At 35.8% G+C, this 288,358-nt stretch overlaps 1 protein-coding gene across 6 annotated transcripts; it reads left to right on the top strand.

Annotated features, from left to right (window-relative positions):
* The first annotated feature begins 72,916 nt into the window (after window positions 1-72,916).
* Window positions 72,917-287,048, top strand: TRPC4 (transient receptor potential cation channel subfamily C member 4). 6 transcript variants are annotated; one of them, XM_070578090.1, is made up of 12 exons: window positions 74,142-74,525; window positions 79,624-79,695; window positions 131,313-131,717; window positions 176,235-176,753; window positions 232,211-232,547; window positions 247,231-247,370; window positions 257,770-258,083; window positions 265,770-265,965; window positions 269,499-269,693; window positions 281,916-281,957; window positions 282,088-282,177; window positions 283,640-287,048. In XM_070578090.1, the coding sequence occupies exons 3-12, from the start codon at window positions 131,340-131,342 to the stop codon at window positions 284,360-284,362; spliced, it is 2,934 nt and encodes a 977-aa protein (XP_070434191.1). In that variant the 5' UTR covers window positions 74,142-74,525; window positions 79,624-79,695; window positions 131,313-131,339; the 3' UTR covers window positions 284,363-287,048. The 6 variants fall into 6 exon arrangements, with proteins under 6 accessions (XP_008524954.1, XP_070434190.1, XP_070434192.1 ...); XM_070578087.1 differs by having other exon boundaries at window positions 74,388-74,525; window positions 269,499-269,708; XM_008526732.2 differs by lacking the exons at window positions 74,142-74,525; window positions 79,624-79,695 and adding an exon at window positions 72,917-73,292.
* Window positions 287,049-288,358: the final 1,310 nt, after the last annotated feature.

Below are 288,358 nucleotides of genomic sequence, written 5' to 3'. Positions count from 1 at the left end.
CCCCTCTTAATTACTTTGTTGATAATTAAGTCAGTTGAACTGGTCCTGGAGGGCCCATGGTTACACATCCAGGAGACTTCTAGAATGACATCTTTATAAACAGAGTAAATTAATGCCTTAAACTAAAAGGAAGACACGGTAGCATGGAAGTAATTTTATGGGAAAATGCACAGGTTACTTCCCTCAGATCTTACGAGTGTCTTCTTTTGTAATAAATAATACAATATAATTAAATATAAATTTGAATTTTTAATTTACCTCCTTATGTATTTCCATATTTGGAAATAGAATTTAAGGAAAGATGGGTGAAAGTACCATCAGAGTTGGTAAAATAATTTATCCAGCATTCTAAAACAGCTGTTCAGAAAGAACCCTCCACCCACCACTTCTTTAACTTTCTCATTGGAACTTGCTTCATTGCTTTCATAAAGGGTTCAGATGACTGTTTTTAGAAATATTCCATTTTATTTGGCATAGTCTCACCATACATATGTCATATTATCCACCCTTATGAACAGTCAGCATATCCACTTTTCCTCTTCCTCAGCCTGATTTGCAATCAGGCTCAAGAGAGTAATAGGAACAGAGGAAGAGAAATCACAAACGTTTAAAATGCAGATTATATATTCAGGTTAAATGTTTTATACAGTTTAAATTCTCTGCTGCTGCATACCTCATGAAATAAAGTCATGTAAGGCGAAGTTTAGATGAAAGAAGGCTCCATATCATTCTCTTCTGTGCCCATTATTGTTCCCTGCGGGAATAGCCACTATTGATCGAGTACTTACAATGTGAAAAAGGTTCCGCTTAATGATCTTTACAACAAGCTTATTTAAACCTCACAATGTCCTTATGAGGCTGGTGTTCTTAAAATTACCCCTTCCCTAGATAAAGAAACAGGCTGACAGAATTTGTGACTTACCCACGTCAATATAAAATCTGTGACTTTAGGACAATGTTGTCACTCTAGTAGGTGCCTTTAACGTTCAATTCAGCAGCTCTGTCCCTCAGGTTTGATTATTTGCAAAATGATTCTCAACAATGGTTCAGTATTTGGGCCTTTTACCTGCCACGTATTCCCACCAACAACACTTCTCATAAATGGCGTGATTCCCTACTGGGGAAAATATCCTCCCAGGATGAGAGTGGGGAGTCTTGATGACATGAGAATCTATATGTGGGTGGAAGAATAAGAACGAGGTGAGAAGAATAAAATATATAATTTGAGAAAAGACTCAAGGAATATTCTGAACTGTCCCCCAGTGGAGATATTCCCCCACTTCAATACTCCTGCCCCCAGCAGATTTGAATCCTAACCACATCAAGAATGCATCCTCATTTATTTCTACTATTACCTTCTGTCACCATCTTACCTATTTCTTCACTTTCCAAATCTCTTCACTCCCAGAAGCAAAAAATACACCCATTTCTTTACCAGAATCTCTATTCAAATACAATGTGTTCAATGTATGACGAATTACCTTCACAATTATTATACAAACCTAATAATACTGTACTTTATGGTTTAAACTATAGGTGAAAAACTGATTGAGGTTTTCATTGTTCCTTTATTTTTTTGAGAGGATGCTGACAGGGGGTTTACTGTTAGTAAAGGTTGGACCAGTCAAACAATAGCAACTTAGGGGTGATATTAACTTCTTAGTGAGAATCCAACTGAGTTATTTTACAACTAAGTAGTTGTAGGTGTGTGCGAGGTAGCATATATAGAGGTAGCACACTTGCTTTGGAATCAGACACACCTGCCTCAAATCCAGATTCCATCATTAATAAGCCCTTGAATGAATTACTGAACCATTCAGAGCCTCAGATACTAAATTTTTAAAATGGGTTCTATAAGAATATGACATCATTGCATTTGTAAGACTGGGAAGCAACATATGAAAGGTGCTTAGCTTAGAATTTGGCATGTGATAAGAACTCAATAAACTCATACTATCATCATTAACTTGGGTAGCATATGTGACAAACAGCTGTGTGATCATACAGAAATAGTGCATCTCTTTTTTGCAATGTGGAAAGATTGGATTAATAGCTAACGGAAAGTTTCAAGGGCAATAAGCTGTTGTAAGCCATTCCATGCTCCTGGTTTCTTTTATTAGAAATTAAATAACTTAGGGACAGGAATAAAAAAATGTATCAAATGGCCCGAAAGCAGCAATAATTCAATAAAAAAAAGTGAGGCTGAATAGTTTATAATTATCAGTTACTAAATTAAAACTCATTACATTCAAGGGCCTCAGGGGAAATTATTTCAGATTAGGAAAGGACCATAAACTCTTGGAAAGAGAGAAAGAATAAAATTAAAGATAAGCATTCTTGTGCTTCTGGTCTATGTAATCATTTTGCATTATTGGATTTCCATTAATTCTATTCCCAAAGAAGTCACCCTGAGAAGCTTACTGAATTATTGCCATTGTTAAATGCATAGCGACTTTGAAGTTGTCTCGTCAAGAAAACCCTCTAATTTTCTTTTAAGTGTGACCTTCACAATTATTGATTCCTCCTTAAACACTGAACACTTAAATACTATAAATGAAAGGCAATAAAAATAGGCATATGACTTGAGGCCATCTTAAAATGATCCATAACCTGAAAGTGAACTAGAAACCTCACAGTGTTTGATTTAATTAAAAACAATGCAATGTGTCTATATTTTTTAAAATAAATGAGTAAGTTTAACCATACTATAAAAATTTACTTTCAATATGGAAGATTTCTATACCATCTGTGCTAATGATGGCAGTCTCTTTTAGTCAGAACACAGAACCCAGAATGTTCCCCTGCCAATAAGGAGTTTCAGAATAGAATTGAAACTGACAAGAATAAAACAAAGCCAGAAAATCTTGACTTATGTTGTAAATCTCAAGGCAGAATTGTCTAGCCATAATCAGATTAGATTTACACACTTCAAGTGTAATGCTGCCAAATGAAATTGAGAAAGCAGCCTATTGATCCTGAATGTCTACTCCATTGTATAACTTTTATTTTGTAAACACCTCATATTTTAAGACAGGATATTTGTACATGAACAATGATTTTTACTCATTTCATTAATTTTTTAAAATCTTTATTAGAACTAGAATCTCTTATCTAAATACCAAAATCTTATAATTTAAAAATAATTCTATTTCTCAGAAGTCTTTTAAATTCAAATTGCTATGAACATGACTTTTATTCTGAGAGTCTTTGGGAAATTCTAGAACAAGGACTTAGAGGTCAAATTAGGTTTAAATGTTGTCTTTTGTAAGTCCTTATCTTTTAAGACTGCCACACTTCGAATGCCTCAATGTAGATTGTAAAGATTAGGAAAGACTCAGAAAAAACGCATTGGATTATGTAACTCCTAATTTATTTTTAAGGTTGAGTGGTTAACAACTAAATTTCAATAGAGCAAAGATCTGCATGACTTGTTCGCTGGAGTAACTCCAGCCTTTGCCTAGAACAGTATCTAACACAGAGGAACACTTTCAGCACATGTCTGGTGTATGCAGGAATGTGCTTCTGCATGAACAACTTAAAATATGATTAATCTGATTTATTTAGTGCATAAATCATAAACAGCAAAAAAGTTTTAGTAAATCAGCATAATTACTATTATAAGAATCAGTATCCTTTTGTCTCTGTAGCCCTAGTTCCCAATACCTGAAGGTGAGTTGTCTATTTTACTGATGATGTCTAAGATACTTGCACCAAGATAACTCAGACACATCAACTCTTCTGTGGTATAGGGGTCCAGGAATATCCAGAGGGTCTCAGAACAGATTCTTGCACACCTGATTCTGCACTTATTTGTCCCTTATTTCTCTTCCTAGGGAAAGATTATTCACAGAAAAAACTTTAGTCTACCTAGTCTCTTACACATACTCTGCACTCCATGTATGTTTGATTGATTGATTGATAGGATAGCTCCCCTGTCCACAAACTTCTTCCTCCAGCTTCCTAAAATCTCAATTAGAGAGTCATTTCACTTAAAGAAAACTAACTTGTCCTAGAGGGTATAGAAGTGAAATAAGTATCCTTCATGAAATCTCCAACAATTCTGATTCACAAAAGTAGTCATAACAGAGATAAAGATTCTTTGTGGTAAGACCTCATTGGACTCTAAGCACATGTAGTTAATAGATAAACACACTTTTGAACTTGTCTATCTCCTATCCTCATCCTGAACCAAGACGACATGAGTCCAGAATTTATTGGTTTTCCTGTGCATTTTCAAAATATAACCTTTTAATCACAATATGAAGGTCAAAGCAGAGGGCAGTTTCTTGCAATACAAGTGCACTGTGGCTGTGATAGCAAGTCCTTTTGGTATTTGGGACTTACCAGCAAATTGAGCTTCTGGAAAAAAGCAAGAAGCTGCTGAAGAATTATCTTATTTATGAGAAGAAAAGAAAAGAATAATTATCTCCAGAAAGCTAAACTTAGGTTCCATTAGGAGATGGAGGTGACAGGGGCACCTCTGTACAGTACGACAGGACACAGGGCAAAGCCCCTGCAGGGGCTTTCCAACACTCTGAAGGTACAGGGAATAGAGAGGAGGCAGAGATGTGGCTGCAAAATCAGCTACATTTGCAACACCTATCAAAAGTAGCAATAAAATAACAAAATAAAACAAATAAAAAATTATAACACACAGCACTGTAATGAACTTTGGTAAATTATAGTCTGTCTGGGACGATGTGTACTTAAGATGCTTACAAACTAACAGAAATACCTATATTTACCTTTTCTAACACCTGCATTGAAGAAATGTATGCTGGGAGGAAAGAGAACGAGACTTTTTTGGGGAACTGCTTTATTCTGATTTTGGGTTTTGTTGTTGTTGCTTTGATTTGTTAGTTTAAATACTGAAAAGCTATTTGAGGTGAGAAAGACTAGGAATTAAGACATAGAAAAACACCCATGACAAACTACTCCAACTTTAAAATTATACCAGACAAGCTCTACCCCTCCTTTTCTAAGAGCCACTGGTATCTAAATTTTATGAGGTCTGACTTTTCTACTCCCTTTTGCTCAGTTACGTGTATTTGGGCGTTTTGGAAGTGAACTCTGAGATGAAGTTTAGTATACAGAACATCCACTAGTGCGTGCCCTTGCTATCTATCAACAATTGTGAAAGGGAAGGGAAGGAAAGGACCATGGAAACACTTGGTAGGAACTGATTTGTTTGTGAGCATATATGAGACACTCCTCTGGGGGCTCCAGAAATCCCAAAGCAGAAGAAGAAGTATTTTGTAAACTGGTATAGACAAGATCCTGGCATATTTGGGTTATTGTTTGACTTATTTGTACCCAAATTCTACAGGAATGAATGAAGAAAGATATGGTGTTGGCTTTATCTTCAAAATATATTTTTAATCTGACCAAGTCTTATCTTCACTACTACCATCTAATCTCAGCTGCTGATGGTCCAAACCCTAGAAATTACAATAGCCTACTAGCTCCTCTCATTGCATCCATTTCTGATCCTCTGGAGCCTATTATCCATATAGCAGCAGAATGATCCTTTTTAAAATATAAATCAGAAAATGTACTTCTCTACAGCCCAATGGCTCCCCAACAGACTTAAAATAAAATCCAAATCCATAACATCTTTCTAATCTCATTTTCCACTACCTTCCTCTCTTGTCACTGTGCTCCATTTCCACAAGTCTCTTCAACGATTGCAGCAGTTGGGATGGATTAGCACTCAGCATCCATTCCAACTTTGCATTGCTAAGCCTTAGCACCAGCTTCATGACTAAAAGCTCCACTACTTCATGTCTAGAAGTAATGGTGGTGGTGATGATCTCTGACTACCAGCAGGGTTTCTTCTATGACTACTCTTCATACCTCATTTATCAATGGGAATTGCTCATTTGTTGACATCCTGTTATTCCCCTACTTGTGTAAAATGCATATCACAGAGGCACACAAATTTATCTTTAAATCATAGGTTGCTTAACCATAACATAATCATGAGCTTTGAGCTGAATACAGCAACTGGATGAGATTTTGACTCATCTCCTTGGGGAGGGGCAAGAGTGTTCTCTGTGTGAGAAGGTTGTGGACAAAAAATTTGGTGAGCAAAGGGGTGGACTGTGGTGGGCACAGATAGGTAACCACCAGAAATTTGTATTTGCCCCTTCCATTGTGTAGAATTGTTGCTGATTATTGGCTGCCCAGCCAGGTACAGCGTTTCACAGATTTCGTCTAGTTGGGTTGAGCCAGTGACTTATTTTAAGCAAGAGAATACAAGAGAAATAGAAATTATGTAAAATCACAAGCCCAGGGCATACAAATCTCCATTTTGATACTCCTTCATGCTCTTTTTACTAGCTGGCTAACATGGTGATGACTTCCAGAAGATATGTGTTGAAGGGAATAGCTCCTCCATCTACCTAGGTCTCTAAAGAAATTCATGAAGTAGGACCACCTCTTCCCTCAACCCATAAACCTGCCTAGTATTGTTACATGTGCAAAAATTAAGCATCTATTTATTGGAGTCATTACACATTCTTGAATCAATTTGCCACTTTATCTACTATTACAATAACAAACTCTTAATAGTTCAACATCCCACAGATTGTCAGCACTGCTCCACGCTAATAAAACCCTTCCCCTGACAGGCTGGAGTCCGATTACCGTCACCCCTTCCAGAGGAGTTGCATTTGGAGCATAAACCCCTTTGAAAACTCCAGACACAGTGTTTGGTTATCTCAAAGTATATCAAGGAGTATCACAGAAAGTCAAAGCAAAGCATCTCAAACCTGATCTTCAGGTAATCCCATTGTCCAGATTTATTTCACAGGCTGTCTAAGATCAGCGAAAAGAGTAGCAGAGATTGTTGCGTGTTGTCTTATATACCATAAGGTGTTTATGGCCAACCTTGGTCCATAGCAAATTTAGTGAATGAATATTGTGCATATCATCTAACCAAAGGGTCCTTTTAGAAGCTTAGATTTGAGCGTTAGGTGGAATCTTAGTAACTATCTGGTTTATTTCACAATTAAACAAAACTAAAGCCCAAAGGTAAAATGACTTTTAAGGTCATTGAGCTAGAAATGACCACACTATCTAGCATTAGAAACAATGTTCTGGAAAATTCTGCCATAGGTGGTCTCCCCATATTATCACCCGTTTAGCAGAAAGAGTTATCAAGAACTCTAAATGGTTCTAATAACAATGGTGTGGCTGGATCCCAGACCTCAGTTCAGAGGATACCCTGGTCCATGTCACTCAGGAAGCTAGGCTTTGGACGTAGCAGCCCCATGTGAACTTCACTTCTGGTCCCTAGGACTCCTGATCTTCATGCTCTATGGGATGTGACTTATGAAGAAGAACTACCAGAGACCTTCCAAATTGTTATTTAGAATCACTGCACAAGGAAAACATGGATAGAAATGTGATCAAAATATCCAGAACAGTGTTATCATACAGCAAACACTCAATTTATATTGTTTTACTAAATGTTAAAAGAAAAACAAGCCCACAAGGCCTGACTTAGAAGCCTTGTAAATACAAGCTCATCTCTCCTTTATAAGAATACTGACCCACATATGCCCCTGAAACAAAGAGGGCGCCATGAAAAGATGCAACCCTGATCCAAGACAAAACTATGCACATTTTCCTTCAAATGAAGAAAAATTAAAGGGTGCTTTAGAAAGAGAGATATTTAGAAATATATTTGTTTTGTGGACTAACATTAAACTTACTCTAATCACAAGAAATCTGTATAATTCCTCACTTAAAGTTATCTTCTCTAAACAGAGTCCAAAATTCCTAAGGGAATAAAATTCTGAAAATTTAAGAAAAAGTTCTAAAAATAACCCCCAAATTTGGTTTGTTTTGCTGCTCAAAGTTTTGCATTTTCAGCTTTATTATTAGGTTTCCAAATGTCGCATGATTTCTCTCTGACATACTAACACTTGTAATCAAACCCACCAGCACATCCCTCAGTTGATGCCACCACTAAAAGCTGGCAGCGAGGTAAACCCTGCATGAAGACGTGTGTGCAGAGCCTTATTTGAGAGGCGAGGAGAGGGGAGTGACCAGATACCTTCACTGACATAATGATAACACCCTCAACAAATGGCCTAGCCCCTCCCCGCCACATGCAAGCACACTCACAGATCCAGAGAGTCCAGAGAAAGGCTGGATTTCCCTGGGCTCATTGCCCTGTATTTAGTGACTCTCGTGCGTGGAAATTTAGACACACCCCAAAATACTGACAGGATGGCAAGATGGAAAGCAATCTAAGAGGACACAGTTTGTTGGTTTTGAGATGTAAGGTCTGTAGATTTAGCCTTTGAACGGCTCTAAGGAAGAATGTGTTCTCCGGACTCAAAAACGCACATGCTCATTTTGTTAATTTATGCTTGCTGTTTGAGATACCCTGAGGTCTTTGGCCTTGAAGCTTTATTTACATTTTCAATGTCTGTGAACTGAAACATGATGGTTTGAAACACTTAAAATGTTTTTAAATCAAATTCCTAAAAATTCATTGTATGTGACCATATAAATCAAAAAGAAGAGCTGGCTTCACAAGGCCAGTATCTATCAAAGTTAGCCTCTGACATATTCCACGCCATAAATTTTAATATTTGAGGAAACTTGGCTGCATTCCTTTTTTGTTGTGACGGTCAGAATTTCTAGTCAATAAATAATCTAATATACTCAAGAACTAATAAGCAGAAAAAGGTTAAATGAAATATTTCATTGGTAGAATAACAAATAGCGAGCAACTTTATTTTTTTGCCTAAACTGGAAAATATTACTGCTGTTCAGATAAGGGGGGAAGTATGTATATTTCACCTTTTAGTTATACGTCAAATATATAACTCTAGCAAAATTACTAAAGTACCATGCTTTCGAAATCTCATGAAAATCCTTCCTTTGTACTTAAAATGAAATGACTGAAAAAAAAAATCTATAACAATGTTTAGATTTAAAAAGTGTATGAAATTGTAGATAAATAGGTGGCATCAAACACTTAATATCTCACTTCTCCAGCAAGTGGAAGTTCTTCTATGGACTAATCATTTACAATCTTGCATTTCTTTTCTTTTTGATTAGTAACCACGGCGATAAAGTGGGGCCGCATTTAGGCAAGTCTCAGTTAAGGCTTTTGCTGTAAACATCCATCTCATTCCAAAGCCTTTAAAAATAATTGGGGAAGATATTGCCTGAAGTCTCTTAAATCAGTAGCAGAGGGGGTGGGGGTGGGAAGAATTACACTGCCAACATTCGGCAAAACTCCCTGAAAAATCCTCCAAGCATCTTTTTTTCCCAATGCGGTGCTGTTCAGCAGAGCATTACCTCATCCTCCATTTTCCTTCTCCAAGTTTCCTAAAACAGCCCCTGACTCCTGCCACTATGCTACCCGATTTCCAGGACTGGGAAATTTTCGTATTAGTTATGCAATGATTTTTCTCACAAAGATCTGTTCGGCCTTCTGTTTTGAGTTTCTTAAATTCTATACCTTGACCCATTCAGAAGCCCAGAGAGGCCAGTGGAACTGAGCAGTAAACAGCGTCCTCTTCAGAACACAGCGAGCAGGAAAGGCTACATTTAGACCCCTCTCCCGCTCCTACCACACACAGCTCTGCTTTCTGTGTCCCCACCACAGAGCAAAGGCTTTGACATTAGTCAAACAAGTTTCCAATCTTCATTCTGCTGCAGTTGCCTGACTTGTTCAACTTAGTCTTTAAGTGACTCTGTTTTAATTTGTAAAATAGGTGGCAGCAGATATAGTATTAAACAAGTCCTAGCATATTTAAGTCACTCAAAATATGCTTTGCCCTCTTCAGCAACAAAAAGGCAGGCACTCTTCTCATCAATTGGCACTCTGCCGTAAAAATCTCAATTATAGGGAATCTTGAAATAATCCCTTTGAATGATTAACTACTATCTGTTTAATGACTAAAACCTGCCTTAGCCATCAAAGCAGCCTTTGAAATCTGCTGCATTTGGAAATGTCCATGGACTTTGTGTTGCAGTACCTAGGGCACTATTTCCTTAAACCTCTATCTTTTCATCTCTCACAGCCTATAAAGGGGATAGTATTGGCCGGAGAAAGTAAAATTGCTTCCACAAAAACTGGCGTGGCCTGAAGTAAAACAATGGAGGAATTGGCAACGTCAATATTCACATAACAGTCGTTTTAAAACTCTCTCAACTAGAATTCAGCAAATATTTACGGCATAACAGCCTGTGCGGGGCCAGATGTGTTAGGTGAGGATGGTGCAAAGACTCTGTCCCAGCCGTCATGTGCTGGAGCCAAGAGTAAAATATTCAAGAATTTTGTGAGGCAATTGTTAAACCCTTAACTTGAAATCAGGGATCTAACAGGAATCTCAGTCTTGTGGATGGTCCACCAGTTCATTCAATTCAACATCATTTCGATACAACAAGTACTAAAATTAAGGACCCATTAGAGGAGTGTAGAGATGACGTAAATGCAAACTCTGCTTTCCACTTTGATATCAATATCTATTTGTGCCTCTTAAATTGACATTCTTTGAAAAGCAAACACTTCTGAAATTTTCTGTTATCCCATTTTAAACTATGGCAAACAGATTTGACTTCAAACTAACACAGCAACTTTTAGACAAATTAAGATAAAACTCTTTTTCTTAGTTGAATAGTTTCTTCTTTTTTATTACCTAAAAATAGCTTTCCCTCATATATTTTATTTTAAATGGAAAATCATTTATCATTCTCAATGCTATTATGAGGTGTTATAATAACAAAGCTTGTTATTAGTATGCACTCCTAAACTTACACATACAAATAAACTTTGCTTTGCCAAATATGGGCAGCTCTTGAATTCTCTAAGTCCTTACTCAAAAATGGATTACGCACTCTTCCTTCCATGGTCATTTCCTTCTATTTTACCAGCCGAGAGCAACCTCAGTCACAACTCTCTTTAGTCTTAGTCCCTCTTTCCTGCCTTGCTTTAGAACGGATTATTTTGGTGCAGAGGGGGGATGCCTATGACAAAAGAATGATGGCAAAGGGAACACGAAAGAGATTCTCTTCCCTCTGTTGCACCTTCTTGTGCCATAGTCACCACCTTCCTGTGAACCCTGTTTCAGCTTATTAAGGTTGTGATGAGAATTGTGCTAAGACTGGTCAGCAGGGAAGTTACAGGGAGAAGAGAAGAATCCTTTCATGGGCCAGAGTTGCAAGGAAAAATAACAAGTTCCTGCCATGTTATTTGAGTGCCTTGAATGTAATGTGATGGGAAATACTGTTAGATACAGTTGCTAGGTTCTGGGATCCTACCTATTTCAAGCAGTTAATGAATTGGTTAGACTTAGTTGGCCAAAGAACCTAACAACCATATATGTTTGTGGTAAATGGAGAGTTTGTTTGTACAGGGAACTGGTGCCTAGGCAGGAGACTGGCTCAAAGTATTTGGGGACTTTTTCTACAGTCTTTCCAAAAACTATACTCTTTCTCACAATATATTTAGTGTTTCTTTCGGATTGTCTCCTTGGTCTGTCATAAATATCATGAGAAGATTAGCTTCATTACTTCATTCACATTTCATTCTTGAAACACACACACACACACACACACATCCATACATCCATGCCTTTTATATTAACTAGCTTCATCACTCATTATTTGCTCATCTTTGATTCTTTGCAAAAAGCATATCCACTTTCAAAGGATAAAAACTTTCCACTGCTTAACTGTATGAATTTTAAGGACAGGGATGATAACATACTTGATTTTGGTATCCACAGTGCCTAGTATTTAGTGTGCTTAATAATGTATATTGAAGGAAGGAAGGAAACAAATATAGGTTATACAACTCTCTATAAAGAAAGAAATTATATGCTGCTTTTGGTTGAGTGCTGTTCCCATTCCAACTGATCATGTGAAACATGTACAAAATTATTTAAAAAATCCTAAATTCCACTTCAAACCCACCAAAATAGCGTCTCCTGGAGGTGAAGAATGGAAATAGTGTTTAAACGTTAAATGGAATAGTATTAAACACCAAGTGTTAAGTTCACACAATCCACTTGGGCAGTCTGGGGTTCACTGGTTTGGATCTTGGGCGCAGACCTACGCACCACTCTTCAAGCCATGCTGTGGCAGCATCCCACATAGAAGAACTAGAATGACTTACAACAGTATATAATACTATGTACTGGGACTTTGGGGAGAAAAAAAAAAGAGGAAGATTGGCAACAGACGTTAGCTCGGGGCCAATATTCCTCACCAAAGAGCATACCTAAAAAATAAATAAGTAAAAGTCTCTCCAGGTGATTCTGCTACCAGCTAGTTTGGAAACCACCACTGTTTTAATCAATGATAATATCATTGTCATAAGCATATGCATCTAAAAACAGTTGTTGATTCAGCATGAAAGAGCCTCTTTCTGGGCCCCAGGGATGCATTGGTGAACAAGGCAAAGCCCCAGATGTCAAGGAGCTTTGACTTTGTTGAGGGGCTATTTTAAATAGCGTAGTTGGGGAAGGCCACTTTGAGATGACATTTAATTAAATACTCCAATGAAATCAATAAAGCATCCATCAGTGAATATAATTAAAAATGTCCTCCTAATTCTTGCAGCATAAAGTGGTTTCTATGAAAGAGTTTGATAAAACGTGTTTTTTGGAGTATATAGTTTTGCTACTGTGATATGTTTATGAAAACCACATGAACCGTTTTATTCCACAGGAAGCAATTTGACTTATTTCAGATAAACTTGCATTCAGTGACAAGGCCACTTTAAAAGCAAAGATTATCTTTAAAAGCCAATTGAAAAATGAAAAATACAGTTCCTAGACTTTCAACCATGTTCCTATGACTAAAATGATAACAAAAATAGCTCAAGATCTAAAATTATATTGTATGAAATTATGGATGCACAAGAATCAGTTTCCTCTGAGCTTTGATAATTACATTTGAAATAGAGTACTGACATGCTGTAATTATAATATTAAAATACTAAGAAAATCAAAAGCTCAAAAGGGGTATTCTGAGTTTCAAAAAGATTTTGTAAATGTCATTAAAATTTTTACTGTATTTCAATTACATTTTGGGAAGACTATTATTATTTGTACGTTTCTGTTCACATCTAACTGGCAATCTTTTTGACACAGATACAATTATTGCCATTGTATCTAATAACATTGATTTTAAAAATTCTTATTTAATGCACTGCCCCCAATTTTTCCTTCCGGCAGAAAAAATATTCCTTTATTTTCACTATTTTTTCCTTACTCCCATTTCAAAGAGTGATCCTTCGTTTTTTCCAAAGCCAACAAAATTCCCCCGAGCTTTGTTCATATTTCTCTCCTCTCCTACATACTCTGAGATATTGCCATATCAGGAGTCGCTTTCTCTTATAGTTTTGGTCTCTTACATTGGATATCTTCTTTTAAAGTGCATAGTATCTCAATTCTCCTCTGTATTAAAATTAAAAGTAAAGTAAGACTGTAACATCTTTAAGGATCCTGCAGCTGTTTGAATTATCCTTACATCTCTTTTCATCACGCCATTAAACTTTTTGTAGAGATGAGACTGCATGCTCTGCTCATTATTTTGTGTCTCCCACTCTTTCCTCAGTCTTGATTCCATCCACAAATTGTCATCTTATAGGTCACCAGTGCCCTCAGTTACTAAGAACCCATACGTCTTGTCTCTGGCATTGTGCTACTTGAACTTTTTGCATATTTTGACCCATATAGCACCTTGTTCTTGAAATCTCCTTTCACGAGAATTAGCAAGTAACTTTCTTGCTTCATTTCCTACCCCTCTGCTCCATCTCAATCTTTTTTTCCATTCTCCCTTCATCAATCATAAATTCCTTTCCTTCATCTATTTTAATAAAGCTTATTCCAATGTTCCATTATCAACTTCTGTTCAATCTCTTGTATATTGCTTTCATTTACTGCTTTCATTTATTTGGCTATAAAATTTCTCATTACTAGTATTAAAGTTTTATTACTATTATTCAATAATAAATATGTTCCTTGCCCTCAGCTTTAGCTAAATATGTATGAACATGGGGATTAGAGCCGACAAGAATATAACTTATTGTTCGTAATGCTGTGCCATAGGTTTATTGCTGTTTTCAAGGAATAATATCATTGTGATACCAAGGAGAAGTGGCCAAATATCCTTCTGTCAATTAGACTTCCCAAATGAGGACAACAGTAATCTGGACCATTAAGAACAAATTCAGCATTTGTCAAGATATATCAAGAAAAGGTTCTCTCTCCAGGCAGAAGGAATAATATATGTGAAAAATTGAACTATGAATTCCATGATAATAATATTTCAATCTACTTTCCTAGTCATATTTCTCCTGTAGGTTTTGAAGTTGCCTTTCTACCTGTCTAATGGACTTCTCCATGAGGACAGCTGGGCAGGCTCTCAAAATAAACATCTTCTCTGCCCTTCCTTTCCCCTTCTCGTCTACATCTGCTTTGTATCTCAGTTAATGACAACCTCACTCTCCCAATCATCTCATCTAGTGAGTTTTGGAGACAGTTTGAAATTTATCTCACCCTCTCTATACAATAATTACCCAATATTATGAAATTTTCCATCTTAACCTTTCTTGAATCTATTCATTCCTTTCCTTTCAAGCTACATCTATCAATTTATCTATTCATTTTTTTAGAAAGTACTTATAGAAGGCCTCCTCTGGCCTCCCACAGTAGCTTCCCAGAGCTACAGTAATGAACCAACCAAATAAATTGCTTACTCTCATGACTTTATATTTCATAATAATCAAATAAACAAATACAAATATTGTATAATTTCAGGTATCCTATGCAAAAATATCACTTATTCAGCCTGGCTTTCTTAGATAGCTTGGTCAGGGAAAGCAGAAGGGCAAGAATAGAAAAAGGAGCATCAGTTAAGAGACTGTGGCAGTTGACTTATTTCCATGCAGGTTATGAAGCACATTTAAGTATCTAAATGTGCATAGAAGCAGTGTAATAGGTCCTGGAAAGGTCATGATGAGAAACATAGATACAGCCATCACGGAGCTGTCATGATGGTAAGTATATTGCTCCTCCCCATTCTTCCTCTTCTCCAGTAATTCTTCACTAATGTCAGCTTCAAGAACTCTAAAGAAGGGTTGACATTTAGCAGATGCTGAAAATATAGAAGGAATTCACACACTCACATAAAAATACTTGATAAATATACAATTCTTTTGATTATCTATGGATAAAATGCAAGATGAAATGTATCCTTATTTGATGGGAACGTTAACGTCATAGATGTTCATTATTTTTTTAACCAGAGATTTAAGGTCCCAGAAGACCAGTGTAGCTTGAAAAATGATGAGAAAATATTTCAGTGAATGAATTCTAAGTGACAAAAATAGCATTGACCGTAAACTTTACAAAACAGCTGTTTAGAACTTGCCACAAAGGAACATCTGTCTTGGACAATGGAGAAAAGCCTAGATATACTATCCATGGCCAAGGAAACTACTATTTTAAGATTAATTATAAATTCATGGTTCAACTGTCTTCTACATTATCCCTAATGTACAAATCATGAGGGCACACCACAAGATAATTATCAGGTTTAATAGAGTAGTAACTTCAGTACTGAATGTTTTATTCAGAAGTAGACAAATAGATTTTATGGGTAAGAAAGGCTATTGCTTATTTTTGTGTGTGTTTATTTGTTTGCATCCCTACTTTTATCTTCAGCCTATAAAAGACATCAAATTAATGTTTCTACCAGTAGGATTACATCAGTGTCATAAAGATATTGTATTGTATTTACTGTAATTGTTTAGCTCTGATACACATTTACTTTGGAATAAATCACAAAATGCAATCTCCTCAGAAGCAATGATTTACCTTCAAGATTCTATGTTTTCATAACTTTTTCTTCATTTACTGGTAACAGACTGATTCAAACTAGTTTTAGCAAACAATGGAGGAGGATAATTTGGGGCTCCATTAACTCTGAAGAACAGGAATGATGTTGGTTTTAAGAAACAACAGGATCTAGAGACTTAAAGCTGTTTTAGCTTCTATCCAACCATCTCCATTCCTGTCCCTACTACACTGGGTATTGGCTATATTCTCTTCTACACACAGCTTTATACCATAGCATTGGAATATGGCTGTGGGTAGCCCTAGGACTGCATCATCCCAGCTAAGCAACAATGTGTGTTCAACTCTGCCTTCCAGTGTTAGCACGGAAAATCCAGAGTAAGACCCTCTATGGGCCTGTATTAAATCATACACTATCCATGGGTCAGTCACTGCAGCCAGGAGAATAGGATATTCGTGAGTCACGGATAATCCGAAATTGGTGATGGTAAAAGCGTGCTATCATTGGCATCCAGAGCCACATGGAGTGGGTTGTAGGTGTGGATCTGTATGATGGCCAGGAACAAAAACCAGAAAAATTATACATCTGCTATAATTATGATTTTAAAATATTATGATATATGTTTTCTAAAGTTATTTAAAAATTCATATTATCAGCATTTCATGTAAATACATTGTTTATGAAAAGTCTTTGACACAAGTACAGAAGAATTTCTAATGTTTTAAATCTTATCCTAGTCCTATTTTGTTCTAGTTATCATTAAGAGCTACCACATTTGCAGGTTCTTTTCAGCCTCTTGCTCCAAATATAAACCCATTGTCCCTCACATAATTTAGAGCACAAAAGACAGAGAAGGAAAGAATTCACCTTTGACATGTCTACCCCAATTTCCAGTCTTGTTATTTCTCTGATCTTGTTGAAGCTGGACCTTCTTTTGTCCACTGATATTTCCTTGATATTTTTTTCTGCTTTAGCTACTTGCTAATACTCTGTCTCTTCCAGATATTGTTCTATGGCCCCTATGTTATCTCAAAAGGCACTTTTGTTCCACTGGGATTCAAATTTATGCTTGGTAAAACTGTGTTATCCGTCAGCTCTTGCTGCTGATTCAGGCTTCAAAAACTGTTTTTTTGCTAACAAAAATTATTCTTCTAGCATCCAGTCCTTTCATCACAGAATCTTGGAACATTATAGTAGGTACCTCTCCTGGCCCCTTAAATGGAGTAAGCCAGCCAAAGAAAGCAAATGAATATAGTTTTGGGAAAGACTCCAAATCTAGCAATCAACCTTGACAATCTCCAACTTGCCTATTCCCACTGCTGGGTCTGCTTTTCATTTATCTGTTCTTTTTATTTCTGGATTCATGTTCCAGTTGCTAATATTTATTCCAGATACTCACTCTTGTTTTGGCAACGCTGGTTGCCTCTTCTTTGTGTCTTTTCTGTGTGCCTGAGTTTGCTTGGTCCTGCTCCTCCCCAGACTCAGCTTGATAATTTACTCACACTCTCTGTTTTGCCTCAACTATGGCTCCTCAAGATCTAAGAGATGTTTCTCATTCAAGAGACATTTCTCTAGGCAGTCTTTCTGTCACAGTCTGGGACAAGATCAATATGAATTTTTGCTGATGCTAGCACATCATTTAGGGGTTTTAATTTTCTATGGGTGCCTGGGGTAGCTTAGTGAGCGGACTAAGTATGGCATGACTACCAGACTCTTAGAAAAATTACTGACCTCATGATACCTGCCACCATCATGGAAATAGGTGTCATGATGTCTCAAGTGTATTTCAAATAAGTATGTTTCATAAAAATTTAAATAGAGAAAAGTAAGCCCATCCTCCATGTGTGAAGTCTTGGATAATTCTTTCCCATTTCGGATTTCCTCCTTTCTCCACAGTAATCTATCTATTCCACAAGATAGCCGAACCTTTCTCAGAAAAGACAGAGAGAGTGAGCCCTCATATCTGGCCTTGGTCTCAACTTTGGACTTTCTTTTCTGTAAAGATTTATCCAGTATTATTTTCTTATTTTAGAGTCTTGGCATTTGAGACCTAGACAATCAATCTGAATAAGTTCCAGACGGAGAAAGGAATTCCTGACATCTTGACAGCAAATATGGAGGTCTGAGGCGCTTGTTTTTCTGAATGTTAATTGTCCACTTTAAAGACAAATGACAAGCTTATATACATTTAATGAAAGACTACGGTAAAAGAGCTGAGCTGTACCTAACCACACTCTAATCATAAAAAAATAGCTTTAAAACATTCATACACGCAAGGAAATGCAAGTTATCTTGGAAAGTATTGTTTATGGGTAAAACGTACAAGATGTTAGAGAACTTTCAGCGGATTTAAGGAGTAAAATGGAAGAGGAGCTCAGACTCAGTCAGGTGTGGAATATCCAACAGCTTTAAAGCTGCTGCCTTAAGTAAAGAACAAATACAGCTTATTCCAATTCCAACTGAGCACCCTGCTTTTAATGTTTGCCTAGCAAGGAATGTTGTTTCTTCATCTGGCCAGTGGACTTTCCAGCAGGACAGGTATCAGGGCCTGAGAGGAAGCATCATCTCAGGGCCTGCTCTAGTCCACTTGTGCTCCAGACCACTATTTCCTGTACCCAAGCCTGAAGAGGGAAGGATGCCTATGACACATTGCAAGTCCTATAAATATTTCTGGCTGGTTCCCTTATATATGAAGTTAGGAGGCCCAGTTCAAGTGTGTTTCAAAACTACCCCCACCTGAGGATCCCAGATCCCAAATCCATGTGTTTGCAACTGGCAATAAATACTCTTACCTGGGCATCTTGGAAGGCAGATGCCACAGTGGCCAAACATACGAGCATAAATTACGAATCCAGAAACAGTCATTAGCTATTACTTAGGACAAGTACTAATTTTGCATATGAGTCAGTCGAGGCCTAAAGCCATGAAATAATTTATTCTATGTCAAATAGTAAGTTAATCACAAGAGTTTTGGAATTCAAATGTTCAGAGCTTGTCACACTGTATCATACTGCCTGCCACATTTTTCCTGTAAACGAACTATCAGAAGAGATTTGTTTCTAAAATAAAACCCTTCCACTGGCTGACATTTTAAGGAACATGAAAATATTTAAATAATAAAAACACACTAGAGCCCTCAGTAGCGTGACCTTATTTACACAAGAGCAATGGCTAGTAAAGGATAATCTCTTCCTCTGCCCTTTATTCACACCTCTATTAGGACATTTATCATGATGTGTTTAATAATCTTTCTCTGTATATATTTTCCTACATTTGACTGCTAGCTCCTCGAGGGGGTCTTATTAAATTATAAATCCCTAATGTCTAACACAACAACAGGTCATATGAGGAGTTCAATACAAGCGTGGTGCGTCAGTGAATGAATGGATACCCGCATAAATGCATGACAGATTTGAGAAACAAAGTTGCATATGGAGATGGATCCATGTTATGAGGAGATGTAAAAGCCAGATTTAAGTGTTTGAATTTGATGTATCAAGACAGAGTGTTACCGAGGTTTTGAAATAATGAAGAGACTCAATGAACATAATGCTTAAGAACAAATCTCGCAGTAGTATGGAGAGTAGATTGGGAGGACATAATAGCAGGAAGGTTACACAGCTCAAATTGTACTAGAATACATTGAGTCCAAAGAGGAGGATTACAAAAATACAAAAACAATAAAGCCTAAAAATGATATTGTTGCATAACACATGAAAGATGTCGTAAGTACCAGAAACCGTTTTTGACTCACATCTTTAGAAACACAACCCAGATATCACTTCCTCACAAGAGCAATCCGGTCTCAGGCAGAGCTCTTCTATGCCAGGAGTCTGTTCCTGGTGTGCCTAGCACCTGAGTCCTCGGGGCAGCCTGAAGAGCTAAGGGTGGACAGAAACCTATGGCCAATCTCCTCTAGCTGCAAGAAGCCTTGACTATTTACCCCTAAATGCTATACAAATATTCTCATTTCTATGAGCACGACACGAAAATTTTTGGAGCACAATCAAGCACTATTACTTTTCACTATGTTGTTTTTCATTCCTGATGTAATTGATAATTCAAACAGTACCACTTTAGGCAAAGGAGGAAATAGATTTTAAAAGATTACCTCTATCTGTAGGGTATCCAATTCCAATGACCTTCAGTGGTGCGAGGTCACAGATGGAACTGGATCAGCCTGAGGAGCAAGAACAGCAAAACCAAACTAACCAGATGTTGGTGTGCCTCATCATATTTTTGGGTCTTCAGAATATGGGTGTTTTCCCTTTTCCCTTATGAAAGTACATATAAAAATAATGCTTTGGAACATAGTAGGGTGTATCATAATGTATAATTATTTCATTATTTTTGTGCTTTTTAATTGTATAGTATTATTACTTAGAGCAGAATTACATATACAAACTTCATAAATAAAATATATATCCAAAGATAGGGAGGTTTTTAAAAATTTTTACTACTGAAATATACAATCAAAATTTTAAGTACTGTTTACTTAAATTAATTCCCCTATAGATATTGTATGTCTCCCCAGGGAGTTCCCGGGAGACCAAAGATAAAACTGATCAGAAATGACTCAGATTGAAGCAAGAATAAATTTTGTTTTGCTTTTTTAGTCCAATAAGTAAACATCTGCAAATGACTGCTGTCATTTACCAAAGATAATGCTTTGACCAAATTATATACCTTTACTCTCTGTACTAGTAAGAGGTGCCCTCATTTATTGAAACACTCTATTCATCAGGTGCAAACAGTATACCATTCATCTCAGAGTACTTAGTCCATGTAGATCCTTGATGCTTCACCTTGCTTTTAAATCTCCAATCTTTCTTTCTTCTTGGTACTAGAGATAGTATGACTGCAATTTCCTCTTTTTGAACTGCCTTAATATTTACTCTATAATTTTCTAACTTTATTCAGACTAACTATATGGCAGAAACTGCTAAGTGCTTTGCACTCAATATCCCATTTGATTCTTCCCACCCTATCTGGTGTGCTAATGTGCATTGGTATCCATATTTTACAGAAACGTAGAACAAAGGCTCAGAGAGGTTTAGTAATTGCCAAGATTCACACAATTAGTAAGTAGCAGAGTGGAAAAATAAACAAAAGTCATTTGAGTACAAAGTTCTTGTTTTAACCACCGAAATATAACTGTGAATCACCTCAATTCTCCTGAAAACATCGAGAATTTAATGTTGTGGGCAATGGAGAAAGTCTCAAAGAGGAAAATGTTTGGGACATCTTGCCAAAGTAGAGGATATGAAATGATTTGTATTTGGTTAACAACACAGAGAGACTGCTTATTGAAGACCTACGGAGCAACGTGGACACATAATGAGAAGCCCAAAGGAGAACCAATATCAGCAACAGTCGATAGTTGTGGGGCACACAGACAAATTATGAAAAATATTCACGATGATATTCCATGAATTGTTTTGCTTCTGAGCAACTATCAATACTAGCTGTTCTTCTGGAATATGTTGGGATTGGTGAGCATTCATCAGTCCATTCATACAGATAATATGCTCTGAGTTTATACCACATGCCAGTCACTGCGCTAAAGATACAGTTTTGGCATAAACAATGCAAGCATATTACAGAATGCAGTGATGACAATGTTGTGAAGATTAGACTTATGTGAGCTTGATATATGAGAAAAGGGTAGAACTATGGATAGCCAGCACTAAGGGTGTAGTGGTTAAAGTTCGTTGTGCTCCACTTCAGCAGCCCAGGTTCAGTTCCCAGGCATGTAACCACACCACTTGTCTGTCAGTAGCCATGCTGCAGTGGTGGCTCATATAGAAGTAGTAGAAGGACTTGCAACTAGAATATACAACCACGTACTGGGACTTTGCAGAGAAAAAAAGAAAAAAGAGAGGAAGATTGGCCACAGATGTTAGTTTGGGGAAAATCTTTCCCAGGAAAAAATGAAAAGAAGAAGCTTCATTAAAAAAAGTATATATATATATATATATATATAACTACGGAATTATACATGGTCTCTCATGATCATGAAGAAATTGCATAACCTATGCATTCAACAATCCATTCTCTCAGCCTGGACAGGATATGCAGTCAATAAAATTAAATTCACCTTGATTTCCTTTTCAATACTACAGAAAAACAACAGGTCTTGTTTTCCATATCTTCTCAATAGTCATTGAAATATTAACTAGGAAGTATAAGATTATGTACTTTTATTTTTAAAAATGTGAATGAAGAAAGCGGTTGTGAGTAAACCAAAGACTGATGAATTTCAGGAAGATAGAAGACTATAATGGTATGATTTATGGATTACAACAGTGGAAAATGTCACAGCCATAGCTTTCAGGAAAGTCTTGAATGGAGATTGGAGCCATTTTTCATAGTCTTGCCCTCAGACTCAACAGGTAAGAAGAATCAGTGTTGGGAGAATGGCAGAAATGGGAGTGATCAAAGGAGCTACTGCCTGTCACATCTTTTAAACCATTCCCCAAACCAATAGACATACTATCCATCTTTCTATCTATCTATCTATCTATCTATCTATCTATCTATCTAGTATAAATTTATATATACACACATAAATTTTTGCTTTCAGTCTGAAATAAAGACTATCCTCTACAAAAACAGAGAGACATTTTGGAAGTGGATAAAGCTTTCAGAGTGAGGCTTGGTGCTCCAGGATAGGATCCTCCCCCTCTGGCCCTGGAGGTGTTATGGCAGCACTGTCTGCTGGATGTTCTTCTATGCCTTCATGCTTAGAGCTCGTGGCATACATTCTCATTCATCAGAAGCCAGGAATACTGAGTGGGAGGTGGAGGAGGGTGGAGAGTGAACCTATTCATAGAATTAATGTTTCAATGTTACCAAATAAGTGAGAAAAATCCTCAGGATGAAAGAGTATGACCAAGAGTTAGTCAACCGAGACATGTGGCCCTCTAACAAACAAAGACAATTTTGAAAGAAAATAAAGCTTTAACAAATCTTAATTAGTATTTTATGGCGGATTCAAGAGCTTGCACTGACATAACAACTTAACCTTGAAAAAGGAGCAATGTGGGTCTCCATGGAACTGAAATTAATTTCATAATTAAATTTCACAGGAAAGTAAAGAAGAAAGGAGAACTTTTTCAGAACACGGTTCACAAAAGAGACATAAAAACAATTTGAAAAAAAATAAAAGTTAAAAACAATAAGAGTGCCAACATCTCTCTATTTGTAGTTTTTGGAAAAGAGGAGAAAGAAATTATGGGGAGATTAATTGTAGGAAAAAAAATTCCCAAAGATAATAAAAATATGGCTCTTTAGATCGAAAGAAACCACTGCATACCAAAGAAGAATAATGAAAAACAGCTCACACGTGATATTATTGATAAAATTTCCTAATACTTTGTGGCAGACGTTGTTTGCTTACTCAATAGTTTATTCCTTCTTACTCAGAGGAATCTGAATTGGTTCAGACATCTAGTGGAAGACAATATCATAACAGAGGGTTAATAACTCTCCCAACCACAGGAAATAAGCCGTATACCATCTACTCGATCAGTGATTGAAGATGTTTGCCACTTATGGTCAATGAAATGAAAGAGGGAAGTTGGCTAAGTGGGGTTTTGAGGGAAAGAATTTCTTTCTGATTAAGAGAAAGAGAGAGAGAAAGAAGAGGAGAAAGAGGAAAAGAATGAAGAAAAGGAAGAAGATAAAGAGAGGAGAGGAGGAAGCGGAGCAGGAGGAAGAAATGGAAGAGGAAGAGGAAGAAGAGGAATAAGAAATAGGAGAAATCCTTCATGCTTTCTTGCATCTCCTGGGGGTCATGATGCTTCAAGTTGCTGCAGTTAACCTCCGACTCTAAGGATACAGCCTAGAGGATCTCAGAAGAGCTGGATGAGAACCCTCAAATCAACCCCAGAAGCACCTACCTTCGTATTGGGTTTTATACAAAAAATATAAACACCTTTTTATGTTAATTTAATCCTGTATTTTTTAGCTGCAGCCAAAAATAACCCAACAAGTACTACCAGGACTTAGGAGAAGGTCCCAAACTTTAGAAGGGAGGAGCATCCCCAAAGGAATTACAATGAGATAGACATGACACTTCTCTTCAGGATAGTTAAATGCTTGATGATGATAGAAAACATCCCGAAGGTTTTGAGGTAAATGGTTTTGAAACTGAGATCCTATAGCTTGCTAAACTATCAAGTATGAAGATATTCAAACCTTTCTATCTATCTCTCTTACATCTTTCTAAAAATAATTCCATGACGGTATATATCAGCAAAATGAAAAAAGAATCTAAGCTATGAAGATGTCAGATCTAAGAAAGATTGGGGAGGGGCATGAGAGAGAGAACAAAATTTCTGAGTGACAGCCATGCAGCAGTCATAAAAAGCAGTCTGTCCAAAACTGACCTTTTATCAAGAAGCTGCATAATCCTAATGTTATAATAAAGAAGCATATAATCCTTCTTTCAATGAGATTAAATAAGCAATTAGAAATTTCAGGAATAAGAAAAATGTACAAAAACATTATGATCCAAGTAGGAAGAAATGTAGCATGATTTCTATCGAATAATGAAGTTTAAGAAAATGGATGTCATTCAACCTTGGTGCTTCCAAGATTCTGCTTTGAACAACACAAAACCTATTACCTGACTCTTCAATGGTCCTACTGCATGGTATTTAAAAAATTGTCCCTTTGGTTTTCATTTTTCAGAATAAACCTAGAGAGTCCATGGTTTCTCAGACTTAGCACTATTGATATATGCCAGATAATTCTTTGCTGTAGGAGGCTGTCCTGTTCATTGTAGGATGTTTAGCATCATTCCTGGCCTCTACTCACTAAGTACCTTTAGCACTCCAGTAACGACAATCTCAAATGTCTCCAGTCATTGCCAAATGTCCCTTCACAAGGAGGTGGCAAAATTGCTTCCAGTTGAGAACCACTACTATGGGAAAAGTATGGAAGTATTTTTTAAATCTAAAAAATATGGAAATGTTATTAATTTTGAATACAGTAAAGTAGGGGTACAGCTAACAGAAGTGGGGTGAAGGTATGGGGAAAGAAGACGTAGATGGAAGTGGAATGATACTGTTTCTTCTTATACAGGAGGAAATTGAGATACTATCTAAAGTTCCTGAACCAATAAATAAATGTTAAGGTTATTTTTAAATTTATAGACAATAATCAACTGTCTAAAACCACTATGTATATTTTAAAAGACATTCGGAGGAGGGGATAGTGTGACCAAAGAATATTTCATAAAAGATAATAAACAAATATAGTTAAAGAATTATAAGTTAAGAATTAATGGTTTAAACACATTACTTATGGTTATTGATTTTACAATTAGGAGTCTTAAAATAGAAATGGTCAAGGAGGTTTTCTCTAAGGAAGAAAAATTTTGACTTTTTATTTTACAGCTCTCTATGTTAGTATTACATATATACACATTTCCTTCATTATAATTTGAAATATCTTTTAAACAATTGATTTTATTTACCTTTAAATATGCCTCAGTATTTACTTAATCAAATGACCTTTGGGTTCACTAGTTTACATGGCAAAGGGAGCTCTAATAGCAGTGAAAAGGGGAATTTTTAGTGAGTCTCTGGTAATTTTTCCTTTCCAAAACTACCTGACCAAGTTTTTCTAAAATTGGGTACTCAATAAATATTTATTCAACATTGCAATTCAATTTCTTACCTGTTTGACCTGTAGTTAATGTGAAATCTTTTTTTACCCACTTAGCCTGGTTCAGCTTCCTGCCACCCATTCTCCGGGTGTCAAGGAGATAACCAAAGCACACGGCACTTAAGATGTCTTAGAAAACCACAAAAACTCATTTAGCCCTCAAATTAGCGGTCAGCAATTCAGCTCAGAGTGGACAGGATCTGAGAGCTCATTGAGTGGGATGTAACAATAATCCTTAGGTGGTTATTCTCTAATCTTTGCTGGAAGAGGATTTAAAGACAGCTCAGAGTTCATTATGCAAATGTAATTGTCTACATCTGTTGACAGTGACTGAACTGGACAGACCCTAGGCATAAAGATCCGCCTGTCATACTGCAACCACATGCAAAGAGACACCAGGACAGATCTCCTGTCATCTGGATATATTTATTCTTCAATTAATGAAGGGCAAGAAAGTTCATTTTGAAGACGAGTCACAGATACTTAGAAAACCGAACATAATCAAAAAGCAAGGAATCGTCTTTATCGTACCTAGGTTTTAGTGAATGGGGGAACATTTCTGAAGCTCTGAAATACTCTGCTTTATAAAATGTATATACACACAAACATAAAACATGAACACACACACATACACGTTTGAACTCAGTAAACAATTCAAATATATACAGATATTGCACATACATTTGAATTATATATGTCTATGTATATGTATTATGACGTGTGTATATACACATTTATGCGTGTATGTATATATAGTAGATACGTGTGTGTATATAAATATATATGTATATATATATATATATATATATATAAGAGAGAGAGAATACATTAGCCAGTACTCAGTAGCTGTATCACGTGGGGCAAGTTACTTACATGTAGGTGATAAGTTTCTGTATCATCTTATCATACATTAGCATAAGACTCAGTTTCCTCATTATACAATGAAACTAATAAAAATGCCATCCTCAAAAGGTTGGTCATAATGTTTTTGTAAGGCTCATATTAGATGATTTAAGTACAACATTAAGATTATTTCTTGGGTTTCTTCAACTATTTTTAAAGGATTTATTTCTAAGTTAATTTACTTTGGGCACTACTTTGAGATCTTTGAAATGTGACTCGATTAAGAAACATGCAATCACTCTACATGTTCTCAGAATGTAATCTTTGTGTGAACGGAGACATGTTCACTTGGACTGTATCACCCTCAAACCCACATAGCATCACCGCTCTACGTCCAATCACCCCTGGTTCAGCAGCCTTATGTCATGATCAGTAGTGGTTATTGAAGATCTTACGTGTACTAGGAAAGATTCCATGGGACTTTCTGCAAGCCTGTCTCTGATTTTCCATTATTCATGTTACCTAAATCTCAGAGATAAAGATTAGGATACAAATCAAGTTCCAATTAAAACAAAATGATACTGGTTTTCCGTTAATTCAAATTGGCAAATATATATTTGCCATAAATATAAATATGTACATATTTAACAGTAATAGTTGGCTGACATGGTCAAACTTGTGGCATAAATTGTTGGTGCTAGTATAAATTGATCAACATTTCTGGAAAGTGGTGTCAAGTCATTAAGAGACTTATAAATGTTCATTCATGTGGATAGTGCACTGAACTTCTAGGAATTTATCTTAGACAAATAACTTATGTACAAGACAGTTGTGAATCAATATTCATCCTAATACTGTTCAAAAATTTCAATGTAAATGCCCATAATGTTCATAATGCAAAAGGTAAATAAATCATAGCATGTCCATAAACATAATATATAATGTAATATTTATATATGATTTGAGAAAGTTTATGTGGTATAGTTTAAGTGAAATAAAAGGGTATAGAAATATTAACTCATATCTGCCCAACACACACACACACACACACACACACACACACACAAATGGAGGGAAAAAAGAATCTGCTTTAAGTATTAGCGGTAGCTTAATAGTTGCTTTTAATTTCCTTATGGTTACTTTTCTTTTTTCAGTGTATTATAGAATGAATACATATCACTTTTGTAAACAGGAAAATAACCACCATTATATAAAATGAGAATTTAAAAACTAGTATCTTTCTGTGGTATTTTGTTTGTTCTCCTGTTTGTTTGCTTGTTTCCAACATGAAATGTCCTTTTAAGCAGAATGAAACAGGAAATATTTGCTTTGAGCCAAGCATGCAATATTAAAGTAACTGAAAGCATGCATTTTTTAATTATCTATTGGTATTGTTTTAGCAATTTATCCATCTTATTCTTTCAGCTATTTTTTGTTTGAGATGACTCAAACCAAATGACCTTTTTTCTAACTAAGCACAGGCCGATGTAGTCACAGGTAATGATGGTGTTATGTAAGCCCAGTATCTACATAAACCTTAAAACGTGCACTCTACCAACTACCAATTTTCCCTATCAGCTTTTGCTTTTCCTCTGCCACAATCCTTTAAAGCCCTAATCATGGAGGTGGCTCTGAAGAAAGCTGCGTTCCGTTTGAACGCAGTGGGTGATGAATGTTGGAGGACTGAACGTGTTTTCTGTTCTCTGTAGCACAGTGTGCTTTCTCTGTTTTGCAGTCATTTTCTCCAATTCAATGCAAATTCTTGTAATTTCCTCCATAAATAAATGCTATTATGTGCCCTATTTCTTTCTCATATGTCAGAAACTTTATACCCCACCATCGGCTGTATTTTTGTCAAAATTAAAAAACATTGTCAACCACAGACCCCCAAATAGCCAAAGTTGTCAGCTAGGTATAAGTGAAACTTCCAGTGTGCAGATAAATTAGTCATGACAAGCAGGCATTTCTCTACGACAGGCGTCATCCCCCTTCATCTCTTCTGCCATACTTGGCTGTTTTAATTTAAGTCTAAACAAATAGCTTGCAAGTTATCACAAACAAACAAAACCCAACAAAAACCTAATGAAACTAGTACTATAATCACTTACTAAATTTTAAGCCTGTCTGATTTATGATGGCTTTATTTAAACTCAATATATAGAAGTAGAAAATACAGCTTCACTGGTGAAAGACTTGCTTGACTCTCGTCTATTTCAGACTGAGTGAAAATTGCACAATAATTACTGAAGGCCATTAAAAATGTCTTGGGATTTCCTTGAGAGAGTATGAATTTATGTTAGTCTAGGTGTTAATTGAATTAATATGTAGAGACAGTCAAAGAAGAGCAGATGGAGAAACTGATCATAGATTAGAAATAATTATTTTTACAGTTATTTTAAAGTTCTCATTTATCTTCAAAAAATGAATGTAATATGACATGGCCCACCTGGGAAAAGATCACACGTATACATATAGAACATGCAAATCCAGGTCTGGAATCACTGTGGTAAGTGATCTCTCCAGGATAACGTTAACCAATGTATAGCAGATTCAGGCATAGTAATCTGGTTAGGAAGTACAATGTGCTAGTCAATAAAATCTTGCCCCATAACACTGCATTGTTCATATTGCTCATTTCAAAGAACATTAAAATGAATGAATTAAGACTTTTTTAAAAAAAATAAACACTTGTATATGACTATTCTAAATGCTTTACAAATGTTAACTCATTTAATTCTTATAACTCTATATTAAAGATGGGGAAACCAAGACATACAGAAGTCAAGTGACTTAAGAGGCCTTGCACAGTTAGAAAATGGCAAAGCTCAAATTCAAAACCAGGCAATCTAGCTCCAGAGGCCATGCTTCTACCTGCGACACCACACCCCCTCCTTTGTGCTACCTGATGGTGTTTACATAGTTTCAGGGAGCTAAGCAGTTCCTCTGAGGTGTTCAAAAGCTGACATCTGTGATTCTACCATGGACTATCTGCTTTTATCTTTTTTACTCAAAGATGTTCTGTTGGAAACTGTATTTAAAAAGAGAGGTGCATAAAATGTATTTTACAAAATTTGCTACTTTTTGATGAGCCCCAAAACCCTTCAGGATCTTCCAGGACTTCAGAATCAACATGGTGGGCATTAATTTGCACCACAGATAGCTGTTTAGATCTGCTATTAAATCAGGACTTTTGACTGATGCTAGGAAAGCTGTGGGGATGGAGAGTAGTGGAGGGATCCAAGATACCTTTTTGTGATGTGCTCTTTGTCTTTACAATTGTTTTTGTAACTTTTTATAGTGGGATGATTGAGATATTTTAGGTCAGGCAAACTGAGGGAAGTTGGAAGACAGTCGTATTTACTGGCTGGGATGCCAAATGTCAAGCATAAGGTATTGGGCCTGTGTTATGTCTCCCAGTTGAAGCTGACGTGGATTTCTATAAAGATAAAAACAAGGCAAGACATTGGATACTGCATTCTTTTAGATTTGTTCTTTGATTTCATTTTCACTCCTTGATTTCTTTTAGATTTTGTCATACTTCCCAGAGTTTACTTTTTGGCTGTGTATAGAGCTTTCTTGATCTGTGACTTACGTGGATTTGAAGAAAATGTATTTAATATGTGATGTACATTGAAATATTTGGTTAAAATCTAGCTACAGACACTAGTCAGGCTTCTCAGTAAGATTGACCTTAATATATGACATCCTTTATCTAATAACCAGGCCTGAAGGTGGGTCATTTATTTTGTCATAGTAAATACTGGATTGGGCACACTACAGATGTGTCCAATTGATTGTACAAAGAATGACTGTTAATTTGCTCAGAAAAAAAAAAGTTGATTTCAAAATAGCACATTTTGTAATTGCATATAAACAGACTGTAGACTCATATTTTCACAGATGTAATATTTTTTTCTGTCACCAGAGTTTCTTAATTAAACCACTGCTTTAATATACAGCATAAGAGTAAATTATTTCCTTCATTTCATTAATGGTTCTCTTAAAGTGCCTAATTTACTTCTAAAGGATGGATTTCCAGTTAATTTTTTTCTATCAAGTCTACAACATGCAAGGATGCGTACAATTTTTAATCAGTGCTATTTTGCCTGAGTTTGTATTTCTGAAGGTTTACCAGTAAAGGGAATTGAACCAGTTCTAAGAATATTCCACCATGCCAGATGATAAAAATATATCACCCTGTAATTACAGGAAATGACTGCTTAATAAATTACACACATGTGAAGAATCAAAATAACATACAGTCAAAACATGGTTTATAGACAAGAATTCAAGGTTATCCCAGGAAAGTATGAATTCAATATTGTGTTTGCAAAACTTAACAATAAGTTAAGAAAGAACATGAGCAAAGAAAATACAGGGAGTTGCTCTTGGGGTATGCTTATGAACGTTGAAAAGAAAAGTAGGGCTTCTTATTTAACTCAAAGTATTTCCATCAGATGCAGAGGGGAAGGATATCATGAAGCAGCTGCATAAATATGTAAGCTTTAAACAAAGCATAGAAAAAGTTAAAGCACAAAGATGTGTAGTTCCTCCTTTCACATACTGACTGTCCTTCAGCAAATACAACTTGCCACTGGGAAAGAAAGATCATGCCAGCCACATGTTTGTTAAGCTACAGAAAGGGTTTAAAAAATCTTAAATATAGTGGTCACAATAATCATCTGATTAGGACTTTTGTTGACAGTATTCTTAACCTACATAGCTTATTGTGGCAAATGCTACAGTTAGAATTGCACTAAAATAATAGCTATCTATTTGTAGGAACTGTGTGATGATGTTCCAACTACTGGAAGATGATAACAGCCCTGCTGGCTCTTGACCAAGAGAGATCACAATACATGCTGATAAGTCAATACAGCAGTCTTGGTTTTTTCTGGATTATGCATTCAAATGCTCAGATAGAGCAAGGCGCCAGTTCTCTGGCACCACTGACAAAAGAAGTCTTAATCCCAAGCACATTTTCCAGATAACCAATGCATGATTCTTTAAGCTCTGATATTTGACTGTTTCAAAATGTCATTTTTATTAAAACATTTCTAAAATAGATTCCATATTTCTAAGGCATTTGTTCATTATTACACTGTCTCACAGTACAGTAAGACCTTTGGAAGCTATTTATTTGGAGTAAAATAAAACAGTTTCCGCCAGATTCTGAGGGATTTTGCGTATTATAATATAATAATTAAAATAGTTGATAATATTAAATATTAAACTATATTATGTGCAGGCTTATCAGGAGTCATAAAATATGTAATATTCATTAGAAAAGCAAATGTGTTCTTATTACCCTTTCAGATTCTTTTTTTCTTTCTTCTGTCTTTCTCTGCTGGTAGATATTCAGTAATCACTGCTCACTGCTGACAGAGTACCAGTACCTAAAAGGTCTTCCCATCATTTATAATCTTTAGCTTCTACACTTCTATGAGATAGAAAATAATGTAAATGGAGTGATATAATCATCAGTTAGTCTAAATCTTTTCTATGGGGTAAATTATACAAACAACAGAACATTAACTTTGCTTCCACCCTCAATGATCTTTTTGGTACTTTTAGGATTTTAGGAATGTTCTAGGAGACTGAGGTGAGAGGAAGCCTGTAACAGTTAGAATCACAATTACTAATGCACATCATGGCAATATTTGCGCTTGAGATAGGATGTAATTTATATATAGTCACGCACAGCATAGTGATGTTTAAGTCAACAACAGATTACATATAAGACTGTGGTCCCTTAAGATTAGTACCATATAGCCTAGGTATGTAGTAAGCTATACCACCTAGAAAGACAAAATTGCCTGCCGACGCATTTCTCCGAACGTATCCCTGTTGTTAAGCGACATGTAACTGAAGAGGCATGGTACAAAGTAATAAGGATGTATGCTTGAAAACACGTCTAAAAATATTAATTCTAGAAGCAGAAATATATAGACTGGCATGACTATAAGTGAGTTTAAATGTCAGGATAGGAATCAAAATGTTCTTAAGGAGCTGACTACTTGAGTAGCCAGACCATCTGTTCCAGGTCGTTTATATATGAAAGAGTTAACAATCCTTTTGAGAAATGAAATAGAAGCTCCAACTTGCAAAACAAACTATATTATGATTTGCAAAGCAGATAATCTGTACCAATGCAAAACACGCAACAAACTGTCTAAGCTTGGAAGTTTTAACAGCGGCCAGACCAGAGATAAGACCAGAGATAAACTCTGAATGGACTCCTGCATTCCAAAAATAAGACCACTGTCTTTCCGCCGTCTCCCACCTCCTGCAACTCACCCAGTTTACAAATTCTGACCTTACATACTACACTGCACTTACCAATTTCCACTCTACAAAGACCCTATGACTAACCCCAACCCCTAAACCCTAGGGGTATCCTTTTCTAAATTCCCCTTTTGAGATGTACAAAGACTTCATCAAGGTATCGTTTTCTTGGTCACAAAGTTTCATAAACTCAATTTCTATGATTGACAGTTTCCTCTGGTAGCCTCCAGGGCTTTGGGCTCTTCTTTTATTTATCCATATATTTAACTCCGTTGCATGAGACAAAGACTGGGAAACAACCTGGGTTTGGCCATGTAGAGCTCATAAGTGTCATTAACAAGCAGTTTCATTGGAGTCATGGGAAAACGGTCTAATTTTAATGGGCTCAAGAGAGAATGGGAAGTAAGGAAGTGGGACAGTGACTATAAACTATTTCAAGAAATTTTGCTATAAAATGAAGCAGAAAAATAGGACAGAAGCTGAAGGGGATGTGATTTATCACATGTTAGGAACAATTCAAAAAAGAGAAAACAATAGTTCAGGGGACAAAGGGGAGAACTTCAGGAGCAAAGTACTTGAGCAGTTAGAAGAAAACAGAGTCAAATGCCCAAATTGGGGAGCCGGCCTTACAGAGGGGTATGAATTGTTACTAGCATGTATGGTTGCAAATATGAAAAGGTTGGTTACTTTGGTGACATGATGAAAAGATTCTCTTCCAATTTTTTTTTTTTCTGGCTTTACAGATAGAAAAATTTGTGAGTGAGAAAAAGAGAAATAGAGGGAAAATAACTAGAAATAGAGCGATGTTGTGGAAACATTAGGGTTTATAGTTAGAAATTTAGGTTCAAGTGTCTCCTCTAATGCTCAGTAGCTGCATGACCATTTCATCTCTCTAAGTTTTTATTTCTCTCTCTACAGAAATGGAAATAATATTAACATCTACCCTAACTGTTCCATCACTGTAGAACACTATACTATCTCCTTGCAATATTTTGTAAATCTTCTTCTATTGTACTTACCTCCTGGTCTTCTAGTTGTGTTTTAGCATATTTAACTTCTCAAAAAGCTCTAAATGCTTTGAGAATAGATGTTGCATATGGATTATAACCATTTTTCTTTGAATCCTGAGCACTAGCATAGTAGCTCATAGTTGATATCTAACAGATATTGATTAGCTAATGTTAGCAGAATTTATATAATGCTTACTATGTATCAGGCTCTGTTCAAAACACTTGCCATATACAATGCATTCAAACCTCAAAACAACTCTATTAAGAAGGACTTATGAGTACTTTCATTTTAGAAATGAGAAAACTGTGTTACAGAGAGTGGCTGAGCTGGGATTAGAACTGGGAAATCAGGGTGCAAAAGCCGAGCTCGTAAAATCGACACCACACAGCCTTCGTGCAAACTCAATTTTATGCTTTGTGGATGAAGAAATTCATGCTGTGTGACTTTGGACCTTTGTGGTAAAATGTGAGTGACTGGTAGCATAGGCTTCAGTATGAATAACATTTCAAATATTGTTTTGGCACATAGCTTAAATAATACCTGGAAAATGAGCTCAAAGTTTGTTGTAATTACATAGTAGTAGTTTATAATGGGGGCAATCAGCACAGTTTCCTAAATATTGTATGAATCTAGTTCCATATCCTAAATATTCTTAGGGGCTAAGAAGCAAGAATTTATAATAATTGATATAATTTATTGAGACTTTGCTATATGGAAGGCACTGAGTTAAGTACTTAACGTATATTATCTCATTTAATCCTCACGAAGGCCTTATTGTATTGATTTTTTCCTCCATTTTAGAATAAGGATAGCTAGTACCTGGTAGAGCATGAATTACGATGCAAGGGTGCTGAGTCCATATCCTAGGCTCGTCATTTCTTCATTCTATCATGTGCGGGCAGATCATCTGGAACTGACACAGCAGGTACGTGGGAAAGTCAAAAAACAGAGCAAATCTATGGTGTATCATTCAGAACACTCTTTGTAACCTGGTTTCTCATCATTAAAAACAAAAATAATAGTTCCTACCTCATCAGGTTGTTATGGGACACAAATGAGACAATTAAACCGAAGTTCAAAATAAATATGATGTTACCGTTGTCGACATTGCATTTTAGGAGGTGTATGTGTATTGTCGTTATTATGATTATTGTTACTAAGTATGTGGATGTTAGAGTTCCTGAGAATTTAGTTTAGAAAAAAGAGAAAAAATAGAAAAGAATGACCAGATGCACTTCTTCCATGAATAAGTTAAAAACATGAAGTCAAAAACCTAAACTTACTAATTTTTCCCAATGCTATCTAAAACATATGCTTAAATCAGGCATTTAGAACTAGATTTTTGTGTTGAAGAATAAGTCCTTAAATTATTGTTTTATTACTGTATGTATTTTTAAGAAGATTTTTTATATATAATTGTGTTTATACGCATTTATTTCTCTGAGCTTTTCAGAATACTCTAAGGATGAAGAAGTAGAAGAATATTAAATCCTATAGCTTGTCTTATTTTATAAGAATATCTTATGTTGTTATATTACAAGTATTTTTATTATTACAATGTTTTATATATAAAATGTTTTTTATGTTTATTGGCTATAGAATATTTCCTAGAAACTTCACTAACACTGCAGTTTAAGGTTTGTGACAGTAATTGTAAGAAAATGTAAGACAAGTTGTGAAACTGGATATGAAATAGATCTAATTGCAGAAAGTCAGTGTTTCTTTTTGGGAGTCTAACCAAGCATCCGAAATGCCAAATAAGCACCCTGGCTGTTATCCAGAGAAATAGTGTAGGCTGACCTAGTCTTGTAGGTTCAGCATGCCCCTTGTAGGCTCTTCTGTACCTTACATTTTAACTGATTTCCCAATCATTTTTAATTTTGAAAAAAAAATGTAGAGAACATGTTTTCGATTGTAGAATTGAAAGCAAGCAATAACATTTGACAGTATGTAAGTTTATGGTGTGGGGAGGCTCTCCTCTTCCTTGTCACTCAGAACCTTGGCTGATGGAGGTTCCAACTTGATCCAGGCTTTCAGGGGATGACCATGGCAGGAACAGTGAAGAACTGTGCATAGGCTCAAAAATGTAGCATGACACTTCTGTGCACATTTCATTGGTGAAAACAATTGCATCTTAGAAGGAAGGGAGAAAGCGCGAGCCTCTCATGTTCTCAGCTGGAGAAGAAGCAGAATATTTGTGAGTAGCTCTAATGACTACAGCACCAGGTTCATAACCTGGCCCCCAAGCTAAAAAGCTGGCACTCGGCCCCATGTGAACTCCAATATGCCTTTCACTGATGCTGCTGACTCTAGAAAATGAAGGGAAAGATGACAGTCTGTGGCTTTACCCACCAAACATTGTTTTATTCATTGGAAAAATCTTTGAATTTTATTCGTTTATTATACTTAATGTGTTTTTAAAACTATAGATTCAGCAATGAACGAGTCCATCTCTCTCTTGCAAGCTTGGAATCTGGCAGGTGGGACACAGTGAAGAAATAATTAGAATGAGGAGTCAAACGTCACATGAGATGAGAGCCTGGCCTGTTGGCTCTCTCTCTGCTGCTCTCAATATCTCTGCCCCAAGAGCCCTCTCCTCCCCTTCCTCTAATTTCTAACTATTTCTTAGCAGCTGTAAGAAGGAACACTGTTATAATTTTTTATATTAAACGTATAGTTCATTCAACTGTGAATGAAAACCTGAGGGCTTCCTCATGCATAAATTAAAATATCGTTGTTATCTTACTTTCCACTATTTGGCCAATTTTAGAAGAGGCAATGTTTTTAATAAAATCCTTCAAATAAGAGAGTGCTATTGTTCTGGTTGCAACTATTTGTATTCATTTATGCTTTATCTATGGAGGAAAAAAACAGATTTGAGGATTGTCTAATTTGTTTGATGTGGATATCCAATGGAGTTCATTTGAGTCCTAGGACAAAAATGCATTTTTATCTGCATTTTCCAACTCGATTTTCCACACTAAACAAGTGAGATAACCAAGAAATCTCTTCAGTTTGTGCTAGAGGCCCATGCAGTCGGTGCTTTATTTAATTCACCAGTTACTGCATCCAAAAACATATTTCCAAAAGACATAAAGCAAGCACTCCGAAGATGTTTTTCAGTCATTGCCTGGCTGATTTGCCTTCTCTGTTAATGTGCTATTTATAGTGATGAAATTATTCAGTGTTGGTGGCCTGCATTTCCAAACCAGCCTTCTTTTCTGGGTTAGCAATGATTTCGTCCTTTTTGAGTCTGTTTGCTTTCTCCCCATGCCATCCACATGTGGTATGTGGTGTAACGTTCTAAGCCTGCTAATGTCTTCTTTCAAAATGCAAATTAGCCTTGGCCCAAAAGAAAAAATAAAAAAGGCAAAAGGACTAGAGGCATACAGAGGCTTTTACATTCTGATGAGACAACAGTTAGCAGGTCCCAAACTCTGCTGTGTTTGTCATCACCAGGCTCCTCCTCCTTGCTCCAGTGGCTTGTCAGGCTGCTGCCTTCTCAATGTCTGTTCTGCCTCTTATACCTTTCTCCACATTCTTAGGCCCTGACTCTCTGACCAGAGGACAAAAAAAAAAAAAGCCATGAAATAAGAATTTCTGAAAAACAGCTTGTCACAGGCACACAGGCATTGGATAAAAATCTACAAAATAGTGCTCTACCATTCTCATTTCATACAGCAAGTTTGTGAAACAGACCATGACAACCTTTCCAGCAGGGCCACTGCTGAATGTCTCTGAGTGACCTTGACACAATGCCATGCTCATGACATTTTAAATGAGTTTTAAATGATAGTGGTGGTGACAGATTAGGAGAATGGTAGTGAAGATAAACTGAGAATGCAACACCATTACTACTAACCTGACATTCTCTTTCTTACTCGGACAGTCAATTATTGACTGAATAACAATTGGTGAAGATACTAAGTGCTGGGTGTTCAGCATATAGACCTTGATCTTCTCCTTTAATCTGCCATCAATAAACTTTATCATATCAACACCATTCACAAAAGTAACTTGCCATTTGCTATATATTAATGAACTGCAGAAAGTAGAAAGAGATCTTTCTGTGCTAAGATTATAGAAAAGGAAAATTAATTTGCTTGTCCACTTAAAGCTTTTTGGGAAACAGAGAAATGGACTGATTAATTATCCTGCCTAAGTACTTAGCTTGTTATTCTATGATTTTTTTTTAAATCTTCTAGTTTGAGATAATTATAGATTCACATACAGTTGTAAAAAATAATACCTTGATGAGTGATTTACAGTAAAACACTGATGGAAGTGTGAAGAACTCCACTGACCTGCTCTCCAGTGAAACTGATGAAGATTATTTTAAAAACAACCATTTAAATGCTCTGGAAATTGTCCTAAGTGCAAATAGGAAATGAAGAAAACTCTATTAAAGATAACCTATGAATAGTGTGTAAGAAAGGCAAAAGTCTGTGGTATTTGATCCCAAACCCTCTTGTCTCCATCCTGGCTCAGTGAGGTGGAAACTGCACTGGAGACTGCTGCAGCCAAGAACACAGGGCTGCTTCTCCTCACCTTCCCCCCAGCTCCCAGTTAGAGGGCTATTTTTCAGAAAGGAAAATGACATCAGAAATTCTCATCTTGCTCCACGTTACCTGTTGCCATGGCTAGTGCATTTGAGAGTTGGGAACTCACATCTACCCACATTTGTGGAATGGCAGCCCTGCCTTGGCTGCGTCATACTAAGAATCCTGGAACCTGGATTACCATTGTCCTAGTTTGCTAGGTGGTGGTTCTACATGAGAAGAGGCAACTTCGAGGACCTCTGGCTGCTGCCTTCCCCTACACTGAGCATTTAGCTTCTACAGCAGAGATGTCACTCAGAGAGAAGTTTGCCAGCCTCCCTATCTCCAGCTGCAGAGCCCTGATTAGACATTTCGCCTCGGAAGAGAAGCAGACCATAAAACAGCTCCTAATCTGTTTTCAGAAGAAATGACTTCATTTGCAATAAAGCATGGAAAAGTTTAAACCTGAGTACTCTCAAAAGCAGTGGAGGTTATTGTAAAAGACAAAAGAAAGGAGATTGATGGATTTAAAGAAGACATAATTGAGACTATAGGCTGACTAGTTTGAAGGAGAGAACTAGGGAATATGAGAGCTGGGAAGATCCCTTCTAGGGTCACAAGAAACATCAAGTGCAGATTTTAAAAGTTACTCCTTCAGGGGCTGGCCCCATGGCCTTGTGGTTAAGTTCGTGCACTCCTCTTCAGTGGCCCAGGATTTTGCCAGTTCGGATCCCAGGCGCAGACATGGTACCACTCATCAGGCTATGCTGAGGCAGTGTCTCACATAGCACAACCAGAGTCAGTCACAACTAGGATATACAACTATGTACTGGAGGGCTTTGGAGAGAGGAAGGGAAAAAAAACAAGATTGTCAACAGATGTTAGCCCAGGAGCCAATCTTTAAAAAAAAAAAAAATGGTTATTCCTTCAAAAGAGCCACAATTTGATTGGACTACTTTGTATAGCAATCTATTCTCCATGGCATTGTCATAAACAATACAGCAATCAGCCAGCAGTTAGTGGAGTTTAACAGCTGAGTGTTCCAGGGAAAGAGAGAAAGAAAACTCTACCAATACTACCATCATCCCACAGTGACTATGGGCATACTCAAAACTGTTTGTACCTGAGCATCAACACAGTGTCTGAACATGGTATGCGTGTTGGGGAGGGGAGGGAAAAGGGATAGACCTCACTAAGATAATCCAGCAGTCACTAACAAATAAAGAAGTAAATAACAATGACAGTCCCTGGAGGTGGAGAAGCAGAACTTAGAGATAATACAATACATCATCTAAAATGTCTAGTTTACAACAAAAAATTATGAGGAATGCAAAGAAAGGAAAGTATGATACATACATCAGAAGAAAAAAGTAGGCAACAGAAACTACCTGTGAAAATGATTAGATAACAGATTTAACAGAAAAGAACACTGAAATAGCCGTTATAATATTATAAATATATGCACAGAACTAAAGAAAAGCAAAATTAAACAAGCAAAAGGGATGGTGATAATGCCACATCAAATAGTGAATATCAAGAAAAAATAGAAATAATAAAAAAGAGCCAAATGGAAATTCTGGAGTTGAAATTAAAAATTCACTAGAGGACTTTGAATGGGCAGATTTGAACTAGCAGAAGAGAGAATTAGGGAATTTGAAGATAAACTGATAGAGATTATGCAAAACAAAGAACAGATAGAAAAAAGAATGATGGAAAAGGAACCCAGCTTTAGATAAATGTGGGACACCATTAAGCACACCAACACACACATAATGGGAATACAAGAAAGAGAAGATAGAGAGATAGAAAGGAGCAGAAAAATTATTTGAATAAGTAATGACTGAAAATGCTTCAAATTGATTGAAAAAAAATTAACCTAAACATCCAGGAAGGTCAACAAACTCTAAGTATAATAAATGCAAAGATATCCACTAACACAAAAGCTATAGTGAAAAATGCTGAAAATAAAAGACAATGGGAAAATTTTGAATGCACCAAGAGAAAAACAACTTATAACTTACTTAAGAACCCCAATAAAATTAGCAACTGACTTCCCAGCAGAAATAATATACACCAGATGGCAGTAAGATAATATACATAAAGTACTCAAAGAAAGAAACTGTCAACCAATAATCCTATATTCAGCAAAGTTATCTTTCAGTAATGAAAGCAAAATAAAGACTTTCTCAGATAATTGAAACTGAATTTGCTGCTAGCAGATCCATCTTGCAAGTAAACCTTAGAGTAACTCAAAAAATATTAAAAATCATTAAGAAATTAAAATAGTGCATTAGAAAATATATAGTTAATGCATTAATAAAGTAAAAGGAAAAATACAAGAACAGAAAAGCCATGAAACATATAGAAAATAAAAAAGTAAAATGACAGATTTAAATTCAATTATATCAATAATAACATCAAATATAAATGGATTAAGAATTCCAACCCAAAGGCAGAGATTCTCAGCCTGATTAAGAAGAAAGAAAATCATTCAACTATACACAATCTACAGAGAACACACTTTCAGTACAAATAGATGGAAAGTAAAAAGATAAAAAAATATATATTATGCAAACAGCAACCCTAAGAAAGCTGGAATATCTATACCAATATTAAAAAAATAGACTTTATAACAAAAAATGCTATGAGAGCTAATGAAGGACATTTTATAATTATAAAAGGGTCAATCTAGCAGAAAAAATCACAATTATAAACATACACCTAATGATAAGTATAAATATGCACCTAACAACAGAGTACAAAAATAGATGAAGAAAAACTAATATGAGTGAAAGAAGAAATTGGCAATTCAACAATAATAGTTGGAGACTTCAATACCATTCTGTCAATAACAGCTAGACAGAAGATCAGCAAGAAAATAGAAGACTTCAACAACACTATAAACCAACTAGACCTAACAGACATCTAGAGAAAACCCTACCCCAAAACAACAGAATATACATTGTTCTCAAGCACAGATAGAACATTCTCTAGGAGAAACTATGGGTTAGGCCATTGAAACAACAAGGAAAACAAGAAAAAACCTCCACAAATTTAAAAGGATAAGATAACACAAAGCATGTTCTCCAACCACAATGGAATGAACTTAGAACTCAACAGCAGGAAAAAAATTGGGGTAGTCACAAATACTTGGAAATTAAACAACACATTCCTAAATAATGACTGGGTTGGAAATCAGAAAATATTTTGTGATGAATAAAAATGGAGATACAACATACCAAGCTTGTGGAAAGTAAATAAAGCAGTACTTGGAGGGAAATTTATAGCTATAAATGCCTACATTGAAAGAGAAGAAAGATCTCAGATCAGTGACTTAAGCTTCCACCTTAGACACTGAAATAAAGAAAGAACAAACTACCCTCAAAGCAAGCAGAAGGAAGAATATATTAAGGATTAAAGCAGGAATTAATGAAATAGGGGATAAAAAAGACCAACAGAGAAAATCAATGATACCACAAGCTTGCTCTTTGAACAAGCTTGATCAACAAAATTGACAAAACTTTAGCTACACTGTCTAAGAAAAAAAGAGAGGAGACTCTAATTACTAGAACCAGAAATGAAAGGGAAGACATTGGTACTGACCTTACAGAAATAAAAAGGATTATTAAAAAAAATGCTATGAACAATTATACACCAACAAATTAGATAACTTAGATGAAATGGATAAATTCCTAGTGAGACACAAACTACTGACTGATTCAAAAAGAAGTTGACAATCCGAATAGATTTATAACAAGTGAAGAAGTTGAAATAGTAATAAAAGAACTACTCACAAAGAAAAGCCTAGAAGAAGAGGGTTTCATCAATGAATTCTACTAAGCATTCAAAGAATTATTATCTATTCTTCACAAGTTCTTCCAAAATATAGAATAGAAAGGGAACGCTTCTCAATTCATTTTATGAGGTCAATTATCTAATATCAAAACCAAAAAAATATATCACGGGGAAAGAAAACTACAGACCAATATCTCTTATAAATATGGATGCAAAAATCCTCAACAAAATACTAGCAAACTGACTTATACACCATGACCATGCTCTGAAGACCACCTTATTTAATACTAATACAGCCACTCCAGCTTCTTTTGATTAATGTTTGTATGATACATCTTTTCTCATTTTTTTTTTTTACTTTCAACCTATCTATGTTGATTATTTGAAGTGAGTTTCTTGTAGACAACATAGAGTGGGTAATGCTTTTTTGTTTTAATCTATTCTGCCAATCTCGGTCTTTTAGTTGGTATATATATATATCATTTACATAATATAATTGTTGATATAGAGCTTATGTCTTCCATTTTAATGTTTTGTTTTCTATTTGTTTCTTTGTTTTTCATTTCCATGTTTTTTTCCCTATCATCCTGTAGGTTTCTTGCATATTTTTTAGAATACCATTTCGATTTATCTATAGTGTCTTTAAGCATTTTTTTTGCATAGGTTTTTTTTATAATTGTTCTACATAATTTATCAGTCTACTACTGTCAACATTGTACCAGTTCAAGTACTTCCTTTTCCATCCTATTAATTCCTCCATTTATGATAAAATTTTTATAAATATTTTGTATACATTTAGAACCGAGTCTGTATTATAATTTTTGCCCCAACCATCACATATTATTTAGAAAACTCAAGAAGAGAAAGAAAATGTACTGTATTTACCCATATTTTTACTCTTTGTTGTTCTTCCTTCCTTTCTGATGTTCCAAGATTCCTTACTGTATGTTTTCCTTTTTGTTTAGATGACTTTCTTAAACTAGTCTTTTAGGGTAGTTCTGTTGGTGACAACTTTTCTTAGTTTTCTCTCATCTGCATGTGTCTTGACTTTCCCTTCATTCCTCAAAGATGCAGAGAAAAGGGGAGCAATCTCTTGTAACTGCCTAGTGGGGTAGAGGTTCAGTTCCCACTCAGCGTTCATTGGTACCCAAGGAGGGGTTTCTTATTACTGCTTGTGTGGGGAGGAATTCCCTCATTACCTTTGGGGATGGTGAAAGCCTCACTGCTTCTGAGCCCAGCACAGCAGAGAGTGGGAGGCAGCAACTTTTTCAGCAGGGTAGGAGTGGAAGTTCAGGGTCCTCATGTCATCCTGACTCACAAGAGAGAGAGAGCCAAGTTACCGCCCTGCAGGAATGAAAGCCCCATTTGCCTACTCGGCAGAGGGGTGTTGGAGTGCCTTGTTACAGTCCAGCTAGGGCAGAAATCTCAGCTCTTCACTCAGCCTTCACTGCAGGGTTGGTGGTGGGGCTAGTTTTTTCCTGTGGCATTTGATTTGAATACAGTGATTATTTTCTAAAAGTTTTCTGTCTTGTTAGGCTATTCCTTTCCTAGCCCTTTGGTTAGAGAGCGCATACTTTTCATTGTGCTATTTTTATCTGTGCTTGTTGGCCTTTTCAGGTTGCTAGGTTCTTCAGCTCCGAGTCTGGAAGATGGAAGACAGAAGGGAAACCCAGGGAACTTACAACTTGCTCCTTGGGTGCTGAAGCTCCTAGCTGGACTTCTGTCTTCTTTCATAATCTTAAATTTGTTTTATAGAATGTTCGGTCTTTTTAGCTGTGCTTAGTGGAGGCAGAAGTCTATTTTATGATTTTTTAAAAAAATCACATTACTCACTATCTCACTTACATTCCCTCAATACTATCTGACTTTTCTCAGAATAAAGTCCAAAGTCTAGCGTGAAGTAGAATGCTTTCAAGATCTGGCCATTACTTAATTATCCAGTCTCATTTCTTGACCATATACTTTAATATTCTGTGCTCCAGTCACACTCCTTGTCTTTTTTTCCCAAAGCCTGATTTCTTTATCTGAAATGTTTCTCTCACGCAATCCTGATTGGAAGATTATCCGTCTGGTTTCTGCCTCCTCACAGGTCTTCCTTGACACCTCATCCCAACCCTTCCAACATGCTTTCATGGATCCTGTTCTTACGTTTCTCAAAGGCCTTTGCACTTCCTGTGTGTTCTGTTCAAAATGCTCTTTCCATGGCATTGATTTTTATCATACAAGGATCAGCTTAAAGATCACTCCTCACTGAGTCCTTCTCTGAATTTTAAAACTTAGCCATCAAAGTGGCCACTTCTTACTGCATCATCCCATTATTTTTAATCTCAGTTAAAAAATCTGAAATTTCCTTTGTTGTTGATGACTATCTAGGGTACAGCTGACCTCAGTCTCTAGAATGTCAATTGCACAAGGAAAAAGTTTGTCTATTATTTTCATTGCTCTATTTCTAGTCCTTGTAACAATGGGTGGCCTTCAGTAATACATGTTCGCTCATTTATTCATCTCCTATTAATTAAATTCTTTTATATGCTAGATGCTTGTGATGTATCAGTCAAAAAAACAGACAAATGATGAGTTTACATCTAGAATATTATTTGAAGATATATTCATAATATTCTTATATTTTGCCATAGTAAATAAGTAAATTATATTGTGTACTAAAAGATGACAAGTGCTATTGAAAAAATAGAGCAGATAAAGGAGTCAGGAGTATGATATTGGGTGACATTGCAATATCAAATAGGGAGAGCAATTTTCAATAAAATATTATTCCAACAAAATAATTTAACCATTCAGAGATGAAGAAAAGTAGACTAATAAACAACGTAATGCATCATTTATTTTTATTCAGATGCTGATTTATTTCTCAAGTTTTTAAAACAAATGCTATTATAATAGTTTTTGCATTTCTTTTCCACTTGTAAACAATCAAATATATCAATTCAAAACAAATTAATCTGATTTAATTCTCTATATAAAGCACTAAGACATTAATCTTGAACTTGAGGACTAGTCATAATATCTGGAGCAGCACAGCCCATAGAAAAACTATTGTCCAGTACAGTTAATAGGACCTTACATATTCTATTAAATTAATTTTTCAAGTTTTGGGGGTTTTTATGCAATTCTCATCTAAATGAGATAATCTGATAGCATAGAGCAAGAACAATTACTCAAGAAATCTGACTTCTTTTTTTCTAATTGTTAAGAATGAAAAAGAAAAACACAAAAGAAAAATTATCATTTGTGCATAGATATCACAGCCCAATACTTCTTTTTATTATATGATTAAAGAAGCAGAGACAAAAAATACATGACACTTTTCACCTAAAACAGAAAATTTTAGAAATGTTTCCATAGTTGCTACGTAGATTTAAGGAAGTGCTTCTTAGGAAATTGTAAGATTCCTGGTATTGAATTGTAAAAAGCAGTGGTAAAGTCATGTTTACAGAAGCTGAGAAGAAACCACTGAAGCAGCTCCCAGAAGGAATGGTATTGACCCAGGAGCATCTGGAAAAGCTCTTACAATGATCAATTTTTCCATAAAAACATAGGTGTACATGAAAACTCATGGTAATGCACAAAACTAAAAATATGGGTAAAATTTTGGAGAAGCAGAGGATAATCATCAAGACAGAATATAAAATTTAACCTAGAAACCTTAATAAAGGTAGGAGCAAGAATCATGAGGAGCGTGTTCTGATGTCAAAAGAGGTCCTCTAGGAAAGACATTGTGAAGCTGGCAAACTTAGGGTTAGTGTAAGCGGAATTAGCAATTAAAACCTTTCTTTAAAGCTGTGTTCTGGGATAAGGATAGGTGTATGATTGCAAAAACAAACTTGCATGAATTAACAGTAACAATATATTTAAACATATAAATAGCTGCTATAATTGTGAATATATATATAATAGACTTTAAAAAATAAAAAGCAAACGAATGACAAAATAACGTTTTTTCCAACTAGAACCTAAAAGGAAAAGATTGATCTTGAGACTGTCATTGTTTCTCAACTTTATGTAGAAATAAAAATAACTCACAAATTCAATCTATATACACCCACTGTTTAATAAAATTTCTTGCATTTTTTTCTAATTCTTAAGGCACTACAACTTCGCTGTGCAACTTTTGAAAGATATAAAACAGCATGAAGAAGTTACTGCATCAGCCAGAAATAACCACTGCTCACATTTTAAGTCATTTGTATATATTTACAACATTGGATTATACTGGCTGTATTAATTTTCTACTGCTACTGTAAAAATTATCACCAACTTAGTGACTTAAAACAACACACATTTATAACAAACCTCTTACAGTTCTGGAGGTCAGAAGTCAGAAATAAGTCTCACTGGGCCAAAATCAAGATGTCAGCAGGGCTGGATCTTTCTGGAGGTTCTGAGGAGAGAACCCATTTCCTTGCTGTTTTCAGCGTCTCGTGCATGCCTGTGTTCCTGGGTTGTGGCCTCTTCTTCCATCTTCAAAGTGTATCATCCCAGTCTCTGCTTCTGTTGTCACATCCCCTTCTCCTCTGACTCTGACTCTGTGCATTCGTCTTATAAGCATTCTTGTGATTGTATTGGGTTTATCCGCAAAAGTCAGAATAATCTCCCCATCTCAAAACTCTCCATTTAATAACAACTTTAAAGCCTCTTTTGCCATATAAGGTAACAGTCACAGGTTCCAGGCATTAGAATAGGATCATATTTGGGGTCCATTTTTTCAGCCCACCACACTGACCATAAAATTCTGGAATATTTTTGTCTGTAATGATGTATCAGGAATGATGAATTCCAGATAGCATTTTCTAAACCAACAAAATAACACTAAGAATTTTTAATATCCAAGAAGTGAATACATGCTTATATGGTTAACACAGGTCTTATATTTCTGAGATAGATGGGCAGATAAAAGGTAACAGTCAAGGAATTTGTAAAGATTTTTCACTTTGGGAAATTTGTTCCATTTATGTCACTTTTCAATCTCATTCTGTTTTTTCCCCTTTTTTGGGTGGAAATTCTTCCAAGATTCTTTTAATAAATTCCCTGTTATTGGTGCTGTGGCAAGTACTTCTTTCTATCTTCATTAGTATTTTAGGGATAAAGTGGGAATGTTTACATCAGGGATTATTTGCCAAATGCTAATTTATCCCAAATCTCACAATTGCCAAAAAATTGGGTTTGTTCTGATATTTATGGTTTGCAAATCATTTCCTTTAAGAACAATGTTGAAAAAGATGAGATCTGTGCATTTCTATCCTCTTTGCTTGTTCTCATAAGATTATACTAGTTTGCTTGAGCAGCGGATGTATCACAAGTCAGTTTGTTTTTTCGTGTGTTTGTTTTGTTTTTCTACAAACACAACTGAAAACAACTTTTATTCATTGAATTTACAAGTCTTTATAAGCCTAAATACCAAATACTCTGCCTAAAATATAGAACACAATCTACATGTATCTGTTATCTGATCAACCAAATAAATGAGTCTTTGGTTTTAGGTTTCTTTACAGTCTTTGCGATATATTTTAATTTACTCTTCCTTTTAATATAATTAACATTGACTACTTAGTAACTACTTTGAGCATTGTTATGTTTTACAGAGTCTATAAAATTATCTCTATTTCCTACAAATTCGTTTCAAATTTGTGTTCATCAGAGCTCTCCTCCTTGTGTTTCCATATTGGATCGATTGATTAATTGATCTAACACAATATGCTTCTTGAGCTTTATGATTGGGAATTTTCATGTTTTCCTTTTTCATTCTTAATGAAGCTTTGTCCTACCAAGTCGATGAGAACTTTTCTTATTTGCTAAATATGGAGTCTTACTTGATTCTGAATATGTTCAGGATGTGACTATTCCTTGCCTCAGTCCTGCTACCAGCAGCTCCAGGTTTCAAACGATTATAGAACATGAGAGTTAATGGGAACCAGGAATCACAGGATGCAACTGCAGTAGCTCATGGGGACTGTTTCCAACATTTAGAAACATTTCTGTTACACACAAAATCTTAGGGATCTCTTATGCTAATGCACAAAATCTTATGCTTCCATAGTCAGAGAAATTTCCCTGCTTCTAAGTTCAAACAGATATTGTAGAAGTCTCAGAAAAAGATAAAGAAGAGTAGATTATCCCGCTGAAATATTCCTCTCTTGTTCATCCTAATTACTTGCTTCTGACACCTACTTTTGACGCCAACCACTGCTGTAGAAGGCAGCTGTCAAATCCAGAAATTTCCTATAATCTGAAGTCCAGCCAATAACTGACCTCAGCATCTCCTTCTTTTTAGTTAGCGGTGGCATAAACTACTATTTCACATTTTTATCTTGACCATTAAGTAATAGCAAATGACTAGCCAGAGTGGTGGGACCCCTCCCTGCATATGTCTTCGACTTCATCTCTTACTTCTGTCTCATGCATTGTACTCTAGTGACACTGACCTTCCTTCTTTCCCTCAAATTTTCCAAGATTTTTCCTGGCTCAGGACATTTGTTCTCATTCTTCCTTGTCTTGGAATGCAGTATCTGTTCTCCACTCATTATACAGACTCTAATTCACCTCCTGCGAGAGACCTTCTCAGCCCACCCTATCTAAAGCAATCTTCTGCCCACCTCAGTAACCCCCAATTTTGTGGTCCATTGTGATTTTCTTCATAGCACTTATAATTTTTTAAAATAGTTTCAAGCCCATGTTTACTTGCATGTTTCTGTCCATCCCCATGAAAAAGTGAGTTCAATGAAGTCAAGGACCTTATCTTCCTTGTTCAACATGTGATTCTGGTGCTAGAAAGTGCCTGGATGAATGAAGTTAAATACTCAATAAACATTTGTGGAAGGAACTTATAGCCACCCCCACACCCAGGACCATGGATAGGTATGAGGGTCTTTCATGTATCTTTTCAAAATGCCATTAATTTTCTTTCTTGTTAAAGGATAAATCATACAAATATTCTTTATAATTTCTCTCACAGAAAAGTACTATTTTCTGGGTGTGTTACTCGTGTATTTCTTTCATTTTGGTTTACTTTATCACTGTTTCTTCCCAGAAATGAGCAAATTTCTTTCTACAATGCTGTCCATGTTTAATCTGACTTCAATATTTCAAGCCCCCACTGTTTAACTTAGTTTTTTTCCCCTAAAGCAATAAACTCTTTGCTTTGTCCAACACCAATAGTGTTAGCTGTGCCTTCCTTTTTGTTTAAGCTCACTGGGTGGACACCAGGTGTACGGCAGTAACTTAAATGTTTCAGCCGGAGCTCAAAGTGTTGATTTAATTGGATTTCAGGGCTGTGTGCTGGGAGGCCTTTGGCCGCAGATGTAACTGTAATGTCTCCAGCACTGAGAGGTAGGATTCCATCCAAGGTCGGGTGGAATAGACATCCTGCGATTAATTGCTAATAGATGTTTGGTTTCAGCCACATTATTTACTTTTTCTTTAGGAGTCTGGAAAAGAGTGGAGTATAGATGCATGAAGATTTCCTAGGCTTAGCAACAAAGACCACATCTAGTGGTTTGGAATAGAATGGAATTGTTGAGAAAAAGGAAGCAAACTATTCATTATTACATCTCTTAAGATGCAATTATTCTCCAAGCTTCATAAAGTCAGTGCTAATTTATTTACTTGTCCTGATCTATTGAACCCACATTTAAACTAATCCATGTAAAGGTATGTATTTTGACTCAGGTGTCTTGTTCTCCCAGAACATTTTCCACACTGATATCAATTTCTACTTAGATACTCCTATGTTACCCCAAGAACTTGTTTTTCCTACAACAAAGCTTGTTTTCATGATGCTTCTATAGGATGTTTATACATTACAGATGATAATCAAGAAGACAAAAATAGCACCCTAACATTAACAACATAAGGTGAATTACTATGTTACCATTTCCATAAAAAAACTTAAGGGCATTTTGGCACGGACAATTAATGTCTTATGTCTTGATTACTGTGATCATATAAGGATGGTCTGGAAGATGCTTTGGAGAAGAAAGACATTCTTCTCTCACTCCTCAAGTCACACAATGGCAACATCATCAGCATCTTACTAAATTCCTCAGAGAGAACAGGAAACTATCAATACTTAATTTAAAAGCTTCCATATACTGATATAATGTTTTGCACGCTATCTATCTGGTCTTATCTCACATATCTACTTTAGAAGTTGCAGTTTAGTAATATCAAAAATATACTCACACCATATTGTTTCATACCTTCTTGCTTTTGTTTATGCCTTTCCCTCTGCCAATAAATCCCTCTTACACCCCCTTCCCAAAGCCATTTCTTTTGGGGGTACTCATACTTTGAGACTCAGCTTAAAAGTCATCTTATCCAAGTTTTCTCCTTCTGGTGTCCCATGGCAAACTACACAAACATTCACCATAACAACTATCACATTGATTAAAATTACGTGTCCATGTGTCTATATATCTAACAAGACTGGGAACTAACCCTGTAGGGCAGCGACCTTACTTTATCCATCTTTATAGCCTCTACACCTCAAAGAGGATTTGGTATATATATTCCCTAGATATTTATGGAATTTTTTGGGGTGTATCCAGTTTGGGATTTGCTCAGATTCTTGAGTCTGTAGTTTATTTCTTTGCCAAACTTGGGAAATTTTTAGCCACTACTTTTTCAAGGGAACTTCAGGCCCCATACTCTTTGTTTTCTCCTTCCAGGATTCAGATGACACAAATGTTAGATCCTTAGGTACAGTCTCACAGGTCTGTTTGTTCTCACTCAACTTTTCTGTTGTTCAGATTTGGTAATTTCTATTTTTCTACCTGCAAACTTATTGATTCTTTCCTCTACCCCTTCCATTCTGCTGTTGAGATCATTCATTGATGTTTTAAATCTCAGCTACTGTGTTTTTCAGTTCTGAAGTACCTATTTGGTTCTTCTTTATGTCTTCTATTTCATTGCTGAGTCTTTCTATTTTCTTGTTTATTCCAAGCATGCTCATAATTACTTATTGAAGTATTTTTATGAAGACCTGTTTATAATCTTTATTAGATAATTCTAACATCCCTCTCATTTCAGTATTGATGTCTGTTAATTGTCTTTTTCATTCAAGTTGGTATTTTCCTAGTTCTTAGTATAAGAAACGATCTTTGAGTTAAGCCTAGACATTTTGAGCATTATATTAGGAGACTCAAGATCTTATGTAAACCTGTTTTAGTTGGATTCTTTTGACACTGCTCTGTCAAGGGAAGCTGCAGGGGATGGGGGGCCTTCTCTGTTACTGCCAGGTGGGGTAAAGGTGCAAGTTCTCCATTCCAACTCCCTTAACTCCACAGCAGGAAGGACTCCTCACTGCTGCTGAGCAGAAGTTTCTGGTTCCCCAGTAGGCCTCCTCTGATACTTTTCTGGCTGGGGGATGTAGAAGTACCTCATTATTGCTCCCACCACATCCTCCAATGACACCGTGGTGTTGGGCAGGCCTCATTTATACTGGGCATTGGTGAAAGTCCTAACTGGCCACTAGGCCTCTTCTGACACCCTCCCAGTGGTGCCTCAATACTGACAAGACAAGGTGAAAGTCCAGGTTCCCCGTATGGTGTCGCTGTCACTGCACTGTGCTTGGTGGGGGCACTCGTTACTGCCTGGTAGAGAAGAAAGTCTAGGTTCCACACTCAGACTCCTTTGATACCACCCTGCTGGGAGGAGGGGAGAATTGGGGTGCCTCCTTACAGCCTCAACAAGGTGGAAGTCTGTGTCCCCACTCAGCCTGTGCTGACATTGCGGAGGAGAGGCTGCGGTTTTTCTCTGGTAGATATTTGAAATAGAGGGATTATTCCCAGTGCTGCTAGGCTGCCCCTTTCCTGGCCCTTTATCAGGGAGAGCAGGCTCTTGTTAGGCCTTTGAGTCTGCCTCCATTGGTCTTTCTGGGCTGCTGGTTTCTTCAGCTGTAAGTCCGGGACATATGAGGCAAAAAGAAAGTGCTAGGAACCTACCGCCATGTTGTTCCTCAGGCCATGGGGTCACTGGCCAACCTTCTCTACAAATTTTAGAGACTTCTTATGTTTGTTTAAATATAATATCCTTGGTTTTTACTTGTTCTTAGTGGGAGGAATAGAGAAAAGTATGTCTCCTCCATATTCCCAGAAGCAGGTCTCCTAATAAGGTTTACAAATAAATAAAACACTTAAATATTCAATATTACTAAAACTTTGAATTACAATCTACTAAAAAGCATTAGCTTTATTATTTTTTCATTTCCTTATAACCTTATGACTGATAGTAAGAAGGTTTTTAATACATTGACAAAAAATTTAAATGTCATGAGACATTTGTAAAAATTTTCCTCTGATTATTAAGACTTCTCTGCAGGGTGTCAGTATCCAAAGTCATTTTATGGTCCCACGTAACCAATCAAAGTGAGGACTGCCTTTCTATATGGCTCGATCATAATTTGCCTGAAATCAATCAATCAAATTATTTGCGTCCATGTTACCTTCTTTCACACTTCTCATTTGCACAATAATTAAAAATTAAAAATAGCTTCAGAGAAAATTATTTACACTTGGATTAAGCAACTGAAAAGTCAAATTATATGATTCTCGTATGTTTTTTTTAAATAATTCCTTGTGCTGTTGAAACCTTATTTCTCGTTTCCTACATTTTCTCTCAAATAGTTTTGCAGCAATCAGTCACACAGAAACAATTACTTAGATGATGAAAATTAATGATTATTTGATAGAACTCAGTTCACATGCCTTACATTTCATGAGATGCTTCAGACAAAGCAGAAATACTAAATGTGAATTGTTGAAGCTACTCTTTAAGATGACAATTTCTGATTGAGACATTTTATCAACACACAACTGAACTAAAATGTTGATGAAAATAATTGCAGGGCCATAATTTCCTGGACAGAAGGAATAAAGGAGTGGGGGAGGGAAGTAGTTCAACCTCTTCATTTTACAGTTAAAGGGAATGAGCCCAGCGAAGATAAATGAGTGCCTGGGACCGGGGCTCTTAAACCTTAGGGTGCATCAGGATCACCTAGAAGGCTTGTTAAATTAGAGTGCTGGACTTCACCTTCAGAACTTTCAATTCAGTAGGTCTATGGTGGGCTCCAGAATTTACTTTTCTAAAAGGCTACCAGGTGATGCCAATGCTGCTAATCCTGGGACTACTTTTAGTACCACTGGCCTAGAATCATAGAGTAAATAAGTGGCAGGACAGCACTAGATATCCAGTGTGCTGACTATTCAGTCCATTGTAATAAATTGCTTCTTCTTTTATTGCTTTATTATTTTATGTCAGTTATTTCTAAACTTCCTTCAAGTTCACACCAGTCTGTAAAATCTTCTTGAGGCCTGACTCCCATTTGTATGCAATATGTTCAAGTTATATATTAAATATTATTGAAACTTCATTTTTCTTATTATTGAAACTTTATTTTCTTATTCAATAAAATTCCTATTGTAATGTTTTCTTCCTGTATCCCAATGGATCATCTCACATAGTTTCGTCCCACATACACCACATTTTGGAACAGAACTCTATATTATAAGTATACTCTCTCTTTTTTTTTGAGGAAGATTAGCCCTGAGCTAACATCTAGGCCAATCTTCCTATATTTTATATGTGGGACACCTGCCACACCATGGCTTGATAAGCAGCATTTAGGTCCGTGCCCAGGATCTGAACTGGCAAACCTCAGGCCACCAAAGTGGAGGGTACAGACGTAATTGCTGAACCAACAGGCTGGCCCCATAAGTATACCCTTTTTATTTCATTCATCTTGATCACTACTAAACAGTAATCTACATTTATTTTTAAGATAGAAAAATGACTGGATGACCGATTGTACCAGTTTAAGAGATGAAATATATTTAGAGTAATTATTGATATTTATTTGTTGTTCGTGTACCAGAGACTATTTGGAGCATTCATTCATTCATTTTTTAATACATTTAGTTCTCTCAAGAATAGAATGAGGTAGATATGGCAGATACATTTGCAAATGAGGAAACCAAGTCATACAAAGGTTAGGTAAATTGCCCAAAAACACTCATCGAGCAAGCAGAACAACCTGGATTCAAACATGAGCTCATCTCAACTAGAGCCCTTGTGCTTGACTGCCTGTCAAATTTTCTATGTTAAATTACACGTCTCTAATATCCCTTCTCTGTTGTTATATCTCAGATTTGCCAGGTAACAATAAGATTATTTGAGACAAAAATGGTTTCTTCTTAATAAAAAGCTTATTTAATGCTCACAACAAACCTTTGAAAAAGACCCGGTTATAAGCCTCATTTTACAGATGAGGAAAGAGAAGCAAAGAGAGGATCAACAACTTGCTCCAGGTCACACACGTGGTAGGTGACAGAGCAGAGATTTAATCCCAAGCTATTTGACTCCAGGGTCCGAGCTCCCAAACTGCTATGTTAAACTTATTTGCTGCTGAAGAGTATGATGTTCTGAAGTTGATTAGATGTTATACATTTTTTTAGCAAATAAATATGAAGAATAATTTGAACATAGTTATTTGAAAAGATGTCCAACATTCTGAATTTTCAAAATTGTGCACTATGTAGCTCTTAGACATTTTATTTCTCCACTTTGGGTAGTCAGAATATATCCACATTTCATAGATTTCATTTCAGTTTTGTACACAATTGATAAAGTCCTTCAGTTGATTAGAGAAAAAATCTGCAACAATTCCATTGCTATCCTAATTATGTCCTAACGTTAGTTTTTACATTTGATGTTAATTTCATTTAGAAGATGAATTTTTAAAGGAATAAATGTGTTTCCTAGACTTAATAATGAACCAGCCTCATTGTGTCACAGTTGCCTAATTTAATGAAACACTCATTCGCATGTTAACAACATTGTCTGCCTCCTTAAATTTGACTGAGGAGAGACGGCTCTTTAGGCTCCAAGTGGCCCACAGTTACTCTCTCAAGCATGCTGCCATCCACCCTGTTCCTTTCAGTTTGCATATCAGATTGTAACTCATGTACTAAGTGCCTTGAACATCCCCTAACACCCACTTCCTTCCCTGGGTGCCAGGAGAATTGCCTTGTGAGCCTAGTCTTCAGAGTTTGATCCCACTGTGTTGTTTCCTAGTGGGAGTCATTTCATTATTTCTGTACAAAGTCTACTCAAAAACATAATGCTTAGCATTGGGTGCATTTGTGTGATGTCTGATCATGAAATTACCATTACTAAAGAAATCAGCATACTCAATATCTTCCAGTTGATGATAGGAAAGTTATAAGGACATATTCAGAGGTTCTCACTGAAATCCCCTGAAAAGCTTTTCTAAAAATCACTTTTCTAAAGCAAGAACTTAAAAGCTGATCTTCAGATGATTTCATTGCTCTTTTAAATTCCTCATTTTGCTTCATCTCATGATTAGAATCAAATATGAACTTGATTCACTGCGCTGAGACTGATTACAAGCCCACATGCTTGCAAATTTTACTATGAGTGATTTATCTGTTCTCTACTCATTATAGAAAATTATTGTCATCACCTACAATATTCATTATAGTATATCCATATAAAAGAGTATAAGATAGGAAGTAAATTTTGGGCATTTGGTAGATGATATGTATATTGAGAATTTTGTTCTATTAAGATAAAAAAGATGCCTAGGACTCTGTTGAACATATTTCTTAAGAATGGGTGATCCACTCATGGATTCAAAGACTAAAAACCATATAAAGAGAAAAAGTGAAAGTCTTCCTCCCATCCTTGACCCCATGGGTCCAGTTCCCACATTGCCCCCAACTTATATGCATACAATAGCTGCTCTCAGTTCTTACATGTTCTTGGGGAGTTTATTACACAGTCTTTTAGAGTTTCCTTATGCCTATTTCAAAAAATACGTAAGTAGCTTCTCATTTTTCCCTCTTTAATATCTTACAATTTTTTTCTCCTAGGTTTTGATAATTGTTTTTGAATTTTATTCCTAGATATTATGTCCTTTTTGTTAATATTTCAAAGAGGCTTGTCTTCATTATATGTTCTATATAGATGTTGTTTTATATATGAATGTTATTAACTATTGTATATTGTGTACTTTACTAATTCACTGAATTCTTTTTAAATAGTTCTTAACATAATTTTCTTGATTGTTTCTTGGACAACAATTATATCTTGTGCAAGCTAAAATATTTTGCCTTCTCGTTTTTACTTTCTATAGCTTTAATTTTTTCTCTGATATAATAGTACCAACTAAGAGGCTTATTGGGAGTAGTGAATAAATTTACATATACAATGTCACCTGGCATATAGTAAGTGCTATGTCACAGTTTGCTGTTATTTTTTTCTTTGTCACCTGGTTCTATATTATCTGCTAGTTTCCTTTTGTATCACCCATGCCAGGAGTGCCCTTACTTCTTATCAGGACTTTTGTTGTATTTGTAGAAAATTCTCAGTATCTCCTTAGAATTAGTTATTTAGTGCCAGTCACTATGATACCAGATACCACTCACTATGATAGATCCTTGGGATACATGTTGTGATGAACAAGAATGGCCTTAATAGAACACGCAGTCTGGCACAGGATACAGAGAGGCACTCAGATGATTATTTTAATAATGTCTTCATCAACCATGTATATAGCTTTAGCCATCCATGTTCTTAGTTAAATATTTGACAATGTATTTCTAGAAACTTAGGAGTCGCAGTCTCTTCCATCTGCAAAGTTCCTGCTGCCATGACTCATTACTCAGGAATACCCTCCTTATTTCCGTGCAATGGGATGAGGTTAAATAGACTGCCCTTTGTTTTGGAGAAGGAATACAGCTTCCAGGTTAAGTTATATCTGAAACAGTCTTTCTACCTCTGCAGAAATTGTCACTTTGCTTGCCACCCCTTGAGGTCTAGCAGAATGGGGTTTTATTATTTAACTATTTAATGCCCTCGTGCTGTCAGATATTATTGGTATATGGAGTATTCAGTGGTGCAACTAACATTTTTGTCTTAATGGACTCCTTTATATGACTTGATAACAGCACACTAGGCTATCTATAAACCTGTAGGATTGAATAATCTTATAAAACTCTCTTCCTCTGCCCACAGTGGGTGGTTGCATTATTCTACTTTCCATTTTATTTTTTATCCTCACTAGGATATGGCTAAACTAGATTTCTTCCTTTTCATTAAGTCTCTCAAAATAACAAAGTCCAAGTGGTTTAAAATAACATTTAGATCCATTGAAATAAGGTAACCCTTATTTTTTAAGAGAAACAAAATCTGACAGCTTTTTACACATTAAATAGAAGTAGGGCAAAGGAAGTATGTTGGTCATTATTTCCACAGTCCAAATGCAAATTCCCAAACCTAAACAATGGCTTACTTCTCTTTCAGTGATTCTGGGAAATTAAATTTTGGAATTGGGACAGAAAAATGCATGTTTTTGTTTTTGCTGCAATTTTTGTTGCAAGGAGATAGTAATTTTTCCAGCAGAGATACAGAGGACGACAACTATAATGGAAGCATGGTTACCATAATCAGGGAAGTCAAGGCTGTCCTTACAGAGAAGTAACTAGAATGCCTCCAGTACGTGTGCTAGGAGCATGCTTCTAGGGTGTATTTGTAGGAAAGAAAACAGCTCAGGCAGCTAAAAAATTGAGACTGTGAAGTTAAGAAGTCCACGCGAAACAGGTAGGTTGAAGCAGATGCCAAATGACCCAGTTTGTTCATTCTACAAAAGGGAATTGAGCATCAGGTAAAATATTGGACTAGGTCATCAAAGACTGTGTGTTTATCTCTAACGTTGATGATGGATTCATTTGCAGGTTCATTGTTTGACGTTAATGAGGGACAGCCCAGAGAGAGTTCCATATGAGAATACGAAATTATGGATCAAAGGAGAGACTGTGGCAAGAAAGAGGAGCTGAAGAACAGATTTGGGAGCCATCTGCTTGGTGGTGACAGGTGAAGCATGTTATTCTCCCAGGAGTAAGGGGATTTGAGGGCTAGACCTTCATAAACTGTAGAGGGCATCAAGAAGGAAAAGAAAAGTAAGGACAAATAAAAGCAGAAGTTAAGAAGTGTGCCAGAATTCTGTATATATATTTTATTATTTCACAGTTTCTGCTCTTGATTTAGAATGTCTGTGAATAACTTATATTTCTCTCTCTCTCTCTCTTTTTTGTGTTGAGGAAGATTTTCCCTGAGATAACATCTGTGCCAATCTTCCTCTATTTTTCAGTATGTGGGCCACCAGCACAGCATGGCCACTAACAAAGCAGTGTAGGTCTGTGCCCAGGAACCAATCCCGGGCTGCTGAAGTGGAGGGCACCTAACTTAACAACTAGGCCACCAGGACTAGCCCTATATTTTTCTTTTTATATAAGTATTTTTGGTATTTATCATATGTTCTTTCTCTAATATATACCCATCAGTTACTGTCTTGGATAATCTAGTACAATATGATTATATAAAATAATTTCCTAGATAAAGATTGGTATAATTTTACTGGTTAATAAACCTGGGTAGAAACTCTCATGGAACGTGTTGAGCAAAATACAACTTCCTTAGCATTACTTTGTATAGAATTGTTTTCCATCAGGAATTAATCAACTTTTTGGTTTGGAAAGAGACTTGAATTAAATGTATCTTTCAGAGCTTTTTTAGAGCTATCTACTCTGGAAAGTTTCTATGATCTATTATTCTGTGTGGCATATATGAAAAGCTCATTTGCTTCTGTTTTAATTTAGCAGTATAAACTATAAGCTGGAAGATTAAAAAAGGCTCAGATGAATACATACCCCAGGGCTTCTTGTAAGTGTACATTCGTGCACAGTAAATCCTGACCATTTAAGTGTTCTGATATTTTTATTCAAAATAAATAGTTTGCTGTATATCTTAAGTTATGAAGCTTAGTGATTTAGATGATCTCAAGACAGTTATATCCATCACATGACTACTGTGCATGATCCTCCTGAATTGCCATTTAGGGACATGGAGATCAGCTATGGCCCATTGCTTTGGGTGACAAGAATTAGTCCATTATCCCTCAAAAATGTGTCTCGTTATGTCCCACTATCTTTGCCAAAGATTGTTTATTTATACAAAACCACCTCTTTTTTTTAGTGTTTCTGAAAGTTCCCGGAGTAAATGCCGTATTCTATTTAATAGAGCAAAGTTAGGCAAGGCATTTAGATAGCACCTGTCCAGAAAGCTTTTTTCACAACGGAAAGGTTATTTAAGCTCTTGGTTTGTTTTCAGAAAATAATGGCTATTCTTTTCGTCTACCTCATAGAATCTTAGCAATTATTTTAAGTGAGAAAATGAGTAACATTCTGTAAGCTAGAGAGGGGGAAGCAACTTGAATGCATTCTTCTTGCGGATACCATGAGTATCCTTTGTGCAACACACCATAAAGGGCAGAGCTAAATAAAGCAGTCCTTGCTGTTAGGCTTACAATGCCCTGGGACTCAGTTTGGGGTCATACAGAAGGTGAAAATACTGATCCATTAGACCAGGACAGACCTGGTTTATATTCGGTGTCCCTGCTTTTTATTAATTCCACTTTCATTGCACTCTCTGACGTGCCCTGATTTGGGTGATAAATCATACAGCCACTCTAAGACTTCTACGGCAGTGAGGAACTGCTCTCATGGCTCTTTCCCTTTCATGAACAAATGCTTCTCCTGATTTTCTTCTAGAGCACAAACCCGGGGGCACACTGGCATCACCTGTTGAGCTTTTGTCCCCAGGCTCCCTTAACAGAGATTCCAATTTAATCACTTATACGTGAGTCTTGTAAGAAGCGTTGTTGTTGTTTTTTTTTAAGCTTCCCAAGTGATTCTAATATGTGGGCAGGGTTGAGATCCACCGTTCCGTATGAAGGTAGCTCAGACGAATGGACAAGCAGAAACTTTGGAATTAGAAAGTCTGCAATGGGCACTGAGTGGTTCTGCTGTGTTGCTCTGGGGCCTCAAAGTCTTTCCTAAGTTCTCTGAGCCTCAGTTATCTGACTCGTCAGTGAAGTGGAAACGGGGGTATTTATCCAGCAGGGTTATTCTTAGTTTAAGTAGATAACGTGTATATTATATGTGGAAAATAGTAAACATTGAGAAATCCCACTGAGCAATTCCAGAGACGCACATGGTCTTAGACAGGGAAGGGGTGAAGCTGTTGAGCTGAGACAGTACTTCCGGAAGTATGACTCACTCGTCCCTACTCTAAAATAAATATATTTTCTGTAAAAATTTCTTTCCTTAATATTTTGATCTGAAAGTGAGTTTGCATAAGTCTGACTGCCTAGATTATTCAGCAAGTCACAGAGACGGAAGTTTTCTCTCTTCTTTTTTTTCTCCAGTTATAAAGACCCCTGAGATTAGCCGCACTATCAACAGTTACTGATCATGAGCACATGAGTAGGTGTTAAGAGCCCCAGTTCTTCTGTGACTTTGAGACTGTTAACTCTTCTCTGTGTCTTAGCTTCCTCATCAAAATTAGTAAGAGCCACATTTTTTTCTCCTGGAGCTATGTTTTAGTTTTTCTAGGTATTCAGTGCTTGGTACTGAGGGAGGAAAATAGGATATAATACCCTCTGTAGACAAGAAACTTAAAACTACGATAATTTAAGTAGTTATACATTAGGTAAAATAATAATAATAGAAATAGAAATACGCTATAGAAAAATTAACAACTTAGAGATGGTATTTAAAGCGTATGACAAACAAGTCCACAACTACCTGCTATTGATGGATTTTCAGTTTCAGCTATTGAACACAAGCTACAATCATTTATTTTAACATTTTATTATGACTTTTGGGGTACACATTTTTTCACTTATAGAAACCTTGCCTTAGCCGGTATTCTATTCGACAAGTAACACACTTTAGAGCATAGAAAACTCATTTGCTGTTACTCGATGTAGACATTTTCTGATTCACAAAAATTCTGCCTATCTTGCTTTTGGAGGTTTCCTGCTTTTCTAATTAAGTTCTCCTTATGTAAGTGTTTCACAGGCAAGTAATATTTGAGGAAGTGACGTGATGTGATACAATTCAGTCCAAACTCGTGCAGAATGATTCAATGTAGAAATGTAATCTTAGGATCATCTTAGCATGCTGCCTTATTAACCACATTTTGTTTTCCAATGTATTTATTGATATTGTACCTCAAGACTCATAGAGGGTGCTGAAAGGGAAAGGCCAAAAAGGGGAAAACAATTAAATCTGAGGGAGGGTACCCCCATCAGCAATCTTGTCCTTCCTCGGCTCCTGTTCTGTGCCCTTGCCACACAATCAGACTCAAAAAGCCAAACAATCACCTCTTCTCAAAAGTATCAGAGCAGATAAACAGGAAGGGTCACTACGCTGAGGCACAGCCTACTCAGAGGAAACAATGTGATCATTCAGCATCCTGCTTTATTGCAGTCATTAAACCATTAACAATGAAATGATGTGATAGGTAAAATGCCATTTTTACGTGTCACAGGTGTCACTTTCTCTAGGTTCATAAAATAGACTAATATTTGATTTATTGCATACACCCAGAAACACATGGCAAACACCCACCCACTTTATTCACTTTTGGTATTGAGCCTAATAGAAACCACTAGTAACAACAACAACAACAACAACAAAAGCCTTATTGAAATAAAACAGAAGAAAGTTTTTATATTCTGTACTTAATGTCACCAAATGGTGTGGATCAGAATACAAAAGAAAATGAAAGGAAAAGCCAAGATTTCTTAAGAGTCATAAAAGTGGGTCTCAAGTGTTCATTTGCCTAACGAGAGTAAAACTAGCAAAGGGGGAACATGTTGAGTCACACAAGAGGATGGGCAGACGTGGAGCTGCTCTCAGGTTCAACTAGTTCCAGAAACTCAGTTGCTATCTCCAGCTCTCTCTTTCTGTGTATGATCTTTATCTCTGTCATACATCTCCCTCTCTCTCTATCTCTTCTTCTCTGTATGCTGTCATCAACCTCTTCTTCTGAGATTGTGGAAACCGTTTATTCTACTGAAGAGTCATTGCTTTCTCCACAAAGTGGGAGATGTGGCTATCAGTAGCTCTAAGCTTAAATTATCGTATCCTAGAAGCTTCAGAGGACAAAGCAAGCTTCATTTTCTATTACATGTAAATCCTAGGGAATAACTTGCCCAACTTGGGTCCAGAGCCCATCACTTGATCCCATCATTAAGACCAGAGGGTACACGTTCTCTCTACGCTGATAGTGGTGGGTGTTTGGTGGGTTTCTAGAGCTTGAGAGAGGGAAGACTGGCTTTCGTTGTAAGAAAACAGTAAGTTGAGAAAGCAGAAAAGGACAGTCCACTTTAGCCCTTAATTTTAAATCAATCACCAGAGCTTAAGACACAACTTATGTTTTAAAAAAATAATTATTACTTATGGCTTCCTAAGCCCAACAAACAATGTTCTTGTTTTTCACTGACACAACCAATTATTTTCTAGATAATTATATTTCTAGGTAATTACAGCAATTATCTAGAAAATAGAGTAAAACAAATATATTGAATAGCACCCTACTTTAGGAAAAAACTGTTCTGCTGGAAATTTTAGTGAGAAAGTTTTTTCACCACTGGCTTCCAGCTTTTCCTTTATATTCCACGGCCTGTGTCTAGAATGTAAAAGTTATTTAGCTCAGGTAGAAAATCCTCCTATCAAAAGGGAACATTTGGTTAACTGTAGTAAGTGCAAGAGTGCGAGTGGATGAAGGGAGAAAAATACACCTTTCCATTTGAAGGAGTTTTGGTAATGATGGTATTAGCCATTTTTCTTTCTCATCATCCCATTCACTCCATCATTACCGCTGTACCCGCCATCATTTTTTCCTCTCTCTGGATACTTTTTTTTTGATCACCAAGTGTTCTCTGCTTTTCTTCTTCCTGTCATATCTGAAGTACTTTACCATCTCATGTGATTTATCCTCGACAAGAAACAATTAAGAAATAGTCTGTGCCATTATGGATGATACGATAAACATTTGTTGGAATGTAAATTTAAATTCCAAGAGACATCTTCATAATTATCTTACTTCTTGGAGGGAACAAAAATGTATGTTGAAGAACCTGGAAACAATACTGATTTGTTATATTTTATTATTTGATGCCTTTCATGCTGAAAAGCATTCATTTAAGAGAAGGAAAAAACATGGGGAAGATGATTTTGGAAAACAGTAAGAGTTCGTGAATTGTATGAGAAAGGCGGGGCTAGTGTTTTCTTAATGTGAGTAGAGCAGAAATTGCAAGATACGTCTCCCTGAGGATAATCCCATGCACTTTTTATGAATCACTATGCTGATGTAGAAATCAGATAGATCATATCTAGCATAAATGGGAATCAGAAAATTATGTAATAAGAGAAAATATAATTTTGCAAATATGCAAATTATCATTGAATTGTTTGCTAATTGCATATATTATCGTAAAAGGCCAATATTTCTCTCTTAAAACATTTGTAAGTCATTTGATGGGGGGGCGGGTAGGGATGGAGTGAACAACTTACAATTGTCCCAATGAGAGTACTATACTCTCATTTTTCTTGTTCTTGTTTGATATAAATTCCTGTTGATATGGACAGGGAAATCCAGCTGGGTTGTGGAATGGTTCTCTGTATCTCAGCAATTTCCATATTTCTCTTTTTTTGGTTACAGTTTGTGATCTAGTATTTGACACCAGTAACTAACCAACTTCATCTGTTTGTTGCTACTTTTGCTCACATATGCCTTTCCACTCATAATTTGCCAGCTGCTTTTACTCCATTTTAGAGCATTGGTATCTGGGCTAACTAGTTTTATTAGATGATGTTCGGAGATTTCTTCTCAGGTCCTCCCCTGTAAAACTTAGACATGGAGTTAAATATCTTAGGGCTTTTTCTAGCTGATATATATATTTTTAATTCAATAATTTCTACCCCTTTTTTGTGTCAGTATGGAAAAGTGGTGTCTGAACATAAAGGAGTAAAGCTTATAAATTTTCTCTACAGCACCATCTATAGGCCTATCGAGTCAATTTTCATGTCATTCTCTTTCACTGCTTTCTTTCAATGTTAGTTAACTATAAGAAGCATTTTTTGTTTGCCATTAACATTTTTTCAATTTCAACCTTGAAAATTAATAAGTAATCGTCCTCAATAATAATGACATGAACTGAACTTTTCAAATTATAAAACTGACACCTATTACTCAAGAACTAACTCGCAAGAGAGCCAGGTGTAAAAAATGTGTATACTCCAAATAGAGTCCTTTTACAAACAATGTCAAAGAATTTTAAATAAAATTATTTATTTGTTGAATCAAAATAACTTTAATTCTTTGAGCTGAATTCACTTTCTCCTGATCAGTTTTTTGCCTTTTGGGGTATAATTTGTGCTAAATGATTCAACAACGATCTCTCTTTTCCTGGCATTAGTTTTAATTTACAGCACTGTTCTTTACCAGGTTCCACTTGCAAGAACATTTTAACATTTACTAGCAACATAAAAAGATTTTAATATCTATAGTCCATAATCTGGCTCAATGACTCCATTAGAAGTTATTTTGTTTGACTAATATAATATAAATACATATATTTCCAAAGAACGCCTCAACAATTGCAATTCTAGTGGGGGAAAAGACAATCGTAAGCATTATGTGTGACATTTTAACAAATCTTGAATATCAAATACATTTTCAGTGTTTATTTCTATATTTTAATTTCATTTGCACAAAGGTTGCTAAGAGCTGAGAAAGGAAGAAGTTTTAGGTCACATTGAGGAAGAGACACTGCAAGTCATTGAAACAGAAAAGAGTGATTCCGGAATTAGGTACAGAGCACGAGTCAGATGCCCTGTGCAAAGCCATTAATAACCGAGTGATCACACAGCAGAGCTGGTATGCTTGCTACTAATGTCACATTTACGTATGATTGTTCTAGCTGGAATTGCTGAGGTGTATTGCTGTTAGTCTTCCAGGTGAGCAATTTAGCCTAATCTTTTCCTACTGCATCTGTAACCTAATGAAGCACATGTGCTTTCACATGGGAGACAGGACGGCTCCATGAAGTAGGTGCCTACTATCTTCTCTTCATTTCACAATTTACTGCCTTGATCTCTACATAAACTATCATTATGTTAATCACCCACTCTCTTCCATCACATAATTCGTTAATTAGGTGGTTCTAAATCTTTACCTATTGTAGATCTTGTGTATAAATCTTATGCTTCCTCTTCCTTTCACAAATAAGAATTAAATAGTAACACTATAAAAGTTACTCTATCTAAAAAGCAAGATTTTTCCTATACATTACAGTTTATTATAAAAACCTTTGAAAAACTAGTTCTACATATAGTTAATAACTTTGAAATAAAATTTGGTACAGTAAAAAATTTGGGTACCTAAAGAAGATGTAAAATTATTTCAATGAAAGCTAGACAGGTAGATATGATATAGTTATGTATATTTTGTAAGAATATTTCACTTACATAATGAAAATTTTGTGAGATTATCATGCAAGATGCTATTACTTCCAAGTTGCAGATAAGAAACTTGTGGTTTATCAAAGTTAGCAAACATGGCTGAGACCGCACAGGTTTACCATATGTAGCATAAACCAAATTTTGTCCACTCCACTTGACTTTATAGAAATAAGGCCTTGTTATCTTAACAAATACATTTTTTGTGGTTCTCTAAGTATTTACATTCTTTAGAAAATCAACTATTTTTCTGTAATTTAAAACCTTTCAACAATAAAAAATAATCATAACTTGCTAATGCATAATTAGTGGGTGGCATTAAATCCATCTTGAGAAGGACTCAGCTTTTCCTTTTGAAGAACGACTCTTTTGGCTATTCACACACATACTCCGCCCCCTTCTAAACAGAACCAGCAAAACTCTGTCTTTTAATACACGCAACCAAGTTTATGTTTTCTCACAAAAAGAAAAAATATTCTAAAAGAAACAAGCAGAAAACATCAACACAACATTTCTCTTTCTAGAGAAGCTGAAGTGCTTCATTACATCTCACCATATCGAAAATTTACATCTCGACAACAGGCACTTCACTGCTGGCACTAGGCTGTGACAAGACATGGCAGAGGCCGTGTTTACAACAGCCAACTTGAATTTAACTCAAGGGGCTCCTGGAAGAAAAGTGACACCATTGATCTGAAACCACCATTACATGGTCAAAGAATAAAATTCAGCAAAAAATGAGAATATAATTTTTATCTCATGCATTCTTAAAGAGCTTCAGGGAGCTTGACACACTGGAGAGGGATAAACTCTAGGATGCTTAGAGACCAGGTCTCTCTCTCTCTCTTCCCTGCCCTCCCTCCTTCCTTCCTTCCTTTCTTTCCTTCCTTTCTCCTTCTCTTCCTCCGCCTCCCTCTTCCTTTCTCCTTGCTCTCTTTCTCTCTTTCTTTCTTTATTTTGTCCTTAGTGGCAACAAACAACTACTGTATTTTCTCTCAAATGAAATATGAAGATAGGTGGAATAAAAATAACTGAAACTATCAGCAGAAAATAGCTACCTTGGCATTTAATATAGTTTTTAGCACAATTACGTGTACGACGTAATCCAACTGAGTCTTTGTTTTGTTTCCATTTGTATCTTTCAATTTATAACTCAGAAAAAAAATAACTCCTCTCCGAGTCCTTAAGTAGCTTTTCACATTATGCTGTGGTGGGATTGGGAGTTTTCTTAACGACCTCATTTTGATTAATGAAATAAATAGTAATATCTAGGAAATGCAAGTTAATCTTAAATAACCTCAGTCAATGCAGGTCATGGATGCTACAGAGCTCACGAGTTAAACAGTCATCAGTAAAAGACAGAAATACAATACAGATATAATGATTATTTCTAGGAATATGTTTTCATAATTTGTGCTCAATAACTTTGTAAATTAGCTTTATATTATTAAAAAGCATTACATGTTTTTAATCATCTGTTTTGTGGAGATTACCAGCATATATATATGAGATGAAGAAAAAAATGTTATGTAAATGGATTCTTGAAGCATAAGATAAACCTTCCACTGAAAACATCACACATAGAGTGCATCATGCCTTCAAAACGGACATCTCCAAGTGTTAAAAGGAAATGAAAATAAGGTTTTCTGTAAAACTGTTAGATATCTCAATAACGGTTCTAACAACGACTAGGAAACTTATTTTGAAATTGCAGGTAAAGAATTTGAGTTAACTTGTTCCATCAAATATGAGAACAGAAAAAAGCAATATATTTAAATATTTTTATTTTGTATATGATTTTAAATGGATTGACAGATAAATTCATCAATTAAATATAAATAGATATTTTCAACATTATCTACATGTTTTATATTATAATTGAAAAAATGATCTTTTCCATACTCGTTACTGAGAAAAATCGTGTTTCACATTGCATTTAGGATTGCCATATATATGATTCTATATAGTATTTTATTCACAAAATATTTTTAAAAACTTTTCTTTCTCAGTTGAGTTAGTGGACTAAGAATCATATCTGCTCAGTAGATGTTGTTTTTCTTTCATAAATAAACAAATTTATATTAAAAGAACAATTAGTAAAATTCTCGGGGCTGGCCCTCGGGCATAGTAGTTAAGTTCAAGTGCTCCTCTTCGGCAGCCTGGTGTTCACAGATTTGGATCCTGGGCATAGACCTAGCACTGTTTATCAAGACACACTGTGGTAGCATCCCACACGAAATAGAGGAAGATTGTCACAGATGTTAGCTCAGCATCAGTAACAATCTTCCTCAAGCAAAAAGAGGAATATTAGCAAAGATGTTAGCTCTGGGCCAATCTTTCTCACAAAAAAAAAAAAAGAAAAGAATTCTCAAGCTAACAAAATTGGCACTATTTGAATTCAGGTCTGGCATCAGTGAACATGGAAAATTCTTTTATACCATGTTGCTTCCTTGAGAAATTGAAGTCTAATGAGGTGGTAAAATGCTTTACACATGACAAAATATGAACTCTAAAAGTACCAAATGAATGTAAATGCCAAACATGTCACATAAAAATTTAGAAGCAAAGAAGTTATTTTAGGTTGGGATTGTCAACAAAGAAGTAAGGTGCCCAAGTGTCCTGACTTTCCTAGGACTAAGGAGTTTCCTGGGGCACAGGCCTTTGAGTGCCTAAATCAGGAATATCTTAGGAAAACTGGGATGAGCTGAGTAGTCTTAAGAGGTAAAATCATACAGGGTCATGAGTAACTCAACAAAAGAAATTTGAGCTCCTTCAAGATGAAAGAACAGAAAAGTCTGTTCCATGCTTGGGATATTAAGAAAAGGATGTACTTCATTGATGGCATATATAATTGTCAACAAGAAATTCCATTGTTTTAGGATCAGGAAGAATAAAACAAATGGGGAGACCCAGATTCTGTTAGGGGAAGCGGGGTTGATACACTCACATATTACCAGGCCAGATACCAGGGTTGGCTTCGATGACAAATCTTTGGTGATTGCTTTTGAGCACTGTGCACAATTAAACTCCGTGTCTTTATCATGTGTTGCAGAGAAATATTTATGTCCCTTTCATAAGTAGAGCTGACTACACTTCCAGTGGTTTTCTTCACTTAAAGAGAACTTGTGCTCACATGAAAACTACAGTTTTGGGGCTTACATACTGTGTTCTGTGTGTTGTTCTTTTCAGAGGTTCTTAAAGCAGGTTTCCTGCATTGAAAAGAAGAAATAAAGTTTAGGACATTTATTGAACTCTTGCTTTGTGCTTTACAAATACCACCACATTTAACGCTCATAGCAACCGAAGAAAGCAAATACTACTTTTATGTCCACTTGCCAAATGAAGAATTCGAGTCACAGAATGGTTAAGTAATTCTTGCCTAAGATGATTTTGTTAGAAAGGGGTAAAGGCAAGATTTGAACCCAGGTATTCTGACTGTAGGGCCCATGCATTTAGATACCACACAATATCGAGTACTTGAAAAGAAAATGAAATAATTTAATACTTTACATCATAAAGAACTCATAAGAGATAAGATGCCCAAGATTCTTACTTCTGAGGATGAATGTGAATCTGTGTGTTGAAACCTTGAAGTTATTTCTTTGAGAGTTAAGAACTCAGCGTTCATTCTATGACATGATTTTCCTGGTTCGGTCCTGTTCCCTACACAGTGGGAGTCGGCTTTTCCAATACAGTTGGGAGAATAGACAGTCCAGACAATCCAGGACTGAATTGCTCTTGCAGATCTGAGTTCCTTGAATTTGCTCTTTTCTCCACTTAAGTTCACTGATAAATTGCAAACCTCTACTCTACTTTGTTCTGCACTGATACATGGCAAGCATTTCATTAAAATAAGGCTTAACTTTCTTGAATAGACCAAATTTTTATTAACATTTTAAGAAACAGTTTCACCCTCTGAAAAATCAGAATACGAACATATTACGATATAAAGTAAAAAATAAAGCAACATGTAACACTTATAATGGTAGGTACTATAAGCAGTTTACATGTATTAATTTACATTTGTTTATACAGGTTTCCAAACCAATCCTATGGTGGAGGTACTATTGTAGTTCCCATTTTAGAGGTAAATAAAGTGAGGTAGAGAGGATAGGTGGTATGCCCAGAGTCCGACAATTGCTAAGCGGCAGAGTTTAAATTCAAACCTAGGCAGTCTGGCTTTATAATATGCGTTCTTGCCCACTGGACTATATTGCCCATTAGATCTACTTTTAAAAGTCATTGGATTGGTTGATGTATTCTTAACAATTAACTAGAAACTAAAGGCTGATCACTCAGCAGTAATCAGGTTCCTGCTGTGGGTTAGGCATAACCCACAACCTAAAGATTATTTCCTGACATACTATTTTATTTGATACTGTAAGGCAGACGAGCCATTCCATTTAACATTCACTTATTTCTCAGAAACTTAAAATCCTTATAAAAAACAGTGAAGATCTAGACAAAACAAGACACAACATCACTAAGGAAAACTGTCTCCAACCAATAACATTATCCTTTTTTTTCTTTTTCAAGAATGATCTGATTTTAAAGATTGGGTACAATGTTCTAGCTTGAAATAGCATCTGGCTAGCAGCCCTTTTACAACTCCTCTTAACTGTCCCCAAATTCATGTCTCAGAAAAGAGATTTCATAACAATGTTGATCTTATGTAGGACTAAGTGTTGTGCTATCACCAGAATGGGAAAGGATTTCCACTAAATTCAAAAATAATAGAGCATGTGTTGTCAAACGGAATTGCTGTTGCATCAGTGCTTTGTTTTAGGAATTGTGCAAACCTCTCCTCCTGAAATCAGGAGGAAGTTTTTTAGTCATCTCTCATTATCTCCTTCCTTTTTCCAAATTAGTATGCATTAGGTACATTCGTATACATTTAGTATCCATCAGGAAAGTGTCTTCCGCAAGCCTACTACTTCTGTTTCTTGAGGCAGCCAAAATGTCTCTCTCAGGTCCCCCAATGGTATTTAATTTCATTCTAGATCTGGGAAGAGACTGAAACTTCCAGAAGATAACTAAGCAGGAATTTGTGGAAGACAGTAATTATTACAGGTGAACTACAGACTGTAAAATGTCTCCAGGTTCGAGTGGAAGTATTTCTCAGAAATGTATAGTGAGTCATTAAAATTAATATTTTTAAAGAAAAACTGGTAAATTAGAAAATATTAGATTTTTTTAAAAAGCAGGTAAAAAGCTGCATTGATAACGTGATCCATTCAGATTGGATCAAAGCCTAGTTAGAAGTGATGGCAGAACAGGGGCAGAGGCCACTGACTACAAGGCAAGGTGAGTAGGCCCAAGCCCTTCAGGGAGGGGCCTGGGGTGAGCCTTTCTGCAGAATGAGGGAGAGGCCTGGTCACACAGCTAGGAGACAGGTCACATGGGCTTTGAAGACAATGCTAACCTATTTCCCAAATTTGCCTAAGATAAGAAAAGGCCATTGTCATGTACCTGATGATGGCATCATTATACACAGAGTATTACCTTCACATGAAATGCTAATGGCCATACAGGTGCAGAACTAAATTTTTCAAATGCCTGTGTGTGACTGCCTCTAAGTCTGAGATACAGCAGCTTTGAAAGAAAGCTTCACACATGTTACATATCAGCTCCTAGGAGAAAGAAGAACATTTAAAAATAAGTTGAAAGTAGAGATCCTAAAACAATTGTAGTTTCAGTTCCATGACATGTCTGAGCTATGAATAGGCATTGCAGAGAGTTGTTTTACTGCTATCATTTCTTAGGTCACTTGTCTCTTGCTAATTTCAAAGCAGGAGTGCTTTCTTATTTTTCTGACTAGGGTACTAAAAAGAAATTTCCAGTAAGCATACACCATTTTATTATAAATTTCTTTGACTTCAGTGAATGGCATTTTAAGTGGAGTGCGGGTTTGTGGAATGCCGCCAAATTTGTATTTTAAAATTGTAAACAAAAACAAATCTCTCCCCTTCCTCCTTCTATTGCTAATAGCTGTAGTATATGCCGTTCACTGTGTCATTTAAATAGATTTCAAATAATTTTCCTGTAATTGCTAATCATTTTAGTAGGTGGCATGAGATTAGCAATCAATAATCACATGAAACTGTTGAAAATGAAGCTCAAGGATCAATAGAATATTCTTCTCATGGGAACACGGCCTACTCAGACGGCTGTCCTCACTGTTCCTTTCTGTTTTGTGTTTATTGTAGATTCACAGGCACATTTCTTAAGGGAAAAATTAAAAATCAGAGAAATAGACAAAATGCCTCTCACGAGCATCACGACAGAGATGGCATTTGTTATAAAAAACATATCCTAAGAGAAGATGGAGATGGTATATAATTTGGTACAGATGCTAAGTTTGCAAAGTAAAGTTCTTAATCTCTAATCAAAGAGTATGTGTTGTCACTGATCCACTTTCTTTCGAATGTTTTGTTTGTTTTTTTTTTTTGAGAAAGATTAGCCCTGAGCTAACATCTGCTGCCAATCCTCCTCTTTTTGCCAAGGAAGACTGGCCCTGAGCTAACATCTGTGCCCATCTTCCTCTTCTTTATATGTGGGACGCCTACCACAGCATGGCTTGCCAAGCGGCGCCATGTCCGCACCTGGGATCCGACCTAGCAAAACCCGGGCCGCTGAAGTGGAACGTGCGAACTTAATTAACCGCTGCACGCCACCAGGCCGCCCCTGAATGTGTTTTTAAATGTATTATAAAGATACACACTTATCTCAGTATGTGGAATTCTATTAGGGGGTTATTTATAAAGATACACACTCAGCATACGTAGAATTTTGTTCTCAGGCTGAGACAAAACATTACATTAATAAATGTTAGCTTTACTTTCATTTTTTTAGGCATTAAAACATTTTAATTACTGATGATTAATGGGAATATGTTATTTCATGAAAAAATACAAAATTACTTCCTGTTGCATTGCATTAAATAGATTTTCATATGTAGTTCCCCCTTGTTAGATGCAAAGTTGACTCACATTTATTATAAAGTTCATTACCCTGTCTACAGACAAATGCGCTCTTGCACACTTTATAAAAGCCATGATTTAACATTAAAACAAATTTTAAACTGTTTAAAGATATTAAGGTACTTTTGTGGTGAAAAGTAAAAAGAGATTGAGGGAGAGACGGAATCCTTATGTTGTTGTTCTCGCCTTTGTTTTCTGGAGGGATGTTAGAGGAATCAGGTCTGCCTCAGTGCACCTCAGTATTTTTGGGGAGCGCTCCTAGAAATTTAGAACAGGGGTCAAGGCTGGGTTTGGGATAAACCCGGGAGAAGAACAGTAAGTGAGAGAGAAAAAAAACTTTAGAAATAAGAAAAGTGATTTAAATGAAGAAAAAACAAAAAAGTAGCATGCACTAACCACAGTGGGTGATCTCCAGTGATATTCTCTTTACTCATGTAAATACTCCAAAAAAAAAAAAAAAAAACCCTCAACTCATCTGAACTAAGGAGGAAAAAAAAAAAAACCCAAGCAGGAAATTCTTTAATTTTGCCCTTTGAGGGCTACGTGTGGGTGCAGGCTTGCTGCCTACCCTTGACTCCCTTGGGAAATATTCCTTGGGAAGAACCTGGTCCTCCTCACAGTCCACACAGCACTCATTCCCAGGAGGTGGAAAACGCTTGGTGGGGACAGAGAAAGGGTTGCCACTCATCTGTTGCACAAGCGCGAAGCAGGAGGAAGCATCTGCTGAGCAGGGATCAGCGACCAGCGGCTCACCCCAGGGCTTTCAGAAAAGAGGAAATCAAGGAGAAACCCAGACTCTCAGGCCGGGTAATCGCTAGCTAAGATTCCGCATGGACGTCGCTCTCTCTGTTACAAATGGACTCTCAGGTCATGGGGTCCTGACCAACCATGCCTGCCTGAGGGACGAGCTGGGAGTCACCCCATCGCAGTTATAGCAAGTAAGTGATTGCCAACACCTATCTTTTCCTCCTTGCATTTTAATCTTATTTTCTTGGGTGAGCAGCAAAGAGAGTGGCCAAGAGGTAACTTTTGTCCTGAAATCTGAGTACAGTGATGCGAACATCTCACGCACACGCATACACACACTTCTCTCTCACACACCCCCGAAGCCATGGAATCTCGCGCTTCTAGGCTCGTGCGCCTTTTGAATTTTATTTAATATTCGGAAACTTACTGATTTCCTATGCCTGTTGGAAAGACCAAGTAGGGTGGGGGTGAGTGGAACGCTGTGCCTCATCATTTATTCATCGCGACTGTCTCGACTGTTGACACTAGTGGCAAGAGGCACACTCCTGCTCTTGCAGGGGAAGTCTGACACCTTGAGGACGGCAGAGGGGGTGCTGGGAGCCCAGAGGAGCCGGAGTGGGAAAAGCTTTGAGAGTTACGGCGTGGGGTGGGGGTTACTTTTTTCAAGTCTGGCGACCTGCCGCCTGGGTGCTGGTTTACTGGGATGGGAGCAGGGCGTTCAGAAGCCGGTCCTGACGCGAACTGAAGTCGGACAACCTGCAGAGTCCGCCCGAAGCCTGGAGGTGTGTCTGGCGTACATCCAGGACCGCAGAGTGCGTTCCGGCCACCGACGTGGCCAGAGGAGGGCTGGCTTGTGGTCAGCTTGCCTGCCCAACTGGCTGACCTCAAGCAGTTGGCCCAGAGCAGCGGAGGCTAATCCCAGGCAGCCGAGTCGGAGACCTGCCCGCGCGCGGGTCCCCTCCATCCACCGCCGCGCAGAGCGGTGCGTGGGACGCGCATCTTCACAGCTGTCCCTTCTGAGCAGGGACTGGGCAGACCCTGAGTCAGGCAGCCGCCCGGGACGGAAGGCGAGGTGCCCTCCTCTGGGCTCAGCGCTGTCAGCCGTGAGAACGTTAACTTTACCCCGAGGGATCAGTGGGGGCGGGGGTGGGCGAGGTTCTCCTCCCCTGGCGCTCACCTCCTCCTCCAGAGCCTCCCCTCCCCCGCCTCCCATGGCATCGTTCTCAGAGGATCCTCACTCCGCCCAGTTCAGTGCCAGCTGCGTGGGCTCCAGCTTCGTGCGTTTTCCTTGGAATGCTCCAAAACTCGGCAACGACTAAGGAAATCCCATTGGAATTTGCCGGACGTGCTCTCACCCGGCGTAGCACCCGTGCCGCCCGTCCTCGGATCGATCCCTCTCCAGCCAGAAGATTGCAACTTTCCAGGTAAAGAGGGTGTCGCCTCAGAGCTCCACTTGACCGGAGCTGCACCTCGCCTCCTTTCTGAGATCTCGGTTAAGTTTCTCAAGCTGCCTGGGAAGCCCGATCCCTCTTGGGAGGCGGACATCCCTGGAGGTTAGGAGTTCAAAAGGCTCCAGCTGCATGGTTTCTCTTTAAGGCTCGGAACCGATTCGTGAAGCTTTCTGTGGTTGACCCGGGCTGAGCGGGAGTTGGAGGATGCTTCTCAGCCTCTCACCGCACCGGGCTTTAAAGCAGGGGAGAGGGCGAGGAGTGAACCCCCGGTGTGACTTATATGGTAAACAAAGCAGCTGCAGCCACGCCGTGGTGCTGAGGAGAAAGGCTGTTTTTAGCCTTTTATGCATTTGGGGAAAATGGAGATCTTAGTGGCCCCTGGGAGTACATAAATGAGCCCTCGACTCTCTGGTACCTAAACTGGGGGAATGAAGAGAGGTTAATGATCAATATCCTGCCGATCAATTACACTCTGCGTCATTTTCATTCTCTATCAGGAAACAGAAACATTTTTATCTGTGTTGCTGGACCCAGGCTAGGGATTCCTAGTTAGCTTGGCAACTGAAATTCCAATTAAGCCAATGACCCTGTTTGCTACTTGGGGAAATCACTGAAATTCATAGCACAACTTGTTATCCCAGCTGTGGACTCAGCTGGCTTTTGTGACTGAGAATACTGGAAGGGGATGGGGGGTTTGGAGGAGACTGAGAAAAGGAGTTCTGTTCTTGTCTGTATTTACTCTGTTGTGTCCACTATGGTGCATCCCTGTTCACATGGTTTCTTAGAGGAGCCCTTCCCGGTTAAATTCTGCAGCTATAAAATGCAGCAGGTAGCTTACTGAGTAAGCTCCAAGCCAGAAGAGTGGAAGGAGGGGTGGAAGCAAGGTTTACTTGTTTTATTAAAAACACATTTAGAACAGACTTGTAAAACTGAAAAAAAAAAAACCTTTCAGGTCTCATATAATTTCTGGCTTTCCTATCATGGTAATCACAAACAAAACATATTACAAATTATTTAAGAAAAAAGGTTAAGTGAAGTTTTTTTTTTATTTTTAAGTAAAACTGAATTAAACAGCGAGAGTAAGAGTGGGTGGATATGTTAAAAGAATGAAATCATCATTACCGTGTTATGGTTTGCTATTTAAACTTACATTTGTGTTACCCATTTCTATTCACCTGGTCAGTAGACCAGGACACATTCCCCCTTGAGTGTTTAAGGCAAAAAAATCAGTAAGGTATAGACATATCTAGTACTTTGGATATTAGAATCAAAATTCAGTAAGACATTGTTAAAGAAGCACTTTAAAAACTAGATTTATGAATTAATGCAGTTAATGCAAATCAGCACATCAGTAGACGTTAATAGGCTTTATCTAAGTATTTTATGCAAATGTCTTGGATTAATAAAAGTTAGTACAGGTAGAAGGAAAGAAAGCACTTACATTACTTATGAATAAGAGACCACAGAGCTGGAAAGCCTTTCAACAGAGCTCTAATCAGAGCTCAGCTACACGGCTAAGCCTGCTATTGCTGTTGTGGAGTGAAGAGCAGATAGATTTATGCCAAGGAAGTTATGCAGAAAGAAAAAATACACACTAACAGGTTGATGAGATTGATACCTAAGAGCTGCTTACTATTCACTGAATGAGTAGATAGATAGATAAACAGTTTAAATAAGGCATAGTGAGAAGACTCGTAATTGCAAATTTAGAAAAGTTCTTCCTCTTAAGTAAGAACTTAAAGGAACATGGGCATTCATCAAAGCATAAAGCATCTAAGTTCAACAGATACAAGAGACATGTCTCTTTAACAAAACCTGTCAAATATTAACAGTGTGTCTGAAAATCTCTGATCTTGAAAATAAGTTTCAATTTAATTACTTAGTGGTGGTTCTCAAAGATATGAGGTTTGGGAATAGATTTCTATTACTACTTATAAGAGCTAAAATTTTGTAACTTTCATACTGTTTATTTCTCTGTTGCTGGTATTCCTGGAAGGTCAAGTCCAAAATGCACAGAGAAAACCATAAGAAAATTAAAGTTCTGTATAAATTTTGTGGCCACTTTGGTTATTAAAATAGTAAGAGAACAAATAACTTTCCATATAAGATAATCTTAATTAATTTATACTTTACATAAATAGGAAACACCAGAATGTTGCTTTTATTCATTCTGATTAGGGGAAATTTGAATATTTTGTTTAGTACACAAATTTAAACTTTTAAACTTAAACCCTATTATAAACATGATTAAATTTCTATGAAAGTATTATAATAGCCTTTAGGATATGCTAATTAACCCTGCTGAATTAAAACTTACTTTCACAAACATATTGTTTAAAATATTGTTACATTTTTGTACCTGCATGTTTAATTGCCAGGATAATTTATGGCAACTCAAGTTATCAACATTACATTTAGCAGCTGAAAACTAAAATAATCTACCATTTCAAATTAATTCATATATTGGAACAAAAATAAATATATGCACACATTAGTACAATAGTTAATATCTGAATATCAGTGCTCAAAAAGATAAAGGACTTTGCAAATAAAGTTATATATATGAGAAGTGCTAAAGAGTAGCTAGGATAGTAAAACTGTGGACTGAATATATTTTTATGAAAATGTGATTGTCTTATTGTTGAAAATGAGATAGGTGAAGGGGATTATAATAAATTAAATTTTCCTTTTCCAATATCGTCATTGCTAAACATTTTATGAGATCAGCTTCTAATGTGCATCTTGACTTTCCACATTGGATTGTCTGGGCTAAATTGAAACCTGTGTTATTCACCTATTTAATATCTGTGGAAAACCCACCGTAAGCATTTGAGTTCTTATTGAAAATGAGATTGAGGAGACAGCTCAAAATAAAAATCTTGGCTTTTAACCTAATTTATGCTCCATCACTCCCCACCAATAAACATTAAAACTGACTAGTTCAACCCAACTTCCATTGGACATTTTCTTCTATCTAGTTGTGATGAAAACTTGCTTTAGAACTACCTTTCCTCTCATGTTTTCTAGTTCTAATCCTCTCAGATGCACTGGGACCTCAATATTTTAAGAGATTCAAGAATGTTTTGATTAGGGATATAATATCATGGCTATATCTTTTTAACCAGCATAAAAATAGGCCTAATCTCCGAGAACATTGTACTACCAAAATAACTCTGTGATAAAAAATACATTTAGGAAAAGAAGCTACTTATTTATGAAACTGAAAATTAAAGACACGTACATTGAAAATACATCAATTTACAACTACGTTGTTCTGTGAACTATTCAGTAAATGAAATCTATTTACATTTTTTAAAAATCTCAATGATCCTTCTGAAACTTCGGTTTCACTTAAATAGGATATGAAAGAGAGATAACAGCTTCACTACTTGATCTGCTCCTGTAACTAAACTGTAGATGATATTCCATTAATATTAGCGTGTGTTTTGTCTCCCTTAAAAAACGTTTCCTTTGAAATACAGCAGTTCATAGAGTAATGGCTGCTTAAGAGGCAACAGCTGACACATGGGTATAGTTTTACACATAAAATTATAAATGTTAATTAAAACATTAATTTAAAAAATGCCTTGATAGCTTTATCTAACACACTGCGTTCTTTTTAAGAAATGGCAAGTGCAATGAAATGAATCAGATATGCATTCACTACATTCTGCTTGTAGTTTGCTGTTATATTTTTGAAATATGTTGAAAAAGTCACCATAAATAGTTTCCTTGAACAAATACCATCAAGAACTAAAATTTATTTAAGACGGAAAAACAAACTATCATGAAAAAAGGAAAAGAAGAAAAGGGGGCAATATTTATGGATACTTAATGTATGCCAGGCACTATGCTATGGACATATAAGTTTTTTAAAAAAGTAAACTTTTTCTCATGTTTATCTTCACATCTAGCTTAAAACCGAAGAATTATTACCACCTTTTAAAGAGTCTGAAAAGATTAAATTTCTAAAAAGTCACAAAGCTGCTTCGTGGTAGAGTGAGGACTTGAATCCGTGTCTACTTGATTCTAAATCCTGTATTCTTTTTACTTAATTCTTATGGTTTCTAAAATAAAATTAGTAATCTTTTAACAAGATTCATAAATTCACTGGATTCTTACAGCTATTTATTTAATTAATTTTTCAAATGATGTAACATTGGGGCATAGACAACCCCATTATGAGGCTAAAATTGAAAACAATATTCTGTTGACTAAACCTCCATCAGTTTTGAAGCCAAGCAAGAGATACACTACTCACCTCAAGCAGGTTGTTCTCAAAATGATTTCTTTTTTTACTCTTGAATATAAATGTAATATGTGTGGAAAGAGGAAAAGGGTTTAGTTTCATGGATAAAATTCAAGGTTATAAATTTTTCTTTAAATAGTCATGAGATTATAATTTCTAAATAAAAAGTTCTCCTTCAAAATGTTAGAGCATCTGTAGACTATTAATAAAATGTCTTCATAGAAAAAGCAGTCATGTTAAGACATGTTAGTTATATATGGCATCTTATCAATGTTACATAAAATTTCTAGACAAGTGTTTTGTCTTCATTTTATGTGAAATATTAATTGCCTGATTATTTTTGACATCCCTTGATACATAGCAAAGGGAGTTCTCATTCATAAATCCCAGAAGACATCTATCAGCTGGCAGCACATTGTAAGAACTTTTCTGGGTTTTTTAAAAACATACCTGAAGTTAAAACGGATGTGATTATGTTCAAAGACCTATTAACACTGAAGTTAAAGACGTAGTTTCTTTAAATACATGTAATGCCATTACGAAAATTGGCACTGAAGTGGCATCCATTTAGTAGATATTTGTTGACTATTGGTAAGTGACTAATTGGATAAATAGATGGATGACACGAGTAAGCTCTTCATCTTTGCATTTCCTGGTAAAGCTCCCTCTGTATAGAACACCTTTTACTTTATTGCTTCCTGTCAAAATGTTCCCCAAGCACTAAAGCCTAGCTCAATGTTACTGTCTCCTTGAAAGTTTCCTTCCTGTCTCCAGGTGTTGAAGTATAAATACAAGCAAACCTTGTTATATTCTGCCTTGCAGGTGGGTAGAGGTCTGTCTCCTGAACTAGACAGTAAACTCCTTTAAGAAACCCAGAGGATGCTCAAAAAATGTGTGAGTTTTTAACTGAATTAGATCGTCGTAAATATTATGCGTTTGTAATTGGGCATAATTAATTTATTTTGCTGTTTTGTAATACCTTAGTTGTCTGAATTTTGAGCATATTTCTCCATATAATGAAGCCAGCTATAATAGTATTACACTTATGTGATATATTGAGTACTATATTATTTCCTACGTTCTAAAAATAATTAACCCACAGTTATTCAATGAATGTAACTTCCACTCAACTAGTTACTCCTTAGTGCTCATTTTCGCAGGATTTATATAACCAATTATTAATGTATTTTACTTTGAATGGTGCTGTGATGAAATTCTTAAGGGAGAGTTTTTGTTTCATTACACTGTGAGAAGTGTGGTTAGGGTTGAAAGAGGACACATACAAGTATTTCTAAGGTGAACTAGAGAAAGCCAGAGACTTCTTTGGAGTGATTCTATTTGGTAAATTAATTTGAGATGTCACCTCAAAGACTTGACAGTACATGGTGTCCAGTTGTAGGTAACACGAACTTTTTTTTTTTTTTGGTCCTTTCATTCTACTTCATTGAGAGTGGAATTGTTACAAATCAAGGTTTAGGAAAAGCGTTCAGATATTCTACTATTTTTTTATGTATTTTACCTCTAAATGATCGTGGAAAAACAACACAACTGTGTAAGCTGGTATCCTGTGCCTACCAGGATCGTAGTTTGTAGCATGTTGAGTTGTAATTTTTATTTTCATAGAATTAGTATAGTGTTCAATGTATACTTTTTGAATATATGAATGCAATAAATTAATGCATGGATGATTGATCTGTTGTCAGCCACTATGCTCAACTCCTTTATTTTAATATGCTGTTCTTTCAAGTAACTGGGCACACACCAACATGAATGCCCAAAAACACAATGCAGGGATGAGAGGACAGGCATGATGTGTAGTGAAGTGAATGAATGGAGAATGAGTGAAGAATGGAGAATCTAAAGGGACAATGCTTTATATACCATTGTCCCAAGTTTTCGTGACAGGATGAATATCATTTTATGTAAAGATCTTTTTCATGCTAAGTGGAGTGAAGCTGCACACCCTGAAGATCACACTGAAGGCTACAGTTTAAATAAATTACCTTCTATTGTGGTTGTAGTTTGAAAAGCACAGTTGGGCCTTGTTTAATTTCATCTAGCCTCATATAAGTATATACATAGATTGCTGTGTAAGCAATAATGAAAGGATGGGAGACTGCTCCTGGGTGATAATCTCTTAAGGTAATGCCTACAGAGGAATTATCAGAGAAAGTGAGATACAAATTGTTAGCAAAGAGCGTAGAGTAGCCCATAAAAGACAATGGAAGTTATTTGCCAATGTAGCAGCGTCCCTGTAGAATGGCTTGATATGTAATGGATGACTTGGAAGATCATCTAATTCAAAAGCCTGTTTTTAAACAAGACTCTCAAGTCTTACTAAATGATTCTTTGTAATATACACATATATAACATAATATATATATACACACACACACATATAGAAAGCTTTATTAGGGGCTCATTTAGTGCATGACAGTCACTCTTCTAGACCTGAAGAGTACAGACAGGCAAATATTTTCCTTTTTCTTGAAGATTTCAGCAAGGGATTCTCATAAACCTCTTATTAGCACGTTCCAGTATCCCATATTATCTTACAGACGTCTTACTGTTTATTGTCTCCTGATACTTTCTCACTGAAATAGAGAACTTATTAAGGAAATAACACAAATTGTATTAAAATAGATATAGCCTATGTTTGGAAATAAAAAAATAACACTGGGTTATGTTAGAAGAAATCCTAATGCACCGTCCTTGTCTCCGATTACTGTTTCCTATGAGTGAGACTTGGGTTTTCCAACTGTAAATCTATATTAAATTTAAAAATCATCCTTGACACTGTTAAACATGATGCTTTCCTTTTCTATATAAATATTAGTAAATTATTGTTCAAAGGAGGCATATATTAGGAGATAAGTTGTCTTCCAGAGTCTTGATGGATTTGTGGTGAGACAGCTACATGTTGCCCAAAATCCCCTGGAACCAATGAAGCAAACCTAAGAAAAGAAGCCAGGTTTAGAGCTGGGGATGGAGTGACTTGGATCCTCACCATCCTTTGCCTTGAGACATAGAGGACCTTGCCTCAAGATATGCTTGGAGGGGTGGATTCATCCTAGAGTCATCTTGGAGTTTTCAGTAACCACTGTTCGTGTTTTCTAGTGAGCTCTTCTGTCTACAGCTGAGAACGGATCGATGACCTAGCAAAGGCCATCTTTTACATTGTCTTAAATATTGGGAACAAAAAAGGAACCCAAATAGCTACCTTAATCTTTTAACAATCATTCTGGGACCTACGTTCCTAGGACTACCCTCTTTGTCAGAACTTTGCTTTCTGCGAGTCAGCGTGTGAAATAATCAGAATGCCTACCTCTAAGCCTCTGAGAGCCTCTACAATTAAGGAGAAAGAAATATTTTTAAAGAACAGTCACATATTAGGGTTACTATTACTCCTTAGGATATTAAATAGCTTTGTCTCTGAAAAAGAAAAAGATATGTCCCTCTGTAGGTGCTGTATAAAAAGAAATGTTGGCAGAGGGAAAAGACTTCTTTGCTTATCTAGTTCATTTTAACCTCACAGCTTAACATTTTGGTTTGTAATGTGCAAGCTACTTGGAGAGCTGAACTGCATATTTTCATTTAGCACTCCAGCACGTTCTTGGAACAAAGCGAACCAGCAAATGATTTTGCCCTTTCATGAATAAAAGAAGTTTTAATGAGAAAACATTTCATTATAATAGTACTTAGGATAAAGAATTTTCCCAATATATGAAATATCAACAACTTGAAGTTGAAGAACAAAGACTGCTTTCTATTCTGTTGTACTTAGTAGTGAGCCACTAAAACCAGAACTTTCTAATATGCTTAAATACTTTTTTATAAGTTATTACATTGCTGTAATTGAAATATTGGGTATGATTAAATTTGAAAATTGCCCCTTTTTAGATTAATAGTTAATGGTAATAATTTTTGGCAACACAAAATGCAGAAGACCTGTTTTATACTATAATATTTTAGCCTCTGATGTTTTTAAATGTAAATATCTACAAAGTAAAAGTAGAGGCAGGACACAACTTGATTAAGAAGTAAACAAACTGAGTATTTAAAATGATCCATTGTTGAATAACCTAGATATGTTTGAAGCATATAACCTTGACTCGTTTCAGTTTATTTAAAGAAAGTTAACTGAAAGCTGAGCTACATTCTTATAATGCTATTGGTCTTAAGAGTTAGAATAAGATCTTCTCATCTATGAAAATATACAAGGATTATGGGTCAAATATTTAATATAGTTAAAGAGAATCTCTACTCATAAAATACATTGGCATTCAATAGCTTTTAGAAATATTTCAGGGTCTGCCAGGGTTTACTTTGATTATATTAACCGTAATGAAATGGATATACAAGTATACCAAAAACACTGACACTCACAGGGTTTCATAGAACCTTTGGTTCATTTCCAGTGCAACATTTAGTAATATCTATTGCTTGCACTCCATCACTCTTCTACCTACAGATGGGCTTCTTCAGTTGTCTAGTTGCTCCTGGATTTAAGGCTCCTCCCTCATAGACTGGAGGCTTATAACACAGCGTTGCCATATATAAATGCTGCCTCAACCAGACCAGAGTACTTCCATATGTAGATGGAAAGTATGATGAACATTTATTTTTATGAACATTTATAAAATTGTGGTAACATCCTGTGTTCATGGTGAAATTCACTTGTAGCCTTTATTGAAGTATGACTTCTGGTGAAACACTATTACTAGTTTCTTTTCTTTAGGTTAGAAGTTTCTTCCTAATATATTTAAGAAAATTTCATATCAAGAAGGGCTTAGCAAAGGATTTTAAGAAACGAAATTTCATATTGTTACATTCTCCAATGGTGCACAAGGATGGGAACAATGAATTTAATGCATTGTGTTTAAGAAAAATGATCAATTGTACTCTCTGCTCCATTGGGAGGAGAAAATCATTATATGGTTGGTGCTGGGACTTCTGGCCATTTTTGTGTTTTATACTAAAATGAATGCTCACTACGATCATAAGGATAAATCCTAAAACTACCCACTAAATGGAGATTTTCAAATGTCTTATCTGAAATGGCAAAATACTTAAGATATATTATTGATCTATTAATCATAGCTAATTGTTTATTTTAAAAGGAGTCTAACATTTTAATTTTAATTAATGCAACAAATACTTTCAGTTTCTTTTCCTAAAATTCTTGCAAGTTCTTTGGAAGAGTTTGTCAATTATTTGAAATATAAACATAAGACCAACCAATCAAAATATTTATCTGACTTTTGATGAGCTATTGTTGTCCTTATTTCTTATGCTAGAGTAGGTTGAAGTAAATTTGAGGGATAGTATGTTTATCTTTAAAAAAATAAAACTTTATATACACTGACACACATAAATTTAAGGGGGAGTGGACTTGCTGGATAGATTTAATTTTTAATGGTTTTCACGAACAACTATAAACCTGTTGTACTTTCTACTTTAGTTTTTTTAATTTTTATAATTGCAGATACTACATTTGCTGCTTCTAGATGGCCTCTAATCCTTCTAGTACTACCATGTCTCTGTGGGCAACCAAGAGTTCTCTTTAGTATGTTTAGTGTCAGTATTTGGCAATGAATTTTCTCAGTTTTTGTTTGATTGAAAATGTTTTCTTTTTCCCCTCACTTTTAAAGCCAGTTTCATTGGTTAGTGTATTCCAGATGGAAAATTATTTTCTTTCAGTACAGTCACGCTACATAGCAACATTTTGATCAACTAGGTACTGCATAAATGATGGTTGTCCCATATGATTAGTACCATGTAGTCTGAGTGTGTAGAGGGCTATAACATCTAGGTTTGTGTAAGTACTGTAGAGGAGGAAGAAATTTTCCTCTACCCCTCTAGGTTTTTCTGGCTGGTCTAAGAATTAAATTGATGTGGGACAGATTAACAGGAGAAAAACAAAGAAAAATTTAATAACATGTATACATGAGAGAAACCCAAGAAAACTGAGTAACTGGCCAAAATGGCCAAAGCCCTCACCTTAAATAGCATCCTCAGCTAAAGACAAAAGAAGATGTTAGGGATGGGGAGAGTCAGGGACTTCAAAGGGAAGGAAGGCGATTCACAGGTAGGTGAAAAGTAGCAAATGTTTGGAAAACAAGTGTTTGGCCACAGAGAAACAGAAGAATACAGGGAGGAGCCCAGTAAACAGGCTTTTCTAGGTTCCTCCTTGTCTCCCATCTAGTTCATGTTATTCTAAGGTGGTGGCTCACTTCCTGAGACAAGTATTTTTATCCAAATTCTTTTAGGCAGTTAAAGGGGAGGTAACAAGAAAAACTTTCTGAATCTTTTGCGTCTTAAAAATAATCAACCTAAAATAATCCTCATTTTAAAGAGACACATTTTGGGGTGGTAAATTTTGTTCCCTTTCAGTACATTTTATCGTGTTCACGCAGCAACGAAATTGCCTAATAACGACTTTCTCAGAACATATTCCCGTCATTAAGCAACCCCCTACTGTACTTTAAATATGCAGCTAAATTGACTTTTGACTTCCATCATTTCTTTTGAGAAGTCAGACATTAATCTGATTATTGAACCTTTGATTATTGCATAACGTTCTTTATTTTTGGTTGCTTTTATGTTTTCTGTTAGTCCATTTAGGAATTTTACAATAGTGTATGTAGGTGATATCTTTGGATTTTTACTGCTTAACATTTAGAGCATTTCTTAGATATGGCTTGGTATCTTTCATCAATTTTGGAAAATTCTTGGTCATTCCCTCTTCAGGTATAGTCTTACACCTTCCTTTCTTTCCCCCTAAGGCCTCCAAATACGCATTTTTACCTTTGTACTCTGCACTATTTCTAGCATTCCTTTAAGTCTTCTGTTAGTGTCTTTACCATCCATTTTTGCTCTCTGTGCTGTAATCTGGATATTTTTTGCTACCTTATTTCCCATTCATGAATCCTCCTTTTTTTTTTTTTTTTACCATGTCCTATCTGGTGTTAAAATCATTTATTAAGTTGTTAATTTCAATTCTTACATTTTTTCACCTTTAGTGTTTTAATTCTTTTCTATAGATTTTATATCTCTCATAAAATTTTCCATTTTTCCATCTAATTTCTGAATATTGTTGATTAGCTCATTTAGTTTAAAGCCTGAGGCTGATAACTCCAATAACAGGGTTATGTGTTGGTCTGTTTTTCTTAATTTTTTCTTGGAATGCCTCATGCTTTTTTATTTAAAGATGACAAATGTGTATCAAAAATTGTAGAAGCTTTACCACCCTCTCTCAGAGAGGATACCCCCTGTCTTCTGGCAGGCAGATAGAATGAGTGTAGACATCTTAATCCAGTCACAAAGTGAGCTGCAGAGATGCTAATTTTCACTTTTGCAAGGCTCTGAGAACGCCTGATTAACCCCTGTTATTATGTTATAGGACTCTTGGGTCTGAGAACCTTGGCTATTTAATAAGTCCACTTCTCTAAGTTCCTGAATAATGAATTTCATTTCTGCATTTTTGTGAGATCGAAGAATACTGTCCTCTGATTTTCAGCATCCTTCTGATAAGAGTCTTACTTATTTTCCTGTAAAGCTTAAGATTTTAACAAATGCCTTGTGAGAAGACCTGCTGAGTGTGAGACTCGCTTCCGTCTGTCTCCCTTCTTACCAGGACATGAGAACCTTGCGTTTGGTTACCTTGGTAAATTCCTTGAGAGGAAACATGGTTTGTAGAAGGTCAATTCATCTCTTGTGGCTTCTCTCCATCCAGGATCTTGGCTCCTCAAGTCCTAGTTAGCTCTGCAGCTCTTCTTTAGACAAGATTTGTTTATTTGCTTGTTTATTTATATTTACCCAGCTGTTCTAAATGTTATCAGAAAGAATGTTAGTCCACTACATGCCATTCTATCATAGTCAGAAGCATACGTACTTCTCCTTTTATATTTTGAATTTAAATTTGACTAAATTTGAAAAATTTAGTCAAAATTTTTAAAAGAAAGAAATTATACTCATATGGTACAGTATGGATACACGATTATACCCACAGAGAGATAAATATAGCAATCACAAAGGAGTTTTGGAATCTTTAACCTGATTATTTTTTATTAGCACAAGGGTAACATTATTCTTGCAAAATTACCAAGTCTTTGACATTAGAAACTAAACAACCATTTTAAAGCTATTTTGTATAAAATAATAAATTCTAAATAAAACCATATTAATGTGGCACAAATCAGTTGTAATGAAGTTCTGACTAATACCTCTTTCTTATTGAATAGCAAACACACTATTAACTGAACAAAAAGTAGAGACAATATAATGCAGTAGCAATTTGACCTCTCTGTCACTGAGGTGAGATTTTTTTCAGGCCTCTGGTTTTCTGGGCAATCTTCATTCCTCCCACTCAAAGTTCATTCTAAAAGGATCGATAAGTGCTATTGCTCACTGCTGTTTGTGTTACAGCTATAACTGTTATTGCTAAGATTGCCTAAGGCCTGATATAAAATATTTCTTAAACATGCTCTGAAGATGTGCCCAACACTATATTACACCAGATCATATCCAAGATATTATCAAAAGTTGCATATGAGGCATCATCTCTGATTTTACCATCAGTATCATTCCAGCATATGATTAACATATCTGCTAGCTGTTTTTATATGATCCAGATCAGACCTTGTTTACCCTAAGGTGTGCATTATATGTCTTTTTTTAATGAATCATAGTTTTAATCTGTGCAAAAGAGATACAGGAATGGATGAAGGGAATGTTGTCTTCCCAGTACAGACTTGACCATGATTGGATTCAAACACAGCATGGGCTCAGCTCCAGCCTGACAAGTTGAGAGTTAAGTTGTCAGTGCTGAAACTTTGGTGGCTGGAGAATCTGTCTTACCCCTTCCGGTTTAATATTGCCTTGAAGTACAGTGAGGCACTGGTGGATGGCCTGAGTGAAGGAGCACTGAGATTTCCTCAGAAGGTAGGGAGGAGTTAGATTAAATTCTAGACTCACTGCTGGTTGATTGTGTCTCAGAAGGGAGATCCACATTTGTCTCTGGGCTGACATTCCTAACCTGTCCCTCAGCCCAAAATCTAATGCCATAGTTGTGACCATGGTCCTCAAGACTATATCTACCACCACGGAAAGGAGTTCATCTCATGGTCAACAGCAAGTACACCATCTCTGAGCTTCAGGAGAACCCATCCTAAAGCCAGACTTCTCTTCCAGTGGAACGAGTTGGCACCAACCTTGGGATTCATCCAAGCCATTGTATGTATCAATAGCTTGTTCTTTTTATTTCTTAGTAGTATTCCATGGTGTGGATGATACACAGTTTTCATATCAGTTGAGACAACACGTAAACAAGCTGGAAGACATAATGATCCAGGATCTCACTTCCTCCCTGAGCTACCTTCCTGTCAGTGACCTGGGCCACCATAGCTACACACTGAGTTTCCTACCCAGGAAGCCCGTAGATTTCATCTAACTGTGGGAATCTAAGGCTTTGCAATGGGCTGTGATGGGACTTCAGCCAATCTTCTGGTACCTCTGGAGGGAAGTAACCAGTCATCCCCCAAAATTGTGGGGTGCCATCTGGAGGACTTTAGGGTTATAAGCTAAACTCATGACAATCCTTAAAGAAAGAGCAGCTATTTGGGGCCTCTCAAACCCAACCCAGAGATTCCTCTAATTTCTATTCCACTGATCTGTAAAAGCAAATACTTTGAGTGTTTTGTGAAGAGTTACCCACCTAATATAATGTTCTTCAAATATTCTTCTCATCTCTTGCTTTGTGGTACTGTATTGGACCTTTCAGTCACATTGCAATCCTCCAAATACACAATTATCATGCTAAATAACTAGCTAGTTTTTAATGATGCTGGGACTTCAGTCAGCTAAGGGTATGAGAAGTTTAAGGTGCTCTGATAGTGGCTAGAATGAAATTTTCCAACTTTCTTTTGAAAATAATAGCAAAGTAACACAACTTAACATTTAATGAGTGACTAGTCTATGGCAGGCCCCAAGCTGATTGGTTTGCTTGCATTACCTTATATTGTTAGCCTCATGACAACTATCACCATCCCCATTTTACAGATGGAGAAACTAAAGGCTTAGAATGATTAAATAGCTTTCCCAGGCCACATAATTAGTATGCAATATAGCCCTCGAATAAACCCGAACCTGACAAATTCCACAACGAAGTCTTTTAACAATTATGCTGAAAGTGCGAGTTGGAAATCTGAGGCATTTTTTCAGTGTACTTGTATAAATTAACGAGCAGCTTCAAGTTTTCCTGTGTGTCAGTCTTAGCATGTATGATACCATGTTTCTGAACCTTTTAAGATTTTATAGTGCTTGGTAAAGTATTAACTTTTTAAGGACTGGATTTAAATCCAATTGTGCAATGTCTGGAAAAATACAATGTCCTCATTCCTTCCTTTTCATTTCTTATTCTTGTTTATCAATGTCAATTTCAGGAAGAATCACCAAATCTTTATCTTTCCCTTTTCAAGTATATTTTAAACATGGTTGGTCCAAGGTCTGCTTCTTGATTTATACTTTTACTTGTGTTCTTTTTTTCTTTGATAGACACCGTCTCTAACCCCTAGAACCATTCATTTGTTTTCCATCACTATAATTTTGTCATTTTGAGAATGTAATATAATTGAAATCACACCATATTTGACCTTTTGAGATAGACTTATTTTACTCAGTATAATGCCCCTGAGTTGTGTGTATCAATAATTTGTTCCTTTTCATTGATGAATAGTATTCTATGATGTAGATGAACTGGACATTGTTTAACCATTTACCCATTGAAGGACACCTGGGTTATTTCCAGGTTTTTGTCTTTACCAATAATGCTGCTGTGAACATTTCTGTACACATTTTTATGTGAACATATCTCTTCATTTTTCTGGGCTATGAGCCCAGAGTGTAATTTTGAGTCATATTTTAGTTGCATGTTTAGCTTATTAAGAAGCTGATAAACTATTTTCCAGAGTGACTGTCCCACCTTACATTTCTACTAGCAATGAATGGACGATCCAGTTTCTCCACATCCTTACCATGTAAGGATGTAATAACAGGATAAGGTAACATCCTTACTTTAGTGTCATTCCTTTCTTTATTTCATTCTAGCCATTCTTCTAGTAGTGCTATCTCATGGTGATATTAATTTGCATTTCTCCTGTGGTTAATGACGTTAAACATCTTTTTATGTGTTTGTTTGCATCTGCCTATTGTCTTCCATGGAATGGTTCTTCCTGTCTTTTGCACATTATCTAATGGTTTTTCATTTTTGTTTCTGTTTTTCATAGAGGTTTGAGAATACTTTATATACTAGGCATTTAGTAGATGTGGTTTGCAAGTTTCTTCAAGTCTGTAGCTTATCATTTCATCTTAACAGGATCATTTGCAAAGCAAATATTTTAATTTTGATGAAATGCAACATATTAAATTTTTTCCTTCATATCACTTTTTATTTTTAGAAAGAAAAAAAATAAGGCATAGACAAAACAAGTGATTTGCCCAAATTCTCACAGAAAAGAAAACCAGTTTATTGCCTTCATCTCTTGCTTCTGGTTATAGTGGTCTGTAGATGGGTATCTCAATCCTCCTTTGCCTATCTATTGGCTCATCCTAGGCTATTCGTATTTCTCTTGACATACAGGTTTAGCATAAGATAAAAATTTTTCTTGTATATTCTTGATTAAATGCACGCTTGCTTATTATGATCCTCTATAAATTACCTATCATCATATATACTTAAGCACACTGTCAACTATTTTTTTTATTTTATTCTGTATTATTTCAGAAGTATTTACAATGCATCACCTCAAACCACTGATACAAAATTTTTGCTTTTGTGGTGATTAGTATTAAGTGGGTCTGTCTTGAAGTCCAGATACAAGATAAATTAATTATTTGTACATAAAAGTTTCCCTTAGGAATGACTCTTAATTTGTAGAGAAGGAAATAGATTTCCAGCCCAATACTTGACTCTGTAGTGATCAATATTCATAGTGTTATTATAATGCAAAGGAATTTATTTCCAACTGTAGAATTAAACTTCAGACAAAAGATGGAAGGCCAACTGTGGTGACAGAACCTACTGGAAATGTTATAAAGTTGAAAATGTGTAAATAAATTTATAGCTCACTGAAGTCAGGAGGTGGGAGTCAAAATAAGAAGAGAGCATTAAATATAAATTTATTAATATTATTTAACTAATAATATTCTAAAATATAAAATAGTTTGGGCCATATGAAACTGTCTATATATGATCATTTTTTTCTTGGAAAAATGACAACTTCATATGATTTAGCCTAATACTAAAATAATTATGAGCACTGGAGGGAAGAAGTAGAGAAGGATGAGAAGAGATGGCATAAGTAAACTAGGTACTTATCATTCATAGTAGGACGCCAATAGAAAAGTGTCTAAAAGAATCACATAAAATATTTTTCCTACAAAGTTTATTCTTGCAATTATTAACTTTCATATACCAATCAAATTCATACTTACAACTATCTAAATATTTTTTCAGCTTTATTGAGGTATAATTGACAAGTAAAATTATAAGATGTTTAAAGTGTATATTGTGGTGATTTGACTTATGTATACCTTGTGAAAGGATTCCTCCCATCTAGTTCATTAAGACATCCACCACCACACATATTTATCATTTTTCTTGGTGAGAACGTTTAGTTTCTACTCTCTTAGCAAATTTCAATTATACAATACAGTTTTGTTGGCTATATTCACCATGTTATACATTAGATCCTCAGATCTTATTTATCTTACACCTGAAAGTTTGTACCCTTTTACCAACCTCTCCCTACTTTCTCCATCCCAATCCCCATGCCCTGGCAACCAGTTTTCTACTCTTCATTTCTGTGAGTGCCACTCACTTTTAGATTCCACATGTAAGTGAGACCGTACAGTATTTGTCATTCCCTGTCTAGATTGTTTCACTTATCATAATGCCCTCAAGCTTCATCCATGTTGTCTCAAATGACAAGATTTCCTTCTGTCTTATGGGTGGATAGTATTCCTTTGAATGTATACAGTCATGCACTGCATGATGACATTTTGGTCGACGACGGACCACACATGCAATGGTGGTCCCAAGAGATCAGTACCATATAGCCTAGGTTTGTGTAAGTACATGTAAGTCGCCTAATGACACATTTCTTCAAACATTTCCCTGTTGTTGAGCGGTGCTTCTTAACCACATCTTCCTTGTCCACTCATCCGTTGACAGACACTTAGGTTGTTTCTCTGTGTTGGCTATTGTGAATAATGCTGCAATAAACATGGGAGTGCAGGTGTCTCTTCAATATTCTCTTTTCATTTCCTTTGGACGTATACCCAGATGTGGGATTGCTGGATCACAGGTATCTCTATTTTTAATTTTTTGAGGAAACACCTAAATATTTTAAAATAAACACTTCAGATGTCTTCTTTGACACATTGCATTAAAGATTTCTAATTTTTAGTAATCCTCTTCATTTGCACCATTGCTTTTTTAAGGCCCATTGTCCAACATAGCTAGAAATATTTTTTTCCTGTATTACAAAGTACCTAACAACAGTAATAATGAAAAGCAGAACTAAATAATTGATGTGGTTTCTTTTAGAATCAACCTCTACTTCATTTTATTTATCTTCGCAGCATTTTCACTGACATAACCTGTCAACAAAGTTGCAGAGTAAAACAAAAACATCAAAACACAAGAAAATGCACATTATTTTCTGCTTGCAAAACTTCTCCTTAAGGAAAAATTTATGTCTGAAAATTAATTATTGATGATCTGACTAATAAAAAGATCATATTTCAAACTCGAATCTGATTGTTCTTACAGTAAATTACCCTAGGCAGATGGAGTTTTGTGGTTGATGGAATATTATGGCTAACAGCATTTGAGAAAAATGATAGCATGATGACACACTTTCACAATGTCTGTCATTTGAATTGTGATAAACCGCCCCAGTTTGTTTGGGAGGAAGTGATTAAAAGCCTCAGTTTTGATGTTACATAGACCCCAGTTTGAATCTTGACCTTCACTTTCACTAGCTGGATAACCTTGTATAAATTACTTAATATTTCTAATTCTTAGGTTTCTCCTATAAACTGAGGATAAAAACTATCTAACTAAAAGAATAGTCATGCACCACATAATGAAGTTTCAGTCAGTGATGGACCGCGTATATGATGATGGTAGCTTAAATTTAGCACCATATAGCCTAGATATGTAGTAGGATGTGTCATCTAGGTTTGTGTAAGTACACTCTATGATGCTTACACAATGACCAAATCACCTAAGGATGCATTTCTCAGAACATATCCCCATCGTTAAATGGCACATGACTGTACAGTTGGTAAGATATGTAAAATAATATATCACAGTGCCAGGAACATAATAATTCCTCACTAAGTGGCAGAGTTATAGCTAATAATTTATTACTGAAACTGAATTATGAAAATTGAGTTGAACTCACAACTTGTTTCTAAGTTGAGTGATTATAACTTTTTCATTGAAATCATGCTGTTTCTCACTAATGGTTAGATGTCCAGGTTAACCCTGGATATGCCTGCATTACAAAACAAATAAGAGAGGGGGATGTCATGAGTACAATTGTGGAGGCCAGGAACTCATGGCCTCTACTGTAATCCTTCCCATCTGTTTTGTAGTGGAGCAAGGACTTCTCTGAAGGGGGAAGGTAGAGGAAAGGAAAGCATAAGACAGCTCCAGGAGAGACTGTGCAGAGCTCTCAGGAATCAACAGATCCAGCTAGTGGAAATTCTTCTTGGTACTGGCCTAGTAGTTGTAATAGTAATGCTAATACTACTAGTGGTTAAAGATTCAAAACTTTTCTGCATATTACCTTATTTAATTCTTGTGCTAGCTTTGAGATAAGTTCTGTTAAGATCTTAACAGATTTGGGTAAGAGCATGGAGTCATACATACCAGGGTTTCTATCTCAGCTCTGTGTTATTTTGGACATGCTCCTTATTGAATTTAAGCCTCTATTTCTTCTATAAATAGAGAGTATTTTTGATAGTTATAATCATGGAGGAGGGCACTGAGACTTTAAGTCTCAAGGCCTTGCAGGAAGTATGTACCATACGAATCTTGAATATGAATTCAATATAAATAGAATATGAATCTTGGCATGTATATTCTTAACTCCCCCTCAGTGCTTCTCTCCCTATAAGAATAAAGATATACTTAAAATGTGACACATAAAGAAGTGGACGTTGTCCATTGTCTATATAGTGGTTTGTGTCTCAGCAAATAAAGGGTAAATTGAATACAACTGAATTATTTTACTACATTCTCTTCCCAAAGAGATAAAAATTCTAAATTTATAGTTACAAGAAAAAAAAGAGGTAACAAATCATCTGAGTTATTTCATTCAACTGACATATATTTGAGTAATTACTAAGTGCAAGACAGTATTTATCTAAACCGTGTCACCCAAGATCATTTAGTTAGGAAAAAGATACACTAGGCTTGACTTTAACTCCATCACTATGACTTTGCAATTGAGTATTTTCTTCAAAAAATTGGTCTAACATTTATCAGTAGTTGTCAAACTTTGGCGTATATCAGATTGTTTGGTTATGCCCCACAGTTTCTGGTTCGATGTGTCTGGGGTAGAGCACGAAAATTTGCATCTCTAACAAGTTCCCAGGTGATGATGCTGCTGATCACACCCTGAGAACCACTGGTCTGGATCAATGGTTCTCCATCTCCACACTGTAGCATTCCTGTGTGATCAATATGAAATTTGGTGCAAGTGGTTCATTATTAATTATAAAGTAGCAGTGTTTGGAAAAGATATATCAAAACATTAGAGCATGTTTATATTTACCCTAATAATATCACTCCTAATATATAAATCAATGTCCTTGGAATTGTGTGTAGGAATACTCTGCACATATGAATGCCGTTCACATCATCTGTTGATTTGAAAAATAAGCTTGAGAATAGCTGAGCTACAAACATTTAAGTTATCTTCCACTTTTTTGGGCTTTCCTTGTCACTGTTATGCCAAATTGTTCAGTGGATTCTAGTAGCTAGTAAGAGATAGAACAAAGAGGTTGGACAGAATACGCAAGAATAATAAACCCATGATATTTGCACACCATCACAAAAATGCAAGAACAAGAAAGAGTAAGTATTGTAGTAGATTTTGGACAAGAGCACAGGTGAAGCATTTTGCGTTCAACAGAGAGAAACACCCTGAAACTTCTGATAGTAGAGAGCGGGATGGCTGTGGATGAAGGATATGGGACAGTCATAGACCATATTTTACAGTAAAACATAAGGCATAGTTGCTTCCTGAGAAGCAAGGAGTGGACATTTTTAGGAGGCGTGAATGAAAATTAGAAGCTTATAAGAGTCATCCAAATAATGAAAGTTAGCTTTCTGAAACAAGTAAAAGTATTGACTAAAAACTTTGAGAAGATAACTGTCATTAGAAAATGGATTTCACAGTGCCAAACATTCCCATGTATTTTTTGTTTTGTTTTTTCCAGAAGCAATAAATATATAGGATGTACAGTTAAAAAATCACACAATGGGATTTATCCAGGATTGATCTAGATGTGGTAGAGAAAGAAATGTGTGTCTTCACTGATTTTGTGCTTGTCTAAAGACCCCATAGTGGAACTGTCTCAGAGTGGGCTCAGAGGCAAAAAAAAAAAAAACCACAAGAAACATGATGAGAACACATTCTTGCACATCTTGGAATTTATTTAAGAACTGCTGAGGAAAATAATCTATTTCAATGTAACAGTGTTTGTGGCTTAGAATTTGTAAAAAATAATTTCCTTGAATTGGCTTGGTCATTTTTGTCCCACTATCAGGAACATGATTCATACTTAAATGCAAACTCAATGGGCACAATTTTGATTTTTTAATATATTAAGTAGGAACCTTTCTTAAATAAAAACACAAAATAGTCAAAACCATTTTAGAGTAAATCTGACTTAAAGTATTCAAAAGCAACACAATTTAAGATAGGAAACAAGAATTTGGAAGGATGGGTCAGAGTAACAAAATCAAGTGTTTTGCCAATATTGTATTTAGAATCTTTGAAAAGCTGATAGCTATGTAGAACATATATGAATCACATTTATCTTTTAGGTGAAACTTTTGCTACTATTTATGCAATATGGACTCATACTGCAGTATCAGTGATGATGCTGTCCAACTCTTTAAATCTTCTAGGTGTAATTGAATTTTTAAAAAGTAACACTTTGGGTAGAAATATGAAATATATTGACTTTTTCATTAAATATACCTCAAGTTTGCTATGCTGAACTCCTTTTTCCTGCTGAGAAATGGCAATATAATTTTTTAAGTTGCTTTCAATTATTCAAGCAGTGTAGTTCTGATTTCCAAGACTCAGTCATGCTAATTTTCTAATGTCAGTTTTATATCCTATTCACTGAAAACCCTTTCTTTCTTCAAAAGAGCATTTCTGTGAGTTACGGCTATTAGGCATATGTGTCATTTTTTTTAAAACCTTTGTTCAAAAATTGATTTTATGCTAAGTATGAGTTCCTGCAAATATTATTTAAGTCCAAATACAAAATTGAATAATGAAGCTTTCTTTTTACTTATTTTGAATTTTTAAAAGTTCAAGCTTATACCATGATTGTTAATTGAAATTAATAGTATCCATTTCATCTAAATGTACTAAATTGATGAGGAAAATGCTAACATAACATGAAGCTAAATAATATTCCAGTAAAAAAAAATTAATATATTATGATTTATAAGCTCAGTTATAGAAAATGATATTTAAGTACAACCTAAATATTCAACACTTTGTGGGGGTTTCTTATTTAAAGATAGAGACATATAGTCAGCCTACTCTTTCTAGATAAAATATAAGGAAAATAAGAAAAAGAATTTAAACTACAACCTCAATTTCTGTTAAAATTAGAAAACAGTTAAAAAGAAAGTCAAAGGGGTGGAGAAAGCAGTGGGGACTGAGCAGGAAGCCACTTAGGGAAGACAACAGGAACAACAGATCTTGTAATCCAAGGTCATGAGGATTTACACCTATGTTTTCTTCTAAGGGTTTTATAGCTCTAGCTCTTAAGAGTTAGATCTTTGATCCATTTGAATAAAATTTTCTTTGTGGCATGAAATGAGGATCCAACTTCATCCTTTTGCTTAGGGATATCTAGTTATCCCAGTATCACTTGTTGAAAAGACTATTCTTTTTCCATGGAATTGTCTCCACACTTTTGTCAAAAATCAATTGACCATAAATATATGGGTTTATTTCTAGACTTTCAATTCTATTCCAATGACCCACATTTTATCATTTTTCTAGTAGCACACGGTCTTGATTACAGTAGCTTTGTGGTAAGTTTAGAAATCAGATAGTGTGAGTCCTCCAACTTTGTTCTTTTCTATCAAGATTGTTTCGGCTCTTCTGGGTCCCTTGCATTTCCCTGTGAATTTGACAATCGTCCTGTCAATTTTATCAAAAAAGTCAGTGGGGATTCTGATAGGGATGGGATTAAATATGCAAATCAGTTTGCAGATTAGTGCCATTTTAACAAGATTAAGTCTTCCAATTCATGAATACAGAATGTCATTCCATTCGTTTCAATCTCCTTTAATTTTTTTAGGATGTTTCATGGTTTTTAGTGTACAAGCCTTGCATTACTTTGTTAAACTTGTACCCAAGTATTTTATTCTCTTTGATGCTATTATAAATTGAATTGTTTTCATCATTTCATTTTGAATTATGTGTTGCTGTTGCATGGAATTATAACTGATTTTTGTATATCAATGTTGTATTCTGGAACCTTGCTGAACTCATTTATTAGCTGTAATAAATTTTTTTGTGGATTCTTTAAGATTTTTCTATATACAAGATTATGTCATCTGCATATAGAGAGTTTTACATCTTCCTTTCCTATCTGGATGCATTTCATTTACTTATTTTCACCTAATTGCTCTGACTAAAACCTCCAGTATACTATTGACTAGAAGTGGCAACAGTGGACATCTTTGTGTTGTTCCTGATCTTAAGGGACAGTGCCCAGTATTTTTCTAGTAAATTAAGTATGAGGTTAGCTGTGGATTTTCATAGATACCCTTTATCAGGTGGAGGAAGTCTCTTTTGTTCCTAGTTTGTTGAGTGTATTTATCATGAAATGGTATTGAATTTTGTCAAATGCTTTTTCTATGTCTATTGGGATGATCATGTGGTTTTTGTCCTTAATCCTATTAATTTGTTGTATTACATTGACTGATTGTTCATGTGTTGAACAAATCTTGAATTTCTAGAATAACAATAATAGGCCAGGGTGTATAATTGGTTTTTTTTAATTGCTAGATTCAACTTCCTGGTATTTTTGTTGAGGATTTTTGCATCTGTATTCCTATGAGATATTGGTCTATAGTTTTTCTTGTTATCTCTTTGTCTGGTTTTGATATCAAGGTAATACTAGCTTCATAGAATGAGTTGGCAAGAATTCCTTCTATTTTTATGGAAGAATCTATGAATGAATGATGTTAATTCTTTTTGAAATCTTTTATAGAATTTATCAGTGAAGCCATCTGGGCCTGAGCTTTTCTTGGTGAAAGGTTTTTTTTTTACTAATTTTTCTTTCTTTTTTTCCCACTAATTTAATTCAATCTCTTTACTTATATAAGTCTATGAAGACTTAATATTTCTTCTTGAGTCCGTTTTTACAGTTTGTTCTTCCTGAGAATTTTTTCACTTCCTCTAGGTTATCTAATTTGTTGGCATACACTTGTTCCTTTTTAATGCTTTTTAATTTTGTAATGTGAGTAGTAATGTCTCTCTTTTATTCCTTGATTTTCATAATTTGAATCTTCTCTCTTTTTTCCCTTATCAGCCAAGTTAAATCAAAATAATTTGTCAATTATGTTGATTGTTTCAAAGAAACAACTTTTGGCTTTGTTGCTACTTCCTATTGTTTTTCTGTTGTTGATTTTACTTATATCCACTATATTCTTTATTACTCCCTTTCTTCTGCTTGTTTTTGGTTCAGTTGTCTTGTTTTTCTAGTTTCTTAAGGTGTAAAGTTAGGTTGTTGATTGAAGATCTTTTTCAGATAGGCATTTACAAATGTAAATTTCCCTCCAACCATGGCTTCTACTGCATCCTATTAGTTTTGGCATATAGTGCTTTCATTTTCATTCATCTCAAAGTATTGTCTAATTTCTCCTGTGATTTGTTCTCTGAACTGTTGATTGTTTAGGAGTGTTTAATTTAATTTCTACGTATTTGTGAATTTCCCAGATTTTCTCCTGTTACTGATTTCTAATTTCATTCCTTTGTGGTTCCTTAATCTTTGTTTGCAAAGATATTTTAGGTAGGTATAAAATTCTAGGTTTACAACTTTTTCTTTCTTTATTTTGGAGATGTTGCTCCACTGTCTTCTCACTAGCATTGTTTCCAATGAGAAATCTGCTATCATCTCATATCTTTGTTTCTCTGTACATAACATGTTTTTTGGGGGGGATTGGCTGTTTTAAGAGTTGTTTCTTTGTCTGTGATTTTAAGCAATTTGATTATCATGTGCCCTGGTATAGTTTTCTTTATGTTTCCTTGCTTAGGGTTTATTGAACTTCTTGACTTTGTTGCTCTAGAGTTTATATCAAATTTCAAAAAAGTATTTTCAAAATATTTTTCACTCCTTCTCTGCTGGATTCTCTAATTAAATATATATTAGTATGATTGGATGTGTCCCATAGCTCACTAATGTTCTCTTTCAATTTTTTGAAATTTCTTTTTTCTCTGTGTTTTTTATTTATATAGTTTCTCTTGCTGTGCCTTTAGGCTCAATAATCTTTTAGCAATATCTAGTCTGCCGTTAATTTTATTCAATGTATTTTATTTTCACATATTGTAATTTTCATCCTTAAAATTTCAATTTAGTTCTTTAAAAAATATTCATGTCTTCTTAACATATTAAACATCTGGAATGTAGTTATAATAATTGTAATTTGTTTTTTGCTAGTTATAACATCTTTGTGAATTCTGGGTCAGTTTTGATTCATTGAGTTTTCTCCTCATCATGAGTCATATCTTCCTTCATATTTATATGCGTGATAATCTTTGATTAGGTGATAGACATTGCAGATTTTACTTGGTTGGTTAATGGAAATGTTTATGTTCCTATAAATACTCTTGAGCTTTGTTCTGTGACATGGTTAAATTACTTGGAAACAGTTGGATCTCTCTGGCTCTTGACTTTAAAATTCATTTGGTAGGACTAGAATAGTATTTAGTTAAGGGCTGATTATTTCCTACTGCCAAAGCAGGACCCTTCTGTATTGTCTTCCTAAAGCCCTATGAATTATTACATTTTTCCATGGTAGGTGGGAACAAACCAGTCTGCCACTGTAATGTGCTGGTAACCATTCCTCTTAATGCTCTGAGATGGTTCTTTCCCTAGGCTGAGGTAACTCGTCATATGCATATGCTGATAAGTACTCTGCTGAATATGAGAATCAGACCCTCTTCAGATAACTAGATTACTCCATGTACTTCTCTACTCTCTCATGCTCAATCTTGTGAACTCTAGGTGTTTTGCTCTCTCCATGCTCTCACCCCTGTCTTCCCAGCAGAGAGAATCTGCTGTGCTCCTCCTTGGTTTTCCTTCCCTGCATCCCAGCCTGGAAAGTTTTTTAAGGCAATAACTGGGGTAAATATGGGTCCATAATTTCCTCCCATGAGTCAGGGATCCCTTTCTTTTGTTCATGATGTCCAGTGTCTTTAAAACTGTTGTTTTTTAGATTTGCTTGTCTTTTTTCTTGTTGTTATTTTGGATGAGAATGATTCTCCTTGTTGGGCTCATAATTCTATCAACATATATTTATTTCAACTTTAGCATATTTTGTTAATTTTGTTTTTGAGATGTTTGGTTGTTTTCATCAAATAGCTTTTGATTTTCGTCTTTACCATCTGAGATATCTTATTAAATCAAAATGTTAAATATCTATTGATAATTCAGTTAAACTATCAAACTTTCTTATAGTCAGGTAAGTAAAGTAGATAAAGAAATTTTAGATGACATAAGTGACGTATTTGAAAGAGGAGTTGTGTATATTTAATCCAGAGTGCTTAAGAAAGTGTGTAAATGTAATATGAAGTGGTGACACTAGAAGAAAGAGGAAAGAGATAATATGTATGATATTTTAAATAAAAATGTATTATAATAAAAGCTTATAGATTACAAGCCTATAATTTGGCATACAAGGGATTAAGTATATTTCACGTAGGCTATTAATATTAGGAAAAATTTGAAAAATTTTTGGGCTTGTTGGAAAAGCAAATTGAAGTCATATGTTTATATTATTTATAAAGACAACCAAGGTATACATTGATAGGCAAATAAGGTTGATATGAGAAACAGAATCTAATTCAGTATGTGTGAATGTAACAAATTCTAAAAACCATGGAAATGTTATGTTAGATCATGACAAATCAAAATTTTGAAACTTAATTTTATACCAGGATTTTAATTTTTAATTATTGTCACTTATTCTTTAAGATTATAGTTCAACCAACTTCACAGCTTTAGAATTTCTAGAAGAAAGTGGTCCTATGGTGACAAGCTGTATTTTTATTACTAACAAAAGTGAACCCTTGTGGTTGCCACTCATTAACATTTCAATTAATGTCCTGGAACAATGAGAATTTACTTGGCTTGATCTATAGCAATTACTAGTGTTGTACATAACATAGTCTTAAGATGATAGTTTTTATAGTTCCATAGCAGTTAGAGACAGACATTTTATGTCCTAATCATATCTGCTTATTAGCAATATTGAAAATCTATCAGTTCAAAAATATCAAGATTATAGAAAAGTATTAGTAAAATATACAATTTTGATATAATTTTGGTTATGTAATGGGAAAAATCATAATCAAATTGTATTGCATCTTAATTTATAAAACATTTTTAAAGCATTTAGTTTCTCCAAAATAGACTCAGGTGTAATAAGGTAGGACTCTTGATTTTCTTTTCTTTTTTTTTTATTGCGGTAACACTGGTTTATAACATTATATAAATTTCAGGTGTAAATCATAATATATTTTGAATTCTGTATAGATTACATTATGTTTGCCACCCAAAGACTAATTGAAATCCATCACCACACTCATGTGCCTAATCACTCCTTTCACTCTCCTCCCTCCCCGCTAATGAATAAAGAAGATGTGGTATATATACACAATGGAATACTACTCAGCCATAAGAAATGATGAAATCTGGCCATTTGTGACAACATGGATGGACCTTGATGGTATTATGCTAAGTGAAATAAGTCAGAGGGAGAAAGTCAAATACTGTATGATCTCACTCCTAAGTAGAAGATAAAAACAATGACAAACAAACACACAGCAACAGAGATTGGATTGACTTTCAACTAATTGAAGCAGCAATAATTCTAACATGATTTAAATTTCACAGATCTTTATTTTAAAAACCAGAATGGAAAATGCTATTAACCTCAGGTAATTTATTGGATTTGTCCATCTCCTGCCATGTTTTCTTTGCAAGGCTGTAGGCAAGGCATATTGAATAATTTGCTTGCATTGCAGAAATGTTTTTGATAGGAAAATTCCCAAATGCATATAAATTCCAAGAATTAATTAATTAATGTCCAATCATTGTCCTTTTCTGTTAAAAGCCCTTAAGACCTTGCCCAGTAATCGATCCATCCTTGGCCATAGTAGCTGGAATATAGAAGTTTGGGAACCAAAGGCCTGAACCTGTGGTGAACTTTTGGGTCTAAGTTCTTTCAGGCTATATAACTAGATCTGTGTCCTAATTTCTCATTCTTACTCCAAATTCCTTCTGGAATTCACTGTGTTGAGACTTCTGGACTCATGGGATTCTGCCTGTGCTTCTAAGAGCTAGTCCTTACCTTTTGTTGCCTTAGTCTTTCAATGAGGTTCTTTCCAAACTATGATTGTATCAGCATATAACCCCCGTCTTGAGCATTCTGTGTCTATGCCCCCTTAAGACATGTAACTTTTTAGATCTTGTGCTTGCAGTTTGGTGTAGGAGGAATTATTACGGAGGGATTTTTTTTTTTAAACAGCACATAAATCAATGATTCAATTCTGTTTTAAAAAAAGACTTAGGGACTTTACTATGAAGTAAGGCTTTTGGTAATTTTTTTCATCGAAATAAGATATATTCCAGAAAATAACAAATTCTGCAGTTCCCCTGAAAGAGCCATTGGAAAAAAGTAGAAAATCTACAGAATCAGAATATAAAAATTAGAAATGTAACAACTTAGGGAAAGAGCTTTTCTATTAGCTGTATTAAATAATCTAAGTTCTTTATCACACATTTTAGTTGTTTTTTTTTTTTAATTGAGATGTAGTCGACCTATAACATTGTATAAGGTTAAGGTGCACAATGGTTGATTTGATGGAACTATAAAGTGTAATATGATTACCACAATAGTGTTAGCTAGCATCTCTATCATGTCACATAGTTATCATTTCTTTTCTGTGGTAAGAACATTTAAGATCTAGTCTCTTAGCGACTTTGAAATGTATAATGTCATATTGTTGCCTATAATCACTATGCTGTGCATGAGATCTCTAGGGCTTATTCATCTTCTAGTTGCAAGTTTGTATTTTTGTATGCTTTAGCATCTCCTAACTCCCTCACTCACTAGTCTGTGGTAAGCCCCATTTCACTCTCTGTTTCTATGAGTTCAACTTTTTTAGATTCTACATATTTGTGAGATCATACAGTATTTGTCATTCTCTGTCTGGCTTATCTCATTTAGCATAACACCATCAAGGCCTATTCATGTTGTCACAAATGGCAGGATTTCCTTCTTTCTTATGGCTGAATAATATTCATTATATAAATGTACCATATCTTCTTTATCCATTCATCCATTGATAGACACTGAAGTTCCTTCCATATCTTGTTTATTGTGAATGACGCTACACTAAACAAGGGAGTGCAGATACGTTTTTAATATCCTGTTTTCCTTTCCTTTGGATATATACCCAGAAGTGGGATGCTGGGTCATATGATAGTTCAATTTTTAATTTTTAGAGGAAGCTCCATTCTGTTTTCCATAGTGGCTGAATCAATTTGCATCCCCACCACAGTGCACAAGGGTTCCCTTTTCTCCACATCCTCACCAACACATGTTGTCTCTTTTCTTCTTGATGATAGCCATTCTAACATGTGTTAGGTGACATCTAATTCTGGTTTTTATTTGCATTCCCATGATGTTTAGTGGTGCTGAGCATCTTTTCATGTACCTGTTGGCCAACCCATGTTCATGGATCAGAAGAATCAATATTGTTAAAATATCCATACTACCCAAAGCCATCTTTAGGTTAAATGCAATTTCTATCAAAATGCCAATGATATTTTTCGCATAAATAGAAAACACAATCCTCAAATTACTATAGAACCACCAAAGACCCCAAATAGCCAGAGCGGTACTGAGAAAGAAGAACAAAGCCGGAACATCACACTTCCTGATTTCAAACTATACTACAAAGCTTTAGTGATTAAAACAGTATGGTACTGGCATAAAAATAGACACATAGACGAATGGAATAGAATAGAGAGCCCAGAAATAAACCCCATTTCGTCAACTAATATTTGATAAAAGAGTCAAAGTTCTGAAAGTTGTCTTCTGTCCATGTTGTCCACAGTTAAGGCAAGAAAGCTTTCCCTGAAGAGAGATCTGAGTGGAACATCACAGTTCTGCCAAAATGTTTTCCCCAAACTCTTAGCCACAATTATAATGAGCTCTCTGGAATTATTGAATCATTAATGTGGAGCACTCTTTTTTTTCTGCATTAGACATTGCACGAGGTACTATTTCCCTCACTCCCAAAGATTCAAAAAGCAGATAACAATGTAATTTTATGAGACAGGCTTGGCAATGCTTTCATTTTCATTTCAATTTCATTAAAGACCTTTTAAAGAGCCATGCACTTTTGTTGTTTCAGTGAACCTTTTAAAAATAACCCTGAGATAATAATTTGGAAGCATAGCTTTGAGTTCATAGAACATTGTTTCTTTCACAGTTATGTTCATTTCTTCTTTTGAATTCCGAAGAAAGAGAGCAGAATCTTAGAAATGTTCTCTCAATCAGTAGTACAAGAAGAAAGGAGATGGACGTGAGAAGAACAAGGACTTTTTTCACCTGTCAGACTGAGTGAAGTGTGTAATCAGAGAATTTATGACACCTCCTATGACCAAGAGGGTGTCAGAGTCTTCTTTTGAAAATAAGTAAAAGTCACATTTGCAAACAAACAATTTGCAAGCCTAAATTTATATCATTTAATTGAAGGCCTCAAAATAGAAAATTAAAGGGCTTTTAATCCTTTCATTAATCACCTTAGGCTAGCTGCTTTTTTCTACTTTAAAACAGCTTGTCATATTTTACAAACAGAATTGCCACCAGTAAGAGTAACAGTGGTCATGATTCATCTTGGAAGGATGGAGAGATTTTAAATCTCTGTTTGCTTCTCTTTGGATATGGCAGTGCAGTGGACAGCTACTGGGCTAGCCTAAGTTGATTTATTCCCTTTATAATTTGTGGTGGGTTCAGAGCAGAGCCTTTTCCATAATGAGGTGGGTGTGACTGAAGTAGCTCATCCTCAAGTAGTTTGCAATGTTTCACATGGTTCTATATTGCTAATTTGTTTTTCTGAAAAAAGATACTAAAATTTATGATTATGATTATGATTAAGACTCAGGTGTAATTAGACAAGATCTTGATTTTCAGATAAAGCAACAACACTGCCAACTATTATTACTATTATTATTTTGCTGACAGAGGCTGAAAAATGAGTGTGACACTTTTAAACATCCATATTTTAGGGGACAGTTTGCTTTTGATCAATTTCCAATGGAAATGCTCAAATGGAATGTTTGCATAAGATTCAGCAGCCCTTCTGTGCAGGTATAGATGCAGTGATGAGTATTGATGGCAATTCGGAAGAGTTTCAAAACCTGAAAGAATTGTTATAGCATATTACATAAGGATAGAGACAGAGACAGAGACAGATCGAGAGCAAGATCGAGATAGAGAGGAGAGAGAGAAGTGTGTTTGACTTAGTTTGAAATCCTAATCAAATATGGAGAAAGGGCAGGGAAAGAAGTTGGCACATGTAATAAGTATAGTTTTTTCGTAGAGCATCTGAATTTTAAGGTGCTTCAGAAGTCATTTTTCTATAAATTGATTTCAGCAATTTTCTGCAGTTTTCTTCATGGACGTTATTAAGGTTGGAATTTTCATTAGGCAGTTCCCTGGGAATAGAGACGTAAAATCCCAGCTGTCTTCAAGAACAAGAGTAGTGTGTTGGCACGTCCTGATGATCCAGAGTGAGAAGAAGCTAACAGGGAGCAGGGCAAGGGTCCCGGGACCATGGGACCAGGCGCGGGAGCGGCATGTGACAGGGGTTTATGACACAAGGATGACACAAGGGGTTTATGTTTAGCTTCTGTGCTAGTAGGAGAACGTACTCTATCCTCCCCCCTCCCCTATTAATAAGGTAAAATTGAGAAGAGCAATGATTGTAATTATCCTGCTAACCTCTCACTGTGGCTCTGAAGACCACTCAACCTAAAGTAATTCTCTTTTTACTCTGAAACACAAAACTTTCACAGGTTAAGTACACTGACTTGAGAGGTTAATAGAAAGTAAGCAGTTTTCAGATACACTAATGTCATTGAAGTTGCCCATGGAATTATTCATTAATTGTGTTCTAAATGCCCAGGATATATGGTTGCAATTGTATATCTGAGTTTCTTTGGTATCGATAAAGGGTTGGTGATGTACCAATAGATCTTGTGGGAATAATAACAATAAACTCACCAGATTTTAGCTTATTATTTTCTTTTGTCTTATATTAAACTCAATACTTACCTTGTTCTGTTCGGCAATATCAACAGGCTACCTTTTGATTTGTACTAAAATTGGAGTTAACATATGGAGATCACACTGTGTAAAACAGTCCTATTGGCAACAGTGCAATGTATCAAAGATGAAGGAGGAGGGAAAAGTACACTTGTTAACTCTGGGCTGTGATAACTATTACTATTAATTACTATTAAAATATTATAATATTTTATATACTGACAGCATTGTATGATTGACTCCTCTGGTACTTTCTTCAGGATCTTTCCCTATTTTCTGTTTAGAAAGTCCTTTGTCCAGATGAATGTCCATAGGGCTTATAACTGAACTTGTCAAACTCAATCAAGACATCATTCTTTCCATTAAACTTCCCTTCCATATTCCCAACATTATACTATGAATGTACTTTCTCTGGCTTTATTGTATTCTTACTCTACTCTTCTTTCAGTGCCATTTCTGAATTCTCCCAATTTTATTTAGGAATCTGTTTACTTTGATCTCAATAAAAATGTGTTGTTGTTTGTTTGTTTGTTTTTCTCAATAAGACTGTTTAAACAGTGGAATTTCTCACAATTTAGTACATCAAGAACTCTACACGTAGGAATTAACTGAAAGGTTTCATTCTTCAGTTATTTGAGTTGACATTAGGTTGGTTTCGCCGAATTGTTATCACGATGCTCATTGTAAAGTATAAAGTGCAAGCCCCTTGGGAAGGAAATTTTAAGTCATAGGTTTCAGAATTTTGTATTTAGTAATATCCAGATTACTTTACTATTATCAGGACTCACAGCTAAAAAAAGCATAATATTCCAAAATAGTACAAAATACACCCTATAAAAGAACAAAACCTCAGGGTCAGATACTATTGAGAGAAAAGTCCTCTCCTACCAGTCCCTAGAATGTGCTGGAGGCATCATTACTGTGAATGGAAAAGAAAATCAGGGACTTCTATTTAAAGGAATAGAGGGTACTACCTCAAGAATCCTCCAGTGAAGCTTTTACTAAAAGGAGACAAAGTGTACGTACAGCATTGGAACAGTGGTAAAAATATGTTTACTTTATTATATAAGCAGACATGTATTTGCCATTGATAGAAATAGGTTGCCTATAGCACGCCGCGTTGTCAGAATTAGTAATATTAAGTTATACAGAACCCAAAGACAATAATTCCTGCCTATAGAAACAAGAGGTACTAATCAGTAGTATTCGTTATCTTATATATTAAAAATAGTCAAAAACGTTTTCAGTAGGAGCTGTATTAGGAATCTGAATTCTTTCACACAGAGTATTCTAAGTGGGTTGGATAAGTAGGTCAGTATGCTACCTTCCAGACCTGAAATCATGTGCTCTAGGATATATTTATAATAATCTATGCCACATAAAAATAAAATATCAACAATTTGAGACAATCAAAGCCTTTTTTTTACAATTAAGAATCATATATAATTAATTTCTTATTTACAGTTTGTTGATACAGTTCTTAGTTGTTAAGACATGTCTTTGTGGAAATATTTTAATTATCTTTTATGTATCTTTATGTGTGAAATCACTTGGATACATTACTCCAAAACATGCTCTTCACCTCAGAAACGGATATAGCTCTTCCTGGGATTGTTAAAAGAATTCATATATGAGAAAACACTTTGAAAGAGTACGACGTTGTTTCTATATTAGAATTATATCTGTGTTTGTTATTCACTCTGCCTATTATTGCTCTTTTCAAATTACCAAATGTAATCTTATGTACTTTTTAAAATACTCAAGCATTTTATTGTTATTATAGATTAACAAAGTGAAATTTGAAGAAATGTAAAACCACTTTCTAACCTATAAAATGCAATATAAACCATTTTAGTTAAAGCTATTTTTCAACAAAAATAATGATCCTTTATAAATCAGTCATAATCTCTTTTTTTTCTTTTCATAAGAACTGATAAACAAGGGCTGGCCCTGTGGCCAAATGGTTAAGTTCGCGTGCTCCACTTTGGCAGGCTGGAGTTTTGCTGGTTCAGATCCTGGGCGTGGACATGGCACCACTGGTCAAGCCATGCTGAGGCGGTGTCCCACACAGCACAACCAGAAGGACCTACAACTAGAATATGCAACTATGTACTAGGTGAATTTGAGGAGAAGAAGAGGGAAAAAAAAAAGAAGATAGGCAGCAGATGTTAGCTCAGGTGCCAATCTTAAAAAAAAAAAAAAAAAGAACTGATATCCACTCTTCATAGTTCTTTTCAATTTGTATTGAAAAGCAAACAGAGGGCGAGAGTCAAGTGTATGGGCTTTGGAACCAGACTGCCTGAGTTGATACCTCAGCTCTACAACTTACTAGTTGTATGGTCTTAGGGAAATACCTTAGTCTCTCACTTTCCTCATCTGTTAAGTACTTAGAATAAGGTTACTTTCTCTTGGAGTAGTTGTGAGAATTAAATGAGATAATGTATATAAAGCACATGGCAGAGGGCCTAGAACATACTAAGTCCCCAGTGAATGTCAGCTTTCTTTACTGTGCTCTTTCTCTGGAAGTTTTCTAATCAATTCCCCCCTCCAGTATAGTCCCTACTTCCTAATTTGTAAAGGGTTTCTTAAACATCTGGACCATCGAGAATCTTGCTATCTTGATTTAACCTTCCAGACAATTTTGCATTCGCTCATGACTTTATGGCCTTTAGATTGCAGTCCTCAGGAGCCACACTCAATCAGCTAGAAGATCTTAAAGTCCAACATTAACAAGATGTATCTCTTGATGGCCTTTTTGATGCCTCCCTGCACACATCTCAGATATTTCTCCCAGAGCTGCAGTTACATTGACCTTCATTCTGAAACCAGAAGGAACAAGCCCAGCTTGTTCTAGTCTTGGAGCCTTAGCCTTACTTCCTTCCTCTGCTGGTGCTACTGTTTCCTTTGATCTTTCTAAGCTCACTTCTCTTGTCATTCAGATTCCAGTAAACTTCCTCCAACACAGTAATGGGACTAATGTAGCCACATGGGTCCTATATATCATATCACCATGTTTATTTGTCTGCACTTCCTGATCTTCATGGTTATTTTGTCAAATTTGATCTGTTTCTATCTCCCCTTCATGAGATACAAGTTCTGTAAAAGCAGTGGCCGTATCTGACTTATTCACTTATCATAGTATTCTCAGCATATTATACAGTGTCACCTACTAGGTAATACATGTTTATTGAATGCATAAGTGAAAAAATGAATTGTTTACTTCAAATGAAATGGCAGAGCATTTTTAATATATCCAGAATATCTTTCCCACATTTCTCTAATTGTCAAAATTGTACTCATCCCTTTTCTGTGAAACTCTTTAAGTCTCACACAAGAAAAAATTAGTCTCTCTCTCATGTGCCCCTGTAATGTATGGCTGCCTTAGGTGCAAAGGCCTTTGTCAGATCTGATTTTCTAAGAGGAACTACTTACGTGCTTGGCACATATTGGGCTCTACAATTGATAACAATTTTCTGAGAGGGTCCATCATATACAGCTTGAGGGAGATTCTTTTGTTTAGATTTTTTTAAAGATGAGTTGAGAATTACTGTCTTCACATTAGGGAAAAAAAACTGCATGAGTTTATTATATAGCTAACAATCATATTTATATATTAAAAAACAAAGTATGTACTGGTTTTTAACATTCAATTATTTTTACGTAAACTTCACGGAAGTCTTTGATAAATGCGAAAAAATACAATCTTTTTGGTGAGATCTAGATTCTGCTTTTGACAATCTATTTATCATGATTTGTTTATCCACTTTAGTGTTCCACGCAATTCTGCTTTGGAACAGTCTCTTCTTTGTCTAGAGGTTTCTAACACAAACTGTAAGAATACTTAATCACCATCTGCTCTTGTAAATAGCTCGAGTGTACAATCTTCATTCATTCATTTTTTTTTGACAAAGAAAGGCAATTATTACAGGGATAGGTAGTGGGAATACAGGCATCAGCAAAGCAGTCCCTGTTGTTAAGGAGAATATATTAAGGTATGGTGGGAGAGAAAGATAGAAAAACAGTGGATACAATGGAGAGTTTAAATGATCAGAGAATCTATTTGCTCAGAGAAGTAGGAGACTCCAGCAGCAGGAATGGAAATGAAAAACCTTCCATTACTGGGGGCAAGGAGAGTCAGGAAATTCTTCCAAGAGTAGATGATGCTTGAGTTGAGTCTTGAAGTTTAAGTGGTGATAACCAATTTGGGCGGGAGATAACCTTGAGCAATTGTATTCTTATAGCCCTAGCTGTTGAACAGGAGCGCACAGAGCTGGAGGTGCCAATACATTTTCTACGAAACACTGACTTCCTGTTTTTCCCAGGTCGTCTTTCTCTTTGCTGTATGTATCTTATGTGCAAACATTGTGAGCACTCTCTTCCTCTGAACTTTGTTCAATATTGAGAAGATTTTAATGTCTCTGATCTTTGGCAGGAAGACAACACTTTCCAAATAGATTCCACCCTGAAAACAGAACCCATTAAACAAAAGTTGTTGACATTGAGTCTTTCTTTGGTACACACTTGAAAGTCTCTTTAGGCTGTAAGAGTTTACAAATTTGTTGATTAAGTACTCCATGACTACTTTATGAGTCCTCTTAGCTACTTCCTTTTGTTTATGTCCCTAGAATGCACTGACTCACATATAATATTTCTTTTGAGCAAGGACCATGGCCTATCCATCTTAAAATTTACTAGCACATTGTCAAATATACATTAAAGTCTCAATAACCCTCTTCAAGTGAATAAATATTTTACCAAATGCCAATTTAATATATTTTATGACAAATATTAATTGGCTTTTTGCACAAAGATACTCAATAATATCATCGTGTTATGACCTATAACATAATTTCTTCATCATAATTAGCACAGCAAAATCACTTCACTTCACTTTAAGGGATCTAGCAGAAGCTTTACATCTTTTGTCCCACAGAATAATTTATTAATGGTCAATCTCCCTTAGATTATGAAAATTAAAAAATAATGAGAGTGGTAGAGAAGAAAGGAGATGAACTAAATAATGTTGGAAAATAACATTTTGTCGAGATATTATAAGGCTAAGACACAAAGAACTGTACACAAACACTGTATTCTGGTTGGTAAATTTGTTTCTCATTGGAGTATGGTCTAACAATTCTGAAACTATTTTATGTGTATACTAATTTTCAACAAATAGGTTAATATATTGTAGATAAATGAGGCAAGTTTCTGATTGTCAGAAAAAGAAGTTTACAAATAAGCAAAGGGGAATACTAGAATGCACATCAATGATACCTCAGTAGCAACGAGTACATCTAGCCCCTAGATATTAATTTCTAAATACGGTGCTCCAGTAAAAGGAACTGGACCTCCTCTGAAAAACAATCGCTTTTAGGACTGAGACAGGGAAAATACAAGATAAGCCTGTAGCATTTTGTAGTGTCAGAAAGTAAAGTACTCAATAAATAGATACAAGGATGAGAGCATGTCAAAAGAACACAGATACCAACTGAAAGAGCTCCCAATGACCACAACTGAAACAGTTTGAACACCAAAAGAAATAATTATGTATTATATTATAACTCAAAAATAAAATAAATATCCACAGATTCATAATGATATAAATAAATGATCAAATAAATAAATAAATAGGGGTAGAAAGGACAAATTTTCCTTAAAATAGAATTCCAAGTAATGAATGTAGAAGGAATAAGAGAAATAGAATATTGCCACAGTAATCATTGCTGCAGGCAGGATGCACAGATGGATGCTGAAATACATCACTGGGCAAGACTTCAAGGAGAAAAGGGATATTTGCATTACCTCCCCTCAAAGCATCTCCCCAAGATATTTATTAATTATTGTGGTGGTTTTAACATATGTCGCAAAAGCCTTTAATAATCCTCCCTGCAGGCAAAGCTTAATTCCAATCACCTTGAACATGAGTTGGACTTGTTGATCTGTTTCCATCAAATAGAAGAGAGTAGAGAAAACTGGCAGGCATGACCTTATTGAGCGGTCAAGGTTAACATCATCAGTAGTAAGTCATGTTGAAATTATGCACTGATACCATGAGATAGCCACATTGCCTCTGTGGTATTCTTTCCCCAAATCTATAACCTCAGGCTAATCATGAGAAAACGCAGCAACCTAAACTGAGGTATTCTACAAAATACCTGACCAGTAGTCTTCAAATGTGGCAAGGTCATGAAAGACAGGGAAAGATTGACAAACTGTTCACGGATTGGATTAAGGAGATAAGATGACTAATGCACTATGGTACTCTGAGATGGACCCTGGGAATGAGAATATTAGAGGAAAATTAGTAGTGAAATCCTAATCAAGACTAATTCAGTTAGTAGTATTTTACCAATGTTAATTTTTTGTTTTTGATGAAAGATCATGCTTCTGTAGGATATTAACATCAGGGAAAGCTAAGGGAACACTCTGTACTGTCTTTGCAACTCTTCTGTAAATCTAAAATTATTTCAAAATAAAAAGTTAAAGAGGAGCCGACCCGGTGGCACAGCGGTTAAGTTCGCATGTTCTGCTTCATTGGTCCAGGGTTCCCCAGTTCGGATCCCGGGCGCGAACATGGCACTGCTTGGCACGCTATGCTGAGGTAGGCATCCCACATACAAAGTAGAGGAAGATGGACACGGATGTTGGCTCAGGGTCAGTCTTCCTCAGCAAGAAGAGAAGTATTGGCAGCAGTTAGCTCAGGACTACTCTTCCTTAAAAAAAAAAAAGTTAAAGAAAACGAGTGCTTTAAATCTGGTTCCTAGGATAGACTGGGGATTCAGCAATGCTTTTAAAATGAATTAATTAATATATTTGACAGTAACAAATTTACTTAGAATTATTTTCATTGATTTATATGATTCCAGACTCCCATCTAGGCAAACTATTTCCTCTAAATACACATGAACTTTTACGATTCCATCTTTTCACTGTCTCCATCTTCCAAAAATGCCTTTTATTTTTTCCCTACCTGATACATTTTTCATCCTCTAAAATGCGATTCAGATATTACCTTTCTGTGAAGCTTTCCAAGTGTCTATAAATCTTCCTAACTATATTTTTGCTCTCGTGATATTATACCTGATACTTTATATGATTTTGTCACCGTCTAAAAATATGAGCTTCCTAAAAGGAGGAGCCGTATCTTTATATTTTTTAATACTCAATTTAGTGCCCAAAGACAGTAGAAGTTCAATAAAGTTTCCACGGATGAATAAATGAGAGAATAAATAACTGATTGTTCTAAGTATCTGACTTGGTTAATATATTAAATTATGGGATATTGGAAGAAAAGATTCATGTCTTTATTTTTTTTATCATTTTTATTCCGTAACTTACCAGAACACATAAGTTTCATTTCATATATGTAAGTGAATGCCTTGCAGCCCAATTTAAAGAGGTCATTTAGTATTGCACAGTTACGGTCCCCAGTTGTAGTACAAGTAAAGTGGGGTGAAGGATGATGGACTGGAACATCTGCTGGGATCTTTTTTTCACTCCGGCTATTTTGTGAGGAATTCTACACCATCTTTCAGAGTAGCTTACAGAGATCCTCTGTTAGAGGAGAGGGATGCCCCACTTTTTGAAATATTTGCTATTATAGAATTATTTTCCTTATCTAGGAAAAGCAATTTTAGAAAAATTTTATGTTACACTCCACAGTAACAATAAAACATGTTCACATTCAGGGCACATTGCCTTATTTATGGCACAAATAATATGCGGACTGACTTTATGCCTAGACAAATGTTTTCCCAAATGTTTCCTATCAAAAGAAAGATAGTTAAATGCTTGAGCAGTTGAAATATGGTAAAATCAAATGCTTACTATTGTATATATCATTTGTTAGTATTTATTACTCTATTCATAAACTTAAAGTATTGAAAGTTTTTATTTTCTTTAAAATACTGGATTGATCTTCAGCTTAGAAAAACCAAGCCATTAAATAGAAGAGACGTACTCTTCTTGTGGGACTCTTTCCTTGAAATATAGACTTAGGAAATTTATATTAATTTACATCACGAAGTTTAAATACCAACATTGTATCATAGTTTTATGATTTACATTCTTTCATATTGTAGTAATTCCTCTCATTTAGTGTCCTGTTAGTTCTGTTTTATTCGTATATTAAGTGACTGATAAAAATACTTTTCTTTACAAATGTATATATTTTATCGTAATAGCTCTTAGACCTATCTAGATACTTATCTATATATGTTGCATCAGGGAGAATACCTCTGGTATAAGTAGTTCATTCATATTTTCATTAATTTTATCAGACACAGTTATAATTTCCGAATCTATAAAACTGAAGCTGACAGATAAATGTTAAATACATGGGATGGCAAATCATTAGAAATTGGTCCTCTCACAAACTATGAAACTAGCTGATCAATATCTCTTTAAGAGTCTGTAAATTAACTTTGTAAAATTAATTTAAATATTTCTTTCCTTAAAAATAAAAGTATATAGAGATCACTACATTTTTATTGTATATATCATGGAATATGTGTGCCAACTTACATTTGTATTAATTTAAAGAACTCTAAGCTGAATTTAAACAAATAAAATATTGAAAAATTATTTTTGTGAGTTTACATCTAGAAATTTTGCCAGTTAGAAATTCACTGAAACTAAATATAATCACCATCAAAAGAATACCCATGTATCAACCAATTTTTGTACATTATATCTCATTTGCATGGTAACAGCCCTGCATGTGGACATCCTTATCTACCTTGACAGATAGAAAGGCTAAGTCTGTGAGGAGAAGAAATGACTAGCCTGAGGCTAAGTGGCAGAAGGAGACTGCAAAAACCCAATATTTTTGGCTCCAAAACCAACACATCTTTCATTGTCAATTTAGCAGCCAGGAGTACTAAAACTCCAGTGTTTCATCCTTATGAGAAATGTAAGATCACTTGAGGTCTTTCACACCAAAACTTCCTGGGTTGTGAATTTTAGTTACTGGATTACAATGTGTTTGCAATAAATTTAGGGTTAATTCAACTCCTGGACTTCCAAAATTACAAAAAACAAAAGGTCAGGGCTGAAGCTGAATAAGCATTGATTGTGTGTCTTCCAGGAATCAAGCATCGTGGTCCGCTTAACATATTTTATCTCAAGTCTGTAACATGAGGTTCTGAGATAGTCAGTATTATCTCTACTTTACACATGAGGAAACATAACTTTGAGTTACGTAATTCTGTCCAGACCGCAATGGTTGAAGGCATCAATGTTGGGGTACAAACTAGCTCTTGCTGACTGCAAATCGTATGTTCTTTAAAAAAGCAAAATGTAGACATTCAAGACGATTTCTAAAACTTGACAAAAGAAGAGGCAACAGAAGGTACAATGTATTAGTCAGGGTTCTCTAGAGAAAGAGAATCAATAGGAAATACATATACATATATAGGTTATATATATGTATTACATAAATATATGATATTTGTCATAAGGAATTGGCTCACGCAATTATGGAGGCTGAGAAGTCCCACTGTCTGTCATCTGCAAGTTAGAGACCCAAGAAAGCCGGTGGCCTAATTCTAGTGTGAGTCTGAAGGCCTGAGATTCAGGAGCACTGTCTCTGTCCAAGAGGAGAAGAGCAATGTCTCAGCTCAACAATGAGGCAGAAAGAGAGAATTCAATCGTCTCTTGACTTTTTTCTCCTCTTGGGGCTCTCAACAGATTGGATGCTGCCCGCGCACTTTAGGAAAGGCAAACTGCTTCACTCAGTCCATCAGTTCAAATGCTAATAATCTCTCCTGGAAATGGCCTCACAGACATACCCAGAAATGTTTAACCAGGTGTTTGGACATCTCTTGGCCCAGTCAAGTTGACACATGAAATCAACCATCATATACAGGAAACGAAAAAGAATTATCAGCTAGAAAAATCAGGTCATTTTTGCAGAAATTTAGCAAAGGGCAAGTTAAGCTGTACACAATTGCTAAATCCCAAGGGGACAGCATTGACTAGGTATTGATGCTAACCGTCCCCTCCAGTTAAGATAGTCTTTCTCTATGTTCATTCATTATATAACCTTTAAAGTAGAGATCTAAAATAATTCTTGACTAAAAGATATTTCTAGTATAATATACCTTATCTTCAGTAAAATTGTATACAGAAAATGTAGAATTTGCATAATAATGACTAATTAACTTCCACACACGCAATGTTAGTTTCAATGGCAGAAGGCTGTAATTATTATGTGTCAAACATCTGGTTTAAAGTAAGAAAAACAAATATTTATAGACATTCTAGTTTCTGATACTATGTAGACAAAATATTTGAGAGATGGAAATATTTTTTCACTTTTCCTGTAAATGTTCCATCAGCGCACACAGAGAGCTTGTGAGGTGTTTATATCATGGCACTTTGGGATTCTAGTTTTGAATGGAAAATGGGAAAATCACAACTAAAATATCAACTCCCAGCTTCACTTTCATATAATTTTAATAAATCAGTAATTGTTTACAAAACTAATAAGCTATTTTACCTGACGTGGTGTGGGGTCATATCTCTCAGAATTAGAATAGATTTTAGTAGTCTAATTCCTTAATTTTCCTTAAGGCAACTGGGTCCCCAAGAAGCAGAGAAAATTAGCAGAGATCTAAGAACCGTTTGTAATGGAGCCAGAGTCATAATGGAGGATTCGATGAAATAGTCCGTAGCTCTTTCTCATTTCTTAAATCAATACTTTAAATTAGTTTATGCCAACTCCTAGAATTACAAGAGAATTTTGACTTAAAGAAAATTAGTCTCATTTATTTTAAGCTTAAATGAAGACGATGGAAAATAAGCTATGCCAATTCTCTAAATAATCCTATCATATCTGTTAAGCATCCAAAGGCATAGAACTAATTGAATTTAAAAGAAAATACTAACATGCCTGCTGATAAAAGCTGTTTTAAGGGCAGTCTTAAATATTTCAATGCCATTATACTAAAGCGATAAACTTCTTGGATGAGTATTTAAAAATCATAATACAGCATTATATCATTAAAAAATGATCATAATGTCACAGGCTAATGACTGTACAGAATAACAAAATTCTCTGGACAGCACATCTATCATAAATTTGGACAATAGCCAAATAGCCTATACAAACTACTTTGCCAAATAAATTTCATCTTTTACGTTGCTATGGTAATTACTATACATGTTGGAGGTATTTAGGAGATGCTGAATTCCTTGTTCATAATGAACTTTTATGACGAGTATTCTAAGCATTCTAGTTTAAAAAACTAATCTGCTTTTGATTTGCATAATTGATGTTTGAGTTCAGTGTAGAAATAACCTCACTTGGTAAATTCAAAGGACATGAAAAGATAGGGTAAAAGATGAAAAAGTTCAAGACAAAGGGAAGAGATTGACTTTTATAATATTTATGCCTTCTACTTTTCTGTTAACTGTATAGTGATTTTCAGATGTTAAATAGTCTTAATCGTATCCAGGAACAGCACAGGGAGTGAAAATTGCCATGCAGCTCAAGCATCAGAGCTTTAACCTTCTGGGCTTAATTTAACATTGGGAGTGAAACAGCACTTAATTATTTACCATTGCTGCATCTCATATGAGCAAAGGGCTGGGTTATGTTATCCTTCCTTGGTTGGCTCCATAGTAAATTGAATTGGATTACTTAAGGGGCTGTGAATGGAAAGTGGGGAGGAGAGATTAGGTGCCTATGACTTGCCACGTGGTCTTTTTTTTAGAAACAGGTGAGCAGGCATCTATGAGCCTGGGAATATTCCCCAAAGAAGAGAAGAGCCAATGGGGGAGTGACAAATAGGACTCCATTACCTTGAGTACAGGTCAGTACTGCAGCCAAGACTCAATTTGCAAAGAAGCCTAAGATCTGAGGGACTGACATTAAGCCGAGGTCCAGCCATGCTGGTGAAGACTCAGAAGAACTCTCTGAGAGCTAGTGATGAGGAAACTGAGGTTCATAATCAGGGTACCCACTGCACAGGTAACTCAATCACTGGAGAATTGGAGAACACCATAAAAACCCTGTCACTGGGAAACTGAACAGCCATTCAGTAGAAGAATAATAGGCAAAATGTGTAATATAGGATACGGAAAATTGGGCATAGGATAGAGAACACATTTACCAAGTCCTGGTGACCTTGTCAAGTTAGTTAATTGAAATATCCATCCCAAGGGACACTAATAATAGTGCTTACCCCAGGGGATTTTCCTGAAGATTGATTGAGTTCATACATGTAAAACTTATGACAGTGCCTGGCACACAGTAAGTGTTCAGTATTTTTTGTGGTCATGTTGTTTCTGTTGTTAAAAAGGGAATGGAGTTTAAAGTAGAATCTTAATCTCTGGAGATCTAAGCAATAAGGCAACAACAAAATTCCTAGGGACATGAAGGCAGCAGCCTCATTAAGGAGTAGCCTTAATAGAACTCTCGCTCCTGCCTTCCTAAACCAAAAATTGGCTGGAAATGTGGAGTAGAATTCAGCCCGAAGATGTTTACCACGTCTGACTCTGATTTCTCACTGAAACCATCAGCATTTTCATTACTCATCCTTTTGCTGCATCTTCTGGATGCAGTACTTAGTGGCTGTGTGACCTTGCAGAAATTTTTATTTTTTTTTTAAAGATTTTATTTTTTCCTTTTTCTCCCCAAAGCCCCCCGGTACATAGTTGTGTATTCTTCGTCGTGGGTTCTTCCAGTTGTGGCATGTGGGACGCCGCCTCAGCGTGGTCTGATGAGCAGTGCCATGTCCGCGCCCAGGATTCGAACCAACGAAACACTGGGCCGCCTGCAGCGGAGCGCGAGAACTTAACCACTCAGCCACGGGGCCAGCCCCACCTTGCAGAAATTTTTTAAACTTTTCTAGTAAGCAGAAACTTATTACCTTTTCCTGTGACTTTGTAAAGTTCTTTCATATTCCCCAATTTATACAATCACTAAAAGGTTCAGTATTTAGTAGGAAATAATGAGTCACTTAGTAATTTAGAACAAAATTGGGGTAACAAAAATTCTAAAAGACATAACAGGAAAGTGATTGTGTAAAAGTATGACTACTTATGAAAAATACAAGTTATTGGAGGAGCAGGAACTAGCGTAGAATGGGGAACTCTTTCTCATCTTCATTCCTTTAAAAGCTCTGCTTCCTCTTCCTGAAATTCTTTGCTCCCATACAGTCACTGGGGAAATATCTAACCATAGGTAAATTATTAGGTAAAGATCCGTCTCCTCTAGCAAGCATTGTCCCCCACCCCCCACCACCCCAGCACAACTGCTTTCTCTTCTGAATCTCCAAGAAACATTGTATAAATCTGTACTGGAGAACTTGTCGCATGGTATTTACCTTCGGTTATCAATAAAACTCTTCCTCCACTTAATAGCATCCTCTCTGATGCCAGGCATTTCTTGCAGTTTTTGTTTTAACAGCTGTACTGAGATGTAATTTACATACCATAAAATTCACCCACTGGGATTGTGTTCTATCTGACTTTATATCCTCAGCCTGAAAAATAGTCCTGGTCCTATACAGAATAGATTTCAATAAATATTTTTTGAATAATTGAACCAACGTATGACTGAGAAAAGATTTGCAGTAGACACCAAGTAAATGTGAAACTGATATATCCCCAGTCAACTAGTGTCTTCAGGACTGAGTCAGTTGATCAGGTTGTCCTCTACCATTCTCACTGGCTTTATGTACTTTCCTTTAGAGGGTTTGCCCTCAGATAGAGGAGAGGATATTCCGCACCAAAGGTGCCCCCTTGCCTGAAACTGCAGTAGACAAAGATAAATAAATTAGCTTCAATATTTACAACTTGAGACCTTGATAATAGCCTCACCATGATATTTTCAGTAACTGAAAATGTGGGTGGGGGCAAGGGGGCGAACAGCCTATCCTTTTTTTGTATCAGGATAGGTTGTTTTAAGAATATAGAGAACAATGGATTTGAAAACATTCATGAATTCAATCTCTAAACATAAAAAAATTTTAGGAACTATATATATCAGTGGTTACAAGGGAGTCTAGATTTTTCCCCCAAAATGCTAAGAGTTCTTATGGAAATGCTAAAACAGTTATCCTATTGCAGATTATAAAATCAATAAGTACAGGGAACTCTGTTTTCCTCTTTTTTATTTCCTCCAAATGCCTCAAATGAAAGCTATATGAGAAATGAATGTGATATAATAACTACCCCACTTAGGGGAAAAAGCTAATATACCCTCTTTTATTTATAGGTACAACAAATAAAGATACATGTGTAAATTTGTAAAATTATATCATTATTAAGAAAAATTTTTATAACTCCAGCATAATGGTACACTTGTGTATCTTTGTTATCCAAACAAAAATATATATTTTAGTTTTAACAATAAATGTAATACTTTTTAGAAATAAAAATAACCAAATTGACTCCGTAATATAATAAATATTTTCAGTGAAGACTACACTGGAAATTTCTCAAAACTGTATGATCTTCAGAAACCTCATTTCTCTTGTAGTTATCATAAAAGTCACATAGTTTATTGGCAGAGACAGTAACAAAAGCAAAGACTAATAGAATCACAGTCTAATCACCATAGTCATTAAAGACTATCCAATTTAGCCATCCATCTAGTTCTTGCTTCCTCTCTACAACATTCTCTTTAAGTTGTCTCTTCAATGCTTGAATACTGTGGGCAACAGGGAGTTTACTAGACTCTGAGATAAAATTCAGCCTTTGAACAAATAAATGATAACCCTTTTGTTGAGAAGAAAGCTTTTTCTTCATAATTTCTACCCATTAGTCTTAGTTCTAGCTTTTGGAGTTGTGAAAAACAAGTCAAATACCTTTTAAACTATGAGAGTCTTGCTAGTTATTGACTGTTGAGTGTTCCTTTTCATAAAATAAACTCACTTTGTGATTAAACAGTTTTTCTTTTTTTATTGAAATGTATTGTATTCTCCTTATCAAAAACTTAGAAAACATAGAGAAAAACAAAAATCACCAATTACCTGTAGGTAAACTTTCTTAATTATGTGTTAGTTACCTCCTTCTTATAGATTTTATCATTATTGTGGATGCTAATGTTATTATGTGTAAAATTTTATCCATGACTAACACATCATAATATGAGTATTTTTTCATGATATTAACTTTATTATGTATTATCTTAATAGTTGCATACTTTTTTATGAAATAAATATTTAGCTCTTACTTGCACTGGCTGACATTTACTGGTTTTAGAGTCTCTCCAGTTTTGCCCAATAATAGATAAAAGGTTGTTTTTCTTTTCGTGCATACATCATTGCCTGCCTTGTAAAACATAACTCTAGGATAGATTCCTGGGAAAGGTGTTCCCGGGGTAAAGGGCTTGAACCTTTCAAAAGACTAATACCCATATTTCCAATTCCTTTTCAGTTTAAATTATCACCAGCAATTTACAAGAGAAGTATTTTCACTGCATCCTTTCTGGTTTTGGTTATTCTTTTGTATGTAAGCTGATCACATTTCACATGTAATGCTTTTTTATCTTATTGGTAGACTTCTCAGTTTTAGAGGTCAGTAAAGTAGAAGTAATTTTTAATCGACATTTTCCGTTTATATTTCCTTTTATCTGAGAGGTCTGTTTTTAGAATTTGAATCTTAGTGCGGTTTTTCCTACTAATGACCTCTTCTCCGTCGTATTTATTTTAAACAATTTCCGTAGTCGTTTTGCCTTTTAATTTTGTGTATCAGATTTTAATACTAAGAATTTTTGACTTCTATGTATGTATGATGTGAGTCTTTCTCATAGTCATTTCTCCATTGATTTTGCTTAGAAAACTCCCTTAGAAAGGATGGACTAATAGTTAGTGACATTTTATTATAATTTTATTTGTTTTAATATTTAACTTTTAAATCTATGTAGAATTTACTCTTATGGTGTTCCAAAATAATTATTTCCAAAACTTCTAACCGGTTGTGTCAATATCGTTCATCATTTTTCCATTCCCCATTCTGATTTTTCATGCTTCCCTGTTCAGGCATTTCTGTGCAATATGTGTTCAGTTACTTCTGTCTCTTTCTCTCCCACTCTCACGCATGCACACACGTGCAAGCGTGGGCACAATTTCAGAAACTAAAGGTCAGCTATGGACTGCAGGATCTGATTGTGTTGGGGCACTTGGAATACATTTTGCTGTTGAAGAAGTCATTTTTGAAACTAGGTTATTTTATCTTTCTTTGTCTAACCTTGTCAACTACTTATTTGCAACATGTATCATTTTCCCCCTGGCGTTTCTTCTTAATATTGCTTTCTTTATATAACAAGTTATGCTTTCATTGTCCACAAGACAAATACTGACATCTTTGACACAATGAAAGCAGCGTAAGTGCTTGTGGTGTAGTAATAGCAATATGCATCCTTGTTACAAAATGACATGTATTCCTGAAAAATTTCAAGTTCTACAAAATTATGAAAAAATAGGATATGGGAAAGAAGGATCAGAGTAAGAGTATTCAAAATATATTCAACCAGAGCTAATAAAAATATTAATAAACTCAATAAAATATGAGTAGACATTCAAATCTCCCCGAACGTTATACCACCATCAGAGTCTGTGAGTTTTGTATTTTTATTCCTAGGAGTTAATATTTCCTTTTTCTGATATAGCCTCTTCCAAATTTGCTGTTAAGAGGGCCGATGTGAATCTGATTCTTTATTCTTTTTATGTATTAGATGTCCCCAAATATGACCATATAATATTCTAATAAAGCAAAGCTAAGTTCATCACAAGTCACAGCAGTAAGGGGGGACACCTTGACAGAGGTTTGCAGTGTCACCATAGGGGAAGTAGGGTAGGATACTTACAGGGATTTCTGCCCTGGGCGCAAGTAGTTTAAGGTGCATCTTTCAGGGCGGGAAAATGGTTGGGATCCAGCAATATTTGTAGATTAGGATTGGTGGATGTAGCAAAGTGAAAGTTCTAAAAGATGCTTGACAAGTAAAGTGTTGTTTAATAAGGGAGCTGTTTGCACAGGTGAGCAGAATGTTATCTCAGATAAACAGATATGCAGGAATTTCTTGAGGTGAATAGTGAAATAGTGGTTTACAATCTTATCTTCCCTGGACAATTTTTCTAGAACAAATAATAATTAATGTTTACATAGCTATTCTAATAGTGGTTACAGTTCTCATATGGGATTCTTTTTCCTCTTTTAGAATTTTTCTGTCTATGAAGGAGTTGCTCTTACATATCCTATGTGGCACTGTGGATCACTTCAATCTGAGATCTTCTATCTTTTATAATTATGAAAATTCTTGGTCATTACTACTAAAAATATTTCCTACACTCCATTATTTTATTTTCTTTTTATGCAATTGCTATTTTATAGATGTTAGCCCTTAAATATCTATTTTCTTTTCTCTCTCATTTTATATTTTCCAAACCGGAAGAATTTCATGACCTGAACTTTCAGTTCACTTTCATTCTGTTGTCATTCTACCAGTATCTCCAATTACTTCTTCTTAACAACTTTTTAATCCTCAGTTTTTCTCCTATCCTTTTTTGTAATTTTGTAGATATTAATATGCATCCTTTAGTCTCCCGTTGTCTGGTACATTAACTCTACTTCTTCTATTATTAGATATTCAAATTGCGTTCCTAGGCTATCTTGTATCTTTCCTCTGTGCTCATATTCCCCTGGAAGTGGCAGCCAAGTGGCTAATGTCTTATGCCCTTCAGATGGTTTTAGGTTGTAGGGGTAAGAAGCATATCCAGAGCTGTGAGCTACATAGGTGTTGATTGACAGCTTACTGTTATAATTCTTCGTACATCTGACAAAAGCTTGGGGGTAAAGATAAGCAAAAAAGAAAAATGGCTAAAAAAATAAGACCATTTTGCGCAATGTATTTGATAGTTTAATGACTATTGACTGGATGTTCAGTTATTTGTTGTTATATTCAATGGGCCGGTAAGTGCTAAACCTATTTCAGGAAAGTGATTAAAGCAATTGACCCTATTTGTTTTATTCTTTTATCTGAAATATCAATGGCATAACTCCAAAAGTATAGTCATTAATTCATGGGTTCATCAACAAATTTTGGGCACTTACTAGTTGCTTACCACTGTGCTTGCAAACTGTATAAGTCACAGTCTCCTGTAGAGTCAGAAATGTTCTGAATCTAAGAGATCCACAGGGTTTATGAAGATGCATAAAGAAGGCTATTTAACCTTGCCTTAAGATGAAGGGAAGAAAAGTCCTCAGAGACTATGATACTTCACAGAAGGTTTTAAAACTTGGCAGGAGTTGCCAGAGGCTCAAGAGGAGGGAAAGTATTCCTGTTATAAAGAACAGTATGAGAAAATGCTTAGAGCTATAGGAGCTAAGTAGTTTGGTACTCTTGTCAGCGTAAAATAAGGTTTTCCAGGGGCAGTCTGGGGAAAAATGTCTAAGAAGTCATTTGGAAGCCAGATCATGGAGAGTCCAGTATTCCATGATGTTAGTATTTTTCCTGTGAGTGGTTATTGGTTGTTTAAGGATTATAAATGAGAGAGTCATTTGATCAGATTTACACTTTAGAAAGATTAGGTATCTGGACCTGTGGAAGCTAAATAGGGCAGATGTAAGAATAACATCAGTGAGATGGTTTAGAAGGAAATGACTGTAGCCAGGTAAAAGATAATGAGGGGATAAGGTAAGTCAGCATTATAGAGAGGGAATGCTACTGAGCAGTTGAAATGTGGACAGCAAGACTTCAGAAATGATTCTTAATATTATTGAATGTTAGTTAACTTAGATTTAAATAGCCACTTGTCTGGGCTGGCCTGGTGGTGTAGTGGTTAAGTTCTCGTGCTCAGCTTCAGCAGCCCAGGGTTTGTGGGTTTGGATCCCAGCTGCAGACCTAGACACTATTCACGAAGCCATGCTGTGGTGGCATTCCACATACAAAATAGAGGAAGATTGGTACAGATGTTAGCTCAGGGTCAATCCTTCTCACACACACACACACAAAATAATAATAATAATAAATAGCAACATGTGACTAGTCAGTACCATATGGGATAGCACAGGTCTAGGACTTAGATATAGTCAGGCAACATGGATTTTAGAGCATAGTTAAGCATATGGCATATTTAAAACATCTATATGGGTTTTATGGAATATTTTGAATAATGAGCAATGGATGAGAATAACTAATGAGAGTGACAGATGGAGAAAAAGGCAATGGGCAGAATCCTGGTAATAACAGCATTTTAGCTTTGGATGGAAGAGAAGGAGTCTGGATGAACTACTGAGAGAGATGATGTTGAGGCAAAGCATTAGAGAAGGGCTCATGGAACCAAAGGCAGGACAAGTTTCATTTGAAGGGGCTTGGTCACTAGACGCTGCTGAAAAATCGAGTATTATAAGGTCTTAAAAGTGCCACAATGTACCTGGCAACTTAACAGGACATGACTGACCTTAAAAAAAAATTATTCCGTGATAGCCATGAATACCATGTGAAAGAGTAAATGAGTAAGTAAGAGATGAGTGTAAAGTTTATAAGATAAAGAAAATCTGAGATAAGAGGCAGAGAATTACCAAAGATAGTTAGAATTTTAAAATAATTGTGAGATTTCAGTACATTCGAAATTTGAAGGGAAAAGGTCAGTTATCAGAAAGAGATTTAAAGTCTGAAACAGACCTAGAGATGGGTGAAAATTCAGACAGCAGGATTAATAGCTGGAGTGGAGAGAGACCATTTTTTCCTTTGAAATTGGAGGGAAAAAAGAAGTAGATAAATGCACACATTCTGACTCTCAGAGTGGAAATTCGAGCTTTGACGGCTGCATATGTTTTCCAAATCACATGAGACTAAAATGATGGACATTTTTGCCTTGCCTGTGCCATTCTCCTCAGTATGTGTATTTTTTAAATGGGGATATTTAGTGTTTAGTTTAAGTTTGGTGCTTGTTAAATCATTAGAAGCTTCAATTTTAAAAATGGGTATAATCTTGACTTTCTTCTTTAAAATTCCAGGATGTCATAATATTTTAGTTAGTAAAGTGCTTTTCCTTTCATTGAGTACTGTAACACTATCTTCTTGGAATTCACAATTGGATTTCTAAAACCTTTTAAAGAAATTTAATAGTTCATTGTGCTTTTACAACATCAAAACAAAAGAAAAAATTTGGCAGTGAATTTTTGGTCAGGCTAAGTCACAAAATATTTCAGTCAAAGTGTGGCATTTTTGGAATAAGACTTTCAGCTACTGAAATGTGCCTATAACATCCTGTCCAAAGAAAGTAGAAAGGGTCTGGAATTTAGAATGGTGGCAAAACTCAGAGCTTTATGCTTTTATGTGGAATATGTATTATGCCAAAGATTATTGAGATAATATGCGATACCAATAGCAAGAAGAAATACAAATTGGACTGATTCTGAATAAGGTATCTGGGGATAAGTTCTTTCATATCAGATTCCAGAAAAAGCACAAATGTAACTTACGTGTGTGTTGGAGTATCCTAACAAGAAGAAGAGGACTTTATTTCTCACTGTGTCATGAGATCACACCTGTGAACTTGTATCTGTTGACAGTGAACTAGAGAATAAAAAGAAAAAAAAAGAGTGAGAGATGTTTGGGGAAAATTCACTGTGCCTTTAATAATGTCTACTTGAGTGGAGATTTCTGAATATTTTCTTTCCTTTGCGTTGCTTGGAATTCAAGTTCACTGTTCCTTCCACCGCACAACTAAGTTTATCCTTTGGGAATATGCCTTCAGATCCACATAAATAACTAGAACTTCTGTTTTCCTGTATATCTTTTTGTTGCTTAGATAATTATGTGTCCCCGTATCCAGTAACAATTCCTTAAATTTCTTTGGGGATTGATATTGAGTTGTAGCTCTTGTCACCTTTTTGTTTCTTTTAAAGCCTCACTCCTTTAGGGAAAATAAACCTTAAGTTAGTTAAAATTTCACATCACGAGATTTGAGGTTTTTTCCATCACTTCCCATTTCTCTTCTGAGTCTTTGAAATATAACCTGATGAAGCAGTGATTTCACTTCTGGTTTATATGTTATAACGGAGTCATTGAATTCAGAAGATCTGTTAAATTCTGTAATTTCATGGGGAAAAAAAATCTTTTCCCCTCCAGAAAGTTCATTCTGAAAGTGCGGGACCAGGAAGAAGCTTTTCTTTTCACACTTCAGTCAAAGTATTAGCTGCACTGACTGCCCTGTTCTTTGACAGACTTTCTATCCAGTAGCAATTCCATCGCGGCTGATAAGTGTGTCAGCGCAGGAACTCCATCAGCCTTATCAGCACCTGCCACTCACTGTTGGATTCATATATCTCAGCTTTAAAATGTTAAACTTGATTTCGTCCTTCTGTGAATATCCCTGCATCTCAAGTAAGCCAGGGGAGAAGACTACATACTGAATTATATTCTCTTCCTTCCTCTTTTAAGGTTTTAGCCATCAGAATTGTTCTCTCTTTCTCTCTCTTTTTTCAATATTCCATCATAAATAATTAAATTGTATTTATTTATTGTATTTAAATTTTAAATAAGTTTCAAATCCGTCTGTCCTTCCCAATGTGAGTTCTTAAATTTTTTCAAATCCAAGAAATTGAAGGAGAACATTATAGTTAGGAAAAGATCTTCCTCAGTACTAACTGCTCCTTCTCACCCAGGCCTTCATAAGCGCTGTTTTCCTCACTTTGCTGATGGAGAAGCAGGTTCTAACATCATGGCTCATGCCCAGTTCTTGTCTTAAATACAGTGCTGACTAAATATGTCTTTCTTTCCGTGTAGTATCCTCTTTTTAAAACATACTTAGGTAGTTTACATTTATGGCAGTTATCTGGGTTAAATGAAATAGATTTTGATGTCTAACTTCTCATTATCTGTCCCCTCCCCCGGGTTCTCTAGTACTTTCTATATTGTGCACCAGTCCCTTCATTGTCACCGATATTCTTCCCTTTGAAAATGAGAAGTCAGATGTTGTTTGCTATCTAATTCTTTATTTGGTACCATGTTTAATAAAAGAAAGTAAATAAAATAAAATAAAATACAATTTTTCCATCATCTAGGCTGATCCCTAATCTTGATTGAGCCACAATTCACATGAAGTTTGGATACAGTGTGTGTGTGTGTATGTGTGTTCATACTTTCATTTTAACCTGTATTTTGGGTAAGCTATATTCAAACATTAGTCTTAAGCAAAGACATTATTGGTAGGAAACCTAGAATTCAACTCTGAAAAAGGAATATTCACATATTTTTCCAAGAAGCATGGGTGAGGAAGACGTGAGATAATAAAGAAGAATGTGTACTGCTGAAATGGAATATAAATGTTAGTTACTGTCATTCTGAAGGATTTAGATTAATAAATTACAGTGTGGAGACCATGACATTGATCCCACATGCTTTTATGGATGCTGACATGGATTTGGAAAGAAGTGCTGGGGAAGTGGGTGACAAAAGGCTGACTTTCTAAGACAAATGTGTTAACGTTACTACTGATACATAAATGGGGCATTCAGGATCAGAAAATTAAAATGAGATATGTAGAATCATAATTATTCTGATTTATTGACATTTTAATTATACTGGAGGAATATTAAACTGTTCTTGTTATCTGATCATATATATACTATTACCATTATCCTGGTGAGTTAAAGCATCCCCAAAATATGAAAATTATAATCACACTTCAAGCAAGTAATTTGCACATCTAAAATTAATACATTTGAACACCAGTATTACTCTTCATTTTGCTCTAAAAATTAACATTGCCACTTAAAAAACTCTCAACACCCCGTGTCTGCAATTGAGAAAATAAATTTACATAATGCTGTTTAGTTGATCATTATACGTTTAAAACACCAAAACTAATAAAATGTGAAATATTTGAGAAAAGTTTTCCGGATTATGGGATTCCCAGTTTTTGGTTAGTCTGTGAAGGGGCCTCAATAAAATATTAAATTTATTATGCCAGAAAGGAACGAAATAATAGTTTTATCTTTTAGATTCTGAACAAAGATATTTGAGAAATCAAGATGAATAATCTGAACATCAAAGGGTAAAATTTAACTACTTGTTAACTAAAATTACCATTAAATTGATGTAGCATACAAACAATGTGTAATATCCCAAATTGAAAACATCACATTAAATATAATTACATTTGTTAATGCAAAGCATATTTAATCTACAGTTAAAGCATTATTCAAATTACGTTAATTTACTCATAAGACGATTAGGTCTAAAAAGATCAATTAAGATGAATATGCATGTTCAGGTACCTAGAATGCCCCATTAATTTTAATTTAATATAGTAAATGTGTGTAAATAAACATGTGAGTTGAATATAAATGACACAGAATAATAAAATAGTTCATAAGTATGAAATCAGAAACTAACAGCAATAAAGAAATTCTATTCAAAACATAATATATTATTCTCTAAATTTGTGTCATTAGGATGATACCAAATCAATATACTTTCCAGCAAACATGTTCTTATTAATCTATCTTAAGATGATCTTTTATTTATTTGAAATAATTTCCTCTTCTTCAACTGTTTCTTTACTGTAACTTCCAAATAATAATACATTTTATTATGAATATAGTTCTGCCTTGTAGTTTATTGTTTCATGATATAAAGTAATAAAATTAAGAAAATAGTATTTTGCAGGGCTGGCCTGATGGCTTAGTGGTTAAGTTCACACCGTCTGCTTCGGATGCCCAGGGTTGCAGGTTTGGATCTCCTGCACAGACCTACACTGTTCATCAAGCCATGCTGTGGCAGCATCCCACATATAGAAGAAGAATAGAAGAAGATGAGCACAGATGTTAGCTCAGGGCCACTCTTCCTCAAGCAAAAAGAGGAAGATTGGCAACAGGTGTTAGCTCAAGGCCAATCTTCCTCCCCAAAGGAAAGAAAAAGGAAATGATATTTCATAATCAACTTTCTATGTTTTCAATTCTTTTCTAAACCCTTCCTTTGGAAATTGAATTGCCTAGACTCATCTCGTTCATTAATATCATCAGTGCACATTCCTTCCCCCTCAGTGAATTCCTTACAAAGAGAAAAAATAAAATTATGCTCATCAAGGTCAGTATGATATTTTATTGACAGTAATGTCATAACTCACATTACCTTTGTTGTCAGTACTTACTAACATTGAGAATAGAATACATGACAGGTGAAAAACATTTTACCCAGGTAGTGATATTCCATAATCTCAACAGCATCTCCATGATTAACAAAATTGACTGTGAATGATATATTTGAAGATCTCTGGTCCAGTTTTGGGACTTTAAAATATAGCCTTTGATTTTCAAGGTTCTCTGCTAAAAACTACATATTTGTAATAAATTTTGTAAATAATTTCCAAAAATTATAGGTGCATCCTCTGACAAATGTCACTTTTTAAAATAACTTGCCGAATGCTAACCTCTTTTTATTCCTCTTAGATTAGGACTTTGCCACTTGTGTTTCTAGGTAACTGAAGAATTATTTTCTATTTCCATTGTTTAAGGGGAAAAAATTCTTAACTCTTATTACTTAATAATGGTATCATTGTTATTATTGGCGTCATTATGAGTTGTTACGTGTGATGCAAAGTAATTAAAAAATATACTAACGCTAATCCTTGTGTTTTTTGGTTTTTGTTTGCACTTTCAGAGACAAAGAAATAGCATGGCATGAAACATGGCTCAGTTCTATTACAAAAGAAATGTTAATGCCCCCTACAGAGATCGCATCCCTCTAAGGATAGTTCGAGCAGAATCGGAACTCTCACCGTCAGAAAAAGCCTACTTAAATGCTGTGGAAAAGGGAGATTATGCAAGCGTCAAGAAATCCCTAGAGGAAGCTGAAATTTATTTTAAAATCAATATTAATTGCATTGATCCTCTTGGAAGAACTGCTCTCCTCATTGCAATTGAAAATGAGAACTTGGAGCTCATTGAACTGCTCTTAAGCTTTAATGTCTATGTCGGAGATGCTCTATTACATGCTATAAGGAAAGAAGTCGTCGGCGCTGTTGAGCTGTTACTGAACCACAAAAAGCCCAGTGGAGAAAAACAGGTACTTGCAAAATACTATTTTTAATTTATTTTCCTTTCGTAAAGGTTCTATAGATATTCAAATTCTCCCAAATTTTAAGAAATAGAAGCATTGGAATCAGAAGCATTGTCACGGAAAATAACTGTTAAGTACACAGTTCACATCCTCCGACAGTCATCTCCTCCTGCACTGCCTACTCTGGCAAATCAGACCTTTAGTGAGAACTAAAGCAAAACCAAGTAACATATGTTGGCTTCCCGTACATTGGAAACATTTCTATGTAGTGCTCAACATATAATGGTTATGGGGGCTTACTGTGTATGTGTGGTGTTTTTCCTCTTGTTTTTTATTTCCTAACGTTCTACAGCAGCAGACTGAATTCTTTGGCTATTTTCCTGTTTAACCTGCTTGCCTCTTCTGAGATTCTGCATCTTACTGCAAAAGTGAATTGCACCATCTAATTTTGATATTGCTCTGAGCCAACTCTAGTGGATTCTTTTAAATTGAGACTTAAATAAAAAAACAAAAATATTACTAGAAAAGAACTGAGCTCTGAATGTAGACCTAACTATATCTAATTTACTAATGGCAAAAGTGTAGCTATAGGTCAACGTCTTCAGTAGAAAATAAGCAAAAATGGCGCACAATTATCAATACAATGTGGTTTTTTCCCCTGTTATCTTCCTGGTTTTTTACCACTAAGGAAGTGGAGAAATTGTAGACAGAAACAAAAAAGGAGTCTGTTTTTGTTTGTCTAGATCTTTCCCTTTGTTACTGCCTGTACCTGAATCTATTTGATCCTTATTCCTTTCACATGGGACTCTTCAGTTCCCTGTATCAAGTCTAATTGACTAATTGCAAAGACATTGCTCTTACTGCAGTGGCTCAAAATCTGTCTTTTAAAGTGAAATCACATAAAATGTGTGTTATTACAGCTCTAGCAATTTCTGTCCTGCTTGATAATGCAAATCTCTATCTCTGAAAATATAGACTATTAGGAGATGTTACATTCATTTAAAGCAAAGTCTACTGTAGCTACCATTACGTTTGCTTCACTGGAAGACTTTTATACGATCCTTGCTATTATTGGGAGAACAACTTCTTGGCTGAGTGTCACCTGAAAAGCTCTCCCTGTGTTCTCAAAAGTCTGTGCTCTATGGTCCATTCTTATAACTCATCACTGTTCACTCTTTCTTCTTACCCAAACCTAAACTTTGATAAAACAACACTCCACAGTAACAGTATTTCTCTGCTTGTCGTTATACTGGTGTTTTGTTGTTTGTTTCATACCCAGTTATTTGTAGGTTACCTTCCTATCATATTGGTAAAACTTTACTGATAGGAAAATTTGCTTGTTTTATCTATCCTTTCAAACTTTTACAAACCCTGGCAGGGATGGATAGGTAGTGGGTGCATCTAAAGACTTACGTTATGTTATATCCCAGCTTATCACCACTAAGGAAGTGCAGAACACAGGCGGGAATGAACAGGAGTCTGTTTTTATCTGTGTTAGTTCAGGTGCTATTTCCTTAGTCACCTTATGATTTTGAAATTTCTTCCGCAATCACACCCTTAAAGTATTTGCATTTTTTTTTTTTAATATTGGCACCTAGGCTAACAACTGTTGCCAATCTTCCTTTTTTTTTTTTTTTAAGGATTGGCACCTGGGCTAACAACTGTTGCCAATCTTTTTTTTTTTTCTGCTTTATTTCCCAAACCGCCCCCCACCCCCGAGTACATAGTTGTATATCTTAGCTGCAGGTCCTTCTTGCTGTGGGATGTGGGACGCCGCCTCAACGTGGCCTGACGAGCGGGGCCATGTCCGCGCCTGGGATCTGAATCCTGGGCTGCCGCAGCAGAGCGCCCGAACTTAACCACTCGGCCACGGAGTCGGCCCCAGTATTTGCATTTTTAATAACAATGATCTTATATTGTACACCTTCTTGTTTTATGCCTGTGTAGGCAAACATAAGATAGATGTTGTGACTGAAGGTCTAGATCATTTTAGAGTGGAACAAGTCTATAGAACAAAACTGCCATTAAATTTGTTTTTCATGTTTATTATTAAATAACTTTCCTAGTTATATTTTCTAGAGAAATTTGCCATACATTTCAATGTCTCTTTAGTCAATGACATTTGTGCTGCCCAGAGTAATTTGGTGTCTGGAGAAGATATCTGCTATTATGAGAGTGCTTGTTGGAAGATATTCAACTTCTGAGCTAAACTCTAGTCTCACAAGTGGTCTTGGCTCCTTAGAGGCACTTGATCTGAACCCTGATTATTAATAAAAGGCAGTAAAGGTTTGCAATCTGCCAGGAGTCTGAAATATCCCAGGCCACGTGTTCCTGGAAGATTTATCTTGTATCAGTTTGCTGGCCAAGAATTTTCCTTTTCTATTTGTACATTGTAGAATTGCTCTTCAGTGAAGGCACTGGGAATAAACAAAAATTGTATCTTTTTGCTTGAACGTTCTAATTTTGATAGAACAAATCCGATCTACCTCAGAATTCCTGGTATCTGGTACAACGAAAGTGAAGCTATTACAACATGAAATGTATACAGTATAGCACAGAAGAGATGTTCCCAGGGCTGGGGGTGCAGTGAAATCCCATTAGAGCTTGGCTGTTGATCTGTGGTTTACTTGGGTAATACATCTCCAGTGCAGCCAACATCTTTTGGAATAACAGTTTCCAAAAAACAGTGTGTTGTAGGTAGCAAATATGTTCTTGATAGGAATTTTTCTCCCATAAATTGTAATTCCTTAGATGATTCTTGTGATCATTGAAAGCCATTTTGGGTATTATTATAATTTGCCTAATTCCCATTCTCATGGATATCCCCCAAAGACTCTGGAACACAGTCCATTAATTTTGTTGAGGTTTATTGAAGCCAAGTGTTAAAACCTGAAAACAATACCCAAGTCGACAAAATAAACATAAGTTGTCCTAAAATGAGTCAATAAAGAGGATCTAATATAAAAATCATACAAATCTGATGATTGGAACGCTTACGTAGAACTTAAAATGTGCAAATGTGGATTAGGATATATATTCGTCTTTTACAAATTTGGCACACATTAATTTCTTTCTGTGGAAAAAGATGCAGTGTTTGATGGCATCCTGAAATCATGAGAGCTATGAGATTTCAGATTAATTTGTCTACCATTGCAGTACATTCACCAGGGAACAGCTTAGGATTTGTGTATGCTTACTGTGTCAGGCCCTGTGCTGGGTGCTGGGGAGGAGGCACAGTTCCTGTTCTCCAGAGTCTTGAGGTCTAGTTGTGAAGAGAGACAGGAAAAATATCACAAGAATATGAATAAAGGGGATCACAATGGAAAATATGAAAGAGAAATAAATCCTCAGCTAATTATGAAGCTAAGTTGACTGGATTTGATAAATACAAAATATTCCTGGGTAGGGGGCATGAAGGAGAAGGAGAGGGGCCTGAAGAAGAAGGAGGAAGAATGTTTAAAGGTTTATAACTAGAGAAAGTTAAGTGAGATACTTAATGAGTTTATAGGACCTGGTTGGATATACTCAGTTTATGATTTATTGAAATCGATGTCTAGGAGGCAATAGAAATTTTGGACTTAAGAAAGAGTCTGGAATTGATATATAAATAGTAAGGACATTGAAACAAATAAAATCACTTGTCTTCCTATCATTATGACATTGATTTTCTCTTCTTTCCCTGACGTATTGTTTGAATGTTTGTGATGGCTAGTATATTAAAAGATTTTTTCCATGCAGCATCTAATGAAGATAAATAGATGGGCATAGATCATTAAATATTTCCTTCCATATTTAATGTAGACCTTCATAAATCAGGGTATTGAGTTCCTAGTGTTTTATTTTTACTATAGAAAAACGGAAAGGGTAATAGTTCATTTCTTTCATGTAGTAGACAGCCTAGAGACCGTGTGGTTCTCTACACTAAGCAGGAAGATAAAACATTATGTATTCTTATGGGGAATGCTCTCTTGCCGGAATCATTAGTCTGATTTTCTCTGATGATTTTATTGAACTTTTCTTTAACCTCCTTGGTACCTTATTTATCTACAAGGAATAACTTAGAGTGACATCTTACCCGCCTTTTCAGTCAATTGATTGGTTACTTGACTTCTAATTATTTCTCGCAGACCTTTCTCTTCAAGGTCTTCTAAGGCCAGATTCAATTTCAGTTTCAGCTGCTTCAGTAAATTTTTATCAGAAACAGAACTTTCTTTTCCATTTTTCACTTATACAGAGGTTCTCAGTCTTAAGCATCATCAGAAACACTGGGTGGGCTTGTTACAACACAGACTGCTGGACCCCACCCAAGAGCCTCTGATGCCACAGGTCAAGAATGGGGTTCTGGAACTTGTGTTTCTAACAAGTACTCAGGTGATACTAATGTGCTGGTCTGGAGATAACACTTTGACAACTGACTTAGAGGATGTTGAAAGTTACCGAATACCTATAGCTGTTTAGGTTAGGTGTGTTGAACTATGCTATGCTAACCTGGCTTTCAGGAGATTTCAGTTAATTCCCTTAAATACTAATGATTCAGTGGTCTTTAATATATGAGAGTTTCCCAGTTTTACTAATATTTTTATTTTTTCCCTTCTTTGGGAAAAAGACTTTGCTAAAGATTACTTATTCATTCAATATTTAAGATCCTAGAGTATTTCAGTTGAAGAAATTTTGGTTTTAAAGCTCTGCTAGAAGGAATACCAGATTTTATAGTCATAAGAGATTTTGGAGATCATCTAATCTAATCTCTTCATTTTACAAAGGAGGGAAAGGAAAGAGAGATCCGATGGGGTTTGGAGTTGGACCTGAATAAAAGGATCTATAAATTAATAGCAACCAACTTCAGAATAGTCTGAATGATGATATTAATAATGATAGTAATAATGACAGCAACAATAATAATACTAGGTAGCATTCATTGAGCCTGTCACTAGGCCAGTAACTGTGATAAGAATTTTGTTTGCATTATGTCATTTAATCTTCACATTATCCTATGAAGGTACATACTATTGTTATCCTCATTTGAAGGTGAGAAAATGAAGACCCCAAAAGGCATAAGCAATATGTTCCAGATCACAAACCCAGGAAATATCAGTACTGGAACTCAAGTCACAAAAGTCAACCACTATGTTGTCTGGCTCTAGCCACTGCACCAATTTGAAGGGAGTCATTTAAATCATTAGTTAATTATCCCAATTTAGGATATGAGTTAGATAAATTTAAAAGTGCCTCTAGATCCATATATTCAGACTGTGTCAGTATCTTGATATTATAATTCCGTTTATAATTTAGTCACTCAATAAATACTAAGGAATAACAACGTCGTTAGAAACTGTGAAGTTCTGGAGAAAAACAGAATTGAGTGATAGAAATGCTGACCTCCAGCTCTGTTTACCACTTACTAACAGGACAAGTCTCTGAATCATTCTGAGCCTTGGTTTTCTAGGCTGTTAATTAGGATCACAGTATTGATTTACTTGAATACCACTTACCCGTGGTGTTTGAGTTCTGCAAAAACGTTTTATAAGGTAACGTGATAACAGCATAATATACTATTATTGTATTATGCCATCATCTCTGTCTTCCTATTGGCAAACAAATATACTAATAATGCAACATATGCTGAAACAATGAAGTTACGCATCAGCAATATACCCACTAGAGTACATGTCTTCTTCTTTCATTTGAAAAGTGCAATCATTGGAAACAGAAACTCTGTTCAGAGAGTAAAGGAGAATTTAATTCAGTTTATTCTTTTTCTTTCCATCTCAGTGTGCATAGGGGATCTTTTTTTAATAGTTTCAGTAAATTTGCTAATACAATTTGTGGTTTTAGAATCAGTACTTATTATGTGATCAGAAAATCAAAGAAATAGGAGATTGGCATTAGCATATTAATGCAAATATACGTGCAACCCAAAACATACGCTGCTGATTAAAAGTAAAGAACAATTTTCAGCTGATGTGGATGCTAATAAATATATCCCTGGCTACGGGGCGGAGAACTATGTTCTTTAAACAAACGTAAAATTTTCAGATTGAATCCATTTACTTTCTGCGTCGACTCAGATGCCCTGAAAATGTTTACTTTTAACTCTTGCATTCATGTGGTTTTCCTCGCTGGGCTTCAGAACAAGTAATTTACCTTCTGCAGTCCCGTGAAATCATATGGTGCCTAATAAGTGATACCGTACACTGAGACAGCCTATATGCCCTAGTCTTTAGAGCTGCCCCTTGCAGAATGCAAACATTTCAGCTTCCTCAGTGGTTAACCAATTGAGGTCACCCATTTCTATTTGTTTTTATGACATCCTGGATATTGACAGTAAATGAACCTAAATATATGTGTAACCATAATTTTAGGGACTATCAAAATTCAGAGAGAGAGAGAGCGAAAGCAAGAGTGAGTGACTGAGAGAGAATTACTGCAGAGTATTAAAGATGTTCTCCACCAAAATATTTGTGAGACATAGCCTGATAAATCATCAATTGCACTTTCTTTATATTTTGATGTAAACTATCAATAGAAAACTTATTTTCAGTATTGTCTAAAACTACCATTAATATGAAAAAGCTGAAAAATGTCCCCCAATATGATCTTAGTAATGTAAAGTAGTAACCAATATAAAGTATTTTTATTAACAAGTACTTCGAAAGTCTAAAAATTAAGTTGTCATTATTCCACAGCAGGGAGTTTAAAAACTATTACAACATAGAACATAGATTGTGTTTAGTCAGCTGGTAATTTGCAATCATGTGAGATCTGAATAATACCATCTTAAATGGAAGAATTTTTAAAAGATGGACTATGTTACACTATTAATATGACAAAGTGGCTGAAGCTAACTGGACATTATGACTCAGCATAACACACCATTTAACTTCCTTTGTCGCATTGACATTTTATTCTTCTGGAAAACCAGCAAATTATAGGTAAATGAGCCCTCTGAAACATGTTCTCTTGCTCTTTGCTCTCAGCATACCGCACTTACTATGAACAGAAAAACAAATAATAATCATTAAATATGTCTGGAACCCACAGGAGTAAAAGGCTTTTAGCCCTTTCTGAAAATCCAGTGAAAAACAACCACCTCAAGTAATAAAACAAAGCTCCAAGCATTGAGGCGTTTCCATTCTACAGTAGGAAAATACAGGACAGGGCCCATAGTCTCTGTTTTTGGACAAGGAAGGAGTGAGATGTAGAGAAGAGAGTTGAGAGAAAGAAAGAGTTGGATGGAAATCCTGTTTTATAATCTCAGGCAAATCATTTAGTCTTTGAGGCTAGACTTTCTCATAAATAAGAGGAGGATTATAGTCCTTGCTCACCAGGTTGTTGTAAAGATTAAATAGTGAACACACTAGAGTGCTCAGCATTAAGAGAGCTCAGTATCTGTAAGTCTCTCCACCTTGCTGCCATTTGAGCATTTCGCCTTTATTAAATTTAATTTAATAAAAATGCATATGGACATTGAAGCAGCTAGATATTTCTCAAAGCAAATGCATTGTGAAATGTTAGGGCCAGTGTAAAGAGTGAGTTAGTGTTAAAATAAAAGAGTGAAACTAATCTTTCAAATGTGAACTTTGGTGAAAAGTTTTGGTGGTCATTTTTATTAAATCCCCGAAATACATTATAAATATTGTGATTCAGTCTAAAAATAATAACATGATGTCTCATTAGGAAATATATTAATGAATTTCATTAATTATAATAATTTGAAAAATTAATCATTGAAGAATAACAGTGAGTCACTTAATAATTGTAATTAATTGAATAGATAAGGTGTTAATATAATTGAGAATTATAAAAAATACATATTATGATTAGAATGTCTCCTAACTGTTTTCAAAATGCCCTTTTCTTTCACCCTACTATATTTACTTATTCTCTGATTAGATGCAAAATAAGTAAAGTTTTATGGCTTTAATATCTGAAACACAAGAAAATAGAATTTAAGTAGTGTAGAATTTTAAATGTTCTTTTTAAGAAGCAATTTTTTAGGCATTTAAAAAGAAAAAGTGCTCACATTTTCATTATCACAATTTATTCTTTATGCAATCATTTTCTGGATCATTTAGCTTCTAGGCATATCAATATTCCAAGCTGCTATTGTTTGAATCATATATTAGAAACACTTGACAATGATTCCAAAGTGTGAGCTTTGAGCATGTGAGGGCCAACTTATAGAACACACCCTTCCTAGAGAAGGCTCAAACCCACCCAGAACGAGGGAGTAGGTTTTGGAGGGTAAGAGAAATGCATAACTGCAAATTTACCAACTGAATGCATAACTTCTTTTCCTTTAAATGAGATCATGATGGGTGAGTGGAGGGGGCTCGACCTTACGTGGTCCTCATCCCCTCATGTGTGTAACCTAATTGCAAAATTCCTTCTTAGTTTCTGGAATCTCCTAGGAAAGTATATATGTTTGTTTGATTTCGAGATACAGACTTAATTGTTAAGCAGCACTGGTATCATTAGACATAAATGTGAATTTTTAATACAATAATACCATGATAAGTAAAGTACATATTAGAAATAATTATGCATTTATTTAGACTTTACATTATGGGTATTATCCACTGTCTAAAATATCAGAGAATCCTTAATGAGCAGAGTATAGAATAATTTTTCCCCAAAACAACACATAATTGAAAAAGCAAATAAGTTCAGATACATTGTAAATTGCTATTACATTTTACCATAGTGGTTGTAGGTCAAGGGATAATAATAAAAATTGTTAACATTCATTGAGTATTACAATGTGCTGGGCATTCTCCTAAGACCATTCTACGCTGTTATCTCATTTAAACCTCATAACAACCTTTGTGATAAGTTATTTCATTATTGCCATTTAAAAAAAAAGAGGTTACCTTACCCAAAGCCAGCGTCAATAACTGAGGACTTAAACGCCTTTCTCTCCTCCAGCAACCCATGCAGACCCCTCTAACGATTTGCGGGGTGCATTCTTGCTAACCTTAAAGGTAGGCTTAGAATCTTTGTTTGTCATTTATCTAAGCAGCCGCTACTAAATAATGGGGTTTAAAGAAGGAATAAATGCATGAGCATGTGAGTAGAGAATACAACAAACTTTTTTTTAACAAACTTTTTTTTGACTGCCTAGTGTGTATTTTCACATTTTTTGAATTGAGTCCTCCCAGTTATACCGAACCATTACAGATAAGAAAATTGAAGCTCAGAGAAATTGAATAACTTGCCCAAGGGAGATTTGAATGTCAGTTTCTCTGTTTTCATGACCTTACTCTTCCTTTGCCCAACTGCCTGCTTACTCTGGCCATCAGATAGAAAGTAATCTCAGCCCTTCAGAACATGCTGGAGCCTAGGAGTAAAAATTAGTCCTCGAGCAGCATGGAAAGATGTCTCCATGGCCTTGACTCACAGGAATATCCTGAAAGTCCTTCATCTGGAGGCTCCTGACCTAATCTTAAGTGCTTTAAAGTTACTGATTTAACAAAACTGGTTATCCAGGTTCCTCAATTTCTCCTAGATTGTTGTAGAAAAGATGGGCAGTAATAAGGAAACAGGGCTGGCACATTGAGAAATTAGTGGCAAGAGGGAGGTTAGGAAGAGTGTAGAGGATTGCATGTTAAGGAATGCACGTTTCAATGTCATCCTGTGGTTGGAGAGGCTGAGGGACTCAGAGAGGAGCTTGTCTCTCAACTGAGACCTGCCGGCTGAGACTCTGCAGAGATGGACCCTGCCTCTCAGACTGAAGGAGGTTATTTTGCAGACAACACAAATCTTTCTCCTCATTTATGTGTGAGATAAATTATGAAATCCTGATGGAATTAAAGATCCCTCTTCTTTGCTACCATTGTATCCTGATACACTACTTCATTTTTGCGTTAGTTGTCATTAGTGCCATTGAATTGATTCTGACTCCTAGCGACCCTGTTTACAGCGGAGTGGAGCCCTGCCTCGTCTTTTTGTGCCATCCTCTCATCTTCCAGCTCTACATTAGACGATGTTTAATTGCTATTCATTGGGTTTTCATGGCCACTTGTTTGGGAAGTGAGTGGCCAGGTCCTTCTTCCTAGTCTATCTTGGTCTGGAAGCTCTGCTGAAACCCGTTCACCATGGATGACACCGTTGGTGTTTGAAATACTTTCAGCAACACACAGCCACCACAGTATGACAACCAACAGATGGGTAGCGTGGCTCCCTGACCTGGAGATGAATCCGGGTCAAGGCATTGAGAGCACTGAATCTTAACCACTAGACCACCAGGGCTGGCCTACACCTCTTCATACCTCTTAGAATGTTATGTTGAAACTATGTGTCACTTTCCCCTACTTTGTGAACTTCATAATACCAAGAAGTGTGTATACACACACACACATATACACACATACATGTATATGCACATACACTTTTTTTGTATGCACACATACCCCTTCATAGCAAAAAATAATGGAAAATGGAATGGCTTTTCTTAAAATGATATATAATTTCTTAGGTTTGGAAAAGATTCTAAAGGTTATCAGGTACAATCACACATACAGTGTTTACTATTGGTGCTAAGCAAGAGGATTATAAAATCACCGTATTTTTCTTGACACAGAATTACTGGCTTCTGCTCTTTCTTCAACTCCACTGTAGCAAAGCAGCAAAGAGAACAACTCAAGATGAAGAGATGGATAGGAAAGTTAGGAAAATGGTTTGAGTGAGCAAAGTTTCAGTAAAGGAATCATGTATTTCCTCATTTCTTCTTTTATGTTATTTTTATTCAATTTTTTATTGAGGTAACATTGTGTTTTAACATTATGTAAATGTCAGGTGTACGTCATTATATTTTGATTTCTGTGTAGACTACGTCACGTTCACCACCCAAAGACTAATTACCATCCATCACCACAGACAGGAGCCCTATTATCCCTTTTACCCTTCCCTCTCCCACTTTCCTCTCTGGTAACCGTCAATCTATTATCTGTGTCTATGTGTTTGTTTGTTTTTGTTTTTATCTTCCACATCTGACTGAAAACACACAGTATTTGGCTTTTTCTGTCTGACTTATTTCGTATAGCTTAATACCCTCAAGATCCATCCATGTTGTTACAAATGGCAAGGTTTCATCTTTTTTATGGATGAGTAGTATTCCATTGTATATATATACACCACCTCTTCTTTATCCATTCATCCATTGATGGACCCGTAGGTTGTTTCCAAGTCTTGGCTATTGTGAATAATGCTGCAATGAACATAGGGGTGTATATATATTTTAAATTAGTGTTTTCATCTTCTTTGGATAAATGTCCAGAAGTGGAATAGCTGGATCGTATGGTAGTTCTATTCTTAATTTTTTAAGAAATCTCCATACTGTTTTCCCAAGTGGCTGGACCAGCTTACAGTCCCCAAAAGTAGTGTGTGAGGATTCCCTTCTCTCCACATCCTCTCCAACACTTTTTAATTCTTGCCTTTTTAATAATAGTCATTCTGACATGTGTAAGATGATATCTGATTGTTTTGATGTGCATTTTCCTAATAATTAGTCATGTTGAACATCTTTTCATGGCCTGTTGGAAAAATGTCTGTTCAGATCCTTGGCCCATTTTTCAATTGGGTTGTTTTTGTTGTTGTTGCTGAGTCATGTGAGTTCTTTATATATTTTGGATATTAATGCCTTATCAGTTATATGATTTGCAAATATCTTCTCCCAATTGTTGGGCTGTCTTTTTGTTTTACTGATGGTTTCCTTTGCTGGACAGAAGCTTTTTAGTTTGATGTAATCCCATTTTTTTTTTTTCTCTTGTTTCCCTTGCCTGAGAAGACATGACATTCAAAAAAACACTGATTAAACTGATGTTGAAGAGGATACTGCTTATGTTTTCTTCAGAAATTTTATGGTTTCAGGTCCTACATTCAAGTCTTTGATCCACTTTGAGTTAATTTTTGTGTATGGTGTAAGATAATGGTCTACTTTCATTTTCTTCATGTGGCTGTCCAGTTTTCCCAACACGATTTGTTGAAGATAATTTCCTTTCTTCACTGTATGTTCTTGGCTGCTTTATTGAAAATTAGCTGTCCATAGTTGTGTGGGTTTATTTCTGGGCTCTCAGTTCTGTCCTGTTAATCTGTGTATCTGTTTTTGTGTCAGTACTGTGCTGTCTTGATTACTATTGCTTTGTAGTATATTTTGAAACCAGGGAGTGTGGGACCTCCATCTTTGTTCTTTTTTTCTCAGGATTACTTTGGCTCTTTGGGGGTCTTTTGTTGTTCCATATAGGTTTTAGGATTCTTTGTTTTATTTCCAAGAAAAATGTCGTTCCATGAAAAACTTTGATAAGGATTACACTGAATCTGTGGATTGCTTTAGGAAGTATGGACATTTTAACTATGTTAATTCTCCCAATCCATGAGCACAGATCATCTTTCCATTTCTTTTTATCTTCTTCGATTTTTTTCAACAATGTTTTATAGTTTTCAGTGTGTAGGCCTTTCACCTCTTTGACTAAATTTATTCCAAGATATTTTATTCTTTTTGTTGCAATTGTAAATGGGATTGCATTCTTGATTTCTCTTTCTGCTATTTTGTTGGTAGTGTACAGAAACACAACTGATGCTTGTATGTTGACTTCACACTCTGCAACATTACTGTATTTGTTTATTATTTCTAATAGTTTTTGTGGTGTATTCTTTAGAGTATTCTATATATAGAATCATGTCATCTGTAAATAGTGACAATTTTACTTCTTCCTTTCCAATGTAGATCCCTTTTATTCCTTTTCCTTGCCTAATTGTTCTGGGTAGGGCTTCCAATACTATATTAAATAAGAGTGGTTAAAGTGGGCATCCTTGACTTCATTCTGTTCTCAGAGTGATAGCTTTCAGTTTTTCACTGTTGAGTATGATGTTAGCTGTAGGTTTGTCATATATGGCCTTTATTATGTTAAGGTACTCTCCTTCTATATCCATTTTATTCGGGCTTTTATCGTAAATGGATGCTGTATCTTGAATGCTTTCTGTACATCAATTGAAATGATCATGTGGTTTTTATTCTTCATTTTGTTAATGTAGTATATCATGTTGATTGATTTGCAGATGTTAAACCATCCTTGCATCCCTGGAATAAATCCTACTTGATCATGGTGTATGATCCTTTTAATGTATTGTTATATCTGATTTGCTAATATTTTGTTGAGCATTTTTGCACCTATGTTGATCAGTAATATTGGCCTGTAATGTTCTTTTGTGTGTTGTCCTTGTCTGGTATTGGTATCAGGGCAATGTTGGCCTTGTAGAATGTTAAGAAGCTTCCCATCCTCTTGAAGTTTTTGGAAGAGTTTGAGAAGGATAGGTATTAAATCTTCTTTGAATATTTGGTAGAATTCACTGAGGAAGCCATCTGGTCTGGACTTTTGTTTTATGGGAGGTTTCTCACTACTGTTTTGGTCACCTTACTCGTGATCAGTCTATTCAGGTTCTCTATTTCTTCTCAATTCAATTTTGGAAAGTTGTGTAATTCTAAGAATTTATATATTTCTTCTAGATTATCCAATTTGTTGATGTATAGCTTTTCATAGTATTCTCTTATAATCCTTTATATTACTGTGATATCTATTGTAATTTCTTCCCTTTTGTTTCTGACTTTATTTATGCCATCTCTCTTTTTTTCTTGGTGAGTCTAGCTGGAGGTTTATAAGTTATGTTTGTTTTTTCAAAGAACCAACTCTTAGTTCCATTGATCTTTTCTATTGTCTTTTTAGTCTCTATTTTATTTATTTCTACTCTGATTTTTTATTATTTCCTTCCTTCTACTGATTTTGGGCTTTATTTCTTCTAGTTCCTTTAGGTGTAAAGTTAGATTGTTTACTTGAGATTTTTCTTGTTTCTTAAGGTAGGCCTACATTACTATAAACTTTTCTCTTAGTACCACTTTTGTTGTATCACATAGATTTTGGTATGTTGTGTTTTCATTGTCATTTGTCTTCAGGTGTTTTTTGATTTTCCCTTTGATTTATTCATTCACACAATAGTTGTTCAATAGCATTTTGTTTAATCTCATATATTTGTGACTTTTCCAGTTTTCTTCTTGCAGCTGATTTTTCTCTTTATTCTATTGTCTTTAAAATTTCCTTAGCTGGCTACTGTGACCAAAATATTGTTAAAATATGGTTATGCAGAAGCCCTTGACCTCAAGAAATGTGATCTGGCAATCAATTGCAGCTTCAAGATTAATAAAAATAATAATATATAATATGTATCCTCATCTATTATGCTTTTATACGTTATTGATTTTCCAATTGCATTTACATCTATATTTTTGTGGGAGTGGGGGAATAGTACCTAATGTCTAAGAAAATGCATGTTAGATTATGCAAGATACAAAAATTGAAGAAACTTAATATCAATAAAAGAACAAAGAGACTGTGAAATGATAAAAGTGTATAAAAATATTCAGTGGATTTGGGAAAGTGTAATATATTGGCCTCTTAGATGAATTTTTTGTGCACAATAATATGAGTTACTCTTCACTCTAAATGGAATCAATATGAAATATTTTTCTTTGCACACATATAACTATTAGGTCTGTCTATCAATGAAAACTTTAAAAATTTTTATTTCATAAATTATGTATGTACTAAATGTTGCTAATTCATACTTCTCTTGCATACTTTACCTTAGAGTATCAGAGCGCATTAATTCTTTATCGTCCTTGATTCTTCTGGCCTGACCTTAAATTACTAGCTTTAGGAAAGTACACTTCAAGTGTATTACATTTAGTGCTTTTCAGCCTGAATTTAATGCCTAACTTGCAGGTAGTGTTCATTAAATCATGCATTCTGGAAGCACCTGTTTCGGATGGATTTTTACCTTACTATATTGTGTTCTACTTAACCCCAACCTACGCTGCCTGATTCTCTCAACCAAAAAGCAAAGTTTTAGTGTCTAACTTTGAAGTCAGATAGAATTAATGAGCATTCTGATATCACCTTCACCTCCCAATCCCACACATACACACTGACTCCCAGAACCATCGCCTTATACAGACATGAGGAAAGTGAAGTTTAGAGAAGTTCAGGAAACTTGCCAAAGATTACTGAGATTATTCATTCTTGAGACAGGCTGAAAATTCAGTTTTTGTCTAGAATCAAATTGAATTAATTGTCCTAAACATTTATCATTTTTAATGCCAGTCAAATATTTTGTGGAACATGAAAAATAGTAAATATAAATAAATGTATTAAGACTTAGTTTCACAGAAGAGAAAATGTTTCATGACGGAAAAGGATCAGGTTTGGAATCAGACAGATAGGCATTCAATTCCTAATTCTACCCCTTACTACTTTCATGATCCAATGGTAATTATTTAACTTGAAACAGAAAAGAGCCATTGCTACCTCTCATAATGATTATGAGAATTACAAATTTGAAATACTTCATGTAAAGTGTAGAGTGTATTTACATTTGATTTAGTATTGTTATCATCATCATCATCATCATCATTCACTTCAGAACCAAGCTGGCTAATTTGATTTATCTCTAAAGATTCACATTTGCATCACATTTCTAAGTTGTTATGATTAGGTTTCGAATATGCCGATGCAGATCACAGGAGGCAAACTTGTTGAATTCTGGTAATAAAACCTTTGAGAAAAGGCTTCCTAGATATCCGCATAATGATTAGGAGGGTTGTGAATCTATAAAAGATTGGGTGGATCCAGGAAGTTTGACCATTACCTCAGAGATGTCTAGAAGTCAGGAAAGAAGAAATGGACTAGGCTTATAAAACTAGAGTGAAGTCCAAATAAATACAATCTAAACAAGTTATTAACCATCAAATAAAATGTAGTTTCGCTGTGAATAAAGAGAAGGAAAAGGAAAAGTCATGATAATGGAAAATGATCGGAGAAGCTCTCATAGAAGAATAAACAGGTTCCCTTAGGGATATTTCGAGAGGTATGTTCAGAGGAGACAGAGCATTGAAATTCAGCATTGTTGGAATAAATCTGCTCACTTATGTCACACTACCTCCTTTTAATAAATGAGGTCAAGCAGATGAAGTTTGTTTTGACCACACTTAAGGAAAACACTGCCACCTGGTGAATATTTGAGGCCTTTAAAAATACATGTAGTCGTTTTAATCATCTGGCATAAACTTAAGCATAATAATGACATACTTTGTAATAGTTTATTTTTCAGTAGGTTACAGTTTTGCACTCTGCAATATTAGCAGAGGTTTTGTTAAGACCCCATAAAATCACAAGTTTCCAAAAAATGTGTCCGTTTTTACCTGATTTTATTAACTGGTATAAATGCATCTTTTATAAGTCACCTAATTCAGATTAAAAGTTGCCAAAAAGAAGCAAACAAAAATTTATGAACAACCGTGATCTATTCTTCTTGGGATTTCTTTTTAATTTAATTGTATAGCAAAATGACTAAAGTGATATTTTAGCATTGCTGTAAGCTAATCCATTCTATTCTTTACAAATCGGATCCTAAAAGCAGAGCAGGTCATTTTTCATTCTTCAACTAGTGTTGGAGTGGAGTCTGTTTTGATTTTCCCTGGGATTCAGCTCCTTCTGTATATTTTATCTGGGGCATGAGAGATGAGGAACTAATCCCCAATGTTTTCTTCCTCTAGTAAAATGTTGCACTCCCCCTATCCTGATAGATATTTTTTGAACCATTAAAACAGAGGTTAAGAAGTCTCTTAGCTGGTTGCTACAGAACGAAATGGCTAAAGTCTTTCGTTCTTGTTTCTAAACATTCAAGTTCACTTCTAAAGGAAAACAATGGAGGAAAGAAAAAAGAAAGATTCTTTCCCTTTACATGTGCATTTCTCAGCATCCAGCCAAAAATCTCGGTGATATTTTCTTCAGTTGTGGACAGAGGAAAGCCATCATTCCATTAAGAGGAGTACGGGCACCCGTCACTCTTCTCTTGCCTAGAAAGCCCTGCTGCATGGACTACCTGACTTACCACTTGTCTCTTCTCATTAGCGTCACACTGTCGGTTCCCAGAATTTTTCCAAGTGTTATTTCATTTATTTTTATGCAATCTCAGAGGAGAAGTTTTGAAAAACAAGTTATTTCAGTAGCACTCCTTGGTTTTATAGCCATAGTTTTAATCCTGGCAGACTAAGTTGTTGTGGCCTCACCTTTCCTAGTCAATTACATACAATGCATACTTACATGAAATATACTTACATACAATACATCATGTGATATTGATAGATCATAATGTTGTCCTCATTTTCTTTAATTTGCTAATTCTTCTTAATGAAGGTTTTTTCCCTTTAATTTATTCCCTCATCTGATTACTAATATAAATTATAAACACTCTTACTATCTGTGGGTATTGTATTTGGGTCTTTTAAAATAAAATACTGTTTTAATCATTCTTCATCACTGTTGTACTGGGATGGTCTTTGTAGGTTCACTTTCTTCTCAAACTTATGAATACCCATCCATTCCTTAGGCCTAAATTACTCTCCAAACCAAATCTAATCTTGGTCTTGTTCTCTTCCACTGGCTACATAATATTGTGTACATCCTAGGTATTAAGTAACAGTTTGTCAAATAGATGGTGGATGAATGAATATGGCAGACTAAAATCCCCATCATCACTCATGAAAATAAATCAGGCAAAGGACAATCTGGCAAGATAAAAACCTAACATCAAAGAGATTATGGGCTTTAGTCAAGGTAACAATTCTGATTTAGATCATTCTCAGAATGAAAACAAGATTATTAATACTTTTGTTATGAAATTTTGGGGGAATTTTTTCCTTTGAAACTTGGCCTCTATCTCACCAGCATGCTGTGTAGGATTATAAATGAGGTACAACATTCCAAGGAGCCTCGCCACATCTGGAGAAGTCAAAGTTCCACAAAAGTCATGCAGACTTCCTTACAGTGATTGTGGTATTTCCATAAAAGCCTGTAATTGTTAAAAAAGGTATAAAGCATGCTCCCAATTTTCTATATAAACTACATATATACATATGTATATATATTTGTCTTTATATATACACATATGTTTAAAGACGTATATATCTGGGTAGTGGGATTTAGGGTGAATTTTGTTTTCTTTTTTGTACTTTAGACATTTTAAAAATCTTTAGGCAATAAGAATGTATATCTTTTGTAATATGAAAAAGCCAATGCTTGAATCAAAGATCATAATGCTTAAGCAAAAGGCAACGGATGAGAAGGAATTTATTAAATATATGAGTAGGTTAACATAAATAGTTAGAATTGTTTTTTTGGAAGTCTTTAATTATTCTATTATAATCAATGAAAGGGACATGAAATTTAGGAATCTTATAGCCACTCAATAGGCCAGTTCTTTAAGTATTCATAAATTAAACCTAAAATTTTATTTAGTATTATTAAATTTAATTTCCCTTTATTAACAGAAAAATAAAGACTGCAATGATAATAATTATCTATGTCTTCATTTTTAATATCATAAAAGTAAAGCTTGCTTTCTCCTCCTTACATCTATAAATCAATCCAACTCTGTCAAAGAACTTTCATCATGTTTAAGTCATGTGATCCTGTGAGTGAACAGGCAAGGCTGTTATGTCTAAAAGTGAAGCTGGTGAATGATGCACTTGAGACCACACTGATAGTTAGTGGATGAACCAAGATCGCCTGACTCCTAAGCTTTAGCTCCTCTTCTCCTTTTAAGGTAACTGAGCCGACCACATGCCCAGCTGAAACCAATTCATAATAGACGGCATTTAGTCTTCCTACTCTTTGTGGCTTTACTAACTTGCAGACATTCCTGTCTTTTTAGCTTCAACTACTGGTTCCATATTTTCACTTTACCTCTCCTTATTCGTGGGAACCATTTTGGTTCCCATCCTGGCATTTTGGACCAGCGTGTTTTTTCATTAGGACATAATATCAGTGTAATTCTGCTGCATCTCTCACTGCCCAAAAAGGATCCATGTGAACTTTTTGATTACCTTCTCTATTTAATACATGCTGTGAATGAGAAAAGGTCTTACAGTGAATTGTCCACTTGTAGCATAGATTTTTAGAGAACTTAAGTATTGATACAACAAGCAATGGTACATTGCCATATTAGATTTGTGAGACTTTGTTCCTATACTTCTACATTCCCCATGTTTTATTTTTTTGGTGAGGAACATTTTCCCTGAGCTAAAATCTGTGCCAATCTTCCTCTATTTTGTATGTGGGACCCTGTCACAGCATGGCTTGATGAGCAATGTGTAAGTCTGCACCCAGGGTCTGAACCTGCGAACCCCGGACTGCCAAAGCAGAAAGTGCGAACTTAAGCACTATGCCACCAGGCCAGCCCCCACATTCCCTGTATTTTGAGTGTTCTTCCATCAAAGTGGATTAAGATGCCTGGATTAATGTAATTTCTCCCTACATTCCTGCCACTCATGCTCCGTCCAACATCGAGGACATATTCTAGTGCTGTATGTCCCACAGTCTTAAGAGTCTCAGGCCACTTGAAAATTACAGGCAAGCTTGATAATATTTGTTTAAATTTAACATAAACTAAGATATATTTTACTCAATGGGGCCTTCATTGGAACCTCAAAGCACAGGATTTGACATAATTATATCAATTTCTATTCTTTCACGTAAATCTACATTAATTCACTTGCAGCATACTTGCAACAAACCTAATGAAGAAAAATATAAAACAGAAGAAATATTAACTTTGGTGTGATTTTTAAGCTCTGAAAGATTTGTTTTATTTCAAAATATCTCTAATAATTTAATAATGTGTTCATTTGTGTATTTAAAATAAAATTATAAAATCAAAAATACATAGAAAAGAGAAATTTATAAAATGACAAAATTCGATACAAATAATTCTATTTAACACTGAATGATAAATCAACAAAGGACAATAACACAATTACACAATCTTCTATATTTTATACTCCATCATTATAGTGATACTAGTACTCTTTATTTTTGTTGGAACTGGATCCTTTTGGAAAAGCAATGTAGCAGTGTTTAGCAAAAGAAAAACCAAAGAAAAAAGACATTCATATTTAATTAATCATTCTTTCATGTATTCAAAATGAGGTGATAAGGTAAATTGCTGTATATGTTTAATTAAAATATTGTACAGTTATCACAATGATATTTGAAAGACAAACTCTATCAAGGGATAAATAAATATCAAATAACTGAATTCCAAATGTATTAAATAAATAATATTGTAATTAATTTAAAATGTGATGTGAATATTAAATCTCTTGTGAGGGCTAGGGGTCCACATGTTGACAAGACTTTCTGAGCTTAAAAGTAAAGCCGAACAGGTGAGGAGAGGAGCCCTGTGCCCACCTGGAACTCCAGCTCCATGATGGCCCAGAGCACAGTGCAGAGAAAAAGGGGCCACAGCTGGGGGAGGTGCGCAGGTGAGGAGAGGCACCCCATCCCTGTCCAGCGCCCCAGCCCCACGGTCACCCAGAGCACAGCACAGAGAGAGAAGTGGTGGCTGGTGGAGCCCCAAGAGAGCCCAGAGCACCACATAGAGAGACAGGCAGTGGTGGGGGGAGGTACACAGGTGTAAGAAAGTGCCCCTTCCCCTAACTGGCTCTCCAGTCCTGTGATTGCTCAGAGCTTCACAGAGAGAAAGAAGTAGAGGCTGGGGGAAGCACAGGTGAAGGGGAGCACCCCTCCCCCTGCCCAATGCTCCAGATCTACAATTGGTTAGAGCATTGCACAGAGAGAAAAGCAGTCAGTGGCAGAGTTGGGGAGCCCTTGATCATGCTGGGCCCAGAATACACAGTACCTGATTCCCACCCAGTGGAGGCATGTGGCAGCTGTGACCAGATAAGAACACAATGCGGAGACAAAAACCCATATCATTAAGCAGTATGAGAAAGCATATTAAATCTCTAGCCCAGAAGGAAAATGACAAATACTCAGAAACCAACCCCAAAGACACAGAAATCCATAACCTAAATGACAAAGAATTCAAAATAGCTATCCTATAAAACCTCAATGAGTTACAAGAAAACATAGAAAGACAAATAAACAAATTCAGGAGCTTCTTCACAAAAGAGAACGAAACTATAAAGAAGAACCAATCAGAATGATTGGAGATGAAAAACACAATGGATGAGATTAAGAAAAATCTGGACTCTACTGCAAGGCAAGGTAAAGCTAGCAAAAGACAATGACAAAGAAAAAATATTAAAGGGAGCAAGGGAGAAGAAAATAACTTACAACGGAATACCTATCCGGTTTTCACCAGATTTCTCAGTAGAAACCTTATAGGCTAGGAGAAAGGGGAATGATATATTCAAAATCCTGAAAGACAAAAACTTTCAGCCAAGAATACTCTATCCAGTGAAAATCTCTTCCAGATATGATGGAGAAATAAAAACTTTCCCAGATAAACAAAAGCTAAGGGTGTTCCTCACCGCAAGACCCACCCCCCCCCCCAACACACACACATAGGAAATCCTCAAGAAGCCCCTAATGCCTGAAAAGAAAAGAAAAATAGCAAAGGGGCTACAAAGCCCTGAGCAAGGCAATGAATATATAGGCAATAATCAGAAAAATGGCAGCTCTCTATCAGATCAGGTTGGTAAACACTTAACTTTTACATCAAAGATAAAGAAAAGGAAAACACCAAAATAAAAATAATCTCATCATTTTAACCACACACTCACAACACAAGGTGAAATAATATATGACAAAAATAACTTAGAAGGGGAAGAGGAGAGGGACAGAATCAGATTAGTCTAAGGAAATAAGAGACAATCAGAAAATAGACTATGTCATCTATAAGATTTTTTATACTAATCTAATGGTAAACACTAAACAAATAATTAGAACAGAGACATATATGATAAACTAGGAGAAAATGAATAAAACCAACATAGAAAACTACCTAATCAAATCAGTCATCTGAAATACATGGGACAAGAAACAAAGGAAATGAAGAAGAACCAGAAATCATGTGATAAAGATGGCAATATTAAGCCCTCATATATCAATAATCACTCTCAATGTAAATGGATTGAATTGTCCAATCCAAAGACACAAAGTGGAAGGATGGATTAAAGAACAAGACCCAACCATACGCTTCCTCCAGGAAACACATCTCAACCCTAAAGACAAACATAGGCTCAGAGTGAAGGGATGGAATACAATATTCCAAGCTAATGGTAAACAAAAGAAAGCAGGTGTTGCTGTACTTATATCAGACAAAGTATACTTCAAGATAAAACAGGTAAAGAGAGACATAGAGGGGCAGTATTTAATGATAAAAGGGACTCTCCACCAAGAAGAAATAACACTTATAAACATATGTGCACCCAACACAGGAGCACCAAAATACATAAAGCAACTATTAACAAACCTAAAAGGAGATATTATCAACAACACAATAATAGCAGGGGACCTCATCATCCCACTTACATTGATGGATAGATCATCCAGACAAAAAGTCAACAAGGAGATTGTGGAATTAAATGAAAATGTTGACCAGATGAACTTAATAGATATATAGAGAGAGCTCTATCCAAAAACAGCAGAATATGCATTCTTCTCAAGTGCACATGGAATATTCTCAAGGATGGACTGTATATTGTGAAACAAGGCAAACCTCAATAAAAAGAAGATCAAATTCATATCCACTATCTTTTTGGACTATAATGCTATGAAACTAGAAATCAATTACAAGAAAAAAGCTGGGAAAACAACAAAAATGTGGAGACTAAACAACATGCTACTGAACAACCAATGGGTCATTGAAGAAATAAAAGGAAAAATCAAAAAATATTTTGAGACATGTAGAATGAAAACACACCATACCAACTCATATGGGATGCAGCAAAAGCAGTTCTAAGAGGGCAATTTATGGCAATTCAGGCCCACATTAACAAACAAGACAAAGCTCAAATAAGCAATCTTAAATTACACCTAACAGAATTAGAAAAAGAAGAACAAACAAAGCCCAAATTCAGCAGAAAGAGGGACATAATAAAAATTAGAGCAGAAATAAATGAAATTGAAATGAAAAAACTGTAGAAAGGATCAATGAAACGAGGAGCTGGTTCTTTGAGAAGATAAACAAAATTGACAAACCCTTAGTCAGGCTCACCAAGACAAAAAGAGAGAAGGCTCAAATAAATAAAATTAAAAATCAAAGAGGAGAAATTACAACAGATACCACAGAAATATAAAAGATTATAAGAGGATATTATGAAAAACTATATGCCAACAAACTGGACAATCTAGAAGAAATGGATAAATTCATAGACTCTTACAACCTCCCAAAACTGAATCAAGAAGAAATAGAGAATCTGAATAGACCAATCGCAAGTAAAGAGACTGAAACAGTAATCAAAAACCTACCCCAAAATAAAAGTCCAGGACCAGATGGCTTCTCTGGAGAATTCTACCAAACATTCAAATAAGATTTATTCCCTATTCTCAAAATATTCCAAAAAATTGAGTAAGATGGAAAAATTCCTAAAACATTGTAAGAAGTCAACATCACTCTGATTCCAAAGCCAGACAAGGACAGCACAAAGAAGGAAAATCACAGGCCAATATCTCTCATGAACATAGATGCAAAAATCCTCAACAAAATATTGGCAAACAGAATACAGCAATACATTAAAAAGATCATACACCATGATCAAGTGGGATTCACACCAGGGACACAGGGGTGGTTCAACATCCACAATTCAATCGAGGTGATACACCACGTTAACAAAATGAGGAACAAAAGCCACATGATAATCTCCATAGACACAGAGAAAGCATTTGATGAGATCCAACACCCATTTATGTTAAAAACTCTCAACAAAATGGGTATAGAAGGAAAGTATCTCAACATGATAAAGGCCATATATGACAAACCCACAGCCAATATCATACTCAGTGGGGAAATTCTGAAAGCCGTCCCTCTGAGAACAGGAACAAGACAAGAGTGCCCACTCTCATCACTCTTATTCAACATATACTAGAGGTTTTGGCCAGAGCAATTAGGCAAGAAAAATAAATAAAAGGACTCCAAATAGGCACTGAAGAAGTGAAACTCTCACCATTTGCAGATGACATGATTTTGTATACAGAAAACCCTAAAGAAACCATTGAAAAACTGTTAGAAATAATTGACAACTACAGCAAAGTTGCAGGGTACAAAATCAACTTACAAAAATCAGTGGCCTTTCTATACTCTAATACCGAACTAACAAAACAAGAACTCAAGTATACATTCCCATTTACAATCACAAGAAAAAGAGTAAAATATCTAGGAATAAATTTAACCAAGGAGGTGAAAGACCCATACAAGGAAAACTATAAGACATTACTGAAAGGAATCGATAAGGACATAAATAAATGGAAAAATATTCCATGCACATGGATTGGAAGAATAAACATAGTTAAAATGTCCATACTACCTAAAGCAATCTACAGATTCAATGCAATCGCAATCAGGATCCCAATGACATTCTTCACAGAAGTAGAACAAAGAATCTTAACATTCACATGCGGCAACGAAAGACCCCAAATAGCCAAAGCAATCCTGAAAAATAAGAACAAAGCTGGTGGCATTGCGATTCCCAACTTCAAAACATATTACAAAGCTATAGTAATCAAAACAGCATGGTACTGGTACAAGAACAGGCACACAGATCAATGGAACAGAATTGAAAACCCAGAAAAAACCTCACACATCTATGGACTGCTAATCTTAGACAAAGGAGCTAAGAACATACAATGGAGAAAGGAAAGTCTCTTCAATAAATGGTGCTGGGAAAACTGGACAACCACATGCAAAAGAGTGAAAGTAGACCATTGTCTTTCTCCATACACAAAAATAGACTCAAAATGGACCAAAGACTTGAAGATAAGACCCGAAACCATAAAACTTCTAGAAGAAAATATAGGCAGTACACTCTTGACATCAGACTTAAAAGGATCTTTTCGAATACCATGTCTACTCAGACAAGGGAAACAAAAGAAAAAAAAAAGTGGGACTTCATCAGACTAAAGAGCTTCTGTAAGACAAAGGAAAGTAAGATCAAAATGAAAAAACAACCCACCAAATGGGAGAAAATATTTGCAAATTATATATCCAATATGGGGTTCATCTCCATAATATATAAAGAACTTACACAAATAAGCTACAACAAAAGAAACAACTCAATCAAAAAGTGGGCAGAGGATACGAACAGACATTTTTCCAAAGAAGATATACAGATGGTCAATAGGCACATGGAAAGATGTTCAACATCACTAATCATCAGGGGAATGCAAACCAAAACACACACTTAGATATCACCTTACACCTGTTAGAATGGCTATAATAACCAAGACAAAAAACAAATGTTGGATAGGTTCTGGTCAAAAGGGAACCCTCATCCATTTCTGCTAGGAATGCAAACTGGTGCAGCCACTGTGGAAAACACTATGGAGATTTCTCAAAAAATTAAAATAGAATTACCATATGACCCAGCTATCCCACTACTGGGTATTTATCCAAAGAACTTGAAGAAATCAACAATACAAAGAAACTTATGCACCCCTATGTTCATTGCAGCATTATTCACAATAGCCAAGACGTGGAAGCAACCCAAGTGCCCGTTGACTGATGATTGGATAAAGAAGATGTGGTATATATTTACAATGGAATACTACTCAGTCATAAAAAAGACAAAATTGTCCCATTCGCAACCACATGGATACGCCTTGAGGAAAGACAAATACTGTATGATTTCACTCATGTGGAATATAAATGAACTTATGGACAAAGAGGACAATTTAGTGGTTACCGGGGGAAAGAGGGTGGAGGGTGGACACAAGGGGTGAAGGGGCACACTTATGTGTTGTCTGACAAATAGTCATGTACAACTGAAATTTCACAATGTTATAAACTATTATGATCACAATAAAAAAAAAGTAAATCCCATATTTGGCCTATACAAAACCCTATACGCATGGCATTCGTTCTCATAGATTGGTGACCTACCTTAATGAGTTAGTGCTGAGATTACACTGAGCAATGCTGGGGAAAAACAAGACTGATAGATTTGACTATCAAGATGAAAATAACATTAACAATCTTTATAATAAAAATTCACACAACTAGAACCTGGAAAAAATACTTGAAATGAATATGATAAACAAAAATAGGTTAGGGGCTGGCCCAGTGGTGCAGCAGTTAAGTTCGCAGGTTCCGCTTCTCGACGGTGGCCTGGGGTTCGCCTGTTCGGATCCCGGGTGCGGACATGGCACCGCTTGGCAAAAGCCATGCTGTGGTAGACATCCCATGTATAAAGTAGAGGAAGATGGGCATGGATGTTAGCTCAGGGCCAGTCTTCCTCAGCAAAAAGAGGAGGATTGGCAGTAGTTAGCTCAGGGCTAAACTTCCTCAAAAAAAAAAAAGTTAATGTATTGAATATATAACAATGAAGAATAACAAGTGAGTTCTACCATTTAAGGAACATATTATTCCAATCTTTCACAAACATTCCTAATTTCATGAGACCGCTTAACTTGATTAAGAGAATCTACTGAAAACCTACATCTTATATCATTCTGAATAGTAAAATACTACATTCATGTTAATATCAGTAACAAAATAAGGATTCTCATTAATGTTCTTTCTATGGAACACTCTACTAGAGGTTCTATTTTCAATAACAAAATGCAAAACTAAAAGATATAAAGACTAGAAGAGAATAAAAGTATATTCAGATAATTTGTCTTCATGAAAACAGAATGTAATCTACAAATTACCATAATTAGTTAGAAAGTCATGGTATGAAACATTAATATGGAAAACTCAAATACATTTTAGACAGTAATCAAAGTTGGTCTATACATTATTAACACTAACTTCAACAAATTAGAATTTAAAATTGTATATGAATAACAAATTAGAATTTAAAGTTGTATATGAATATATTATACAAATATATAGCATAAGCTTACAAAAAGAGAGCATTTTCTTTTTTTTTCTTTTTTGAGGAAGATTAGCCCTGAGCTAAGATCTGTTGCTAATCCTCCTCTTTTTTGCTGAGGAAGACTGTCCCTGAGCTAACATCCGTGCCCATCTTACTATACTTTATACATGGGATGCCTACCACAGAATGGCTTTTGCCAAGCGGTGCCATGTCCGCACCTGGGATCCAAACCGGTGAACCCTGGTCACTGAAGTGGAACATGCGCACTTAACCGCTGCGCCACCAGGCTGGCCCCCCAAAAAGGGGACATTTTCAACAGTAACAAAAATATAAATCATGTAGGATATATCTACCATAATATATACAGGAGTTTCAAGGGGAAAATTATAAAATGCTATTGAAAGCCCCTTCATTTCTAACTGACATCTGAGTCTTTCTTGTAGCATTCGTTCCACCACTGGGTCTTGCTCCTTATTGGCTCTTTCACACCATTGTTCACTGTTTCTTTCTAACCTCCCACCCTAGTTGTAGTATTCTATACAGTATTTCCATTGCTTAAGGATTTTGGCCTCAGATTTATGTCACACTCCTCAATAATGGTCTGGTCCAAATTCTCTGCTTATACGCATGGGTAAGCCTAGAACTACCCTGGCTTCTCTTAACCTACTTTCCTTGTTCCCACACAATTATCTTTAACTCCACCTTACCTCAGCCACCTACTTCTGTGGCCATACCAAGAATTGTTATTGTCAGTAATGATACTCCTCCCAAGGTCACAATTTCTTTCCTTCTCACTCTACCTGGTACACATATGTTAACCTTTTCTTGAGTCCTTGCCCTTCATGATGTCGCTTCCTTGATTAAAATTCAATAGTCCATCATTGCTACCTCTCATCTACAGACGAGTTTTTCCTCACTCCCGTTGTAATATTATCTGGCAAAATTCCATTTGTGGTTTAGCCTGTCCTCAGATAGTCTGAGAGGGCTTAAGAAAAACATAACTATTTCAACTAGCTTCACTCTAAATGTTTGATCACTAATTTCAAGTGGGTACTTAGTGGTGGTGCCCAGCAATCCTACTACATTTCCTGGGTACATATACTCTGTCACTTCCTAGATGATGAGTTCGTTTTTTTCTCTCTTTCCTCAAACACCCAACAAGTCTACAACTACTCTCCCCTCCTCTTTCTCAGGTGATGCCCTTGTTTCCTATTTTACTGAGAAAATGGAATCAATAATGAGAGAACTTGCATATGCTTCCACCACCATAGCGACCAATGTGCCCTAAATGTGTAACTCAGTATTCCTTGATTTCACACTCTCTTTTTCACAGTCTCCTTTTCTGGTCCTTCTTCATCTTCGCAATCTTTAAAATTTAAAATGTTAATGAGCCAGCCTGGTGGCACAGAGTTTAAATTCGCACATTCCGCTTTGGCAGCCCAGGGTTCGCCAGTTCAGATCCTGGGTGTGGACCTACGCACCGCTTATCAAGCCATGCTGTGGCAGGCATCCCACATAGAGGAAGATGGTCATGGATGTTAGCTCAGGGACAGTCTTCCTCAGCAAAAAGAGGAGGATTGGCAGCAGATGTTGGCTCAGGCCTAATCTTCCTCAAAAAAAAATTTTTAAATGTCAAAAGGTTCAAATTTCTGACTTCTCTTTTCTACCTACACTCACTCCTCACTTGCTAAGTGATATCCAGGCTTATGGCATTAAATGCTATTTGTATGCTGATGACTCTCAAATGTATATCTCCAGATTTCTATATCTCAATATGCAAAAAACAAACCCTAATTTTCCTTATATCCTAAAACTTCTTCCACTGTGTTCAGTAAGCTGCAGTTCCATCTATCTAAGCCAGGATTTTAGTCATCATTGATCTCTCTTTGTGATACTATATCTCACATCCAATATTTAGTCTCTTAGCAAATTGTGCGGCTTTACCTTCATAATTTTTCCCGTGTCAGATCACTTCTCAAACTCTTTCTTGCAATTTGTTTCAGCCATCCAGAATTCTTGCCTTGATTACTGCAATATTTCCTGCTAGTTTTCCTGCTTCCGCCTCTGTCACCCTTGTCCATTCTCAACATAACAGCCTGTCCTGTTAAAGGTGGTCAGAGTGTCACTCCTCTGTTCAGAACGCTTTAATGGCTTTTCATCTCACTAAAAGTAAATGCTAGAGTCCTTAAAAGTCCTTTTTTTAACCTTGATCTTCTATTACTCTTCCTCTAGCAAACTGTACTCTCAACAAATTGGCTAAATACCCTAATCATGCTCACGCCTCAAGATACTTGCACTTGCTGTTCCCTATTCCAGAAATGTCCTGCCCTTACACAGAAGCTTAGCTTACTTTCTAACTTTCTTCAGCCTTTTACTCAAATGTCATTATATCTATGAGACTTCCCTGTTAAGCCTATGTAGCTTTCCCATCTCTCCTTGCCTCCGGTGCTCTTCATTTCCTCTTACTCCAGTGTATTTTGTCTATGACCTTTACCATTTGACATTCATTCATTGATTTATTTATTCCTTCCTTTGTTCATTCATGTTGTGTATCTTTCTCTTTCCCCTCTCTAGAGTTTAAGTTGAGTAAAGGCAAGGATTTTATCTGTTCTGTCCATTGCTGTACTCCTAAAACTTTGAAGCATGACCGGCATAAAATGGGTGCTCAAAAGTATTATTGAATAGCTGGAAGAATAAAAATGACCACATATAGACTATAATTAACATGAGGAAAACAGCTAACGTGGAGAGAGTACGTATGTGTAGAAGGAGAAGAACACTGGGATTAAGTTTGATCCCTGGGAAGAACAGCATTCAAAGGATGAATAAGAGAAGGGGCCCTGGTGCATGAGATTGAGAAAGAACAACTAGAGAAAATGATGATGACAGTGAGGATGATAAGTATAATAATCATAATAGGTCACGTTTGATCAAATATTCTGTACAAAATACTTTATATTCATCATTACCTTTAATCCTTAAAAAAAAACTCTATGAGGTAAAGACAGTAATTATCTCCATTTTATAGATAAGAAAACTGAAGTTTAAGGGGGTTAAATAACATTTCCAAAGCTACAAACAATTAGTGGGACAGCCAATATTTGAGCCCATACACCACCATATAGAGAAAATGGAGTCATGGAAGTCACATGACTGGTGACCTTCAAAAAGGAGGCAGTGATAAACACTGTCACTTGAAATTAAACTAGAATCACTGATCAGAATTAATGTGTAATTCTTATAAAATTAATTTTAAACTTGACTCAGCTGCACTTTCAACAAATAAAAGATTTCACTTAGATATCATTTGATGGATTCTCCTTCAATGTAACAGATATAAAGAGAGATCATTTTTAAAACAAAAGTGACGTCTGTGAACTAAATGATGTGGGAGAGAGTGATGATAATTTTCAAATTCCTTTGGTGATTATAACTAGCCCCAGCTGGCGGTGATTTAAAATTGCTATTTGTTTGATGTCTCCTTAGGAGTTGAAATAGATTTCTCCAGTTCTTTATCCAAGACACAAATAGTATTTAATGGTTATCATTTATGAGATATCTTTAGCAGTACACAATAAAGAGCACACGCCATTTCAGGAGATACACAGCTTAAATTTTCAGTAATGAAAAGTACACATTCCAAACTTTGACATCGACACACGACTCTGGCCCTCCAGGAAATTATTGTTCTACCTTTCAGATGAATCAAGCACTATAATTGGGACTGTGTTTATATGAGGAGAACAAATGAATCTGGCAAAACCGAACAAGGCAGCTTTCTGCTCTTCCTCCTAATAATCTCAGGCTCGCCATGTAACACCAGTTCCTTCCCGTTACCTAATGATTTATAGATTACAACGTGCTTTCACATTTAATCCTCACCACAGCCCTGTGAGAACTGACTTTGAGAAGCTTTGATATATATTTCTCCAGTTCTTATTCCACAATGAGAAATATCTTGAATAAATGTTCACATTTCAAAATGTGAAAATAGAAACACCGAGAAGTTAACTGGCTTTGTCATTTTCACACAACTAAAAATGGTTGATGCAGGACTTAATGTAGATCTTCTTACTCTGCCTGAGCTATTTCCAGGATCTCACAGTGGCCTTACGTACAAGACTTACAGTCTATTGATTAAGAATTTATATCGTGGATGAGGCTGCATGGATTTCTATGTGACCATGGACAAGATTTTAATGATTAACTTCTCTAAGCCCTATTCTCCTCATTTGTAAAAGGAAGATAATAATAACACTTCTAAAAGTGATTTTGAGGACTAAAACTAAGATGACACATGAAAAGCTCCTAGCACAGGGTGCGGCACATGGTAAGGGCTTCTTCCATGTCAGTTATCACTTGTGTCACTGTCATCAGACTCTAAGCATATTTGAATGAACAGTGTCAGTGTGTTGAAATGATTTTTGCTGGATCCTCATTTATTTGGTTCAAGTGTATATCATAGTTCTAAAGTAAATCTGTCATCCAGGTTGTTGTAGAATTATATTTACTATGTACCTCATACATATTCAAATCAATGCCAACTATAGCTATCTGCTGGCATTTTTAATTCAAAGTAGACTTTAAATAGGCTTACAATAAAAATATATAGATAATGAAATTTAAAAAGACTATTAACTTTAACAAAGTGAAAATAGTTATTGATATTACATTATTTATATTTATACTGGATGTATGAGAGCCCTTAAAGGAGATAAGAGAATCAGAAATTGTGTAATACACTCTCTTGAATAATAATAACTTCCCTTTCCCCTGCCTCCATTTAAAGAAAAATGGCAGGTTAATGACAGTTCAATTTTACTAAAGGGCTATAGAAATGAAAAGATTTGAGTTGCATTCTGAACATTTGGTAGAATTTGTAAGTGGGAGGGAACAGGAAGGAGCCAACGAGAAAACTACAAATGAGAAGTTTGATGCTGGAATGATTGAGCCACAGGTTACATGCTGAGGTGGAGTACAAAATAGGTTTTAATTCACAGAGCTAGACCAGATTATAGGGCTCTTTGTTCATCAAATAAAGATAGAATTAGGTGATACCAAGGACAGTGTCTGATATAAAGTAAATTCTCAACTAATGTTTAAAGAACCTAAAATAAGAAGCCTTCATGTAAATAACTATGCTATAACTCTCCAAATGAAACTTCAGGGGCATCTCTCCAGACTGATACAGACAGCATTCCTCCTAGTTCAAATATTCAATAGCATCGTAATATTTAATATAAGGATATGCCACAATTTGTTCAACCTTTTCTCTTTTGAAAAACATTCAGGTGATACCTAAATTTCTATCGTGACAAGGAATGATAAAACAAAGAGAGAAATATTCTCACGGTGCCTGTTTCTTTGTAGAAAACGTTCCCTGAAGTGGGATTATGGTTCTCAGGATTTATGTAAGTGCCAGATACTTTCCAGCAAGGCTGTTATAATTCACATTCCTCCAGTTTTTGATGAATGAGGGAACCTGTATCCACAGCTCCTTAAATTTGGCAATATAATGGGCAAAAAATTTGTAGTTCATTATTGTTTTAATTTGCCATTCGCTGACTGTTAAGGAGAAAGATTATCCAATGTTTCTAACCTTTTGATTTTCTTCTGTGAAACACTTCTTCATAATTGTGCATTTATCTCTTGGGTTATTTACAATTTTATTTTGAATTTATAGGTTCTCTTTGTGTGATATGAATATTAAGTACGTTTCATATGTAGCAAATGTGTTTTACTGTGGTTTATTAGTTTATTTTATGATTTTATTTGTCTTTGGCCATTCTACTTAAGAACTGTGTAATAAAATATATAGTTTTCCTTTTTGTGTTTACTATCTTGCTTTAAGAGCTCCCCCCAACCCTGTGACTACGCAACTATTTTTTAAAATTATTTTCTAAAATTGTGTTGCTTTTCCTTTTTACATTTAAATATTTACTCCATCTCAAATTTATTGTTATGAGATGAGATAGGAGATAAATTTCTTTGTTTGGGTAGAAAATTATTTCAGTGCCATATTATAAATGAGCCACTTTCTCCAACTGAATAGAAATTCCACTTTTTCACATATGAAGTTCCCATATATAATAATAAGTAATTCTCGTCAAAATTGTATTTAACTGATTTGTATTTCTTGCTGTATTCTTGCATCATAGTCTCCATTTCATAATTTTTGCAATTCTTGGAGATATATTCCTCCATATTAACTAATAAAATATTTTATCAAATTATAGATGAAACAACATAGATAAAAAGAGTCTAGGGGCCGGACTGGTGGCCCAGTGGTTACATTCACAGGTTCCACTTTGGCAACCCAGGGTTCACCGGTTCAGATCCCAGGTGCAGACCTATGCACCACTTATCAAGCCACACTGTGGCAGGCGTCCCACATATAAAGTAGAGGAAGATGGGCACGGGTGTTAGCTCAGGGCCAGTCTTCCTCAGCAAAAAGAGGAGGGCTGGTGGCAGATGTTAGCTCAGGGTTAATCTTCCTCACAAGAAAAAAAAAGATTCTAAATGAAGTACTGTTAAATGCATATATTTATTTTGAGACAATTGACATAATTAATATATTAGGTCTTCCTGTGCAGGAACATAGTATTTCCCCATATTTTGTATCTTATTTTTTGCCTTGTGTTTTATTGTTTCTTCTTATGGATTTTATTTTTTCTTTAATTTTTCTCCTAAGTATTATATATTCTCTCACTCTTAATAGGGACCAATTTTTGATTCTATATGTACTCAATTCTGTTTATAACTTGTATCACTAATATAGAGAAAAATATGGATTTTTCTATGTGTATCTTGTGTTAAGCTTTATTCATGCTTCCTAGAGAAAAATATGGATTTTTCTATGTGTATCTTGTGTTAAGCTTTATTCATGCTTCCTAGAGAAAAATATGGATTTTTCTATGTGTATCTTGTGTTAAGCTTTATTCATGCTTCCTAGAGTCTCTTAGCTTTTCAAAGTATATGACCATGTAATCTGCCAAACAGAGTTAAATTTATACTGTTTCTTAATATTTTTCTGCTGTTTTTTTTCTAATCTTATTGTATTAGGAAGAAACTACAAAATCATGGTGAATAGTAATGGTGAGAATAAACATTTTAGTCTTATTTCTAATTTTAATAGGAAAAGCTTTCACTCTTTATTCTGAAGTTTGCTATTGGTTTTGGGTAAATACTCTTTGTCATAGTTAAAAATAGTGATGAATTTTTGTCAAACACTTTTGATATTCATGTTTCAATTGTTACTCACTTATTCTCTGTATGTGGTGACTTTACAGTCTTTCTTATAAAAACCTTGGAAGTCTGGGATACCAGCAGGATGTGTCTAATTGTATGTCATTGTTGCCATTATTTCAACCAAAGATCTGATGAACCTTCTCGTTCTACAGACTCAGAATTTCCTTAGAATAGGAAAATTTCTCTTGTTGTTTATGCCTCATTTTTTTGTGTACCTTTTCTCCATCTCCTCTTTATTTTCTCCTTAAATGTCATTTATTTATATGTTAAATCTTCTGGATCTTTTCCCAAGTCTCCAGAATTTTCCCTCATTAAGTAAATGCCTGTGTGTGTGTGAGTGTGTGTGTGTGTGTGTGTGTGTGTGTTGTGATCTGTGTGTTCCATTTGATATTCTAGGACATTCGTTATATCTTTGAATAAAGATAAATGCATTTATTTATTTCAAAAAAAATGTTTTCTTTCTTTTCTTTCCAAAAAGTCTTTCTATTTCTCTAATTGCCTTTCCTAGAAAACAACTCTCTGGTTAGTGCTTTCTAGTTAAAATTCTCATTTGAGTCTTTCAATTCTAATCTAATCAGACTTGAACAGCTTCTTAACTTAAGGATGTGATAGATAAAATTCAAGAAAATCTGTGAACTAGGATGGTAAAAATTACTTCTCTATTTTTACTAACTTCTAAACAGAATATGTAATTTCCTTCAATTATGGACATGGACCATAAAGTTCCTGTGTCTTTGTTAATAGTGTAAATCATAGATATTTTTCTATCATATCATTATTTTACTATATGTCTGATATACTTATATATTGATAATTACTTCCAAATTAGCCTAATTAACTGCCAATTGATCTTTTTATTTAATGCGTTAATAGGAAAGCATATATGTTACTACATCGTATATTTGTTTTTAAATAGGTTTTGAATACATCAATACTTTTTTCCTGTATAATACTATGCATTTATGTTTAGAAAAAATATTTTTTTTCTGAATAAAGATCCACAGGCTGCTCCATATTTCCAAAAGAATTTGTGGCACACGACAATTTAAGAAACTCTGATTTAAAGCCCTATGTATATGTATATCACGGTGGCTGATTCCTTCTGAGCTGCGGATTAAGTTTTCATTAGATGTCAGATCAATTAGTGTCTTTAAAATTTCAGCTACTCAGAAGCAGTGGAAAGCACAAGAGTCTTTATTCTATAGCTCAGCTGTGAACATACCAGTAAATCATTAGCCCTATGCTGAGACCACGAAGGAGTTCCTTTTTCTGCGCAAGTAGAATTTTGAATTCTGTTTAGTCTATACAGGCAACAGTTTGGACCTAAAATAATAAAGTTGACTTTAGATAACATTGTAACCTAATCTTTCATTTGTTCATCCATCCATCTCTCCATTCACTCATTCATTTATTCATATAACAAACACTTGGTTTTTGTGCAAGCTCATGTATGAATATATGTGTGTGTCTAGTATATGTGTGCACATATATATGAAAATTTCAAGTTCTAAGTAACTGATCTTAAGTGAATTTTTAAATATAACTCTAAGTTGAAACTCCCTTATGTTAATTTGAATTACGAAGTCAAACAGTCTGAGTATATGAAAGAGATAAATTTGGTATTTATAATTCTGAGCTTTAAAAAATGTAGATTTGATGCCTTAGGTGAAAATCGTTGAAGCTAAAAGCAAGATGACTAAAGAAGTCAACAAATTATTATTGAATCATTTGAAAAAAGTCTTGTAAATTTTCCATTATTGTGCTATCAATTGAAGTATAAAAAGGTTTTTGAATCATAGAAATTTCATGTTACAGGAGATATTCTTTTTCATATAGCAGAGATATTAAGGGACTTCCACAGACAATATAACTAATTGAGAGTAGAGCCAGATTAGAATATGGATCTATTTAGTCTTAATAATTTAAGATACATCAAATGATATTATATATTTCTTTTGCTCAGTTTATAGAACTCACTTTAATAAATGCTGGATTTAAGGGAATGAATATTCTTAAACTGGATGAATGTCACTCCAGAATGAATCTCTCTCCTAGAAATTTCTGCTTCAGTATTAATAGTTCAAAAATGTATGTTTAAGTGACAAAGAGACATTTCTATATTTGGGTAAAATATTACACTCTATATTTTGAAATATATGCCTCAGATTGGTGTTGAGTCACTTCAAGGTGAAGCATTTGGAAAATTTGAGAAAAGCAATCAGTTTATGAGTTAATGGACTCCTTGTGTCTGTCAGTCATTTTTAACACTATGTGACATGAAAACGATTTGGTTAATAATGTAAGTAATGTTATAGTAAGGTTGAGAAAAAGGCATTGAACAAACATTCATTCATAAAGATTAGACAGCAGAAAAGCCAGAGCAACCTTCCAGTTTTAGACAATATAAAAAACAGGGGCATTTATTTGGTTTCAGGATCCTCTTTTAATTGCCTCTTCTACCTAGTTGTAGATCACAGGTGAAATATGTAAGTCAAACACTTGATATTTATTTATTTATTTATTTAAAATGACCAGGTGTTACATTCAAGTCTTTAATGCATTTTGAGTTGATTTTTGTGCATGGTGTAAGGGAGTGGTCTACTTTCTCTTGTTTGCGTGTGACTGTCCAGTTTTCCCAGTACCATTTTTTGAAGAGACTCTCTTTTCTCCATCGTATGCTCTTGGCTCCCTTGTTGAAAATTAGCTGTCCATAGATGCGTGGGTTTCTTTCTGGGCTCTCGATTCTTTTCCATTGATCTGTGTGTCTGTTTTTGTGCCAGTACCATGCTATTTTGGTTACTATAGCTTTGTAATATATTTTGAAATCAGGGAGTGTGATACCTCCAGCTTTGTTCTTTTTTCTCAGGAATCCTTTGGCTATTCAGGGTCTTTTGTTGTTCCATATAAATTGTAGGATTCTTTGTTCTATTTCTGTGAAAAATGTTGTTGGAACTTTGGCAGGGATTGCGTTGAATCTGTAGATTCACTAGGAAGTATGGACATTTTAACTATGTTAATTCTTCCAATCCAAGAGCACAGAATGTCTTTCAATTTCTTTGTGTCTTCTTCAGTTTCTTTCAACAATGTTTTATAGTCTTCGGTATACAGATCATTAACCTCTTTGGTTAAATTTATTCCTAGGTATGTTATTCTTTTTGTTGCCATTGTAAATGGGATTGTATTCTTAATTTCTTTTTCTGCTACTTCATTGTTAGTGTTTAGAAACACAACTGAGTTTTGTGTGTTGATTTTGTCTCCTGCAACTTTACCATATTCTTTTATTATTTCTAAAAGTTTTTTGGTGGATTCCTCAGGGTTTTCCATATATAAAATCATGTCATCTGCAAATAGTGACAGTTTCACTTCTTCCTTTCCAATCTGGATCCCTTTTATTTCTTTTTCTTACCTGTTTGCTCTGGTTAAAGACTTGAATGTAAGATCTGAAACTATGAAACTTTTAGAAGAAAACATAGGCAGTATGCTCTTCGACATTGGTCCTAGTGTATTTTCAGGTATCATGTCTGACCGGGCAAGGGAAACAGTAGAAAAAATAAACAAATGGGACTACATCAAACTAAAAAACTTCTGCACAGCAAAGGAAACCATCAACAAGACAAAAAGACAACCTAACAATTGGGAGAAGACATTTGCAAACCATATATCTGATGACAGGTTAATATCCAAAATATATGAAGAACTCATACATCTCAATAACAAAAAAACTAACAGCTCAATTTAAAAAAATGGGCAAAAGATCTGAATAGACATTTCTCCAAAGAAGATATACAGATGGCCAACAAGCACATGAAAAGATGTTCAACGTCATTAACTATCAAGGAAATTCAAATGAAAACTACAATGAGAGTGGGCCCGGTCCCGTGGCCAAGGGGTTGAGTTCACGCCTTCTGCTTTGATGGCCCAGGGTTTTACTGGTTCGGATCCTGGGCACGGACATGGCAACACTCATCGGGCTGTGCTGAGGCGGCGTCCTGAATGCTACAACTAGAAGAACCCACAACTAAAATATATACAACTATGTACTGGGGGGATTTAGGGAGAAAAAGCAGAAAAAAAAAATATTGGCAACAGTTGTTAGCTCAGGTGCCAATCTTTAAAAAAAAAAAAAAGTACAATAAGATATCAACTCACTCCAGTCAAAATGGCTATAATTAACAAGACAGGAAACAACAAGTGTTGGAGAGGATGTGGGGAGAAGGGAACTCTCATACACTGCTGGTGGAAATGCAAACTGGTGCAGCCACTATGGAAAACAGCATGGAGATTCCTCAGAAAATTAAGACTAGAACTACCAAACAATTCAGCTATTCCACTACTGGGTATTTATCCAAAGAACATGAAAACACAAATGCATAAAGATGCATGCACCCCTATGTTTATTGCAGCATTATTCACAATAGCCAAGACTTGGAAGCAACCTAGGTGCCCATCAAGGGACGAATGGATAAGAAGATGTGGTATATACACACAATGGAATAGTACTCAGCCATAAGAAATGATGAAATCTGGTCGCTTGTGACAACATAGATGGACCTTGAGGCTATTATGCTAATCGAAATAAATCAGAGGGAGAAAGTCAAACACCATATGATCTCACTCATAAGTAGAAGATAAAAACAACAACAAACAATCACATAGAGACAGAGATTAGATTGGTGGTTGCCAGAGGGGAAGGAGGGAGGGAGGAGGGAGAAAGGATTGATTAGGCACATGTGTGTGGTGATGGACTATAATTAGTCTTTAGGTGGTGAGCACAATGTAATGTACACAGAAATCAAAATATAATTATGTACACCTGAAATTTATATAATGTTATAAACCAATATTACCACAATAAAAAATAAAGAACGAAAGTAAAAAATAAAATGTCTAGGTGTGTATTGTTTGTTATTATAATGTGAGCATATAGTCTCATTCATGTTGTTCACCTGGGTATAATGCTTTAATGTCTCTAGATTTTACTTCAGCTAAAATAAGTCAAGCATAGTGTGATTTTCACCTACAGGGTTATGCTTGTGATGTTCTCATCTGTCCTTAAATATGCCAAACAGAAATTTGAAAAATCTGAACAAAAATATATTTCTATCAAAACCATTTTTAGGTAATAGCTACTGAGCAGCTACAGTGACTTATTATTTATTTTGATGTTAGAAAAATATGCTCTTCACTTATAACATTGGAACCTCAAGAGGAAAGGAGAGTTGCATATTGAAGACACTGAATAAAACAAAGGAGAGGGATTGAGACAGAAAATAGACTGGTTTGAACATGAAATATGAAAAAGGCCATTTTCTGCATTTTCTAAATGTTTCTGAAATCAAATGCCTTATATTTTAGACTTGTTTACATTTCTGAATATTTAATAGATAGTAAAGTTGATAATCAATTGATACGTGTCTCAGCTGCAGGAGCTGGGCAATTGGGAGTCTCTGAGCCACAGCTCTTTGCTTCCCTCTCCATGGCTTCAATATCACCCATCTCACCTTCCCTGCAAAGTGAAGTTGGTACGAAGTGTGCTTTGTCAATCCTTATTGATGGCCAGCTAAAGGACAGAGAGCGGGGAAGGGTCATTGGCCCCAACTAGATTTAAGATTTTCTGAAAGTCTACTTTCAGTGCTAGAATTTGCAAATGTGCCGTTAGAACAGAACTTTAGATTCTTTAGTTCTGTTTATGTCCAGCCTAGTCTCCCTGTAACTTTTCTACATCACTAGGTCCAATCAACCATAAGTATAAATTTCTCCCCAACTCCTTTTCTAGTTCTACCAAGGAAAAATAATCTCTCTTCTCTAAATTAATTTCCCTTATGCTTTATTCTGACTCACCTTAGGGAGACTTGATTTATTATAAGATTTAGTGAATTATTTTCTATTTTATTTGAGTAGCTGCAAATCTGTAAGCCTGGGACCTATACCTGGAATGAGCTAAATGCACCAGCCATCTAAGGAAAAGGGCTGGGGAATTTATGTCTATGCACATCCCAAAGATCTTTTGCTTATAGGTGAAAGATTATAACCCTGAGACTACCTGAAAGGAGATCCAGAGAAAGTTAGCAATGAAAAAATGGGTCCTAGTGTATTTTCAGGTATCATGTCTGACTGGGCAAGGGAAACAGTAGAAAAAATAAACAAATGGGACTACATCAAACTAAAAAACTTCTGCACAGCAAAGGAAACCATCAACAAGACAAAAAGACAACCTAACAATTGGGAGAAGACATTTGCAAACCATATATCTGATAACAGGTTAATATCCAAAATATATGAAGAACTCATACATCTCAATAACAAAAAAGTAAGGATATGGGGTGGTAGTTTAGTCTTTCTTGAGAAAGATTAGTTCTTAAGAGCAAAAAAATGAGGAGTCTGTTTTATCTTCCATTGTTTCTCCTTCTGTGATTGCCTGTTCATTTGCCATCTGAGCTTGATCTAGTTGCACATTGGAAAGCTCAGAAATCTGGTTCCATGACTTCACTCCATAGAAATGGCATCAGCTGCACACAGTAAAAATCAGTGTGAACACTGATACAAAATATCTAAATAAAAATATTAGCCACGCTAAGAATATTGCATACTTGACCAAGTAGGGTTTCTTTCAGGAAAGCCAGAATATTTCAATATTAAGAAATTCATTAATATAGTTTTCCATACTTCTAGGACTAAGTAGAACAATTATGTAATTTTCTCTTTAGAAGCAGAAAAGACCTTAGACAAAAATTCAACATCCATTCCAGAGAATAAATAAATAAAACAATTAAAAATGATTGCATGACATAAGGAATGGCATAAATAAATACAGAGATAAATGGATTGATAGATAATTGGCAATACCAAGTATATATTCTAGTGGAAATAAAAATTTGGATAACTGCTTAAGAAAACTATTTGACCCAGAAATTCCATTCTTAGATACAAGACCAACAGACATGGGCAAAAATATGCATAAGAACAATATTCTAATAGCCCCAGACTGGAAACCACACAAATGTCATGGAAAATAGAATGATAAATAAATTTTGCTAAATACATAAATCAAAATATGATGCAGAATTGAAATAAAAATGATTGCTTCTAACAATATGAATGTATTTTGGAGAGCTAATGTTGAACCAAGAAAGACATAAAAACTACGTATTCTGTGATTCATTTATATAAAGCTAAAAACTAATTGAAAGTAATTTATGGTGCTAGCAGTCACATTTGTGATCACAAAATGTGACTGGGAACAGAGAAGACAGGTTCCTGAGGTGCAGATGTTCTTCTGGATTTTTATCTGGGTCGTGTCACACAGGTGTGTCGATGTTTTAAAAAAGTAGCAACCTATATAGTAATATTCACGTATTTTTACTGTATGTATGTTATATCTCATGACAAACTTAAAATGAATAATCATGGCAATGAATCACAATATATTGAATAAAATAAAGGAAGAACCCACGGGTCCGTTAGTAATACTCAATAATGAAAAGGAGAAGAGGGCAAGATTTTACATACAGAAAAATGCAAGTTAGTAAATATAGAAGTGATGGTAGAATAAGAAAACCCCCAATTTTCAAACACTCTGTAATACTTCATGCAGGCATATAATTAATACTCAATAATGGGTAATTTGTTTTGTGTTTTTTTTTTTTTTTTGAGGAAGATTAGCCCTGAACTAACATCTGCCACCAATCCTTCTCTTTTTCTTGAGGAAGACTGGCCCTGAGCTAACATCCATGCCCATTTTCCTCTACTTTATATGTGGGATGCCTACCACAGCATGGCTTGCCAAATGGTGCCATGTCCGCACCTAGGATCCCAACTGGCAAACCCCGGGGCAGCCAAAGAGGAACGTGTAACTTTGCTGCGACACCAGGCAGGTCCCAAGTGTTTTTGTTTTGTTGTTATTTTTTTAACGGAATTGGAGGAGACCCCATGCCTGTCCTCTGGGACCTGGATAAACACTGATGTGTACCTGCTGGACTGGTCAGGGTCCCAGCAGACTCTTGTTTGCAGGATCCCTAAGGCCAAACACTTGCCAATGTCTAGTGGTCTATGACCAGCTAAGCATCAGGCAATTAATGGTAAAGACAACATATAATTTATTGTTGAATTTAGAACACATTTTAGAGTAAGAAGAAATTCTAAAATAATTAAAATGGCATAATTTTAAAAATATTTATTGATCAATAAATTCATATTATATTGGCAATCCTGTAAAATAGTTCTATTAAAATTATTTTCAAAAATTAAGTTCCTTTCTTATAAAAGATAAAATTAGTGATGTTCATATATTAAGCAATTAAAGATTTACGATGATTTATTGAGTATTAAAAGGCAAAAATATTTATTCTTGGTGTAGTCTCATATTTTTATTATTTAACCATCTCTCTCTCTAACACTATGACACTCGTATTTTTCTGAAAAATGTATGACTTTTTCATTTTTTATTTTTTTGGTGAGGAAAGTTGGCCCTGAGATAACATCTGTGGCAATCTTCCTCTATTTTGTATGTGGGATGCCACCACAGCATGGCTTGATGAGCTGTGTGCAGGTCCATGCCCGAGAGCTGAACCCATGAACCCAGGGCCACCAAAGCAGAGCACGCAAAACTAACCACTAAGTCACTGGGCTGGCCCCAAATGAATGCTTTTCAGTATGACTATATTATTCTTATTTTTTCCATAAAATGTCCTGAAATATTCTTTAAAGTCGCATTTTTATGGTTAATAAATTTTAAATTATTGACAGTTTAAAAACGAGCAGAAAAATCAAGGATGAAATTATATGGAATCCAGAAAACCCCTACAAATTGCATCTCTGTCACTTAAATATACATTTATTGTATGAACTTAGTTCCTTATATTGTTTTGTTTTCCTAAATGTCTGCCATAGAAAAAACTTAAAGTACAGTTAAAGATCACCTCGTGTTCAGTTTTGAATAATGGAATTTTTCTTTTTGTAATAAATATATAATTGAATTTTCAGTTAGTGCTATATTTAAAATGAAAGATATTTACTTAAAAAGTAATGAAGTATACATTGACCTTGCTCAAATGTAAAATATCATCTCAACAGGCAGTGTGGCTCCACTCTTATTTATAATCACATTTTAAAAATAGTTTTTGTTACTATCTTCATTATCAACTGATTGCATACATTTTAAATAGATAACTTCAGCCCTTTGATCTTTATATAGTGTTTCTTATAAAACAAATGAATATTCTAAATGGCCCTATGAATTTAAAACATGTAGGTTTAATTATTCACATACAAAGATTATACTTCTATTTAAAAGCAGTGTAATTGAAGTTTCATATGAGTATCATTTTTCTCCACATGGTTGTTTTTCTTTTGATCCTTTTGCGGTTTCCTTCATATTTTACCAGCAGCATATTTTCTTGTGATGTGTGCCATCATTTTCTCTGCCATGCCTTTTTAACTTGTCCTTATGTAGCATTTCTTTTCATAGGTGCCACTGTGAGTTCGTGCCAGCAGGAGGAAATATTAAACCAAAAATTGGAAAGCAATGTGGTGTAGTGCGATATATCCAGGTTCGGATGCCAGACAGGTGGATCTGGCTTTAAATAGCAGGCCTTCCACTTACTCTCTGAGGGACCACATCTGTAAAATGTGAATAATAAATGGCAAGGGTTAATGCACCCAGCAGATGCTTACTAAATAGTGCCTACTGAATTATTTTGTCATTGCCATTCCTAGAGTATAACCCAAAGGAAATTGTGCCTAAACACACTGCTGACCTGATTCATTGGGAACTTCATTCAGATTGTTTATTTCTAACGAAACAGTAGTGTTAACAATGGAGCAGCTTTATCATCTGGAAAATATACCATAAAGGGATAGATGAAAACAGAAGTCATTTCTGCTACTGCCTTTAATCATAAGCTGGATGTTGGGAATGCAGAAGATAAAACCCAACAAATGACAAGCAAAGCTGACTGAGGAATTAAAAGACTTCCATGGCAGAGGAAAAGCTTGGTTTTAAAACAAATCATTAACTATTTTTCAGTGTATTTCTTATTTAGAGAGTCAACATCTCTGGGGAAAAAAAGCAAAGATTGTCAGTTGGAAAATAAGTTGGGAGCAAGAAAGTCTTTTAACAAGCAAAGAGTTTCCATAGCCACTGATTTTGAGACTTCATAAAATGTCATAATTCAGATTAAAGAAAGAATACTGTATCATTAATTGGAAAGTGATTTCTTCTATAATGTTTTTCTTGTTTTTTGTGGGGAAAAAAGCCATATCTCTCCTGCAAAAAACCTGGCAAAAGATTTATGAACATTGTTCAACATTTATATCACATGCTATTGGAAATTCACGGGCTTGAACAAATGAGTAAATATTCCTCACCTCTGCTTTGTTCTTTTTTCTAGGTGCCTCCCATTCTCCTTGATAAGCAGTTCTCTGAATTCACTCCGGACATTACACCAATCATTTTGGCAGCCCATACAAATAATTATGAGATAATAAAACTTTTAGTTCAAAAAGGAGTCTCGGTACCCAGACCCCATGAGGTCCGCTGTAACTGTGTTGAATGCGTCTCCAGCTCAGATGTGGATAGCCTCCGCCACTCACGCTCCAGACTCAACATCTACAAGGCCTTGGCCAGTCCCTCTCTCATCGCACTGTCAAGTGAAGATCCTTTTCTCACAGCCTTTCAGTTAAGTTGGGAGCTTCAGGAACTGAGTAAGGTGGAAAATGAATTCAAGTCAGAGTATGAGGAGCTGTCACGACAGTGCAAACAATTTGCTAAGGACCTACTGGATCAGACAAGAAGTTCCAGAGAACTGGAAATCATTCTTAATTACCGAGATGACAATAGTCTCATAGAAGAACAAAGTGGAAATGATCTCGCAAGACTAAAATTGGCCATTAAGTACCGTCAAAAAGAGGTGAGCGTTGCCAGTTTCATCCATCAAAATGCCATAGAATTTAAACAGAGTGGAGTAAACTGGTACTCCAAAATTAGGTTTGGGTATTAGAGCATTTTCTATTTAACTGTAAGTGGATGCTATTTATTGTTTACCAGATTAATAATTATGAATCATATTGAAGAGTAGGATAAGAGGTTTAATAATTGGTGATGGTTTTGGCATCTGTGTTAAAATGCACACATTTACTGTAGTATATTGGAAAAACTAATGAATTTTGAGAGTCTCCAGAGAGAGAGTTCTGGTTCTACCATTTGTAAGTCTTATTATTTCAGAAGGTCACACAGATCTCTTTGAGCTTCAATTTTATCATCTGCTTAATAGATTTAACACTCATAATATTTGATTATATACATATAAAATATTTTCCTCAGTTTTGCAAGAAGTGTAAAATGTGTGGATGTGTGTGAAGGCTCTTAGTAAATTATAAGGTATTACATGAATAAAATACATTATATGTTAGAAATTATTAATGAACAAAAAGGCTTTAGTCCAAGAGCAGATGAAAGTACTGGTGCTTCTTTCATGTCTGCCTTAGTTTCTTGATTTGTCAGGAATAAAAAGTCAAAGAAATTAATTGCAGGAAAGTAATGAATTTCTCATGAAATTTCCATGAATTTGAAGTATTAAGTAAAGAAATCTCAGATCTATGACACTTGTTATCCAGCTTAATTGTTTTATGTTTCCACCACTGTTTGAGTTTGAGTGAGTTCTCCAAAAACTCTTTACTTCTATCTCCAGAAAACGTAGGTTGGCTATTTGCTCTTGAATGATAGTAATTATCTATTCCAGAATGACAGTTGGAAAAAACTATATAATGTAAGATGAAAAGGAAGAGAAAAAGAAAAATAGGCTTCTGAATGAAAAAATGTATTCAGTTTCTTTTGAACTTGGCCCTGATTATTTCACGTTAGCGCTGGCTGCTTTGTCTGTTGTGTTGGGGAGGAGGACATTTCCTCTCTCCAAATGGGGGTTCGTCTGGCTGGAGAACGAATTAAATTCACATGAGACAGAATAGCAAGAGAAAATTAAACAAAGCTTTATGAGGAACCATGGCCCTGGGCCTTTCTTCCCGAAGGAAGAAAGGGCACCGAAGAAGTGGGGTGCACAGAGTGGTTATATAGCCCCCAAACGGGGTGTTTCACATGTGATTGAAATGTCCCTCCCACAATAGTCACAAGATTGCCCTGTTGGCACAGTGCTTGATGGACACAGCAGGTAATGGTCTGCTATCTCGGTGGGCATAGCAGGAGGCAAGTCTATGTCTGGAGCTGGGCGGTCACAGGTGAGCGCAGAAGCAATGGTTCCTAGCCTAAGGAAAGATGCTTAATCCTTAAGGAATGCCAAAGTTGGGAGGGGGAGGGAAGTCAGTTACAGGAGGTTACCAGACTAGCACAATAAAATGCAGATTTTAAGTCCTTGCCTTTGGTATTGATTAAGAGTTTTTGGAGAGTAGGTCGTCGCCTTTCTTCTTCCTGGTACAGAGAGGGAGGCACCTTTTACAGATAGAGATTTACCTTACAAATGTAAACGTGTCCTAACAAAGGGCAAGTTCCATTCCTCAGAGCCTCCTTGCCTGTCCCAGTTTATCAAAAGCAATCAGCCTCAAATAATCCTGATGCCAAAGAGACATATCTTGGCGTGGCCAATTCCAGGTCCCCACAGTTGCTATTTACCAAATATTTAAGGTTTGAGATACTTGAATTTGCTTCCTCGACTTTTTCCTGTAGTTCTTTGGCCAGGTGTCATGGGATCGTGAAACTAGTTGAAACGAGCTTTTTCCTCCAACAAGGAAGCGACAGCCTCTTTTGTGCACATTCCCTCTGGCTGTAAATCACTCATGCTGATTTGAGCCATGTCAACGGTATCAACTCATTTTCTTAGGTTCCTGTGTTTAGAACTCAGAGATCTGATATTTTAAAGGGACTGGAATAATTTTAGTATACGACTATAAGAAACTGTTGAAAAACTTCACTTGATTAAAGATTTTAAAGTACTAACTATTAAAATTAAATGTAATTACATGCATTAGAACGGATAAAATGAGGTAAGTTATTGACATGGCCTCAGAATTTAGGCCAGGTCTTCTTAAAGATCCATTAATAACACAACATTATGCTTTTCTTTATTTAGTTTTCTGTGGGAAGGGGGATTGAAGGGATTGACACAATGAGTACAAAGATCTCTTATGGTATATCTGTTCAGTGTTGATATTATCCTTATAAATGGAGAGTGAAATATAATTCCCAGTATGTTCAATCTGTGAAATCAAACAACAGAGTAGCAGTCAGCTGTGCTCACCTATTACACTTTTGTTCTCTCTGTGGTCACTGAACCAACTCAGTTCTATTATATGCCTATGCTGATTTTTGTCCTGATATCATAAATGATTTAACTCTGCCTTTGGCCACAATGACTTTTGTGAAGGCTCTGGAACAAAATACTCATAGACTCTTTTCCCATACCCTCATACTAGAATGCTACAAATGATATTTAATCAACTGAAGCTGCCAAATTCTTGTCAGAGGCTTGTCTGAGACAAAATTTTCAATATGAATTTCTTGCACTTAACATATGTTTTTATTTTTACCTAAAAATCACTTTGATACATTTTCTATTCATTCATTTCTTCATTCATTAACTCTTTAAACATCTGCTTTACAGAATACATTCCAGGCAATGCCCAGGGCACTGAGGACTCCATGGGCTCATGGCTTTGCCCTTGTAGAGCTGATAGTCTGTTATGGGAAGACAATAAAAGATTAAACATATATTGTTCTCTGTTTTGTCCTGAACCACTAAAAGTGTTCATTCCTATTGAGCATTTTTTCTTTGCTTAGGTTGTTTCGTATATTTCAGGAACATACAAAGCAAGCTCAGCTTCAAAGCCTATTGAACAAAAAGACACAAATTGAGTCCTTAGATATGTCAGAAGCAAAGCAATGGAAAGCGTTTGGTAATTTCTAACACTTCTATCAAGATGCTTGTACTGTTTGCTAATATGAAGTTGTGAAATTGGAAGTGGTAAAATCTAATAATACAACAGAATGAAGGATGACTAAAAATATATAACATGGAACAAGAAAATAAGAATTAGTAATATCTTTTAAAAGATTTTTTTAAAGACACTGCATTTGTATTTTCTCTTTTCATCTTTCAAGATTACAGTGGAGAAAAAAATCAAAACAAAATTCTTACAGAGTTGTTCTGGAGTATCTTTCATTCCATATCAAAGAGTCTATTTCCCTTACGTTGACAGTTTTTCCAAAGCAAAGTAACACTGGATGGCATTATAAAATCAAGATTAAAATTTTACTCTCATATATATTCTTTGAAACCATAGGTCTTGTTTTATGAAATATACTCCTAAATTATTCAAAAATTATTGACTTCAAAATATTTGATTTAAAATTTTTTACTAAGATCATGTGTCTTAAACGAAACTCTGCTTTAGCCTAAATGTCTCACCTTGTGTCTTTTCACTACAAGTTTTCCTTGTTTTAGTCTAAACAAGATTGAGGCGTATGTTGGCCCTCCCTTATGTTTTTGGAAAACTTTCTGTTAAGGCCTACTCACTTTTAAAGCCATCTCAGGTCTCCGCTCCCGCAGGGAGATTCCATGAAGCAATTCCCCTCCGTACAGTCTCTGGGATAAGTGCCCTCATTGTATACATTCTATATTGCACCGTATTATTACATTTCACTCTCCTCTTCCAGACCATGTATGTCAGGAACACTTCTGTCTTGTTCACCAGTCACACTTCAGTACCTGACAGATAGAAGGTACTCTGTATGAATGAAGTCACAAAATCTCTCAGTTCTGGAAAGTTTCCTACATGTTTCTTTGCCAGGTTAAATTGCAGTGTTTAGGTTAATCATTTAATAACAGCTTTCCTATGAATTCAAGTATAAAAACAATTTATGTTGCCTGGACTTGATTGCAGACTCGTTCTGGTACTTCTCTAATATCATCCAGAAAGAAAGGCTTGCATTAATTGCATATCATAGATATTTTTACAGGCATAGAAAGGATTTTTCTATTAATTAATATATCTAATTAACACTGAATTAATATATCTATTAATATATCTATATTAATATATCTATATTAATATATCAGTGTTAATATATCTATTAACACTGAACAAATGATGTTATATCATTATGTTAATGATGTTTTATTGATCATGTACTGGTAGAACAAATATTATCTGGTAGCTAGCAATTGAATCAATATGTCAGGGACTGGGTTAATTTGTTAACATGGTTTATTATACTTAAACCTCCAAACAAATGTACAAATTGTGAACTTTTCTTTCTGTCAGGAGTCTGAGTGTTAAGTGATGTATAGTGTGTTACATTGTTAAGTGTTGTGGCCCAAAATACAGATCTTCACTACAAAACCTATGCTCTGTTATGGCACGTTACCTCCAGCCTGATGTCATCCTAGTGAATTGTGGTAAACCTGATCAACCGGAGCTCCTACTAGTTCAGTTGAGCACAGGAGTGAATTTCATGACTCAGCTTCTTCGTAATGAAGCCATGCATTTTGACATTAAGATTTTCTGTTTTCACGTTTTGATGAAGGGCTTGATTTCACTAAATAGTGCAGAGTCTCCTTACCTCAATTTTACTTTTTTTTTTTTTCTGCTTTAAACAATCATCTTTTTAGTCTCATTGTGGGAAGAGAGCAGAGAAAGTTCTTTGACCAGGGCTGGAAGCCAGGGCCCCCATCCCGATGTCACTCATCAAAATGAGTAATATCAAAGGATGCTGGAGAAAAACACAACCAAGCATCCACCCCTGAGAACTGATTTTCCTCCAGTGTGTTAGGTAAAGGAGAGGCATGAGTGAAGACATGTCTTAGACAAGGAATTTGTCCCTTGGTTCCTGGCATAATGTTTGCAGGTACAGAATTTATGGCAGTTAAAATTACCTTTATGCTGTCATTCGTCTTGCCTAATATTTGTACAATCACTGAATGTGTATGGAGAGCTTGATGCATTCCCTAAATATTTTTACAGCAAAGACCTTACCTAGTTTCAGTTACACATGGTTGACAATATTGTGAAGTAACTATGTAGTCCAAAAGCAAAGAAGCATAGATGTTGAATAATAATGGAAAACAGTGAAATGCATGATTTTGTGTGAAAGCATTACAATGCAATCTCTTTGTAACTCGCCAAATTAAAAGGAAAAAAATAATCTCTACATAGTCAACAGCATGTATGTTTTTTAAATTTATTTTCCCTTTCATGAAGGTATGTCAATAGCTTTACAACCTGAACTTTAGACTTTGGTGCTAATCTGGGTTCTGTCTTGTAAATTAATGGAGTTGTTAAAGAGGAAGGAAAAAAATCAAACTCACACAGCCCTCTACTCATACCCTCCCTACTTTCTTGTGAAGAGATTCGTGTCAATCAGATGCTGTCCACAGCATGCTGAACAGAATTGATCCCAAATATTCCAGAGTCGCACCTCTTTAAGGCTCCCTTACTGTTGTCAAGATTTATAGTTTTGTTTCCTGATTTATACAAAACTCCTTGATGTGGAATCAAGAAACAAACCTACTATCAGAAAGGAAACATAAGGAGAAGGATTCATGGACAGCAGAACCACAGAAGATCTAGCCCTAATACAACCAGGGAGGCCCCTAGGTGGGAAGGGAGGAGAGTAAAGGGGAAGGCATCAGAATCAGAATCATGTTGGGTGGTGGGAAGAGCAGTTAAGCAATGAATGGAGCAGAAGCAAAGGAAATTTCATTTTCTTAAAATTGCCTTGGGCTGGACTTATCTGCATTTCATAAGCTTTGTTTTGTTATTTTATAAACCTTTTTTTCATATTTATCATGACAAAAGTATTTTTTAATTCAAATTGAATTTGAATTTGAATTTGAAACTAAATGATAGTTTAAATTCAAACTTGCTGCTATGTGAATTTCATATTAAAAACAAATATTTAAAAATAGCACTCGCATGCTATATCTACCTGAAGTCCACCTGGAAACCTGGGAAGCTCCTTCTGGAGAGCTACCGTCAGGTGCTATTTTGTGCTCCTGGTAGTAGTTAAGGGAAAATAGTATCTCTGTCTATATATTTTCTATTCTGAAACCACCAACCCTCAAGGATGCACCACCACCCATCTCCACCAAAAAAGGAAAAAATCATAGAGAAGTCAAAGATAATGTTGCTTCCTGGCTATTGCATCAGAATCTTGGGATGGCGTTGGCAAATAATAGCTCTCACCTCTTAGATCCAGTGGATTCTAGTGGCTGGTTAGCAGCCATGCCAGAGCTTTGCAATTGCTACAAATGGGGCAGAGGAGCTGACCCTTGATAACTGTTTGGTTGTCTTCAAACCTTTTGTTTTCCTCCTTTTGCATTCTTGTTCAAGTCTAGGATATCTAAAATATGCTTTTCCTGTTTTCTTGTGCCTGGTAAATTCCACATCAGAGTGTAGATAATTTGGGGAGAAAAATATCTTATACTGTTGAAACTTTGTCTCATGGGCATCAAATAATTATTATAGAAGAATAGCAAAGAGAGTACTTCTAGGGAGAAAAATGAGAAAAGCATTCCCCTCCACAAGTGAAATTTTTCCACTGAAGTAACTTTGAGAGTCATTCATATAAGTAAAGTCGGTAATGCCGCTGCCTTAGTTTGGTTTACTTATTTAACACATACTGGGTTATTTGAATCAGACTTGAATTATTTACCACATTCCTCTTTTCTCTCTGTTTTGCAGTGTTTTGAAACATTCATGCCTTTCAGCTGTCTTCTCAAATACCACTTTCTCTGAAGCCTTCCCTTAACCTATCTCCAAGTCAAAATTATCGCTTTCTCTTGTTATGGCAGCAAGATTGCTTTTTGTAAATGCTCATTTTGCTTCTTATTATTTGTTTTCATACTTTGTTTCTCCAATTTAACATCTCACCTTTAGTCTTACCTCCTCCAATCCATTGCCCACAGCACCACTTAAGGTTTTTTGTTTCGTTTTGTGTTTTAGGAAAGGTAAAACTAGGAAGAACTTTCTGAATTACAGCACTGAAAGTCCCAAGTCTTGGGGAACCCCTCAGTTTGGTCGCCATAAATCTGAGCATGTGGGCTCTGTGTAAAGCCTTGGAACACCCATGTCTCACTCAAGTAAAATGCAAATGTCATAGCAAACTTTTTATGGCTTCTGCCTAAATTGTCAGTTTCATCTTTCATAATACCCACCATCACTACTTGCAATATTTCAGCCAAATAGAAACACTCATAATACAATCGTACTATTTTACCTCTTTGGGACTTTACACTCAGGAGTCTCTTGACATAGAAGGACCTCTGCCCTCTTTCACTTTGCTCGCCTATTGTGATGGGTTTTGCCTGGATCATACTAGAATCAGGAGGTTTTTAAACACTACAGTGCTGCTTCCATCTCACCCTCAGGCCAGTTACAACATGACTCCTGGAAATATGGTGACTTTTTTTTTTTCAAACTGTTGAGATGGTTCTAATGTGCAGTCAAGGTTGATTACTACTTGAAATTATCTATCGAGGCTTAATTCTTTAGTTAAAACTTTTGTAGATTTCCTTGACTTTCTCAGGTAGAGGAGACAGTGGTTGCCAAGTGTGATTGATCATAAAAATCATCTAGGCAGCTTTTAAAAATAATAACTATCTCAGCCCCACTTGCAGAAATTCGACTTCAGTAAGTCACTGCATTTGTGGAATACCACAGAATTTCTTTCAAGTTCTTCTCCTTCTTTCAATCTCTTTCTCCTCGCCTCAGGGCCCACCCTGCCATTTCCTTATTCTATTATGGCTGCCCGGACCCAGATGCTCTCCTCTCTACTTAACGTATATCATGCTAGTACTCAGGTTTTTCAAAGCTTTCACTTCTTTATTCCCTGTATCTGCAAAATAAGACCCAAGAGTCTGGTAGAAAAAAAATCCTATATCAAAATAATAGGAAGAAAGAGAGATAAAAAGAAGACCAAGAGAGAATGACTGACGGCTCTGCATAGACAGAGGGACAGGAAGAGCTATACATTAGTAAGCCCCTGTCACATGACAGAGAAATAAAATCTTTCCATCTCAAGTATGCATACCATAGCCATATCTTCTTTCAGGTAAATTTCTGGTCCTCTAAGAACTGTTGGAAAGATATCTTTTTCTTGGTATCAAGGAACTAGTCTCTGTCCGGTTGAAATAAAATATTTTATTAAACACATGAGGACTATAAAATGGATATAATTCTCTTTACTGCTCCTAACTAGGTATCTGATATTATGCAAATTATCCTTCAAGTTTCTGTTTTCTCACCTTTAAAATGGAAATATACTGCCTATGTCATATGCTGATAGTTAAGATGAAGGGTGATGACACAAGTCCAGAGCTTAGCATATTTGCTGGCTCATGAAAGAGTAGCTATCTATTATTATTAGTTATTACTATTATTATCACTGTTTTTGTTTACTTTCTCATCTAGGCATCTGGGTTGCATTACACTTTTGAATATCAAAAATAAGTTTTTCCTTCTTACAGTCTACTGGTGTAATCAGTACTCTGAACCCTTTATATTGAAACATACATTCTCATCAAAAATGTATAATGTATAAATTTTATCCCTGTCCCCAAGGTTGTCCATACTTGAATTCTTCCATTATAGGCTTTCAAAAGCAACTTCTCTTATACATTACAAACTTGATTTTAATTTGTCCTTCTGACTTGCATTTTTAATTATATTTCGGCATTGATTATGGATGCCCTTTGAACCTGACTGCTGCATTGCTGCACCTCAGAATCAGGAGCTGACATCACAGCAGCATGCATAAAAATGCTATGCATATGGTAGGATTTTAATACATAAGACTACTTTGAGTGATGTAAATAATTATGAGACTTGTAAAAGGGATAAAAAGCAGCATTCCTCTGGCTTAATTTTCTCTCCTGCAGTTCAGAGCATGCTCACTGGCTGACTTCTGGGCCCCTGCCTCTCAGTCCTCTATGCATGTGTGCACACCTGCTGTTGCTAGGCAAAGGCAACATGGATCACAGGCTCCCTAAGGCCTCCCCCCAGCCCCCTCCTAGGAACCAGCACTTTAGTGCTCCCTCTCTATAATGGATGAAGCAAATGCTTGTTCAGGACTTGTCAAACCGGCTGACAGAACTATGACAGCTCATTAGGCATTTAATTTAACACTAGGTTTTGGAGCTTGGAATTGAATCCACATGAGTTTCTTTACAGCTAATTAAATGACATGTAACCACTTTCTCCTAATTCATATCTGAAAATGATTGTTTTTTTCCTCCCACAATTAAATATAAAATTGTATATGTCCAAAATATTGTATAGATTTATCCTTTTAAACTGCACCGATTAGCAAGTGATAAATTTTTATCTTATAAAACATAAAATAGCAAATCTTAACTTTAAATTAGATATAAAACATAGCTTTTATTTGATACTGCTTTAAATAAATACAAAAAGAAGATGATTAAGTAATTTATCTTCAAAGAGGCATACTCTTCTATTTATCCAACAAAAATGTGCATATCCGCTGTATAAGCAACTCTTTCCAGTGTAGCTTTCACTTGTCACAGACATAAAATAAAAACATTAGGTTAATGGTAATATCTTTGAAAAATTCCACTGTGTATTGGACACTTTTTCTTGGTCCTCAAATAAATTACTTTTCTGGATAAAACTGCTGCTTCTGACTCCAGGATGATTGGCAAGGAAGGGTAGCAGTAAGATCAGCTGTTTTCTATTCTTCAGATCATTTAGTTTGCCAATGGTGAAGAACCATTTTGTTTCTTTTGCACAAAATTCACATTTGCATCTAAGGATTATTTGTGGAGGGGGTCATTATTTAATGTCCCGTATTTTCTCTGTTCCTCATCACCAAACAAAATTAAGAATTACCAGTTTCTGAAATTATGGATTTAACACCTTATCTCAACCCACATAGTTCCTGGAAAAATGTAAAAACCCAATAGGTTGTCTTTTGGAGATTTATAAAACAGAAATATTATCATTCTCAAGAAATGTTTGATAGTTTTGAGATATAAGCTCCTGCTCCAGATTCCTTATAACTTACACAGAGGAGAGGAAACTTTTTAATTGATCCTCGCCCTCATTTTCCTTTGACCATATGAAGCATATTCATAACTTTTCTAAATGGAAGTTAATTATTTTTTGTTTGTATTCTTGGAAATAGAAACATACAGTAAAATTCTCTAGGACTTATAGTGCCTGTGCTTTAATTTGGTGATTCGTGATTCTGAAGCTGTGCGTTTACAGATCGCTTCTAGATAATATAGAACTGGGAAAACAATCAGGTAGGATCATGTTTTTATTTTTGGTATCACGCTCTGATCCCTTATTGCCTTCAGCTTTAGGGAGCACAATGGCATGCCTTCATCCTCCGTGGTTTTCTCTTTACCTTCATCTCAACTCAAGCTGCCCCGTTGCCAGCTCCCTGCATGTTTATGAAAAGGCCTGCTTTTCCGTATTCCCTAGCACTGCTCCAGTTTTAAGTGATGGACGCTGTTGTCGTTTTGCTCCACGGCCTTCTCTAAGCTCGGTGATTTTCTCCAGGCAGCTCTGGGACAGGCTGCCTGGAGCCTCTTTTCACCCTGGAGGGGTCCTGGGGGGAAGCTGGGAATCTTGCCGGCAGCTGCTCTTACAGTAAACACACGAGGAATCTAGTGGAGGGGATTGGGAGCTCTGGCCAAGAGATGCTCTTTCTCTCTCCAAGTGCAGTTCCACAAATGCTTACAGCGTGTCTGTTCTGTGCAGAGACAGAGGACACAAAATGAGAAGACAGCAAGCCCTAGGCCAAGTTTGGATTTCTTCCAGAAGTTTGCTAGAACCTGGAATTTTACTCTTGCTTAGATAATAAAATGAAGTTTGAGTGTGTGGCAGTACTTAACCTTGCAGAAAATGCTGACTATAAACCAAAACATGCTGTAGCCAGATTTCACTAACACTTTCTGTGCTACTTCCTTCATTTATGATGTTTCCCTCATTTTCTTCCCTCCTTCCCTCCCCTTCTTCTTTCCGTATTTAGTAATTCACTGACTTGTTGAAGAGAGCCCTTACTATTTGCTACTTGCTGGTGATGCCGAAATCAAAGGCCCAAATCTTGCCCTCAAATAACTACCAGGTTGTTAGGGATGGAAGAAAAGTTAACACAGCTGTCACAGTGCAGGTCACAGAGCCTATGGCCGAGCAGCATTCCTGAAACCCAGGAAAACGATTCCTAACTTTGCCTGAAGGTTTTATGGGAGGCTTCCTGGAGAAGAAAGTGCCTTAATTGAGTTTCAGTGGAAAACTAGGAGTCATCCAGGCAGAGAAGTTATAAGAAGGCATTATAAGAAGAAACACTAGGTGCAGATCATGGAGGCAAAAAAGAGGATGACGCATGAAGATTACCTTCAATGTCCTTCTTTCTGTCCTCAATCCCACCCCATGGCCTCTGTTCTAGCTCTTCCCTCTGCCTGGCATGTATGCACGGCTTCTGTATCAGATCTCAGTTCATATTACCACCTTCTCAGTGAAGACTTCTGGAACACCCAATCTAATTACTATCTTCTTTCCTCCACCGTTTATTCTCAGTTGTTCCCTTTATATCACAATTTTATTATCTGCATGGCCCTTATCAAAACCCAAAATAACTTTATTTATGGATTTATTTATCTGTCTTCCCCCACCTGTATCTAAGTGTCATCTTGTCTGACTTGATTATCAATGCAAGTCCAGTGCTTGGAACAGTGCTTAGAACATCAGAGTGCTAAACAAATGACCATAAATTAGGGGAGTGGCAGAAGCCAAGATTACAGAAAAAGGCAAAGAATAAGTCATAAAGAGCTGGGATTGGCAACCCTAGAAAACATGGATCTTGTAAAATCCTGTGATATTTAACCATAATGTAAATCTATAAATCAATATTATCTTTGCTATTTTCTCAAACACCTATTGTCCAAAGATGAACTCATTATTTTTCTCTTTAAACCTGGTCCTTCTTCTGTCATCTCTGTTAGAGTAAGAGGCACTCCCAGTCACTCATGTTAAAAATTGAGAGTCATCCCGATTATTTTATATCCATCACCTCCCAAAGCTTGATGTGGTAGATGAAAGGTGGCTGCAAATTGAGAGGTACCATCTAATTACCCTTCTGTTACATCAGAGCCTGCCTTGGCTACTCGCCTGACTGGTAGAATGCAACAGAGTGACTTTCTGTAACTCCAAAGGCTTGGTCATAAGAAGCCTCGCAGCTTCTACCTAGGCTCTCTGGGAACCCTGAGTTGCCATGTAAGAAGTCTGACCCTCCTAGGGCTACCCAACTGGAGAGGCAGTGGGTAGGCACTCTTGCTGATAGTCACAGTTGAGCCCAGCCTTCCAACCCTTTACTCTAGTGACAAGACTTATACGACAAGTCAACTTAGACCTTCCCCACACACCCCATATCAGGCCATCCTCTAGCTGAACACTGCTGAGTAACTTCTGTTGGTACCATGTGGAACAGAAGAATCAACTAACTGAGCCCTGCCCAAATTCCTGGTCTACTGTTATGGACTGAATGTTTGTGTCCCCCTACAACTCATGTGTTGAAACCTAACCCCAAATGTGATGGTATTTGGAGGTGAGGCCTTTGGCAGGTGATTAGGTATGAGGGTGGAGCCCTCATGAATGGGATTAGTGCTCTTATAAAAAAGACTCCAGAGAGCTCTCTAGTACTCTTTCTGCCATGTGAGGACATAGCAAGAAGACAGGCTCTCACACTGAATCTGTGGCACCTTGATCTTGGATTTCTTAGCCTCCAGAACTGTGAGAAATAAATGTTTCTTGTTTAAGCCACCTAGTCTATATAGTACTTTGTTACAGCGGCCCAGAGTGACTAAGGCATCCACAAAATTGTGAGATATCATAAATTGTCTTAAGATATTAAGATTTGTGACATAGATAATTAGGCTTTTGTCAATCACCAAAGCCAATTATATTCCTTAATATTTCCCAAATCATTTTCTTCTCTTCCAGCCTTACTCTGCCTGCTCTGTTTGAGGGAGTCTGAGACAACAGTGTCTCACCCAATGTCCCTGTCTCCATGGCTCCAATCTCATCCCATCCAAATTAACACTTCAGAATATTTAATATATAAACACTCTTCACATCAAAATCCTTCTATTAAAATATGATAAATATTACTATAGTATTTTTTATTGTGGCAAAATATACATAACATAAAATTTACCATCTCAACCATTTTTAAGTATCAATTCAGTGATATTAAGTACATTCACATTGTTGTGCAACCATCACCACTATCCATCTCTACAACTTTTTCATATTTCCAAACTGAAATTCTGTACCCATTAAAACAATAACTCCATATTCCTCCCTCCCCCTAGCCTCTGACAGCCCCTTTCTACTTTCTGTCTTTATGACTTTGGCTACTCTAGGTATCTTATATCAGTGGCATCATACAATATCCATTCTTTTGTATCTGGCTTATTTCACTTAGCATAACGTCTTCATGGTTCACCTATGTTGTAACACGTATTAAAATTTCATTCCTTTTTAAGAATGAATAATATTCCATTGTATGTATATGCCACATTTTATGTATTAAACTTTCAATGGACATTTGGGGTGTTTCCAGTTTTTGGCTATTGTGAATAATGCTGCTACTTTATGTTATTTTAAAACCCTAAGCTGATCCCCTATCCCTTATTTTGCAGATCCTATAAAATAAAACCCAAGCTCTTTAACAAGATATATCATATCTGGCCCCGGACTTTCTGCCTAGCTTCATGTCTCACCCCTTCCCGACTTAAGTTGTATACTCAGTAATTCCAGATTGGTCGTATTTCCTCATCTATGCTGTTCTCTGTGAATGGTACCTCTGTGAATTATCTTGTTATTTTATTACCTTGAAGTACAACCATTACTTCTGGCTAGCTCCTACTCACTCTTTAAGATGTTAAGATTCAGGCTTCAGAACATTTCCTCTCTCAGGCTGGGTTTGCACTCCCTCTTCTGAAGGAGCACCTGCCTTCACAACATTGTCTTATAACTAATTGTTTACACGTCTCTCTCCTTCATAAGACTGTGAGCTCCTTGAAACCAAGAACTGTGATGTTTATTTTGCTAAATTCATCATTTATGATGCTCATTGGTGCTGGGCATAAGCTCAACAATGTTTTTTGAACTAATACTATTTTTCTCCATGTCTAGCAACTTATTTTTATAATACCTTGTTGATAGTCCTTCTAAAGGCTTTTATGTTGCAGGATAATTTAATCACTGGTGAGGAGAAAATAACAAAGCTTTGTGTATATTTTCCTTGACTGCCCCCTATGTTTATGACACTAATAAATGCCATAGGGGGAGACAAAAGAAATGGTGGATAGCTCTCTTGGGGGTGGGGGAAGGGGGATACTACTTGCATGATATATCCAGGCAAATATGTCAAACATACATTTGTTATGTATGTTTGCTTTTTATTATTTTACTTAAATAATTATTTAACCTAAAATAGAATAAAATAAAGTGCTTTTAATGGTATTGATTAATTTCCATCTTTATCTCTTGTATGGTTTGACTTTTATCTGTTTGAACAAATGTTGCTGTAAATGTTATTCACATAGCATTGATCGTGTGATTACGGTTTGGTGCCTGGAAGCTATAATAGCTATTAAAATAGAACTGAGGTATTGTTGTATTGAGCCATTTTGTTTTTTGTCCTTCCTATGCACTTTCTCATCTTTTTGCTTACTGTTTTATCATTTCTTCATGGGCTACCAGTTGCTGATACAACTCCGTCTGGAACCAGCTCTAGAGGCAGAGATTTGAGTTTGGCAGCTTTTTCTGTTGAGGATGGATAATCTATGTCCCAGGACATACAAGGAGCATTGGCCTTTGAGATAAAGCCAGTAATCTAGCTTCTTTATGGTGACTCTGTGGACTGAGTTCCTTCGAATCTTGGCAAACCATTTCAGGAAGGGCGGCGAGTGGATATGCAAGAAAATCTGTTGTCCAAGGATATTGGAGAATGAAGAGACCTAAAAATAATGCAAATAAATACTCCAAATAGTTGAATTTCGAGTAACAACACTTTTTTGCTTATAATGTAATCAGTTTGTGTGAAAATCTGACATGTTACGTATAACCTCCTTTTTAAACAAAATGCACAGAACATAATTAACCTTTTCTTTGAAATTCAGAGCTTTGGGTTGAAGCTCAGTTATTATACTCTGTGGTCTAGGTGTAAGTTTAGGATTTTTTTAAACACTGATAGTTATGCTCTTTTGGCTTCCGTGAATTTATAGAAGATATCTATCCTTTTCATAGTTTTGAAGTCTCTTTCCTCACTGTTAGACTTTCAACTAACAGACTATCAGTTCTTGCTAGTATCAATGCAGCTGCAGCTATATAATTTATAAATGTAAATTATACAAACATATTTATATAAATATAAAATATTTATATTTTTAAATATAAAAATATTTACTTATTTTAATTAATTTTGGATTAAGCAACCCAATAACTACTCCAGGTAGAAGTGTAGGAAAATAAAGACAAAACTGAGTGAAGGCCTGAGGGCTCCGTTTTCAATATAATGCATGAGATTTAATGTCTGAATGCTGTGACATTTATTAACTTCTCTGAGATATTTCTTTACTTTTATGGGTTTCAGATAGATTAAGGTTGCCCACTAAATTACTTGTATATGGAGTACATTTCTATGTGTGTGTGCAAATAGATGTGATACCATGTTATGGAAATACTTAAGGCTTTTGAAAATTAAAGTATAATTAGTCTAAACAATGTGGAGTTACTTCTGTAGACTTCATAGGAAGCATAGAAATTTTAATTAATTTAACCAAGCATTTACTGTATTAGAAATTAGCAACATGGGAACAAATGGGGGAAATGCTGCTAACATTTAGAGAATAATTTAATTGTAAGTAAAATACAGCAAGATATTTTTTAACTAATCATATTAAATGAACTTAATTACTTGCTGTAAACCAAATGACTTAGTTAAGCAGTGAAAGAACACTGCTGATGCTTATTTTTGCTCTAATAGCTCATGAAATGCCCCACCAAATTTTCGTGCAAAATATGTTGAAATTGCTGTGGTTTGAAGTGCTTTTACAATAGGCAACCAAGATTATTAGAAAGGTCTCTATAAGCTAATAAGTTAGAGATATTTAGAGAGAGACAGTGGGGCCTGGGTGTTGTAGGCAGCAGTATTTAGCATATAACATTTTTGTGGTAATGACATTTTCAGAGTTTGCTAAAGATTTTGACCTTTTTTCTTCCTTTGAGCAGTGGGAAATTTTTAATCAGGGAAGCCACAATAATAATTCCGTAAGAACATTAACGCTGGTGGTATTAACAAGTTATTTTACTTTTAACATGTTACTTGTACCATGTTATGTAGGTCTCCCGTTCATCATCTAAACAGTGAAGGTATGGAACATCCTATCCATCTCTAAAATCCCAATGTTTTAATATTATTTGGAAGACAATTTCAACAGTGTCTACAGTAATAATGTAGAATAATTTTATAGGATGAATTCACTCCCCTCAAGAGTCATATGTTGAAGCCTCACTTCCAGTACTTCAGAGTGTGACTATATTTGGACATAGGGCCTTTAAGAGGTAATTAAGGAAAATTAAGTAAAATGAGGCCATTAAAGTGGACTCTAATCTGATCTGTTTTGTGTCCTTCTAAGGAGAAGAAATTTAGACATACAGAGAGATACGAGGATGCACACACACACAGGAAAAACCAGGTGAGGACAGAGCAAGAAGGCAGCCATCTAAAAGCCAAGGGGAATGGCCATAGAAGAAAATAAATCTGTCCACACTTAGATCTTGGACTTCTAGCCTCCAGAACTGTGAGAAAATAGTTTTCTTTTGTTTACCATCCAGTCTGTGGTATTTTTTAACGGCAACACTAGCAAACTGAAATGAATGTATTAATAGTTATTCTATAAATTCCATAATATATATGGATATGCACTTTAGTTCAAGCATTGCTTACAACTATTTCTTATATAACTCTGGCTGATATCTTATGAGATTAATGCTATTATTTATTTTAAATATGATAAAACTGAATGGAAACATATGATAAACATACGGGAAAAGATTTGAGGGAATGAAGTTCTTGAAAAAAACTTAACTAACTTCTGAGAAAAATAGTCTTATACTAAAGATGGAAGATCCCCAGAACCAACTGACAGATTCTGATATTAGTCTTTAAGACAAAGGTCATATAAGTAAATCAAAAAAGCAAGGCAAATCCTTGAGATTTTATGAAAATTGAATTCTAATTGTATTTTTTTCTAATTGTATTTTTTAAAGCAATCTTTTTTATCAACAAAATAGCAAATTGAATCCAACAATGTCTAAAAAGAATTATACACTGCAACCAAGTACGATTTATCCCATGTATGCAAGGCTGGTTCAATATTCAAAACCAGTTAATATAATTCATCACATTAACAGACTGAAAGGAAAAATCATACGATCATTTCAATAGATGCAGAAAAATCTTTTGACAAAATCCAACACCAACTCATGATAAAAATTCTCAGTAAACTAGGAATAGAAAGGAGCTTCCTTGACTTCACAGAGAATATCTACAAAAAAATCTTGTGGCTAACATTATACATAATGATGAGAAGCCTGAAGCTTTCCCATTAAGATCAGGAACAAGGCAAAGATGTCCCTTCTCATCACTCCTTTTCAACATTGTGCTGGAAGTTGTATCTAATGCAGTAAGACAAGAAAAGAAAGTAAAAGGGATACAGGCTAAAAAGGAAGAAATAAAAACTGTCTTTGTTTGCAGATGACATGATCATCTATGAAGAAAATCTGAAAAAATTGACAAAAAATACTCTTAAAATTGATAAGTGATTATAGCAAAGATGCAGGATACAAGGTTAATACAGTCATGCACTGCATAACAATGTTTCAGTCAATAATGGACTGCATATATGACTGTAGTTCCATAAGATCAGTATCACACAGCCTATGTGTGTAGTAGGCTATAGCATCTAGCTTTGTGTAAGTACACACTATGATGTTCACACAATGATGAAATTGCCTAACAATTTCTCAGAACATATCCCACCGTTAGGTGATGCATGACTGTATACAAAAGTCAATTACTTTCCTATATACCAGCAATGAACAAGTAGAATTTGAAGTTAAAAACATAATACTGTTTACATTAGCATCCCTGAAAATTATGTAATCAGGTTTAAATCTAACAAAATATGTACAAGATCTATACGAGGACACCTACAAAGCCTTGATAAATGAAAAGAAAGAAGAACTAAATAAATGGAGAGATATTCCATGTTCATGGAGAGGAAGACACAAGATTGTCAAGATAGAAGTTGTCCCCAACTTAATCTATAGATTCAATGCAATCCCAATCAAAATCCCAGGAAGTTCTTTGGTAGACATTGAAAAACTTCTTTTAAAGTTTATATGGAGAGACAAAATACCCAGAAGAGCCAACACAAAATGAAAAGAGGAACAAAATTGGACACTGATACTACTCAATCTCAAGACATACTATGCACCTATAGTAATCAAGATAGTGTGATACTGTGAAAAAATAGACAGATCAATGAAATAGAATAGAGAGCCCAGAAATAGACCCCCATAAAAATAATCAACTGATCTTTGACAAAGAAGCAGAGGTAATACAATGGAGCAAAGATCGTCTTTTCAACAAATGGTACTGGAAGAACTGGATCCACATGCAAAAAATGAATCTAGACACAGACCTTAGACCTTTCATGAAAACTTACTCAAAATGGATCATAGACTAAATGTAAAATACACAACTATAAAAATTCTAAAAGATAACAGAAGAAAACCTAGATGACCTTGGGTATGGCAATGACTTTTTAGATAAAACAAAAAAGGCGTGATCCATGAAATAAAAAATTGATAATCTGAACCTAATTAAAATTAATCTGCTCTGTGAAAGAGAGTAGCAAGAGAATGAGAAGACAAGCCACTGACTGGGAGAAAATATTTGCAAAATACACATCTGATAAAGGACTCTTATCCAAACCATACCAAGAACTCTTAAAACTCAACAGTAAGAAAACAAAGAACCTGATTAAAAATGGGCCAAAGGCCTTAACAAGCACCTTGCCAAAGAAGATATACAGATGGCAACAAGCATAGGAAAAGATGCTCCACATCACATGTCATAACGGAAATGCAAATTAAAACAACGATGAGATGCTACTATGCACCTATTAGAATGGCCAAAATCTAGAACACTGACAAAACTGAATAACGGTGAGGATGTGGAACAGCAGAAATTGTCATTCATTGTCAATGGGAATGCAAAATGGCACAGCCACTTTGGAAGACACTTTGGTGGTTTCTTACAAAACTAAACATGCCTTACCTTACAATCCAGCAGTTGTGCTCCTTGGTATTTACCCAAAGGATTTGAAAACTTATGTCCATGTAAAAGCCTGCACACAAGTGTTTATAACAGATTTTCAAATATTGCCTAAAGTTGGAAGTAAACAAGATGTCCTTCAGTAGTTGAGTGGATGAATAAACTGTGATACATCCAGACAATGGAATATTATTCAGTGAGAAAAGAAATGAGCTATCAAGCCATGAAATGACATGGAGGAAACTTAAATGCATATTATTAAGTGAAAAAAACCCAAGCTGAAAGGCTACATACTGTATGATTCCAACTACATGACATTCTGGAAAAGGCAAAACGATGGAGAGAGTAAAAAGATCAGTGTTTGCCAAGGCTTGGGGTGGGGGAGGGAGATAAAAGCAGAGAACAGAGGATTTTGGGGGCAGTGAAAGTACCCTGCCTGATACTATGATGGTGGATATATGTCTTTATACATTTGTCCAAAGCCATAGAATGCACAACATCAAGAGTGAACTCTAAGATAAATATAAACTTTGAGTATTATGATTTGTCCTTATAGGTTCATCAGTTGTAACAAGTGTAGCTCTGCTGGGGGAATGTCAATAATAGGAGAGGCTATGCATGTGTGGGTGCAGGGAGTATATGGGAAATCTCTGTACCTTCCTCTCAACTTTGCTGTGAACATAAAACTGCTCTGAAAAATTAAAGAATTTTTTAAAAATCAACTTTTTAAAGAAAATTCCTTTCTAAATAATGCTCAGAATATGCCTTGCATGCCAAGAAGGAATAGACTACCTACCTCACTCTCCACTAACATTTCCTTCACCAAATCTTGAATCTTTATTTTAATGGGATTGGTGAATGGTGTGCTTAAAGGAAATGCATTTATCGTGTATCTTGTAACTCATAATTAGCTTAGCATACAAGAGGTAGCCCTGGTTTTGTTTTATTAAACTCCCACATCCACTCCCTTTTCCCTAACCAAGGATATCTTCAAGTGACAACCTGAGAGTCCATTCTACAGACAGAGGTATGTTGTTCTGCTGTTATTTCTAATCGAATGAGAATGTTTTTTCATTGCTGCAGTTTTTTAAACATTAAGAAGTAAGGAATAAAGAAGGCTCCAATTTATGTTATTGAATTTTACTGTTTTGCTAATTGAGAGTAGTAGTATAAAAAAGAAAAAAAAAACAATTACTACTCCCTTTATAGTGTCTTGTTTTATTACAGCTTCCTCAAAAAGTTACAATAGGTTTCCAAAATTTATACGCATACTTTAATATTTTCTGAAGTGAAAGATTAGCTATTCTTCACTATTTGCTTTTTATGATAATTAATGAAAATGAATTTTACATTTTGAATGATGCACAAAAATAGTCTTTACCCTATCTCTTGTTTCCTTGTGATTGTCTTGTTGGTGATTAGGTGCATAAAGACTATTGGGTATTTCAAATTTACTTCAAAAATCCTTGATTTATAAATTTTAATTTGCACAATTGTTTTAGGATTTAATAGGAGAGCACCCTGGAGAGATCAAGCAGAATTAAAATTAAAAGTAAAGCAAGGACTCTGTTCATGTAGTTCTAGGGTCAGAATGAGTTGTAATTCAATTACAAGGAAAAAAATGCATCCTTAGTTAACCTGACCACTTTCACTCTGTCTTCCTTCAATGACTTCTGGTTAGAGGATAAATCCCTGAAAATAGCGTGTTCTTCCTGTGAAAATCTCCTCCCGATGTCATTCAGACATTCACGAATCCAAATTCCAAGGATTCATTCAATAAGAAGTCATTGAAAAACTGCTAAGTTCCAGACATCCTCAAATTATTTTATTTGAAAAAACAAAGCTTCAGGTTGAATTTTGGGCCTTGCTAGAAAGTTAAAAAATGACCTCTTAGAACATCTGGGCCATCATTCTATCCTCACAATGATGTTACCCACAGCTTGACCAGGTCTACCGGAGACAATTCTGGTTGTAGATGTGGAAGATTAAAACCAACAAACACAACCATTTATTTAGTACTGAGTATGTGCTGAGCAATGTTTTAAGCCTTTTATAAATTCTAATTTTTTAATCCTCGTAACAGCTGTATATTCTATTATTATTACCATACTGTTTGAGAGATGTGGAAGCTGAGTCTCACAAAGGTGAAGAATGACCAAGGTCAGAGAGCCAACAAGCTTCAGAGCCAGAATTCCACACAGCCTGGCACCACAGTCCGTGCTCCAACTACTACACACACCGCCCTGCTCTATTATAGAACGGCTGTCACCATCTTGGGATATTTCTTGGCACTCCCAGAAATGTGCAGTTTAGTAACCTTCTGTTTCTTCATTATTTTGGTTTCAGGATTATATGTATTATTGTTAAGTTGTTAAGGTATGAAGCGATTGGAAGGCCAGAAGCCCAGAAAAATAGGTTAAATTAGGAAACGTTATTTCACAAAATAAAGCCTATGATTATTTTCCCAGTTAGATTAAGATCCACTAATACAGCATGAAAGAATTAAATATATATTAATTGCCTTTGTATGTTCAAAGTTAAATGAGAAAGTTTACTTGTCCTCAGTTTGACTACTTGTTGCAATGCTGCTATTTTATATGATTTTTTTACAATCTGTACGAAAAAACTCAGTAAAAACCCTTGAAGTCACATAAGCATAGCCAACACTCTGTCTATACTATCCTTGTTTGGTTATAGACGTGTAGTTTTTATGTTTACTAAATATAGTATATTTCAGTGTTTTAAATAAATTTATAACTGTTTCAAGCTGTGGAGATCCATATCTAGATTTAACAAAGATGTACTTTATGCTCATAACATTATAAAATGGAAGTCTTATTCCATTTTAGTGTTTTAGATAACAACTAATCTATGACACTATATTGGAGTTTCTATTGGCCTGTCACTTGGCAGAATAAATTGTGTAAGTAATAAAGCCAATGATTAATTTTATTGGAATAGATGGTTGTCTTACAGTATATCACCTTACATGTGGTATATAAAATTCTCTAAAACTCATTTAACATATAGCCATAAAATTGCCTCTTTTCCTAGGACATTTTGAGGCTTAAATGCAAGTCTCCATGTGAATCTCCTTTGTTTGGAATACACTTCTCCGTCCCTTTAGTAATTTATTCATACCGATTAAAATGAGACTTATTCTCTGTTTAAAAGTAAAAAGAAATAAAGAAAAATGTAAAATAGCTTTTAATTATACTTTATTTTTAAAATTTTGCTTTCTTTCTCTTTCTCCTTCCATCTCTTCTTTCCAAATTGAAATCTTTACTTTTGTAATCAGAAAGTATCCTGCCCTCCCATTTTTTTCATTACTTAATCTCATTTCTTTTTAAGAGTCCATTTAGGTTTTCCCAATTTCAGGAACTATTTGCTGTTCCTTTTTCCCTAGAGCTTAATATAACAATAGAAAATCACCATATATATATGTAAATAATTTAGAATTACAAAAAAAATGCCTAAGCATACACACTCAAAGTACAAAGTTCAAACAGTTTAAATGCATAGAGTGGTAAAAGACTGTCTCCTTTTACCATTCCAAATTCCTTCCTCAACATTATGAATTCGTGCTGAATATATTAGGGGAAATAATCTCAGATGTTGCCTATGCGCACCCTCACGTCCCACAGCCCCAACCATAAGCATACAAAACATACACACCTGAGTACATACAGGTACACATATTCAGTTTTAAATGGTTAGATTTTTATTTTTAAATACTCATAAATGGGATTATTCTGTATGTATTTCTCTGTGATTTATTCTCCCTTTGGTAAATATGTCTTGAAGATTTAAAAATATTATAATTACAGGTTCCCTTCATTATTTTCAAGTTTTGTATGAAATTCATAAATAAGGAATAAATCATAACTTATTTAACTAATCCTTGTTTGGTGGACATTTAAGTTTTCCCAGCTTTTCTTTACGACAAATAAGGCTTCAGTGAACTTTCTTGTAAAAATATCTTTGCACTTATGCGTCACTATTTTGGCAGAATAGTTTTTTAGAAGATGCATAATTCCATCAAAATAGATATGTTTTATAAAATTTGATAGATCTAATATTTTGCCTATTAAAAAGACAATAATTTACACCCCCACCAATAGTGGGTAAGAGTATCAATTTCCCTTCACACCTGTCAACCCTGGATAGTCTTATTCTTCTTGAATTTTACCAAACCAATAGAAGGAAGTATTATTTCATTGTTTTAATTCTCCTTAATCAAAATGTTAGTATAATTGATAATAGTCTCATATATTCATTAGTCACTTGTACTTTGGATTGTTTGGTATGATCATAATCTTTGTCCATTTTTTTATTGGATTGGATTTTTCTTCTTATTGATTTGTAGTTGCACTTTATATATCATGAATATCCATCATTTGTTTATATATTGCAGATATTCTTGTATTCACTGTTTTGGTGTATGGCACTCTACATTTCTGTACTCAAGTCTATCAATCATATGCTTTATGTATTTTCAAATATCTATCTTGCTTAGAAAGAACTTACTCAAACGCAAGATTATAAAGACATTCTCCAATATTTCTTTGTGTATGCGTACGAGACAGGGAGAGATCTTGCCACTGATATTTTATGGGACTTATATAGTACTAACTAAAGTATCACAGCTCACATTAAATATTCTTTTTTATTTTAGAATTATTTTTCCAGCTTTATTGAGATATAATTGAGAAATAAAAATTGTATATATTTGAGGTGTACAATGTGATGATTTGATATACTTATACATTATGAAATGATTACTACAATCAAGCTAATTAACACATCTGTCACCTCACACCTCACATAGTTATCTTTTTTGTGTGTGGGGTGGTGAAAATACTTAAGATCTACTCTTTTAGAAAATTTCAAGTATATGATACATTATTAATGTTACTGGATTACAGTAGTATTGTATATAATACAATACAGTATTATTATTGTACCATTTGACCTAAATCTCCTCATTTCCTCCACCCCTACAACCTCTGGCAATAACCATTCTGATCTTGGCTTCTGTGAGTTCAACTCTTTTAGATTCCACATATAAGTGAGATCATATGATATTTGTCTTTCTGTGACTGGCTCTACAGTCATTATGGAAAACAGGATAGAAATCCTTCAAAAAATTAAAAATGGAATTACCATATGATCCATTAATCCCACTTCTGGGTATATAATCAAAGGAAATAAATTCAGTATCTCAAAGAGATACCTGTACCCTTATGTTCAATGAAGCATTATTCTCAATAGCCAAGGTATGGAAACAACCTAAGTATGTGTGGACAGATGAATGGATAAAAAAAAAATGTGATGTATATATGTAACACAATATTATTCAGTCATAAGAAGAAGGAAATTCTACCATTTGCAACAACATGGATGAACCTGGAGAACCTTATGCTAAGTGAAATGATCCCATTATGTATCAATCAACCCTTCCTCCCCACACTTTCTCTTAGCCCTCCCTCCTTTGTACTCTTATATCATCTTGTGCAAAGATTTAAGATTTCACACCCAAATATTTATTTATTTGCATTTCTATTCCCTCAGCGTGCAATTCTTAAAAGCAAGGATTCTATCTCATTTATGTTTACTCCCTGTTTCTCAGGTAATAATTGTCACATAGCAAATGTTTCTTCACTAACATTAGAATGAATAAAAATAAAATCAAAAGAAGTAGTTGTTACATGGTCTTAAGTTAATGCATTTATTGCTCTGTGTAGATAAAGACTAAATATTTTGAAAGCTGAATCCTATTCCCATATTTTCCTTTGTATTTATTGGAAAGAACGAGAGCGTCTCATCTACAAGAACATTGTCAAAAACAACATATTTAGTAGCTCAAAAAATTAGAACTTAAAAAATATCTAAGCATATTATATATAAAAATTTATTTTTCTTCTAAGGTATTGAAGAGGTTGATATGTCCAAGAACTTCTGGAATTAGTAGACCTACCAAATATCTCATGAGAAATGTTTGCTAATCCTTGAATGAGTGGGCACAGCAAATTTGAATCTTCTGATTACATCTAATTTGACCTAACGAATCCTTTTTTGCCCCTGCCAAATTATAGAGTCCATTGAGTCATTGATAGAAGAAGGCTCTTATGAAAACTTGTATGTCATTGATCCGACTCCAGTATGTCAAACTGTTAATCCCCGAGGCTAATTCAGCTCAGGTAGCTAGCTGGTCAGGCAAAAGTGTAATATAACAAGAAGAATCCCAGCAAAGCAAGACAAACCTGAGTCTAAACCACTTTTCTGCCAGTTACTGCTGAGCAACTTTGGACAAACTGCTTCACTTTCCTCAGCCTCAAGTTCTTGAACTGTGAAATGAATATTGTAATACCTATCCTTGTATTGGTTGTTGGAAAGATAACACCTAAACCATGTAGGGCATCGCAGGGTTCAGTAGATGGTATATTTTATTACCTGTTACGTTATCTCCATATGCAGTTCTGAAATTGTTATATTAAAGAGGATAATTCATAATCTTCTACCATAAAATTCAAACAAGTGTTCATATGATAATACTCATTCTTGAATAAGACTTTATGCCTAAAGAGTCATGAATTAAAATAGCCCACAGATTACATTGCTACGCCTTACAATAGGAGATTGAAATGTGAAATGAGGAAATTAAAATTTATTCAGTAACGTTAATTGGAAAATGTTTCTCCTGAGTTATTTATAAATGAATCAGTTCAAAGTTAAAGTTGAACAATCTTTGAACATTTAGTTCCATTTTCAAAAGTAAAATTACAGGGTTTGCAATGTTCAACCAAATCTACCTGTCTGATTGGCTAGTCATGTGGAATCCTTTATAATGCTCGTGGATGTGCAGTAGGGCCAAGCACAATGGGCAGAAACTCCTTTGTAATGCTCTAATAAAGATAGCATACTATACAGCCCAAGGTCCCCTCTTTGAAAGCCCCAGATTTTAACAATCATATTGAAATATATGTTTTGAATGCCACTTTACAAAATCCTCAGGGGCTTTTTGATTAACGCTCTTTTGCATTTCAAGAAATGACTTACAGTATAAGTTGTACAACTTCAAAATGATAGATAGCTGATGATGATAAATAAAGACAGCAACTTGAGTTTTCTACTGCATTTGCTAAACTTTTCTTTTTAAGACATTATCAGAGGAAAAACCATACAGAAACTAGATGTTTTTCCCAGTCTTCTTTAGGAGCAAAGTGTTTTCTATATAAGCAGTTATGAAAAATGCAAAGATGCAGGCTAGAAATGAAGTCCTTCTTCCTTCTTTAATAGAATAGAGCTATTCCTAGTCTGGCTCTTGGCAACCTTTGTGTTTAGTCTGTGAGATTAGGAAGAAGCAGTTCTTTTATGGGGATGTGTCTCCTCATGGTCTTTTCTTCAAATTCTTCCAAGTATTCACAATAAATATTTTGCCAGACAGTGGCAAACATTTTTACACTAGCCTGTGTGTTTGCTGTGTAAATCATTGACAAATCCATGTGTTTAAAGATTAGACTCCACCAATTGCCGAGTTGCATAAATTTCCTGAGCTGTGTCTCTGTATATTATTGAAAATGAAGTATACTCAGAATGTACCCAAGTAAAATTCTCATTTAACAATATGGGAAATACGTGCTTAAGTGAAAAATGGAAAATAAATCCACTCCTGAGTAAAATTTGCATAACATAACAAGTGCAAAGAATTAGTTTTGTCATTGACACTTATGTGTGTCTGTCATTATTTGAGGTATTGAAGAGTATTTATTTGTAAAACTCTTAAATACTAATTATTCCTATTGTTAGTTTAGAAACTTTATACCACTAGCTAAGCTTTCTGTATAAAATGTCTGATACTAAAATAAAGTAAAATATCATCTTAAATCAGCTTTTATTATATACTCAAAACACTGCTTTCAATGTAAAAAAAATAATAATAATTTGGGGGGAAGCAAATAAAACAGCCTTATTGCTAAGATTCTCAAGCCCAAAACAAAGGACAGACTCAGGCTTCTCTCTACAAGGAATGGCAAATATCTGGTATCCTCTTCCCTTCTTGGAACCACGGGAGATATCTATGTCATTTTGCATTGTGTTTTAGTGGTTACTTTAAGAACTGCAGCACATTCTTTTATTAGTTTTCTCCTGCTGCTATAACAAATTATCATGTAGTAGCTCAAAACAACACAAATGTATTATCTTCTGATTCTATGTGTCAGAAATCTGACACAGGTCTCTCTGGGGTAAAATTGAGATATCGGCAAGGCTGCATTCTTTCTGAAGCTCCGGGGAGAATCAGTTTCCTTACCTTTTCTGGCTTCTAAAGGGATCCCACACTCCTTGGCCCATGGCCCTCTTTTTCCCCCTTGAAAGCCATCAGCAGCAGAAGGTTTAGTCCTTCCCATGAGCATCACTCTGGCCTCCACTTCTGCCTCCTTTTCCCATATTTTAAGGACCCTTCTAACTGTGTTTGGCTCCTTTGGATGATCCAGAATGATTTCCCTATTTTAAGGTTAGCTGATTAGCCACCTAATTTTTTCTGCAATTTTAATTCCCCCTTGGCATTTAACATAACATACTCACGAGTTCTGGAAATTATGATGTGGATGTCTTTGGGGGAACCATTATTCTTTCTAACACAATAACCTTAATTTTTCACAATCTATTTAGAGTGCATTTTGTACAACTTCATGTAAAATGTAGAAGGTTTGCCAGTAAACAGGCTCATTTATCCCACTCCATTGTCCTTTATGCTCTAGTTGACATACACGTTCATTACATACAGCATTTCAATTTCTGTTTTTAATATTTGTGCATACATTTTTTAAATAGTAGGAAAAATAATTTTTTATTGATCTGGGTATTTGCTTTTTCTGATGTCTTCACTCCTTCCTGATGATCTGAGTTTTCCTCTGGTATCATTTCCCTCCAACCAGAAGAATTCTCTTTAGCATGCCAGGTGGAAAGAAACATTCTTGGTTTTCTTTAATCTGAAAATGTCTTTGTTTTACCTGTATTCTTGAAGAATGTTATTGCTGGGTATAGATTTCTGGGTTGACAGTTTTTGCCTTTCCCTTTCAGCCTTTTAAAGATATCATCCCACTCTTTTGGCCTCCATAATTTCTGATGAAAAGTCGGCAATAATTTTAATTGTTATTCCCTTCATGTAATGTGCCATTTTTCTCAGGCTACTTTTAAGATTTTATCTTTATTCTTCGGTTTTCAGAAACTTGATTATTATGTGCCCTACTGTGATTTTCTTCATTTTTATCTTATTTGGGGTTTTCTGAGCTTCTTGAATCTATAAATTTATTTCCTTCACCAATTTGAGGAAAATTTAGGACTTTTTTTTTAATATCTTATTTTCTGACTCATTTTCTTTCTTTTCCAAGACTTCAAAGATACCTTTTGATATTGTTCTGCAGATACTTGAGGTTCTATAAGTTTATTTCAATGTTTTTCTCCTTTTTCTTCAGATGGGGTCATTTCTGCTTATCTTTCTTCAAGTTGACTTACTTTTTCTTCTGTCATCTCCAATATGCTATGAAGTCCATTCAGTAATATTTTTAAATTTTAGATATTTTATTTTTCAGTTCTAGACCTTCCATTTGGCTCTTTTATATAGTTTCTATTTCTCAGCATGGATTTCTTATGTTTTAATTTATTATAACCATATTTTCCTTTGCCTTCTTGAGCATAGTTATAATAGTTGCTCTAAAGTCCTTGTCTGCTAGATCTATAATCTAAATCATCTAGGGGTCAGCTTTCATTGATTGTCTTTTCTTTTGAGAATGGGTCATGTTTCCCTGATTCTGTCTCTATGGGGGAATTTTGCATTGTATCTTGGATATTTCAAAAGTTCTGTTGTGGAGAGTCTAGATTCTGTTATGATCATCTAAGCTTTTTTTTTTTAATTTAGAAGTCAATTTAGTTAAAATTTCAGTTCAGTTCTTCCTCTAACTCTCTTTAGCTAGGCAGTCTGCAGTTTGTCTTACATATGCGTGGTTCAGGATTCCACACAGAATTTGGGAATCCTGATTTCTGGCTTTCTCCTTTCTGGAATTCTCTCTTTACTTTCCACCAGCTCTGCTTGCCCTACACATTGTCATCTATTTCTGCAAGACAGGAGTTTTCAGAGTCTTTGGCACATCATATTATACCTCAGAGGTGATAGAGATAGGTAAATAGACAGATAGATTTAAAAAACTCACTCTTCTGGTTCTTTCTTTCAAGTTTTGACTCTTTTCCAGAATCTACTGCATTTTTTTCATTTTCAGAATTGTAGGGTAGTTTTTCATTGTATTTTACATAAAGTTATAGTTCTTTTCAAAGGGTTGGTCCATGCATTAGTCTGCTAGGGCTGCCATAACAAAGTACCACAGACTGGGTAAAAACAGAAATTTATTTTCTCACAACTCTGGAAGCCAGAAGTCTGAAATCAAACTGTCAACAGGATTGGTTTTTCAGAAACCTCTTTCTTTGGCTTGTAGATGACTCCCTTCTCCTTCCATCTTCGCATGGTCTTCCTTCTATACCTCATTTAGCTTCATTACCTCTTTAAAGATCCTATCTCCAAACACAGCCACATTTTGAGGGACCAGGAATTAGGACTTTAACATATGAATCTTGAGAGAACACAGTTCAACCATAACAGTCTATAAAGAAACTTTTCAACCATACCAGAACTGAAGCTCAACTATGGAAATTAGAGATGTTGGACAGAATAAGTTTTCCTCTGACTTCTAATTTAGTCTCGGATTTCTATTCAGTATATGTTCCAGGCCCCCATTACTAAAAAACTCATGTTGGCATGCAAGAGAAAACATATTTTCCATCCCTGTCCCTACATACCAACAATATCTACAATGTCAACTGCAGTGTTAATTTCTAAAATTAAGTCTTTACTGCTGCCTAAATGCCATCTACCCTCACTTAGGAAATATCAATGTCCCAAACATGAGAATTTTTTCTCCATTATGCCTCATATCCAATAACCAACTTTGGTTGAATTTGTATCTTCGTAATATCTCTTGGGTCTGTCCCTGCCTCTGAACTGGAGCATAAGACATATAATGTCATTGCTCACTATTCTCTGTCTAATACTTTCCAGTGACTCTCAATTTTCCTCCATTTATAGCCAAAATCCTTATAGGGCTCCCCGAGTTTGTAAACATAGTTCTTACTCTCTCATTCGTTAACTATTTCACATACTGTGTATTATGTGTTGTTTTTATTTTGTTTTGCTACTTATCTCCCTCAGATAGAAGGTAAACTACACAAAGACAGTTTTTTCTTTTTTTTGGTTCGTTGCAAAATCTGAGAGTCTAGGATACAACCTAGATCCTGAGAGATGGCTAAATATGTTCATTGAATTAATCTACATGAGCACATTATTTAACTTTACCATTGTTGTTCTCTTACTGAAATGATATTATTGGAAAACAATAACTCAGAAAAATAACAGCAACAAAATACAGGACGTTAACTATTTTTTTTAAGAGCACTAATATCATGTTTAGAAATCTCTTCTTTAAGCATTTTTTGAGGCTTTGTGTTGGTGGCACTGCTTTATACTTCATTATTGTGGGCAATATCTTAAATCTGGACTATTTTACCATATTTTAATATAATATTAATGAACCAAAGTATTTAAAAATGTAGATTTAAATACTTTAAGTTTGTAAGGGGCCGGCTCCGTGGCTGAGTGGTTAAGTTCGCGCTCTCTGCTGTGGCGGCCCAGGGTTCAGATCCTGGGCGCGGACATGACACCGCTCGTCAGGCCACGTTGAGGCAGCGTCCCATGTCCCACAACTAGAAGGATATGCAACTAAGATATACAACTATGTACCGGGGGTTGTGGGAAATAAAGCAGAAAAAAAAAAAAAAAGAAGATTGGCAACAGTTGTTAGCCCAGGTGCCAATCTTTAAAAAAAAAAAAAAAAAACAGAAGCAGCCCTCTGTTCTAAAACCATTTTCTGGTATCTTCATGTATTAGCTGTTCACTTTTTGTGAAAGCCTCCAGTATAAACCATCTTAAATCTCTAAATCATGGTAATTCACTAATGACAAGTAAATTCTATTATCAATTTTGAAAATTGTTCTTGAGCCTGTTTCTCCCTTTTATAGCTCCCTGTAAAACCTCGTGAATATGAAATATTGTCATGGAAATAAGCTGTTATCTCCCGGGCAGCCTCAGTTCTGACGTTTTTGTTTTCCACCCACGTGTATTATTATGCTCCCATCGTAAGCCTTTACGTCAAAGAGTTAAACAAGTGCACGTGTGTATGAATATATATTAGTCTATGATATTTTACCATTCTTTGCACCAAATTTCTCTTCCACTGCAGTCTTCTGTATGAATCTAAAAAAACTCACAAAACTTAGATGTACCCAAGAGAAATAACTATGAGGAAAACAAACTCGCAGAGGACAATTTAAAAATAATTTTTTTCCAGCTTCCTAGTTTAAAAATATCATGCTTCTTGAGACTTGCAATGATTAAAAATAGCAGTTAAGTAGAGAGATTGTGTTTTCTTAAGATCTGTTTATCTGAGATTTTATGTCAAAAATATTTAAGAATCAGCATTCATATTTCACCACTAATGTCTTATAAATCCTCAAGGTAAACCACTCCCCCGTCAGCCCCACCACCACATATACCCAGTGTTAACCACTTCCTGAATGTGCTGTGTAGATTCAGTTAGTATTAACCACCTCCTGAATATGCTACATAGACAGAGTCAGTATTAACTACTTTCTTAATATGCTATGTAGTTCAGAGTTCAACTTCATTTTGAAAAAGAATAACGCATTTAGAAGTTTTCCTATACAAAACTTGGCAGGAAACTCAAAACCAGTGTTCTTTTCATGAACTATCCTTTATTGGTCAGTGTATGGTAAAGAAATCCTTGCTTATGAAATGGTGGTATGAAATAGAAATGTAAATTGAAATGAATAGTTTTATGGTTACTTGACTTATAACTTTATGACTCAAAGTTTAACTTCAATTTAGTAATTAGAGGCTTTACTAAGAATTTTTAATAGTAAGATAGAGATGTATCTCTACACTTTTACTCAGGAGGGCCACCATTTAATCAAATATAGTCACCAATTTAAATTTTTTCTAGTTCTTTTTCTTCTAAACTGGGAAGTACTCATTCTTTAAAGAACTTATTCATCCTCCTACTTGTAATTCTTATATTTTTTTCATATGTAAAATCTCCTTGGACACTGAGGGTAAAGTGATGGCCCGAACATTGCCACATCTGAGAGACAGTGCAGGAAGTCACTGCAACCACGGAAGGTTTTTCTGTTGGAAAAAAATTTACAATACTTTTAATAATATTTGTTCTCTGCCTTTGATTCACAAACCAAAAGAGAAAACAATTTTTATGTTCCTCTTTTCTTTAAAATACAGGCAAGCACACGTAAATGATATATTTAATTCTAGCAAAGGTTTATCAAGTTGAAAGGCTCTTAAAGACATGCCAAAAGCCTATAGGTAAGAAATTAATAGGATGCCTAAGGCATGCCCTTGGCTCCCAAGAAGGAGTGGGGCATGCAGGCACACGGCCACGGCTTCTCTGAATTACTTGATTGTTTCTCTTCCGGGTTGGCAGGAATGGTTCCTAGCCAGCAACTCAATTCTTGCCACAGTCAAACCTCCACAGACTGTTACAGGAAAAGAGAGAAAGACAGTTTTTCATAATTGCCAATTCTGGATGATTACCAAGATCACATTTCATTGGGCAGATTTCTTAAGTGTCTTGTGTGACAAAACTGCCTATGATGTGATGATCCAATGAATAATAATTTTTATAAGGTCAGATTCAAGGCTTGGAGTAACACATGATTGAACTTAGCGAACCCACTTCTCTCATTACAGAGTTGCAAGTGAATATAGAAATATTTGCAAATTGCTTTGAGCTGTGTAATGCCTCAATGCAGATACGTGCATTGGGAAGGGAGGGCGGGAAGAAGGAAAGAACTAATAATATTTTTGCACCTGGTACTGTGATAAGCGCTTTTTATACTTTGTCTCATTTTATTCTTTTTTTAAAAAAGTAGCTGTTTTTATAATCTTCATTTTGAAGACATTCATTTCTGACTCTGGAGCCTATAACTTCATATGATACCACATTATTTTCTCTATGAAACAGAGGATTCCTGTATTCATTTGCTACTATTGAACCCAAGATAAAAGGAGTTCCTATGTTTGTTTCCTTATAGGTCTATGCACAGGTGATATGCACATTTAGCCTGCAAATAGCATATCTCTCTCCACTTTGAGAACAGCAGGTGACTCATGCTATACTGTCCAGCCGTATTCAGGCAAAGATCTCAGAAAAAAGGTGGACAAGTCCAGAAATTAGATATAGATAAGTGCTTTCAGGTTTAGAGCATGGGACCCCTGCAAATTCGCCGGCATGCTGAGAACTAGTTTAGGGAAGGAGAGATGAGAATCACATTACTTTCACTGATTTATTTATACTTGCATACATGTATTTATCAATCATTCATAAACAAATATATTTGTACACCTACATGTGCCAGGCATTGTTTGGCATTGGGATCGCAGAGGTGAATATGACAAGTATAGTTCTTGTCCTTATGTAACTAGTGGTCTAGCGGGAGAAAATAGTATAAAACAATAACTACCCAAATAAGTGTATTAGTGCGACCTTTAAAAAGTATAACGAAGGAGAATATCAGAAGCTTTGTAACAATGCCAGGAGGCATTGAACTGGTCTTGATGTTCCAGGCAGGCTGAGGAATGGGAGATAAAGAGGTAGAGGAGAGGTGGGGGTATAGATAGCATTGCAGACAAAGGGAGCATCCTGTGGGGTGATTCTGTGGTGGGGAAAGACCCGTGGGGCTGGAGCACGGAGGACAGTAGGGCGACGGGTGTGAGAAATTCTGGAGAATGGTGGGCGGGAGCCAGATCAGGCATGTCCTCATTAAGAATTTTAGTTTTCATCCTAAAAGCTGCAAGAAGCTTTTAAAAGGCTTAAGCGGCAAAGTGCCATGATTAAATTTGTGTTTTGAAAAGATCGCTTTAGGTGCCGTGTTTAGAACAGAGTGGGGAAAATAACTAAAATGTTTCAGACAAGAAATGATGGTAGCTTGGGCAAGAGTGATGGGAGGAGGGAGTGAAAAATATAAGATGCAGGAAAAATCATCCTTCTCAGTGATTGCTTGAAGATGTGGAGTCAGGAAAAGAACGCGTAGGGATGAATCTGGACACTTCCCATATAAAAGTCGAAATTGAAGTGAGGAATATCCAGATTCTTATTAAATATGATGACTGCTTGGTCGCTGTATTCATCTTCTCGCCTTCCTGAGCACATCTCTCCTTTAGCAGGGGAAATTGCTCCATTAATCCTTGGGATCAATAAGTGATGCTTCTGCTTGACCTTCCAGAGTTTCTGCCCTGTCTGGAAAGTTTGAGAAAAGCTAAACTAAACCAAACTACAAAACAAAGCATTCAAGCTTTTTTTTTTTTTTTTCCACCTGGCTCGTCTTTTTCTTCCCCTGATATATGTCCAGGCCGCTACATCTTATCCCGCATAAAATTACTATTCTCCCTCAAATCCTTTAAGCTTGAGACATGCTTTTAATTCTTTTTAGAAACACCAAGTAAGACTTGGAAGATAGGCAATAGAAATACTCATTTCTCTTTGGAAGGGCCATTTTTTCCTTCAAGGTTGTTTGTCGTATAGATCATGAGAAACAGAATCTACAACAATCTCAAGGACTCATAAGATCAGGGGAAAAAAAAGAAATGCCCTCGTAACTGCAAAGCCAGTACTTTAGAATGGAGCGCTTAGCTTTTATTTCATCCAATTTTTAGAGCTTGATTAAACAAGTATTATTGATTTTATGTCTTTCGTTGTCTACATAAAAGAATGCAAAATGGTATAAAGTGATGTTGGTGATACCACCAGCATCCAAAATCTGTAATTACTGAGTTGGGCTTAGACCTGTGCGACTTTGACTTCATTTTGGGGTTGACTTCAGTCCCGAGCCTGCCACTGACCCGGCAGTCCCAATCAGCCCCACATCTGATAGGGAGCCAGCTCTGCCTCTGCCGCAAACCAGTATTGAGGCCCTGGAAAATTCATCTGACCTCCATGGACCTCAATTTCATGGTTTTAAAATGAAGAAGTGAGGCTTGATGATTTTTGAAGGACCTTCCACCTCTGACTTTTTAAGAAGAACAAATCTTGGTAAGTCTGACACAGTGTGTGCATGTGGGAGCCTGTGGGTATTTTCTTTTTTCAACTTTTTCAATCATATGCATCATAAATGTTAGAAACAAACCTCTTGTATTTCTTTCTCTTTTGAGAAATAAAAGCAAATAATTAATAAGCCAGGTGTTTGAAATTTTGAGATCCCAGGCATTTGAGATGTTTGCTAATGTGCAGGCCATATCTTTCAACCCCTCCCTTCCATTTCAGTCTCTCACCCATCTCTAGAGACACCTCTTCCAGGGCCATTAGGTTCTCCAAATCTCCCTTCGGTAGAAACTCTCCCGGGCCAACCCATTGAAGAAGTGCTCCAAAATCAAAACTGAACAGCCTGCTCCTGCTCTGAAAGATAATCTTTGCAAGAAGGAAAGTAATCTGACTTCCTGTTAAAATTATTGCTTGCAAAGATGTCGCAGACTGATAGACTGAACTACTCCTGTGTTATTTACATTTTAAAATAGGAACTATCAACACCAGTGGATTCCTTACTGATTGGGTGGCAATGAAAAGTGTGTGGGAGCAGGTCTCATTGCCTAGGCAGGGCTGTCTGCCTCCAAAGGACTTCCTAAGAACAGAAGGCTGGGACTGCAGGCTCCATTTCTGCAATCTTACAGATCCTCATTATCTAGTTTCTTCTGATCACTATAAGGGAGGGACACTCTAAAGCGGAGAGAGGAGTGCAAATTCCCTGCACTAGGTAGCATTGGGGAGCTAGGGCAAGAAATGTGGGAATCATTCAATTTAGTTGACTGCTTGCTAGTCACGCTTAGAGGAGGTTAGCCAGGGAAATAGGTACAGTTACTCCTTTCTGAAATAAATTTTTTATTAATAGCCACTGAAACAACAGAATTACTCTTCTCCACATACAGTACTCATGACTCTTTTTGAGATTTCTTTTGAATTTTCAAAAGATACCTATTAGTCTCTATAATTTGAAAAACTCTAGATCTGCGTGGTCTATAGAGTAGCCACCAGCCACATGAGGCAATTAAGCCCTTGAAATGTAGTTTGTCAAAAGTGAAGTGTGATCTAAGTGTCAAATACACACCAGATGGCCAAGATGTGATACAAAAGAAGAAAATGAAAAATATCTCATTAATAAGTTTTACATTGCTTATACCTCACAATATGATAGGTTGGATTAAATGAAATCTATTATTAAAATTAATTTCATCTGTTTCTATTTTCCTTTTTGTAAGTGTATTTATTAGAAAATTTTAAATTACGCGTATGGCTCGTGATGTATGTCTTGGAACAGCGCTACATTAGACTGAGGAAAGGAAATGTGTATATTTTACTGGACAAGGTAAATAAGCCACGCATTTAAGGTGAACCATATGTAAAGAAATACAGGAGGTGACTCAGCTTAAATTTCTTCATAAACTATCAATTTCTTTCTTAAATATGTTTGTTACATCTTACAGTGACACTCATATTCTGAATGGGAGGGAAAATAATCAAAGTGGACTTTAAATTGATAACATTTTGGTGATTCACTTATTCTGGGAACTCAATCCTCAAAAAAAAAAAAAAAAGGAAAACATATGTTACGGAATTTAGTAATCTTTAAACTAGAATCAGAGATTTATTTCCATAACTAATTAATGAACTGCTTCAAACTGAATAAAGTTACAATATGATCATCTTTGCACCATTTGTACCACACCTAACATTTTCAAAGTGCAGTTGCTTACACTATAAATTATTAGAATATTCTTCTGTTTGAAATAACTGTTACTATGATCATCCATTTAATATGATATTAAACTAATTATCTTTATTTGTGGATTTGCACAATGCTAACAAAAGAAGGTTTACAAAATGAGCAGCAATAATAGATCTCTAGTAAAAAGCACATATCTTTTAAGAAAAGATGTTTAGTGCTGTTTTGTCTAAACTGATTCAGTGTGACCTTTTAGAACACTGACTTGAGAATTCATATATTCAACAGACTTTGGTTTACTGTTATTATGTGAAAAGGATTTTTAAATAAAATCTCATTTTGGAGAATAAAATCAACTTTTCCCTAATATAAGAGAAAATAGCTAATTAGACATCTTACAGCATTGCATAGACCCTAGAAATTTACTTCTCGATAGGTTACTTTGATATAAAAGTCATAGTCTATCTTTCTCTTCAAAAATTCTGTCTTCATCTCCTTTAGTCCTGCTGTAGACTGAATATTTGTGTCACCCCTACAATTCACATGTTGAAACCTAAACCCCCAAGGTGTTTGGAGGTAGGGTCTTCGGTAGGTGATTAGGCCATGAGGATGAAGCCCTCATGAATAGGATTAGTGTCCTTATAAAAGAGGCCCCAGAGAAATCCCTTCTCTCCTCTGCCATGTGAAGTTACAGGGAAAAGATGGCTGTCTATGAACCAGGAACTGGGCTCTTATCCGACGCTGAATCTGCTGGCATCTCCATCTTGGACTTCTCAGTCTCCAGAACTGTGAAAAATAAATGTCTGTCATTCATAAGCCACACAGTCTTTGATGTTCTGTTGTAGCAGCCCAAAAGGGTGGAGGCAGTTCCCTTGTTAATTGAGAATCTATAATAAAATTGATGGCCAGATATCTCAGTCATACAGATCCTATACCTTAGAGGTAAGAGAGATTCAAGACCCATGAAGAAGGTTAGTCATCAGTTGAAGTTTTTTTCTAGCAGGAGAAGGGATGAATGACGTAATTGGTAAGTAGGATGTACCCACTAAACAGTATATTTAGCTCGGAAACAAATCATATGATATTTGTAGTTCTACGCTGTGCCCTTCTCTTTGATGTGAAAACAATTAATCCCATACCAAAGCTGTAAAATTAATTCTACCACAGTTGAAAAATAGGAATGAGAAAATTTTACCAAGTACTTTTTCTTGGGAGTGGAAGTAGTAACTTACTCCCTCAAAATCTGAAAAATGTAAATAAGCAACTCCTTCTAAAACTAAAACCAGAAGCCAAAAAAAGCAAGTTTTGTGCATTTGTTCATTTATTTTATTCTTCAAACATTGCTTATTAAAACACAGTCACAATCAACATTTGTTTTTACTGATACTGCAAGTCTTATACATAAGCCCGGGATCAATGTTTTATCTCAATGCTTATGTAAACCAGGAGAGTACAAGTCTAATAATCCAGGAACACTCAGAAATCAGTAATTAATTTACAACAGGATTAAAGTATATGTTCCTTTTCCATATCTCATGGTCGTGGTTATTTATTGAGACAGTAATTTTCTTCTTAATTCTTAGGACAGAGTGTTAAAGCCAGTTATATAATGTGCCATATATCTTTGACTTCTTTTAGAAACAAGATCTTATTGTATACATTTCTTTCTTTAGCTTTCAGCCATATGTGTAGACTTGGCCCTTTCTTCCAGGCTACATAGCAGTATTAAAGCCATAAAATAACCTAGGCACAATTTTGAAAGCTGTAGATAGTTTGTCTTTCTACTGTTGTCTTTCATATAGTTATTCATTTACTCTAAAAAGATTTCTCAAGAATCTTCTTTGTACCTGAAACTCTGCAAAGCATTATAGATGCAGAGATAAATAATATCAAGTTGCTATGGGGGTATACAGAGATAAATATGGCAATAAAGTTAATTATAATGTTATGTGTTACAATCGATGCTGATATGTGTATATAGAGAGAAAACCCACCACTGTGAAGGATGTTTCTGGAAAACTTTCTCAGAATGAAAACCAGCCAGGGAAGAAGAAGATGGCATGGTTGGAGAGGCTGAATAAGGAGGAGGCATTGTTGGGACAGGGGACTACTGGGGCTTAGAATGTGTGTACAAAGGGAGGAAAGGTGAATGATGAAAGAAGATATAATTTCTCATTCTTCAGTTGCTTCACATACAAAGTTTTGCCTTCTCTACTTAATTAGCAATTCTACAATGATTATTGATTACCAATAGAATTATTATTAAATATTAAATCTATACTCTTCACAAGGACAAGACTTTCTATATGTTATACTTATTTGACATCTCTTCAATGTGATTGACAGATCTTTATGACATTTTAAATTTCCTTCAAATCTGAGTATTGGGCAGCATCTGGATGCTGATATTTAGTACCAGAAGATATCATTACCTCTTAGGTCATGCGGGAATGTTCCAAATCCTCAACTCAGAAAATATTTTTAGCCTTTAAACATTTGGCTACCTTTTGAGGTCAATACTGCAGTGACGCTGTGAAAAACTACCTCTAAAGAGACTCCACGTCGTTACATCCCCACACTTTTCTGTCTTCACAGTATCCTGGGATGGAAAATTTGGTTTTGGATTTGGCTTCAGTTGGAGGAGGACATTCCTTTCCTGAGCAGACTTGTAACTTGTACAGACATGACAAGATTATTGTGGTAAAAATGAAATAGTGAGAATATGTCAATCCCAAGAAATTATGTCATAAAGCCTCCTCTAGCCCTTTGCTAAATGAGAAATCTGTTTTCAGCCTGCTGAGAAGGTAGCGATTATTTGGATGCCATTTATTTATATGGAGAAAGAAAAAGAAAATTTCTTTGCCACTCTTTGGGGCTTTAGCTTTTTCACTTTCAAGTAAGTGAATAAATGATGACTGGAAATTAGGACTTTAAATCTAAATATTGTATGTTTTAGAGACTCTCACTCACTATGCCTGAATTCTGGGAGCAGATATGAAAATATTCCCTATTGTGACTTTTGAATTCCTTTCAGATGAGGGAATGAGGTGTCTACCAAAGTACCCAGAAAATGTATCATGGTCTTACTGAATTTGGTAAAAGAAAATAAGTTCAAACTGTCTTTAGCTTTCAAAAATATTTTAGGTAAAGTAAAATTATCCTGAGAGAAATATAAGTAAATATTTTGACTACATTTCGCATATGTATGATGCACCAAAAATTGTGTTATAAATGTTTGGAGGAGGTTAAATAGTTACGCAGAGTTGGCCACAATATGTCTACATGATATGAAGCAGACAGGTTCTGCTTGCTATCAAGTGAACTTCCTAACACTTGAGAGAATTCAGCAAGAAACTCTTGAGCATTTGTGAACCTTCTCATAACTTTCGTTTATTTCTATTTTAAGTCTAGTCACCAAAGAAAGAGAGGCATTCTGTGTAAATATGATTATCTTTATCACTGCTAAGACTGGAACTCTATTTAAATTTACTATCAAATATGAAGCCTCTTTTATGTTTAAACCAAGAAATCTAATCCCTGTTTTAGGACAGAGAGGGTGCTGGCATTGAAGGTTGAGGACATGAAGACTTCTTGCCCTTCCCCCTCCCAGAGTCAGTATAGGTGAGGAGACTCAGACCCAAGACAGGAGCAATGGGAAGAACCCAGGGTGGAAAGAACCTGGGGAGAACCCAGGTTCCATCAGTTCTTGGACCTAAATCTCTGACATTTACTACCTTTTAACATTTTTCAAATGCAAATGAAAATTGAGGTGAATCCAATTACTGCAATTTTGTATGAATTCTTTTCATCTCATAATCAGATCATTGCCAGTTAAATATAAGCAGTTCTAGAGAGATAGTCTTCGTTCTGCTGCTAGGAAAGTAGATAAGCAATTTTAGGTATCCCAGAGTAGCAGAAGGGTTACAAATTGTCGGATTACTGCCCATAGGATTCCCTGAATTATACTGTGGTGGTCATGGTGGGGGTGGCGGGGGCGGAGGTTGGAATGGATACTAATGCTGGCATAGGAAACTTAATAGAAATTAAACTATTTCTATACACTAGGCTTGTTATAGAATTTGCCTTGGACTTTGGAGTCAGATTATGTATGCATGACTGATGCCTAAACACTCCACTCACATCTTGTGATATTTAAACATAACTACTGAAAATCTTTTAGAGACAATCCATAATTTACAAACAGATTGTATTACAGAAGCTTATAATTTGATGAAGTGAAATATGGGGGTATATTTATCTTTTGGAACAGAGTGATACTGAGTATTGAGAATTCCAGTTCAAAACATACAAATTGCTTTAACCTGTCAATATATGTTGTCTGATATACTTTGATAATAACATCAGAGAACAAAACTTTGAATCTGTTTCTAAAGTGTTTCAATTTTATACGAGTAGTGAACAATATCTATCCTCTAAGAGATTAAACGTGATAAAAAATATTTGTAATTTATATATATGCATTTTTAACATCATGTTTTCTTGGTATTTTGCACTGGATTTTTCTTGCCAATGTTTGGATATCATGAACAGTTTTATATTCAAGGAAACAGGCTCCTTGAGATTGCTTTATCTCTTTTTTTTCTTTGTTTTTTTTTTTACATTTTTCATCAGACATGCATATCTCTGGTTGTACAAAAGAGCAAGGTAGAAGAAAGAATACTATTATTATTATCTTCTTTTAAAGCAGTGTTGACAGGATTCAAGACTACTGAAGACTGTGTTTGCCACTTCCAGGTCTTGCCCCTCTTTCATTGATTCTTGTGGAATTGAACTGCATGTCTCTGAAGTGCGTTTCATTGACAACTACTTGAAATACACTGCCTCTCTGCTCCTTGTAAAGATGTATTTTCCAGGAAGAATTTGATTTTCAATAGTTTCTAAACTCTGACATCTAACTTGGACGGAGGCAGCCTTCTCACCCCACACTCAAGCTACACAGTGGATCTCTTAGGAAGCTGCCTGGACTATTTCACATTACAATATGGAGGAGAAAAGCAGCTAATATTGTAATTTCTGAAAATAAACACAACAATATAAGGTACTCTCTTTCCTAGTGCTGAGTTTAATGACTTCACCTAGGCTTTTCTGTGAAAATTACATGAGTGGTAAGTGCCTGATTAAATGGACACATGAGCCTTGAGCTATGTTCAGCAGCTAATTCAGTTGCGTAAACATTCATTGACATCTTAATACCAGGGCACTGGTGCCAGGGATCAAGTGATGAAAAATGTGGTACCCTTTCAAATATCTCACTATAACTCATAATTAATATGCGGTAGAGAAAGGCAATAAGTGCAATCGTGACTGTATGTTTAAGGTACAATATTAGTACAGGGAAAAAGAACAATTGACTCTAGCAGTGACCAAGAGAATTAGAAACTGAGTTGGAGGGCCAATAGGAATTCTGCATGAGAACATGGGAGATGGATAATTCCAGACAGAAGTATCAGCATATGCAAACCTACATAGTAAGAAAGACTCAGATGTGATCGGGGAGGAAAGGCTGGGTCAAGGTAGAGGAGCTAAGGCTGGGGAAATGTGGGTCAGGGTAAAGAAGCTAAGGGCCTTGTAGGCTTTCATAAACCTGGAAGTTCCTGCAGGAGACCGTGAAGTAACAATACAGACTTCTACTGAGAAAGAGACACAGTTACTTTTCTTGCAAGGTCCACCACCTCAGCAGTATGGTGCATAGGCTAGAAGAAGAAGAACTCAGAGGCTAGTAGACTTGGGCAGAAAGTAGACTATTTTCCTAGTTTAAGCCTGAAATAATGACATTTGATATTATGATACTATCTCATGACAATCTGAACTAGGGAATGGTATTGAAATAAAATAGGAAATGAATACAAGAGAAAGTTAAGAGACTGACTTGCAAAGATTGGTAACAGATTGAAGGTAGACCATTCTGAATGTTCTGTGGCACTAGCAAAATAGGGACAACCATTTCTAAACAACTTTATTAAGATAAAATTGACATACAATAAACTGCACCTGTTTAAAGTGAATACTTCGGTAAGTTTTCGTAATATGTGTACACTTGCGAAAATATCACCACAATTAAAATAGTGAACATACCTATCGCCCCCACAGGTTTCCTTATAACCTTTCTCTGCACATCTGTGCCCCTTCTCAGGTAACTGGTGATCTGCTTTCTGTCACTGTAGATTAGTTCCCATTTTCTAGAGTTTATGCAAATAGAATTATGCACCGTGTGCTCTTTTTCCTTCCAGCTTCTTTCATTCAACATAATTATTTTGAGATTCCACCATGTGAATCCATCAATAGTGCTTCCTTTCTTATTACTGAGTAATCTTCTATGGAATGGATATACCACATTTTGTTTATCCATTCACTGGTTGATGGAAATTTGAATTGTTCTTGTTTTTGGCTATTAAAAACAAAGCCACTATGACATTTGTATGCAAGTTATTGTATGGACATATGCTTTCTTTTCTTTTGATAATTCCTGGGATTGGAATGGGTTCACCACGTGGTAGGTGTGTGTATAATTTTGTTTTTAAAAAACTGTGAACTGTTTTCTAAAGTAGTTGACCATTTACATTTTGATGGGCAATGTATGAGAGTTCTAGTTTCTCCAATTCCTACCAACACATATCATGGATAGTGTTTTTTACTTTAGCCATTCTAATAGGTTTGTAGTGTTATTGTGGTTTTAATTTGCATTTCCCTAATGACTAACGATGTTGAGCATCTTTCACCTGCTTATTTAGCAGCAGGATGTCTTTTGATGGTATCTGTTCAAATCTTGGGCCCATTCTTTTAATTTGGGTTGTTTGTTTTTTGTTGTTGTGTTTAGATAGCTGAATTATATGAGGTCAGAGGGAATTAGAGTTAAACAACATAGGTTTTTGATGCCAGGGACTCTCTAGATCTTACCTACTTAGGCCATGACTGGATAGAGAGGAGTTCATGTCTCATTGGGGGGATGGTGTATCAGTAAGCAATATAATGTATACAGTTGGATAAGCAGTGTTATAGTCCAAAATAATGAATTGTGAGCTATTTGAGTTTATGTATCTGTGTGACTATCCAGTGGTAATTTTCCAATAGAAAAAAATATGCCAATAATTGAATAATTGGAAGATGATAAAATCAGGCAAAACTATAGGTAGTCAAAGTCTTTCTTATGTTGGAGATTCTTATTACACACTCCCATCTCAGATGTCCTTCTCTCAGATCTTCAGTATCCATAGATTTCCCCTGCATCCTTGGGGCTCTTCAGCGAGGGTATAGCACTGCACTGGATCAAGATTTCATGCCTCTAATTTTTCCAGCCACCAAAGCTGCATTTTTTTAATCCCATTTTGTGAAAGCTCTGTCTCAACCAGGTGACAACTGTGTATGTGCTTCACGAACTTGCTTACCTAAACAATGTAACATGTTATGCGACTTAAATACACACATCTCCAGAAAGTCCTTAGGAAGAAGGTTTAACTACAGCAGCAGAATGATATGGGAGATGGCTTTATTTATATGACTTTTTTTCAGATAATCTTAAACTTGCATCACATGGATAGCTGACTCGCTATCTGTAGAGGCCCCTCATTTTGTAATTTTATTGATAATTCTCTCTTCTTTATTTCTTCTTACTCATTACCATTTATCATAAATCCTTGTGAGAAAGTAAGGAACTAGGAAAATAGAATGGAGTGAGGAGAGGGAGGAAAATGGAACATGAAGTGAAAGACAGAGATCCAAGACCACAATCCACCACTGCAATATTTCTTCAATTCATCCAGAACATTGGTTGCTAATATATATGGGCTAATAATCATATCTAAAAAGATAATGTTTACAACACAGAGTTATCTGGGTTTTTAAAAATTATTTATGGACTTGAAATATATTGTAGCATTCAAAATAGAAAATTTTATGTAAATTATAGAACCAAAAGCCATACACTAAGCAACTACTAGAAAATGAGTAATTATGAAGGTATGGTTTGAATTATGTCCCCCCAAAAGATATACTGAAGTCCTAAACCCCAGTACCTCAAAAATTGAACTTATTTGGAAAAAGGGCCACTGTAGATGAAATTAGTTAAGTTTAGTTCATATTGGAGTAAAATAGGCCCTTAATCCAATGTGACCAGTGTCCTTATAAGGAAAGAGGAGATGATGTAAGTGAGGCACACAGGGAGAATTCCATGTGTGTGACAACAGAGAGAGAGTCAGAATATGCAGCTATAAACCAAAGAATGCCAAGGATTGACAGCCACTACCAGAAGGCAGGACAAAACAAGGAAGGATTCCACCCAGAGTCTGAGACAGAGCATGGCCTGTCAACACCTTGAATTTGGACTTCAAGTCTCCAGAACTGTGGGATAATACATTTTTGTTAATTTAAGTCACCATGTTTGCAGCACTCTGTCATGGTAGCCTTAGGAAACTAACACAATGAGCAAGTATGTTTTAAGAAAACCTCAGAGATCATATGGAAATATAGTTTATATACAAAAACTTTCAATGTTCAGAAGGATAGCAGTATCTTGGTTTAAAACAATAATCAGTGAAGTTCTTAGCTGCACTATGAGGTCCAGGTTGAGTTCCTTTGACAAATTCCTGTTGAGGGTTGCAGGTCCACAATTTCAGTAACTAATATCCTCATGAACAATAGTTTATTCCTTATTTCGGGTCATTCTTCACACATGCCTTACAATCTGTCTTTACACATTGGGTTATGCATTAACTCAGGGAGCTATCATAAGGTTACACAGACCAGGACATGAACAAGCAACACCTGTACTCATGGCAAGTGGCAATCCTGAAAAACACAATGAAGGAGAGGACATGATACATCCTTTGTTGCTTTTGCTTTTGTTTTTGTTTTTTGGTGAGGAATATTGGCCCTGAGCTAACATCTGTTGCCAATCTTTCTCTTTTTGCTTGAAGAAGATTGGCCCTGAGCTAACATCCATGCCATTCTTCCTCTATTTTGTATATGGGACACTGCCACAGCATGGCATGATGAGCAATGTGTCGGTCCAAACCTGGGATCCATTGCAAACCCTGTGCCATGGAAGTGGAGCACATGAACTTTAACCACTACACCACCAGGCTGGCCCCAACATCTCTCGTTTTTAAGGACATAACTTAGGTTGTTTTTTTTAAAAAAAAAAAAAAAGAAAAAGAAAAAAGGAAGCTCATTTTTTAATGATCCTTATGAGAAATTGAGGACCTAGGTTAGAGCTAGGGCAGTGGGGCTGGAGAAGAGGGTCAGCATGAGAGGAACTGCAGACAAACAGGCATGGGTAACAAGTAGATGAGTGAGGGAGGGATAAAGAATGCAAAGTGACACCAAAGAATAATTCCCTTTCAACAGACTCTTTACTCTTTATTCTTCTCGGATGTCACAGACTGGCAGAGTTATGTGAAACTGCTTTCTCCTTTTGGCTCTTTTATGTGTTGTTGATGTTCTGCTCTCCCCTCTGTTGCCGTGCAAGTTAGAGCAGACAGCACGAGCTGCAGGAGCAGCCACTGTGTGGGCTCTGCTTGTTCCAAAACACATGACTTTTCTCTCTCCATCTTAAACTAGTTAATTTCACTCCAACCTCAATAAACAGATAATTAACAACTGAGTGTTATTTTTTAGCCCAGAAAATCTCTTAGCCAAGATAGTCTCAGGGACTGTTGTCAGGGAGGCATAAAAGAGTTGGTGGAAGGAAAAGAGATTAGAAAGGATGAAAGGAAATGATCTTATTCTTGACCCTGAGACTAGAGTTAAAAACTTATCAGTTTATAGGATCTAACACATTTGAAACAAATGTGACCTTCACTTAAATTATTTATGTGTATAAATTGGCAGGGTAGAGGGGAGAGTCTTTTCTGTGATATCAACTGTTGATTCTGAAAAAAAGGTATAAAGAAGACCCTATTTTACAGAGTTTTGTACAATTTAATTTTCTCGGAAAGAGCTGGTCTTGATGTTATGTGAAAAGGGTAGGGAAGAGAAAAGGAGAGTGACTATATTCTTTCATCTCATGGGAACAACTAGTATTCATTCCCATTGTGTCTCTCTTTTCCTTTCTAGGTTCGTGTCCTAGTGGAAGAAAGTAAAGCAAGAGTTTATTCCTCAGAAGGAGTCTCTCCAGGAGACTCTGAGTTAAGAGTGGACACCCTTTCTGAACATGCCACTTCTCTGTGCAGAAATTGTTGGTGGCTTATAGAAACACTGGGGAACCAGCCCGTTCAGAGCTGGCTAGAATCAGGACCAAACTTTCCTCCATTTTCCATCTACCATTCTCTTATTCAACTACATGATTCAACCAATAAATGGTGGTTCCTTCAAAACTATAATTTTCTGTCTCCACTTCTCCACTTTTAAGAAAGCACTTAGGTAGCCACCTAGAAATGACTGGCATTTTTTTCATCTATTTTCCATAATAGTGTAAAACAGTTCTTCATATCCACCCTGAAGAGGATTATTGGGGAATAGATGTAGAATTTATACCAACAGCTGCCCTTTGTGATTTTCAGAGAACTAACAATATCTGTTGACTCTACCTTTCCACTACCTATATTGGATTTTGTTTGTTTGCCAAGTTCAATAGTTTAATGCATTCGATGTTGAGTTTATCACCTCCCACCTTATTTCCTTTGCCTCTGCATTTGCAACTTCCCATTACTGCCCACTCATCATCCCAGCTCAGTTGCCAAACCAATTTTGAATTTAGGCCCAGAAATTATTTAAGAAGTTTAATTCTGCCCCCGCCTCACCAACACTATCAGATGGAGTTTAGTTATCATTTTCTCTTCTGGATGTGTAGACATCAGAAGTGGAGCCCTAGTGATATGCTTGGAGCTATTCCTTGAATCTCAATCTGTAGCTCTGAATTTGACATGCATATCCAAGGAAAATAATGAGAGGTTTTCTGACTGGAGAGAAGATTCTTTGAAAAAGATGGAGCCAGGGCATTTGTTGGCCAAGATAGTTTGCAGCGGACAGAATCTAAAGTTTATCAACTAGTCTTCTTGACTAATCTGAAGCTTTTTAGCCAGCATCTTCTCAGAAATGATTAAATCTTTGTTAATTTTTTATTTTTTAATGAGGCTGACAAAAACTCAATCAACTAGTTATTTTATTGGTATTTTCTTATGCTTGAATTATTATTATTATTTTCTGAATGTAAGTTCCTTGTAGAAATCTTTTAAAACTAATCCCCCATTTTGTGACATTATGTGAATTAAAATTAGGTATACAATATGTAAATATATATAAATAAGTATAACTACAACACTCTGTGATATGCTGAAAGTGAATAATATATGTTGTGTATAAACATAAGTGATTGTATATGTATATGGATGTGTGTGTATACACATATCCTTGTGTATGCAAATATATATGTGTATATGTGCAGTAATGATAATATCTGGCATTTATTGAACATATACTATGATCAAGGGACTGCTGTATTTTTTGTGTATTAATTCATTTAATTTTACAAAGACCTTATGAAATAAGTGTTTCTATTATCCCCATTTCATAGACCAGGAGAAAGGCACACTGAGAGTTTAATAATTTTTAACATTCATGCAATCAGGAAGCAGCAGATACAGGATCTAAATTCTAGTGGGCTGTTTCCAAGGCTGTAGCCTCTTAAGCCCGATAATATCTAAATACTTGAGGGCAATATGATTTGCCATTTTACTTTAGGGTTATGATGAGGGCAGATGGTGATACATAGGATAATTATCTGTCACAAACTAGGTATGAGAATTTTATTCTCCTTCTTTGGTCCAGGTTCTTTATCATCTATTCATGTCTGTCATGTCCACTGTGTCCCAGTCTGTTTCATGCTGGTCTGGGTCCCTTCCTGGCATTCATGCTTATCTAGTGAATTGATCAGCTCTCGTCCTCTGACTGCCATTGCCCCATGTTCAGATTTTCCATCTGCACTAGAGGTCAGTGACTTGGTGGGGATTACTCTTGATATTTTCGTGTTTATTCTTGTAATTAGATATTACACTGATCTGTACCATAGAACATTCGCTAGATGTGTGACTTCTTTGTAACTCCCTTCAAAAGCATCTTTACTTACAGAAATTTGCCTTTTCATGACCTCAATAAGAGGAATGACCTTAAATGAGTAAAGCAAAAAATAGGAAAAAATTTAGAAAAACTGGAAGACTATCCTACATTGCTCAAAAGTCTTTTTCTCTAAGGCAGTGGTTCTTAAAAGTTGGTCCCTGGACCAGCAACATCGGCGTCACCTGGGAACTTGGTACAAATACAAAGTTTAGGGCCCTACCTTGGGCCTACTGAATCAGAAATGCTGGGGGTATGTGCTGGCCCAGTGGCACAGTGGTTAAGTTCACACATTCGACTTCAGCAGCCCGGGGTTGGCAGGTTTGGATCCCATGTGTGGACGTGGCACTGCTTGGCAAGCCATGCTGTGATAGGCATCCCACGTATAAAGTCAAGGAAGATGGGCACAGCTGTTAGCTCAGGGCCACTCTTCCTCACCAAGAAGAGGAGGATTGGCAGCAGATGTTAGCTTAGAGCTAATGTTCCTCATAAAAAAAAAACGCTGGGGGCGAAGTTCAGGAACATGAGTTTTAACAAGCTTCCAGGTGATCCTGTTGCTTACTCAACTCTGAGAACCACCACTTTGTGGCTAGTCCCTATCATCCAAGTTCTCGAACCATCCACAGCTGGGTTTAGCTTAAAACAAACTCCTGTATACCTGCTCTTACATATGCGTGTGTACACACACACACACACACACTCCCAGGATTTATAGACATTACAATGTGTATTTACATCGGATTAAAACTACACTTTAGGTGTTTATCAGATAAAATGGAGCTAAAGATAACTTCATTAGATATCAAATCCTTTAAAGCAGTGTTTATCAAATTTTACCATTCATAGAAATCACACTGTTAAATGCAGATCCTTGTTGAGCAGGTCTGAAGTGGGACCTGAGAATCTGCATTGCTTACAAGCTCCCAATTGATGTCAGTGTTACTGGCTTCAGCTCACACTTTGAGCAGCAAGGACTTAGACACAAGCATTGCCTCAAAAAACATTTTCATTTATATCCCAAAATATGGCTGCAATTGCTCTTTACACCCTATCTATAGTGTATACACCATTGATTGTAACCCTTCACGAAGGGTAGCTCATCTGAACCTATTTAACTCCATTCTCAAGTTTTTAACATGATATTCTATAAATCTAAATTAAAACACATTCACCTATCAAGTTGTACCTGTTATTTCAGGCTTAACTAACAAATTCCGCTTCCTTTCTTCAATTTCCTCTGATTATTTCATATTGAGCATAATCTCTCCTATACTCTTTACCCCTTTTATAACAAGTCTTAATGCACTGTATTAAGTTACCCAGTCATATGATCAGTCCCCAACATATTTTGAGTTCCCAGAAGACAGATTTATCTGATTCTTACAGATCTTGGTCCTCTCCCCACTTATCTAGCCAATGCCTAATTCATGGATGATGCAGAATGCTATTGGCTTAATTAAATTAGGGAGGACCTGGTGAAAATGATGCTTTGATTAGTGAAGTAGGAGGGTCTGGTTAGTTGTGTGGTATAACTGTGCTCAGGGAGACTAGAAGAATTGTTTTACTTAGGAACACAAGCAGAGCTATCTCTAGGAAATAAGAGGAGACCCAGACAATTAAAGGGCATTGGCAGCTATGAAGGAAGTTAGGGCTGAAGTAGAAGAAAGGTTTTCTCAGCTATGGACGAAAAAATTCCCTGAAGCCCTTCTGCCTAAAATAATCCTTAAACCTCACTATTAACATTACAAAATGAATTGTTGAAAAACACACCTGGGCAGAGGAAATAAAACCCCAAAGGATATATATTATTTTTGAGTTGCTAAAGAATAAATAGTAAGACCAAGAGGAAATTGACATGTATATGAATCTGTGGTCCTTTTTAAGCAAAAGAATCAGGTTGCCCTTATGTAAATCACTATAAAACATTCAATCCAAAAGTTTCAACACTCTTTATAAGCATCCAGCAGTCAATTGAGACTCACATGTAACTATCTGACTTAGTCAAGATGCATAAACTAGCCAGGTTGGTTGTTACCAGAATCTAGATTTTGCTCTTATAGAGAATAAGGCTCCAGTCTGAACTTCAGATACACATTTTTAAACTAGAAAAATATGTTGGAAAACTGAAAGGTGAAGAAAGGACAAATGCCAAATAAATCTGATCCATAGTTATTTTAATTATTAGGGCTCCATTAATTTTTGAATCCTCTTCTCCTTACTTTGTCCATATCCAATTAATATTTTAATTCTTCCCTACGTAGTAGTGAGGTTTCTTGTTTGGTTTTGGGTTTTTTTGGTGTTTTGTTTGTTGCTTTTACTTTTCAGCTTTATTCTCATTCTCCTCAACATTTTTTTCTTGGTTTCCTTAATGGTTTTGAGTGTTTTAGTATTTTGAGTAATTATTTTTAAATGGTTAATACTGGATCTCACTTTATTTGTAAAAATGAGATTTGATTCAACAATCTTCACAGTTTCTTCAGTGTTTGGAATTCATGACTCAATGATTTTATAAATAACCATGAGATCAGGCTTTTGAAATGTTTTTAAAGGTTATTGAAAAGTGGGATAGGAAGTTTTTCTTTTTTTACAGAGTATCTTTCATAAATGCATGGCACAAATGTGAATTTGAATGTTTATAATGTTTTAATGTGAATTTTAATGTGACAGCAAGAGTTGTGCTGGAATTGGCCAACGACTGTAGGATGAGACGGGCCTGTCATACAGTGTGCCTGAAAAGAAACCCCACTTCCGCCAGTGCTGGAATGGTGTGGAAGATGGTAGTTCCTGTGACTCAGTGTGCAGTAGAAAAATGCAGCAGAGAAGGCAGGATCTGTGCTCCCAACATGCTGCAGGCAATGTGATGGCCTTTCTGGAGAGGGCTTTGCTGGGATGGACCAGTGGCAGGCGTCAGAAAGACAGGTTGGCCCCGCTCTGAGGGTGTCCTTCAGAGGGGGTTTGAGTTAAGCTGAGTGTTCCTCTAAATAAACTGAGTAAACCAAGAGACAGAGAGTCGAGCAGGCAGGGGGAGGGGAAAAAGAGAGAAAGAAAGGCAGGAAGGAGGGAACAAAGAGGGAACAAAGTACAAAGAAGGAATCATGTAGGAAAATAATCAACTAAAGGAAGGAGGGGACACAGAGATCATTGAAATGTTTTAATGTACTTTAGCAATTAAAGACTCTGAAAAGTCCTGTAATATAAAAGTTTAATTCTTTTACTCCTTAATTTGGTAACTAATTTAACCAAAAAAATCAATTTTTCATGGAAAATCTGTTAATTTATGAGATAATGGGATACAATCTGGGGAAAGCTGCTGCAGACATGTAGCCAACAGGTGTAGTAGAAAGAGGGTATAAAACCATTGTGAGAATAGTTATATTTGCAGTGATTCTTAGGAATAGTCTTTGGGCTATTTCAATCCTATGATTAGAATAAATTTGTAGGCAAATACTATCCAAATTTTTGGAAAATACACACACTCATTCTTGCTCTTCATATATAGTCCTGTCTCTATTCTTTGTTTCTGCATAAACCTCACTGTCTGTGTTTAATAAAAAATTGTGTACAGTGTTGGTTTACTAAGCATAGATGTATGCTTTCCAATAATTAAAGAAAAAAGTCTTTTAAGGAAAAGCATTAGTAAAAATTAAGGCTAACCTAGTGCTTGGCAATGGCAAGGATTAAATGATTTTCTTCTTCTAGGTAATTTAACACAGTCTATGTGTGTGTATTAGGCAACAGGAATATTTATCTAGGCAAACTAAAGTGCTCCCAATAAAGTTATTTGCTCTGGAGTATCCCATGCCCGAATGAGATTTTGGCCAGGAAGGGCAGAGTTTGTTCGTCCTAGAATTTACCCAGACCATGTTGAACAAAGTACATACTTTTCTTTTACCTTTTCTGCGTGTATAAACTGTGTTATTCATACTTCATCCCTTCTAGTGTTTCTTCAATTTGCGAGGATTAGTGAAATTGTAGCAAATGCTTGTTTTATCTTGCATTTTTTGTAGGTTTCTTTAACTCCCTTGTATTAAGACCGTTCAATTGTGCTAAATTCTAATCCTATGAAGAATATTTTGTATGAAAAATAGAAAGAAGATGGTAGCCTATGCTTTGTTTATAAAATGCTGATGGGAAGGATTGTGTGTGTGTGGAGGGGGGACCAACTCTTAAAGAGAAGAGGGCTTGTTAATGACCTGTATCACTCTTGACAGTACTCTGCAGATGTATCAGCAAGAACTCTATTTTGACTTTCAGATACCTGCTTTTGACCAGAATAATAGGCAAGGATTGTGTTAAGAAAGGCTATTCTTTGAATTATAAAATTTAGCTTTACTAATTACAGAGCTTGAAACTTACTTAAATAAATTACTTACAAAGTAATGAAGAGAGCCTCATCATCCCAGTCTTGATAAACGCAGTTTTATTTTGTTGTAGATGCCTTTACTTAACCCATTATTGTAAACTTAATTTATTACATATTTCTTTGCCCATTATGTCCTTTGATGAGGGGGATATCCAAGACAAGGTGAAGAGAAACAGCTGCATGAGAAAACATTCTATGCCCAGTCCACGTGGTTGCACACCTCAACTAACCTCAACTACTGAAGTGCTCTTCTAGTAAATCACCTGTCGCTCCTTTAACTCTCAAACAGCTTTTGGTTTGTGATAATTGAGGCCCTTTCTGTATACCCAGAGATTGTTTTCTTGCTTACCCTCAAAAAAGAGTAATGGCAAAGTCTTGCCTAAAGGAGATCCATACGGGCTAAGACTGAAGAAGCAAATGGGAAATACTGAGCAGGAGGGAGTCCTATGAATGGGCCAAGTATCCAGTTTGCTTGCAGGGTAGGCCTATTTTTGGTGCCAACAGAACTTTCCCAAGTCCCTTATAAGGGACTAAATCTTCTACTACAGTCAAAGCAGCTCATGGGGCATCCCATAAACACACCATATACTTTCTCATCAGTGTATGATCTCTCTCTCCCACCATACCTTGTTATGAATTGCCTTCCCTTCTCTGCTCGGCTTTTACAAATCTGCCTATTCATATCTCAGACACACTGGGAAGCATTCTCGGACCATTCCATCTGGAAGAGAAAACTTCCTCTGAATTTATATAACACTTAGCTGTCGGTCCCAATGAGAAAGGTAGTGTGCAGAAAAAGAAAAATAAGATACCATACCAGATAGTCCAAAATTTTATCATTTACTAGTCCAAAACTATATCATTTACTAATGAATAAATTTACTGACTTCTTATAATTCCTTCTATCCTCATCCTTAAAATAGAGTAAGGTCTACACTACATCTCAAACTTGTTAGCAGAATAAAATGATGTCATGTTTGTGAAAAGTTTTGTATATGGTAATTGATTATACTTAGGTAAGGTATTTGTATTATTTCCACCAAATTTAGCTATGATTATTTACATTTTGGTAATCCTAATATGTTTCCATGTATGTTTTTCTTATTGCCTCAACCCAATTAAAAGTATATTTACTTTTTCTGATGATGAAACTAGTGTTTATTATAGAAAATGTTAAAAGTATACTCAAGGATATAAATGAAAAACAAGTATTATGTCGTAACCAGAAAATAACCACTAAACCAAGAAATAACCATTTAAAATTTTTTATTTTATGCCATGCATATATCACAATTCTTATATATGTACATATATGCATTTATCTTTGTACACAGCTTTGTTCACTTATCAGTATTTCCCATGAATATTCTTATTCCTCAGCTCTATTTTTGCTTCCTCAAGCTCAACCATAGTATTTTGAATTCTGTCATGTCTGGCTAAACACAAAGCACTATGCCTTGGGTATAAAATATCCAATAAATGGGCTTTGTTCACAGAACGAATTAAAATGCTTTATGATTGTCTAAATATAAAATTATTTAAAACAGAACTGACTCTAAAGATAACTGTGTGTTTTTCTTGATGAACTGACACCATTACATGTGACACTGACTCTTCCTTTTCCTTTCCTTTCCATTCAGTTTGTTGCCCAGCCCAATTGCCAACAGCTGCTTGCATCTCGGTGGTACGATGAGTTCCCAGGCTGGAGGAGAAGACATTGGGCAGTGAAGATGGTGACATGTTTCATAATAGGACTTCTTTTTCCTGTCTTCTCTGTGTGCTACCTTATAGCTCCTAAAAGCCCACTTGGACTGTTCATCAGAAAGCCATTTATCAAGTTCATCTGCCATACAGCATCCTATTTGACTTTTTTGTTCCTGCTGCTGCTTGCCTCTCAGCACATCGACAGGTCAGACTTGAACAGGCAAGGTCCACCACCAACCATCGTCGAGTGGATGATATTACCGTGGGTCCTGGGTAAATGTGTTACTATAGAAAATATAATAAAAACGTGTTACTGCCATGGAATTTTGTTGCTCAGGAAAGAATATTCATTAAAGTTTGAGACATAGGAATGTTGAAAACAGGTGCTGACCATTGTAGCTCCAAGGCCTAATCCTTAAAGCTAAATAAATCGCTACGAGCTGTAGTGGACCTGCTCTCAAATGCAGCCTATGAAGTGTAAACTTAAGTTTTAGCATTCCAGATTTTAATGACTTCATATCCCATGAATGATTTTCTGGGTTTTTCATTTGTATGTTTGCCTTTTTAAGCCTTTCGATATGTCTCATTGGTCATATATAAGCAATCATTCTAGTTTTCTTAATTGATATGCCTTCTAAAAGACAAGTAGAAATCCTCCTGCAGAATTAGTGGTTCTGTACATAAAGTAACTGTAACTATTTTTTTAAATCAATCCGTTTAAGTTTATCTGTGAAATTACATATTAAATCAAAATGATAGGAAATTAAACAATAGGACATTCTCCAATCTCTGTTCTTTTCATAGAAAAGAAAGTTTAAATCTGCAGAAAATCATAGTAAAGTAGAAAACCTTAAAGCAGCTGGGAAAAATCTTTTCTTTTCCTCTTGTTGTTTTAACCGTAGTTAAAACTTACACTTTAATTATTCTTTCCTCTATCCTACTGTGGTTTGCTGAGAAATCACATTTTCTCAACTTAGCTCATCATTTTAAACCTCTCTGGTACCACAACCATCTCATGATTTACTAATTAGAAAACATGTGACAAGTTTCATGATCCACAATCTTAGAAGATCAGTTTAGGTTAACTGTCAAAACTACTGGAGAGACTGTAAAGTGAGAAAAAGGCAGAAAGAAAAAAAGGATGATATCTGAATCTGAGACAGATACATTTTCCAATTTTAAGGATTATAAATACTCTAAGTAGTGACAATAAGAAAAGTTCACAGGAACAGGATTTGATATGTTTTTCGAATGTTACTAAAAAAACACTTTCTCAAGTGAGCTTTAAAAGAGTACATTCTTATTTACCTGAAGGGCATAAAATATGATCTTGCTTAAATTAGAAGGAAAGTTTAGATAATCTGTGTCTCTTTGAATAAAATAATTATGACATTGCAGTTGATATTAAATATAAAATTACCCTCCCTGTCTCCATTTAAATTAAATAGCTCACATTAAGCATATGTTCTTTATGGAGTTTTCTTCACACAAAAATTCTTGAGAACAATTCTTAAAGAAGCATTTAGGAGTTTAAATTTCCCATTGTGGATAACTTATATTGAATGCCTAAAACTCCTGATGTCCCAAATGGAAAATAGAATATTTCCTTTTGAAAAATGTGTAGATATAATGCAGCATAAGCAGATATAGTATTTCTAGTCTTTCCTTTATGCAATCAATGAAAATATGTGGAGTACTCTCTATGAAGCTTAAATTTTACTGGAAGAAACAGATAATAATAAGATATGTGAAATAATTTCAGAAAATGGTAAATAATATTAAAATATAGACGCTCCAAACTTTGAATAACTTGTACAATTAAAACAGTCTTTGGCTGCCTCCTAAATGCAAAACTTGTAACAATTTTCCATGAAAGTCGACGAGAAGAAACCATATCCAAACCACAGCTGAATGGTTAAATAAGGTATAAATTTAATTGTGAAAATTACAATTCCAGCCAAGACAAATATTTGCTAAAGGCAACATTTTTTTTAAGATACTCTGACTGCAGGGAGTTCATTTATCTGGGAGTTTTTAGGATGAAAAGAGATTTTCTGGAATCAAAAGAAAATACATATGAATGATCATCTTGCTTAAATAACAGGGCATGAGAAAAAGAATTTTCAAATGTTTCAAATCAAATAGATCTGCCAAAACAGTTATATTGTTCATCCAGCCTGCGGAATTCTGAGTGCCTCATATCTAGGACTCAGTTCTAAGTGCTTTGCTAGATCCGTGATTATAAGAGATATTCTCTGTGATGCTGGGCTCTTGTGGAAAAGCACTGATTTCAATACAAGCCCAGGTTCTACCACTAAGAGACTATTAACTTACATGTGGTCACAACCTTTCAGTTTTTTCAATGTCTTCATCAAAAAAATGAAAGATTTAGAGTAATGGCTTCTTAAGTCCCACTGAGTCCTATTATCCTGTGCTGGGGAGCTATCATTATTAGGGTAGAGAAAATTGGTCTCTTTTTTTTGGGTAGGGGAAGCGACTGGTGGTGGAAGAGGGCTAAAACCAACAGGTTAGAAATGCTTTAACCTTTTACCAAAAGTGTGCTATTGACAAAAAGGCATAGTCCGATTTGATGGTTAAATTAATGAGCCTTCTATATTGTCTCACTCAGTCCTGCTGCCTGGTAAAGTAAATGGCCATACATTTCATGGCCCCTCCATTATGAGGTTCTAGATTTATAATAAGACTGAATGACTTACGGAGAAAGGTGTGGCTTATAAATGTGTCTCTCATCATGTTAGTTTTCCCAATCACATATTGACGCTCTATGCATGGGTTTTTCTCAAGTCTTCTTGAACTGATTTAGATTTTCAACCCACGTCACCTCTGTGAGCTACTTGCTGGATAAAGAAATACTTTTTTACTTGTGATAAATTTACTTTCCTTCCAGTTTAAGGGGATGTTTCCCAGACCTGTGATACCATAACTTATGAGAAATGATTACTTTTATGTCACCCATTTTGTTTATCCTGACAAAAAGACTTTTGCTTTATTTGTTTTATATATTTATATCATAAAGTTTCACTTTTTCTGAGTAGAAAAGTTTTCTAACTTTAAAGCCTGTCCTCTCAAATCAATCCCTTTATCTCAAGAAGTGTAGTTTTGCCTGGGAATTTCTGTTATTTTGTATATTTTGCTGTGTTTCAACAATAAGAACTTATTCGGCATTACTGACCCTTTATATCCTGTGATTTAGTACAATGGCAGAATAATGTTTCTATATTATTTGCAGTATCTTTCCTGCTGAAATTCAACATCTTGTTAACTATTTAAATGGATGTCTGTTGAGCTTACAACTTTAGAAAACAATCTACAATGGCTCTTATTTCCTTCCACTGTGGTGTCATTGATAAGATGTAACTCATCATCCCACGAAGCTTTTTGAATTATTTTTCCTTCAGATTTTCTTGTATTGAAGGTTATCGACCCTTCTTTTCTCCCATCAAACAGTCTTAAGAGATCTCCTGGCAGAAGTTTCCTATCAGGATGAACTTTAGCATATAAGCAAAGAAATCTAAAAACCTCCTGCGAGGATCAAACGTGATTTTAGTCATCTTGAGATATAGTTCAAATCGACAGAGATAACTAATCACAGATAATTCAGTTAGAACACTCTCAATAGATAGGTAGATTCTAGACAGATAGATACCAGTAGACTTCTCTGACTATCAAATTACCCATTGAAACTAGAGTAAAAAATAAAACAATAGTTCTATCAAGCATGCATATGGGCCTGATAACAGAGCTATACTTTTCAAGTGTCTAGGGAGAAAGTGTCATTGGAAAAACTGATGGATTAAAAGGAGCCTGGGTCATATTAGAGATCTGGTCACTTCTATGTTCTGCTGTGCCAGGACCTGAGGCTCTTAACTTACTCAAGGCTTGATTTTTAACATATAATGCTAGGGATATGAAATGAATAGAATATTCATCTGTGAAATTCCTATTTACATAAAATTTACATGCAAACTAAATATAGCACGTTATGTGTATAATGTATATTATGAAAATTCATCCAAATTATAACAGGAGTTTTATCTCAAATAGATGTCATCTGTTTCTGGAGATAATATGGAGTAAAATATGAAAAAAGAAAACTTTTGGATGCTAGTTTTTAGGGGCTTCCCCAAAACCAGTTTGGATTTTTCCACAGAAACCATTACAACTCAATCATAACAATCGAATTTGTGTCATAGCTTATTCCCCTGAAAAAAGTGTGCATATGTCTGAAATATCCTGATGTAGACTTGTCAGCTTAGCAAAAAGAAATTATGAAATTAATAACATTTTTCATAAAAGAAGTAGAATGTTAATGAAAGCTATCATGTTAATAATGCAGGAAATACTTTGTTTCCAATGAGAAAACAAAATGGCTGAAGTGACTTTATATTGTGTGTGTGCCTAAGAAGATGCCATAATTGTATAGTATATAAATCTATGTACACTGAGCATGATTAGGAGAAGGGTGAACTGAGAAAAAGATGTACCATAGGAAGAGATCTGAGCTCTGTTAAAAACAGCTTCTGGTGAATTCCTAGGCATAAACTAAGAACGGCTTATAGTATCTGGATTATACATCTTGCCTATAACACATACTTATTTAACAATTTTTCTCTAACAAACTCAGCTTCTCATTTCCATGGTTTATTTTACATTTTTATCCTTTAAAGGAGTGATATTAACAAATCTGAAAATTTCAACAACGGCTGCCAAATTGAAAATGTAAAATGAAAAACAGTGATCACATTTTCACTTAGATAGGCTCATAGAGACAAGTGATCCTATATATATTCTTCCTTTCTTGGGACCATTTCTTCACCTTTTGTCTGATAGGCATTAAGATCATATGGCTTCAGCTACTCATACTTTCAGCCTCACCTCTGAATTATCCGTCTTCTCAAACAGCCTCGAAAGATATTCTTGCAAGAAACAAGTCTATAGTTTTTTCCCTCTCTCTCCCTTGGCAACGTGCCCTAACCACCTCAGAAAACTCGCTTCAGACTACAGACACTCAAACACAGCTGCAGAATCTCCATTTATTAATTTAAAGTGATATTTTAGTTTTTAAGAAAACCAGATAATCGTTTCATTATAACATATAAACCTCATTTTTCCTGGTTATCTGTGGGAAGTTTGCATGAAGTGGAAAGCAGTAATTTTCATAGTGAAAAAATTAATACTTACTCATTAAAAAATGTGTGTTGAGTAACTGTCACCATGTTACCACTCATTGAGAAGGGGACCAGAGAAGAGACTTGCAGCAATATTTATTTATTGTTTTCCCATCTACATAAACGTTCTATGTCTTAGTTTTCATGGAAAATTTTTAATTAAGCAGAAATCTTATGAAAAGAATGCTACCACCCTGATAGAAACTTACTTATTTAAGTTACTATCTTTAGGTTTTCAAAAGTAGTCCCAGTTGAGTGTAAAACTTGAATCTTATAATCAGTTTAAAGCTCTCCTCTTCCCAACGAGAGACCTGATACATGGCTTGAAGGACCTGGAACTGTTTGTCATTCACTCTTCCTGCAGCCCCAATGCTGGAGCTGGAGTGGAAGGAGGGACATAGACTCTTTTTGTTCTCCCCATTCCTTGGTTCTGCAGGGAAGAGGGATGATAGGAAAAGTTAAATGTTTACATTACTTCCCTGAGACCCTGGTCACAGCTCTTTCCTTGTTGGTTGTCTGCATCTCTGGCTGATACTGAGTAGCCTATATGAGAGGTCTTGACACGTGACTCTCCAGACAGGTGCATGGACGTTGTTTAGAGGGCCCTGTGTGCCTCCATACTGCACAGTTCTCTGAATCGGAGGTTCAGCCCTGCCCGCCATGTTCCAGTCCCTCAACTCTTATAACCAGCAGTGGATCCCTTTTGGGGTCCTATAACACTAGCAAGGGCAGGAAGCAAAATGGCTGAAGCCCACTTCTTCCTATGATATACTTCCTCACTTCCCAAGAGCGTTACAAAATGTTGCCGCATCAAACAGCAGGAGATCAGGCTGCTGCCAGCTGCCCTACTGCCAAGCCCCACTGCTTTTCTATTTTCCCTGATGAACTAGACCTGAGGAGAGATCAGCAAGCCAATTGCCTGAGCAGATGCCCCTGCAGGGATTGAGTTGCCAGTTTCTCCTTGTTGTGGAACTCTCTAGTCTTTATGAGGGATTGTCTTGGAGTCTCCCTCACTCAGTGTAGGGAGATGGTAGTGCTGGTGAGTAGTCACCCTCATCTCTCCTTCTGGGATTCCCTCTTAGCACAAAAACTGTATTGCCCTGACTTCAAGGCTCTCCTGCCACCTCTTCCCAGTCCTCTCTCTGTACAGAGCATAGAGTTGGGGGGCAGGTGGTTGGTAACAGACAAGGTCCTGATGCCTCTTAGCAAGCCTAGAGGGAAGGGGTTGGCTGCCGTTGTCTCTAAGCTCGCTTCAGAAAGTGGACACTCGGGTCTCTCGTCTTTGTCTTTGTTTGGGTTTTAAGTGTGAAGCTGAGACAATAGGAGCTGCTCCTTAACTTAGTGTCTCTTACAGATTCAGCATAATATGAGTCTCTTCTGAGTAAAATAACTATATTTAGATTTCTCTTTGAACAGAAGCAGAATTTTGATTACAGACTACTTTTTTTCGTTCCCTGATTAGGGAAGGAAAAAAAGGAAACTCCAGCAGGAAGGAATTCTTTTTGTTCTTTTTGTCTTCATTGATTTGGTGCTGCTACATGGAACTCAGTGTTCTATTAAGAGACTTCCAAGTTCAAGAGCCTTGACTAGCTTTTGGGCTGCCAGTATAGGCCCTTGGAGGCTGCCGTAGGTGAAAAGGTGACCTGCTCTTTGTTTGGGGTTGTTTACTCTTTGTGTAAGTGCTGACAGCAAGGAAGGACAAGAGGTCTGTTTGCAAAATTACACATTTCTCACATGAAATTGGGATGTTTAAAGTGACACCTGAGGTCTGCCTATTTCATCTCATCCTTACAGCTAATTTTCACATGATAGGATGGACTAGAATACTCAACTAGCCCTTACGAAAACTGTTATGGGAAAGGTAGAAAAAAATAGTAAAAACTTCCAGGCATCCACAAATATTTTTAAAAGGAAGTTCTCTGACTCATTTGCACTATGATCTTTCCTTTGTGGGGCCCCACAGTCTTGACATCAGTGCCTGTAATTAGACCTCCACCACGACTCTGAGAAATCACGTATCTGTTTATAAACAGCAGAGAGCAATTTAGAAATGTTCCCATTGTGGGAACAGGACAAACATTTTATGACAGAAGCTCCCAAAGCTTTGTTCTCTTTAGGCTTTTTAGTTACCACAAATAATTTACTATCTGGATGCATTTTTCAGCCAGTTAATAGCACCCTCTAGTTTTTCTAAAGGCTTGTTTCTTCAAAAATCTCTGCGAATGTTGCCAGAATAGAGGAAACTTGCTATTTCACTAACGTGCTCATAACAAAGAGAAATCAATAATCATCAAGCAGGTGTATGGTGGCTAGAGCTATAGGAAGTGATTCTTCAATCTGGGTGCTTTAAAAACAAAAGTCCAAAACTGGCATTAGCCAAAGAGCACAGATTGACAGTCTTATTTAGAGCTCAAGTTAAAAAAATGATGGCATGAGTCCTCAATTTCATCAGGATCTCTGGTTTTTTGCATATAATTGTGCCTTCCAAAGGTCAGAAGTGAAATAATTTATTTTATGACCCAGAAAGTCAGATTTAATGTTTACTCTTTGAACTCTAAAGGAACTGTAATATATCTAAATTGTGAGTTTCTGTTGTTACTCTTCTAAGGAAACCTAAGAGGTCGACTGGTCAAAACTTCAAATTGAATTGTCATCTCCTTGAATCCATCTAATAAAAATAGAGTCGGCTAGATTTCAAGGAGCTCCAGGTTAAAATGTTGCCTTATCCTGAACTCATCACTGCCTCTTTATAGCTCCTTCCCAATGGTGTTCACTTTGCTCTCTTAAGCCATTGGTCCTAGTGTCTTTAATCTTCTACATAATTGCCCACAAAATATTTGAAGTTACCTATTTCGGTAACTGTTAATAATCACATTTGGCTTTCTAGTTTGGTAGAAGCAGGGAGAAAGATAACATAATTTATCTGTAAAGGGAAATAAAATATAAACACTCTGGTGGGTTAGCAGGTATTTAAAATATATTTTATTTTACAATACATATGAATTCGGAAACTACAGTATCACAAATTCATAGAGTCGGAATGACCTTTAGAGATCAGTGGAACAGTTTTCCACTCATTGCAAGAACTTCCCTGGAGTACGACTGATGGAAGACATTCCAGGCTCTGGATTGAAATCACCACCCCTAGGGGGATCTATTCAGTTTTGGAACAACTCTGATTGCCAGAGGATTCTCCCTTACATTGGACAAGAAGGTTTCTTTCTATAATTTTCATATCAAAGATTCAATTTCTGCTTCCTGGGCCAGATCGAAGCAAGTCTGTGTCCTCTGGTACAGAACAGTTTTTAATCTTTCATTGAGCTATTGTGATGACTGTTGTTAGTAAAATTTTGATAATCCAAACAGGAAGAAGCAATCTGGCTATTTATACCACTGAGGTAGAATTATTCTTCTTGTATTGTTCTCTATGTGGAATTCTGTATATCAACAAAACCTCTTTTTCTGCAGTAAGGTATATGAAACCCAGAAACGTGAGACAACTAAGATTACAAAGCTGATTCCTTGTTGAGCTGAGCCTCTCACTTCCCTTACCTGGCATAGCCCACTTCTTATCACTGTGCCTTCTGATGAAAGTTAATTTGAAATGCATTTATTCAATCAACAGTTGCAACACACACATCTTTTAATCTCTGAGAATTGGCAAACTTTCAAGCAAAACAAAACAAATAAGCTACATTGTGAAATCTCAAGAATAAGAAAATGTTGTCTAAGAGCACTGCATAAGAAGACAGATCCATTTCTGGCTTCTCCGTTAACTGATCGTGTAGCAATACTCACATTGCCTCTTTGGGCCTTAGTTTTCTGTGTAGGATGTGGTGGCGTGCTGGATTCTGAGACTGCACCCAGGTTCAGGAGGAAAAAGAACCATGGATTTGGGAGGGGAGAGTGTTTCCATGCGTACCTAGCATTTTTTCTCATTGGATAAAATAAATTCTGTTTCCCGCAAGCTCTAAAATCAGTGCATGCATCACATCTTATTTCCATCTAATATATTCCTTTCTTCAATGTGGAAGCAGTAAACATTATCGCCTCCCCAATTATGCCTCAATCTTATCTGAGCTCTCAAGAGAGATTTATTTATGAAAGAAACCTCAAAGGGGAAGGAAGCTAGGATATAAGCACTAAATCTAGAATAAAGCGGTAGTCGACAGCAGACTTTAAAATGCGCGCTATAATTAATTCAACTGAAATCAGTTCTCATCTGGGTTATTAATTTAAATATAACAAAATTAAAAATAAAACTTTATTAATAATATTAAATAACCATTCCTAGTTTTCACTAAATAATAGTAGACCATCACGTCTAATACAGCTTTATTTCTTACAAAGTTTTATTGTGAAAATTATCAGACACACCTATCAGCAATATATCACAATTTATATTTTATTATATTTCTTTATTTTTATTCTATTCCTATTTCCAGTTGTCAACATCAATCTCTCGTAATTTTTGTTGCCTTTAAATTAAGTTGTAGCACTGCTTTTTTTTTTTAGGGCACAGAGATATAAAATGTTGGCAAACACATACAATCATGTTCTACCACCTCAGTCAAGATATAAGACAGGATTTGGAAATCCATGGCTCAGCAGGCCAAATCTGGCCCTTTGACAATTTTCATAAATAGTTTCATTGTAACACAGCCACATCCATTCATTAATCGCAAAACCTAAGTTATTTATTCTCTGGCCCTTTACAAAATAAATGTGGTGATAGCTGTAGGTTTGTATAGATGTCCTTTATTAAATCAAGAAATTTTCCTCCTATTCAAACTTTCCTGAAAGTTTTTATCATGAATGGATATTGGATTTTATCATACGTGCTTGCTGCATCTGTTGACATTTTTTTCCCCGATAATATGTTGATGGGATAGATTACATGATGGATTCTTAAATATTGAAACAACCTTGCATTTCTGGGAAAAACAGCACTTGTTCATGATTTATTATCAATTTTATATATTACTATATGTAATTTGCTAATATTTCTTGAGGATTTTTGTGCATATTCATAAGGGTTATTATTGTGTATTTTTCTTTGATTATATTATTTTTGTCTGGATTTTTACCAGAATAATACTTGCCTCTTAAATGTTTCTTTCTCCTGTATTTTTTATGTTTGATGAGCAGTGGTATTATTTCTTCCTTAAACGTTTGGTAGAATTTACCATGAAGCTACCGGACCTGAATTTTTCTTTTTTGGAAGGTTTTTAACTAGGAATTCAATTTCTTTAATAAGTATAGGACAATTCGAGTTACTCTGTGCCCTCTTGAGTGAGTATAGAAGTTTGTGTCTTTTAGGGAAAATGTCCAGTTCTTTTAAGTTGTGAACTTTATGGGTATCAAGTTGTTCATTTTATTACTTTGTTTCCTTATTTTGTCTGTAAGATCTGTGTTGAGGTCCCTTCTTGCACCGATATTGGTCATTTATAGACTCCACTTTTTTTCTTGACCATTCTGGTTAGAGTTTTATCAATTTATTGACCAGGTGAAAGAACTAGATTCTGTTTTAATTGATTTTTCTGAAGTTTTAAGTTTTAAAATTCATTGATTTCTACTTTTATCCTTTTTATTGTCTTTCTTCTGCTTGTTTTGGCTTTAATTTGCTCTTCTTTTCATAGTGTCATAGTTGAAGCTGAGATTACTGATTTAAGACTTTTATTCTTTTCTAATAAAGCATTTAGACATAAATTCCACTGAAGTATGGAAGTACTACATTAGCTGCATCACAGAGTTTTCGGTTGTATTTTCATTTTCAATCATTTCAAAACATTTTCTGTTTTCTCTGTAAATTCTTCTTTGACCAAGAGTTTTTAGAAGGATGTTGTTTAGTTGCAAAATATTGAGATTTTCCAGATACATTTGTTTATTATGCTGTCATATAACACATTTTGTATGATTTTAACTTGTATAAATATGTTTCAGTTTGTTCTATATCCCATAATATGGTCTATCTTGATGAATGTTCCACGTGGCACTTGAAAATATGTTCTGCTGTTGTCAGGTTTTTGATAGTGTTGTTCAGAACTTTTATGGTCTTACAAAACTTCTACCCGATTCTGTTGGTTACAGAGAGGAATACTAAAATCTCTAACCATAGTTGTGCCTTTCTATATTTTTTATTTCAGTTCTAATAATTATGGCATGTATTGCAAAGTTATTTTGTTAGCTGCATTCATATTTAGGATTGTTCTGTCTTCTCAGCGAGTTGACCTTTCTATCCTTATGTTATATCCCTCTACACACCTAGTAGCATTTCTGCTTCTGAACTATATCTACTTTATATTAATATAGCCACTTGAGCTTGCTTTTGATCTTTCATAGTATCTTTACTTTTTGTGTGTTGTGTGTGGGGAAGATTGGCCTTGAGCTAACATCTGTACTAATCTTCCTCTATTTTGTATATGGGATGCCACTCAGCATGGCTTGATGAGCAGTGTGTAGGTCTGTGCCTGGGATCCGAACCTTTGAACCCCAGGCCACCAAAGCAGAGCATGTGAACTTAACCACTATGCCACCGGGCTGGCCCCTATTATTCCTTTACTTTTAACCTATCGAGGAATTGTCACATAGTTGTGTTTTCCATTTTTATCCTATTCAACCATCTGTCTTTTAATTAGTGTGTTTAGAGCATGCATTTTATTCAACGTAATTATTGATACTGGTCGATTTAAAATCTACCCCATTGCTATTGTTTTTCTTGTTTTTTCCATTTGTTCTTTGTCATATTTTTCCATTTTTTTCTGCCTGTCGATGGATTATCTTTTATAACTCCATGTTTATTTACATTTCTGGCTCTTTATTTATACATTTAAAAATACTTTAAGAGGATGCTCCAGCATTTACAATATAAAATTTTTATTTGTCAAGTCTAACTTTAAATAACATTATTTTGCCTTTATGATAGTATGTTTCTAATTCCTCTCTCTCATCTTCTGTGCTAATGTTGCCACACATTTTACTTTTACATATGCTATATATATTATAAACCATAATATATTGCTACTAGTTTTGCTTTAGGCAGTCAACTATCTGTTAGAGCAATTCAAAATAAAAAAAAAAATTTTTACATAAATTTTTATTTTAACCATTTCTGAATATAGATTTTTATTTCTTTTTATAAACTTGTAAACTTTTTATAAACAAGTTTCTGTTTAGTATCATATGCCCTCTGCCTAAAAAATATACCTTTAGCATTTCTTGTAGCATGGGTCCCATGGCAATAAACTGAGTTTTGATTGTCTAAAACATGTCTTTCGTTCATCTTCATTTATTAGAGCTATTTCTGCTGTGTGAAGAATTCTGGGTTGACTTATTTTTTTCCTTTCAGCACTTTCATGATATCACTCTGTCTTGCATAGCTTCAGACAAGCTGGATGTCAGTCTAATATTTCTTTGTATGCAATGTATCGTTTATTTCCACCCCACCTGTCACTCCCAATGCCTTCAATATTTTTTTTCTTTTTTTTGTTTTAAACAGTTTGAATATGATGTATCATGGCGTGCGTGTGTGTGTTCTGTAAGGGTATTTATTCTGCCTGTGCAGAAGGCTAGACAGAAGTACACAGAATTTATGCCTGAAAATAGACATGCCTCTTGTGCTAGAACATTAGTGCAGGAATTTGAAGCAATATAGTTAGGAGCTGAGATGGATTTGGGTTTTGTTATTGATGCAGTCAATTTCAGGGCACCATACTCTTCTGCTTAAGGTGGTATTGTGGATGACATGTCTGTGACCACCCCTCCCCCACAAATTCGTATGTTGAAACCCTAACCCCCAATGTGATGGTATGGAAGTGGGGCCTTTGGCAGGCAATTAGGTCATGAGGGTGGAGCCCTCAGGAATGGGATTAGTGCCCTTATAAGAAGAGACCAGAAAACTAACTTGCTATCTTTCTGCCATGTGATACAAAGGATGTCAGTAATCTGCAACACAGAAGAGGGCACTCACCAAGGCTCAACCATGCTGATACCCTGATCTTAGACTTGCAGCCTCCAGAAGGATGAGAAATAATTTCCGTTGTTTATAAGACAATCTATGAAGCTTTGTTATAGCAGACTGAATGGACTAAGACAGCTGGGAAAGAGTGTTATTCTCAGAATTCCTGCTCCACCAACAGCTGTTGGCCTTCCCTGTGTCCCTGTGCTTCAGAGGGCGTCTCAATCCATGCTCTTGCCACTCCTCCAGTAGTTGCCAGCTTCTGCTTTTTACCTGGTGTTTGTCAGCCTGGTGATGTAAGGCAGGAAGATTCTCTGTGATTGGGTCCTGTAGTGAGACTTCGATAGGCCTAGCCTGGGAGTTAGGGATGCAGTTTCTCAATGATCCATACCCTCCTTTCATGGCAGTAGAACTTTGCAGCTCTTGTGCAGAAGAGTTTCCAGCCTCTCCCTGTGGCAGGAAACCTCTAATGATTTTGGTATAAATGCGAGGCCCACGACTGTTTCCTGCTTCTCCCATAGAGCTCCTTAAAAGAGAAGAGCCTCTGGAGGACTTTGTGTCTTCCCCCAAAATCAGCCTCCTGAGCAGTGGATGGGGTCTATGGAAAAGAGCAGGCAAGTTTGTGGACACTCCCCTTGGACTATGTCCCAGGGGTTCTATCCTCTCACACTAGCTCACACTCACACTAGAAGTTTGTTTCAAAAGATTTTCTGAAATCTTCTTCCCCTCTTGTATGTTGCCAGTGTCTGTTACCCCTGCACTCGGGCGCAGGGGCGCTAACACTCACATTGTGGCTTGCTTTGGAGGAACCTGCTTTTCTTTGAAGTATAGGCTCCTTGGTTTCTTATCTCTCTGATGGGCTCATGAAAAGTTATGATTCTGTAGTTAATCTGATGTTGTCTTGCTTTTAGTGTAGGACACATGTGAAACTCTACACTTCACATTTCACGCTCCAGACTATCATCATCTTAAAAGTTTTGTCTGCTTGTATTGATGTAGTTATAAAGTCATATTTATTCATTTAATATTTCTTGATTCTAGATACTTTCATATCTCTCTTTCTCATTATCAGGACCTAAAAATAGATTTATAAAATTTTGATAAGATTATAGAAGTAGAATAACAGTATACAGTGATATTTTGAAAGTATTTCCTAGAATTTGAAAATAAAACATTTTTGATTAGAAATATTAGCGTAATAAAATAAAAGGATTTTTATTTTCCCTGGATGTAGCTCTAAAGCTATTGCTAGACATGAGGTATTTTAATGAAGCAATATGAATGTTATAACCGTCTTTTGTCTTTTGTCCAGAACTGAACTCAGATCTCTGAAGGTGCTAATTGGTCACAAAAGCACAACAAAGTACCCTGCTTAAGGGTAGTAAGTGAGTTATGCTCACTAGACACACTGTTTTCTCATTAATCTTGAGTCATTTTGACTTGGAGGAAACATGTCTTAAAGTATTTGTTTACAAGTAAATGCTATGATATTTTCATGAGAAAAATATATAGTCATAGAGGAATTGCAGTTTGATTCAAAACTTGCACATTCTTACGAATTTATCAGACTGATAAAAGAAAGTGAAGCCGCACTAAGAGCAACCTCTACAATTAGCTGAGTGTCCTGAAAGTTTTGAAATCTGGCTGGGACTCAATATTACTACCTAGAAAAATCGATGTTGCATTTAGTGTAACTATCTAGTCTCTTGCAGCTCCAAGATCCTTTAATTCTTAAGTTGTATATCTCTATCTCTGTTTTAGTGGTTTGATTGAAAAATCACACTTACAATGAATCTTTCTATAATTGCAGGTTTTATATGGGGAGAAATTAAACAAATGTGGGATGGCGGACTTCAAGATTACATCCATGATTGGTGGAATCTAATGGATTTTGTGATGAACTCCCTATACTTAGCAACAATCTCCTTGAAAATCGTTGCATTTGTAAAGGTAACTATTGTTTATGTCGTCGGTAAAGCATAAGTTCTGATAAATGTTGCTATACCTCAATTGCTATTGTTTATTAATGATGTTGCTTAGAACGTTATCTGGATGTGATGTTCATCAGCCCATGACTTTATTCACAGATAGGTATAAAATACATAGGTAATACACGATTTATAGTCAGAAGACAAATTTTAATACACTTAGAAGTTGTCACCCAATTTTCTTGCGTCTAAACTGAATGATGCCTCAAAATTACTCACAACAGCTGCTCCAGTTTCTAATCCTTTACATTTCTAATGAAATTCTACCTCAAATACTATTTAAATTTTGGCAACCAAAATCTATTTTTATTAATTATAACTAACCGATAAGATTACATAGATCAAAATATTACTCTTTCAAAGCATTGAAATTATTATTTCAGCTTAAACTAATATAGTTTGATATAGTTAGAGCAGAATATAATTTCTTTCTCTTCATCCCATTCAACATGACAATGCCTGAAATCTTACACACCCATTACTCCTTCAGATTTTGTACAACATCAATCTTACCCCAAACCACATAATTTACATAAAACGTTTTTGTTCTGCAATGACAATTGGGATTATTTTGTACTTTGGAGGATGTTTTTTCAAACCAATGTATTATCATCTCCTCCTTCCTGTCTTTCATTTTCTTCCCTCTTGCCTTTTCCTTTTTAAAAATTTTGTTTCAAAATGATTAGTGAACTAGTAAAAAATAAAGACTGTCTAATTGGACTTTGCATGAATACTTCATGCAATTTAGTGATCTGAACTAGAAAATGCTAACATGTAGGTGAACTCTTACTCATTTTGTCTAGTTCTTTTAAAAAAGACCTGCACTTCCTTGTGCGATGTTCATCTATGACAGGGTCAAAATTCCCCAGAGTTAGAAAGGCCATGGGTTCCAGAATTTGTTCAATTAAAATGTTTCCAATACTCACCAAAATATTAGGAAAAATCGTTTCCTACCCATTTCATGGGTAGAAACAGGGCAAGCTATGTTTTTAGAATGGAAACATAATTTGGTAATTTTTCCTATGTTCATTGAGGTCAATGGCCTTGAAGACCTTATTAAGACAGCAGAAGGTACTGTCTTAACCGAAGAGGTTATACGTGTATATAGGAGATGGACAGTCTGTTTTTAAGTGCATATGTGTCCACTTCCTCTTTCCTTTGTTATGATCCTTAAATATATCTATAAAGTTGTTTTGGACATCTCTATACTAAACAGTCATATATCTGTTTTTTGTGGCCCCCTGCAGTTATAAAATTCTAGTATTATATGACCATAAGAGTTCTCAACTTTCAAGTGCATAAGAATCATGTGGAGAGCTTGGTAAAACACAGATTCCTTTTCTCCATCCCTGGAGATTCTAAATTAGAAGTATTAGGGAGGGGCCTAAATTTGCATTTCTAACAAACTCCCAAGTGATGCTAATGTAGCTAGTCTAAAGGAAGACTTTGAATGGTGGGCTATATAATTCTATTCAACAGCCTAGAGAAGTTTGGGATTAATTCTAAAAGGAACCTGTCTCATATATTTCTTGTCTACAATAATATTTGTTCTAGAATACATAATATTTGTATGTATTACATTCCATGGTGTTTGCTTATAGTGCATATATATTTTCATATATAAGAACTCTTGCATATAGTGTAGTGGGTATAGTTACATAAATTAATGGATACTTGTGGATTTTTTGCTTTTAGATATGGGATTCGAATTTTCATAAAAAGTTGTAAATTCTTCATGTGCAACATCTATTTTAATAGTAAAATATAAACATTGTTCCTTATACTACACCAAGGGAAAATTTATATTTAAAATTAAACTCACCCACCCCAAATAATGAAGAAGAAGGAGAAGGGGGGAAAAGAGATGGAAAAGAACACAGAAATTACCTTAGATGATGATGATGTGAATAACATGGAGTCTGCAGGAAATGTATAGTTTGCTTATGCACTTTGATTAGGGGAGTTCAGCTATGATTGTGAATATAAACTATGACATGTTCCCTCGGAATAATGCGTTTGTGTAACTAAAGCTTGAGTTGCATGGGTAGCATTCAATGGCGTGCACTTCAGTCAGGTTTCCTGGGCTTGGTTCTTTCCTTCATCACTTACTAGTTGTGTGAACTTGAACTGTTTCTTCACTTCTCTATGTCTCGTCTGTAAAAACAAGGAAAATATTCATTTCTACCTTATGCTGTTGGTATGAGAAGTAAATGAGTAGGTATATTTGAACTGCCTGCTGCAGAATAAACACTCATTATTAGTTTTTCTTCTTTATCTTTTACTCCTGTCTCCTCCTCCGTCTTCACATACTATGAGCTCTCTGGACTTGCCTTTTGTAATGTATTTATTATGACTCTTCATTTGCTTTATTTTAGTTCACAAAGAGTTTGAGCTCTGGATTCACGCTTACCTTTACCATGTGTAACCTGTGTCATTTGGGGCAAGTTATTTAATGCAGGCCTCAATTTTATTATCTGTCAAAACAGAAGAGCACTTACTTTGTGTGTGTGTGATGTCATGCTGACTTGTTGACTCACTCTCCTTACCTTATTTTTGTTCTATCATTCAATTTTCATGCTAATTTTAATAACATTACTTAGTATTTTAGGAAAAACTGTCTTTTTTGTGTACAAAAATAGACTCTGCTATAAATAAGGCAAACAGCCATTCTATGAATGAGGCAGCTAATTCACTCAATAAGAATTTAAGAGGGCACACTAAGAAACTAGCTTTTGATCTGGTTGCTGAGATGTAAAGATGCCTGAGACATAGTCCCTGCCTTAAAGCAGTTCACAGTCAGGTGGAGAAAGAGAAGTGCATATAATTAAGGGTCTTACAGTGTGATAAGGTCTACATCAGGGGCTATCGTAGCGTCAAGGAAGGAGCTAAACTTCACTGGCACCGTCCTGGAATTATACAGAGGACAGAGTGAGTGTTCATGAACATGCATGAGCATTCCAGAGAGAAAAGACATAATGTGCTAAAGTCTGAGTGTGTAAAGGAGATCAATATCTATAAGGGATGATCCAGGAAACAGGGACAGAGAGAGGACGGAAAGGACTTTCCACTTGCTGCTATAGAATTTGCAGTTTACCCTATAAATGGAGAGGAGTCATTAATGAAATTTAAACATGGAATGAGTCCAGTGATGATGAATGCCTAAAGTGGAGCAGTGGACACAGGGGAAGCTAATAGAAGGTTGGACTCGACAAAAAATTAGGAAGTAAGACCCACAAGGTAGATGATTTATTAATTATGAAGTATGGGGTGGATGGAGTCATCCTGATACAGCTTCCTGGTAAATAGTAAGTTCGCCTATTGTAGTGCAGGCAAGATTATGAAGAGTTATAACTGGGATCTCTCCTGGCATGGTGCAGGTTCTTCCTCCCGTCTGAGGGGCCATCAATGTGAGTGAAAATCCAGCCCAGGTCTTTCTGGCCAAACTATGGATCCAAGCCAAAAAAAAAAAAAACTGTCAGCTCACTGAACGGGAAATCTTTCTGTAATTGGTCTGTCCAGAGGGAGAATCTTTTAAAAGGTTGTAAAAACCTTTTAGAACAGGTCTGACAGAGGGCCACCTTGCTTAATTATTTCATCCTTTTCAATTCATCCACCAGGAGGGAGTATCTTTTTAAAATATGCAAAAATGGGGCCCTTTTAACCCAGCCCATGGTTTGGGCTCTGATCTGCATTTGGTATGAGTACTGCCTATACCACTTCCTACGTGTGTGATTGCGGGCAGGTTACTTAATCTATGCCTCAATTTTCTTATCTGTAAAAGGAAATTAATAATCAAATCCCATAGAATGTTTGTGAAGATTAAATTAAGCAATATATTTAATGCCATAGAATAGAGGTTAATATAAGCACTCCGTAGTTGGTTTTGAGTTTCATGTGTGTAGGGACCCGGGAATGGCCACCCCAAGATATGTCTCTTTGGCATCAGGATTATTTGAGGCTGATTGCTTTTGATAAACTGGGACAGGGAAGGAGGCTCTGAGGAATGGAACTTGCCCTTTGTTGGGACACCTTTGCATTTGTAGGGTAAATCTCTATCTGTAGGGGGTGCCTCCCTCTCTGTACCAGGAAGAAGAAAGGAGATGACCTTCTCTCTAGAAACTCTTAATCGATGCCAAAGGCAAGGACTTAAAACTGCATTTTATTGTGCTTGTCTGGTAACCTCCTGTAACTGACTTCCCTCCCCCTTCCAACGTTGGCATTTCTTTAAGGATTAAGCATCTTTCCTTAGGCTAGGAACTGATGGCTGACCTCACCTGTGACCACCCAGCTCAAGACAATAGACTTGCCTCCTGCTGTGTCCATCAAGCACTGTGCCGACAGGGCAATCTTGTGACTATTGTGGGAGGGACATTTCAATCACATGTGAAACACCCTGTTTGGGGGTATATAACCACTCTGTGCACCCCACTTCTTCGGTGTCCTATCTTCCTTCGGGAAGAAAGGCCCTGGGCCATTATTCCTCATAAAGCTTTGTTTAATTTTCTCTTGCTATTCTGTCTCATGTGAATTGAATTTGTTCTCTGGCCAGACGAACCCACATTTGGGAAGAGGAAATGTCTTCCTCCCCTACATGTGCAATGCCACAGCATTGTATTGTATAGGCCAAGACAGCACAGAGGGATGTGTGACCCAGTATTCTCCCCCTTACACGCAAGGCTTTGTGGTGCTTCTTAGAATACCTTGATCATTACCATTTCACAGCTCATGGATTGTTGCTTTTTTTTTTTAATTTGCTCCTAATTCTCTAGAGGAAGGTGTGTCAGTCATTTCTTCTTCTCACTGTGTATGAAGTGTGAATCCAGAGCTGCTTGATGCCTGGGCACAATTATAAAATGTTACTTTAACTTCCTTAGGGCTGGTTTTCCCCTAAATATTGCCTAGCCCTTGCTCCATATGTACAATGTATGTCTTATATTTATCTTCAGACTTTTGACAGAAATGATTAATTTTCTATGCCCCTTCCACTGTGTAATTTAAATAATGTTTTCAAAAATCAAAATTATTATGAATAAGAACATTTATTTTGACAGTAATGATGGATTTTTTTCATAGCAGCATTCTTCTAAATAATTCTAAGTATACATCTCATTGATCCTTCCTAGTTGTATCAGCTAGAAAGGTGGCAAATATTGTTTCCATTTCACAAATGCTGTAACTGTAGTGTACTCTCCAAATTATGCAATTTTCTAAATATTCTTTAGTTTTATGGCCGAGAACTATAGATTTGAATCCTAATTGTTTAATCTCGTATTATCTACCACAGGAGAAGATCAAATGCCTTCTTTCTATCTTTCACTAGTTATCTAACCAATTTATAGAAAGGGAAAGGTTTTCACTCTATCAATCAGACGTTAAAACCAGTATGTATACATTTTCTTCTTAATCTCATATGACAAATATTTTCAGTTTGCATCAATTTAATTTTTACCTATATTTTGATTCATTACTTGACTTTTATAAGTATGCGTCAGAGACCATAGAGGACATAAAGATGAACTAATATATATTTTCTTATGTTCAAGGAACTTATCTTAAGGCTCATCTTCTTCTCTTAAGGCTTCTGCTAAGATCTTCGTGACCTGGCTCCAACTTCTTCTCAGACTCATCACTATTCCCCAAATTTTTGTATTCCAGCTATATTAAGATACTTACATTTCTACAAATGATCCCCCTTTTTGACAACTATGCTTTTGAATATGTCTATGATTCTTCACCCTAGAATGCTTTTTGAGCTCCTATCATATATAAAGCACTCTACTAGACGTCCAGTAACTAAAATCATTAGACAAACCTCCCTATGTGGAAAACTGGCAAGTAGTACAAACACAAATATGCTATCTTATAGTCTGCAAAAGGAGCAGTTCTCTTAAAAAGAATCTGAATAGAAATGAAGGCTTAGGGCAAAACCAAACTGTGGTAGGTTTAGCCTAGAAAGCAAATACTTGAGAGAAAAAGGAAAGCAGGAATTGATGGTCCTAGAAAGGTTAAAGGTGTGAAGGTAGCTCTTGGTGTCTCTCTCTCTCTCTAAAGGATTATTCTACAACATGGAGCTACAGGCTCTGGTCAGCAGGATCTTAGTGTCCACTCACCTGCAGTCAAAGTGTACTTCTCAAAGGAAGGATTAGCATTGTTTAATGTCTGTCTTCTTCACGATTTTGTAAACCCATATGGCATGAACTTTATCTTGTCTGATCAAGATTATGCACCCTGAGGATAGTGCATGACAGAGAGTAAGCACACAACATATATTTTATGAATGAGTAATAGCTGGAGAATCAAAATAATTAGCACTTAAATCCGTTCTAGACAAAGGCCTGGTATCAATAGAAAGGCATTTTGGTAAGAATGTGAGGGTAATTAGGGGAATTACCACTACTAAAGGTTTGAGATAGAGCATTGAGTACCTCATTAGGGACAAGTGGCAGGACCATCTCAAAAGGAAGTCAAGACTCAAATTCCATGAATTGTTGAGAAATCAGAATTTCATGTTGAGGACAATGCAGAGTCATTGAAGAACATTAAGTAAAATGTGTGATAGTCTGATTGGCCCTTTTTTTGTGTGTGAGGAAGAGTGGCCCAGAGCTAACACCTGTTGCCAATCTTCCTCTTTTTGCTTCAGAAAGATTGTTGAGGAGCTAACATCCATGCCAATCGTACTCTATTTTATGTGGGATGCTGCCACAGTGTGGCTTGATGAATGGTGCTGGGTCCGCACCCAGGATCTGAACCCATGAACCTCAGGCTGCCAAAGCAGAGCATGTGAACTTAACCACTACACCGCCAGGCCGGCCCCTGATTGGCCCTTTTGAAAGATGATTCTGGAGGAAATAGATGATTGTACAGATAAGGTTCAAGGCAGGGAGAGCAGTTAGCGGCATATTCTAGTAATTTCTCTGGGAAGTAGAGGAACTCTTTTAAGCCAGAGAAGATACGAATAAAGAGGAGAAAGTAATACCTACAAGATTTGAGTTTAGAGACTCAGAATTTGGAAAGAAGACTCTAGGATCAACCTCCAATTCTGCCTTGGGTGATTTGCTGCCATTCACTAAGACGAGAAAGCATACATGGAGAACGAGTTTGAGGATGAAAAGATGAGGAGTTTCATTTTTGGCCTGTGAGTTTGAGATGCCTGTGAGATATCCAAGCAGAAAAGTCAACAAGGCAGTGGAATGTAAAAGATGACTGTAAAGTGAGGAGTCTGGGCTGGAGCCGCAGAATTGAGAGTCATCAGCACATACCTGACAGTTGAAAGCATGGAAAACATCCAGGGAGAATAGGTAGAATGAGAAGAGAAGAGGCTGGAGGAACAAACTCAACCTTTAAGGGGCAGGAGGGAAAGAGGAACCTGCAAAGGCTGCTGAGACGAGGCAGCACAAATGGGTGGAGGCAACATGCGAAAGTAAAGGCAGAATATAGATTTTGTGGATACTTTTTAGAAAATAGAGCCAAAGGAAAATTTTTAATTCAAGTTAATCTTTTAATTCCTAATTACAGGTGTGAAAAATACCTTTAATAACTGAAGAATTACAATTTTTCTTTACAAATGTAAAGAACACCATGGTTTGTGAGAATTTTAAAATTTGCTTTGTAAGACAATGCCTGTATTTAAAAACCTAAGCAAATGTATATGTGAATGACAGGGGAAAAACTGAAAAGCAAAATTTACAAGAATGAAATCAAGAGATAATAACTAAATGTTTATATCTCTATTTATTCCCGATAGGAAACGAGACTTCTGGGTCAGAGAATAGACAAATTATTTACTTATAAACGATTTTAGCATCGGTCACCATGCCCTAATCCCCCACAGGGCGGCAGATGAGAGCCACATGTCCCCCTCGATTACAGGAATCTGTCCCACAGGAGAGGAACCGGGAATTTATGAATCTCAGAGCTTCTCTAGTGCAGCTGTGCCAGATGCCCATCCTCCCCCTGGAGAAGGAGGAGGAAAGACTTTAAATTTCTAAAGTAAACAAATTTTCTCTGGGGAAACAGAGGCCCCTAGGTTTATTATCCTTAGAGTGTTAGCAGATGGCTCCAGGGGAGACGTTTCTAACTCTCTCAGGAGTTCTCTATCTTTAACTTCCAAGGCTTGTTTGCCATCCTTTAACCCAGATGCCAGCAATGTTTTGCTCAGGAAGCCCTGACTATGCGTAAATGGAAACATATTCGTGGAGCATTATTTCCCAACAATTACCAGAAGCTACACTCTGAAGCAGACTTGGGTCATTATCCTGGGGCAGAATCTAGCATCTCATGATGTGTAAAATGGAAAACCTTCCTCTTATGATTTTGTGAGTCCCAGCTGAGATAATTCGCTGAGAAGGGTTCTGAAGCACAGTAAGTCAATAACAGAGCTGAAGTCAAGCACCATGTGATGATGGATTCTACATCCAACTGCCTCGACTGGCTGTGAAAACTAGAGTAACGAACAGCATCTCCGCTAGATTTGATAATGTCAGAGAACCGTTAAAGCTCCATCAACATATAACTCCATCCATCCTGGCCCCATCAGCTCCAGACAGAATTTATCACTTTCTCTTTTCTTTTCCCAAAGCACTTTGTGTTAATATCTGGTATTGTTCTCATTATAATTAGTTGTCCTTGTCATCCTCACTGGACTATGAATATTTGATGGGAGAAAACGTTTCTTGAGCATCTATTACATACAGGGCATTGTGTTAAATGTTGTGAAAAATTCCAAGAAAATGATCACATCCTTAAGAATGCTTACTGTTTCATATTGTGTATATTTTGAGATGTGGCCCTAAGCCACATTAGGTTAACAAAAGAGAGAAATATGTAATTAGCCATCAACAGAGGAGAATATGTTCTCTACTTAAATATGTGTGTCTTTCCAAAGAAGTGAGAAAAGGAAGGTGAGTGTGATCTTAGTCTTTGGCGGAAGGTGGCAAAATATATGGGTGGGCTGAATGGAGAGAATTAGGTTGTGTTTGCTACCACCAACCCTCGCTCTGATACTTGTTATAATGAACAACAAAAAAAATCTTAAATTTTTATTTTTTTTCCGTATCTTCAATCATTAGCTATTTTGTGCTAAAGCTATGCATGCGAATATTCAAGAACAGTTATCAGGATTTAAAAATAGAAAATAATTTCCTTCTAGTTCAAATCTGATTGTTTTAAATTGTCACTCAAGCAAGAGTCTGAGGGTTGAACGAAATCAGGAGCTTATGATGTATTTTCTCCTCAGGGAGATTAAAAAATACTATCTATTAGTTTCAAGGGAAATAACATCTGTAAAGGTCTTTGGTATAAAATGCAATATAAAAAGAATGAAAATATTCTGATGAGACTCACACAGAAGTAAAAGTTTTTTTCTGACATGACCATTAGGACAAAGATGCAATTGTCTAGACGTATTTTTTAGCGATGTGTATGAAGAAGAGAATTCAACTTATTGCTCAATTCTTATACAGATTTTTAAAATGCAATATTTGAAAGAGCATATTTGACCCTTTTTTTAAAAAAAAGAATACAATTTACCTCAATAGTACAAAGGATAAATTTCTTTGTGCTCTTTTTGTAGCTGAATAATATCAAGATAGTTCAAAGCAGACATTTTAATTAAGTCTTACTTTTTAAATAATTGCTGGCCAAAGTTTAATGTAGCAAATATTTTTTTCTCAAGTCACATATTTTATCTGATTAAGGAATGTTCAGATAAACATCACATTTTCTACCTATTAAATATAAAGTTAACAATTCGTTGGCTTCCAGGATGATTTCTAAGTTAGATTTTATTTACGATGTAACAAGTACAAAACACTAATAGTTATGCCCATATTGATCATTATTATTTCCAAAGGAACAAACCACTACTTCCACTCATTTATATATAATTTGTATCCTACGTGCTTTCCTCTAGAATAGGCAAGTTTGTCAAATATAGTAAGTAAGGCTATTGATTATTTTGTTGAAAATTTAGTAGTTTTCCTTTATAAAGTAGCTTTTTTTGTTATCATGATGTTGCTATCTTTTCGTAATATAAAATCAGATGGTTTTTCCCACGTAACATTTTCCTTTTCTTTTTTTAAAGTTCCATTAGAAAGGTCAAGGAAAGATGTAATTCACATATTAACAAAGAACACAATGACAAGGCCAGGCCAGGAAGGCCACTTTGATTAAAGTTCATCAATTATAAACTACTTTCATAAATTCTTATGTTTGTATAGGTTAGTACTGCTGCCACCACCATGGAGGACTTGAGTTTCCTGACAATAGGCTGGATCTACCTGAAAAAGCATCCTGGCCTGAACTTGACATCCTCATATATACATGTTTGTTTCATTTTCCCTTTGTTTCTCTCTTTTCTCCAGTACAGTGCTCTTAATCCAAGAGAATCTTGGGACATGTGGCACCCCACTTTGGTGGCTGAAGCTTTATTTGCCATTGCAAACATCTTCAGTTCTCTGCGCCTGATCTCACTATTTACCGCAAATTCTCACCTGGGGCCTCTGCAAATATCCCTGGGAAGAATGCTCCTGGACATTTTGAAGTTTCTATTCATATACTGCCTCGTGTTGCTAGCATTTGCAAATGGCCTGAATCAACTATACTTCTATTATGAAGAAACGAAAGGGTTAAGCTGCAAAGGCATACGATGTGAAAAGCAGAATAATGCATTTTCAACGTAAGTCGAGCAGACATTTCCACTGGTAACGTTGTGCAGAATTTAGAGTGTATTATGTTATGAATTTCAACTGTGACAAGTGGTTGCAAAGAAAATTATGCTTAATGCAAGAAACAGAATTAACATGGCTTTGAACACAAATGGATCTTTCTGACATTAAAAAAACATCCCGTACCTTTAAGTTTTAGTAAAATGGTCTTTTCTTTTAAACAACCTCATATGAAGGAAAACTATATATACTGTTTTAAAATGTGGAATAAAAAGGGAACCTGTGCCCTATTGGCAGCTTACAAGTACATTAAAAGATAGAATATATACGAAACCAATCATGTCAGAAAATCCAAGTGCTTGTCAACATTTCCTCATGTGTTTTGCAGATACTAAAGTCCCTGCACATGTCTCTTTCATTCTCTAGTTCCCTATACAAAAATCTAAGCATGAAGAAATAATCCAAATAGAACCCCAAGGCTAATGGAGGCTATTATTACTATGCACACAAAGCTCTCTGTGCCCTTACACCTGATGAGCAACGAGCCTCCTCCAGTGTCAGCCTCTGGTGATTCTCACAACCAGGTTTGCTGACAGCACAGGTTCATGACCACTATGTGTGAAGCTCACACAGTCCTCATGGAATATACTTCTACATACATGTCCATTTCCTTCCTACTGTGATAAACCGACAACTGTGATAAACAGTTAATTAGCAGATGAGTGAAGAAGTTACACAGTAACTCTACTCTGCACAGTCACTACATGTGAATACATGGTCATTTTGTAGGTGACTTTAAAATTCAGACTCTATTCATGGGCCATTACAGAATTTTATGTAATATAAGAGAGTACAGTAATTTCTTAAGCAGGAGGAAATTGATAACTTCACTGAAACCAAATGACTTATGGTTAAAATATCCTTGTAGGTTCAATTCTGTACCTGTTTTATCTTTGATCTCAATATTTAAAACTCCATTTTAGTTAATCATCCTCTGTTTATTTGCACATGAAATTTTAATCTCAGCCTTAACTGACTCACATCTTCTCGGAAGTATATTTGAGACAAACCGTGAATCATAAAGAAACAGGAAGTCATCCCAGCTTGCCCTTGTCATTTCGTCTCTTGCTCCCAGCCTCTTTATTCCTCTGTGCTTAAACAGCAGTTCTCCAGCGCGACCAGCTTACTCAGGCTTGTCATCTTCTTCATTCTATTTTCTGACCCTGGACAGGAGAGAGTCAATGAAACCCTTTATGGCAACATCCTCGTGACAAGCATGGCCTTGGACTGTGTCTCAGTTTTGATATCTGAACTTAGCATCTTTCCCCACTCATTTGTGATCCCTGACTTCGTAATTTGCCCTTAGGAACTAGGACTAGAGATTTACAATGGTCAGATCCCACCAACCTCCCCTCTCATAGACTAAATTCTGCCTCGAACAAACTTCCTGGAAATTGTCACTCTGCTGACTGGCTTACTGGATTTCTGATGGAGAAATTTGCACACTCAGTCTTTCACAGCTCCCTTGTGACTCTTTACTGTGTGCCCTGATGCAAACTGCTTGCCAAGACCACCGCGTCTATGTCTGTTGCCCTATCCTTCCGATTCCATGCTTCGTCTTGCAGAAAGAACTTCCACACAGTACCTAGAACTGAGTTTCCTCCCAGGTCTTCTTGAATTTAGGGAACAGCTCTGGTTCCAAGACCCAAGCCCTTTTCAGACATCTGATTCATCTGCAGTTAACCAGGTTATACCTAACCCCATCTTAATTTATGATCTCTAAGATTTCCAGGAATCCCCTTGCCCTGTTCCTGGTTTCATGGTAAGTGATTACATATTACAAACTAATTTTAAGAGTATGGCTAGAGAATCTGATGCAAAATGTCTTATATAAATTGTATTCTAAAAGCAAATATACTGAATTGCTTGGATTATGTATTATTTTTGTGTATCCATACCAATGATTTCCGCTATTATTATGAAAGCAACAGATAATTGCATGTCTTAAATATTATAACCCAAATCATTCAACCCAAATAAATCAGGTGTTCTACCTGGTTTTTTTCCAGATAATGAAATGTAAATTGGCAAGCAAAAATTTATTTTTTGTTTGAAGTTATTCAAAAACTAAAAAATAGATTATTCACTCCTAGTTTTATTAATGCACTTGAATATACAGAATGCACTAGACAGGTATGGGTTAGCTGTCCCTTGATGACCCTGTTTCAGCCTAATGGCTGTCAATCACTGTGAAGGAATGTCCAGTGATGCCCTCGGGGCTCCCGCTCACTGTACAGCGTATTTCTGTGTTTTTGTGGGTCTTCAATTTTCTTTTTTTACTTCTGTAACTTCCGTAAATTTCAAGATCATTTTTTTTACTACCCACCATCTCAGAGATCTTATTCTATATGAGGATTAAAAAGCATAATAATTCACGTAAAATAGCTAACATAGGGCCTGTTATATAATGTGATAAAAAAAAAATGTTAGCTACTCTTCTTCTTTTCATCGGTAGTAGTAGAGTATTATCTCTCACCTGCATCTCACATGGTTCCTCTCTTTTTCTCCTTCACTCAAGGAACAAATGTACCTGAACCCTGAGTTTCCCAGGGGTGGGAGTAGCTACCACTCCTGTCTCCCTCCTTCCCTTCCTCCAAGCAACACTGAAAAGAAGTCGAGACAAGATACCTTGTTTTCTTGGTCTTTCTATTCATTCTTCATCCAGTTGCAGTTTGGCCTCTGCTTCCATCACTCCACTAAAACTACTCTAGAAAATATGTAGAGCTTCCATATCACCACTGTCAATGGACATTGATCTCTTTATATCTTATTTTTTGTGTCTGCATCATTTCACCCTCTTTATCACTTTCATTTTTGAAATCTTGTCCTCCTTTAATTTTAAAGTTACTGTGTTTTTACTGTTCACTTATTTCTTCTCTAATTTTTCTTACTTTCCTCTGATAATTATATTTCAGTTATTGCTTTTAAATAGTGATCTGCTTTAGCAACTATCCTGAGACCCTGTGAAACTCATCTATGCGTATGGATTTGGCCCAGTTTGTCTAAGAGATGACTCCTATACCCATTTCATTAGCACAGATCTCTCTCCCCAAGATCTGTAGGTCCAACTGCCTTTTGGACACCTCTCCATGCATATCTCCTAAAAATTTAAACCCAAACAAAGAAAGCTAGTCAAAGTCTCTCTCAAAACTTCTTCTTCCTCTTCCTCAACTCTTGTTCCTGGTCAATGCCACCAAAACCCACCCAGATATTTAATACTAGATCCTCTTTAACCCCACCCCCTCCACAGACAGTCTATTCCTGCTCTTGACTATCTTGGTGTTATCTCCCCTTGCTCACTGCCCACACCTAAGTGCAAGTCTCCCTGCCCCTGGGCTCTGCCTTCCTTTATATGTTTTCCATCCTGTTGCCCAAATGATCTTTCTGTACCGAAATCCTGACAATCTTCTGTTTTAAGTGTCGAAATGTTTTCTTGTTCCTTACTGGATACAGCCCAATTCCTTAGCTTGACATACCAGGTCCTTCAATGATTTGCCTCTTGGTTCCTTTTCAAGCCTCACCTTTCTCCATTCTTCAAGAATATTTTACTCTTCAATATTTTCTAATAGGTTATCAATCCTCAAACATGTCATAATCTTCTCTAATCCTAGAATGCCCTGTTCTGCCCCACTTGCAAAATTTTGTTCTATTTTCCAAAACCTACCTCAGATGTACTTTTTCCAGGATGCCTTTCCTGACACCCTGATGACCAGGAGCTCCTAGGGGGCACAGACTGTGGACTATGTCTTCTAGTCTCTCTGTGCATTTTCCCACCAGCACATGGACCCTTCTTCCTGCTGTTTTCACACTTGCATGTTCTTTCTTCTTTAACACGGGAAGAACCACATGTCACTAAAGGAAACCAAACATTTAGTCACCAAAATTATTCTACACACATTTTTAAGCTAACAGTCTCTGAGTAAGTGGCTCTCCTATGAAGATAAGGCCATGGGCTTTGTGACAAATGTCTGATTAAGAAAAGCCCTTTTATAATTATTGGCACTGTATTCCACATAATTAGAACTGGCCAATTAAGAACATACTTTATTTGTTTTAGTATTACGTTATTCCTTATCAACTAAGAATAAAATATGCAGATGCATCTTGTAGTAATTTATGTTTCCTCATAGTTTTAGTCTCAAGGGATAAAAGGAAATCTCAATTGTACAATTCATTACCTTTTTACTTGTTTGCTTTCTCTAGTTGTAAGTATTTAACTAGGGAACAAACTAATTTTTAAAAGTAGCAATTGAGAAATCATCAAGAGACAAAATATCATCTTTAGGAAGGCAAAACTGTAGCCTCACTCCATACAAATTACCCGGTTTTAGTCTTCAAACAGGGTTTTATGCTAAGTGTCATTTAATTTAGTGTGGCATTATTCTGGAAAGTTTTCAGGCCTTATCACACCATAGAATTAGGAAAATAGATGTCACTTAAAAGCAGTCTCAGATGTGCTACAGCTAATGACTCTTCAATTGGGGGCAATGTGGTTATCAATAGATTTGGGAATCACTAATTATGAAAATATTTCTAGAAGCAACGGCCTAGAAATATAAACCTAGATTGATTTTTTAAAATCCATGTGATAAAAAATAATTAACTTAGAAACAACAAGGTCTCAATACCAGGGTCTTAATTCATCGAAGAATTAAATATATTTTAGTTAAGTGGAACTATTCTGCAAATCTCACTTCTGATTCATTCCACTGAAAAAAGGAAAAGAAAACAAAAATAAGAATGAAATCCAGAGTTAATCACAAAATGTCATCTTACTTTGAATTTTCTCCTTTTCAAATTCTAATTAAAATGTAATTTTGCCAAAGGGTTTACTAGTATTCCCTAATAATTAGTAGTTCTTATTTAGACAGAAGTAAATCAAAATTATTTAACCATAACAAACTATTTATTCTATATGACTGTTTTTATTTAAGGAAACAACTGTTATGGGATGTATGTGGCAAAATTTTATATAATTTATTATATCACTTATATTATAACTTCAGCTCTCTCTGAACTGTTACTGATGTCGAGAGAAAACTAGCTGAATCATATTTGTATACTCACAGTAAGAATATACACTATTTAGAAAGAACAAAAACATTTCATGTTAAATCCAAATAGCATCATCATTAATTTTAGAAATTGCCCTTAAAGTCACTAAAAATAAAGAACTCATGGCCTTGGGTCAAATTTACTTTTTTCTTGAGAAAGTTTTCAAAGAGTAACTTTTAGTGGCCTTTGTCTAGGACAAATGAATTAGATTAAACTTTCCCTGATATGGTTAGAATCTGACATCTGGATTGCCCTTTAAGAAGACATGGTCAGCTCCTCACATATTGCCCATCCCTGCTTGTGAGTCACCATCTAATTGAAGTTGATCAGATCAGCTCCCTTACCACTTTGTGATATTTTGTTCCATTGTTGAACAACTCTAGCAAGATGAACAAACAAGTAAATTTCATATCCTATAATTACAATTTAGTTATGCAATTAAAAATATAAAACTGGTTACTCTTTTTAAAAAAGTGATAAATTTGAAAAAAGAAGTCCTGAAGGCAAATTAAGGCATCCTTAGTTAGATTCTCTTGGTTATACAGACCAGAAATTCACGGATTGTTTCAAGTAACAGGAGTTTGCTACAAGAATTGTGAACAGGATTACAGCCCTTTGATCCTCTGAGCAAAGATTGGTTTTAGCACGCCCTGGCTTCAGGAAGAGCAGAGCTGACATAGTGCTGGGCCACAGGATTCTTCACTCTGAGAACCATGTTACCGTGATTCGACTACTCCGTGTATATTCTCTTCAGTTTTCTTATTATCTGGCTTATTTATCCTCAATTCTCTGCTTTTTAGTTTGTGCTGTCTCACACCTTTGGCTTCATATAATTCCACTGATCCTGACTCTACGTCATAGCTCCTTTCATTTCATCCTTTTTGGCAACTACCTTGTTCTCAGGATATTTCTAAGATAAACTTTCTTGGAGAGGAAATCTGATTGTTTAGGCTCATCTTTTCACAATAGGCCATGCCGTTGTCCGCTGGCCTGCTATGACTTGGCTCTTCCTTGAGTCAGTTGACCATGATTTATCTAATCCATTGAGGTTCTGGGCCGGGGGCTCTGGAGACCTACTTAAGGACCACCTCTGATAAAAGGGTGTATGTTTAACAATGTCACTGGGTCTGGGAGCTGCCGGAAAACATGACTGACTTGGTCCCACAACATGATTCCAAACTAATGCTAACCACCCTAAAGACTGAAATCCTACCTCCGTAGCCACCATGCCAGGCATGAGAGGGTTCTTGTTTTGTTTTTACAACATAATTGAACTAGTCTTATTGCAACCATATGTTAAAGTGTATAAGAGTTCTGTTGTCTTTGTTACATTGTATCAAGGTGGTATAATGGTCCTGCTGAAAGAAGCAATTCTTCACTTGGGTTCAGACACTCTTCATCTTATCCCATTTCTTGGAGTAAGTTAAGGAAACTTTACTTTCAATAAAATCAACAGAGTTCATTCATTGGTAGGAATGAATAAAATGTTCCCTTAAATATAAAAAATAGCAAACTTTATTTTCTAGGCATTCTGGGACTCTTTACCTTTATAGGATTCACTGTGTGCAAATTTAATTGCAAACGTAGAAATCCATAATGATAACATTATTTTTAATCCTCCATTTAATCCATTTAATTTTAAACCAAAAGCAAAACTATGAAAAAGTACTGACATTTTTCAAAGACTTAGCTTAAGAATCTGTCATTTATTAACTATCACTCAGTGCCCTAGGACAGGGGTCGGCAAAGTTTCCATGAGAAGGATAGATAACAAATATTTTAGGCTTTGTGGGCCATATGTTCTCCATTACAACTGCTCACTTCTGCCAGTATAACACAAAAGAAAACATAAACGATGCATAAATGAATGACTGTAACTGAGTTTCAATAATACTTTATTTATGGACATTGAAATATGAATTTATATAATTTTCACATGTCACAAAATATCACTCTTCTTTTGAGTTTATTCCAACCTTTTGAAAAAACAAAAGCCATTCTTAACTCAGGGGCCATACGAAAACAGGCTGTGGGTCAGACTCAGCATCCCTGCCTTAGGTAACTGACTGCAGTTTTCAAAGCTCTTGGGAAAATTAAGTACACCGTTGGTGCTAGTATGGTGAAAACAATTTTCTTTAATTCTTTTTATTATGTTTAATTTTGTGTGTGTGTGTGTGTGTGTGTGTGTGTAAGATTAGCCCTGAGCTAACATCTGCTGCCAATCCTCCTCTTTATGCTGAGGAAGTCTGGCCCTGAGCTAACATCCATGCCCATCTTCCTCTACTTTATATGGGGGACCCCTACCACAGCATGGCTTGCCAAGCAGTGCCATGTCCTCACCCTGGATCTGAACCGCCAAACCCCAGGTCACCAAGGCGGAACGTGCGAACTTAGCTGCTGTGCCACCGGGCCAACCTCTATGATGTTTAATTTTATAATTGCCCTGACATATTATTTTACTATTGATATGTATTTTTAAATTAATCAAATATACATGATAGTAAGTCAGATTCTATTGTTACATCTTATTGTATGATGGTTCTATTAATATAGCCATTAGTGTCATTTTATCTTTATTCCAGGTTATTTGAGACACTCCAGTCCCTATTTTGGTCAATATTTGGGCTCATCAATTTATATGTGACCAATGTCAAAGCACAGCATGAATTCACTGAGTTTGTTGGTGCCACCATGTTTGGGACGTACAATGTCATCTCTCTGGTTGTCCTACTCAACATGTTAATAGCTATGATGAATAATTCTTACCAACTTATTGCTGTAAGTTGAATAATTTTATTTTATTTCCATATTCCCCCCTCGAATGTGTTGTTCCCAGCTATACTACATCCTATTATCATTGGAAATAAGGTCTATAATTGACTATTAATGAAACAGATCAGAAATATAACATAAATGGTTAATTTGAAGTTTCTAAGCAGTATTACACCATATTTGGCTATGTGCTAATTTAGTTTTGCCATATTATACATGATTATAAAAGAAACTGCATCTCCCTTGCCAGGCAGTCATTGGCTACGACAAGCAGTAGGTGAGGTATGAATTATGAACAGACAACTCCGCTCTATGCAGTGCCTTTTGGGCTTTTCATTGTCTTTGTCCATTTAACTTACAATCTTGATATAAGGAAACTCATGCCAACTTGGCAAGATACAAAAGATAGCTCAGAGGGGAGTCTGAGGGAAAAAGTCACAGGATTTTCAGTCTCTTAAAGTCTTGAAAAAAGCAATGTAGCAGTAAGCCTGAATTCTGTAGCAGAATATACAATAGCATATGTGTTTATTTGAAACTCTGGAATCCAGACAACTTAGCTTAATTTATTTATTCATTCATTCAGCAAATTCTTATTGAGTACTTTCTCTGTTGCCAGGTACTGTTCTAGGAACTATAAATACAGCTACGAACAAGAAAGGCAAAGCCCTTTATCCCCTTGAACTTACATACTAGTGATATATGGTAATGGCCAATAGCAATAGTGACAAAGCAAACCCATAATGGAATGAAATATATTTCTTAAGTCTTCCATATTTATACCTTAGACAAGTAGTATTTTATACGCATAATTATAGGCTGCCCATTTTCTCCATAAATAACTACAATTATATTGCATCTTTGAATCTATTGTTAAACCTCTGGAGTGCTATTATTGTTATTTTGAGAAGCAGCATTCTGAATTTTACTTAAGCTGTCTTTATGAAGGCAAGACACCTGTCACAGATGAAAACTGCATAAAACATAAGAATGCATTATTTTTATTTACTGAATCACAGACTAAAGTGCTCCTACTGGACATAACTAGGTTCTAAGATCTTCATGTGAATATCTGAATGTGCGGGCCTTGATTTAAGCATCTTACACATCTGAATTTTTAAAGATAGTCCCTATGTATTTGCTTCGGAAGTTCTGTATTCTTCTAGTCAACACATTTCCAAAATGGATTCTCTTTTCCAGACCACTTTCCAAAAATATTAGAAAGCCTCTAATTATCAACCTATATTCAGAGAAGCTGTATATACAATTTTGATCCTAGAAAACATTCAATATACTGATTTTGTCAAGAAGAGAACATGATTCAAGAATACTATAACATTTTCTTTTTGTTTCTTTGTGGGGTATAACTTTCTAGGTTACTTCTTACAAAGGTGAGAATGCTCTTCCATTCTCTATTTTTGTTTAGCCCAAACTCTATAACTACCTGAGAGGAGAGCAGGCACTGAGAACCTGAAACAGGTGTACCCCCCAGCATCCCATGCATGATGCCACTTTGAAGCATGAACAAGCCAAGTATTTGATTTTCACCAGCAGAATTTATCCTAAGGGCTTTCTCTTTTTGCCTTACTACCCCTAACTCACAGCTTTAGGGTAAAGCATGAAAAAAGAGGAAAATTTAGTTGAAAGGCAAAAGCAATCTGGCAGGCCATATCTAAAGCCTGCTTCTCACTCACTCATTTGTTCATTGATTGAATGTTTATCATACATCTGATGTATGCCAGCCATATGCCTGATTTTAGGGGCACACAGAACAATGAAGGTCTTGCTCTCAAGAAAAAACTTATGTAGTAGTGGTAAACAAACAAACAAACAAACAAATAATTTCAATATTGAGAAAAGAAATTTTGGAATGTGGTGAAAGTACAGCAAAGAGGACCATGATGTGGGCTGGGGGTAGGAGGCAGCTGACATTGTTGGGAGTCAGGGCAGGCTTCCTAGAAAAGGAAATACCTAAATTAACTTTTCAATATTGACTAAGAGTTAGAAGGTGGGGGCAAAAGGTAGCTTTAGTCATCACCAACCTACAACTTTTCACCTCTGGATTTTCTAACCACTCCAGACCTTGTTACAGACCCTCTCAGAATCCCAAGCCATGAACAAAGGAAGAGTCTGCTTTGTGATAGTAGTAAGAGAACATAATGAGGTCAGGGTAATCCTTAATTTGTGACTCATTGAGAATCAAAGAATCAGAAGGAGCTGAAGCTACTCACAGGCCGACATTTTCTCTAAGTGACTGCCTTTTTATTAACCTTGAGACAATTCTGCTGAGTCGCATTCTCCATGACTACAGCAAACCATATATACTTTTCTTCATCAATGCAGAATCCGTATGTTTGTTTAGAAAAAAAGAGAGGGAAGATGGAGGGAGAGAGAAGAAGAGGAAGAGGAGAGAAAAGGGGAGGGAACCTGTAGCTTCTGTGCTTCCATCTATCGATCAATCCATCCAATCAAACATTTGCTAAGCAACAATGAAGACCATGCATTTTCTAGATATGGTGATTCCTTTGGAAAGCACAATCTGTCCTGTGTCTAGATTAAAATCGATATTGTTCAGAGTAGAAATGTATATATATCAAATGCATTCATTAGCACATAGCAATGTAGGCATATTAGAATAAAGCATAGTCTACAGTTATTCTTCTACTCTAAAATCTGAGCTCCTTTCTTATAATATTATTGGGTTAAAATGAACTGCTTTGAATTCTTAAAATGCATGTATGTTTAGTTTCTACCACCTCCTACTTCCCAGATTTTCTGCTTAAATCAGATTTGTGGCTAATTTAAGAGGAGACCGGCTGCCCTATATCTAATTGCCATAAAAGTTCCTCAGTTTTTTCAGGAGATTAATAAAGTGGAATGATTAATACATGATGAGGGGGATATTCTGAGGCTTGCAGACAACCACTAGCCATATTCCCATCTGGTGCCACTTGACCAAGGTTATGTCAAGGTTCAATGCTGTGTCAGAGGCCCTTTTCTACATTTGTTAGAGGAACTTCTCTCTGAGTTTATGCCTGTTGCCTTAAGGTAGGCAAAAATTATTCACATGGAAACATATCAAGTAGGCCTTTTCCTGGAAAAACCAGAAGGCTAGGCCATGAGCATCCATGAAGGTGGCATCCACCTAGGTAGGTGTTCAAGGCCTTGGGTAAAACAGAAAGCACTGTTTGTGGCCAGAATCTAATGCGTCTGAGCTAATGTAAGCCTACAGTGCAGGAAATGAAGATTCATCTTCAAGTCATAACTAATCACTATAGTCTCCTTAACATAGAATCATTTTAGATGTCTGTTTCACGGAAGAGGGAAGGATGAAAAGTGACAGGGGAGCTGTGACTCCTTACCAGGATAAGCTATCATCAGAAATGTTTAGATGACTATCTCCGGGAATCAGTGGTGTTTTTGTAAGCAATTTAATTAGTATTCTAAAAGCCACTCAGAGTCAGGTTACAGGCTCTTTGTGAGGTTTATCTCACCATGTTAATTAAGAAACCTGTCAGCAGTTGTCATATTCTCCTGTTCAGGACCATGCAGATATAGAATGGAAATTTGCTCGAACAAAGCTTTGGATGAGTTACTTTGAAGAAGGAGGTACCCTGCCTACTCCCTTCAATGTCATCCCGAGCCCCAAGTCTCTCTGGTACCTGATCAAGTGGATATGGACACATCTGTGCAAGAAAAAGATGAGAAGAAAACCAGAAAGTTTTGGAACAATTGGGGTAAGAACACAGCATGTTAGTATTACTCTTTTTTTTTCAATTGTGTATTTGAATATATTTGTATTCTTTATTGAATATTTTTGGAACTTCAACGTTTTTGTTCTTACTGTTTGCATTTCATGAATGTTTATTGCACATCTCCCATGTCTAAGACACTGTCTGAGTAACTATGACTTTTTCACAAACCCATTTCCTGCGTTGAGGGCAGTCAACTGTTATTTTAATAGTTTAATAATCACATTTTACCCGAGCCTCTCCCGACTCACCAGTCAAGGCTTGGGGAACCAGCACATTCTCTCTTCATACCTTAATTTCTAGTTCTTTTCGGAATTGTAACTCAGGTTATTGATGGCGTTACTTATTCATTGTCTGTTTCTCTCTGGATTGTAAGGGAAGGGTCTGTTTTGCTCACCTCATATTCTCAGTGCCTAAGATAAGCCCCTGCACAGATATCATGCTTGATAAAAATTTCTCAATTAAATGATTGAATGACTATTATAACTTGAAAATGCTGTGCCATATTCAAGCACAGTGAATTCAGAATATGTTTAACTGCTTAACATTTTGCTTCTACTCTTAAGCATATTAAATGCCAAGAAGTTGTGGTGGTGTTTTTTTTTTTTTTTAAAGATTGGCACCTGAGCTAACATCTGTTGCCAATCTTCTTTTTTTCTGTTTTTTTTTCTTCCCCTTCCCATTCCCCTTCCCCTTCTCCCCAAAGCCCCCCAGTACATAGTTGTATATTCTAGTTGTGAGTGCCTCTGGCTGTGTTGTGTGGGACGCTGCCTCAGCGTGGCTTGATGAGTGGTTCCACGTCCGCGCCCAGGATCTGACCCGGCGAAACCCTGGGCCCCGGAAGTTGAGTGCATGGACTTAACCACTCGGCCTCGGGCCGGCCCCAGAAATTGTGTTTTAAAAAAAATATTATAACTGCTCAGAGTCATGTTCCCGTCATACTGGAAGATTATACTTCCTTTGGGAATTTCTTTCATATTAGAAAGCAAGAGTTTAAGCAATTCCAGCATAAAATACATGGGCTTAGGACTTTGTTCCAGGCAAACCACTGACATGGGACAAGTCATTCTTCATTTCTTTCTCACTTAATTTCCTAATTTTCTAAGTTCTCACAGTGATGTTTTGGGAATTAATACCCTAATATTCATTAGTTCCTTTGACTTTCTCAGAGAAATTGCTTTGGAAGTGTTCTAATATGTTTTTATATTAGAATCACCTAGTAATAATAGCTATTTAAGGAAAAATTTTGATTTGTTTTTAATTTTATTTAACATATTTTATGACTGCTAGTTATGCCCTAACTTCATCTCCCACCAGGCATTGTCATCTGCATCAAATGGGGCTTTCTCCACTGGAAGTGGCACTGATTTTCCTGTCATCTCAGTAACAGCTCTAATTCTAAAGAGAAATTAACTGGCAAGACAGTATGGCAGACAGGGAGCTGGTTAGGAGAGGCAGTTAGATTCTTTCCCATAAACTATTACCCTGTGAACTTGGAGGACTCAAGTTTGGGCATATATCTGATCTTAGAAAGGAAAGTCAAATTGTGATGTCTTACCCTGCAATCCTCGTGCTAATTTATAGGCTTTATCATTGACCCTATAGAGTGAAATCATTTTACTCCAAATGTTTGATTTTTCTGTTAAAAATTAAGTTCATATTATTAAAAAAAATATGATTGTGAAATAAATGTAATGATTTAGATTTAATGAGCAATTATGGTATATGTTCCACATGCCAGTAACTGAGCTAGAAATTAGGGGATGTGAGGAGGTACAAAAGGCATGGTTTCCATCGTTGAGGGTATCATTTACAATATGTAAGATACAGCTGTGAGAACATATTACTAAAATATATCTTATTTAATGTATTTAACATTACAATACAGTCATATACAAGATACTATGAGAATAGTACAGGAAATAATGTTTTCCTTAAGATAAACAAGGAAAGATTTCAGAGAAGTCAAATTCTGGCTTACTCCTTTCCACATCAAAATATACTTGTCCTTTTCCCCATCTTATTCTTAAATTCATAGGAAATTTAATCAATTTCTGAAAAGATATTAGCGAATAATACTATCTTATTATGCTGTCTCTCATAGTAGTATTTTGACTTAAAAAGAGTTTCTGGGCCCAAAACTAAAGTCCACACAGAAAATAAATTTGTCTTAATATTTTAGTTTTAGGCAATAGGAGAGGGAATCTTGGGTTTTAAAATGCCACAAAACTTGTAACAAGATATGGGGCCCTGCTCTAATATTTTAAGAGATCCATCTGTTCGGCCACCAAGATAATGGAGAACCACTCTAAGAACGTGACTTCCAACTCTCCCCCCAGACTCCCCAGAATCCTCCCACTGTTGACACATTGTCAGGAATATGTTACCATCATTTCTTAGATAAAAGAGGAACTCAACATTCACTTGGGCTTTCCTATTCAAGTAGTGATTCACATCTTTCAGAGGGAGAGGGTAAAGAGTGTAAGTTAAAGAGCTTTATATATATATACTACTGGTCTCCAAAAAACCAAATTTCCTTTTATGTCTTTATCTCTAAATCTGAATATTTTGCTCCAAGCTGATGTACAGTAAGATAATTCACAATCAACTGTGTCGTCAAACCATGCCGTCTCTTAGCCTTGTAAATTTTACTAACCTTTGATAATGGACATTTTGGTGCTTGGGGAATTTACGACAAACTAAACAAGTGTTGTGAGTCGTGTCCCTCTTCTCCATGCTCTTCCCACTCTCAATCCTGCCTCTTTTCCAAGAGGCTAAGACTCTGGGCAGCACTAGCCTAATCAAACTCAATGCTCTAAATTTAGTCTCTATCTGGACTACATTTCCAGAATGAGAGGCATATAATATTTTGGTTTGCACACTCTTAGTTGAGTTTTATACATTTATGTTTCAGAAGGAAATAAATATCTGAATTATTTGTTATACTATTAGTATTATTTGTAAAGAAAAATATAAGATCAATGAAAAGTAAGAATTTTTTAATATTAATAAAGGAGTTAAAAGAGAAAAAAATGTCAAAAAGTAATTGATTTTGTTGTGAATTCATTTCACTTCGGTTGATCCTCCTGATAGTACATTGCGTAGACCTATGAAGACAAAGAGATACACACATTCATTAATTAAGAGGTGACATTGAGGTACCAATCACAATCATTTTGTATAAGTAAGGCGTGTCTTACAATATTGCATTACACTTCAAAGAGATCTTAGAAATCATTTAGCTCAGCCATTTCCTTAAAGAGAGAATTTGTTTACCTTGCTCAGTGTTTCAGGGTCTCTTGGTGACAGAGCTGAGAAGAAAACCTGGGTCTTTTGTTTCCCAATCCAATATGTTTTGTGTTGCCCTCTCTTGTTTCCCTGAAAAGTCTGTTGACCACCCGACAATACCTTCCAACTTGTGTATTCTTCCTTTAATTTTTCTCAACAGCTTTTGCAGATCCTATCACTATTTTTAGCTAGCTCTTAGCCCTTGTTTACAGGCTGGCTTACCTTCTGCACTCATCCCAACTTGTTTACATTTATGCCACATTTCTGAAGCAGAAAACTGAGGCTAAACAGAAGGTAGGGTTTATACATTCTTTGAGGCATTTTCTCTAACCTTCCCACTTGTGATTCACTTACTTACACTTGTCACCCAGCAGCTGCCTGAATGTCATGCTGGTGCTCATTCCCTTCATGTGTTGAGCAGAGCCTGAAGCCAGTGCTCTTGGGGGTTGCCACACTGGCCACTCCCTAGGAGCCCATCACTGGTGGTCTTATCCTGCTATTTATGGCTTCCGAGTAACACTGATACAACTAGCCCTGAAAACTCATTAACTCTTTTTTTTTTAACTCTGCGCTTCCTTTTATGGGTGATTAGGAGTTCCTGGTAAATTAACCTTTCATTTGGAATGCTTTATGGGGGCGAGCATAAATGAAGCAGAAATGCTTTATTGAAATAAGACCTTTATCATAAGTAGCAAACCCATTATTGAGAAATCGCCTGTCTCTGGGAAATCATGAAAATCCACCAAAGGGGCAACCTATTGAGAGTACAAGAACAAAATAAGAAACATACTGCAGCTTTTGGGTTTGATATTACTTTTTCTCAAAGTTTTTGCTTAACCTCGTTTTATCAGCACTCTTCCTAGTATTAATACCCTGGTTCTCAAACTTTAGTGTGCACTAAAATCATCAGGAATCTTCATTTTAACAAGCATTTCCAGCTTGTAACTTTAAGTAGAAACTCCTATTAAAGAAAGCCTGGGTATCTAACTCAGCTTTTTAAACTAACACAAAAGCAACCCTTGTACTTGTTGCTCAAGAGGTCTAGATCATTTAAAGTAAAAGGATACTAACGCAATACTTCCCCAAAGTGTTTAATTACGTGAAACATTTTTAAAGCCATTGATCAGATATATAAATGGAATGCTTAAGTTAGTAGGTCAATATCCTGAACTGAAAAAGACTAGAGCTTTTGGCCAAATCATATAAAAGAGAATTTAACTTCCTTAGTTTTATATTTTCCACTTTCTAGTTTTCTCTTGAGCACATGGTGAGGAGAACATGAAACACCGTCTCTGTTAGGGTCATTTAGCATCCCTCAACTCTGAGACTACAGATGGGACACTCACGCTTGACCTGTTGCCGCAGAAAGAAGCGCAGTTAAGTCACTGTAAGAGAATCCCAAACGGTAACTGGATTAGCACCACATATCATCACTAAAGGAAAAATGCTAATAGGACATGCCTTTCAGACATCATTTTTAGTGATAATTTATCAAAATGTACTGTTCCTTAATCTTCCTGACTTTCAGCAGGCCTACGTACAAATATTACAGATACAACAGTATTCATCCTTGAATCTCTCTCAAGCCTTAATTTACTGCTGGAAGATTTGCTGACATGGCCTTTTAATTAAATTTTCTTTCCCAAGTGGAGATGTAGAGGAATGAATTGCTTGATACTCTTGATATTTCAAGAGTGAGATCCTGAATACTTGGTTTGACAAGGCGACATTCAAGCATTTTATGTCGTTTATTTTTATATGCTTAGGAAGTGTGTTTATAGAGAACAATATGTAAATCCATCTGTAAATGAGCCAAACTACAGTTTTTAAAAAGGGATCACATCCTGGAACGGCCCCTTGCCTTTTTACTTGCTTTTAAAAAGAGAAGAGCACAGCAAGCTTAAGGGATTCACTCAGCAAAGCAAAGAATAAAAGGCATAATTCATGGGCTTAAAACCAGTGATGGACCAAAACTAGAGTGGAAATGAGAGAAATTGGCACTGACAACTGACTGCAGAGAGCCAGCTGCGTGAAGTGAACCTGACATTCCACATAGTGGACCTGGAGAGAACTAGAGATAAAGAGTGAGAAAATGTCACAGCCGATTCCCCAGAGTCCTTCCTTTCAGAGCTGCGAAACCCCTCCTGCTCTAAAACAGCCTGACACTTCCACTGAAATGTGCAGTTACTTCCCAACAGCAGAGGTTTCTCACTAGTTGGTCTTTTCCTTTATCATTACTTCTGTGATCCAAATACTGCCATTGTCTTGTCCTAACAAGTCAGGAGGAACCTGCAAACTGAGAGTTATGCTAATGTGGCACACAGATGTGCCCTGGGCATCCATGTTAAAAGCCACTCTGTCTAGGAACATTCTGCCCACAGTGCTAGACTTCTGATATAATTGACAAAGAAAACTGGCAACTTAAAGTGCACATCTTCCTCAAAAATATTTTTCCTAGACACCAAATTAAGGAGGGAAGTTCTTTGATTGGTCATGTGGTCCATTTTTCCTGTCTTAAACATAACTGACAATCAATCTAATTTTTTTAAAAAAACACAACTCCACAAATTTCTCACTGACATCATAAATGTGAACTCATTCACGGAGAAATTCCTTATTCCTAACCTAGTTCTGCCATGCTATAATTCTATCTAATTTATTATTTTTTAGTAAAGATAGAGAACACCTGGTCATTGCAGATTATCAATCAAAGGTTAACATGTGAGTGGCTTGAAAAGATTTAATACCCCTTACCCACATAGGTATTTTCTTAATGAAATGTCTTTATTATGTTACTTTTATAAACACAAATTTCTCAATTCTGTTCTTGGTCATTTCTAGTGATACTTATAAGATATAATGCTTCCCTCATGATACTAAATCCCTTTCAGCTCAGCTGATCTTTACCCAATGAAAGGGTTGCCAACATGCTAGGTACTGTTGATGGCATTTCTATTGTATAACATTCAATGATGTCACCAACTGTCAAAAATTATCATTATGTTAACTGCAAAGACTACATGTATTATATGTTGAATGTGTCTCCCTGAAAAAAGATATTTTGAAACCCTAATCCCCAGTACCACACAATGTGAACTTCTTTGGAAATAGAGTCATTGCAGATGCCATTAGTTAAGATGAGGTCATATTGGAGTAGAATCCTTATAAAAACATGACCATGTGAAGACACAGAGACACAGGCAGAACACTACGTGAAGATGGAACCAGAGATTGGAATTATGCAGCCATAAACTAAGAAACACCAAGGATTGACAGCCACCACCAGAAGCTAGGAAGAGGAAAAGATGGATTCTACCCTGAGTCTCAGCGGTAACAGGTCCCTGCCAACATCTTGATTTGAGACATCTTACCTCCAGAAGTGTGAAACAATAAATATCCATTGTTTTAAGCCACCCAGTTTGTGGTACTTTGTATAGGAGCCCTAGGAAACAACCATAACATCTAGCATGCATTTTATGGTGAATTTTTATTTAAATAAATGTGAATCCAGCATGGTAAGGATATTGATCCTCAAATTCAGATGTGTTGGGAGAGAGAGGAAAAGTCAGAGAATACAGGGCAGATGTGTTCAGATGTCTCTTACTGTCTACTTGAGAGAAAGAGCAATGAGTAAAGAGTGAGTTCTAGCCTGGGATTCTAGAACCAGCCTGTCCTGAGAACACTGTGGCATTTTACTCATTCAACTCTGTGGGCCTCGGTTTCCTCAAAAATGAGACTGGACAAGCTCCTCGGTTCTAATAAACAGTATGTTTGTTCTTAATGCCTACATGTCAGTTGTCATTTATTGAAATTTAAAACCCCATCTGATTTTTCTTAACCTTTAATAGATCCTAGGAAGTTAGGGAATTAAATTTTAGTGTTAGCCTAAGAAGGCTAATTTAAAAAGAAAAAGGGTCATTTTATGCATTCCTAATAGACATACTCACAATTTATCAATGATTTTATTGCATGTGATAGTTTCCCTTTGTAAATACTGAGAAATGTGGATTTTTGACTGTATCCACCATTGCATTGATGCATATAATCCTCGAGTCTTCTTCTTTTGTCCTAGCCTTCCCCAAACATTTAAAATAGACAGTGGCATTTCTACCTCAGTGTCCTCTGTTAGTATCTCCAAAATTGAGTTCTTTATTATTGTTTAATAGCACCAACATCTCAGCAGCCAGGCTAGACATCTTTGTCTTCATGCTCCCACACCAACTGCCAAGCCTGCTTGCTTCTGTTCCCCCTCAGCATTCCCTGTCCCTTCCTTTCCATTCACACTGCTACCGTTTTAGCTCACACTCACTGTGCCCTTCAGTTACACTCTGGCAGTAGCATCCCAACTAACCTCTTCATCTAGTGATTCTCCCACACATACCTTTCCTACCTAATGCTGCTTACAGATGACTATCACAGAAGTTAAATTTTCACCACGTGTCACTCGACTAGTCAGAAACCCCAGGTGCCTACTAACCACTAAATTCACTGTGTCATCTAAGATTTTACATAAAGAACCCATGCTAACTTTCCTACATGATCTAATCCATGTATTCCTATTATCAGAGCACATCGTAACTGCGCTGGTATAAGTTGCCATAATATGTCTCTCACCCTCTAGCACTAACATATTTGCTCATCCTAGTCCCATCTTCTAGAACACCTGTGGCTCTCTTCCTGCCAAACCCTCTGATTCTTTCATGTCCAATCTAAAATCGCATTCCCTGTTTGACGGCTGCTACTGATTCTTTCCTTAGCCCAATACTACTTCTTCCTTCCCTGTACTCAAATAACATTCCTATAGCACGCCCCATGTTTTCTCTCTTCTTTCTTTGCCTTCATCTGTAGTCATATGTGTTCTTGGTATTTCACCTAATAGACTATAAGCCACTTAAGGGCAAAAAAAAAATATTCATCTTTGGCTTCTTGTATCCCACTGCCATGAACACACAGTCGCTTAATAAATATATCTTAAATCGGCCCTATGAGCTAAGAGCCGTGATATAGAAACCCACAAAGGAAAATTCACAGAAGTCATAACAAAAATCCAAGATAATGCACAGATGTTCATAAAACTTTTGGGACCTCCTAAAATATGACTGACCAGCACTACTCACTCATTAGATTGGCCAAAATCCAGAACACTGACAACACCAAATGCTTGCAAGAATGTAAAGCAACAGGAACTCTCATTCATAGCTGGTGGGAATGCAAAATGCTACAACTACTTGGAAGACAGTCTGATGGTTTCTTACAAAACTAAACATACTTTTACCATACGATCCAGTTATCGCACTCCTGGGTATTTACCCAAAAGAGCTGAAAACTTATGTCCACACAAAACACTGCACATGTATGTTTATAACAGCTTTATTGAGAATTGCCAAAAATTGGAAGCAACTAAGGCATCCTTCAGTAGGTGAATGATAAATAAACTGTGATTCATCCAGACAACGGAATATTATTCATCACTAAAAATAAATAAGCTATCAAGGCATGAAAAGACAAGGAGGAAACTTAAATGCATATTGCTAAGTGAAAGAAGCCAATCTGAAAAGGCTGCATTCTATATCATTCCAACCCTATGACATTCTGGAAAAGGCGAAATTACAGAGACAGTAAAAGATCACTGGTTGCCAGAGGTTGAGGTAGGGATGGGGGAGTAAAGGAGGGATGAGTGGACAGAGAACAGAGCATTTGTAGGACACTGGAAATACTGTGTATGATATCATAATGATGGATACATATCATTATATATTTGTCCAATCCCATAGAATGTACAACACCAAGAGTGAACTATTATCGTAAACTATGAACTTTGGGTGATTATGATGTGTCAGTGTAGGTTCATCAGTTGTAACAAATGTACCACTCTGGTTGGGAGCAATGATAATGGGGGAAGCTAGGCATGTGCAGGGTAGGGGGTATATGGGAATTCTCTGTACCTTCCTCTTAATTTTGCTGTGAACCTTAAGTTGCTCTAAAAAAATAAAGCTTTAATAAAACAATCACTGTCTACAGAATTTGTTACATTTATCTATATTTACTAGAACCATCCCCTCACACTATTACTTAAACACAAATTTCTTACTTCCAAGCCTCTATTGCCTAGGCTAAAAGTATCCAATTCTTCAGCTAAAGAAAACGCTCTCTGCGAGCAGGAAATGCAAGGCAAATCACGCAAAGAGAGACAATTACATCCAAGTACAACCCTTTTACTTCCCCAGAGGTAATCCTGATACGTGTCAAACTATCCACAAGTTTTGTGACTTAATAAGTTTTTTATAAAAAACTGTGTTAAATCATATTGCTATCAGAAAGGAAAAAATAGAAAGAGGATGAGAACTAACATTAGTTAATGGTAGATGCCTTGAATCTCTTAGCTGCTTTAATCTTCAAAATCACTCAGTGAGTTTATCTTTACCTTGCAAAATAAAAACCAGGGGAAGAGACAGGGTCTCAGAGATAAATTCTTTGTTCAGTTTCAGTCAATTTCAAATCCTGATGTTAATCTTAAATTCATTTTCTTGACACCACACTACACTGCCTCCCAGGCAGTGAGAAAGTAGAAACAGTTAGGCATAATATCAATGGTCAATAACACAAGAATCAATTCCACGGTGCTAACCAGGGAAGGAGAGAGTAAGTGGACATGAGGGGTATCTGAGCTGCATAATTTAGCTGTTATCACTCGGTGAATTCATTCCATTCATTTTTGTATTCAGTATTTAGAATACGGTTAACTTCATCCATTCTTATTTTCCTAGCATGGTGAAATTTAGTTAGCTGATATAATCTCACAAGACTAAAAATAGCTTTGTAGTATTACTATGTAGGTGTGGGAAAAAATTGGCAAAAAACAACTAACTATATTATCTTAGCCTTAAACCTGGGCTACAGATATTGAACAACTCCTGAAAGTTACCACAGTGAACTTTTTCTATGTTCTGTTTCTGCCACATTATTTTGCTTTTTAAAAAATTTTTATTAAAATGTTGAAATTTGTATATAAGTACAGTTCTGCTGAAGGAAAGGCAGTTCGTGCTCTTTTTAATACTAAAAGGCATCACTTTTCACTTATTACTTTCAATAATTTTCACTTATTACTCATAATTTTCTGATTCTGTCATCCTTAGTTTTAGTTTTGCATTAAGGAAATTTAAAGTGAAATCATGACTTCAAGGTGTTCTCTACTGACTATTTTTTATTGGCTTTTTAAAGACTAAAACATAACAGAAAAATGCTATAGGACACCAAAATAATAAAAATTGAGTCTACTAAATTCTATATTAAATTCAAAGTTTCTATCTACTTAAATCATAGAATAGGGATCTACTGTACAATATTTATAGTGAGCGTGTTAAAGTCGGTATACAGCTTGTTTCAGTTTTTATGTTCACTTGAAGTAAATTTAAGGGCATCTAAAAGGTTTTTTTTTCCTTCCAGAAGTGCTATTTATCACGGATTTCAGCTGAGCTGTGTCTCAATAGGAGTCACATACCTCCATCTGGTGGCCCACTCTGAAATTCCCATGCTATATTTTTTTCAAGATGTTCTAATTTTGTATTGTTTCAAATTTACCAGTCTTAATACCATAATCATATTGAAAATTTGTTTCTTAAGATTCATGCAGAAAATGAATGCTATTCAAATCATTAGTGGCTTTCGGGAAGCTAGGCATTGTCTCATCTGTTTCTGACAGTCACTAATAATCATGAAACACAAATCCATTCTCATGGTCAGCAAAAATGCCATTGTCCCCTATTCTCCTAAAGAGAAGAAAGAGTTTCTTTTGAATTGTTTGATTTTTTTTCTAATATAATTTCACAGAGATGTATGCAGTTATAACTCTCAAAATTCCATTTCATCAGCCTATGATTAAGTATTTAGTAAGGAACAAGATCAAAAGACTTATTTAAACTTCAGATATGTTATCTTTTTTGCTTTCTCTCAATTTACCAATTCAATCCTTTATTACAGAAATATTTTTATTTTAGATTATTTTGGCCAGTTTTCTTCCTTAAGAATCAAAACTGATATTTATTCAATATGCATAAAATTGGGATTATAATAGCTTTTTTCCTAGTATCTTTAGAATACTTGTGAAATCTGCACATATACAATTTTAGTATTTATTATTTAACTTAACTTATCATGGAATTTTTTCTAATCATTAAACATCTTCTCTCTCCATTCTGCACTCTGAAGTCACTGCTCTGTGCTAATCCTAGTTCTGATCCAAAACCATTCTGATCTCTTCAAAATGAGCCGGAATTCACATTTATTTTAAAAAATGATAAATTAATGAACCCTATGTTTGAACAGAATCTTTTATTTTATTTTTTTGTTAAATTCAACCATCTAATTAAAACAGCAACCCTCTCTAATGTACATCTGATTGAATTCAGTGTTGGGGAGTTTATTGTCTAACAATGTTCCTGATTTCGTGTTGCATATCGTGGTTAAATTCTTGATGTTGCTCTGTTGACATTTAGACCTTCCTATTGTTATAATGCTAGCTTTTCACTCTATCGAATTATTTCTACTTGATATTTCTTTTAATTTTTATTTGATATGTCCTGTCTGTGTCTCTTAGCATCATTTCAACTGATTTGGGGTACGTATTCACTATGATAACCTAATTCTCCATCGCATTATATTAGAAAAATGCCAGTTCCACCATTGTTAACTAATTCTATATATTAAATGCCATAGGATTATAACCTTGCACTTTGTTGTTTTGGCTCCCTATCTTTCGATTCACGTGAAGCACTCTTTAGCTATTATCCATTGTCTAGTAAAATTCTCTCTTTGGAGAAATGAGGGGAAAAAATTTTTGACTAAAAAAACAATGAATTATTTTCCAGAATGTTAATGTATCAATATAACCAAAAAGTATATGTCCTCGTTCCTTTTCAGAGACGAGCTGCTGATAATTTAAGAAGACATCACCAATATCAAGTAAGTTACTCTTGTATTATATCTTGAAATTTACACTAAAATAAAGTACAATCTCCTCTTCAGAACTGACTCAAGAAAGCAAGCATATTTATGCATTGAATATCCATTCTGTTGTTTTAAAATGCCTCAGGAAGTTATGAGGAATCTGGTGAAGCGGTACGTGGCTGCCATGATCAGAGATGCCAAGACTGAAGAAGGTCTGACGGAAGAGAACTTTAAGGTAAGCATTTTCATCTTCACCATCATCACTGAAAGGCAGATTCTGCAGAGCGTGGAACCAGGCACAGCACATTTAAAATCAAAGCTGGAAACAGCCCTGTGTTCCAGTAAGACCGGATGTCTTCTGATTTTAAATTAAAGTCCTATTGAATTATCAAAATAAAAACAAGTGGAGAAATTTCGCCTCAAAATACATTGTTTCCAAACATACTTAATCTGAAATGTCAAGGGACTTATTTGGAGGCAGAGAAATCCTAGTGCCCAGTGGCATTTGACTTGCTGATCCCAGCAACACTCTACCGAGACAGCTTTAGTTTTTGAAATTTCAGTCTGATTTCTAAACTTAAAACATTTAGTGCCAGCACCCTGAAAACAACAACAAAACCTTTTTTGTGTTCTACACTGCTTTGGTAGTGGAAATTTAAGGTTTGAGCTTAACTATGACTTATAAACTCAGTCTTTCCCCCTGAGGATTTTCTTTAATTCTATCAGGGGAGATGAGTGGAATACATGAAATATGTATATGCTCATATCATGTGTATGAAATACTTTTGTTATTCTGCATCAGTTTGTAGAGATTTTTGAAGAATGATTAAAGTCAATAAGATCTTATAGGCAAAAACAAACAAATAAAATACCCAAAGAGGACCTTTAACAGAGAAAAGCAGCAGGTTTGATAAAAAGAATAAAGATAAGCAGTCAGTTAGGTAGAGGAGAGAAACTGCAAAACAAAGCGCAGATTGAAAGTTGGCTAGGGTCCAAAATGTTCTTTGCAGTCACAGCAATCCAAATTTTGAAGTTAAATGGTTCACGGTGTTTGGGGAGATAGGTTGGAGGCAGGAGACCACCACAAAGGCTTCCATCAGGTTAGGACTGAGAATTCCATTGTCCAGAAAGATGAGAAAAGGATGAATATAAGACACGCTGTCTGATCTGAAGCAATGGGCAGGATTTAGCGGTTGACCCAGGTGTTGGGTAAAATCAACTTCAAGGCAGTAAACAGTTGAAAGTCACTGCCAACTCTTGGAAGACTAGACTCCACTTTATTTTTTTAAATATCCTTTTGGGCAGCAAAACTGTGACAATATTAAAAATCTTTAAAAAATGCATCTCTGAGAGAGTATGAAGTGACTGGAAAGCAGATGTATATTTTAGAGAAGAAGTATTTGAAACTCTTTTCTCCCGAAAACCCAATATACTTGACTACATAGTGGTGGAAAAGAAAATTCTTTTCGTTTCCTTTTACATCAAAGTTAGGAAATCCGCCTGTTCCTCCAGAACTCCAACAGCGAAATTAGTAGACATCAAAATGACACAAGTGCCGGTGAGAAAACGCAATTCTTAATGGAACCACAGCAGAATGGAAGCTTAGCTCTTAAAATAGGTCAGACTCATCTATGAAATAAGCAAATGATGTTGATTTAAGTCATAAAACTAATTTTATCATTTTAAACTTCACCTAGGAACTAAAGCAAGACATTTCTAGTTTCCGCTTCGAAGTCCTGGGGTTACTAAGAGGAAGTAAACTATGTACGGTGCAATCCGCTCACGCCGCGACGGAGTCTTCCAACTCAGCTGACTCCGATGAAAAGAGCGATAACGAAGGAAGCAGCAGGGACAAGAAAAAGAACTTCAGCCTTTTCGATTTAACCACCCTGATTCATCCGAGATCGGCAGCAATTGCCTCTGAAAGACACAACATAAGCAATGGCTCCGCCCTGGTGGTGCAGGAGCCCCCTAGGGAGAAGCAGAGAAAAGTGAATTTCGTGACTGATATCAAAAACTTTGGGTTATTTCACAGACGATCAAAACACAACGCTGCTGAGCAAAATGCAAACCAAATCTTCTCTGTTTCAGAAGAGATGGCTCGTCGACAGGCTGAAGGACCACTGGAGAGAAATATTCAACTGGAATCCCGAGGCTTAGCTTCACGGAGTGACTTGAACATCCCCGGCCTCAGTGAACAATGTATATTAGTAAACCATCGAGAAAGGAACACAGACACCCTCGGTTTACAGGTAGGCAAGAGAGTGTGTCCGTTCAAGTCAGAGAAAGTGGTCGTGGAAGACACTGTCCCAATAATACCAAAGGAGAAGCGCGGGAAGGAAGAGGACTGTAGCGTAGACTATGACGTAAACCTCACTGACACAGTCACCCACGAGGACTATGTGACAACAAGATTGTGATACTTGAAGGAGGAAGTGTATATCCTGCATACACGTATTTTCCGTAGTGGTCTGGGTGGGGGGAGATGTTTAAAAGCGAATTAGCAAATGCTAACGTACACTTTATAGCATTTATTAACTGTGGCATATTAATGTGTAACAAGTTTAATTAAGGCAAAGGCTATCAAAAACCTTTGTTTTGTAGCCTGCTTTTGCTTTCACAATTTGTTTTACAATTTTTTTGTTAATAAATAAACGCACCTTGTATTCTTGTACTGTTGCAATAACCCACAGGAAATTTTTAGCTATCTTTTTCAATGAAAACAAATGCAATTTATTTCATGTGGTAGTTGACTCCTACAATAGATATTTTTATATGCATAAAACAACGTAGCTGAAATATTAGAGCTTTTCATAATTTTTTAGGGTCTCTAGAGATGGTTACTTACCAAGGACTTTTCACCCAGCCCTACAGTTTGGCTTTAAAACACAAATAATATCAAATTATTTCTCAAGAACATGTAAATAATTATAGTACACAATTAAAGCAAGCAAGCCTGGTTCTCATGAAGTCATGATCAAACTCTCTGTTAAAATGAAAATCAGGTATACTTCAATGGAATTTTAGGTCGCCCAGTTTTCCTTTCAGTAAGTAAAAAAAAACTGTTGATCTTAATTTAGATGATTGATGATTTTTAATGATATTTTGTCAGAAAAAAAGGTTGTATCTCAAGCTTAAAAAAACCAATTACCTTTTTCAGGTTTAACTGCTAATCAGTGTAAATATGAGTCTTTATGAATAACTTGAATTTCAAAAATATGGCAGAAGTTCTCAGTGATAGAAATGAACAATGATAGATTAAAGTAGTTTAAGCACCTTAAACAAAGCAAGATGATTGCCTACTCATAATATACAGATGAAAATGAACTCACTCTGACAATCCAAATCTAAGCAAAGTGAAATTCTGTTTTCAATCAGTGCAGTATTGTTGTCAATTCAAAAGAAGTACAAAAATCTAGAAGTTTCCTCTTCTTTCCCTCAGTGACTGGTATATATTTCTTTAAAATTAAAATCACTCAAAAATCATTATTAATTTTAGCAGTGGATATAGACACATAGTTTTCTCCACAGGGTCAACATTCTTAATTACTTGTTTCTGCTGTTGTTTCCAAGGTAATTTAGCTTATATTACACTCATTCACCAAATTCCCAAAAGGGAAAGTGTTTTCACCAGATACGAAAAAAGGTACTGGCAACTTTGTAAAGTGTAAATTATGTAACCTGTGTCTGTTTAAGCCACTATGGAAATAGAAGTTTCTTCATCACAGGCAATTAGCATTTATTTCAAATCAATAGAAAAATGCTGAATTCATTTTACTTCAAAAATTACTTCCATGAACTAGAGAAATTGTATATGATTTCGCATTGACTTGAAACTGCATAGTTTTACAAAACCCAGTTTTGGATTGCCATACATCAAAAATAAGGAATAACAGCAATAACAGCATCAGCCACTGTTCTATATGCCATACATGTATTAATATATAGGTACTGCTCATAAACACTCTCTGAAGGAGCTACTGTTCTTATCCCCACTTTATAGATGAGGAAACTGTGGCAAGCGCTGGCTCAGGAAAGGTTCACAGCTAGTGGCGGAGCTATGCCGTGTCCATCAGGGCCAGGCCCTTAACCGCTTTACCCCACTGCCTCTCAGACACCAACAGACCGAGCGAAGAAGTGTGTGTATAGAGGGGCTACTATTGCCACTTCAGAAATGCCATATTTTGAGAGACAATGAGTTTGGTAAACTCCGTAAGTTTGTGTCTCTTCTTGCAAAGCAAGAGGAATGTGTAAAATTAAAGATATATTAGATTCTTTAGATTCAATTATGTTATAGAAGTTAGAAGATTTTAAAAAGCATATTTGGTATGGGATGTTAGAATTCAACTGGAAATATTAGATTTTAGTTTTCAGGAAAGCCAGAGGCACTGAGTACTGCTCCCTCCTAAATCTGGCTTTGGCCTAGGCTATTAGGAATGAATGAGCTGGACAGGTTTGCAGAAACACAGTAAGCCTGATGAATATTCTAATTACTTCAAGCACATCTTTATCTCAGGTATGTTAGGACTCAGTAAGCCCTGAGGATAGTGAAATATCCAATTGTTCTAAGTTAGACATACGGCAGTAGGGAAATTGTAGGCCTATTCTCAAACTTGCAGTATTTTCCAATGATTCTTCTTTTGCCCCTTCTGTTTTTGTCTTTGTGTTTCTTTCCAAAGTAAAGATCATATACATCATCATTATGCATACGCTACCGAAATTTAATTTCAAATTACCTCTATTCCTTCAAATAATACCAACAACAATAAATGCAACAATAACAGAAATTTTTCCTGGTAATTTATTTATATCAGGAATAGGGTGCTGATATTTTATTGGTGAACATGGTGATAATAGAGAGATATTCTTGGAGCCAGTAACACACTGCTTTTCAGTGTTCTGGAAATGATGGTTTCTAACAACCCTCAGATGTCACTGACAGATGCATTTATGAGTTTAAACAAAGTATTGGATATTGTCGGTACCAGATATCCTAGAATTGGGTATTATTCTAAATACATAGGGATACTAGGTAGCATTAATGAAGACGAACAGTAGAAAAGAATAAGGAAACATAAAACAACAGCAGGATTGCAAATAAAGGGATTATGTTTTTGAGGTCTTTCAGTGAGTAATTTGGGGTTTCTTTTCATTTCTATCTCTATCAACAGAAATTCCTAAACACCAAAGAGGTTTGACATCACACTTTCATTTGCATAAATAACGTTTTTTGTGTGTTTCATGCCCTTTTGATCTTGCTGCTGCTCAACTGTATTTATTTATTTATTTTTGACCAGGGTTGGGTGGAAGAATGTCTAGAAAATCCAGTTTAACTTAATGGAATTAGGTTAAATTTCACAGCACTTCATTTATCATAGATATGTCTTTGCAAAACCCATTTACAAGAAAGAACGCTGTAAAGATGTACCTCACCATTTGTGATAGATGTATTCCTGAAAATATCTGTGTAAATAAATCTATATTAACTTCAGTAGGGAAACTGGCTATGTAAAAAAAATGGTAGTAAATTATTTTGTAAAATGATGAATTATTTTTCAAAGTGATGATCATCCTCAAAATGTAACTGTTTCATAAGTTGAATATTTGTATATCAAATTTTCTTAAATTAGATATTTTATTTACTGGCTGGCAATTAAAATACTGCAAAAGCATACTCACTTTCTTGCCTTGACCTGGAGAGCAACCTGACATACAGTAGTAATCAAACACACAAACCCAAACAATGAAATTTCTTGGGTTACTGTTGGGATGTAAAGAATGAAATTGATGAAGAGTTAAGGGTAATAAACTTATCATATTATTCTCAAAGAAGAGTCAATTTTCTAGCCAATGTGGAAGGAATATAGGTAGCCAGTGGTATAAAAATGCACTCTTTTAATATTCAATAATTCTGGGATTTAGTTGAGCGAATGATTCTCCAGTCTCATGGGTTTTTGTTGAAGAGCAGACATCAAGTATTGAAATCTCTCCCTTCTTAGTTGTTGTGCATTGTGTTTGTAGCCAAACTTTCTACAGTTTAGACAGCCACCAGTTTAAACATTTGAGATGGTACCCCTAAAAAATAACCTGCAAAAACAGTCCATGTTTCTCTCTAAATATGTTTATAATGACAAATTTTTTGAAAGCCAAATTTATGAATATATTGCACCATTTTGAAAACTACTTCTTTAGTTTAGCTTTATTATATTTTTTTCTTGACTTATATTCTCCAAAATTCAGACCTCCCAGTAACCATAGAAACTAGAAATTTAGTATCTCTGGCAGTTTCCTTAAATTCAACTTCAAAAATGTTATTTTAATTATTTCACAATATATTACAAAGCATTTTGTGTACATGCTGTTATCACATGACTTTTTTAAAATTTTACAAGCTTATTAAATAAGTTCTCCATAGA

The sequence above is a fragment of the Equus przewalskii genome, chromosome 16 (assembly GCF_037783145.1).
Source record: "Equus przewalskii isolate Varuska chromosome 16, EquPr2, whole genome shotgun sequence".
NCBI lineage: Eukaryota > Metazoa > Chordata > Mammalia > Perissodactyla > Equidae > Equus > Equus przewalskii.
The sequence above is the reverse complement of the archived record's forward strand: the minus strand, read 5'-3'. Positions and strand labels throughout refer to the sequence as shown.

Coding starts and splice junctions, on each gene's coding strand:
- TRPC4 (XM_070578089.1), top strand. CDS start 131,340: ATGGCTCAGTTCTATTACAAAAGAAATGTTAATGCCCCCTACAGAGAT. Junction 247,371..257,769: donor AAATCGTTGCATTTGTAAAG/GTAACTATTGTT, acceptor TCTTTTCTCCAG/TACAGTGCTCTTAATCCAAG. Junction 258,084..265,769: donor CAGAATAATGCATTTTCAAC/GTAAGTCGAGCA, acceptor TCTTTATTCCAG/GTTATTTGAGACACTCCAGT.